A 232,911-nucleotide genomic window follows, 5' to 3' on the forward strand; every position below is an offset into this window, starting at 1 on the left:
TATCCCCATGTGCCCATGGGGAGGAGGCACAGAGAGGTTAGGTCACTTGCTTAAGGTCTCACGTGGAGGAGCTGGAATCTAAACCCAGGCTGCCTCGGGGCGCCGGGGGGGCTCAGTCGGTTAAGGGTCTGACTTCCGCCTAGGTCACGATCTCGCCGTGATGAGTTCGAGCCCCGCATCAGACTGTGCTGACAGCTCAGAGCCTGGAGCCTGTTTCAGATTCTGTCTTCCTCTCTCTCTGCCCCTTCCCCACTCTCACTCTGTCTCTCTCTCTCAAAAATAAACATTAAAAAAAATTGTTGGGGCGCCTGGGTGGCTCAGTCGGTTAAGCGGCCGACTTCGGCTCGGGTCACGATCTCGCGGTCCGTGAGTTCGAGCCCCGCATCGGGCTCTGTGCTGACGGCTCAGAGCCTGGAGCCTGTTTCAGATTCTGTGTCTCCCTCTCTCTGACCCTCCCCTGTTCATGGTCTGTCTCTCCCTGTCTCAAAAATAAATAAAACGTTAAAAAAAATTAAAAATAAATAAATAAATAAATTGTTTTTAACCCAGGCTGCCTGGCCCTGGAGTCGGGCACCACAACACCACCGTACAATAACCATCTGTCTAGTTATCTGTCTTGTCCACCCGTGAGGACAGACACCCTGTCTGGATGGCTCAATATCCTATCTCAAGTGCCTACTGCAGTTTTTGACACATCGTAGGGGCACAATGAGCTATATCATTGGATAGATGGATACACGCTGATTAAATGATGAGGATGGGTCCTACGTGAAAGGAGGATGGATGAACGTCTGATACAGGAAGGATGACAACTGGTAGATGGATGATGGATGCATGGCTGGAAGGATGGATGGATGGATGGAAGGAAGGATGGATGGATGGAAGGAAGGATGGATGGATGATGGATGGGTGGATGGAAGGAAGGATGGATGGATGGAAGGAAGGATGGATGGATGATGGATGGGTGGATGGAAGGAAGGATAGATGGATGGAAGGAAAGATGGATGGATGATGGATGGGTGGATGGAAGGAAGGATAGATGGATGGAAGGAAGGATGGATGGAAGGATGGATGGATGGAAGGAAGGATGGATGGAAGGATGGATGGATGGATGGATGGAAGGAAGGATGGATGGATGATGGATGGATGGAAGGAAGGAAGGATGGACAGATGACCGACGGATGGATGATGGGTAGATGACGGATAATGGATGGATGATGAACAAATGATGGGTGGATGGAAGGGCAAAGAACATTCTCTACTTGGGGGAAAGCTCTAGAATTCCTTCTGGGAAGAGATGAGGCTCTGGTTCAGACCCCAATTCTGCCATTTGCTAGCTCTGTGATCTTGGGCAGGTTACTTCATCTCTGTGACTCTAAGTTCTCTCATCTTTACAATAGGCCTGTTTCCCCAGGCATCTGAGCCCTAGGACTTGATGTAAAGGTAGCTCCAGACACAGGGTAAAGGGTCCCCAGGGGGTCAGGGCAGCGTAGGGCCCGGGCTTGAGGGCCTGTCTCCCAAATTTTCCTCCTGCCTGACCCACCCCCCACCTCGCCCACCCTCCGGAATCCAGGGCGGCCTGCCAGCCTGGCTCCACCCCCGACCCAACCCCCTAGACCCAGCTACACTCTGCTCTCCTTCCTTCCCGAACCTCAGTGTCTGGCCCTGACCCCAGCACACTCAGGCCGTCTCACCTTCAGGTTCCTTGAGGACCCGACAGGGTGGGGCCACGGGGGGCAGCCACAGCCCAGAGAGCAACTGGCCTCCACACACAGCAAGACGACAGGTTCAACAAGCATTTATTGTGGCCCTGCCATGTGCCTGCTGTGTGACCCCCCTCCCCCCTGCGGAGCCAGCGCCGGGAGGCCCCACCCACTCCCTGCCTCGCGCGGGGCTCCACACCGCCCGGCCCCCTCCTGAACTTCCTGGCCGGCCCTCAGCGGCCGATGACCTTGCCTCTCCTGGCGTCCCAGCTGCACCGAACAGGGCGCCGCATGTGACGGCAGCAAGGGTCAGGAGCTGCTGTCCCAGAGTCGCCGTGCGCAGCCCTGCGCATTCCCTCAGGCCACCCCGGCTCCATTGCCAGGGCCCCGAGCCCCAGACAGCGGTGGGAAGGGTAGGCCTGCGTCTCCCACACAGGCTGGATCAGTTCACAGCACACGGGCCGGGTCTCCAGGGGCGCCAGACCGGTGGTCTTCTGGCAGGGGGCCGGTTCCGACGACCGCCTGAGGTCCGGGGGCCAGGCTGGGTCACACCCAGTGCCCCAGGACCCAGCACTGACGGTTCAGCTCCGGCATCTCGTGAGCGGAGCTCCGCGGCCAGGAATCTCCCATGTGTGGGTGGTGTCCTGCCAAGAGACGGGGCGGTCAGTGCCGACGGCCGCCCCCCGCCACCCACACACCCGCTGCCCGCCGCCGGCACCCTCCTCTCACACTCTCCCCACCCACAGCCCACCCGCTCGTGCCCCTGCCACCTGTCAGCACGCCCGCACCGCCCATCACAGCATCCTCCTCCCCCCTGCCCCCTCGACGCCCCGCTGCCCTCATCCCCATCCACCTGCAGCCCGCAACACCCGCACCCTCCGCCTCACCTGCTCGCTTGTCCACTTCCCAACCTGCCGCCGCGTCCGCTAACTCACCGCCGTGCACCCATCCGCCAATGTTCCATCCGCCTGCCCTGTCCCCCCCCCGCCCCGCCCCCCCCCGCAACCACCTCTGCACGTACCCGTGTGCCCACCGCCCCGTCAAGCGTCCCTGAGCTACACTGTGTGGGAGGGCGAGAAGGAGAACAGGGTCCGTGACTCCGGCACCGAGGGGGAGGGCCCGGGGGCACCCAAAGCAACTGTGAGCAGCTTCCTGGGCCAAGGCAGCTGGCAGAGACCCCACCACGCCCCTTCCACGGCCCACTGCTCCCAGGGGCCCCGGGCCAGCGGAAGGCTGGCTGCTCTCGCCCCAACCCGACATGCGCGCTCCTGGGTTTCTCTGGATTCTCAGACGCTCACCGCCTTCTAACACACCAGACCCACCTGCTGAAACGTCCCTATACCTACTGTGCGTCCAACCCCCCAAGCCCGGCTCACGTCTCCCCTCCTACAGGAGGGCCCTGCCATCTCTTTGCCGCCCCTGGGTGTTTTGCTCATCTCAGAGCACACACCCCAAGCGGCAGTCCCCAGCTCCGCCCCCGTTAGGCCCTGAGCGAAGGAGAACGATGGCTTGACCCGTGGCACATGTTCCCTGACGGATCAGAGCCGGAGGAGCCCGAGAGGGGAAAACAGAGGGAGGAGAGACGGGCCAGCGACCTGGCGTTCACGGTCTATACCCTACTTGATTCCAGCCTCACAAGCCTGTGAGGTAGCAACCACCCATTTTACAGATGAGGGAACTGAGGCTCAGCGGGCACAAGCAGCGGTCTCGCGATTCACAGCTATGGTAGAGCCGGACTCAATCAAACTTCCGCATTAAAGATGTCTGCTCCGTGTTCTGTTCCCCTCGGAGCGCTCGTGGATGCTCAGACATTCCTGTCATCCTTCAGGGTCAGACGGGCCCTTTGTAGCAAGCCCCCCGGAGGTGGGAATTCCTGCTGAGGCCAAGCGCCTGCTTGCACACCTCTTAAGACAGGCAGCTCATTACTCTTCCTGCACCCCCAAAGCAGCTCTATTGGGACGGTCTTCCTCATGACAAAGGCCGGAAGGGAACAAGCAAAGGTGAGGACAGTTGTGCCCATTAGGGGGTGGGGGACGGTTGTGGGTTTTGTTCTGTGTTTTTGCTTTGACTTTTTGGTTTTTTCTTTTTTAATTAAAAAAAGATTTTTTCTAACGTTTATTTTTGAGACAGAGAGAGACAGAGCATGGACGGGGGAGGGTCAGAGAGAGAGGGAGACACAGAATCCGAAACAGGCTCCAGGCTCTGAGCCGTCAGCACAGAGCCCGACGCGGGGCTTGAACTCACGGACCATGAGATCGTGACCTGAGCCGAAGTCGGATGCTTAACCGACTGAGCCACCCAGGCGCCCCTGACTTTTTGTTTTCAATATTTTTTAATGCTAGGGCTTTGTAATTTTACCGTATTTTAAAAAGGGTGCGAAATATTTGGCAAACATTCTGGAACCGTTTGGCCTCAGGAAAAACATTTGTTTTGGCCCCAGTCACCGAAATAGTTGCATTCTTTGGAAGTAAATGCTGCCAAGATTATAGGTGTTTGGATTTTTTAAAAAAAATCTAGAGGCAAATATTTGATGTGCAGAAAGATTTGATTGTTTTTCTAAATGAATATTTAAAAGTGATCGTGGCTGCTCTTACCGTTGCCAACAGACAGAACCCCGGAGAATTTGTTGGAACAGAGAAGTGATCATGCATTCTGAAGGAAAAAGGAAGGCCATGATCCCTGCCCTTCCTTGAGTTAAAATCAGGCTCCTTGTCTCCTGGATCCAGAGGCCAAATCACTGAGGACTGGGGCCCTCCTTTCCTCTTCGGCCTCCCGGGAGGGGGTTGGGGCCCAGAGTCATTTACAGTGGAGAGCAGGGATTCTGTCCTCCCCATGCCTGAGGAGGTCCCCCCACCGCCACTCCAGGCCACCATGACCTTCTCTTCCCTTCTCTCAGTCCCTTTACTTTTTGGCTAGTCATCAGCCAGTGTAGGCAAAAGAACACCTTATGCTGTAGACTGCAGAATCCCACCTCAAAATGTCAACGAGGCCCAATCAGATGACATAAATGGGTGAAGCAGCCAGAAGGGGCCATTCTTCAGCTCTGGCCAACTGTTGCCATGGAAAACGGGCCCTCAGATTTTCCAAAAAGTTTAGAGACAATGAAAATCAGAATTTCGTAATAAAATCTCCTGGCTTTAAATAATGACCATGGACGCTTTTAAAACCGTCTGTGGGCCAAGTAGCATCTCTCAGGCTGGACTCGGTCCCCATGCACAGGAGGCCATTTCTGACCTCTGACTATTTCCCGCCTGCATTTTCGTTCCAGGCTCTGTTCCGTGGCTTTACACATTCTGGTCCCTTGGCCCAGTGCCCTTCCCTGCTGTTCTCTGGCTATTGAGTGCCCCATTTGTCTTTCAAAGGCTCCCCTCCGCCCCAACTGGAAGAATTCCATGACCTTATAGGCACAGGCCTCGCTCCCTCCTCTGTGTTCCCACAACACGCTGCAGATCTCTTCTCCCTGGGCTTGTCACTTCGTGTTAATGAGGGTCCCCCCGGCTAACCTGGGGACTCAGTGCAGGCGGGAACCGGGGCTGCTGTCATCCTGGAGCCTTTGGCCGCCAGCACCTGGCCAGGCACAGAGCTAGTCCTGAGCTTTTTATAACAAACGAAGAAACCATGCGGGACGAGGATGGAGCGATTCTTAAGCTTGGAGAAAGAGCTCTGCCTGCCGTTCCTGTTCAGAGATGCTGTACGTTACGAGAGGCTCTTTGGTCAGTCTCTCCTTTTTTGGACCCAGGCTGAAGGGGAAAGACTATACTTGCAGTCTGGCAGTCAAAGGTTCAAATCAATGGGGCGCCTGGGTGGCTCAGTCGGTTGAGCATCTGACCCTTGATTTCGGCTCAGGTCATGATCTCACGGCTGTGAGACTGAGCTCCACGTCAGGCTCACCCTGAGCGTGGAGCCTGCTTAACATTTTCTCTCTCCCCATCTCTCTGTCCCCCGCCCCCCATGCTTTCTCTCTCTCAAAATAAAGATTTTTTTTGTTCAAATCCAGGCTCCACTGCTTTCAAGCTGTGTCAGCTTTTTTTTTTTTCCAAGCTGTGTGACTTTTAAAATTTTTTTTTTTCAACGTTTTTTTATTTATTTTTGGGACAGAGAGAGACAGAGCATGAACGGGGGAGGGGCAGAGAGAGAGGGAGACACAGAATCGGAAACAGGCTCCAGGCTCCGAGCCGTCAGCCCAGAGCCTGACGCGGGGCTCGAACTCACGGACCGCGAGATCGTGACCTGGCTGAAGTCGGACGCTTAACCGACTGCGCCACCCAGGCGCCCCAAGCTGTGTGACTTTTGACAAGTGCCTTCTCTCTGAGCCTGCAATGGATGTGGGTTACAAAGGGGTCAGCAGGCCCAGCGGGCCCCCTTGCTAGAAGTCCTTCATTATCTGACTTCGGACAGATGTGGAAATAGCAAAATACCAGCACTAGAGAGGATCTGGATTCAACCACCTCTCTTCACAGATGGGGGAGCCAAGGCTCCAGGGGGTGGTGGGGGGCAGGGGGAGGGGGGAAGAGATCTGTCCAAGGTGCCACTCAGAGGGTTGATAGCAGGTACTGTGTTTTAAATTCCCTTGGAAGCTCCCAGGCTTAGCAGAGTATTTGGCTCAGATGAACATGAACATATTTAATGTCCTGTCTCTTCGGTCCTAACTTCTCCATCATTCAGTGGAAAATCATTGTCACGAACTCCCTCAAGGCACCTAGATCCCAGGGGATCAGCTCTTAGCTCTGCTGAATTGTGTGCAGTCACATCCTCTGTTCTGGAACGGATTCATTGAGTTGGAAGGGCCCTTTAAAGCCAAGAATGCCGATGCCACCACACAGGTGTCAAAAGGGAAAGGGGGGCACTTATAGGGGATGTAACTTGTCCAAGGTGCTCTGAAGCTGGTAGAGGAATCGATGACGGTGGGCACGTGGCTGGGATTGGCGTTTCTGACCCCACAGCAGCCCAGCCCAGAAGAAACAGAGGAACGCCAACACCCCCGCCCCGTCCCATCAATCCCCCCACATGCACTCTCCAAGGTGCTGAAAGCCTCTCTTCAAGACTCATGGCCCCACCCACGGCGTAACCTCGAACTCTTTCCTCTAGAAAGAGATGGGATTAGGGGAGTGATGAAGAAATGAATCAAGGTTGGCACTGAGGTGTCTGGCTTTGGGGGCCCTTCAGCTAGTGACACTATCATCCCTTTGCAGTTCCTAAAATGTCACCACCTTGGCGAGGGCACTATGACTGCCTCTCCAAGCCAACCCTGCTCCATAAATCTGTATCCTGAGGGCACTTCAGAGACTCTGGCGTATTTGGTAATATCCATTTACTTGATTCCTCCCAGTTTCCCCTACGAGGCTCTATGTGACATGAGGACACAGACTAGCTCTGCTGTTCTTACTACTGTGTCCCCAGCACCTAGCGCAATTCCAGGGACGGGATTGATAATGCAGATCTGGGGAGAAGAGCAGGTGTGTGTGAGATCCATGTGGAGGGGAGGCTGGATTGTGTCTACCTTGGGGGCAGCTTGTCTTAGGAGCCCGAATGGGGGCCTCGTCCTTATCCTCGCTGGAGTCCATCTTCTTTTTTTATATATAAAGGTATTTTTTCTTTGGGTATTTATTTATTTTGAGAGAGAGAGAGAGAGAGAGAGAGAGAGAGAGCATGTGCACAAGGGGGAGAGGGGCAGGGAGAGAGAGGGATAGAGACAATCCCAAGCAGGCTCTGTGCTGTCAGTGCAGAGCCTGATGCAGGGCTCAAACCCACGAACAGTGAGATCATGACCTGAGCTGCAATCAAGAGTTGGATGCTTAACCAACTGAGCCACCCTACCCCTGGAGTCCATCTTCTGGGGACCCCATGTTTCTTGGGCCATAACATGCTCCTCATCTGTTTTCCACACTTGGGATCAGGTTGAATCCACGTAACCTTCCACCTCTCCCAGGACCACTGATTTCTTCATTCTCTCATCAAACATTTGTTGGGCACCTACTGTGTGTCAGCCTCCATGCTGGGTGCTGGATCTGCACACCTGGGTGAGACCTCTGCCAAGTGCTAGTGAGGGAGACAGACACACACCGGAGGAAGTGACGAGGGCACACGTGTCCCCAGCTCTCCCAGTGTGGCAGGACCCATTCGCTGTGCCTCACGTACACTGGCTCATTTAATCCCCTGAAATATGAGTGACGTGCCATTACTATGCCCATTTTACAGATGAGGAAAGTGAGGCCCAGACAGGCTAAGTCATTTGCCCAAAGTCTCACTGCTGGATTTCAACCCAGGCAGCCTCCAAAGGCCGAGCTTGTAACCACCATAAAACCCCACCTTATAGGGGCGCCTGGGTGGCGCAGTCGGTTAAGCGGCCGACTTCAGCCAGGTCACGATCTCGCGGTCCGTGAGTTCGAGCCCCGCGTCAGGCTCTGGGCTGATGGCTCGGAGCCTGGAGCCTGTTTCCGATTCTGTGTCTCCCTCTCTCTCTGCCCCTCCCCCGTTCATGCTCTGTCTCTCTCTGTCCCAAAAATAAAAAAAAATTAAAAAAAAAAACAAAAAAACCCACCTTATAGACATGAGCCTCAGGGCAGGAAAATGCAGAGGTGAACATGTCCACCTCTGGCAGGGGGTGAAGAGGGGCCTGGCTGTCATCCCCAGACCCTTGAACTAGACTTGGAAAGCAACGTGAAGCGCGCAATTCCACTGGTAGGGTTTGTTTTTCGCCAAGCAGAGGAAGGGAACAGGTCTTTTCAGGCAGAAGGAACAGAGTGTGAAATAGGTTCTTGGCAGGTAAATGAGGTTTTCAGGAGGTGTGAAAAGCCTAGCAATGTTGGTGGCGAGCAAGAAGGTCTGTGTGGCTGGAAAGCAGGGTGTACGCGGCTGGCGGGGTGAGGCGTGGAGGGCTGTGGTTGCCAGAGTCGCTGGGTGCCGGGGGTAAAAGGTCCAGCAATGCCCCCTCAGGGGGACAGGGTTCATCTGCCCCTGGGGTTTGCACCTTATCATCAGACTTCCCTGATGTGGATTCCTCGGCCCTGCCCCAAACCAGGAAAGTGGAATCTCCAGGGATTTCTGTATTTTAACAAGAGCCCCCAGCGTTTCTTAGGACCAGGCGCCCCTGGAGGAACACTGCCCTGGGCAGAAACGGTCATGGACTAAGCTAAATCATTCGCCAGAAGTGTGCTGATGGCCGACAGCAGGCTAGGCACACAGATGTGGTGACGAGGCCCCGTCCTCCTGGTATCTCCATTCTAGTGGGGAGACACTTAGCAAAGAAGGATTCCGAGAGGGACGGATGGCGGAGAAACAAAGCGGGGATGGGATGGGGGGCGAGAAGGCCTCTTTGGGAATGTGCAGGAGGGGTTGGCATGGTGCCTGACACCCGCCATGGGAGCCAGCATGGGAGGTTTTGGAGCTAGAGAGGGATGGGGCGGGGGGGAGACAGGATCAAAACTGTGTCTTAGGAGGACGGATTGGGGAGGAATTGGCCCTAGAAGCAGCAGTTTCCATCCAGAAGCCACTGAAGAGCCCGACCGAGCGACAAGATGCAAACTCGCTCCCGGCCGCAGCTTCAGAGGGACAGGTGTTGGCTCTGGGCCGAGGACTGCTCAGAATCTGGTCCACAGAGCAGCAAGAAACAGTATCACTTGGGACCCCTTGGGAATGCAGACTCCCAGGCCCCGCCCAGCCCTCTTGAGCCAGAAACTCAGAGACGGGGTCCGGCAATCTGCATTTTAAGGAGCCACCCAGGTGATTCTGGTGTCAGCGCTGGCCTGGATCTCTCAGCCCCCAGTGCCGGGGACGCGGATGTCTCCAGGCTGCACACCTGTCTGGTGCCCAGCGACTTGGCGTTCGTGTTTATTTCAGAAATCTGTCTGTTTCCATTTTAATAAAGGAAGCAGACTTGAGCAGTACGATATTGGATTTGATTTTGATCTAATAAAAATGCCAAGCAGCTCAGGACCCAGGAAAGTCTTCGCCCAAATTCCCTCTGCTATTTTGAGGGCGGCGGTGGCAGAGACCCATCGAGACGGAATTCCCAGAAGCCACCTCTGCACCCGGCAAGTGACAGCCTCTTGCCCAGCCTAGCCTGGCCTTACAGACACACCTGGCAAAATCAAAAGCTTGTCTCAGGCATTGAACCTGACAGCTGCAATCAGCTGCAAACCCCAGTTGCCCCTGAAGGAAAGATGCAGACACCTGGACCGTATGGCAGCATCGCCTCCATCAAATGTCACATCCGATGTGCTCCCGAGCTAGCTGGTGGCACTGCAAAGCCCCAAAGGCAAGTTTCAAAAGCAAATGCCTTCCTCGGGAAAAAGAAACTGTGGCAGAATCCCTATCACAGTAGCCCGAGAGAAAAATAGCGACTCCCGGAGCAGTTACGATCACCAAAGGTGCATGGAGTGGCTTAGGGAAAAGCGGCGGCTTGGGCGGGAGGTGGTGGGAGAAACCTGGAGCCAACAATCGAGCACCTGCTGTATGTAACGCACTGTTCTAGACTCTCAGAATGCAGACGCGAGCAAAACAAGACGGGGCACGGTTCCCTGGACCCTGGTTGGGAGAGACAACCGAACAAAAATCAAGCCCGTAAACATAAAAGGTAAGTTCAGAGAGGGACAGGCGCTATGAAGAACAGAAGGCAGGGTGCTACAAGGGCCACCAAGGAAGCTGCTGCGGTCAGGGGAAGCTTCTCCAAGGAAGTGGTCTTCTGGCCGAGCAGTCAAGGTGGGACAAGGTGAGACGTGCGATGAATCAGAGGGAGAGCGTGCCAGGCAGAGAGAGTGGCGAGCGCAAAGGCCCTGTGAGGGGGATGCTCTGCATGTTCTAGAAAGAGAGAGGCCAGGGGGGCTGGGGCAGAGCGGGGGTGGGGGGAGTGAGAAAAGGTGAGGGTGGGAGTTTGGGGGCCGGAAGCAGAGATAGCACTGTACCCGGAGGAAGGGGGAAGATGGCCCCCTGGGCTGGGCTGTATCCGCCAGGGGACCAGAGATCCCAGCAAGTCAGGGTGCCTTTCAGCTCCTCACTTTTTCCACGCCCACAGGGAGAGCCATCACCCCTCCTTCCCAGGGCTGCGAAGTGCTGAGCAGAGACCTGCAAACAGTAAGCCTTTAATAATGTGGGCTCGCTGACGTCCTTCCTCCCCCGCTCCTCCTGCCCGCGTCAGCCCACCACAAAGCCGGAGCAGCTGTTCGGTGCAGAAATATTGCAAAACTCGACCAGGCATTTCCAAAATATTTTCTTGGCCCAAACCCCACTCGCGGCTAAGAGGCTGCATGTTCTGGAGATGGCGTCGTCTCCCCAGACGGCCCGATCAGGCTGCTTTTGTTGCCCGTGAGGTCGGCGAGGACCAAGTCCTCGTGTGGCTGGGCCCTGGGTCCCCGCACCCTGCCCGGTGTCTGTGGGTGGCTGTGCCCAGCCCAGGAGCCACCCACCGACACGGGGCGGCTCACCTGGAGCCAGACAGGCTGGGTGCAAATCCCAGCTCCGCCACTTGCTGGGCCTCGATTTCCCTGCCTGTAAAACGGGACGGTGTTTAGGATCAAATTAGTGGATAAATGTCAAGTTCTCGGAACATACACCGGGGTGACATAGTGTCAGCGGGCCTGGTGGCACCGAGCTCCTCTTGTCGGCTATTTTGGTAACCTAGCCCGGGAAGCGGTGGAGCTGTAGGACCCTACCAAGTTGGATCGCTGCTGGCCAAGTGTCCCCTCCCTGTCCTGCAGCCCGCCCCCAGCCCGAGCCAGAGGAGGCGCCGTGCCTCCGCTGACACGGCGCCCGCGCTGAGCCCGCTTCAGTTCTGGCCACACCACACGGCCATGCTTGGGAGCTGCCCAGTCCAGGAACACACCCCCCACGTTCCAGAACCCGGCATGGGCCCGGCCCAGAGAAGCATCTTTCCTAAAGATGTGTTGAACAAGTGGAGGAACAAATGACTTTCATGGGACCGCAGCAGCAGCCACCTGAGGGTAATTAAAGTGCCCGAAGCCAAGTCCCCCTCTGACAGCAGATGGGATGGGATCTTTCCCTTCCTGGCTTTACTGGAGCCCCCAGTGCCTCCTGTGGCCCCTGGGGTGGACAGCCATCCTCCCCCGCTACCCCGGCTGGGCTACCTGATAAAAGGCACTCCCTGGGAGAAGTGTTATGGGATCCGCCGAACCTCCCGGGGGCCGCAGGCAACCCTCCCAAGCCCCTTCCCCACCACCTTCCATGGCTCCTCTGTGACCCCCAAGGCATTAGGATCTGGCTGCTTCGCCGTCCCTCCCCACCCCAGGTGTGCTCCCTAGAGGATCTCATCGGCTTCAACTACCTCCCTTCCCACCCTGCGAGACGCCTCAACCCCACGCAAACCGCACACCACGGCCGCCCCAACCCGTCCTCTCCATACCCGTCGGTCGGGGACGCCAGGCCCTCGATGGCTGGGGCAAACTTCTGCACCTGACTGCCCCGCCCCTCACCTCCAATCAGACAAGCCGATGCTAGGGGTGCCCCCGCGGAGGAACAGGCTGCTGACCTCCAAGTGCGCCAGGGCTCGCCCACCCGCCCCAGCGGAACGCAGGCACCGTGCCCCACCCCCAGCAGCCCTCAACGCCCGAGGGGATCCGCTGTTGAATCTGCGGCCAAAACTCGGACACGTGCGTCCTGCACTGGCTGCCCGCGTCCCCCCGCGGGGCTCAGGGTGGTCCCCTCCACACTGTGTCCTTCCCTGACGCCCGCCTCTCCCTGCTTAGGCTGCCTTCCCCCGCTCCTTCTTGTGTTTTCTGGGCTCACCCAGACAGGGGCTCGCTGCTGAATCCTGATCTCTGGCTCTGCTTCGGGGAGAACCCAAAGGAAGCCATTCGGACAGTTCTGCCAGCAGAGAGTTCCTGAACCCACCCACTTGTATCTTTATTGCCAAAGGTCTGGTCGCCAGCATCGCTGCTTTCTCTGCTGCGGCCACACTGGCCTCTAGTCCTGGCTCCTCCTCCGTCGGGGACTCTGCATTTGCGAGCTTCTGCCAGAAGGGTCTTCCCCTGGCCGGCCCCTTCTCATTCATCAGGCTCCCCCGCTCCTTCTGAAGCCTGGTCTGTACCTGAGACTGTCGTGTTGGTTCCTGAGTCATTTCTTACTTTCTCTCTCCCCCTAGACGGTGAGCCCCGCAAGGTGGGGGCCTCCGTCTGCTGTCGCTCATGGCTGTGTCTTTAAGGGAAAAAATAATGGATTCTCTGCTGGCCGCGGACCTGGTGATTGCATGTGATGCTTGTCTTGGGGAGGAAACGCTGCTTGGGAGAAGACATGGGTGCCAGGGCAGGGGTGAGGGCCGTGGGGGCTGGGCTGGGGGGGAGGGCTTCTGCAGTTCCCCCCACCCTGGGTGTCCTCATTCTTAATTCCGGGGCTTGCTCTTCGAGCCAGACTGGGTCTCCTCCACTCTTTCTTCGTCCTCGGGCTTCAGGGATTGGCCTTTCCTGCCCCCAAGACAGGCCCTGTGGCTTCTTTCCACCCAGAGTTTCCTACCCATTCTACAGGAAGGCATGGGGAGGCCCAGGATCAAGCAGGAGCCGGTGGCACTTGCACACGGCCAGGGTTCTCAGCCTTCGTCCGTACTACGTGACTTCTGAGCCCCTCGGAGGGATTTCTGCACCTCCCTGTTATCCCTGAGGTGGGCCCTCCCCAGCCCCCTCCATGCCCTGGTTCCTGACCCCTTCCTCCAGGAAGCCCTCCACTCCAGCACAGACACCTGGCCTGCAATCTCAGTGTGTGAGCCCAGGGTCCACTGCAGCGCCCCCCCGCCCCCAGCCCCGTTCCTCAGGCAGATCACTGGCATTCTGGCCACCTCACCGGGCCAGCGCGTCCTTCGGGAGCCCCCAGAGTGAGGACCAGACCTCTCCTCCTCTCCTCCCAGGCCCCTCCCTCCAAGCTGAGCCATTTCTCCTTCAGTTCCCGGGATCTGAGGTCAGACAGACCTGGGTGTAAGCCTCTACTGTCTTAGTGTGAGTCTCCCCCAGCAGACCTTGCGGTAGGGACGGGAGCGTGTGCGATGTTAAGCAGGTGCAGGGTGCACAGAAGGAAGGCGGCCAGCCCCGGGAGGGCTGCGAAACCCACTACCCGGATCTGTCACCCTGCAGGGGACCAGGCCAAACACAGGCCCGGAGGGAGCCCACGCAGGGAGCTCCCCAGGCACTTCCCTCCTTCTGTGATCGCAGGTAGGGGAAGCCCCCTGGCACAGAGATGCAGATACTGGCAGCCGGAGGGCACTGAAACTTCGCTTCCCACAAGCCCTGAGACAGCAGGCACGGACAGCGTCTGCTTGAACTGCTCTGCCACAGGTGGCCAAGCTGTGTGACCTTGAGCAAGCCACCCCACCTCTCTGAGCCTTAATTTCCTCAACTGCAACATGCTCGGGGTCAGCAAGCATATGAGATCAGGCATGAAAGGCCCTTGGTAGGGGGGTGAGGTGGGCATCCGGCGGGCTTAGCTGAGATGCTGCCATTTTCACTTTAATCTCACGTTGGCTCCCTCTTCTTCCGTCTGGAACAAGGCCCTCTCTCCTTTCGCCTCCCTTCGCTTTCTGGTTCAGACATTTGTTTTCCTAATGGGTGCCCTAGATTCTGCCGATGGCACCCCCCACAGCCAGGTAGATGAAGACAGTGCACTCTGGCTGCCACACGCCTCCACGGCCCAAATCTTGCCCACTGTCACCTGCCGTCGAGCCCGGAGCTGTCCTCCCTTCCGGACAACCCAACTTGGACTTGAGCTGTGGTTCGCCTGCCTGCCCTTAGGCACCCAGCGTCCCTCTCGCTTTCCCAGCAGCCCACCCCATGGCGAGAGGGCCACGGCCGCTGCGTGCAGAGGACTTGCTACAGCCCAAGGTGCCGGGCCTTGGTTTCCCCATCTGCGGTGTGTGTCTGCGGGAGCGAGCAGGGGTACAGGGAGAGGCAGGCCTGGCTCATCTCCGGGGTCCCCTCTCCGCGCGGATGGCCCACGAATCTATAGCGCAGGCTACTGCAGACGAGGCCACTTACGGGCAGGGTGTCTCTCGTGGCGACAATCTAAGTGAAGGTCCTCCTCCTCGAGCCCATCCCCCTTCTCGAGCCTGGAAAGAAAAGGACCCAAAAGCCTGCGTAAGAAAGAGCGAGCTGAGTTGGCAGAGACCCAGGACCCCGAACAAAGGTACAGTCCTTTCCCCTCGAGAACAACTGTGCAAAGTAACTCTGTGCCACCACCCCCCCCACCCCCCGCCCCGTGGGAGCCTTCCCACAACCCCCTTAGATGGGCGTCATTATCTCCACTTTGTCGATGGGGAAACGGAGGCACTGGATGCTAATGAGACCAGTCAAGCGCCACCAGCTAATAAGTCAGAGGCGGAGCAGGGACGCCAACCCACGTGTTCTCACAAAAAGATGTTCCGCTATGTACACGACAAAAGACTGCGCACAGTTTGATTTAAAAATTATACACTGGGACGCACAAAAGATTATTTGGCAGAATCTATACCAAAAGGCTAACCGGAACTAACCCTAGATAATGAGAATATAGGGATTAAATCTGTAGCCTTATTTTTGCTTCCCTCTATTTCCTGATTTGGGGCCAATGGACTCCTATCAGCTGGGTCTCTTTTCTTAACTAAATCAAAGCACTTCCTCGAGGCATGTCTACGCATAAACAAAGCCCCGGCCCTCCGATTTCTGGCACAGAAGGTTTGGAAGGTGGCTCCTTCCCACCAACGTGTGTGGCTGCCTTCTCCTCTGGCGTCTCAGGATCACTGCAGCTCCAGAGGGGGCTGGCATTGGTGTGGCGGAGATGCGAAGCACGGAGCAGAGGCTGACGAGGGTCTGGTGGGGGCAGCTGCACACCGAAACCCTCACCCCTGGCCCAGCACTGCTTGGGCCCGAGACTGGGCAGGGCCGTGTTCCCACAATTGCGCTCGCCTCTTTGTAACCCAGATAAATTGCAGAGCTCCGCCTGGTCCAGTCCAGAGGAGCATCACCCTTCCAGGAGCACGGTCTGGTCCCCAGAGGTAGACACAATTCCAATCATTATCGTGTCTGCGGGAGAACACCGCCCGTGGCCGTACGTTTTGATATCTTTCCTCAATTCCTTTTTGCCTTTTGCTTGCTTTGCACTCCTCCACTCGCCTCCTCTTTGCACCGATACCCTCGTTTCTCTCATGCAGGGACGTCTCCGTCCTCTCCCAGGCAAATGCCCCACCCCTGTTTTCGGATTCCTCCTAGCGAGTCTTATGTCTAGTTGCCCGGTGTGTCCAGATGCGTGGGGCTAGAGAAGGAGACATGGGAAGGTGATGAATGACCAGCGAGCAATGCCAGATGCCTAGTAGAAGGGACAGGAACACTCGTGCACTGATCATTTTGGTTCCCTCGGACTGCTCATTCATTCATTCATTCATTCACTCAACAAGAACTTCCAAAGGACCTGCTCCGTGTTATCTACACCACATGCTGGGTGCATCACAGAAGTGCCTACGTCCCTTCACAGTCTCTGCCCTCAGAGAGCTTCTGATTGGGTAGGAAGGCAGCTTGCCACGAGTCAGAAAATGACAAGTGTTGCGGCGCCTGCTGACGCAGTTAAGTGTGTGTTAAGCGTCTGACATTGGCCCAGGTCGTGATCTCGCGCTCCGTGAGTTCGAGCCCCGCGTCGGGCTCTGTGCTGACGGCTCGGAGCCTGGAGCCCGCTTCGGATTCTGTGTCTCCCTCTCTCTCTGCCCCTCCCCAGCTCCCTCTCCGTCTCTCTCTCTCTCAAAAATAAATAAACATTAAAAAAAAGAAAGAAAAGAAAATGACAAGTGTCGTATAACGGCACCCAAGATTGCCCACTGTACTGAGGGGCTAGGCCTAGGCTTCCCAGGGAGCAAACTCTGAACACAGTTTTTGTCGTCGTTGTTGTTGTTGTGTTTTGTTTTTTTAACAAATATTTTCTAGGGCCTGGATGGTTCCAGACAGCAGAACAAAGCCCTAAGTGTTAACGCTACAGGAAGGCAGACATCATCGGCAGATAGCCTCGTCAATGCTATGAGAAGGTTCCGTACAAGGAAAAATGTTGTTTTTTTTCTTTTCTTCTCTTTTTTCTTTTCTTTTCTTTTCTGTTCTTCTTTTTTTTCATCCCTAGGAGAAGCATCTTTGTTATTTTCCTGATAGCACAGGCTTATTCCAACAACTATAACTCCCACACAATAGAGCAAAAGTCCCCCTATAATGACACCTCCATGTGATGGGATCACCACTGTTGGGAGTTTAGTGTATATCTTTCAGAACTTAACTTTTTTTTTTAACATATATAGTCTCAAATTAAACATGCTTTTTGGGGCGCCTGGGTGGCGCAGTCGGTTAAGCGGCCGACTTCAGCCAGGTCACGATCTCGCGGTCTGTGAGTTCGAGCCCCGCGTCAGGCTCTGGGCTGATGGCTCGGAGCCTGGAGCCTGTTTCCGATTCTGTGTCTCCCTCTCTCTCTGCCCCTCCCCCGTTCATGCTCTGTCTCTCTCTGTCCCAAAAATAAATAAAAAACGTTGAAAAAAAAATTTTAAACATGCTTTTGTAACCCGTTTTCTTACCCGCAAAAATCTCCAACATCTTTCCACATCAGTACACGTAAACCTCACTCGTCTGTTTCCTCATATTGTATGTGAAAGAACAGTTAACATTCAGTCCCCTACTGACAGATATTTAGGGGTTTGTCCAGTTTCTCACGCGTCTAACCTGCAAGACGCTAAGCCCCCATCCCCAGAGGTAATCAAGGAGAGAATATCACCATTTGTGAAACTCAAACGCTGGATGGAGGCTGGACTGTGTAGCTGAGCCCATCCCTGTCCCAGAGGGCCATCTTTCTGGCCATGTCCAGTGACTCTGGGTCAACAGATGCCTGCCCCGTCATGTAACGGGCCTTGAACATCCTCCTGCGTTTCACAGCCCTAACCTTGAACCGATTGTTCATCTACCCCAGGCTCCTAGTTCTCATGGCTTCTTATCTTCTGAGATCGTTCTTCACCAGGCCTCATGCGGTGCACCTCTCCTTGGGCTCTGCCGGGACCCTCAGCCCTGGGGAGAGGGGTCAGTGAGCCAAGGAGCTGGTGTTTAAGGAGAGAACCGGCCCCACCCGGTATGGTCCCTCCCCTCCCTGGTCACTCAAACCTCCAGGCCAAGAAGCTCAAAGTGCAACAGTTAACATATCAAAGAACACCTGCCAATTAGTGAGCATTTGCTGGGGCCAGGCCTTGTGCTGGGCTTGGGGGCCACAGGTACCACTCAGAGGGGCCTCTGCCCTTAAGCTCACGTTAATCCTGACTTAACATGCCAAGTTCTAGGCTAGAGAATGTTCATTCAGAAGGTTGGCAGGGCGGACAACTGCCTAGACCAGGTGTTGGCAAACTTCTTCTGTAAAGCTCTGGGTAGTAAATAGTTAATACGTGAGGCCTTTCTGGCCATACGGTCTCTGTCCCGACTACTCAACTGCCCCTGTAGTTTGTAAGCAGCCGCAGACCATGTGTAAACCAAGGGGCGTGTTGTTTAGTAGGTTATTTACAGCAGGTGGTGGGCGAGATTTGGTTTTCGGGAGACAGTGTGCTAACCCCTGGTCTTAACAAGGGTTCTCCACTTGGAGGCCCACCGAAGTCACCCTGGGAGGTTTCAATCACCAGGCGACACTAACGCACAGCCGGGGCTGAGAACCACCTGTTGGGACCAGCAGAGGCTGCTTCGAGGGAGCCCGCCGCACCTGCCACTGAAGCCGCATGCTGGAGGCCACGGGACCTGCTCACTTCTCAGACAGGGAGCTGGACTCACACAGGTCTGCCTGTCTCTCTGCTGTGCCGTGTGGCCATTCTGGAAAGAGCTGGTTTCCTTGCTCCCACACAGCCCCCTCTACCCGAGTCGTCCATGAAAGTAACAGATTTGCGGGCCCTCGTGAGGGGCTACGGCGTGGCAGCAGTCACGGCACGGGCTGATGGCCCTCCCATAGCCCCCCAGTGCTTCCCAGCAGGAAACACGTGAGGACGAGGAGATGCTTGGGGCACGACTGAGCCCCGCGCCCTGCGGCGAGGAGGGATCGCGGCCGACGGCAGCCCTATTACCAGGCAGCGTGGCCTTGTGCGGCTCACCTGGATCCCGTGGTCTAGCGGTTTCTATGTGGCAACGGGCACACAGCGGTAAGCATGAGCACACTGCCCCCGCTGGCGAGTGCGGAGCCCGGAGCCTGGCACCTGACGCAGTGAGGACGCCAGACAGGTTCACCACCACTGCTCGTAAACCTGCTTAATCGTTCTTCCCCGGTACGCTTTGGAGTCCGAGAGAGAGGGTGGCATCTCGCTCATTCCCCACTCGGAGGCCTCAGGGTCTAGCCGAGCGTTTGGTTAGCCGGGAAGGAAGGGAGAGAGGAGGCGCACAGGCGGCCCGAGGCTGAGATCAGCCCACGTGGGGAGCATCCAAGGTGCTGAGTGGAAAGGAGAGAACTTTCCACCGTGCGGAAAGGAGAGAAACCATGGCAAAGGGCACCAGGTGACAATTACATTTGACCTGACCTGTGATTTCCTGGAGGAAATATTATGTGCTTTCTGGAGACAGGCTTTTTTTCTTTTTTAAATGGTGGTGTGAGAAATTACCCACAAATCCCAGTAAGGGCCTTGCTGGGGAAATGGGGGGTGCTGGGACCGAAGCAGTGCTCAGAAGGGCGGGCAGCGGGTGGGGGGAGGGGCAGCGAACCCCCCCCCCCCCCCCATGCGCTTCCCTCTGCGGGTGCTGGGCGTCTCTTCTATGAGCTACTTGAGTCTCGACATGTCCCGATCGCCTGTGAGTCTTGATTTCCTCCTCTGGTCAATGGGCAGAAGAAGGTTACCTCTCGAGGCGGCTTCGGGATTAGGTGAAGGATTCCATGTAAAGCGCTGTGTAGAGTTCTTCCCGATACCGTTATTACGATGGTCGCCAGCGCCCTCATCCCCCGGGGACTTTACGGCCTGTCCCTCTGTGACTTCACCTCATAGCCCCTGGCATGGAAGGATGGTGTTTTAACATGCTCACCAATCCCCGCCCCTCAAAAGGAGCCACACACCCCTTCCCTCCTTCCATGCCATCAGTCAGACCTGAGCCACGTGCTGCCACAGGAAAGGGGTGTTTTGGAAAAAGCAGGGAAAAGGCTTCAAGGCATCAGGTATGTCTGGATTCAGAGCAGAGGGCACCCACAGGAGGAGGAGGAGGAGGAGGAGGAGGAAGAGGGGGAGGAGAAGGAGGGGGACTAGAAAGGGGAGGAAGAGGAGGAGGAGGAGGGGGAGTGGGAGGAGGGGGACTAGAAAGGGGAGGAAGAGGAGGAGGAGGAGGGGGAGTGGGAGGAGGGGGACTAGAAAGGGGAGGAGGAGGAGGAGGAAGAGGGGGAGGAGGAGGAGGGGGACTAGAAAGGGGAGGAAGAGGAGGAGGAGGAGGAAGAGGGGGAGGAGGAGGAGGGGGAGCTGGGGAGGAGGGGGACTAGAAGGGAGAGGAGGAGGGGGTAGTGGGAGGGGAGGAGGGGGAAGAGGAGGCGAGGAGCCTTCTGCCCCAGAAGAGACAGAGTCTTCCCAAAGTGGGGACAAGGAGAGTCAGAGCAGAAACTCACAGTGAGTCGAATGCTGTGTCTGGTGCCCAGTGAATGACCCCCGGGGAAGGGTGACAGGAACCGCTGGTACCCGCTCTGACTTGCTGGCGCAGGTTAACCCTGGCCCAAGAGCCCTGCTTTGCGGCATTGGTGACTACTCCCGGCGTGGCTGATCTGAAGGGACCGGTGTGACATCACTGACCACGAAGCACATCGGCTCCAGCCCCGTGGCTGGCTAGTGGCAGGACTGCGCGTGAACTCAGGTTTATCGGTCCTCGTATCTTGAGTGTTTCTCCGTGTCCTGCAGGGATTCTCAGCCGCACCCCCCCCCTCCTGCCCCACCGGGTGGTACCTGCCCCACCTGCGTTGCGAGGTCCTACAGGCAAGTGAGGCTGATGTCCCGCCTCCTCAGGAGGCCCCCAGTACCTGCCCGCTTAATTCCAGGGCCAAACGTGGCCACAGCAGGTCAAGTCGCCACAGCCAGGGGCTCTGCCAGGCCTTCCCTCTGCTGTGGCAGGAGCCCCGGGGCCTCTCCAGCACAGCCCTTCCAGAATATCCTCCCTCCCCTGTGACCTTGTTGTGCCATCCTCAAAGCCGGCCCCTCTCTCGCCGTGCCCGGGTTGGCTTCTGTTTTCCGAGCCACCAGCCACTTCCAGGTATGAACTGGTACGTACGTTCCCCCTCAATCTTCAATCTACCTTGGACCAATTTTTTGAAATAAAATACAATAAAAATGAGTAACTAGAAAATGAAACGGGAAAACCACATACGAAGAGCAAGCTCGGGTGTCCCAGCAGCCCCTTCCTTCCTTCCTTCCTGCCTTCCTGCCTTCCTGCCTATTGTTGAGAGAGCTTGTGCATGCTCGAGCAGGGGGCAGGGGCAGAGGGAGACAGAGAGAAAATCCCAAGCAGGCTCTGTGCCATCAGCGTGGAGCTGGACTCGGGGCTTGATTCCATGACGCCGGGATCGTGACCTGAGCCGGAATCAAGAGTCAGATGCTCAACCGACTGAGCCACCCAGGCCCCCGGCAACCCCCACTTTCTGCCAGAGCCTCCAAACTTGGACCTCAACTCCTGTCCTCACGTCACTGTGGATGTCTGCAAATGGGCACTGGTTCGGGAGCCACACTCTGCGTGCTGCTGGGGTGCGGGGCCTTCCTTTACCCGCTGGCCACGTCCGCCTCCTGAGTCACGCGCAGGCCGCCTCTGCTCTGTGCTCCGGCCCCCGTGTTTCCTGGACTTAGTAGTGCCCACTAGTCACCGGAGCGGCTGGTTAAAACGCACATTAGGGTTCGGCAGGTCTGGGGCGGGGCCTGAGATGCCGCATTCTAGCAGGTTCCCAGGCGAGGCTGATGCCGTTGGCCTGGGATCACATCTGAGGAGCCAGTCGCCGGACCCTTGGCTTTGGGAGCGTGTGGGGCTCCGCTAAGCTTCGTTCCGGTCGCCCTCTGCATCCTAGGCCGCGGCCCAGCGGACCAGGCCTCCAGGGTCCCCCCCATAGTCCTGGCCACACATGGGCATCACCAAAGAGCTGGGAGCAGTGCCGGTGGGGCAGGAGGGCGCCGGGGGCTGAGGGGGGAGCCTAGCCAGCTCCCTCCCGCTTCTCATGTCCCCTCCAGCTGGCTGTTATTTAGGAGAACACGTGGGAGTTCAGGGAGCGGCCGTTCCTTCCAGATGTTCTCCCCGCTCCCCTTCGATCGTTTTCCACTTCAAGGGCCCATCTGTGCGCTTAGCTTTCTTTTCACGCACCGGCGGCCGGCGGCCTAATCGTGGAGCCGGGCGGGGGTCCTGCAGTGTCCACGGGGCCACCTCCAATTTCTGGGCATCACACTCCTCTCCAGAATACACGGTGATTTCAAAGGACCCCAACAAAGAGTAAGGAAGCGTAAGGTGCACTGCTGGCCGTGGAAACAGCCGGATGAGAGGATGTCGTGCCTGAATGGGTCTCAGAGGCTAAATATTGGGGGACAGTCGCGGAGGACAAAGGACACCGTGATTCTGAAATGATCCATGTGCACTGGAATAAAAGGCTGGAATTACAAGAAACGTCGGCAAACCGATGACCACAAATGGGAAATTAAGATTCCACAACGTCTTATCAAAAGCGCCATTCCAAAATAGGGGGCAATAAATGAGTTTTTCCAAATGATGCCTTTTTTTTGCTCTTCCCGTCTCGTGAGTGGTATCATCATGATGCGAAAGACACATTTGGAAAATAACGGAAAAGATAAATAGCCACGTAGCCAACGCCTTCCCTGATGGTTACGTGCAGTTGGCAATTTTTTTTCCTCTCCAGTCTCTCTGATACTAGGGTTTTAAGTGAGACCTCTGGAGAAGAGCGCCTTGAGATTATTTTCAGAACCACATGGGTGAGAAATTGCGACTTAGGAAAAAGAAACAAATAATCACTAGAACAAAGTGGAACCCCCACCTCACCTTCAACGGCCTCTTGGGGGCTCCGGGGGCCCTGTGGTGCCCTCTAAGCCCCTCCGTCGGCCTACAGGGCGGTGGGCACACCTGAGGCGGGGTGCTGTTCAGCTCAGCCAGGGAAACGGGGAAACCGCACGCTCTACCCATCAGACTGGTGGGGGGGTAAAACAGGTGAGCGGACAGGTGTCCTGCCCTGCCCCGTGGACCTTGCTGAGTACCTGCGGGCTTAGAACTGAGTGCAGCGGGGGACGGTTCACGGGGCTGTTACAGGACAGATGGGGGTTTGTGCAGCTCAGGGTCAAGGCCGGAGGCACCACCTGAAGGCTGGACCTCGACACAGCAGAGTGGGGGGCACTCCGGGCAGAGAGGACGGCAGTCCGGCAGCTACCTGCAGGCAGGGGAACCATGTGGCTGGGGGACTGCGAGGGCCCAGGGGGTGCTGCACACAGGGGAAGGGGACCGGGGTCCTCAGCGAAGCTAGGCAGTGGCCGCATAGGTGATGGCGAGAAGCTATCGGGAAATGGAGAGGTGTTTTAGGCAGAAAGCTGGGGGCAGGGGTGCCCGGAGACTAGGAGTGCAGAGAAGGGGAGGGGGTGGGCTGACGGCAGGGGTGAGGCCAGATGCAGGAAGACCACGCAGGGCCCGCAGGGGTCTGGCTCGAATACGCCGGACCAGGAGGCAGAGAGATGCGGCAAAAGACCGGGTTTGGAGGAGACCATCGTGAGTCGGTCCTGGCCCTGCTGATTTTAGGTGCTTTTGAGAATCCGAAGTAGCAGGAACAAAGAGGCAGATGGATATGGAGTGAGGCGGTCTGGGGTTGACTAAGAGTGTGGGAGTCCTGGCACATGTGCGGCCACTGAGGCTCACGTCAACTGAGGACAGAAGAGGGCCTAGAAGGAGCCCTGGGAGCATTGCCATTTAACAGAACGGGGGCGGGGGAGGGGAGTGGGTGGGGCCGAGGGAGGAGGGTGCGTGCTGAGCGTCAGGGCCCCTGGGAGCTGTTTGGGGGTGGGGGTGGGGGGCAAAGGGCAGACTGCAGGGGGCTGTGCGGTGAGAGAGAGATGACGAAGTGGACACAGACCTTTCCGAGAGCTTCCCTACAACAGATGGGAGAGCAGAAAGCACAGAGCCCCCTCTGCACCGGGCAGGGGGATGGGCAAAGTGGGGCTCAGCCCCTCGACGGTGTGGGAGTCGTTCATGCCCGGGCCCATCTCCCCCCACCACCACCCCCCACCCCGGCTTGGCATCGAGCTGCTCCGTGTCTGCCTCCAGGGACCAGCGAGGGCTGGGCCCCGGGAAGCAGGCCTGGGGAGGGCTCCCAGCCCACACTGTCGCCCCCGGAACTGTGGGAGGAGGAGAGAGATTGGGGATCCAGGTCCAACTCCCACTCCTAAGTCAACCAAACTGCTCAGCTTTTCCTAAATACGTTTGTGTGCCCCCCCCACCCCCACCCCATCGCCAGCTTTTGCTCATGCTGCTGCCTGAGCCTGAGAACGCCTTCTCTCACCCACCGCCCTCTGGCCGCTGAGCGCTGCACGTGTCTTTCAAAACTTGGCTCAAGGGCCTCATCTCTGAAAGCCCTTCTATCTTCTAGCTCCCGGGGATGGGCCCAGGCCCTCGGCCTGCCGTCACCTCCAAGAGACCCCATGCTTGGGGTGCTCACTAGACGCCGAGGCAGGGGCAAGGCGGGTGATGGAGAGCCCCGAGGACTCCCCGGGGGCACCTGCTCCTCCCTCCAGCCCACAGACACCACGCAAGAACAGGGGCCCAGCGAGGCCAGACCCTCCGCTTTCTCGTGAGAAGCAAACCCCTGGATGTTTTAACGTGAACTCTCCTGATTTTTACAACTCAGCCGAAATCGAAAAATGTGGAAACCACCCCGGGGGGCCAAACAAAGCACGTCTTTCTGCTGAGTTCTCCAGCGGCCGCCAAGAGCACAGCACGTGCTGTGCCCCTTTCTCGGGCAGGGAGCGTGTCTTACTTGCCCTGGGTAGGGAGGTTTCTGGCAGGGGTGTGGCTGGGGAAAGGGGGGCCCTGGTTTAGTTACAGATGCTCCGCTGCATCATCTCACGTAATCTTCAAAAGTGCAAAGAAGGTGTCAGCCCATCTTCCAGCCAGGAAAACCGAGGCTCCAGGAGGTGAGGTGACCCACAGCTGGGGACGGACCCACAGCCAGTAAACTCCGGCGTCAATTTCCACCCTGGTGGATTTCTTAATGAGAGCAGCCGGGGTTCGACGAGGACGTGCAGGCCAGGCCCAGGAACAGCGCCCGCAACAGGAAGCACAATCCTGCATTGTGATCAGAGGGTCGGTCAGATACCTTATTGGACTGAGGTTCCAGGCGCCAGGACCCAGTGGAAACCAGAGAGACCATTCCCGGCTTTCTCTGGCAGCAGCATGCACACGGGAAGGAGGCAGGCACGGACGAGGCAGTAAGGGAATCAACACGTTCAGAGAGGGCCATGCCACGGAGCAAGGTGAAGGGCCCCAGCAGAGGCGCAGGAGCTGTCCTCCCTCCGGAAGCCCCGGAACTTTCTCTCTCCCACCCCCGCGGCTTTCCCCCGGGAGGAGGGATGTCTGTTCAGTGCAGCTGAATTCCTCCTGGAGTCCAATCCAACAGGTCTGGCTCTCCTCCACGCGTCGTTAAAGCAGATCTCAACATTAAGCATTCAAGAAAGCCGGGCCTGCAAATATTTACCTTTCGTTCAACAGCTTCCGACCCTCCCCTCAGGAGGCCCCATTAAGATGCCCTCCTCGGGGATGGGAGGCAGGGTGACTGGGAGAGCTTAATTCCAGACATTTCTCTGAGCAGGAGAGGCTGTTCAGACTCAGGGGGAGGCTCCCCAGTCTCTGCTCTGCTCCGCATGCGTGTGCACATGTGCACACGTGTGTACACACACACACACACACACACACACCCCTTTCTTCCACATCCCACTGCATTTCAAAACCTCTAAAATTGTCCTCAGTCCAGGGTACAGCAGGAGAGGCCTGGAGGAAGGGGGATCCACAAATGCCTCTCCCCCAGACAGGAATGGCAGGGATGCCTGGGAGACCCTGCACCGTCTCCCAGGGCACCAGCCCCACTCTCACCCTGTGACCCTCGGCAGACTCCCCTCATTCACCCCTGCAAACCCAGCTCCCACCTCAGTGTCAGGCAGAGGCTTCTGACCAGTCCTGAGAGGCCACACCTCACGAGACTGACCGTGGCCTGCTTCAAATCCCAGCTCTAGCACTTACCAGCTGTGTGACCTTAGACAAGTCACTTTACCTCTCTGTGCCTTGATTCTGCATCTATAAAATGGGGACACAATAGTACCTACCACCTCACACAGGGGCTGTGGAATTCACTGAGGCCACAATCTAGAGCAGACAGAAGAGTGTTTGGCACAGGCCATGCACCATACGTCTGCTGTGGTTATTCATACGGTTATTAGATTCCCAGTATCTGAAATGCCGTCTCCTAGGCCGATCATCCTAAACTCATCATTACCAAGCTTTACGTTTCACATGAGTAGCAGACGAAATGGATGCCTAAACACAAAACGTACCCAGCACATCACCCGGGGTATCAAAGTGTGACTTCCCAGGCTGCTGACGGCTCAGGGCTCTCCCACTTGGGGTCGGAGGACACTGGCCCAGACAGGCTCAGTGCCTTACCCGAAGTCACACAGCAGCGAAGCCACAGGACTGGAACATGCCTGCACGCAGATCGAGTCTTCCTTCCACCCCTTGCTCCTTCCACAGCCCGCCCCAGCCCCAAGGAGGAGGGAGCAAAGGCACGGTGGGCCCCCGGGACCTCCCCCGTCCTGTCCCTGGCTGCAGTTCTGAGGACACTGGCCACTGCACCCGTGCAGAGATCTATCCATGTGCTCTGAGCTCTGAGTGGGGAAGGCACCAAAAAAAAAAAAAAATAGAACAGCCCAGCTAAGCTGAAATGCTCTCCTCAGAGAGGAAGGGAAATAAAATTTGATGAACCTCTGCATAATGTTCAAGTTATGAACGCGTAAAGTGATATTCTGCACATATGCTGGGTCCCATTCATCTGCCCCCACATTGCTGGGGCCTGAGCTGTTAGGGACCGTTCCAACCAGGGCACTGGCAAACGGCAACTTCTTGCTGATGGGGTACTGTCTTCTGTCTCAGCAAAACAGGGCTGGCCGTGGGTGCCCCGGGCTCTCCCACGGCCGAGGCGGCAGCTGGTGCAGTGTTAATGGGGCGCTTTCAGACATCGGGCTGTATGGCTGCTATAAACGCTTCCTGAGCTCCTACTGGGGGTCCCGTGCGACGCCAGTCACTGCCACCTTCCTAATGAGTGTGCTCTGTCCACGCCCGGGGGCAAGGCGGCCCTGTATGCCTGGTTAGTCTGACTCCCGTCCCGGCCCCAGCTGCCCCGGGACTGGACCCCTGACCTGGGACTTTGGCGTGGGGGTGCTGGGAAGCTAAATCGCATCCTGATGATCATAAAGCTTGAGCTGAATGAGCGTGAGGCACAGCCAGGCCTGAGGCCTCCCAAGAGAAGAATTCAGTTTACGACCCCGAGAAAAAACCAATTTAATAAGCACCTACTAGGGGGCCTGGCCTAGTTGTAGGTGCTCGGAATACAGTGGGGAATATGACAGCGAAGGCCTTCTGCCGTGGAGCTCGCAGCCTGCAAACTATCCAACAGACAAACAGAATAAGGTCAGATTGTGTAGGTGCTCTGAAAACAACAGCGACTAGAACAGAGTGTGTGGGGCAAATTTAGACCGAGTGATTAAGGAAGGCCTCTCTGAGCAGGCGGCATTCAAGCCGAGGCCTGAGTGACCCAGCCAGCTGAGTCTTCTAAGCAAGGGCGTAGCAAGTGCAAAGGGCCCCAAGGGGGTGAGCTTGCAGTGCTCAAGGGACAGAAGGGACACCCACGTGGCACAGGAGAGACAGGTCCGTGTGTGCCTCTACATGCGACTCCTAGGCTTGAAGCCCTTCTAATGCCCCGCAGAGAGTCCAGCTCCTCGATGCTGCCCAGCCCCGCAGCCTCCTTCCCCCTTTTCCTCCCCAGGCTCTGTCATCACTCTGGACAACCCTTCAGTTCCCTGCCACTGAGAGGCATTATTACACATCCAGTGTGCTCTCCTAAAAGCAGGCCCTGTGATAAGGATTTGACAGGTAGTTTATTCAGGAGGTGGTCCCAGGAAATATGCTAACTAGAAAGTTAGCCTATCTTCCACTCATTCATTATCCACCATCCATCCATCCATGCATGCATCCATCCATCCACCCACCCACCCGTCCGTCCATCCATCCATCCATCCACCCAGCCACCCACCATACATACATACACCCAACCACCCATCCACCCATCCACCCACCCAACAAAACATACATACACCCAACCACCCATCCACCCACCCACCTACCCATCCACCCGTCCACCCACCCATCCGTCCATCCACCCACCCACCCACCCACCCAACAAAACATACATACACCCAACCACCCATCCACCCACCCACCCACCCGTCCATCCATCCATCCATCCACCCACCATACATACATACACCCAACCACCCATCCACCCACCCACCCATCCACCCATCCACCCACACACACACCCAACAAAGCATACATACACCCAACCACCCATCCACCCACCCACCCACCCATCCACCTGTCCATCCATCCATCCATCCATCCACCCACCCACCCACCATACATACACACACCCAACCACCCATCCATCCACCCACCCACCCATCCACCCATCCACCCATCCACCCACACACCCACCCAACAAAGCATACATACACCCAACCACCCATCCACCTGTCCATCCATCCATCCATCCACCCACCCACCATACATACATACACCCAACAACCCATCCACCCATCCATCCACCCACCCACCCATCCACCCATCCATCCATCCACTCACCCACCCACCCAACAAAACATACATACACCCAACTACCCATCCACCCACCCACCCACCCGTCCACCCGTCCATCCATCCATCCATCCATCCACCCACCCACCTACCCAACAAAACATACATACACCCAACAACCCATCCACCCATCCACCCATCCATCCATCCACCCACCCATCCATCCGTTCATCCATCCATCCGTCTATCCACCCACCCACCATACATACACCCAACCATCCATCCACCCACCCACCCACCCATCCACCTGTCCATCCATCCATCCATCCATCCACCCACCCACCCACCATACATACATACACCCAACCACCCATCCATCCACCCACCCACCCATCCACCCACACACCCACCCAACAAAGCATACATACACCCAACCACCCATCCACCTGTCCATCCATCCATCCATCCACCCACCCACCATACATACATACACCCAACCACCCATCCATCCACCCACCCACCCATCCACCCATCCATCCATCCACTCACCCACCCACCCAACAAAACATACATACACCCAACTACCCATCCACCCACCCACCCACCCGTCCACCCGCCCATCCATCCATCCATCCATCCATCCACCCACCCACCTACCCAACAAAACATACATACACCCAACAACCCATCCACCCATCCACCCATCCACCCATCCATCCATCCATCCATCCACCCACCCACCTACCCAACAAAACATACATACACCCAACAACCCATCCACCCATCCACCCATCCATCCATCCACTCACCCACCCACCCAACAAAACATACATACACCCAACAACCCATCCACCCATCCATCCATCCATCCATCCACCCACCCATCCATCCGTCCATCCATCCATCCGTCCATCCACCCACCCACCATCCATCCACCCAACCATCCATCCATTCATCCATCCATTCATACACTCACCATTTATTGTTACTTCCTCTATTCCCAACTGGACTCTGAGGACTCGGGTGATCAGATGCCTGGTGGTCAGTCCCTGACCTTGAGGAGACTGCTCCTCTAGCAGCCATCAACAAACAACCCCACTGCTGGGTCCTCTTTTCACTCAATGCTGTGACAGAGCCCAAGAAGGGGACCTGGGTTCACTCTCTGTGCACCCTTATCTTGGTTCTAAGAAGCATGGGGCTAAATGGCAAACTCTCAGACTCAGTTTTCTTCTTCTTAGTTCCTTGGGTTCTGAGCACAAGGCAACCTCATGTCCAACAAAACATCAAAATGTCCCAGAAATTCCAACGCAATGGGGTCCAAACTCTGCCTCACCCAGACCGTCCCTTCTACCCCACAACCGCCCAGGGATGCTTCTGTCAGATCACTCACTCCAGTTTTTGACTGGAGCCCTGTGGCCACTGAGGCTGAGCCCCAGGCTTTGGCTTCCCAATGGTGGCCAGAGGCAACCCCATGTGTACTGACCTCTCCCGGAAGTACTTGATGGCCTCAGGGTCTATGAAGGTTGGCTCCTCCCGGTGGCCCTGCTCAAAGACCTTGCGCTTGTGCCGGAACTCAATGACCGTCTTGGTGTAGGAGTTGAGTGTGGTGACGGAGGCTGCCATGCAGCAGGTAAAGGAGCCCCACGCCAGGCTGCCAACAGACGAGGAGAGAGGTGCCACGGTGAGGGTGGGCCGGGGACAGGAAACCCCACCCACCAGACAAGCGCTCCTCCTGCACAGCTGCCTCCTCTGGGCCAGACCTGAGCAGGTGTTGCCGTAGAGCAGAACAGGATTTGGTCCCTGCCCCGCTCACAGTCTGTGCACTGATGCAGACATGACAGAGTTCATCACTGGGAGGCAAGAAAAGGGCGAGGCCTTCTATCCAAGGGGGCCAGCCTCCGGGAAGGTCACCAGAACACAATGATGCTTGTGTTGCACAGGGTCTTGGAGGATGAGTGAGCCTTTGCCAGCGGGAAGGGCATCCCAGGAAGAGGGAAGGGAGTGTGCAAAGGTGTGGAGGCATGAGGCAGTAGAGAACAGTCTCCGGTCTGCAGGAGGTTGGGGATGCTGGAGTGAGGGAGAGCGTGATTAGGTGAAGTTGATGATAGAAAAGGGGATGGGGGCAGACACCCAAAAAGCTGGGTTCCATGGGGGTTAAATTACCTCTGTTCATGCATGCTTTGGGCAAGATGCTTAACCCCTCTGCCTCTTATTCCTCATATCACTTCAACGGACACATCAACAGCACCACTTCACAGCATGGTTGCAAGGGTTAAAGGAAATGAGCCATTCAAAACGTCTTAGAACAGTGCCTGGCGCATACAGCGGGCACTCAAGAACAGCTTGCAGTCATTACTACCATTGCTATTTTCAACCTTCTTACTACCCACCCACTTCTATCTGACTTCATCTCCAAACTCTCCCCCTGAGAGATTAAGTTATAACGACCCGTGTGGCTTTCTGTTCTCCACTTCCTCCAAGCACAGCTGCGGACTCTTGGCCACACACACCTGATGTGTATGCTGAGCCAGCCAGGGCTGGAGAATCTGTCCTACCAACAACTGGAAAGCAGGGAAGGGCGGCACGGGGGTAGGAGACCAGCTGTCCAGGCTGCTGCATCTCTGACCCAGTGTCCGTTCTAGAAATGGTCTCCCACCTACTTCTGACCAGGAGTGGGTACCAGCCTGGTTCTACCGGTCAGGCCTCCCGGTCCCTGCTCCCCAGTCTCTGCCCTGATGACTGGTTTCCTCCAAACCAAGGGTTCAGCTTTGCTGCCCTGTATCAGAGCATCCCGTCTCCCCTTTTGCCCGCCACCCATTGGATCTCTCAACGTGACCACCACGCATTCCTCAAGGTCAGTGCAGCCCATCTCCCACACCCACTGCTCTCCTCTTTGTCAGCCCCTGGCCATCCAGAAGAAAAGCAAGGGGAAGTATGCGGATTCAGCCTTTTTCCCAAGGATCCCCTATCATCACCTGAACCTTATCACCAAAACCATTAATGGATTCCTTGTTCTTTCATGATAATGAGCTAATTTTGATCTCCCAGAAACTCTGAGTAGCTGTAATAGACAGGCATGGGGTCCACTTGGCCCCCTCTTAGAACGGCCTTGTCCATCAAAGAGTCCAGTAGGTGACCCCGCCCCCCTGTTCATACATGACTGGATGAGGGCTGAACATCTGGGAAGCTGGTCCAATCAGATACTCTCTCCTCTGAGCAATGAAACTCAAGACTAGTTCAATGTGGGGTACGTGTTTAGACAGGTGGAAATTAAAAGCATGATGATGGCAAATGAAGAAGCAGGCTTTTTCTGGGATTCCACAAGGATACATAGGTTAGTTTTGCCTGACCAGCATCCATTCTGTTAAGGGACCAGTGCTCCCCTCTTCTCAGGTCATGTGGTTTGTATGGAGCTGGCCTCACCCCCCCCCCCAACCTTTAGGCGTGATCACATGGCCAACACCTGGCCAATGAGAGCATCACTTCCCTCTGGCCACAGATATTGGTTCAAGGATGGGCATGTGACACCCGATCCCAGGACTCTTGCTCAAGCTGTTGGAAAACAGGGCTCATCTTTCTCCTGGGGTACCACACGGGTGGGATTTGAGCCTGGAGCTGCTGGGGCCTGCCTTGCCACTATGCAACCTGTTAATGAGGCTGCCTCAAAGCAGAGCCACGAAAAGGAGCTAGATCCTTGAGCTGAAGCCATTATCCCTGGATTTTTCAGTGATGGGTGCCCAAATTCCTTTATCAGATTTTTTTTCCCCTAAGCCAATTTGAATTGGGTTTCTGTCATTGGCAACCCAAGTTCTTATACAATTACTTTTTATACATTCCCTTCTTCTACATAGCTTAGTTTTAAAGTGAATTTCTAGTCTTGTCTAGGAGCAGGTCAACTACCAACTCTGATGACCCAACGAGAGGAGGAGTCTCTCTCTAACACATACCCCTGTTCAGCGTCCTCTCAGCCCTCACCACACCCTGTAATTCCCCTGTAGCTTTGTTTCCCCCTATTATTTATTATTCTTTGTTTTTAAATGAAACTTTCTATTTTGAGATAATTATAGATTCACATGCAGTTGTAAGAAATCATGCAGAGCGATCCATCCATGTACGTTTTCCCCGGTTTCCCTCATGGTAACATCTTGCAAACACAGAACAAGCATATTGACACGGATACAATCGAGATACAGAATATTTCCATCCATCACCGCAATGATCTCTCCTGTGGCCATTTTACAGCCACACCCACTCCCCTCCCAAACTCTGGCAACCAGTAATCAGTTCTTCCTTTCTATAATCTTGTCATTTTAAGAATGCTATATAAATGGAATTGCACAGCATGTATCTTGGGGATTGGCTTTTTTACTCGGTGTGATTCTCTGGAGAGTCGTCCCTGTTGCATGTATCAACCATTTGTTCCCTGATATCGCTGAGTTTCTCCACATCTGCATCAGCATTTCATGTTGTCACTTTTTTTTTATTTTAGCGATTCTGATAGATGTGTAGTAACACCTCATCATGGTTTCCATTTGCATTTTCCTAATGGCTAATGGTGGTGAACATCTTTTCAGTTGCTTACTTGCCATCTGTTTATCCTCTTTGGCAAAATCTCTGTTCATGTCTTCCTGCCCACTTTTTAATCGAGTTGTTTTGCTGCTGTTATTGTTTACTTTTGAGTTTTGAGTGTTTTCATTGATCCTACCTACGAGTCCTTTGTCAGAGCGGAGGCTAACAAGTCTTTTCTTCCTCAGCAACTTGTCTTTTCAACCTCTTAACAAGGTCTGTCACAGAGCAAAAGTGTTTAATTTTGCTGAAATCCAATTTATCAAATGTTCCTTTTATGTTTTTGATCCAATCGATATTAAATCTAAGACCTCTTTGCCTAGGTCTAGATTCAAAGATTTTCTATTTTTTTCTTCTAAAAACTTCATCATTTCACAATGTATATGTAGGTCCATGATCCATTCTGAGTTAATTTTTAGATAATGCATGGAGTTTAGATCGAGTGCTTTTTTGTTCTGTTTTGTTTTGTTTTTTTACCTATGACTGTCCAGTAGCTCCTGCAATATTTGTTGAAAAGGCTACTCCCCCCTCCACGGAACGGAAATGCATCTTTGTCAAATATCAATGAGGCATATTTTTGGGTTCCTTATTCCACACCGTTGATCTGTGTGTCTACCCCTCCACCAATACCACACAATCTAGACTACCATAACTATGTATTAAGTCTTGAAGTTGGGAAGACTTCCCAATTTTGGCCTTCCACTTTTAGCCTTCTTTTTCAAACTTATTTTAGCTATTCTAGCTCCTTTGCCTTTCCTAATAAATTTTAAAATAATCTTACCTATACCTACAAGAAATCTTGCTGAGATTTTCACAGGAATTGCATGAAACTGTATACTAGCTCGAGGAGAACTGACATCTTCACCACAAACACGCTGTCTCTCTCCATCTATTTGGATCTTCTCTGATTCCTTTCATTGGTATTTTGTGGTTTTCACCATGGAAGGCCTACAAATGTTTTGTTAGATTGATGATGAAGCGTTCACTGTGTTGAATGCAAATGGTATTGTATTTTTAGTTTTGTTGTCCAACTGTTCAATGCCGGTTTATGGAAACATAATAGGTTTTTACATTATTTGTCTCATATCCTGAGACTCTACTGAACCTATACATCAGGTCTAGGCATGTTTTGGTAGATGTCTTGGACTTTTCTACATAGACAATCCTGTCATCTGCAAACAAGTCTGGTTTATTTCTTCCTTTCCAATCTGTGTGCCTTTTATTTACTTTTCGTGCTTTATTGCACTAGCAAGAAATTCCAGCACTATGTTGAGGAAGAGTTGCGCTCCCAGTCTTAGGGAGAAAACGTTCAGTCCTGTTACTGCCTGCTGGGGGTGAGGTCCAGGCTCCCCGTGGGATTTCCACTGCCACTTGGGGATGGGTGGGGCTTGTTACTTTCCCAGCAAAGTGACAGTCCCAGCTCCCTACTCTGGCACCACCACAGCAGGTGAGGGGGCATGCAGTTAGGTGCCTCCTTATAGCCTGGTGAGGGGAGTCTAAGCTTGGCATGAGTGGGGGTCAAACCACAGTTGTTGGGGTTGTTGTTTTTTTTGTCTGTTATGTATCACTATACGGTTATTGCTAAACATTCTGTCTTGGTAGGCTGCCCCTTTCCTGGTCTTTGGCTATAGAAAGCAGACTCCATGGTGTGTGTGTGTGTGTGTGTGTGTGTGTGCACGCGTGCACGCCTTTTCACATTGCTGGCTTGCTGACTTCTTCATTTGTAGATCGGGATGCGCTAGACAAAAAGTACTCACCAATATGCTCTCAGTCCCTGGCCAGCCTGCTGTCTCGTGTCTACCTTTTAGCATCCTCTTATGCTGCTTTATGTATAATGTTCCAGGAGTGCTAGCCGGGACTTAGCAGGAGGAATAGGGAGAAGGATGTCTATTCCATCATCCCAGAAGCGGTAGCTCCCCCACTCCCGCCCCAGAACATCAGCTTCATGAAAACAGGAGCTTTGTTTTGTTCCCGGCTATATGCTCAGCACCAAGGACAGTGCCTGGCACATAGCAGGTGCTCAATAAATATTTGCAGAATGAACAAACACAGATTGAACAGCTATAAAAATACTGCCCTGCTTTTAATGTGGGTGAGGGGCTCAGAGCCTCATCCTCCCTGCCGTGCCTCATCCCAAGACCCCTCTGGGCCCTCACGCAGGACACTGTTTGAAAACCTCGGGACTGGAACGCTTCCTGCTGTTTGCAGCTTGCAATTCTGAGCTGGTGCACCCCTGGGCTGCTGCCTGAGGTACGTGGGTGGTTGGCCTGGTTTTTGGAGCCAAGAGCAGAGTGGACACTGTGGGGAGGAAAGGGGAGGGTGATGGGGTGGACAGAGTGACTGTCAACCACTCTGTCCTCTGGGAGCTGTGGGGGGCAGGGGCAGGGGAATGCCGGGGGCCGATTCAGAGATGCATAGATGCCACCCTGCAGTGTCCCCCAGGCCCTCCTCCATGGGAAGACTGTTAACTGACCACTGAGGGGGGCAGCCCTAGTTCTCTTTCAGGCCAGACGGGCACAGAATCATTGTGCCCAAATGCTCGGTCCAGGCCATGCTCAGTGCCCCAGAGCTGATGGGACCAGGAGCTGATGACGGCAGGTTCTGGGGCCCCAGGCAGTCCAGCCATGGCCAGCAGGCGTCCTTGGGCGGCCACACCTCTCCTTCCCTTCCCTGGTCTTAAACAAAAGGAGGCAAGAACCACCTGCCTTGAGGGACATGAGAAAGAGTGAGAGCTTCCTGCTGATCACACAGCCTCTCAGCAGGGACACCAGCAAACACATCCTCCCCAGTGGCTCTTTGGGGCCAAGGTTCTTCTACGGTCATGGCAGCAGAACCCCCCACCCCTAAGGGATCGATCTGCTGAAATGCCAGCTAAGGCCTGCAGAGAGGGCAGGGCAGCCAAGGGTCCTGAGAGAGAGGGAAGAGGCTAGCCTTCTATTTCCACAGGGTTGTGGAGACTGGAAGGGAACAAGGGGAGGAAGGGAGGGGGGCAGCAGTGAGGCCATCACACTTCACACAGATGGGGTCCCAGAAGCAAACAGAGAGGCACCACCTCTCTGGGACCTGGCCCAACTTGCTGCTCTCTTGCTGTGTGACCTGTGCCAAATCGCTTAACCTCTCTGGGCTTCTAGCTCTTATAAAGCTACAACTCCACGATGCTCTCCTACCCTCAGTCTGCAGACTAAATGCTCAGGACTGGGGTTTCACTGTGTGTGTTGTGGTAGGAGGGGCCCTTTTTTCCTATCTTTCTCACTTTGATCAAATTGAAAACAGAAGCACAGAGTGACTAGCTTTCCCCTTCCCCGCCATCGCCAGGAAAAGGACACGCTGACATTCCACGTGGGGGTCACAAACACATTCCCGCAGACTCAGCTGGATGGTGAAGTGAGGAAAGTATAAGGCGAGAAGGAGTGGTGGGGACAGGGGTGAACCGGATAGCATGGGCCCCATCTACGGGGGCAGCCACCCCTCAGCTTCAGCCGCCGGCTGCCATGTGGCAATGCCAGTTAGGCAAGGACATAGCCCCTAATGGTCAAGAGAAGCCCAAAACTTGGATTTTTGCCTAAAATGTTTGCCTTTTTTTAGACGGTTAAAAGCAAATACAACTTTTATAGAACATCGTGGCAGGCCACCCAAAACGTCTACTGGCTGGGTTCAGCCCCTGGGCTAAGAGGAGAGTTTTTTTTGGAAAAAAAAAAAAACAAACAAACAGGCGGGAGGGCTGGAGGGGCTCCGGGCTCAGGGTGAGGATGGGGTTCTGAAGCTCTATCACGGCCACACCAGCGAGCTGGGCAGTGACAGGAAGTCACGGCCAGGGCTGGATACTAAGAGAACACTAAAGTCCTGGGAGCAAATGTGAGCGGTGCATCCAGGGCGGATGGAGACCCTGTGAGGCATGCGTTATTATTATCGACTCGAGAGATGAATCACTTGAGACGCTGGGTTGCTTGCCTTTAATAGTAACACGCGTGGAGCACATCCTCTGTGCTAAGCACCTCACACGTGTTATTTCACATAGTCCTCATTGCAGCCCCTCCCTAAGGATGCCCCCCGCTGGGAGCCTCACCTCCCGGGGTTCATGCTTTGTGTGGGCCCCTTCTCCTTGAATCTGGCCCATCACTTGCTCTTGACCAACAGACGCAGCGGAAACGACAGTGTGACTTCTGAGGCAAGGTCACAAAATAAACTTGTAGGTTCTGCTCGGATCTCTCGGAATGCTTGCTCCCCACAGGGGCCCGGCCACCGGCCTGGAGAAGCTGGTCCTGCTGACAGCCTAGCTGAGCCCCCAGCCCCCGGCCAGCACCCACAGCCAGTGCTGGGAGGGGCCAGCTTGGACCGCCCACCCAGCCAAGCCCCAGATGACTCCAGCCCTGGCCGGCATCCCACCGAAGCGTCATGGAAGACGCCGAGCAAGGAATACCCAGCTAAACCCAGTCAACCCGTTAAGCCATAAGAGACAATAACACATTTTTATTTTAAGCCACTACATTTTAGGGTGATGTGTTGTAAATCCACAGAAAACTGACAGACTGCTTGCCAAGAGACTCGGGCCATCTCCCCATTTTACAGCTGAGGATACTGAGGCACGGGGAGGCAGAGGGACCTGGTGCGAGTCCACGGCTGGTGAGGGTCAAAGTGGGGATATGCTCCCAAGTTGTCTGAGCCCAGAGGCCACCCTTCAACCACCCCTCCGCAGTGCCTGCCCCCAGCGGCCCAGCAGTGTATGTCGGCAAGGTGTGAACGAGGCCGTCTGACTCTCAACCGTGGACCCTTCCCCTTCCTGGGCACGTGTACCTCCCAGAAGCCGGTGCCCAACATCAGCTGGGCATCTCTGATCCCCGACCTCCCAAGTCTCCGCGGCCTGTCTCGCTCTGCTGGGCGGGGAGGCAGAGGCTGGCGCTGTCTGGCCTCAAAGCTGCTCTCCTGCCTGGTGCCTGGGGCGGGGATGGGGGAGGCGCTGGGGCCAGAATTTTGACAAACGGCCTCACACATATTAAACAAGAGAAATGACACAATGACGCTGCACAGCCCTGGCGAGGCCCCAAAAGCAAGGGATGAAAAATGGGGCTGATCCATCTTGCAGGCCTTGGTGACAAGAAGAAATGGATCAGCCCTAATAGGGACCGCACGTTGGGCCCCGGCCTTAAATAAGTCAGATGAGAATGAGGCCAGCCCCAAGGGAACAGGAACAGGGCAGGAGGCCTGGCTTCCCGGGAAGGAAAGCTTCCCATGGCCGACACCGGCAGGGGTCGGAGAGTGCCAGGGCGGAGAGCCAGGGGCTTCTAGAATCCTATTGCTACTTAAGGCTGTGGGACTCCGGGTACGTGACCCAACCTTTCTGAGCAACACGGGGGGGGGGGGGGGGGTTGTGTGTGTTAAATTTCATATGGAAATCGGTAACATCAGAAGGGCTGGTGTTTGAGAGCACTTCCCGTGTCAAACAGCGTGCCACGCACATCCACAAAAAGTGTCTACGTATCACCCCGTTCTCGCAGAGGCAGAATACAGAGGTTAGGAGTGTGGGCTCTGAGGCCACACTGCCCGGGTTCAGATCCCAGCCCTGCCGCTCAGCGGCCAGAGAGAGCTTGGGCGGGTTACTTAGGTTGCCTGTGCCTCAGTTTCCTCTCCACAAAACTTCCACCGCACCGCGCCGTTGCGATGGTGACATACCAGGCCTCGATACGTGGCACAGGTGGTCACACACGTGCTCACACCCAAGAATGTTCATTCCTTTCCTTTGCCCCCTTCTCTAGCTCAGGTGACCACCGACCAAGGTCAAGAGCTCAGGCGACAGCTGCTAGGAGGAGGGAAGTGTAGGGCAACAGGGGGCACCAGAGCCTTAGCTGGTTTCCCCGCGAGCCTTCCACTTAACAGGGATCAACGATGGTGTTGGGAGGGTCAAGGTCCCTTTAAGACACGTGCCTTTGCAAAGCAGAAACCAAACAGAGGGTGGGAAGGGGTGAAATTAGCAAGAGTCCCCAGTGGTCTGGAAGGGGGTCCTTCTTACTTGAAGCTCTACTCCTACTCCTACTCCATTCTGAGGATCCTCCAAAGTCTCTGTACCTCCTGTCCCCTCTGCCCAGCACATTGTCTTATTCCCTTCTCCACATTTTGCCCGATCACATTCTCCCCAGAGGACCCTCCCTGCCCGAAGCTGGGTCAGCAACCCCTCCTCTGTGCTCCCACAGCAGTCTGTGAGCCACCCCCATATCCATATTACAGCTTGTTTCCTTGTCTCATTCACCTGTCACCACGCTGTCTTCACCACCGCTGTACCCCCAGCACTTAGGAGAGCGGCTGTCCCCGAGTAAGCAATCGGTAAATGCATGTAAAGTGACTGAGTGGATAAGTGGTTCCCGGCCACCAGAGGCAGGCCTGCATACCTCGTGTAATGGACAACTGAGGTCGTTGTCTTTCCTCCTTCTGATAACCCCGCCTCACCCCTAATTTTCCACTGGGGAGGCTCCTCCTCCTGTCTCTGTCCAAGGGATTGGGTGGGGCCAATCCCGCCGCCTGGACCTTGTGACTCAGGCCAGACCAATCAGGGTCGAAATCATTGGTCACGGGATGGGCACACGACTTAAGCTAATCCAATGACAGCCATAACCAGGATTTTGGCGGGAAATATGGGAAAGAAGCCTCATCTCTCTGCTGGTATTGCTACGTTTGTAAAATGGAAGCCTAGAGCTGGGCATGGTGACCATCTTTGCTTAGGGAAGGCTGCTTGTGAATGAAGACAAGACAAAGGACAAAGGGAAGAGAGACAGGCAAGGGGGCGGGGAGAGCTCCTGATAAATCACCTGAGCACCTGGACCCAGCTGTGCCTGGGGCAGATGCTCACCCAGCACCCATCCCGGTCATTCACCACCGGAGAATTTTGGGCTCATTCCTCGCCCGAGAGGTAAGCGGGGGCAAGCGGAGCCAATACGCTCCTGGCCCTCCCTCAGCGGTGGTGATGATTCGGGAGAGAGAAGATGACCCGTGGCCCCTGATGGGCCCATCAGGGGGAGACCGGGGACTTCGATCAACGTTGGGGAAAGAGGAACCCTCCCTTCCCCCGTATGTGAAGGAAGAAGCACCAGGAGGGAGCTTTCTCACCACCAGGAGGAAAGCCCACCCAGGGACAGGGTTAAATTCGCAGAGGGTCACGACGGATTTTTCCGTCGTGACCCGAGGCCCCCCAGCTGACCCAACTGGACTTCTGGGTCACCGGAACTAACACACACCCCTTGTTTACTTGGCTCGGGAGTCTACTGATTCTGTCTTGCTCTTGCATACAAAACTTATCAGACCTCCCAGGCCCCCCACCCCCGCCGCCCCCAACTCGTCAGCTTCCACCTCCACCTTCCAGAACAGCCTGTGTGGCAGGGGTCGGAAGCTTTACTCTGTAAAGGGCCGGGCGGTGGACATTTTAGGCTTCGTGGGCCACTGAGTGTCGCCTGCAACCGCCCAGCTCTGCCATTGTAGCGTGAAAGCAGCCACAAGACAACGCGTGAATAATGACAGTGGCTCTGTCCCAATAAAACTTTATTTATGGACACTGAAATTTAACGTGCACATTATTTCCACACATCACAAGATGTTATTCTTCTTTTGATTGATTTCAAGCATCTGAATATGTAAAAACCTTCCTTAAGTTGAGGGCTGCATAAAAGCAGGTAGTGGATGGGCCATAGTTTGCCAACCCCAGAGCTAGAGTCTCAAAGTCCCTGTGCACTCTGGGTTACCTTTGCCTTCTTCTGCCCTTCCTCCCTCGCCTGGGCCGAGCTGCCGAAGGCCCAGCATGCGTGGGGGCTCTGGTGTCTGAAGGTCAAAGGCCACTTACCAGAAGGACCATCCGTAGTCCCAGGAGTGGGGTCTCCAGTCTTCAGGGCCGAGGCTCACGGTGACCTGGAACACCTGTGTGTACATCATGTGGGCGACCATTCCCAGGAGGCCTGTGGGGGGAGCAGAACAAGAGGTCAGGAAGCAAGGTGGAGCTCTGTCCACCTTTGTCCTGTGGGCCTGTCAGTGCTGGGGGACTGGCACGGAAGGGGAAGGGCCGTTGGTAGGACCAGAGCGGGGAAGCCAGAGGGTGGTGTTTTCTAAGCCAGCCAAGGAGCTTGAGTCTGAGCAAAAAGGTACAGGGAAGGCGTGGAGAAATTAAACAAAGGAGACACAGGGTCAAATCTGCACAGATGGGCAGACTTTTTCTTTGTCTTTTTTTTAAGTTTACTTATTTATTGTGAGAGACAGAGACATCATGAGTGGGGGGCGGGCAGAGAGAGAGAGAGAGGGAGAGAGAGAATCCCAAGCTGTTGTCTGGGAGCCTGACTCGGGGCTTGAACTCACGAAACCGTGAGATCGTGACCTGAGCCGGAACTAAGAGTCAGATGCTTAACCGCCTGAGCCACCCGGGAGCCCCGAACCTTTTCCGGTAAGTACCAGGTAAGTAGATATTTCAGGCTCTGTGGTCCACGTAGTCTCTGTTGTAACTACTTCTCTACTGTCGTAGCACAAAAGAGTCAGAGACAATAAACGTATGAATGGATGAGTATGGCTGTGTACCAATAAAACTTTACAAAAACAGGCACCGAGCCAGATTTTAACCCGTGGGCTATAGTTTGCTGATTCCTGCGTTAGGAGGTCATTTGGGAGAAGCAGCCTAGAGGGTATTTTTCAAACTGCAGGTGCTGATTCGCTAGATTAGTGGGTCATGAAATCACCTTCAATGATTGCCACTGTTGACTGCCACATTAAAAAAAAAAAAGAAGAAGAAGAATGGAACAGAATGGAACGGAATAGAAATATCTGATACGTCAAACGTAGCAGGAATGAATATTGTTTTGGAGAACTTTTCAGTTCTATGCATGTGTACATGGGCACAGTGACTGAAACATGAAATGTTTTTCTGCGGCTCATGGTCAAAAATCTTTGAGCCCACTGGCTGGAAGAACTTGGATTCCAGCGGATCTGAGTGGGAATCCTCTTCCACCACGTTTTCATCACGTAGCACGGGGCAAAGCCTCACTCTCTGAGCTTCAAGTCCTTGAATCCGAAGACGAGGATTGTGACACGTAAGGCAAAGAGTAAGTGAAGTGAGGCAAGGCAGCCTCAAGTCTGTGCTCAGTGGCATGTAATCATTATAGTCACCAGGATTATTATAAATCTGGGGACCTTTCTCTGTGTGGACTGTGGCATCTGGAGCCCTTAGGAACCTAACCTTAAGATAGAGTGATACCGGGGCGCCTGGGTGGCTCGGTCGGTTAAGCGTCCGACTTCGGCTCAGGTCATGATCTCACGGTCCGTGAGTTCGAGCCCCGCATCGGGTTCTGTGCTGACAGCTCAGAGCCTGGAGCCTGCTTCGGATTCTGTGTCTCCCTCTCTCTCTGACCCTCCCCCGTTCATGCTCTGTCTCTCTCTGTCTCAAAAATAAATAAACATTAAAAAAAAATTAAAAAAAAAAGATAGAGTGATACACTATTAATGAGAAGGGGAGGGGTAGATAACAAGAAGAAAGGAAAACACCCATGTTTGTGCACCTGCTATGTGCCAAGCACTCTGTATGATTACTTCTTAATTTTCATAACAACCCTCTGAAGTATCATGAAGTACCTTGATCAGGACTATGTACCGTTGTTCAGGTTGCCCACTGCACATCTCCATAGGGCCCCATTCCCAATACAGTCTATGTTGAAGCAGAGTTGAAGCAGAACCATGCCTACAAGGCCGTATGTGGTAGCCCTGAATATGATTATTCCATTCCACAGGGGAGAAAATAGAAGCCCGGAGTGGGAAAGTCTGTCCAAGGTCACAGAGGGAGTCAATGGCATAGTTGTGACTGGTGCCCATATCCAAATGCCCTCAACTCCAAGGCTCTCCACCCTCTCCCCTCTTCTTGAAGAGGAGGCCAGAGAAAAGATGGAGATAAGGAGTGGAGAGATGGAGGTTCAGCAAAGGCAGAAGAGGGAGTGGGGTTCTGTGTCCTGGAACCCAGGGTGGGGAATGGAGGGAGGAAGCCATCCTGTGTTCCCACAGGGTGAAGATAAATGGTTAACAACTGATTCTCCAGAGGCAAAAGAAAAGCCCTGATTTGTAGCGTCTGTCAGGTTCCACGGTGCAACTACGGCCAATGCCAAGCGACCAATGTGAGGTCACGGAAGGCAGAGCAGAGGAGAGGTGTGCCCAGTTGGCACCAGTAGGCTCCAGCACACCTCGTGCCTGACGCCAGTCACTGGACCCCAGGCCCAAAGGAGACCAAGGACTCTGTGGTTGTCTGCGTCTCTGAGCCTGGGTCAGCCCCTCATAGACACTTCTCGCTATTCTCTGACTGCAGATTAGAGCTGGTGGGGAGCCCTTGAGTCAGGAAATCCCAGGGAGGAAATCCAGGCACCACGACAGGTGCTGAGGCCTCCTCAGGAGCCTCCTAAAAGTCCATCCTCCCCCAGGCTGTCTCTGCCAGGCCCGAGTACATCCTAGACCACATCCTCAGTTGTGCCCTGGCAGGTGGCGCAGAACTGACCTGGGCTATCCCACCCATTCAACAGCACCCTCTCTGGTCCTCTCTGCCTTGGCCCAGTCTGTTGAAAGGAGGCGAACGGTGAGCCATATGGATATCTTCTTTTTCGTCACTTGACACAATTCTGGGTGAACTTGCCAAGACGTACGTAACTGATATAGCTTATTCTTCGGAGCCAACGCATACAATTCCTTAATAACGAAGGAATAACGAAGGAATTGTTTTATCTACCCAATCAATGGATGGTACTAGGTCTTGTCCCGTTTTCGGCTCTACAAGAAATACTGCGATGAACACCTTTCTACAAATCTTTTTGGGGATGCAAGCAAGTACTCCAGATGGAATAATAAGAGTTGCTGGGTCATAAAGTATATGCATTTTAAATTTGAGTCAATGTCAGAAAATTGCTCTCCTGTATGGTAGCCCCATCATGTGTTTCTGCCAGCTGTCTAGGGGTACTTACCTAAACTTTCACCAACACTGGAGATTCCAAAACATGAAAAACTGCCCATCGCATGATGCAGAATGACACCTCAACATTGTTGTAAATTTTATATTTCCCTCATACTAGTGAGCTTGGGCGTGTTTCACACGTTTATTGACCATGCCTATCTCTGTCTATATAGCGCCTGTCTGTATCCTTTGTCAATTTTTTCTTTAAAAAAAAGTATTTTCTCTTATCAGTTGGTAGGAATTCTTTATGTATTCTAGATACTAATCCTGTCTGTCACGTAGACTACCCAAGAGTTTACTGCTCTGTCTTTTCCCATGTACCAAACACCTTTTTGTTTTTTTAAATTAATAGACTTTACTTTTTAGAGCAGGTTTAGGGTCACAGAAAAAGTGAGGGGAAATTATGGAGAGTTCCCATGTGTCCCCAGTCACCACCGCCACAATCTCCCGTATGATTAACATCTTGCATTCGTGTGGTACATTTGTTATAATTGATGAGCCAATACTGATCCATTATTATTAACTAAATCCTGAGTTTACATTAGGGTTCACTCTTTGTGTTGCACATTCTATGGGCTTTGATAAATGTATACTGACAGGTAACCACCATTACTGTGCCGAATCGTTTCATAGCCTTAAGAATCCCCTGTGGTCCACCTTTTTATCCCTCCCTCCCTGCCTCCCTGAACCCCTGGCAAACACTGATCTGTTTATAGTGTCCACAGGCTTGCCTTTTCCAGAATGTCATATAGTTGGAATCACATAATACATAGCCTTCTCAGGCTGGCTTCTCTCACTTAGCAATATGCACTTAAGGTCCCTCTCTGTCTCTTCATGGCTTTTTAGTGCTGAATAATGTTCCATCGTCTGGACCCATCACAGGCCATTTACCTGTGGTCCAGTTATCTGTGGAAGGACATCTCAGTTGCTTCCAAGTTTTGGCAATTGTGAATAAAGCTGCTTTTGTCAAACACTTTGATATCTGATATAGTCAAATTTACCAGGCTTTTCCTTTGCAGTTTTCACATGCTGTGTCTATCTTTTTGGAAAAGGAACACCTGTAAATGCATTGTCCTATATTTTTATATTAATTCACCTAGAATTTATCTTGGTGAATGGTGTGAGTTAAGGATGTAAGTTAAGTGTTTTCAATGAGTAGCTGATTGTCTTGAATCCTTATAGAATGACCTGTCCTTTCCCCCACTGATTTCATTTTTATTTTATTTATTTTAATTTTTTTTAATTATTACGTTTCTTTATTTTTGAGAGGCAGAGAGAGACAGAGCATGAGTGGGGGAGGGGTAGAGAGGGAGACACAGAATCGGAAGCAGGTTCCAGGCTCTGAGCCGTCAGCCCAGAGCTCAACTCAGGGCTCGAACCCACGAACTGTGAGATCACGACCTGAGCCAAAGTCGTGAGCCACCCAGGTGCCCCTGATTTTATTTTTATTTTATTCATTTATCTTGAGAGAAAGAGACAGCACGAGCAGGGAAGGGGCAGAGAGAGACAGAGAGAGAGAATCCCAAGCAGGCTCCACATTGTCAGCACAGAACCCGATGTGGGGGACAATCTCATGAACCATAAGATAATGACCTGAGCCGAAATCCAACTGAGCCACCCAGGCGCCCCTTCCCCGCTGATTTTAAATGACACTTGACATTCCAAGCCCCACCTGTACATGAGTGTTTCCTGATGTCACTCTGTTCTACTGGTGTGCCTCTGTTCTTGTGTCAATGCCACACTCTTTTACCCCTTATAAGTCACAGTAGAGTCTGTTATCTGGGAGGACAGCCTACCCCCCGCTCACTTCCCAGTGCTCGTTCCCCCTAGAACTGCTGCCTTACCCAGGAACCTTGCGCCTTTAGTGGGGTCCTGACCCCTTCCCTAGCCCCAACCAGTCCCTTTCTGGGTTTGTGGGGGTGGGGGGGTGGGGGGGAGGGCTCACTCTCCAAACCCTCAGCTGTTCTAACTTCTTGAGTTTCTTCTGCACTATGCCAGTCCAGATGCTCTCCGAGTTATGTGGCCTCTGCGTGTCTTGTTTTCTCATCTATAAAATGGGGACATCAGTAGACACAGGTAATCCCAATGAGCATCTACTAATGAAGGAAAGCGTTCATGAGAACAACCACTCCTTCTATTAGGGCAGTGGGGACATGACGAAAACACCTAGCGAGACCCAGAAGCCAGACCCAGCCTGTTGGCAGAACAATTTTCTAAACTGTTAGTTTGGAAAAGCAGTGATTTCTCAATCGGATTCCATTTACTCCCAAATATGAAAGGCCTTGCTTTAAGAAAAGTCAATAAATGAAAATTATTTCCTCATTCAAAGAATTCAAAGATAGGCTGGTGAGTTTCTCTGACTGCCTTTTGAAGAGTCTCCTTTAAACATCTGATCCTCGCCTGTGTTTCTGGAAGCGTGTCTGTTCTGCACAGGGAGGTCCGTGGTAGCGTCTGTCACACAAACTCTCCGCAGAAGGAATTGTTTCCAACTCCTGCGAATTAGAAAGTGACTTTCTGCAGTTACCACACCTCCTGAAATTGGCATGAAGGAGGCTTTCCTGCTCTGCGACTGCTGCTTCCTGGCGGCCGCACACCAGGAAGCGAAGGGCCGTAAATCTCATTTTCCAACTCCTGACACCGTAAGTGGGGGCCCCGACCCACATGGTGAGGCAGGCGTGGCTCCTTCCAGCCCCTGGGGGACACAGGAGGGCACTGGGGGCGAGGCTGACTGCGGGGTCAGAGCTGACCCCAGAGCGGGCAGGGCTGCCGTGACCCCCGCCCTGGCCTCCGCTGCTCACACTGAGGAAGGGAAAAGTCTGCTTTTAAGTCCAGAGGGGCTGGCGTGGGCCCAGAGGGAAGAGACAATGTCGGGAGGGTCAGGACGTTAGGCCCAGGGTAAAGCCACAGTGAAACAAAATGAGCACCAGCTATGTGACCTTGGGTAGGTGACCTCCCGTTTCTGTGCCTCAGTTTCCTCAACATAACACAGGGATAACAATAGCACCTACCTCATGGACTCATATGAGTATCCAGTGGCTTATATTCGTAAAGCATCTAGAACAGTGCTTGCATGCAGGAGGTCCTACAGTGGTGTTTCTTGAATGAATGAATGAATGAATGAATGAATGCTTGAGGCTCACTATATGGGCCCTCTAGACTCTACACTCGTCCAGGAACCCGGTTTGTGGCCCCCAGCACTCGGTAATATGTGTTGAATGAATAGATGACCACGGATGTCAAGGTGCGTGGGGGAGGGGCACTAGGCTGCCTGGTGGGAAGTCCTGGGTCTGGGATGTGGGAATGAACGAGGGCAGGGCCAGATTTTGGCAACTTTGGAGAGCGAGTTGTCTACAGGAGCTAAGATGCGAGTCATCATTCATTTATTTATTATTCATTAATTCAATCAGTCAATGAATATTTATTGAATGCTTTTCATATGCCAGGCATTGTTCTAGCGCGTGGGGACCAGTGACACAGACAGACCGATGCCTTGCCCTTGAGGCCCAGACAACGAGCACGTAGGTTAACGAGAACACATCAGGTAGTGAAAAGTGCCACGATGCATTATAAAATAGGACAATGTGACGGGAGAGATCCCAGGGGCTGCTCAGACTGGGTGGTCAGGGAAGCCCTCTCTGGGGAGGTGACGTTTAAGCAAAGGCTTGAATGGGAGCTGGAGGCAGCCACAGGGAGGTCTGGGGAAGAGCACTCCAGTCAGAGGGAGAGGCCTGGTAAAGGCTGAAGGCAGGATCCTGACCTGGTGGGGTGGGGGGAGGGAGAAGAGGCTCCTGCAGAGGGGGACGGACAAGGTGTTTCGAGACCGGCCAGGAGGGCGGGCGGTGGCCAGGATCTGCCGGGCCACAGTGATGAGCCCGGCTTTTATTCTAAGCGTGACCGAAGCCAGCAGAAGGCCAAAGCAGGGGCCCAATTTATGTTTACAGCACATTCCGGTTACTGGGTAAGGAGAGAGGATGCAGGAGGGGTGGGGAAGAGGGTCCCCCGGCTGGGAGGCCTGAGGCTTGGCCCAGAGTTGCTGGCAGCTCCGGGGCAGGTATGCAGCTGCAGCCACCGAGACGTGCTGAGGGACTGGACGTGGGGCCGAGGGGACCTGGAGCCTAGGATGACCTCCGGAGTCTCGGTTTGGGCAACTGGGCAGACGGTGGTGCCGCCCACTAAGGCAAAGAAGATAAAGGAAGGAAGATGTTAGGTTGGGTAGGCTCCAACGTGGGCCACATTAGCTGGAAATGCCTATCTTATATGCAAACAGAGATAGCAAGCAAGTAGCTGGGCGTGCAAGTTTGGGATTCGGGGAACAGTCCGAGCTGGGGATTAAATGCATGAGGCATTGGCAGAGAGAGAGAAATGACCTGCAGAGACGTCGTAGGAAAAGCAGGCCCCGGACAGAGCCGATGCCGGGGCCGAAGGCGATAGGAGGGAGCCAACAGCAGAGGAAAGCAGAGTGGCTTCACCAGGGCCGGGTGAAGCACCCAAGTCAAGAAGGAGGGAGCAGCCGGTGAGGTCAAAGATGAAGACAGACAAGTGACCATTGTATTTACCACCATGCAGGCCACTGGGGACAGGTGATCGGCGACAACAGGCTGATAAGAGGAGAGAAAGCAGCGAAATAGTCCCAGAGAAGGCAGAAGCGGGGGATAAAGGGGTGATGGTGGGGCTCAGGGAGGGCTGCTGAAGAGGGGAGATTGAGAGTGCTCCCGCGCTCACCCCAGGGGCGATCAGGTAGACAGGGGGACACTGGCAATCAGAGGAACCCCAGGGCGACTGCGGAAGCTGGGCAGAGGGAAGGTAGCAAGCCGCTACGCAGGACAAAGGGGCTGGAGGCAACTCTCCTCCTTCCTTTCCACCCAGCCGGGCAAGGCCACCAGCTGAGCGCGAGCCAGAGGGTGAAACAGTCTTTTCCGGGAGTGGGGGTGGAAGCGCACGTGGCCCGGGGCAGGGCTGTGTGCGTGCAGGACCTGTGCTCAGGAGCCTAAACCGAGACCAGGCCGCAGGGCAGCAGACGCCGGCGCTGACACAGGACACGCGGGAGCACCGAGCCACGACGCGTCCCCGCAGCAGGGGCTGTGGTGGACCCTGGCCCAGGTGACCCCTCCTGCGGACACCGTCTCTGGTCCGGAGATGCCGCCTGGATCAGCATACGGAGCACTGATGGCCAGCTGGACTCCAGGACGCGTCTGGCATTTGACCTGGCTCCCTTTTGCGGGATTTGCACACGGGGCGCTAACGGCATGCTCCGTTTATTTGCGGTATCAGGGAAGCGGCCGATTGACTCATTTATAATGGAGTTTATTATTGAAGATGCTACGTTATTACTCGGAACGCTCAGAGAGCATTCGCGGCTAAATAAATACTCTTGTGTCCCCGGGCGCTGATCTGGATTTGCCAACATGCCACGCATGTCATGTCGGGATGGGACACAGAGGGGCTGGTGGGGACCTGGAGGAAGCTGAAACCCGATGACAAAGGGCAGGATGGCGGCAAAGGGGACACCCCTGCTGGGGTGGCCTGACTTTCAGTTGATTAGTCACTGAGCACATATTGAGTACCTGCTGTGTGCCGGGCTCTCCTCCAGCTGTGGGGGATACACTGGGAGCCAGTGAAACAGCATCCCTCCCAGTGCTCTGGAGGGATGGGAGAAGCGGACAAGCTGGGGACGGGCATGTGCCAGGGCAGCCAAGGGGGAAGGCCAGGGGTGGGAAGCCCGGCTGGGCTCCCCGAGGAAGGTCAGAACAGAATGTCTCCCAGAGGAGGTGATTTCCAAGCTGAGAGTTAATAGCTCGGAGGGAGCAAGAAGGCGGGCCGGGCAGCGGGACCGGGACCGCAGGCAGAGCCCCCGGGCAAAGTGGCTTGGTGGGCTGTAAGGGCCTGAGGCAGGGCACGTGGGTGGGGGAGCTGCTGCTACAGGAATAAACAAGACACTGAAAAGTTCTAGAACCGTCGTAGGGAGTTTGGGCTTGGTCCTGAGGGCAAGTGGGCAGGGATCACGTAACTGTAAGCAAGAAGGCAAGAATCAGACAAGAATCAGACGTGCTTCTGTAAGATCCCTCTGGCTGGTGTGTAGAGAACGAGAGGGTGGGAGGGAGTCGGGAGAGGCCACAGCGGCGCCCCAAGCGACAAGGACCAAGGACGTGGCCCGGCCAAGGCTGCTGAGGTCAGGAGGCGGGCCGGCAGGTCACCAGGGTGGGTGGAACTTTGCTGAGATGGTTGAATTCCCAGTCAACCCGCAGGCACTGAGGAGCCCTGCCTCAGGAATGGGGAGAGACTGGGGGTAACTGGTGGGGCTGACCCAATTAACAACAGCTCTGGAAAGAAAACTTTGACATTCTAAAGGCTGGTATTTCATGACCACCATCCGTGGGGCGGCAGACAGGAAAATAAATCTCTTATCTGTACATTTCTAAAATATCCAGTTGTTTGGACAGAGACCAAAGGCTGATTCTGACTGTCCCTTGTGCCCTTTGACCTGGGAGGGACCACATACAGCGCGTCCTCGTGCACGGAAAACCGTGGCCAAGAAGCCGAGCTGAGGCTATGTTTAAAGCTTGCCCAGAACTATTTTTAAAGAACAGGCTATTTTTAGACACTCTCCCGAGAACCCGAAGCCTCTCTTGGTAGCATATTTCAGGGTTTAAAAAGTTCCTCCTTACACATAACCTAAATCTTTCCAGCTCCAATTTAAGCTAATTTCTCGCTCTGCCCTCGAGGACAAGGGGCCGAACCGGTTGGCTTCTTCTCAAGGGGAACCTTTGGGAGCTTGGCAATTACCGAGTCGCCCCTCAACCTTGTCTGCCCGGTACTAGATCATTGCCATTGCTCTGCCCTTCCTGCAAAGGTCTCCTTTCAGACCACTTGAGTCATTAGCATCACTGCTTGTTTGGATTCTGCTCACTCTTCTATTTGCCTTTTAAAGTGAAGTGGCCCAAATCAGAAGTGGCATTTAATAGGGGGCCTTCCCATTTTAAAAACTAGGTTTACTGAACCACCACTGGCCTCGTCTACCCCAGTCACCTCCATCAAGCCCCGAGGCAATGAGCGGGCTCAGACCCTCCCCAACACCCCCGTCCCCACCCCCGCAGGTGGGGGTGGGGGTCTAGAAGGGTACTTGAGGCCATGACCCTAGTTCCTGGTGAGTCTTGGGGTAGCCCAGGGCAATCTGGTGCTGGGATGGCTTTTGATATTAAAAATCACAGATTTGTCCCCCCCCTCCCCCCACCCCCGGCATTTCTTCATTTGGGTAACTGGAGAGAAGATCTCAATGACCTCGGGGCACAGGTATCAGAGAAGACTGGGAAAACCAGAGTCAGAGTCCCAAAGCCCACACTGTAGGTGTTCACTGAAAAGGTTCGGAAGAGCGTTTGATGAAGCAGAGCCAGCTTCTCTCCCCTCCACCTGGAGACCAGGTAAGCTTCCCAGCCTGGGGGGGGGGGGGGGGTGGGGGGTGGGGAGAGGGAGGAAACAGAGGAGGAGAGGTTGGTGGGTCCCAGGAAGGAGTGAATTCAACTTCGCAGACAGGAGCAGAGCAGCCCCCGCAGGGCCCCCAGCCTCCGCCTCGGGCTCCCTCCAGGACTTCCCCGCGGGGGCACATGGGCTTGAGATCAGCCCCCACCAAGGGTCCTCTCCCAGTATGAGTGGACAGCAGACAGCAGTGGACGTCCTATGGCAGTGGGGCCACGTGCTCATAGACACAGCCAGTGCGCCCTCGAGATTGTTCAGGGTGATGTCCTCCTGGGGCTCCCATATGACCCTTCGCACGCACTAACCCCACTTTGATGGCCTCGGATGTTCATAAGCCCCCCACGACAGAGGGTGGGCCCTCACCTGCAGGAGGATGGCGGGAGGAAGGGGAGCAGGTGCCCTGGCCTGTGCCTGGGTAGGAATGAGGGGGGCAGGTTAGAGCCCTCCACCAGAGGGCTGGAAGGCCCCCTCGACGTGCCCACACCCCCAAGTCACAGTCCTGGCCCTCTCTCTCCCCCTGTCTTCTGTATCTCTACCCTGGAAATTCACATGCCCCAGGAAAGTGGTCCTGACATTCTACCCAAGCCCGGGACTTGGGCTGCATCTGTGGGGAACAGCCCCGATTCCAGCATGATAATCAAAGCCTTGTCTGCCGAGGGGTGCCTTCTCAGCAGCTCCCAGCCAGCCCCACCCCCAGCCTCTAGGCCCTGCTGCTAAACGGAGATGCTCCGAGCACCCCGTAAGGGTAGGGTCCCTGAGTGGTGGGAACAGGCCCGCTCTCTCAAGCCTCAGTGACTGCTCAGCTCTCCACATGCCCCACTAGACACAGGGCCTGAGAGTGAGGGGGGCCGATCATTGACTGTCCGGGCCGGGACACTGGAGACGAAAGGGGGTCCAGTTATAAATTACCCCGGGACAACCTGATAACCGCAGAAGACATGAATGAGGCAGTGAGCCCGTGATCTCTCCAGGGACCCCTGCCACTTGCTGATGGCCCCTAACCTTTACCCAGGGCTTTCCTTCCGCCAGGGACTTTTACACATGCTGGGTGCTACTGGGGACAGCATTCCTATGAGTGTGTCCCGTTCACAGGTGAGAAACAAAGTACCTGACAGCCAGCCAGACAGTAGGGGATCTGGGACCCCCACCCAGCTGTCATTCATTCCACACAGGAGCACAGGGGCTAGGAGCCAGGCACCGTGCTGAGGGCTAGGGGACGGTGAGACAGGTGTGGCCCTGCCCGCTTGCAGCTCTCATCGGGGACATGGACGTGGGCAGGAAAACAAAGGCCAAGGGTCAGAGCGTCAGGAGATGGGAGGTGCAGGGTCCACAGGAGCTGACACCTGGAGTCCTCTGCTCTGGGGGTCTGGGGAGACATCCCTGGGGTGGGGGGTGCTGCAGCTGAGTCTGAAGGATGAGGAGCTAACGAGGTCAGAGCTGCCCAAGTGTGGGGCACACCTCCCTCGGGCGCTCGAGCTTATTTTAGACCAGAAGTTCTAAACCTCAGCACCATTGACATCCGGGGCCAGATAACGCTTTGCCGTGGGGGTGGGATGGCCAGCCGCACCCCCGGCCTCTGCCCTTCCATCAGATGCCAGGAACATTCACCTGCCCCCTCCCCCAAGTGCCGACAACCAAAAACATGCCCAGAACTTACCAAGTGTCCCTGGTGGCGGGGTGGGGGATGGGGAGAGGGCAGAGTCGCCCCAGGGGGAGACCACTGGTTTAGATGCTACGCAAACCTTTTGACAGTGGTGATGTTTTTATTTTTGTGTTTTTACAGTCCCCTTCTGTTTATTGCAAGTGCTACCGGCTTTTCATTTCCGGCCGTGATCTGAAGCTTCCTTTCTGAACACATTTAAGTTTGACACAAAAAAAGTGAGTGATTGAGGAAGAAAAACGGCGGTGGAATGGCGGCCTGTGGATGTGGATGTGGCGGTCGTGGAGGAAGAGGCAGGGGACAAAGTGTGAGGAGTGCAGGGTCAGGTGAGAGCAGGCTGCGAGGTGCCCAAGGCGGCTGCAGGCTGCGGTGTGGCCCATCAGCTGCACACCCAGGGACAGGCTTAGGAATCTGGGTGTGTGTGGGGAGGGGGGAGCATTCTAGAGGGCATACACTCTCCCATGGAAGTTCAAGGCCAGCTTTCCTCCAATCTGCCCACAGATTGTCTCTCTTGGGTTGGGCACCAGAGGAAGGAACTGGCTTAACTTTGGGGCCCCTGTGGCACGAAAGAGAAGAATCCTTCAACACTGGAAGCACGCTCTTTGAGGCAAGAAGCTGGCATTAGGGAAAGCACTGGGGGCCCTGAAATCACGGCGGGGGGGGGGGCGCCCACTAGACAGTGACATCTCACCATCCATCTGGGGTATGTGCTCGCGGGGGCCACTGGGCAGGCCCCTCCCTTTGGTTGTTTTCTCTCTTCCTGCCTCTTTTTCTGTTTCCTTCTACCTCTGCCTTGGACTGTTCCTCCCTGTCTGGGTCTCTCTCCCTCTCTCTCCCGGGAGTACCTGTACATGCGCCCAAGTTATAGGCAGATGTACTACTCACTGTCCTCGGGTGTCACGCAGTGGGCCTCCCCCTCACCTCCCCATCCGGCCCAGGAGGGACCCTGGCCTGCACAGCGTCACCCGTGATGGGTCCGGGGCCCCCGCCTCACGCCTGGCCAGCCTTGAAAACATTCCTCCCAAAGCTCCTCTTCCGTCTGCCCGTCAAGTTAGCTGAAATGCAAATCCTATTCTCCTGGCCGGAAGCTCTGAGCTTCCACACTTCCCTCCGGCGACGCTGTGATGCCATCCCATTAGCTTCACTGCCCAGGAAGCCGCCTGGGCACCAGGAAAATGAGCTGAGTGGACGCTTTGCCGCAAAACCTCCGGACAGCCCTCCCTTCCCTGGGCGCTTTACGGTGTGCAAAGCGCCCGACCATCCCATTCATCCCGCGTCTCATGCTCTCCCTGCCTTATCCCAGGAAGGCTAGGTTTGGCTGCGCCGGATCTGACGAGTGAGTGAGTGAAGCTCAGAGAGGGAAAGCAATCCACCCAGGGTAACACAGCACATGCGGGTCCAGGCCCACCCAACTCCAAGTCCAGATGTGTTCACATTCCATCACAGCCTCTCTCTCCCATTCACACCTTCATTCAGCCAACGTTCGGTGAGCACTTGCTGTCTGCCAGGCTCCCCTCGTGGTTCAGGAAATGAAGGCGTGTCTAAGACACGCCAGGTCCCTGCCCTCACGGAGCTGACATGCTTACGAAAGAAGATAGAAAAGAAGCACATACTTTGAGAATTCAGAGTTTAATAACTGCTTTGAAGGAAATGAGGGCATGAGAAAGTGGTAGGTAGTTTGGCCCAGGAGGATGGGGCTGGCCCTTCTGGGAAGGTGACAGGTAAGCTGAGACCTGGGCTGCAGGTCTGTTCTCAGACTCAGGGCAGGGAGGCCAGAAGTGCGCCGGGGGGAGCCGCTGCGGGGTCTTGAGAACATGGGGCGGGGGGGCGGGGGGGCGGGGGGCGCTGTCGGCCCTGCCTCTTTGGAAGCCCAGCCTGTGCCTGTCTTTTCCGGACCCCTGGCTCGGGGGCACTCACAGAGGGGCACAGATGCCAGTGGCCTGCAGGTGCCTCCCAGCCCACCCCTCTCCTGGGACAGGAGCCAAGATGGAGCCACACATCGCCAGGTGGCAAGAGGACGAAGCTGGGGTGACGGTGCAGAGGAGCTTGGAGTCGGGTGCTGTCCCCGGGTCACTCTCTGGTCAGCGCTAAGAGCTCCCGCAGGGTTGGTGTCTGAGATTGCCTGAGTCTGAGCAAATCTCAGGGCGCAGGGGGTGTTCACAGAGGACGGTGAGGAGGGGCCCCAGGAGCCCGGGCTGTGTCACAGCATCAATGCCAGGCCCTTATGTGCCTGCCTTGGCTCCTGTCGGCCCTGGCTGAGACCTTCTGCTCGCCCCCTCCGTGCTCATCTCGGGTGGGCATAGGTGGGCCTGTCTCTCCTCTGAGGAAGGCCCGGGAACCAAGCTCCCAGCAGGGCTCCCTGGGGCGCAGGGCAGGGACCAGACCGCAAGGCCCTCAGACCTCAGACTGCCGGGGATCAAGGCTCAGCTGAGTTTGTGAGCTGCTAAGCAAGGGGCGGAGGCAAGTGAGGGGTCGCTCTACGCACACTCCGGGCACAGCCTACAGCTGGGGCTCCTCAGTCGGCCCTGCCTGCCCCAGCAAGACTTGGCGATGCAGCCAGAGATTCCTGGCCACAGGCTCAGCTGCCCTGCTCCTGACCCAGGGCTCCCGGGGGTGGGGTCTGCTCACCTTCCCTAGGCCTGGCCCAGCAGTGGCCCTGTGGACCCCACCCTGCCCCCCAAGCTGACAGACACCTCCCCCAACCATACCGCCAGTTCCCTCCCTGGATAGCTGACTGTCTCCTAGGGCTCTCGGGAATATACCTTCCCCATCGGCCCACTCCTGGATCCCAGACAAGACCATCTCTCCCATTCCCATATACGGCATGGGCCTCTTCCCCCACCCAGCAGACCACTCAGACACCGTCACGGTAGGCCAGACAGTGTGGACTCCGGAGTTAGACCGCCTGCGTCCAAATCCTGCCTCTAACACTTACTGACAGTGCGACCCGGGCAATTCTGTTAAATGCTCCGTGCCTCAGTCTCCCCACCTGGTATAGGAAAGAGCCATGAGTTCATAGAACGGCGCCTACAGCAATGTCACTGCTCTACAAGTGTGGGGGCCCCCCTGATCGCTGACATGCCCCACTCCCGCCTGACCCCAGGACTCCTGTTGCAGTGCTCCGCCTGCCGGGCCAGACGTCCTTGGATGCTGGCACATGCTGGGCAGAGTCTGAGTTCTTCTCATCCTGGGGACCATGCGATCCCACTCCTGCTAGTTCCCCCCACATTCCCCAACCCCCCCTCCCCCAACCACTCTCAGCTTGTTCCACTCCCCTACCAGACCACGGGGCAGAGGGCCCTCTGTGTCCCAGGTCAATGTATAATACCTTTACTGATATATCTGCTTGGCCATGACTTGTCCCTGCAAAGGGGGTTCAGGAATGATGTGTGTGTCCTCCGGGAGAAGAATTTGGAGGGGAGCAAGTAACTGGGAAGTGTGGTGGCAATTTGAGAGATTATGTAGGCATGGGGCACCCCAGGCAGGCTTTGAGGAGGGAAGGAGGCCTTGTAGGGCGATGCTTGGGCTACATGGTGACTAATATGAAGCTATTGCCATGCGGTGCTTGCCAGGTGCCTGAGGGAGGGATTCTACATGTACCGCCTCATTGATCCTGCTTGGGGACTTTACGAAGGAGAAACTATTACTCTCTCTCTCTAACAGATAAGGAAACGGAGGCTCAAAAAGATTCAGGATGTGTGCAGAGGGCCAACTGGGCTGGCTCCAGAGTGGGCACCCCTGAATATTTCTCTGCTGCCCCTGGAAGGGCCAGGTTCTCCAGATGAAGAATACCAGCCCTGCCTTCCCATGCAAGCCGAACCTCAGGAGAAGAGGTACGACTAAGCATGATGACAAGAAAAATGGGAATGTGGCTGGGGAGGAGGAGGGACTGAGAGCCATCAGTGACCCAGATGGTGATCCAGACCTTGCCTGCCTTGTCACTGGTTGACTCTTACGTGGTCTCCGCCCTCAAGGGTCTCAGAGCCCGCAGGCCCTGCCAGGACATGTAACGTCACATGAACGGCATATGGTGTGGTTCTATCCAAAGACAGGAGGGTGAGGAGGGCTGCCCCTCATTCCAGCTTGCTTCCCGGACTCCCAGCACACCTGCCGAGACACTACTCACCTTCAAGTTCCCAGTATTGGCCTGACAACTGCCAGTCCGCTCTGGACAGCCAGCGACGTCTATCAAGGCCAACCGGCTAGGGAGAGGGCACTGAGCTGGGCTCAGACACACCTGGGTCTGAATCTCAATTCTGCAACTTCCCAGCTGTGTGTCCGTGAACGAGTCACTTCACATCTCTAACCCCCCATTTCCTCACCTGGAGAGTGAAGATAATACCCAGTCACATCCACTCATACAACCACTATCCCTTGAGCACCTACTGTGTCCCAGATATTTTACTAAGTCTTGGGGACACAGAGGAGAGCAAGATAGAGTCGCTGTCCTCATGGAGCTGAGAGTCAAGCGGGGGAAACAGATAATCAAGAGGTAATTTCAAGGAAGAAACAGAGTGAGGAGACAGAGTGACTAGAGGAAGCTGCTTCAGATCAGGTCATCGGGGAAGGCCTGAGAAGAGGCTTCAAACGGCAACCTGAAAGATAAGGAGTTGGTCATGAAAAAGCCTGGGAACAGTCCCAAACAGATGGAACAGAGGTTGCCGAGGCCTTTGGGTGGGGAGAAGTGGTCAGTGTGGCTGGAGCCTGTGAAGAGGTTTGCGGGGGGGGGGACGTTCAGGGAGGTGGGGAAGGACCAGTTGGGGGAGGGGTTGGGGTTTTATTCAGAACACAACAGGAAGCCACTAGAAGCTTTGAAGCACGCAAGTGACACTTCCCCCACTTAGCCATATTATACACAAAAGCAGAGCACACAGGGCATGCTCGGTGAATGGTGGTTGCCGCGTATGTGGTCTCCACCCCAGTGGGTCTCAGGGCCCCCAGGCCTCGCCAGGCCTTGCAAATGTCATGTGGATAGCGTGTGGCTCGGCTTTCTGCAGAGGGGGAGCACAAGACGGCCACAGCCTCTCCTTCCAGGCCAGGTGTTCTCCGTGCTCTGCCCTCTGGCAGACTCTGCCAGCCGGCCACCTTCTCAGAGATAAATGGTGGGCAAACACAAACGCAACTCATTGTCCCAAAACAGCCATCAGGGAATTTCCAGCACCTGGGAAAAGCACACAGAAGGTACCGTTTGTGAGAAGAGTTTTCCAAGCGCGGAGAATTTCCATCAAGGGGAAGCGTCCTCCAAGGGGCTCTTAGACTCCCCAGCCATCTGCAGCGGCAGAGGCCGTCTGGAGGGAGGGGGCGACGGAGGGAAGACGGGAGCCTGGGAAGACAGCACCACCCTTTAATGTGGAACAGCCAGGAGAGGACAGCAGGCCAGGGCAGGGACCAGTGAAGTCAAAGGCATGAAGGACCCTCAGAGGAGGCCGGCAGGAAGGTCAGCTCTTGGGGAGGGAATTTAGCTGCCAAAGCTGATAGTGCAGCTTCCTTTTGACCCAGCAGTTTCACCACTGGGAATTTACCCTCAGACATATTTGCATCTGTGGACAAGGATATTCATTGCCGTAGAGGGTTAAAAAACACCCTGAACGTCCACCAGCCAGGGACTAAGTGACGGAAAGAGAAATCTCCATCTCCATCTCTGATCAGACCTCCTCCACCTCTCCCATTCTCTCCTCTCCAGCCACTCTGGCCTCCTTGTCTTCCCTTCAATGTGCCGGGCATGGTCCTACCTCAGGGCCTTTGCACTTGCAACCCCTCTACCTGAGCCATTCTTCCCTCAGATCCCCACTTCTGCGGTAGGCAGCTTCAAAGATGGCCTGGTATGATCTCTGCCTCGTTGCGGAACCATTATGGAATCCCCTCCCGCAGAGTACGGGCTGGGCTTGCTGACAGAATACAGATGTGATGGAATGTCGCTTCTGACGTTAGCTGCGAAAAAACACCATGGCTTCCACCTTGGGCTCTCTCTCCCTCTCTTCTTGGCACGTATTCTCTCTCTTTCTCTGTCTCGGATCAGTTGTGCTGGGGGAAGCAGGTGGCCCTGTTGCAAGCGGCCCTTGGGAGAGGCCCAAGTGGCCAGCCCGTGAAACAGAAGCTGCCACAACCATGAGTGTGGGCTTGTATGTGGGTGCCTCGGCCCCAAGCAAGCCCTGGGGTGACCACAGCCCCGGCCCCCCGCTGGACTGCGACCCATGAGAGACTTGGGGCCAGAGCTTCCAACGCATCTGTGCCTAGATCCCGGACCCCATAAAACGGCTGAGTTTGGGGGTGATTTGCTGCACAGCAAGAACAAATTCAATTTCCTCCTCAGATGTTTCTGCTCAGATGTCTCTTGGCCATAACGGCCTCCCCTAACCACACCCACCACACCCGACACGTCATTTGTATACTTACCCGTTATCTCTCCCTACCAGCCCAGCAGCTCCTTGGAGCAGAAACGGGGTCATTTTTTGAAAATTTTTTTTTATTAGTTTTCTTTATTTTTGAGAGGCAGAGAGAGCCAGAGCACGTGTGGGGGAGGGGCACACAGAGAGGGAGACACAAAATCGGAAGCGGGCTCCAGGCTCCGAGCTGTCAGCACAGAGCCCGATGTGGGGCCCGAACTCACGAACCGCGAGATCCTGACCTGAGCCGAAGTCGGACGCTCAACCGACCGAGCCGCCCCGGCGCCCCGAAACGGTGTCCATTTTGTTCACTGTTGTGTCTCTAATGCCCCGAACGGCACCTGGCACATAGAAGGTGCTAAGTAAAGACCAAGCTAATAATCCACAAGTGAAAAAGAAGTGGGTAGATTAAAATACGCTGACCCAAAATGACCCCCGAGAAATATTAAGTGGAAAAAGCAAGGCACAGAAAAGGATAGACAAGAAGCTGGTAGCCGCGGCTGAGGGTTTCACAAGGAGACATTACTTGACCCGGGGCTGGAGGGGAAGGCAGGAAAAAGGAGGAACAGGGTTTTAGCAGAATGAGCGGCCTGGGTCTCCTCTGGACCCCGTGAGGGTGCCAGCCCAGGTGCTCTTCTGAGGCGGCCCAGCCCGCTCCCACACACGGGGCTCTTGGCCACACACAGCGCCCGCCCAGCAACCTGCTGGGCCCTCCTGCTTCCTCCCCACCTCAATCCTGCTCCTACTCCAGGTCCACCGGGCACCTGACCTTTTATCTTCCTGCTCCTGGCCTGTACCTTGGCATATATTTTCCCGAACTGGATTCATCAAGATTCGTGGGGTGCCCGGGTGGCTCAGTCGGTCGAGTGCCCGACTCTTGGTTTTGGTTCAGGTCATGGACCCAGGGTCACGGGATCGAGCCCCAAGTCAGGCTCCGCGCTGCGCATGGAGCCTGCTTAGGATTCTCTCTTTCTCTCTCTCTCTCTCTCTCTCTCTCTCCTCTCTCTCAAAAAAAAATTAAAAAGAATCATCCACAGGCCCCTTTGGCTTGATATCTCCCTGGGAAGTGTCGCCTGCCCCAGCACCACCTGGGATCCAAGCCCTGGCTATTCCGTCTGCTTGACTGGGCTTCTCAGTCCCTGGGGGATTCAGAAACTGCCACAGGGTGGGGAGCGGAGGAGGTACAAGCGGCCTCACTGGATAAACATGAACAGCACGGCTTGGCTGCACCCCCCGCCCCCACCCGCACTTGTGCCCTAGACACAGGCGGTAAATGTACTTTCGTAGACTCTCCCTCTATGTATCTCTCCAGTTCTGCCTCCCTGTGTCTCTATCCCTTTTCCCGTTTTTCTCTGTACGTCTCTCTGTCTTCATCTCTGTCTCTGTCTCTGGTTGTCTATGTCTCCATCTATACTATGATTCTCTGTTTCTGGGTGTCTCACACTCATCCTTCCCTCTCTGTGTCTGGCCTGGTCTGTGCCCCACCCCCCGCCCCCCTTACGTGAACTATACGCATCCCCACTGTAATGCTAAATCGCAGCTGCCATGAAAATCCCCAAACTGCCATGATATTACCAGTTGTGTTACAGTCATCACCCCAAGAGCCAACCACATACCAGGCACGATGCTAAGTGCTCGGCACGTGCTGACTGCTTAAAATCCTCACAAACCCCCATACGGTAGGTGGGGCTCTCACCCTGTTTGGGGGAAGGGGTAGTTAAGGCTCAGGGAAAACAGAGGACTTGACCAAAGACACACAGCTGGTGGTGAGGCCAGAATCCGCACCCAGGCAACCTGCCCTTCATCCACACACATCGTGGCTCCTCACCTTCACCTCTCCATACCTGTGGTGGAGCACTTTTCAGGGAGTCTCCAGCCTCCACCCTAAGAATGAGCTCAGGCTGATACATGCAGCTTAGGTGCAGCCCCCCTCCATTCCCTATGGGTGGCCCACCCCGGCCCAGGGGCAAGGTGACAGCTGCTGATGTGAGGGGCAGGAAGGTTTTGCTGTCCCCCCTCCACGTGCCCCTTCCACCCACAGGCACCCTCTTCGGTCACTGCGAGGCAGGTTCTGTCACACTCCTGTCATGAACGAGCATTGACGAAGGCCAGCTTTGTGCCAGCTATGGGAACGGCGAGACAGACCCGATCCTGTCTGAAAGCTCATGCTCCAGCAAGGAGAGTGCCTGGGACATCAGTGCCGTGAAGGGAGTCCCTGGGAATTGAGGGTGGGCCTGGCGCCTGCCCTGATCAGTCAGGCCCGGTGCAGACTAGTGAGCCCTGCCCCGACGAGTTGTCCCAGGAGTCCCTCGGAGCCTCCTCCCCTCCCGTTAATGGAGAACTCCGGTCCCTACACTCGACCTTCACCCGGCTGCTCCCCACCCTCCCCCCCACCGAGTGTAAGAGACTCCAGAGCACAGCCTTTTCTTCTACAACAGGGCTTTGGTCTCAGTTTCCCTGCTTAGTTCCCCGCCCAACCGACTTCCCTGGGTTTGCACCCTATGCCTGTATAGTCCCCGGCCGGCTGAAGTCCTGACCACTGGGGAGAGGACAGACCAGGCTCCTCCTAAGGATCTCCAACTGCCCTGCCCACTTAGTGTCTACCTAAGGCGACACCCCCAGGCCCTGCCCCTTCCCGGCCACACCCCCAGGACACCTTCCTGGCCATGCCCCTCAGACTCCAGCCTTCCCTTGGGCCAGTGCCTGGGCCTCCTCATGTTTCCCCTGAGACCAGGCCCCTGAGCGCCCAGCTTCCCTTGCTATACCCACTCCGCTAAGTCATTTAAAACCGCTAGAACTGAGCAGTTCCAGGACTGTGGGTTTTACTTCCAGTTTTTATTAAGCTTATTAAAATTCTCACCTCCTCCTATCCCCCAAAGCCCAATTTCTGCCTGGCCCTGTGCCTGGGGCCAGACTCATTTGTATGAGAGGCCCAGTGGCCTGCATATTCCCCCAACCCGTGCTTCCAAGAGTACGCAGAGGATGTGGCAGAATTTCAATCACCGTGACCAGCCTCGGCAAGGCCAAGGACACAGCCTGCCCCCTCAGCCCTACCTCCTGAAGACACGCTGGCTACTCCCAGCCAACGGATCCTGGGTCCCACCTAGAATCTTCAGACTGCTCTGCAGGCCCTGACTTGCTTCTAACATTCCAACTCATTCCTTCAGCAGATATTTATTAAGCGTCCTCTATATGCAAAGCATTGGACCAGCCACTGAGAATACAGCTGTGGATAAGGCATGGCCATTCCCCCAAGGCTAATGAGGAGGACGACATAAATAGAGAAGTAAAATCAATTATTACAAATACTAAAATAGAAAGACAGAAGCTGTATCTAAAACTAGCAGCCCATGGGCTGAATCCAACCTGCAGATGTTGGCTAGAGCTGTAAAAAATGGATATATTTTTTTTTTTTGCCAACATTTAAAAATCTGGAGGATTTCCATTAAAATCTGGGAGTTACGGCTTCTCTTGTAAAAGTAGGAAACTCTGGCGACCACGGGTCCACAGTGTCCCTCGGCGACCCTCAGCCGTCTGATCGGACCCGTGCCCTTTAGTTGGAGCCTGTGGCCACCAAGCCTCGCAGGCCCCACCGGGCCCATGTGTCCCTGTCCCCTGCCTGTGCCATTCCTGTCCCCTGTGCCATTCCTGCAGTATTCCTACTCTCTCACCCATCTTCCCTCCCAGGCCACTGAAGGCATTTACCTTTTCGACCCCCGAAAGGGACCTGAGGGAGAGAAAGGCCCGCTTTACCTGGGCATGGGGGAAGGCCTGGAAAAGGAGGTGAGCTTCGAGCTGGGTCTGGCAAGGTCAGCATGTGTTCATCGACAAGGGGCAGCGGGAGGGAGGGAAGGAGGAGACAGGCAGCGGGAGAGGCCCAAGCAAAGTGGGAGGGGCAGAGCAGTGCACTCTGGGCTTCCCATGGCTGCTGAGTTTGGCATCACCTGTTCTCCTGGGGCCCCGGACTCAGGACTGTTCCAGTTCTGCTTCTGATCTGCTGGGACCTGCCACAGACAGGTGAGAATAATGCTACAGGAGAGTGTGGGCCCAGGGGCTTAGGGAACACAGAAAGGATAGGTTTCCAGAGCGCCTGGATGGTTCAGTCGGTTAAGTGTCCTCCTCTTGATTTCGGCTCAGGTTGTTATCCCAAGGTTTGGGAGATCGAGCCCCGCATCGGGCTCCACACTGTAAGCATGGAGCCTGCTTGGGATTCTCTCTCCCTCTCTCTCTGTCCCTCTTCCACTTGTGTGGAACTCTCTCTCAAAATGCATAACTTTAAAAAAAGGACAGGTTTCCAACTGCATCGCCTCTAAGGCACGTTCTAACTCCAGTAACTGGAATTTTTTTTTAACGTTTATTTATTTTTGAGAGAGACAGACAGACGGCACGTGAGGGGGAGGAGCAGAGACAGTGAGGGAGACACAAAACCCAAGGCAGGCTCCAGGCTCTGAGCTGTCAGCACAGAGTCCAACGCAGGGCTCGAACTCCTGAGCCGTGAGATCATGACCTGAGCCGAAGTTGGACCCTTCACCGACTGAGCCACCCAGGCACCCCTGGAATTTTCTTTTTTTAAGTTTCTTACTCTGAAATAATTATTGATTTGCAGGAGATTGCAAAGAACTGTGCAGGAATGTTTCACACACCCTTCCCCCACTATTAACACACAACTCATACGGTCCTAGGGTACAACAGCCAAGTCAAGGAGTTGCCCTTGACCCAATCCATGGAGTTGATTCAGGTTTCCCCAGTTATGCATGCACCTGTGAGTGTGTGTGAGTGTGTATAGCTCTGTGACAATTTTGTCACGTCCGTAGCCTTGCCTACTCACCACTGCAGTCAAGAGACTCGACTGAACCATCACAAGACCCCCTAATGTCACCCCTTTATAGCCCCACCCATCGTTCTGCCACTCCTACTCCCTGGCAACCCCTCGTCTGTTCTCTGTGTCTATAATTATGTTATCGCACAGATGTTACGTGAATGGAATCATGCAGTATGTATCCTCACAGATTGGCTCTTTCCCGCTCAACTTAATACCCTTTAGGTCCGTCCAAGTTGTTGTGTGTTATCAGTGACCAGTTCCCTGAAAAAGAATCTTATTGAAGTATAGTTGACATACAATGTTGTATTTGTTTCAGGTGGACCACGTAGTGATTCGACAACTCAATACATGACTCTTGCTCTCCATGCTGAGTGTCGTCGGCGTCTGTCACCGGAGAGTGTTACTGACTGCATTCCCTGTGCTGTGCTTTCCACCCCCCTGGCTTGTTTTGTCACTAGAAGCTTGTACCTCTTAATCCCTGTCACCTATTTCACCCCCCCCCCCGCCACCTCCCCTCTGGCAACCGCCAGTGTGTGCTCTGTATTTAAGCGTCTGTTTGTTTTTGTGTCCGTTCATTTGTTTTGTTTTTTAAAATCCTGCATGTCAGTGAACTCATACGGTATTTGACTTGCTCTGACTTATTCGCTTATTCCCTCTAGGTCCATCCACGTGACAAACGGCAAGATCTCATTCCTTTTTTATGGCCGAGTAATATTCCACATCTCTATCCACTCATCTATGGCTGGGCACTTGGGCTGCCTCCATTTCTTGGCTATCGTAAATAACACTGCTATGAGCATAGGGGTGCGTATATCTTTTCAAAGTAGTGTTTTTTTCTTTGTATGAATCCCAGTAGTGGAATTTCTGGGTTATAGGGTACTTCTATTTTTAATTTTTTGAGGAACCTCCCTGCGGTTTTCCAAAGGAGCCACACCAGCCTGCATTCGCGCCCACAGTGCATTCCCTTGTCTCCACATCCTCACCAGTGCGTGTTATTTCTAGCAGTTGGTTGGTTCCTTTTTGTTGCTGAGTACTATTCCATGGTGTGGATATGCCACGGCTCATTTATTTACTCCTCCACTGACGGACATTTGGTTAGTTTCCAGCTTGGGGCTCTTACAAATGAAGCTGCTATGAACATTCATGTACAGTTTCCTGCGTGAAAAGAAGTCTTCCTTTTTCTGGGATCAATGCCCAAGAACGCAATTGCTGGGACCGTTTTTACTTCTGAGAAGGAAGTGCCGAAGTATTTTCCAGAGTGGCTGCAGCGTTTCACGTTCCTGCCAGCAACGTACAGGCGATCGACTTTCCTGGTAACTGGAATTTTCTTTAAAAACAAAACACTACAGTTCTCATGGGGGCTCAACTTTGCTGCAGTCTCGATCTCTCTGAGCAACCCCAGGACGAGGACCTCCCGCACCCCCCATCCTTGGCAGCCTGTCGGCTGGCCATCCACCTGGCGATAAGCCCGCAGAGAGCAGGGCCGGGCCCTGCTCAGATCTGCCCCCCGGATCTGGCACACGCATGGGGCCTAGCAGTTGCAATGACACACAACAACTAGTGAAGGCAGCAAAGACCCACAGCCAGCCAATCAGAGGAGGGCAGAGGCCAGCCCCGGGGTTCGCAGGGCATGGCTTAACTCCCTCTGCCAGAGGCAGCCTCACGGGAACATGCTCCACTCAGCAAGGCCCCCATCAGGAGTCAGGCTTGAACAGCACGGGTTCGAACAGCACGGGTTCACTTACAACATGGATTTTTTTTCAATAAGTACAGTACTTTAGACGTATTTTCTCTTTGTTGTGATAGTCTCTTTTTTTTAATTTTAGAAAGAGAGAGAGAGAGAGAGAATGAGCAGGGGAGAGGGGCAGAGAGAGAGAGAGAGATCCAGAGAACCTTAACGTGGGGCTCAATCCCACAACCCCGGAATCATGACCCAAAGTCAAGAGTCAGATGATCAACCAACTGAGCCACCCAGGCGCCCCACTTAGGCTATTGTTAATTGTATTTTCTTTCCCTGGTTATTTTATTGGAAGAATTAAAAAAAATTTTTTTAACGTTTATTGATTTTTGAGAAACAGAGAGTATTTAAAAAAATTTTTTTTAACATTTATTCATTTTTTTAAAATTTTTTTTAATGTTTATTTATTTTTGAGACAGAGAGAGACAGAGCATGAACGGGGGAGGGGCAGAGAGAGAGGGAGACACAGAATCGGAAACAGGCTCCAGGCTCCGAGCCATCAGCCCCGAGCCTGACGCGGGGCTCGAACTCACGGACCGCGAGATCATGACCTGAGCTGAAGTTGGACGCTTAACCGACTGAGCCACCCAGGCGCCCCAACATTTATTCATTTTTGAGAGACAGAGCACGAGCAGGGGAGGGGCAGAGAAAGGGAGATACGGAATCCAAAGCAGGCTCCAGGATCTGAGCTGTCAGCACAGAGCCTAACACGGGGCTTGAACTCACGAACCATGAGATCACGACCTGAGCCGAAGTCAGATGCTCGACTGACTGAGCCCCCCCCGGGCACCCCAAGAATACAGTATTAATACATATGCCAATATGTATTAATCGATTCTTCATGTTGTCAGTACGGCTTCCTGTCAACAGTAGGCTATTAGTAGTTAAGTTTTGTGAGGGTTAAAAGCTATACATGGATTTTTGACCGCATGGGGAGTCAGTACTCCTAACCCCCATGTCGTTCAAGGGTCACCTGTACATGCAAAAAAAATCTAACTCTTCTTATAAAAAAGCACAGATGAACACAGAATACGTACACAGACATGCGGCACACCCGTGGAGTTAAAATTTCACGGAGGAAGGGAGAATTAGGAAGAAGCACTTCTAACAAGGCTCCTAGGAGAGCAGTGATGAAAACAGGGTTGAGAAACACTGCCCTGGAAGCACATCCTCGCCCCTCCGCCTGTGGAGGAGGCCGCTCTGACTGGCCGAGGAGCAGAACAGGACCTTCCAAAAAGGCACTCCTGCCTCTCGCACTCCCCTGATCTAGCACCGCCACTGGCTCCCACTGCCTCCAGAGGGAGGTCTGAACCGCCAAGCATGCCGTCTCTCCAGCAGCATCTCTCCCCGCACCCCCCATGCTCTGGCTCACGCCGAAGCCGCAGGTGAACTATGGATTCACCCTGTTGGGCCTCCTTGCCTTTGCACCTGCTGTTCCTTCTGCCTGAAATGCCTTTCCCTACTCTCTGCCAATCTCTGTTCGAGGAATGGCCCACTTGTCACCTCTGCGGGGGTCCCTTCACCTCTCCAAGTGCCCCAGATGACTGCGATGTTCCCCGTGCCTGTGTGGCAGCCTTTAACGCACCCGGTTGCCACAAAGCTGTGTCCTACATGTCCTAGATGGTTCCTCCAACTCGGCTCTGGGTTCCCTGGAGACAGAGGCTGCATCTCTCACCTGCAGCGTCTCACAGGCATCTCGAATTAGCCTCGAATCTGAGCTCCTGATTCCCGCCCCTATGCCCATCCCTCCTTCCTCCTCCCCAGCCTTCACCCCTCCCCCCCTTCATCTCCTTGCCCCTTCTCCGCCCCCACCCCCACCCCATCCCTCCCAAGTGCGACCCATCAGCACCTCCTGTTGGTTCCACCTTGCAAACATATCCAGTAGCCAACCACCTGTCACACCTCCACCATTGCCGCCCTGGTCTAAGCCACCCGCATCTCTCACCTGGACCATCCCAGTAGCCCTCTCACATCTTCCTTGCTTAAAACCCTCAGGGGCTCCCCACTACCCCACCATAGCAAGCCCCCACGTCTCCTGGCCCGGGATCCTCAGACAGCCACGAGCCCGCCCCACTTCCCCACCCCCACTCCCACCAGCACAGTCCCCACCAGCCACTCCAGGTGGCACCTTCCCCGAACCTGCCCTGAAAACCCTTCCCTGGCTTCCTCCCTGATGCCCTGGGGAGAAGACGGAGGCCCTGCCCCCTCCACCTCTGATCTCACATCCGCCTGCCCTTGCTCTCCAGGCTCCTCCCACGGCCACCTCGTCATGGATTGTCCGTCCTGAGAACATGCCCCTGCCCGGGGCCCTCCTCCTTGCTGCCCTTCTCTCTGGAACACGCTCTCCAACCCCCTTTACCCCCTCCCCCCCAACTCAGCCACCGACTAACCACCCCCATCCTTTACGCCTCAAGAGGGTGCACCCCCTTCTGGGCAAGGTCCCCTGTGACAGCCTTGGGGCTGCTTCTTCCTATCAGTGGCTCCACCACTGCTTAAATCACTGCCTCCCCCTCTAGACAAAAGCCCCCAGGACAGAGAGCCTGTGGGGTTCTCCCCGCACCTGGTCCCGGGGGAGATGCTCAAGGACTATCTGTGGAAGGAAGAAAGGGAGGGAGGGAGGGACGGATGGAAGGAGGGAGGCAAAATGAAGGAAGAATGTCTGTCTGCCTCTGTCACCCGTTACCTGACAGCGAGGGCTTTCCCACCTTTCCAACCAGCCTTTAAGGCTTAATTCGATGCGGAGCGTTTCTCCAAGTTTCTGTCTGTCCCAGGGTGAAAGACCCACCTGCGCCCAGCGGAGAGGCTGGCGGTCCGGGCCCACCTCCCCCAGCTCCCAACTGACCAGCCCTGCCCTCTGCCCCCCAGCACCACCCGCCACCTGCAGTCACACGGAAAACGAAGCCCAGATGACCGGCAGCAACGCGGAGTCAAGACACATTTGAAACTGAAGTCCCGTGGCCCCAGGAAGCAGAGAGAAGCCAAGGGGAAAAGAAGGAGCCCGGAGGCAGGAGGAAAGAGCAAATCCGAGGGAGGGGCTGGCGCTGGGGCAGGTGGCTGGGTGGTTTCCGCCTCAGGAAACACGAGGGCAAGATATGCCCTCTTTTAAGGAACTAGGGATGCAGACACGGAGTGATGTCCGTGCAAAGTGCCCCATAAACGGGGCAGGCAGATAGCTTATCGCCCGAACCAGAGCGGCCAGGAGGCATGGTCGCCGATCCTTGGTTCGGTTAGGCACGCACCAGTGCATCCGGGCCCCTGTTCTCACCCGAGAGCCCAACCCTGTTTAACACACTCCACGTGGCCACTCGCGCCACCGGCTCTTCCGTGGGTGGTTTCATCTCATTGCTCAGAATCATCCTGCCGCTGCTTTTTCACAGGCGACGCAGGGGCTCGGAGAATACAGGTAACTTGCCCCAGGCCGCGCGGCGTGATGCGGCTCCGCTGGGGTCGGATCCCGTCGGTCCGGTTCCAGGGTCCACGCTTGCTCTGTGAGCCCAAACTGCAAACCCAAAGGCTCAAGCACCAGCAGCCCCCCTGCGGGGACTCTAGTCGCCTCTGCGGCTCTCACGCGTTCACTGAGGATGAGCTGAGAGGGCCAGGCTTTCGGGTTGCAGCAGTGAAGCAGAGAGACAAGGCCCCCGCTCTCACAGAGCCCACTGTGTAGGGCATGGTCCTCAGCCAGGCAGGATTTCGCCTCCCAAGGAACATTCGGCATTGTCTGGAGACACCGTGGTTGTCGTGACTTGGGGACGGGGGTGCTACCGGGGCATCCGGCAGGCAGAGACCAAGGATGCTGCTGATCCCACCATGTCCAGGACAGCCCCTCTCGTCCCACAACAAAGAATGATCTGGCATGAAACGTTGGGCCAAGGTCGAGAAATCCTGGTCTGGGGAGAAGGGAGGGGTGCCATTAGTAACCAAAAGGGTATATAAGTTCTTGTATCATTCAACAGACATCCACTGAGTGCTGAGTGCGTGAGGCAAGCTGTGAACCATGAAGAAAAACAATACAGGAGGGAATAGATAGCAAGGGTTGGGGGAGAGGACCCCCTAAGGAGATGACCTTTGAGACAGGCCTGAAGGAGTGAGGGAGCTAGCCAGCAGCCCCGGGGTTGGGCTGGACAAGCTCAGAGTGCGAGGAACAGCCAGGAGGGACTGAAATGCAGGAGAGGAGTTAGTTCGAGAGGAAGGCAAAGGCCACGCTTTGTAGTCAGGGGAAGGTTCTGGATCTGATTCTACAAATGTAACCTTTGATAAATACCAACCAGAAATGGCAAAAACAGACTTCGTTTTAAAAAAAAAAAAAAAATCCTGAAAGTGGTCAAATTAGGCTAAGTGAGAAAAGACTTCTATATATTTTTACATCTCTAGTGGGGCTGGAACTTGATCACACGGAGAGCTGTACATTTGATGAATATTAACCTCGGGCACACCGCGGTATGCCAACTGATCCTTAAGCAAATGGGTGTGGCTGGATAATATTTTAAGATGTTAATTTGTGTTTTTTCCCCTTGATTCCAATCCCCCTCCCCCCCTCCCCGCCTTAGCTTTCCCATCATTCAGAGGCTCTGAACTTCCTTATCCCAGAGGTTTTGCAGGAAAGGGGCAGGAAAAACCCATCTGCAAATCCTTCCGTTCCTGGCTTTCATTTCCAGAAGCCTTAATTTACTGAGATTAGGTCAGGGGCCTCTGAGTGGGGAGGTGGGAGGAGAGAAAGAGGGAGCTGTCTTCGCTCTAGTCCTCAGGACGAAAACCAGTTGGTTTTTGATTTTGGCTGGGGCCAGGGAGGGAGACGAGGGTCTGCAGTGAGGTTCTGTCGGCTGGCACATTTACAACGTTTTGAGTTAAAAAGTTGAAGCTCAGGGTCACCACACGACCCGACCTTTCCTCCCCTAGGAAAGCACACGTCCCCACAAACTTTGGTACGTGGGGGGTCGTGGCCTCACAGCGGAATGCTCCCAGCTAGCCAAAAGGTGGAAACAACACACGGGGCCATCCACTCCTAAGTGGAGAGGCACGACGTGCTGTGTCTGTGCACCATGGAACGTTGTTTGGCGGCAAAAAGGAACAGAGCGCCCACACCCTGCTGCGACACGGACGAACCGTGAGGACCTCACGCCGAGTGAAAGAAGCCAGTCGTGAGAGACCACGCGTCGTGTAAGTTCACCGATCCAGAATGTCCGGGACAGGCAGAGCGATGGAGACAGAAAGTAGACTAGCGTTGCCCACGGCTGGGGGACTTGGAGGCAAGTAAGAAGGGTTTGTGGGTACAGGGGATTTTGGGGGGGGGGTGATAAAAAGGTTTTAAGACTGGATTATGGCGATGGTTGTGGGAACCCGTTCAACTGCACTCTTCACATGGGTGTGCTTCATGATACACCAGTCGTGCCTCAATAAAGCTATTTTAGAAACAACGGAGTTAAAAATCTGATTTTCTCATAAAAAGCCAGATTTGGGCTTTCCCTGGGGGCCAGCCGTATTTCTCCGTGGCAACCGTGGGCTGCTGACGGCGTGTGCCATCCCATTTGCCACGGTCCTCAGGGTCACTGCTGCGATGCTTCCAGCTGGCTTTACCCGTTGCTGTCCCCCACACTGTCCCTGTGGGACCTGGATTCGGGACCTCTGTTCCGGAGTGATAAGACCACAGGTACCGAAAGAAAGTGTCAGCCTCGTTCTCCCATCTCCCATCTGGCCCTGGCAACAAAGCACCCTGGGGACCAGAGGGGACGCTGTGCACAGGGCAGCAGCAGCGGCCTGCATGCACCCGTGCAGTAGTGAAGCGCCTGGAACTTCCCTTACCAGCCCTGTGCCTCAGTTGTCTCAACTGTAAAATGGGGCGTAGTAACAGCACCTATCATCACAGGGTTCCACAGAGGGAATGTGTTTAGAAGGTGCCTAGCCCACAGTAGACACTCAATAAACGGCAGCTACCGAGCCTACAATTTCCTGTCTACGACTTCAAATTCTCTGAAATTCTGAAATCCAAAAGCTTCTTTGTAACTCACTTGAGACACAGAAATCTGACTTGGCCTGAACTCATTTAGCAGGAAGGCCTGACCTGAATGGATGTGAAGCTACTACCTTTATTTATCCCCCTAGCATGAATATTCATGGGCTTTATGCAGAAATATGAACGTGTTTGCTTACAGGGTGCTGCCCAGCCCCCCCTGCAGTGTTAGGTAATAGATGGTCTAGGTATCACGTTACCTTCCCAAATCTGGAAAGTTCTGGATTCTGGGATACTTCTGGCTGGAAGGGTTTCAGACCAGATACTGTGATCAACCACCTCGTGGACACAGGAGGGGTTGGAACCGGGAGCTGGAGAGAGGCATCCCAGACCCTCCAGGACTCCCCACGGAAGCCCTCGGGCCAAGCAGGCCCAGCCCTCCTGCAAGTGCTTAAGGTACTTGTCCCCAAATAGGAGGAGACCGTCCAGGCCCCTCCCCGCCTCAAATGTGATCGGTGCCGCCAGTCGGCCCAAACAAAACCCAGCTGCAGGCAGGCGACAACTCAGCCACGGGTCCGGCTTCCAGTTCGCCCACCCAGACCCCTGTTTAATAAAGAATGTGACTGGCCTTCTTCCTCCATTCTGAGAGGGGAACTCTAAATCCTTGGGATTTCCTGAGTAATTGGAGGGTCTTTGTTATTCACGAGTCATTGGATCACGCCTGAGGTTTTGCTAGTGAATGAGAGGACTGAAGATGGGGGCTGGGAGAGAGAGAGAGAGGGAGAGAGAGAGAGAGAGGGAGAGAGAGAGAGAGAGGGAGAGAGAGAGAGAGAGGTCTCCGACCTGTGATCAGAGCATAGGGCTTTCAGCTGGCTCAATACCAATCAATCAATCATGCCCGAGCAATGAGCCCCCAGTAAACACTCTGGCCCCCAGGCTCCAGTGAGCTTCCTGGTTCACGAACAACACTGCTGGGCCACAAGGACGGTGCACTGATTCCGCCGAATCAGGTGGGCATGGAGGGTCTGCATCTGAGGCCCTCCCAGACCCCACCCTGAGAGTCTCTTCCTTTGGCGGCCCCGACTGCATCCTTTACAACAATACTGTAATCCTAAATATAGCGCTGCCCTGAGTTCTGTGAGCAGTGCCGGTGGACTATCACGAGAGGGTTGTGGGAACCCCGAATTCGTCAGCTGGTCAGAAATGAGGCTGGCCTGCGGTAAGGCCGCCTCGGGAGTGACTCTTAACTAGTGACGGCCAGGAGCTAGCTGGCAAGTAAAAAACTAGCTTTCTCTCTTGCTGGGTGCACAGTTCCGAGGTACGTTCTGCACACTCAGAGGGGCCCAGCGGGACAGAACCCCAGGGGCCCACAGCAGCCGCCTGCTCATCAACTCTCCCTTTACTGGCTTTCCTCCCTTCCTGTCTTCTTCTCCACTCTCCCGCCGGACTTCCTGGGATCACCTTCCACATAAACCACCTGCACCCAAATCTCCATCTTAGGATCTGCTTTGAAGGAATCCAGATTAAGACCTCTGCCATCCCTGGGGCTGAGTCCTTTCGCCCCACCGCTGACCTCCTTGACGACCTCCCGGCTTGACAGGCCATTTGGATTGGCAGTCAACCTGTTCGTCTGGGCAACCACTTGTCCACCACTGCGTAATAATCCTGCTTGGTCCATGGCTAAGCCCATGCCATGGGTATGGCTAGGGACCCAGGCCTGGCTAATCGGAGTACTGCATTCTCTCGCATGGAGACTGGTTCAGGAATGAGTCTGTGAACCTGTGGTCCAGTCACCATCCTCCTTGAAGTTTTGTAGGAGCTATTGGAAAGGAGCTCTCTCTACCTCTGGAATCTTATGTGAGCCTGGAGCCGCTCGGGACCATTTTCTCTCCACATGGACAAAGCCTAGCTGAGAACAAAGTCAGAAAAAAGCAGGGTTTGGAGATATAGATAGATACCTGATGACATGAACACCTGGATGCAGCCATGCCTGAAGCTCAGCCACCTTGTATTTTTCAATTACATGAATCAATAGGGTCCTATCATCACCCTCTTTTCTCTGGTAGCTAATACGATTGGGTTCTTGTCACTTGCGACCAAAAGAATCCTTAATAATATGGAAAAACTCTTTTCTCTGACTTCGACTCTCTGCATTTTTAGACGCAAAAATACACAAAAGTACTTGCTTCTAGGTTATGGACAAAAGACCCGGTCTGACCAGAGCAGGGAGACTGAACAGAGGGAGTTATTAATGTGGGATTCTTTTTTAGCCCAGACCCAAGAATTATCAAGAAACTCATCCTAAAATAATAAGTGATGGTTTATGGTAAGAAGTTACAAATCACCACACTAAGAGAAGCTCTAAGGTCCCTAAGCCTCTGTCTGTAATTTCCACCTTGCAGGCCGTGGAGCTGCTCCCTCTTCAATTCATACCTCGCTCTGAAAATGGCTCCTGAAACCCAATTCCAAACAGCAACCTCACCTTGGCCATTTGTTTGTTTTATTGCAAAATCTCCTTCCCTTCTTACTTAACAAAATGCTCCTTCTGGCTTCTGCACGAGGTCTGATCATTTCCCAGAATTGGTCACGTTTCTTTTTGTGCCACCGCAGTTTTTACTAAAAGCCCACAGTTAGCTCGACTGTGCAGGGACTCTCCAAATGACTTTGTGTTTTTCCCAAGTGGATCTGTCTCATTTTTCAGAGGGACTGGGCAAAAACGGACATCTTCCGGCCTGCTCGCACACCCCTTCGGGTGTGTAAGACTCTGGTCACTGGGGAAAGAAACAGGGAGTTCTGTCTTTCCCAGCACCTCTTGGCTGAAGTCACAGGACTGGGCAAGGGGACACTGCTAGCTGGAGTCACCCCCCTGTGCTGGAATCGGTCTTGCTCAGTCCCGAGAGCCCGAGAAAAGCTGTGGCCCACTGCAGGGTCACATCAAGACGTGCAGGGGCCCCAAACACTTTTGTCTCCTCCATAAAGGAAATGGTAGGGGCACCTGCGTGGCTCAGTCGGTTGAGCACCCGGCTTCAGCTCAGATCTGATCTCACGGTTCGCAGGTTCGAGGCCCACGTTGGGCTCTGTGCTGACAGCTCGGGGCCCAGAGCCTGCTTCGGATTCTGTGTCTCCCTCTCTCTCTGCCCCTCCCCTGCTCACATTCTGTGTCTCTTTCTCTCTCAAGAATAAATAAACATTTAAAAAAAAAATTTTTTTTTTAAAAGAAATGGTAAAACTTGTATGTTATGACTGCAACAGTTAGAAGGACAATTATGATCCGGTCTGGATTCACTCTTACAATTTCATTATTATTACATTAATTTTTTTTTTCTCCCAATTTGAAAAGTAGTCAAAATTAAAACATTTTGTGGGGCCCTAAAAGTACTGTGAGCCCTAGGCCCTGGGCCAGTGGGCCAGCAACCACAGCCCCCACACCCAGGCCTCAGGGGCCGTCCCTGTCTGTACAACCACCTTGTGCCAGGAACACAGCCCCGCTGGCCAGAACCTGTCACCAGCTCCTCCCTTCGCTGAAGAGCGTGAACCCCTGGGCCTCGCTGTGGCGGGGCTGGTCCCTGGGGCCATGATCTGCCCCTCAGCTCATTGGAAAACGGTGGGGGCTAGTCATAACGACAAGAGTCCCAGGTGCTAAGCCCTACTCTAAGCACCTTATAGGGCAGGCTCGGCTGGGGGTCCAACAGCCTAGCAGCTACGTGCCTGCAGGCAAGTCGGCATTCCCATCTGCGGAACACATGCAGGGTCAGACCCTCCCCTGCAAGGGCACCGTGAGGGGTAAAGATACTGGCACGTGTGGCAGGCTGAACCCCGTGCCAGTGCACGGTGGCACCTCGGCCAGCACTGGCTATTACCGTTAATCATAATCACTTGGTTCATTTTAATAACTGATCATAATAATTGGGTAACAGTAGGGGCTGCCCCAATTCTGCTTTCCCGTCTACCATAGAAGGTGTTGACCTTGGGCTGAAGACCCCTCGGCATAAGCTGGTCAGGCAGCATCAGAGGACTTGGTCAGGGGGCTTGCGCACTCCTTTCCCTCCCATCAGAGCAAACCCGAGGGGCACCCCCCTCCTCCGGGCCCCTCCCCACCCCTTACCCTGTTCTCAGGGGGCTCCGGAAAGGCCAGGGGCTCCAGGGCCACGCAGCCCTCTCTTGGTGTCCTGTTGCCCCCCCCCCCCCCCAACTTATCTTCTCCCAGGCGTGAATACAAAATCCTTTCTCTCCACCACTTGCTACTTCTGTCTTATGACGTCAGCTGGCTCACACATGCTTCTTAGTTACTGTTTTCGGAAGACTTAAAAGTCTTCTCCCTCCAGCCCGGTCACCCCTGCAGCTCGGATCCTATGAAAAGAGCACAGGGCTTTGAAGCCAGCAGGAGCTGGGTTTAATCCTGGCTCCGTAACTGACCAGCTGTGTGACCCTGGGCAAGTCAATTAACCTCCCTGAGCCCTGTATTGTTTATGTGTCTGGAATGACTGAAGACAAACTTATTTTCTTCAGCAGTGGGCCTCTGGGGGCAGGCTTTATAAGGGGTGAAAGCTTTGATGAGCCCTTTGAGGCAGGGGAAGGAGCCCCCACCTCCTACCCCAAGAGAGGTCTGCTTGAAGACTTGGGGATGGTTGCCTTGGGCCGCCCACCAGCTTTTGTTCTGTGACTGGAATGAGCAGGTTGAGGGGGAGGGCTGGGTGCCTGGGATAAGGGGACTCTTCGATGCTTGCGGTGGGGAGAGGAAAGAAAAGGTGAAGCCGCTAACAAGAGAGAGGAGACCGGACACCCCACAGCACATCACACCCCACCTGCTCAGATCGGATCCATCACCCCCACTACCTGCTTTTTCCACCTTCCCCATCTTGGGGGTCCGGGCCCATCCCGTCCCTGCCCAGATGCCAGCCACGGGACACAAGATCAGGGGCTCTGGCCATCTGGACCTATAGGTCCCTCCTGAGAATCGCGTCTCCGGATACACAAAATAAAATACGTGGGATTATAAAGCAGACCCCTTATATGGAAATCTAGTTAGCGAAACATTCAAACAAGCACGTGGCATGGGAATATATGTGCTTCTTCGTTAACGCGCGAGTTTGCCTCCACTCACATTTGAAGGACAGCCTAAGTGTCCGTTACGAGTTAGAGAATTACAGATGGAACTTCTTCCCCACCAGGCTCATGGAGCCCCCGAACTGTGTGGATTCCAAACTAGGAAGCTGACCTGGGTTCTCTGTCTTCCGGGCCCACCCGGCTCTCCTGACTTCGCCTCCTAGCTGGAGGGTGTGTGTGCCCGCGTCCCGCATTCCCACTGACCCCGCACCCGGGTGGGGCCTCATCTTTTCTCACCTCCGGGCCGGTCTCCTCACCTCCACCCTTGCTCTGCTCTGTCCACGCCGCAGCCCGAACCCTCACCGCCAAATGCAAACCTGACCGTTATCCCCCTCTGCTCTGGATTCTCAGTGCGGTCAGCTACATGGTAACATCTAAGGATCACTGCAAAGCACCAAGACCCTCACCCAGCTGTCCGATTTCATCTGTCAATTGTGCTCTCCCTACTCTGCCTTCCTGTCATTCTGAACTACTCAAGGTTTCCAGAATATGCCACCCTTGTCCATGCTGTTCCCTCTATCTGCACTGTCTTCCCCAAGCTGTCCGTCAAGCAAACTCTTCGGTTTTTTTCCAAGTCTCATGCCCCACCCCGCCCATCCCCACTCCACCCCCAAACAGGACACACAGGACCAGAATCGTCCGCGGCGCAAGAGCTAGGAACCAAAACCGACCCTTGGCGATGACGATCACTCTATTTCTCTTTTCTTTCATTTGCTATGATGGTCAGATTTCCACATCCTGAGAAGTCACGCGTGTTTTCATCTGCAGAGCGTGCTGTAATCTCTTGGATGCAGCTCTCAATCTTTGAGGGACTCCTCTGTTGTACACACATACTTCAGTTAGGGGGAGATTATGTCCCTTACCAAAAGGCGCCTCGTTTCGGTTTCATTAAATAGAGGCTTCTTCCAACGCATGAAGAATAGGATTAGATTTATAGAAATTCAATTTACACTTGGCTTTTTAGGAACAGATGTCTTGCACAGCCAAGCCACCACTCTATCTGTCAGGCTGCCTGAAGTTATGGTTTGGAGGCTCCTTTTGCTCCTTTCTGGCACATTCCCTGCTTAACCCCTCATGACCTGGATCTGCTGAAACAACTCTGGGCTCCTGGCCACCTGATCCAATGGCCTTTTCTTGGAGTCTTCTGTCTCCGGCTCCCTGAGTCATAATGTCCTGACCGTCCTGTTCCCCCTAAAGCCCCCAAAACCCCTGGCTCTGTGGCCTTCACGCACCGTCTCTGCCCACCCCGCACTGGTAGCTGAGCTTCTAGAAGTGTTTGCTCCCCTCCAGCTTCCACACGTTTGTCTCAAAGGCAAATAAGCCAAAGCAGATGAGTGATGTGCGGGCCACCCCAAAACCGGCCCCCCCTTCATGTCTCTATGGAAGACACCATCATCCACTCATTCCAATACACCACCTCCCTGTGCCCTGTCCCACAAACACAGTCCGCCACTAGGGCGTGGGGTGGTCATCCCCTGAATACACGTCAGGCTAACCCACCTCTCCCTCCCACACCTGTTAAACTCCACGGGCTCTGGAACGGTCCCTCCGTTAGGAAAGCCCCAGTCCTTATTGTTAGCACGGTACCTGGCACACGATATTCAACAACCACCGAATGAGTACGCGAGCGCGCAAATCCCATTTTAAAACCGTAACGCGGAGGCTCAGAGCAGCGGAGTGATGGGCGCAAGGTCACCCGGTGGGAACAGCCAGGACTCGGCCCGGGGGCGGCTCCAGCACCCACGTTCCGCTCTGCCGGAGGTCCAGGGTTAGGCTCCACCGCCAGAGGCCCTCCGCCTTACCGGACAGCACCGTGAAGACAGCTGCGAAGGCGTTGAGCTTGAGCCCGTCGATGACATTGCTGGAGTGGAAGAGCTCGAGACACATGAGGCTGAAGCCGACCACCAGCAGGAGGATGTACAGCACCTCGGACACCACCGACAGCCACAGGACCCCTGCACGACAGAGGCAGAGCGGCCGTGAGATGAGGGACGCCGCAGGGTGGCCCTGCCCCGTGTACCTTCCACACCACGCCCCGCGGCTGGGGTCCGAATTGTTGGAGCAAGGGCCGCAGTTCCAGGGTGGGTCCCCGTGACCCAGCTGATCACGGCGTCCCGTCCTCCGTGCCAGGCCTGGCGCAGGTGCCCAAACCTAAGTTGGTGGAGGCCAGCGCCCCCTCCCCCAGCCCGGTGACGCTCACCGGTGGGCAGTGGCGTGCGACCCCTCTGTGGGCCCGTTCTGACGGGAGGGAGGAACCTGCGTCCCGGTCACACTTTCTCTTCGCACCTGGTAGATGGCTGCGCCAGGGAGCCACCTGATGGCCAGGAGGGTACCCGCCTTAAGATGAAGCTGCCACTGTAGTTGCTGAGCAGTGGTGACACCACTGGGGCCAATCACGAGCCCCGAGGGCTTCCCACCGTCGAAGCTTTCGGGGCCAAGTTCTCTGTCACCCGCAGCTAGGAGCGCACCCCTACATTTCTATCGGCCCTGTACCCTACTCCACTTTTTTTCTAGAAACTGCTACTCCCGTGGCCACAGCTTCAACCTCGCGACTCTCCCCTGGACCTGCGGTGTTCTAAAGCGGCCCTGTCTTCCTGGGCAGAGCCGATTGGTCGGGTTTGATCACGTGGCCTAGAATTGGCCAATCAAAGTCCTGCCCTGTAGCAATCCGCGCCCTCGGAAGCACCGAAGTAGACGGCGGGGGGTGGGGGGGGGTGTTCAAATCGGGGTGTGAGCCTTTTTTTTTTTTAAGTTGATTTATTTAAGTAATCTTATTTATTTTTAATGTTTATTTATTTTTGAGAGCGAGACAAAGCCGAACAGGGCAGGGGCAGGGGGGGCGGGGGGGGGGGGGCGGGGAGACACAGAATGTGAAGCAGGCTCCAGGCTCTGAGCTGTCAGCACAGAGCCCCGCGTGGGGCTCAAACCCATGAACCATGAGATCCTGACCTGAGCCCAAATCGGTGGCTCAATTGACTGAGCCACCCAGATGCCCCAGTCATCTTACTTGTTTGAAAAAAAAAAAAAAAGATCAAGGTGGGGCTTGAACTCACGGGGGGGGGGGGGGGGGGGGGGGTGGTTCGCAAGTTCTTCCAATTGGGCCAGCCAGGCGTCCTGAGAACCTGAGCCTTATGACAGCGTGAGTGCCTGGTTCCAGCTCTTCCTGAACGCCGGCTGCCCCTCTATCCTTTCAGTGGTTTGGCTGTTCAAACGTTTACGTTCCCTGAGCCGCCACAGCTCCCTCTCCCCCCCCCCCCCCCCCCCAGTTTTTTCCAAAATTCGGTTGCCGTCATTTGCCCCCTAGTCTAGGGGGCATTTTCTGTTTTCCCCACTTTATCCCTCCCTTCTGACTACAATCCTTTCACTGGGGAGTCCCTTTCTTCTCTCAGTCTGTGCAATTCAGTTGTGGCTGGCTCCATGTTTGGGCACATGACTCCTGTGTAGCCAGTCAGAGCTTCATAGCCCCTATGACTCTAGTCATTGGTTCAGGAGGGAACCTCTCTATGCCTCAGTTTCTTTACCTGTACAACAAAGATAAAAATAACGCCGATTTCATATACTGTCATGCTGTGAGGATGCATTTGCACAGCAATGAAAAGAGCTTGTGCTTAGCATCTAGTGAGGGCTCCATTTGTGCGATAGTATCATTGTTGTATGGGCGGAACATGTCCCCGCCATGATCCCCTGGAAATGGAGCCCGGGAGTGCTTGAGGGAGGTCGAGGCAGGAGACAGAGTCAAGAGGGACAAATACAATTGTGGGAGCAGGTATCATTTCTGAGGAAAAGGGTGGCCAGGGGAAAATGTAACACCTCACATGACTTACCCTCCAAACCACACTAATCAGTGAGCGAGGCCCCCGCTTTAGAGAAGGGACTATGGACAAAGCCTGGCCAGTCAGAGATGGACATATGACCCAAGTCAGTTCAACGAGAGTCAGCCGCTGGACTTTTGCCGGACCTATTGGTAGAGAAAATTCCTTTCTACTGGGTTTGAGCCTGGGGGAGTGGTAGGATGAACCTGACTGAGTCACCAAGTGGCAAGGGCCTTCCTGAGAGCAGAGACAATGCCAAGGAAGCCAAAGCTGAGATAGAGGAAGATTGTGTCCTATGACGTTGTTTGAGCCCCTGGATCCAGCCGTGCCTGAAGCATCCCATCATTTGTTCTTTCAATCGCATGAACCAATGAATTCCTTGTCTTTGCCTAAGCTAGTTTGAGGTGGAATTTCTATCACTTACAACAAAGAGTCCCGATCTTCACCTTTTCTGTTCTCCAAACCTGTCAAACATGTCCTTCCTACATCTCAGCCTTTATAAGATTGTTCCTTCCACTGGGAATGTCCTAGGGACATCCAATATGTACTATTTAGTGAATGAAGCAAACAAACAGAAAATTCTCGGTCCTTATCTGCTCCCTGACAAAGAATCCAGATTCTGAAACACCCACTATCATTCCTAGCACAACGGGCTTTGAGAGCTGTGGAGAAATTCTTTTTTTCTCCCCCCCCCCTTTTTTCTTTGGCTACAAAAATATCACATCTCCTGGGCAATCCCTTGGATTTCTGTAAGAGAATAATGTGCTCTGGCAGTCTGGATGTTGTTAAAACACCCCCTGGCTTGGCACACGCATAGTCTCCGAGGCCCTTCTCTGGCCCGAGGCCCACAGAGGCAGCAGGGAGGAAGGCAGGAGATGTGGGGCGAGCTGAGCCTCGCCAGGAGGGCGGCAGCTCCCGCGGAGGCCTGGCCTCCCTCCCAGCAGCCTTCACCTCCAGCTGCTGTTGGCCTGGTGGCTTGAGGAGGCCGCCCCTCACCACCGTGCTGCTTACTGACTCAGTGCCTCTCCCGAAGCACCCCTACTCTCTCCGGGGGGGGTGGGGGGGTGGGTTGCTCTCATCTTTGCCCTCGTGGGCCCCAGGCCAGGCTTCCACCCCACTCCACCCCCTACCCCCGCCTCCCTTCCCAACAGTATCCAGCTCTGTTCTGTCAGATAGGCTGAGAGGTAAGGTTGGTGTTAGGGGCTGAGATGCTTAGAAAATAAGTAAGTTTAACCATGGAGAACCAGGCACTAGCATCCCCAACGCCCGGCTAGGGTTACTTAGGCTTCTTACTCTCTCCAGCTTGATTTCCCTGCCCTGCCTCCCCCAGTTTCCCTACCACTCTCCCCCGGGGCATTTCCTTTATAAACGCCTTGAACGTGAATCCTCACCTCGGTGTCTGCTTCTAGGAAATCCGATCTCAGACACTGGCATTCACGTGTGTTCTTTCCCCCATCCTCCTAAAACCTGACGAGGTAGTTTGAGCCTGATGCTGTTTGAGCCCCTGGATCCAGCCGTGCCTGAAGCGTCCCATCATTTGTTCTTTCAATCACATGAACCAATGAATTCCTTGTCTTTGCCTAAGCTAGTTTGAGGTGGAATTTCTATCACTTACAACAAAGAGTCCTGATCTTCACCTTTTCTGTTCTCCAAACATGTCCTTCCCACATCTCTGCCTTTATAAGATTGTTCCTTCCACTGGGAATGTCCTAGGGACATCCAATACGTACTGTTTAGTGAATGAAGCAGACAAACAGAAAATTCTCGGAAAATTCTCATCTTTTACAGATGAGTAAACTTAGGTTCGGAGGGACTAAGCAACTAGTCTACGCAGCCAGATAGTGGTACAGTCTGGGTTCAAACCCAGGCCTCTCTGACTCCAGGATTCATCATGGCTGTAAGCTGGCAGGCTAGAGTAGCCACCTTGAAATCATATCATTCCCTGCTCTTGGGCTGGTCAGAGGGGCCCGTCTGGGTCTGAGGGCACAGGGTTCCCTGGCCATGGCCCTTATCTACATGCTCTCCAGCATCCCAAACAATTCCTGAGCCAGAGTTCCTGCAAGGGGGTGGCCACTGAGTGGGATGGGGGAGAGAGTGGATTTCAGTCCCCAGCGATCCTGAGGCCAGCTGGCCACCAGATGTCGGGGGGAAGGAGGTCCCAAGGAAGAGCAGACAGGTCTTGAGGATGCCAGAAGCCAGGCCGTGGAAGGTGGGCTTGGCCCATGCTGCTGAGGCAAGTGGGGACCTAAGGGTCTTAGCAAGGAAAGGACACCTGTCAGGAGGCCCTCTCTAGAAGGATGGGGACCACTCTGCTCCAGTGCCTGCCCACCCTCCAACCGTCACCCGCCTCTGGACTAGGGGGTTGACATCCCCATCCTGCCCCAGCTGCAACCCCCCAACGGATGCCTGATGTGAGCTGCTAAGTACCCCAAGTGAGTAACACTGGGGGGTGCCATCTACACGTCTGTGTTTCCCCCCAGGGGAGAGGTGGCGTCACACTAACCACAACACTGAATTGTCTGAGTCAAAAAGTGAAAAAGCTATTCACTTCTCTGTTATTTTTATAATTCTTATCACCTCGATCAAAAGAGCCTCCGTTTGGTGCTAATGTGTCCTTAACACCTTTCCACCACTTGTTAATTATTTAAAACTGTGAGAGGGCTCACAGAATCTTCAGCAGGTCCCAGGCAGACTCAAAGGACATTTTGACAATTTCCTTCAGCCCCGCTCCTCTCCCGCCCTCCCCGAGCCACTGCTCTCCGCCCTTCTCTGCCCGGCTCTGGGCCTCAGGGGCCTGACTCCTTAGAACTGCACCCCCAGACTCCCCAGCCCTCTGGCTGAGCAATGAGGAGCACCAGCTAGAAATCAGAGGGTGGGAGGAGGAAGGTCTGATTGTTTTCTCTCTGCCCTGCTCCCTGTCTGGAGCCCCTTCTCTGGCAGAGGCTCCATCCCAAGTTTGTGGGATCCAAGCATCTGCGGCTTTCACACTGTTCCCACCCTTTCTCCTCCCCCCGCCAAGGCTGGTGCTAACAGCTCGCCTCTGTTGCCAGCTTTTGGGGGCCTCAGACGCTCTTAGCCCTTCCCGTGCCTCTATGTGGACTTTTTCATTAAAGCGCCTTCATTTGAACCTTCTGGGGGATTCCGATTCCTGCAGGGGCCCTCCCTTACACTTCGCGTTTTATGGCAAGGGGTCCAATTAGAGCAGCGATCTGAGCCAGCATTCTCCGTGTGGCCCCCAACCTGCAGCACACAGGAACACGGGATGCTAACCCTTGGGCCTCCAGACCCATGTATGTTGTAACGAGCTCTCTAGGTGATGCTGATGCACCCTCAAGCATAAGCACCACTGATCCAAAGTTCCCTTCCGAATGTTTGTACAAGAAAGTGAGTCGACTTCAGAAAAAGACGGAGCCAATGCCAGCCGGCAGATGTTGGCGTCTGGCACACAGAGATAGAGAGAAGGTAGAACTCGAATAACAAAACATTGGAACCGCCACACAGGGCCTGGCTGGCAGTCGGTGCTCGTCACGATTCGTGTTAGGGAGGCACACGCGTGTGACTAAAGGAAGTCAGAAAGGACAGTGGGCGGGCAGCCTCTGGCCGGGACGGTGGGGTCTTGCCTTGGTGACGCCCGGAAAGCCTCAGTAATCACACAGATGATTGTGTCGGGTCTCTGAAACTTGGCACGAAAGGCTCGATTTGCAGCTGAGAACCGGTGACCTCCCGGGGCAGAAGAAATGAAATGGCTTCTCATCAGGTACAGGGCCCGTGGGGTGACAGCTAATCCCGTTAGCTGCACTTTCTGCCTTTTTAAAAAACAGCTTCATAACATCAACCCTGACCCTCCATTGATGGAATTGATGGGTTTGCAAGAACAAATTCCCTTTCGCCCCAGTCCCTCCCTTGCCAAGATAGTTTCCAGGGCCCGTCTGGCTGAGTGGGAAATCACGGGTGGGAACCGTGTCTTGCATCTACGGCCTTGGCCAGAGGCCTCATCCGACTCTGTCCCTCGGTTTCCTCATTTGAGAAATGGGCATAACAGACTTGTCCTGAGCATGAAGTGAGACACTATCTATAAATCGCGCAAGCCTGACACTTGGGAAGTATTCAAAAGAGCTAAGTGTTACCATCGCTTCCCGCTAAGTATAATTATGGGCGATTAGAATAATTATAAGTGGGGGCGGGGCAACAAGTGTGATGATCACGGACCCGGGCTGGGCCACCTGGGTTGATCCCCGGCTCTGCCAGGCGCTGCCTGGGACGCTTGGGCAAGTGACGTGCTCCCACTGAACCGGTTTTCTCGTTGGAAAATCGGGGATAGATACAGCACCCAGTTTGCAGGCAAAGTGAGGACAAAGCGAGTAAATTGATGAGCAAAGTGCTTAGGGCAGTGCCTGGCGCACAGCAGGTGTTATATAAGCGTGAGCTGTTACTATTATTGTCATCGTCATTGTTAGTCCCGTAGGATGTGACCAAGGAGTAGGCAGCCTGGAACCGGCACATCTCAGTCACTGGACAAATAAAACCCTTCTGGGGAGCAGAGGGGAATTGTTGCAAAATCAGATGAAATCCCAAGGCACCACGGCATTTCAAGAGAAAACATTCCCCCCCACCCCCCAAATCCATCAGTCTAATATGTCAAATCAATAAGGTATGGCACAGTGGCTGCTGGCTCTGGGCTCGGCGACACGCCCCCTGAGACCCAGCATGTGAAATCGTGTAAATGACGCAGGCCAGGACCTCTGAGGCTGCAAACGGCTTCGTGACAGCTGCTGTTTGCGAAATGTCAATACGCTCAGGCTCCGGGATGCTCAGGGGCTGGGAGGAGAAGGCCAGAGGCCTCGGGACAGACTCCAGGGGTCGCTGAGCCCTCCATCTGCAGATGAGAAGTTAGCCCAGTGAGGACTTAGGATGCCCATGTCACAAAGCAGGTTGAGGGCAGATTGGGGGCAGCAGTGGTGGTGGTGGTGGCGGGGTGGGGGTGGGGGGGCTTCCACCTGCCAGGCTGCTTGCTGTTGTGAGACTGGGAAGCAGGGTGACCCTCTGAGAGGTGCAGGGAATGAGGTTTGGGGGAGGGGCATGGGAAGGGGCTTCCCCGAAGAAGAGCGGCCGCAAAAGACCACAGGAAGGTGACTGCACCGCGTGTCAGCAGCCCTGAGTTCCCGCCGGCGCCGTGGGGCCTTCCGAAGGTGCCTCTGCGGGCCTCAGTTTCCCTCGCGGTAAAACAAGTGGATGCTCCAACAAGCTGCCAACAGGCCGAATCCAGCCCACAAAAATGTCTTGTTTGGCCCACACAGTATTTTAAAAATATCTGAATTCATTATCAACATTTAAAAATAGGAGCCTTCACATAAAATTTCATCCAGGTTTCTGGATTCGCTTGCAAGACGGGTGGATACAGCCGTGCCGGACCCGCATCCTCATACAAGGGCTGCGGGGCTGAGCTGGGGCTGCTCCCCCTCAAACAGGACACGTACTTCTGAGTCAGCACAGTGCCCATCACCCTTGGCTCCCGTCTAGCTCTCTTGAGCCTTTGAGTTTACAGCCCCCCGTGCAACGATGTCTAAAGCCATTTCTGTCCCTGACGCTCTGCAGCGAAGCAACATTTTAAGACCCTGCATGGTCCTCGCTGATATATCTCCATGTAGGAGTGAACTATCCAGCAAAGCCTCAGCTGTCCCCTTGCTCAGGGACAGGGGAAGTTCCAGCAAATACCACGCCACCCCACGCACGAAGGTGCCAATTTTCAAAGAGTTAGATTAAAAGGAGAGACAATTCAGCTCTAAAAATATGCCCACATTGTTACAAGGGAGTCAAGAGCACAGATCTGAGAGCTGTTCCCGAGAGTCATCTTGTCCGCCCCAGCCCACATCCTTTCCACGAAGGCCTGAGAAGGCTAGAGCGATCCTTTTCTAAAGCCTCGCTAGCCCGCCAGCAGCAGCTGCAGCCCCTGGGAGCCTGTGATAAATGAGGATTCTCAGACCCCACCCAGACCTACTGACTCAAGGTGTGTGCATTTTCACCAGATCCGCAGCCGTCCAAGTGTGAGCCGTCCACTGCTCTAGAAGACGAAGTTCAAAAAAAAAAAAAAAAAGATGAAGTTCAAATGCGCCAACGCGGAATTCAGTGCCCTTGACGCGTGGGTCCTGATCAGCCCCTCCCACCTCTAACCCCTCAGCCCGGCTGCCTGCTGAACATTCCACGCCCTCCCGTGCCTCAGGCATGGGCCCGGCCCTCAAAGTGTTGTCCTCTCCTGGGGTCAGCTGAATAATGGCCTGCAAAGATACCCACATCCTAATTTCCCGAACCCGTGACTATGTTATCTTACACGGACAGAAGGGACTTCGCAGATGTGATTATGATCTTGAGATGGGGACATTATCCTGGATTGATTGTGGCCTCCCTAAGGTTCATTTGGAATTCTGACCTCCAGTCATTAGGTTTGTGCTAATTTGTCACACAACAGCAATGAGAAACTAATACACCTTCTTTCTTCGTATAAGGTCACCTCCTCCAAGAAGCCTTCCCTGACCACCCCAGCCTCTGCTGTGGCCCCCAGACAGACCTCTGCAAAGAAGGCGATCTCTCCACCCCTTCCAGGTAGATGCCTTGCTAGGGGGGGAAAGAGCCTGGACTTGAGGGTCCAAAAAGCCTGGATTTGAGCTTGGGCATTTATCTAACCTCCCTGAGCTTCAGTCTCTTTGGCTAAAAAATGGAATCAATGCTACCACCCGTCGTAACACGTTTTCTGGACCAGTTAAATGAGACCATGGCTGCAAAGCCTCCTGGTCTGGTTTCTGGTACCCCGTAGGTCCTCAGTAAGTGTGGGTGTATCAGGCTGACAAGCTGGGCCCAGAGAAATGAGCCCTTCTCATTTGCTCACAAGTGGACAAATTATCACTGGAAGGGTTTCTGACAATGCCTTGTTGCCCCCAGAGTTCTGCAAGGCTCTAGTCCCCGTCAATTTAAAAATGACTCTGGCAGACATGCCCTTTAGAAACTGCTCTGTTGGAATCCAGGGATGGTCACTGAGCATTTGAGATGTGTCATGCTGACCTTGGCCTTCAGCATCAGACTGCAATGAGCTTTCTTTCTCTTTAGAGTCCAGGAGCCGGCCTTGAAAATAAGGTCTGACCCACATGGGCTGGGGCCTGGGGAGGAGGCTGGTAGGGGGAATGTCGTGGGTAAAGCTTGGAAGGCTGAGGTTGGGGTCTGGCCCCCAGCCCCACGCTGGCCCCCCGTCGTCTTGGGCAAATGCTCTCACCTCTCTGGGTCTCCCCTTCTCCCCAAATGAGGCTGCTGTGCAGGCAAAGGAAGTGGAACAGGTTAAGTCAGAAGTTGCAGACTGGCCTAAAAACAAGTTTCTGAGATTTTGTTGTTTTTTGCAGGGTGGGGGGGTTGTTGTTGTTTTCTCTCTCTCTGTCTGCCTCTGTGTGTCTCTTCCTCTCTTGGTATACGAGGTATTTTTTTAAATTTTGAATTAGATGCCACCATTTAAAAATGGGAACACCGGGGCGCCCGGGTGGCTCAGTCGGTTAAGCGTCCGACTTCAGTTCAGGTCATGATCTCATGGCTCGCGAGTTCGAGCCCCGCATCGGGCTCTGTGGTGACAGCTCAGAGCCTGGAGCCTGCTTCGGATTCTGTGTCTCCCTCTCTCTCTGCCCCTCCCCTGCTCATGCTCTGTCTCTGTCTCAAAAATAAATAAGAACATAAAAAAAAAAAAAAAAAAGAACACCTCTGTGGACATAAAGTGGGGCTGGTCCCTGCGGAGGGGAGGAAAGAAGAGAAACACTTCTCTGCTGTGAGGTGGTGGTGTGCCCAGGGCTTAAGGCATGGCCTGGGAGCCAGACCACCCAGGCAAGCCCCAGCTGTGCTGCTGACTTGCTGTGTGACCTTGGGCAAGTTACTTCACCTCTCTGAGCCGCAGTCTCCCCAGTGGCCTCAGAGAGTGGTTGTGAGAATCAGACGGGGCATGGAAAGAGGCATAACCAAGGCTTAGCTCATGGCGGGCCCCAATGCACGCTAGCTGTCCCCATTCAACAGATGAAAACATTGAGGCTTGGAAAGCAGCGGAAAAAACTCATCTGGCTCAAGCCTGACAAAGCCAGGCTGAGCGGGTGGTGGGGCGATACTATCAACTAGATTATCTGGATTCATTATGTGCCCAGGACCCCAAGGTGACGTGTGCTCTAGCCCTTTGTCCTTGCCTCCCTGTGGCCCCCTTGCTGAATCCGGGGTCCACTATGGCCGCGGGGGCATCCGACTTGCCCTCCATGATCCTGACCTCTAGAATAAGTGTCCCTTCTCCCTTAACTCACGTGAAAAGTAGCACTCACTGCAGCAGGCACATTTCCTAAACCCAGACTCTGTGTCAGGTACTATGGGGGATGCAGAGGAGAGCAGGACTCGGATCCGGCCCTCCGGGAACCCCAAACGTAACCTGAGGGGTGAGACGCAGCCAATAATGACCACCTTATACATCCCCCAATGCCGAGCGCCGTGCTGGGCCCTTGGCACATAGAAACTCATTTCATCCCCGCAACACCTTATGACCTAGGTGCCATTATTACCTCCAAGTTATGGAGGGGAAACTGAGGCACACAGAGGTTAATTGCCCAGCCCAGGTGATGGAGCTGGGAGTCAGAGCTCAGCCAGCCTGGCTCCCCACTCCCTGCTCAACAAGCCCAGCTGGCCTCAAAGTCCTACGCGCCAGTGGAAGAAAGGGCACGGGCTGGTGCCCCTGGGTAGCCTGGCTGGTTCCTTCCAACAAGCATTCGAGATAGGTGCTATCTTCCAGGTAAGGACACGGAGGCACAGAGGAGGAAAGCAATTTGCCCAAGGTCCCTCGGCATTGGCAAAGGGAGTCAGGAGAGGCATCCAGCTCTGCCTGGGCCCCCCCCCACCCCCACCCCCCCAGCTCTCTGCAGGCGTTCTGTACCTTTTCTGGGCCGCGGACCCCTATGGCATCTGACAAAACCTAAGGACTCTTTCTCTGAATAACATTTTTAAATGCATAAAACAAACACACACAGAATCGCAAAGCAAGCTAATTGTTTTGAGACGGAGTTATCAGGACAAGTTTTTAAAAAGTCAGATGTATGATATTAACCTACATGCCTCTTTATTAATGCATGAAATAACAAGATCTACTAACTCCCACGACTTCGAAGCAGCGAGGAGAAAGTGGTCTTTTCAAGATCTCTACACGCCCTGCAATGTGTTGTGAAAATTCTGTGACTCCAACTGGCGACAAAGTCCCAGGTGTGGCTAGGAGGGAAACGCAGACTGCCAGTTAGAGGCTGGGAGAGAAGAGACGTAGTATTTTGCTACCCGAACTCTTGCGGCCCCTTGAGTTCTGTCTGCTGACCCCTTGGTAATTTCCACGTGAAGACCCTGAACCTGAAGCAGTGGTGCTCAAATCTGTTACGTGCTGGTTAAAATGCACATTCCCAGGCTGCCCCCCCGCCCCCCCCCCTTCCCCCAGTAGCTGATGCCGCAGATGAGGGCAGAGGCTGGGATCCACCCGTTGAACAAGGGGCTCCCGGTCGCTCTGCTGCCTGAGCCATATTCGGAGAAAAAGGGATCTTTCAAAAATGTAAACGCCATTAATATATCTTGAAATCTGGGAGCGTGATACCTCCGGCTTTGTTCCTCTTCCTCAAGGTTGCTTTGGCCACTCGGGGTCTTTTGTGGTTCCATCCAAATTTGGGGATTCTTTGTTCTAGTGCTGTGAAAAATGCTGTTGGTATTTTGATAGGGATTGCGTGAAATCTGTAGATTGCTCTGGGCAGTATGGACATTTTAACAGTATTGGTTCTTCCAGTCATGATCATCGAATATCTTCGCGTTCGTTTGGGCCATCTCCAATTTCTTTCATCTTATTGTTTTCAGAGTACAGCTCTTTCACCTCCTTGGTTAAATTTATTCCTAGGTATTTTATTCTTTTCGGGGCAATTATAAATGGGATTGTTTCCTTAAGGTCTCTTTCTGCTACTTTATTATTAATGTATAGAAATGCAACAGATTTCTGTATGCTGATTTTCTGTTCTGCAACTGTACTGAATTTATTTATCAGTTCTAGTAGTCTCTTGGTGGAGTCTTCAGGGTTTTCTATATAGAGTATCACGCCGTCTGCAGATGGTGAAAGTTTTACTTCTTCCTTACCAATTCGGACGCCTTTTATTTTGTTTCTTTTTCTTGTCTGATTGCTGTGGCTAGGACTTCAGTACTGTGCAGAATAAGTGTCTCCCTTGTTGTAATCTTCTGGAGATTCCCCACTGCACTTTAAATAAATGCCAACTTCCTGCCTGGCTTTCAAGGCCCTACCAGGTTATCGAGCCACTGCACACCCTTTGAGGTCTCCTTACCCACCAGACTCCAGCCACCTCAGGGCCTTTGCACTTGCTGTGCCCTCTGTCCAGAATGCTCATTCCCCGGCATTGCTTGGTTGACTGCTTCCCAGCTCAGATGTCACTGACCGCTCCATCTAAAGTAGCCACCACCAACACATACACCACTTTCTACCCTTTCCCGTTTTACTTTTCATTATTTGAAATGGTGTTATCTGTCAGTTTACTTATGTGTGGTCTGCTCCCCCCTCCGTAATGAGAGCCCGCTACGGGCAGAGATTTCATCTGGCACATTCAGTGCTGTCTCTGAGAGCAGGAGGCACTCAGTAAGTATTTGTTAAGCCAATGAACAAAGAAATGACAGTGGTGCCTGGGTGGCTCAGCTGGTTAAGCGTCCGACTTCGGCTCAGGTCATGATCTCGCAGTTCCTGAGTTCAAGCCCCACGTGGGGCTCCGTGCGGACAGCGCGGAGCCCGGAGCCCGCTTCGGACTCTGTGTCTCCCTCTCTCTCTGCCCCTCCCCTGCGTGTGCTCTGTCTCTGTTTCAAAAATAAAGAAACATTCAAAAAGAGAAGAAGAAGAGAAGAAATGACACAAGCAAAGAGGAAGAAGAAGTGGCCAGACTACTTCAGCAGCAAAGTTAAGGGGAGAAAGTAATCCCAAAAGGAGGAGTCGCTGTTGTGAATACCACCCAAAGGTCAAGGGGAATGAGGAGGGGGAGGAGAAAAGTCCGCAGGCTTTGGAGATTCGGGCCCTTCTTATGACATGTGTGGAGAGGGAGACAGATTCTTCAGAGGCCGATGCCAAGGGGAATCTGACTTCAGTGGCTGGCTGGGGGCTTCAGCTGCCGAGACTCCCTCCCGGGGACTGTGGAGGGACAGTGGCCTCAAAGCTGGAATTGGCCAGGGGATCAATTCTTGCAGAGCAAGCCAGGGATCTGGGGCTCAGCACACAGAACGCAGCACCCACCCTCCTCCCCACACTCCCATGTTTGGACTTCCTGACCTCAGGAGGGCCCCAGCCAAGACCCTCTGGGGCCTCCATGAAACCATTCTGAGTAGGCGTGCCAGCTGGCTCAGCCTTCACCCACCTGTTGGGGTCAGCAGCCACCCGTGCAATGCCTTTAAGTCCCCCACACCTCCCGGCCTCATCGCCTACCCTCCTGCCCCTTGCTCACTTCCTTCTAGTCATATTGGCCTCCTTGGTGTTTTTAAACGCTCCAGGCACACTCTTGCCTCAGGACCTTTGCAGTAGCCATTCCCCCCTGCCTAAAACGCTCTTCCCCTAGATCTCCCTCCCCTTCTCTAAGTTTTGCTCAAATGTTGTTTCTTTTTTTTTAATTTTTTTTTACATTTATTCATTTTTGAGAGACAGAGAGAGGGAGACACAGAATCCAAAACGGGCTCCAGGCTCTGAGCTGTTAGCACAGAGCCCGATGAAGGGCTTGAACTCACGAACCATGAGATCATGACCTGAACTGAAGTCGGACGCTTAACTGACTGAGCCACCCAGGCGCCCCTCAAATGTTGTTTCTTAATGATGTCCCCCTTGACCTCCCTATGTCAAATTGCCAACACCTCTCCCCCGTACTCCTGAGTTCCCTTCCCTTTTAATTTTTTCCCTGGCATTTATCATCATTCGGCAGCCAAAATGATCTTTCTAGAATGTAAATCAAATCTCCTTCCTTTAAGCCCTTCAGTGCTCCAGTGGTTTCCCATCACACTCAAGTTCCCACCCCCCTGTCCAGCCTTTTCCCTCCACAAACATACAAAACTCATTCCTTCCTCAGGGCCTTTGCACATGCTTTTTCCACCTTTGCGAGAAACATGGGAATGAGAAATCTCTTACTTTTCCTCCCCTAAGTAAAGGCACAGTCCCAATAATAAATGGGAACTGACACTCTGCTTCCATGTCAGGAAGACGACCAGACCTGATGGCAAGTGCAGCGACCTGGACCAACCCCTTTATCCCCAGGATAAAGGAAGAGGCTGGAGCCAAACGGCAGCTCCCAACCGGTGGGAGCATGTGCCCAGGGTTGCTAGATCTTGCAACTTTTCAAGAGAGGCCAGAAATCCTGATTTTTGTGTGAAATCTCCACATTTTGAAACATCAGTGAGGCATTCTGACATTTTCAAACATCAGGGGCGCCTGGGTGGCTTAGTCAGTTGAGCATCCGACTCTCGATTTCGGCTCAGGTCATGTTCCCGGGGTTATGGGATCAAGCCCCGCACTGGGCTCCACACTGAGCATGGAGCCTGCTTAGGATTCTCTCTCCCCCTCTCTCTCTCTCTCTCTCTCTCTCTCTCCCTCTCTCTCCCTCTCCTTCTCTCCCCCACTCTCTCTCTCTAAAATAAACTTAAAAAATATATTTTTTTAATTTAGAAAAAGCATCATGTGAGTCAACTAAACACAGCTGAGCAGTGCCAGGGCCCTAGGACACCTGTGCCCAGCCCTTCACAGAACTCAGACACCCCATCATAATTGAGTTCACCCCGCTTCGTTTTCCAGATGGTAAAAATTCATCCCAGGGAGGACGCCAGAACTGAAAGAGGTCACCCAGCTTCTGCAACACGGGGGGGGCTCCCACCCAGGACTTCTTAGCAACAGACATGTAACTCCCACTGTGCACCAGGCTGGACCCACAAATTGGAAAATGCTGTACAAGTTCATGTCAGCATCTACAAGGCATGGACAGAATAAGGGGGAAAAAAACGTTTGTGGGCAGCAACCTTTTAGGGCTTAACCCCGAGGTTAAGCACACAGGGCTATTGTAGCACAAAGACTGGACTTTTTTCTGAGCAGGATATTCATCTTGCTGGGGGGGGGGGGGGTGGAAACTAATGCATGATTTTTGCCTGAGTCTCCCTTGCACTCAGAATCCCTATTTTATTACGCGGGAGCCAGACAACATCTTTTCTCTTGCCACTCCCCTCCCCCCACCACCTTGGCCAAAGAGGATCTTTGTTTTATCACGCCAGCAGAAGAGTCTAAAAATATCTAGACTCACCAACTTCAGGGGTTTATTCTCTCATCCGGGAGGCACCCACAAAGCTTTTGCCAATATAAATGGCATTTCCTTTGATATTTTTAAAGATCAGAGAATCCAGGAGAATATGCAAGCTGGATGGGCCTTTGAGATCAGAGCTCCCAAATACCTTCTGTCTCAGGTTCAGGAGGAAAAAAAAAAAAAAAACTTTCCTAAGGAGGCCCAAGAGGTTAGGTTTCCAGATAATTCACAAAAGAAGAAATAGACCCAGTCAAAATCATATGGAGGCATGGATTCAGCCTCATTAGCAATAATTTTGAGATTGAAACATCCTTGAGAGGGCGCGTCAAACTGGGATATTGAGCAAAGATTTTTCAAACGGTAGAAGGTGGTGAAGGGTGGTGGGTTTGCCCTGCAGGAACATTTACCACACCCTCAATAGCCATGCCATTCCCCCTGTTTCCAGGGCCCCCCCTCCGTGCAGATGGGAAGGACGGGGTGACTGGTCACCCGGCTCTGGGCGGAAATACGCATCACTTTCGAGAAAACGCATAGAAACACCTGGCAGGGGAGCTCTCCAGCTCTCACCCCTCGCCTATGTTGAGATGTCCGTGTGTCCTTCAGCCTGGGTCCCCGAGAGACCAAGTGTCCTTCAGCGTCAGTTGCTCCCTCTGGAAGGTTCTTTCTTCTTGCCTTCACATGACTGCCGCTCTTTTTCCATTCAGGTCTCAAATGTCAACTCCAGACGGGATCCAGAAAGGCCCCAATCTATCCACCGATCCAACCCGCTTCTCCCCAGACCCTCCCCATTCTGCCATCTTGTTTCTCTTCCCAGCGGCTTCCCCACTTTGAAATGACCATATCCTTGGCTCAGTCTCCTTGTCTGTGAAATGGGCAGTCGGACAACAGTTCCTAAGGGCCTTTCCCTCCTCAACGTGACCCCTGGGACCGTGGTAGGTACAGACACCCGGCCACCACCCCTCCTTCTCCTGTGCCCTGAGCCGGCCCAGCGTCCTTTCTGGGAATAGAACCTGCCTTTCCTTCCAGGGACCACTGCGCCCCTTTCTCAGCCCTTGCTAGTGGGGCAGGGCAGACCCTCTCTTCCCTGTTCCAGCTGGGCTGTGACCCAGGCCACAGTGATTGGTTCAGGGGTGGGCGTGGGACTCGAGCGGGGCCAATCGGAGCCAGTCCCGGGGCTTTGCCTAAACACCTGGGAATGAGGTGACCCCTTGCCAGTGGTGGTTGCTAAACAGGGGAGGATGGACCCAGGAGCTGTCGGGGGCATCTCGTGGCAATTCCACAGGGCACCTGAGAATGAGGCCGACGCCGGAAGGCCCCGCTGAGAGTCAGAAGCTGCACGCTGAGAGCACTGGCTCCAGCTGTGGATGACGGAATCCACCCCTGACCGCTGAGTTACCAGAGCCAGCAAATTCGTCCTCGGGCTCAGGCCCGTTGGAATGAGTTTTCTGTTTCTGCAGCCAAAACAGCCTTTAGCCTCCACCGTCCGCGTAAGGCTGTCTGTCACAGCTCCCCCAGAATGTTTGCTGATAGTTAGTGTCTCTCCGGGGCTCTGAGCTCCCTGGGCAGGGCCTCGGGCCTCTCTGCCCCGTCACTGCCGCCCACAGCCTGCTCAAGTGACCAGAGGGGACAGAAGCTCGCTGCTCCGGGTCCTTAATTGGGGAGGTTTTCTGTCAGTCCTGGGAGCCTCAGACTCTGTGATCCAGGCAATTAACCTTTCTGCAGAGGCCAAGGCCAATTATATCCCGGGGGCCATCTGCAACATCTGTGTAACAGACCAAGGGCCTCGGCCTGACTCCTGGGTTTTTATGGGACAAATGTGGCATAATCAATCTCTCCTGTCCCCACCCCTGTTGCCTTGGTCCAGGCCTGTGTCCTTGTTTGTGCTCGGAACGGCTTCCTTCCTCCTCCCTTCTTCCCGATGGCCTCTGTGTCCTCCCCAGATCATCCCCCATGACCTCATCTGCAGCACGGCCACGCTGCAGCCCTTCAGCACCCGCCCCCTAAACTCCCTGGGTGCCAGACTGCAGACGGGGACCCGATGCCTCACCCCTCCTTGCGTCCGTGCCCTCTGCATGCACTTTGGGCTCAGCCATGTGACCCGCTGCGGCCGGCAGAGTGTTAGCACAGCACATCGCACAGCTGGGGGCTCCCCCCGGCTTGTGGTTCTTTCGCCACCACGAGGTCATGCCCGGGCTAGCCTGCTGGCGGATGAAGGACCCACAGAGCAGGGCCGAGCCCTAATCATCCCAGCAGAGGCCAGCCTAGGTCAGCAACTCTCAGCCCGTGCCTAGACACCTGAGCCACCCAGCTGGATCAGCAGGACACGTAGCCACCCTCCCCAGGAGCTTGGCTTCTCCATGCTCATTCTCAGACGCATACTGTATGGGCACACACACCCTGTCGACCTGCTTTACACAGCGGAAGCCTGCCTCTGTCTCCCCAAATACTCCGGTTCTCTGCCTGGGGCCCCAGGCAAGTGCTGGGGCCCTGACGCTCTCTTTACATACAACTGCCAGACCCTGCCACCCCCATCATCTCTGAGTTTCCTGGCAGCCCGAATCAAGAATCAAGGGTGCCGTTTGCGTGGCAGGCACAGTGTGGCCCCCTTCCTGTCTAGCCCCGTCTCCTCTTACTCCCTCCCCCATTCTCTTTGCTCCAGGCACACTGGTCTCTTTGCTGCTTGGCTGTTCTTTGAACATCCTGCCTCAGAGCCTTTGCACCTGCTGGTCCTGCTGCTTAGAACATTCTTCCCCCAGACGCCCTCACGGCTTGTTCCTACCACCTTCAGATCTTTGCTCAAATGTCACCTTCCCAGTGAGGCCTGTTCTGGCCACTCCATCTGACGTGCAAACGCCCGCCTACACCCCCCGTCCCCCTCTACTTTTCTCCACACTTCCCACCGCCTAATAACGCTTTATCATTTTGGTTTTTTGGATGTTTGTTTCGCTCGGCAGGAGTGTAAGCTCCATGAAGACAGTGATTTCTGTTCCTTTTATGTACCACTGTCCCTTAGCATCTTGACCCCTGCCTAGAACACGGGAGACATTCAATATTTATCAAAGAAACAAATGATTACCTTGTCAGCTTTGAATTCAAGCTATAAGACCACCGACCACCTGCTGTGGGGGGGTCAGGCTGAGGCTTGGCCAGGTCCCACGACTCCTACAAGGGTCTGACTGCCACCATCCCCGCTCCCAAGCTCCCAGCTTGCCCGTGGCCCAGGCCCACTCAGGGTAAGACAGCTGGCATTAAGCCTAAAGGTCTGGTTGTCATATCTTCTGACTTCCCAAAGCTTTGGGGTGTAAGGTAATACACTCAATAACAATATTAAGATGAAAAATTATTAGGGTACGAAGGTAGCAAGTGTTGGTGACAATATGGAACGACTCTCATCCCGTGGTGGAGGGAGTACGGGTCAATCCAACCACCTTAGAGAACAACTAGCTTTACCTAGTGTAGTTGAAGCTGTTCAGATCCTATGACCCAACAATCCCAATGTTATTTGAGCACATTAAAGACACTCTCGCACCATAATACAGGCTCAAGAATGTTCTGAACAGAGTCTGAAACGGAAAAAAAAAAAACAAACAACAACCTGGAAACAACCAAAGGACTATCCACAGGACAACGGATAAATAAATTATGGTAGATTCACACCACGGAATATTATGCAGAAGGGCAGAGAAATGGATCAGATATTGGAATGCACCTATTGTCATATTTAATAAAGTCATTTTTTAAAAGGAAAACGATAGTAAAGGTTGGGTAGAGCAGAGACTGGCAAACTATGGCCCATAGGCCAAAGCCGGCCCACTGCTTATTTTTGTAAATAAAGTTTTATTGAAACACAGCCACATGCTTTCATGCTACAGGGGCAGAGTTGAGTAATTGCACCGAGACCATATGGCCTGCAAAGTCGATATACACTATCAGATACTGGCTGTCTGGCCCTCTTTTTTAAAAATTTGCCACACCTTAGGTTAGAGCAAGGAGCCATTTGGCTCAGACCGAGCTTAGTTATTTAAAACAAACTTTTAAGCTGATTTTTAAAAATTTAAAGTAAACGTGCTTATTGTGAAGAATTTAAAAAATACAGAGGCGCCTGGGTGGTTCAGCGGGTTAAGCGTCTTGATTTAGGCTCAGATCATGATCTTGCGGTTCATGAAATTGAGCCCCACATCTCTCTCCGCACCGAAAGCATGGAGCCTGCTTGGGATTCTCTCTCTCTCTCTCTCTCTCTCTCTCTCTCTCTGCCACTACCCCTACCCCACCCCTACCCCCACTACCCCTACCCCTACTTATTTACTCAAAATAAATAAGTAAATAAATTTAAAAAATATATATATATAGATAGATAGATATAGATAGATAGAAACATGAAAAAAATAAAATTTTTCCATATAAAGTCATCCCCCAGCAATAACCACTGGTAAAATTTAGGGTTATTTCCCTCCAGCTTTTTTTTTTTTTCATGTGTCTGTACCTTTCCCCCCCTCCATAATCAGAAGCACACTGATTATGCGATTTTGTACCCTGCTGCGTTCACTTAATATCATCTCAGGAACATTTTCCTGTGTGGCTTAATTACATTCAATTTTTGCTATTATAAGTAATGATGTGATTAGTATCCTTGTACACACATTTTTGTTGACAATATGAAATATTATATAGTCATCCAAAATGAGTTCTTCAAGGCATTTTAATGATACAGAGACTGTCACAGCTGCATTATTTATACCAGCAAAGAGACTGGAAACAATATAAATGGCCTGGAAGTAGGAGCATCATTAGGTGAACTTTGCACATCAATGGATGCAATCTTCTGTAGCTCTTAAGTGTGATGTTCACAAAGAATGGTAAAATGACAACCTTTCTGAGCCTGTTTCCTTATCTGGTGTTTTTAAAGCATCTCACACAAACGAGCCCGGCTATAGGTGGCACCTCTATTATTATTTTAAATAATAATATGTAGGGGTGCCCGGGTGGCTCAGTCTGTTAAGCGTCCAACTTCAGCTCAGGTCACTCACGATCTCGCAGTTTGTGAGTTCCAGCCCCGCGTCGGGCTCTGTGCTGATGGCTGGGAACCCGGAGCCTGCTTCGGATTCTGTGTCTCCCTCTCTCTTTGCCCCTCCACTGCTCACTCTCTGTCTCTGTCACTCTTTCAAAATTACATAAACATTAAAGAAACTTAAAGTAATAATATATAAATGGGGGTGGGGTGGGGAAGGATACAACCGGGCAGATTGGTCAGTCCTGCATCCTGCCAGCCGCTCAGTATTTGGAAGATCGCCCTGTACCCACACCTAAGGAAAAAAAAACAAGCATCTGGAAGGAGCCCAGCCAAGTGGCAGGCGGCACTCTTTCAGCTCAACTTTGCAGCTCTGTGATTGCTGCTCCCGTATCATTTGTGTGATAATCAAAGGGCTGTGATCTCAAATGGGCTTTGAGGAGAACCTGCCTGCAACCAAGCAAGAAGCAAATGGCTCCTGATTGCAGGCATAACTAAGCCGCTACAACACAGGTATTGATTGGAGATAAGGCAAGGCCAAGCTTGAGTGATGGGGCTACCACTGGTGAGGACGGAGAGCATTTCTATCCGACAGGAGGTATGCACACTCATGCACACGCATGCACGCACACACACAACTGGTTTCAAAAATAGGAAGGAGGGGGGTTAGGGCAGGGTCTGTACATGTGGCGTGCTGCCTGGGAAGTCTGGTGATTTAGGGGGCACTTGCCAGCCTTCTGTTTCAGATATGAAAGAAATATTTGAAGGCAAAGAAATCCATGAACAGCGGGAGGCCTTGTGGGGCCATAAATAAAGACTGGGCATCCAGGACAGGGTAGTGAGCAAACAAATGACAGTGGAGAGTCAACGTGGCTTCCCGGGCTCATGGACCCAAGCAGCCCTCATTTATTCCACGAACGTGATTGAGCACCAACGCCGGGCAACGTTGGAGGCACCGGGGATAGAGCTATGAACGAAACGGGGAGTCTGCTCCCTTGGGGAGATTGAAAATGAACAAGTGAGGAGGTAAATAAGATCTTTTCAGATAGTGACAGGATAGCAGAGCGGCTGAGGGAACAGAATGGACAAAGGCACAGAGGAGGGTTGGGAGAAGAGTCTGTCGAAAGCGATTTAAAAGTCCAATTAACCTAGAGCACAGGATGCCTTCATCTGAGGCCAGAGAAAGAAAGTGGGGCCAGACTGCGGGAAATCTGGGGTGCCAGGTGAGAATTTGAACGTTCCTCCCAAGGCAGCGGAGAGCCATTCAAGTTTGAAGTAATGAGTATAAAACCATCTGTTTGTTGCATATTGAATGTAAAATTTATATCAGTCGTCTTTTAGGTGTAAGGGACAGAAAATACAACCCAAATAGGCTTAAATAGAAGAATAATTTTATTGGCCGAAAGGTGTAAAGGCAGGTCCAGCTTCAGGTCCAGCTGGACTCAGGGCTTGGTCCTCTATCTTTTGGTTCCACCTTCCACTCTGTGGCTCAGGTCTCAGGCTCCATGCAATGGCAAGAAAGCTGCTGGCAGCTCCAGGCCAGTGGCATGCTGGCAGCCTGTTTCTTGGGGGACGGGAGAGCCCTTGATTTGTAGCAAATGCTCCCACTGTGGCTGATTTTGAGTTCCCAGCGTGACATCACTGAATGTCAAGTTGAGAGGACATGTACAGAATCAGCACTCGAGGCCATAGGAAACAGCCCATGTCCCACCACCTTCAAATCCACAGGGCACAATCTCCTTCCAGGGGCTGCAGCAAACATTTCGTTATATCCCCTAACCTATGTACAGTCATGGATGCTTGAGATCTCTCAACCTGTTGCCATGGCTGGAGGGCTATGGTGGCAAACGCCCAGGTCTCATGCTCTGTCCTCAGCTCCAAAACACATGGCTTGAGCATAGAAGGGATTGGCACCCAAGGAAAAAACCTGGAGATGGTTACCAGGAGAAGGGAAGCTGGGTAGGAGGCAAACACAATGGATTGTTAGGATCAATGAGAAAATGGCCATAAAAACTCTTTGTAAAGTGGGAAGCCCAGCGTAAGCTCCCTAATTGCCAGACATTTGTGTTCCCGGCTGGCGCTCCAGGCTGATACATCTGACACAAAGTCCCATAAAATGCTAGGGGAGACACCTCCAGGAGCGTGCAGTCTGGATGTGAATGAATCACCGCTTCCTTTTCTTTACCCATGGCAGACATTGCTAATCGATCACGGCACTCTCCCACAGACCGTGGGTGATGCACACAATCCTTCTCCTCACAGCTGTCCAGGAAGGCACTGCCCGGTGAAGAGAAAAGGGACGAAGGATGAAATCGCCTTGTTATCCTTGAACTAGTCCAATTCCATCATGAACCAGAGTGGGAACAGGCCCAGAGAGGGGGTGCGGCTGGCCCCTTTCACTGAGCAAGTTATCAGCAGAGCTGGAGGATGTTCCAAATCTCCCAACTCTTAATCAAACCTGGTAATATCCAAGATACCTCGTATGGAGAGAGATGTCAGAAGCAAAGAAAGTTTGAGGGCGTGGGCATGCCCAAAGTGGTAATGGCTTCTCACTGCTGTTAGAATCGACTGCAAATTCCCTACTATGGCCTTCAGGGCTTTCCATAGTCTGGCCCCCGCCTTCTTCTCCCACTTCATCTCCTGCCACCCTCCCCTCACCCTCCCTGCCTGGCCATTTGGTCTTTCTGTTCCTCAAAACATGACAAATTCAGTCCCGCCTCAGGGTGGGGCAAGATCTCCCCCAGCTGCCACAAAGACATTCACTGGCAGCTCCAGGCTAATGCCCCTCCCGCTTAGCCTGCAAGCCCAGTTGGAGAGCCCCAGTTTCTCAGTAAGTACAGCAAAACCCCAGAGCTGAGTCTCATTAGCCTACTAGAATCCAGGGTCCATCATGGTGGCCAAAAAGATGGAAAACTCTGGCCAGACCTGGACCCCATGCCCATCCCCTGGAGAGGAGAGTCAGCCTCTTCCTGACCACGGATTGAGAGTGATGGAGAGGTGGGTGCCCAGGGAGAAATTACAGCAGAATGGTAAAGGAAGGAGGAGCAGGCTCCACATTCCACTCTAGTCGATAATATAGAGTTCATATCATTTGGTTTTCACCCTGAAGGAGGAAAACGAGAGACAGGATGTTTGGATGCTTATTTATTCCCTAGGAACAAGAACAAAGGGTACACAGGTGAGTGGATTTCTCCCGTCTCTCTTGATGAAGGTCCCTCCTACCCCATGCCAAATGACATTTCAGAGGGAGCTGAATTGGGGAAATATTGAGGAATCTTGACAGGGGCGGGGGTGGGGCGGGGAAGAAACCTCCTACAACACTGTTATAATGTCCTCCTCTGAGGCATACTTGAGGTCCTTCAAGAAGACAAGGGAAAAAAAATCTCTCATTGTCTTATTTGAAGCTACCGCTCAGCCCTGAATAGCCAACCCTCATATCCAGGCTCCTATAACATTCAGGCTTAGTGGTGTCACGATCGATTAGCAATGTCTGCCCTGGGCAGAGAAGCAAGGGAACAGGGGGTATGCATGCTGTGTATTTGCTGACCCTAGTCTATGGACTTTCTTGGACTCTTAGCGTGGCTGCCTAAGGCCAAAAAGATCCCCACCTGGACCTGAGCTGTCAGCACACCAGGCCGGCTTAATTAAAGTGAGCAGAATTACTGAGTCATTATTTAACAAATGTAAAGAGGCTCCGGGAGTTGTTGGAAGCAGGCACCACCTTCAGGGGAACCGCTGTGCTTTCTTCCCTCCACCCTGGCAGCACGGCCCTCTCTTTTATCATCTCTCCTGCTCTAAGTGTTTTCCCCGTTTGCTATCTGATCTTGCAAAACGGGAATGAGACATGTTTTGCTCAGGAAAATGCAGAGCAGCCCAAGGAGCGTGGGCCGGCCACTGGGTACAGCCACCATGCAGGGAAGCTGCTGTTCATCGCCGCACGCTACTGTCCCCCTCCCAGCAGCCTGCAGGAGCCCTGTGATGGGCTGAAAGGCCCTCGGGGAACCTGTAATTAAATCCCAGAAGACTGCCAATGCTCCTGCTGGTGAGGGGAGGAAAGAGCAAAGCACAGCAGGCGTGTCCAGACAGGGCTGAGTAGAGACAACCAGCCAGGGACAGAGGCAGCTTGGGCTGCAGTGGCCAAGAGCAGACAATGTGGGGAGCTAGGGATATGTTCAGTCACAGGGAAATGAAGAGCCAGATGGAAACAGGTGATTTCTGGCCAGGAAGGACTGAAAAGGACTTTTACATTCTGTCAGATGGAAAGAAATCAGCCCAGATCCCTATCCATTCCAAAATTCTATGACCCATCAATCCACCTGGTAAACAAACATTTGCTGTGACTACAACCACTCTTCAAAGCATAAATCCAATTGTAACACTCCCCTGCTCTCAACTCAAGCCTGATACGCAGCAAATATGCACCAGTACAGTCATTCTGATGGTTCAGATATTGAAATGCTTTCATATCAGTTCATGCCGGTAAATAGTTGCTATCTTGAGCCCCACCTGCCCCCACCCAGGTGCCCCCCGCACATACACACATGGCTCCTGCCCATCTCTCCGAGACCTTAGGTCCCCCTTCCAAGACTTGCTCCAGCACCACAGCCAGCGCCCATTCTTCCCATTGGCCTGTTGGCTGTTAAAGGATTTGAGCATCACTCTTAGCACTATTTGAAGACCATAGCCTTTCATCTGACACATTCTTTTTCAACTCTTGCCCCCACTAACTTTTCCAGCCTTATCTCCTACAACACAACCACCATGAACCCCAGCTACATGAATTCCCCAGCACTCCCCCAAAGAAGACAAACAAGGCACATTCTCACTGCCTGGGTCTCCTTTCCCCACATCTTTCCTCCAAAACTCCTACTCATCCTTCAAAGGCTTTCTCAATTGTGCCCCAGTTCATATAGATGGACTTCCTGTCCAGCTGGGGTACGGGATTGATAGCTGGGATACCACCTCTGTATAACCAGATCTCTGTCTTGGTTTCTTTTCCAAATTCTTGTTTTGGTGACGTGTCTTAGACGGTAGCACCCTCCTGAGATGAAGATTCTGCCTTGATTGTCCGTGTCGCCCACCCTCTTTGGCAGCAGCGAGAGACAGGGAAGGAGACCGAGGCAGCAAGATGTCACAATTTCTGATAAGTCAAGTCAACCCCCCCCCCCAAGACCACCAGGAGAGTACCTGCCACCCTTCCCCCAGTCCACTGTGTCCTCTATGCAGCTGTGCTGATGAACAGAACACAATAAACAAATTCATCAACATTTCATTTATTTACCCTTGCTGTGACCATGCCCATACACATCTCCTTTATCCATCACCCATCCCTCCTGCCTGAAAATGACTTATTTCTCTCTCCTCTGCACTAGTCTAGTTCCTCCATCTCTCTAGTGGCCACAAGAATGTCAAAACTGCAGTTTCCCTCTCTTTATCATGTCCGTGTCTCCAAGCATCTTACTGCACAAGATATTTGTCTGATTCCATTGATCTTTCTCCAAAAAACCCATAACTACAATATATTTTCAAATATGCATGGCCATATAATTATGCTTTCTCCTTCACATACCTATAACCAAATACATCTTATATATTTATTACTGAACCTAGTAAGTTTCCCCACTTGATTACAATAGAGTGGCCCCTGGTCGATATGACTAGTCACCCCCAGGGGAAGATGGGATTCACTGATGCAGACGCTGACCCGGATTCCCAGTCCCTGCGATTCCCTCCCCAACTCCTTTCCCTGTGTTCACTCCACATTCTGCTTCCTCTCGTGACCCAAGCCTTCTGCACTGCCTGATGGACAGCTCCCCAGTACCATTTGCCCCAGGATTTGAATCCAAGGATGGGTAGTACTCATTCCGCATACCAGCCATTTCCCCAGTCACAGACAGATAGAGGTATCCTATGCTAATGTTCATGAACCTCCTCACCACCCCCCCCTTAGCCTCCACAACTGCTTTAACACGTCACCATTTAAGCATACCATTTGCATGTACAGATTTGACAAATTGAACCAGTATTTACTGGCTGGTTAAACCCTGCTGCTGGGATACGGGCTGGACACAATCATAAAGCTTCGCTCTGCTGCCCGAGGCCAGGATCCAGCCTGTGTGTGGCACTCAGAACACCACAGCCATCTGGGCCACACTTGCTGAACGACTGCCTTTGTCCCTGCACTCTCAAGAGGCTCCATACCCCCTCCCAAGGTGAGGACCACCTCCCACTCCCATATCCCTGACACACTCTGTCAAGCCCATGCCCTGGGATTACTAGCAAAACCAGCTAGCATTATGGGAACCAGTTTTTATGGACACTCAGAGGTAGGGCGCCATGGTGATTAAAAGCCCAGCTGCCTGTGTTCCAGTCTTGTCTCCCCACACACCAGATCTGTGCCCTTGCACAAGTTACCCAGCCTCTTTGGGCCTCAGTCTCCTCAAAGGAAAAGGGGAATGACAATCATATCGTCCTCAGAGAGTTTGTGAGGGTTAATTCAGTTTCATATGTAGGAGGTACTTAATATTTAATACTTATAAATGTAATATTTATATTTACAAAGTGCTTAAATCAGTAAGAGCAAAATTACATATACACAGATATATATAAATGCATATATAAATATACATAATGTATATATATAACTATATGAATATGTGTCATTGTATACAGTGCTCTGTTTAGTATATACTATATAGATTTATTGAGCCATGTGGTAAATATTACATATCATTATAGCATACCACATACTATGTACAGTAAATTCAATATTATGTATATGTATGGGTGAGTATGTACATAGCACGAAAGGTTGCAAGAAGTGAAGGAAGAAAGGAACAGGTTTACTACCCTAACACGGCCATCACCTTTTTTAAAAACTACTTTCCTGGGGCGCCTGGGTGGCGCAGTCGGTTAAGCGTCCGACTTCAGCCAGGTCACGATCTCGCGGTCCGTGGGTTCGAGCCCCGCGTCGGGCTCTGGGCTGATGGCTCGGAGCCTGGAGCCTGTTTCCGATTCTGTGTCTCCCTCTCTCTCTGCCCCTCCCCCGTTCATGCTCTGTCTCTCTCTGTCCCAAAAATAAATAAAAAACGTTGAAAAAAAAAAATTTAAAAAAATAAAAAATAAAAAAAAAAAAAAAAAAAAAAAAACTACTTTCCTCTGATCTTTTCTCATTTGCATACATTTCTGTATCACGCTGGACTGACAGTTCTGTGTCTTGAGTGCTTTGCATAAATAATGTCATAATGTTGTTTCATGCAGCTACACAACTCAGAGTTTCTCTCTTAATGGCTGTATAACATCCTCGCGAGCAGACAGGCCTACTTTGACTTTGCTATTGTCCTTGTATCTGCCTGGGTGCTTTAGGCTGCAAGTAACAACACACCCTGACTCGACTGCCTTGAACGATAAGAGATTTTCTTATCTCACATGAAGGAAACCTTGGAAGGAAAGCATCTCTGGGGTTGGTTAATTTAGCGGCTCAACAATATCATCGCAAGGTCCTTCCCACATTTGTGTTCTGCCGTCCTGACAATGACAGATGATGGGTTGTCCTAATTTTGACCTTGACAGTCATAATATGTTGTCAGCAATCCAAACTGAATTATCTCTTCTAAGAGTGAGAAAAGTTTTCCATGGTCTCCCAGCAAAACTGGGTCACACACCTACTTCTAAGCCAATCACTGTCAAGGGGACAAGATAACCTTGTTGATTTAGACCTCGTTGAGTGATCAAGATTCACTCCTGGGCTGGGGACAGGGGCCACATTCCCCAAGAATGGATACATGTGGATTGCTGAGCCAAAGCAAATTCTTCTTGAAAGGAGTTGGGCAGGGTGCACAGACATCGGGGAAACAGCCAACCGTGTCTCTCTTATTCCTCGTCTGGACATTTCACTTCCTTCCAACTCGGAGGAGCAATTAAGTCTGAGCAAAGAGACTGAAATTCGTAAAGGAGATGGCATTTGATCTGGGTGTTGAAGGATGTGTAAAAGTCAACAGTGGGAGGGGCCAGCATTTCAGCCCGCAGTTCCGGTTTGAGTAGAGTCGGAGGGGCGGTCAGCTGAGGGGCATCTTCCAGGAAGAATGAGTGCCCCTGGGAAGTTGGGGTGTTGGGTGGTGGGAATGGGAGGAGGGTGGAATGTATGGCTATGCTGAGGCAGAACCGGGGGAAATGTTTAAACGCTGGCTGAAGGAGGCTGGACTCAGAAATGTGGAGCCATGGGAAGCCACTAAAGCTTTCAGAGAAAAGAGACACAGGAAAGCTCAGATTTGGGGAAGACTGGGTGTGGATACAGGATGCATAGCAGGGGAGAGGTGGGCCAAAAGAGACCAGTTAGGAGCAAGCCACCTTTGCCCAAGGGGAATACCACAGGCTCACCCAGGACTGCGTTCGTGGGAAGGAAGTGAGAGAATCCACCCATCCAGGGAGGCGAAATCCACGGAACCTGCGGTGCCTTTATGCTAGGGCCAGGGGGCAGGGGGTGACAAGATGAACGATGGCATCACTAACCAAGCCGGCAAAGACGCAAAGACGAAGGATCAACCAAACACACGGTCCCACCTGCAGCACGCATGAGTCCTTGAACGGTGACAGCAGAGGGCAGCCCGGGAGGTCCAAGCCATAATGTATTTATGCCAACGTCAGAGGGGGAGAGAAAAACCTGCCGAATAAACCGTGTGCGTTGTGTACGTTTGAGAGGCACGCTCCGTGAAAGTTTTTGTACATTAATTGAAGTGGGGCTCTTCATTGGATTTCAACGAAACAGCCTTCACGACTATGAGACAGAGAAAAGGAAAGACAAAGCCTTACCGTCGCTACTGCTCCACCTGCTCCCAGAGGAGGCACCAGACATTAGATCGTAAGTGTGGGAAGCCATCACTAAGTGCTCCAAAGCCCCTGACCGCAAGCAGTCTGTACTCAGTCCAAAAAACGTATGCATTCGTGAACACATTTATTAAGTACCGCTGTGTGCCAGGCACTGGGCTAGAAAGGGAGCCCTGATCAAAGCGGTTCCGGTCTCTGCCTTTGCAGCGCTCCCGGTTAGCCCAGCGGGGGCCGCAGACAAGTGCCACACAGTTGATAAAATGCTTTGACAAGGAATCCCAGCGGAGAAAGAATGAGCTGGAAGACGTGACATCTGGGGCAGGGACTGAAGAGTAAGAGGGAGCTGCCTAAGTAGAAGTAGCCGGAAAGGTTGACATCAATCAGGTGCCTACTGGGATGCAGGCAGTTCATTATCTCCCCTTTAATGATCACGACGACCCTGGGAGGTGGCTATTACTACTACCCTGGCTTTTCAGATGAGGAAACTGAGGCTCCGAAGAGTGAAGAGAACATGGTCAGAGACTGAGGCCAAACCCAAGCCCTTGATCTCTACACTGAGCTCCCCCCTCATCCAACCCTCTGTCTCTGCTCACCCACGCAACTGCCGTAGCCTCCTCCGGGGTCTCCCGTGCCCAAACGGATCCCCTTCCCATCCACCCTCCACACAACAACTAGAGGGATCTTTTGAAAGTGCGCCCCTGACCTCGTCACCTCCCGCCAGAATCCTTCAATGGCTCCCCTTACTGCTCGGATGGAGGAAAGATGTCAAAGTCCTGTGCAGTCTGGCCCCTCCCCTGACTCCGCACTCATCCCCTCTGTGCTCCAGCCACACTAGCTTTTCCTCAGACCCCCTCCTCGGTGCCATCCTCCTTCAAACCACAGGGCCTTTGCACTTGCTGTTCCCTAACCGGAACTCTCTTTTTCAGCATCGCCCCCACCGAGCCCTATCTTAGTAGGCTCATATCTGTCCCTCAGTTCTCACCTCCCCCAGGACACCCTCCCCGACCTCAGTTCAGGCAAGTTTCCTTTGTTGTAAACGGCTTGTCAAACATCCTTTTATTTGGTCAGTGATTCTCGACCTTGGCCACACACCTAGGGAGAGTTTAAGAACACTGATACCCCAACCCCAGCCTAGGACCGGTGGATCAGAATCTCTAAGTGGCAGGGTGGGGCATCCGTATCTCTTAGATGTCCCCCAGGTGAATCCAGTGTGCGGCCACACCGGAGAATCCGTGCTTTATCACAATTTCCTCGATGCAAAAATCATTCCTAGCTTCATTTTATTCATATTTGTCTCTTTCACTAGACCATAAGCTCATGAGGGCAGAGAGTGTCCCCGAGTACCTCCGCAGGTCTCGGCGAGTACTTATTCGGCAGGTGACGATAATCGTCACAGCCCGCATGCGCCAGGCCCACAACCTTCACTACGCTGCCCTGTTCCACCCACAAAAGCCCTATCAGGTAGGAATTCCTATTAGCCACATTTGACAGGCAGGGAAACTGAGGCTCAAGAGGTCAGGATCAACATCACAAAGAGAAGCGAGTCCCAGACCGTGGATGGCCGCCCTCAGTCCATGCGACTCTAGAACTTTCTCCCGACCCAATGCTGCCCAAGTCCTCAAGATATGGTAGAAAATACACCTGTGAAGATGCTTCCCCTGAGGAGACCCTCATTATGTGTCCCTTGGTCCTTCCCCGGCTCTTCGCCTCCAGGCCCAGTTCTAAGGAAAACGAAATCCTTGTGAGTAGAGAGAAAACTAAACAAAGACCAGGGCTCGGGTTGTTTAGGGTCCACCTCACCCCAAGGAGAGGCAGCTAATTGGATTCCATTCAGCTGACCACACGCTTCCTGCTGACACAGGGCTGGTGGCCGAGGCTCAGGGGCGGGCTGGGTCAGGGGGCCCTCGGAGCAGTTCACGGCCCAGGTGGCGGGAGTTTGACCTCAGCGGCCTTGATGCCCATGAGAAGCCACTGTCTGCTGAAGGCCATCCTGGTCCCCGTCCCAGGAGACCTGGAGGCCAGTTCAAGCCTCAGTTTAATATAAGCCAGAGACCGGCTAAGGGCTTAGAGCCCAGTTATGGATCCCTGTGCCCCCTCTTAATCTTTCCTTATAAGAAAATGGTAATACATGCAGCGAATTAAGGACTGGGGACCCGGAACCTTGCTTCTCCGCCCTGACTGCAGGAGGAGCCTTTAAAAAATAATGGTGTGGGGGCACCTGGTTGGCTCAGTCAGTGGAACATGTGACTCTTGATCTCAAGGTTGTGAGTTCAAGCCCCCCATTGGGCATGAAGCCTACGTTCAAATAATGAGATGGAATGGAATGGAATGGAATGGAATGGAATGAAATAATATAATATAATATAATATAATATAATATAATATATAAAACGTAACATAATAGTGGGGGGGGGTGGCCTTACCTCAGACCTAATGCACCTGCATCTGCCAAGGTAGGGCACAAGGCACCTGTATTTCTTTAAATTGCCCCGGGGTGGGGGCACCTGGGTGGCTCAGTCGGTTGAGCATCCGACTTCGGCTCAGGTCATGATCTCAAGGTTTGTGAGTTCGAGCCCCGCGTCGGGCTCTGTGCTGACAGCTCGGAGCCTGGAGCCTGCTTCGGATTCTGTGTCTCCCTTTCTCTCTGCCCCTCCCCCGCTCACATTCTGTCTCTGTCTCTCTCAAAAATAAGTAAACACTAAAAAAAATTTTTTAATTACCCCAGGGTGCTTCTGAGGTACAGCCAGACTCAAGAGCCACTTTGCTAGTGGGTAAATGTCTCCTTGCTGGTGTTGGAGGGTGGAAATCATAGCGTGGGGGGGTGGAATGACACGGACCATCCTCCCTTCTGGTAACAGCTGCCCGGGTTTTCCTTAGAGAACCACCCTTCTCCACCGGCCTCAGTCTTGTGGTTGGAAAGATCTCGCCCCCAGCCCCAGGGATGAGCCAGTCCTAGCCAACTAGAGGTTTGCATTTTCCCAATGACTGTGATCAATTCAGAAAGGACAAGTAGCCAAAACCATCCCAGGGAGAATCAGCCTGGGGCTTTTGTGGGTGCTGCTGAGGGAAAAAAGCTCTCTTCCTTCTGGGATTGCTGTACGTGGATGCTCCAGCAGCCATTTTGCTACCTTCTGGAAAGAATCAGCTCCAGAATGAAGCCATAACGGATGAAAGCCGAGAGCTGACAAGAAATCGATGTAGTCTGAATCCTGGATCCATCCGTGCCTGAAGGGGGCTTTTCGGTCACTTGGACCCATACCTTCTCCTTTTCCTTTCAGCCTGTCTGAGTTATAGTTCTGTTGTGTGTGGTTTTTAAAAGTCTTGACTATTGTGGTGGTTATTGGTACATCTGCCCCCTGACAAGCTGGGTGAGGTGACCCAGCACTGAATGAAGAGTGGGTGGGCAGGGTCCCAGCTTCCTTCTCTCTTCCACCACCCTCTCTTTTCCTGTTCTGATGGGTCTCCTACAGTCCAGATTACCCCCGAGAAAAGACCCTCTGCGAGAAAGCGGTAGCCAAGCCCCTGCATAGCTGGCACCCTATGTGTGCAGGATTTACGGGGTGCCTCACTCTGAGTGTGTCAGAGACCTGGGTCTGAGCCCAGCTGCACCTCTTAGCCAGGACCAGGACTTGCACGCCTCTGAGACCGAGGGTCTCCTAAACTTTGTCCACTCAACCCCTCGTCTTAGTCCCAGCCTGCTCCTGTGACTTTGGGCGGGTCGCGTGACCCCTCTGGGCCTCCACATCCCCGTGGATAAGCCCTAATGGTTTTCCACGCTGCCCAGCCACTGTCGGGGCTGCTCCAATAGCTTTTCTAGAATGCCTCACTGACCCCACATGGCTGGCCGCCTTACCTCCTTTGGGTGTTTTGTTGTTGTTGTTTATTTCTTTTAAGAGAGAGAGAGAGAAAGAGAAGAAGGGAGAGGGAGGGGCAGAGACAGAGAGCGAGAGAGGAGAGAGAGAATCCCAAGCAGGCTCCGCAAAGCAGAGCCCAACTAGGGGCTCGATCTCACAAACCATGAGATAATGACCTGAGCCGAAATCAAGAGTTGGACGCTTAACAGACTGAGCCACTCAGGCAACACGTGCCCGGCCCATAGTAGGTGCTCAGTCAGTGTTTGTCGACAGAGTGGATGGATTCGATTCCCACAAGCCCCCTGCGAGGTAGGTCAAATTCTCATCCTCGGAGTGGTATCGTTATCCCTGAGAATTCAACGTGTAGGAGGCTGCTAGCACATAGGAGGTTCTCAGCTGGGGTGGCTCAGAACCGCCCTTTTCTCGATTTCCATAACAGTTTGAGGAAGGAGGGCTTGGGGGGGTCTCGTCAGTGTCTCCCGGGTCACTCGTAATACACAAAACAATCTGACATCCGCTTCTTCATTTGGGTTCTTCACAGGGCCAAGCAAAGGACAAGTTCCCCACTCAGAGCTGCGGCGGAAGGCTGAATAATCAAGGCCAGGACAAAGCGGACGAGCCTGGACTTCTTTCCAGCACCACGTCTGGCCTGTGGCCCCTGAAGACTCAGCCACGTGGATGCCCTGCTCTGACCTCAAACCCCCTGTGTCCAGGTGGGGGGTCTCCACCCCTGCCGCCCCCAGCCCAGCCCCCTTCCCAGCCCCCTGGCCTCTCTCCTGGTGGAAGGCACACAGTGCAGAGGACAGGAAGAAGCAGTTTCCAGAAGCAGAAATCCGAGCCTGAGGCACACGGGTAGAAACACTCAGAGGCACCACTGATCCGAGAACTGCAAAGGAAGGAGGCAAGGAGGTGTCCCTCTGTGCTTTCTACTCGCCAGACAGGCAAGCACGAGCTGTGGGGGGAACAGGCTGGCGTTCATGTTGCAAATAAACAGACCCTGCCCTACAGCCCCGCAGTCCTGCTCCCGGGCTCACGCTCCAAGGACATTCGCACACACGTCCTCAGGAGCACGGGCCTGAGGACGCTCCCTGCAGCCACATCCGCGGTGACAGGGAGCAGAGAACAAGCTGGGCGTCCATCTCTAGGACAGGACATCAAGCAGCACAGGGAGGAGACGCTCGGCACGGAGCGTCGGGCAGGTGTTGGGCTCGGGGCGCACGCAGCCACATGGATGCCTCTGAAACACGAGGTGCCTAACGGGCACTTCGGAAAAGAGACCCATAGCACACGGTGGGATCGACCGCATCACTGTTCTCAGCAAATACTCATCCCCCTGACTCGCGGGGCAGAATGCGCTCCCCCACCTTACTGACTTGGGGCCTGGCCACGTGCCTTGCTTCGTCCACTGGGAGACGGGCAGACGTGGCTGTGCAATGTTCCTCAGCTGAGGCTTACGGGGCATCGCAGATTTCCCTCCCGTCTCTTGCGCTTCTGCCACCGACACGAGAATCTGCCCCAGGGAAGACGCTGACTCCAGAAAGACAGGAGACGCGGGGCGGGACCTGAACCCAAGTCTGGAAGCAAGCCCAGTCAGCCCACAGCCCACAGCAGGGACCCCACGCAACTCACAGACCCGCAAGCAACAATAGTCCTTGGGACGCCTGGGGTGGCTCAGTCGGTTGAGCGTCCGGCTCTTGATTTTGGCTCAGCTCCCGATCTCACGGTTCGTGGGATTGAGCCCCGCGTCCGGCTCTGTGCTCGCAGTGCAGAGCCCGCTTGGGATTCTCTCTCTCTCTCTCTCCCTTTCGCGCTTCCTCTCCCCGACTCATGCTTGCGCGCTCTCTCACACACACACAAAATAAATAAATAAACATTTGAAGAAAGGACAGTCCTTGTTTCTGAAAGCCACTGAGTTTGGGCGTGATTTGTTACAGAGCCTTACCGCAGAAATAGCTAAAAATAATGGACATAATTATGACATCGATTTAAGATGGACAAAAGCGACACCTTTGTAAGAACACCTACAAACATAACTACGTCAAGCAGAGTTGCTGGCAGGGAAGAGAGGGGAAGGGGAGGGGGATAAAGAGAAATGAATAGATCGGTCGGTCGCCTGAAGACCTGCGCGGACAACTGGTGATCACCGACTTGAACTAAGAGTAGCTCCAGGCCACTCTTGTCCCCTGAGTTCCTGCCTCGCCAAACACAAGTCCGTGGGGACAGAGACCTGAAAGAGTCCCTGGGAGGCCCCCGGTTGGTGCTCAATACATACTTGCTAAACCGATGACTTAAGGTGAAGAATCTGAAAGCTTCTGTGAATTCTCAGGAACCAGAACCCCCTTCTGGAAGGCAGTTTCACATTATCTTGTCAGAATGTAAACCTCAAATGCCTGGGGTGGGGTGGGGGGGGGCGGTCTTCGTCACCTTTATCTCACAGGCTCAGAAACAGGTCCGAGGTCCCCGCACTCAATGCCAGATCTGCTGGACGAGGAGCCCCTATCTTGAACCCGGCCCACCCCGCTCCCTCCGCTGGCGTGAGTGCAAGAGAATAAAGGGCGTGGAGTGAACTAAATTAAATCCTCCTCACCGTCTCAGCCAGTTTATTTGTCAACTTTAATCCTAAAGAGACACTGATGAAAACTCCACGGGAAATAATGAGACAGCCGAGGGGAAGGCTCACCGCGGCCAAGTGAGAGCCCCCCACCTTCTCCTGCTACCCTCCAGCTCACTGGATTCTGGATAAACCTCCAGGGAGGGATGCCATTGAGGTGCAGGAAGGGAAGGAGGGCTCAACAGGTGAGCTACGAGTTTCATTTCCAAAGAAACCCGAAGCGGAGCAAACCCGGAGCGAACAGCAGGGGCCCCACCACGGAACCCCGGCGTGCAGTCCGGTCAGCCCTGGGCCAAATCCCGACTCCGTCACTTGGTGGCTGGGCGAGTGCTGGGTAAGATACTCAGCTTCTCTGTGCCTCGGTTTTCCCGTGTGTGTAAAGGGGGCAAGAAGAGCCCTTACTTCAGCGGGCTGTTGGGAGAATTAGAGGAGATGGTCTATGCTCAGAGCACCCACTGGGGGAGCGCTGAATGAGGCAGGTGAGACCGCGCCCTCCCGGAACCCCAGTGTCTTGTGAACATAAGACAAAAAAAACAAACAAATGCACACATACAACAAGGTTGTCCCAGGGATCTGTGGAAGCGGTAAGACAGGACGGCTAGAGAGGAGTCTTTTTTTTTTTTTTTTTAAGATTTTATCGGGGTTTGTTTTTTTTTTTTTGGAAGTTTATTTTTTTGAGAGAGAGAGTGACAGCAGGGGAGGGGCAGAGAGACAGCGAAAGAGAGCAACCCCAGCAGGCTCCACGCTGTTAGCGCAGAGCCCCGATGCGAGGCTCGAACGCGTGAACTGCGAGATCACGACCTGGGCTGAAACCAAGAGTCCGACGTTTAACCGACTGAGCCCCCCAGGAGCCCCTAGGAGGGGTCTGTGTTAGTGCCGTAAGGGAAGGCTTGTCCAGGGATGGCGCTGAGATGGGGCCTGGGGCTGAGAAGGAGCCCATCATGCAAAGGGTTAATGGAAATGGGGCTCAGGAAGAGACCCCCCTCCCAATTTCAACCCCCTTCCCCGACCAGGAAGGGGCAGCCAGGGTGGCTGTTGGGAAAAGCCCCGCTTCCCCGGCTCCTCACCCCGTGATGGGGGAAGGAAGGGTTCAGAGTCAGCACCCGGGCTCTGCTTGGGTTTTTATTCCTGGTGCCAAATTGCTTCTATAAAACAGGTTCTGACTTCAGGCTCCTTCCCCCTGGAGGCTGTGAAACATGGACGTTGTCAAACTCTCCACTGCGCACTCACGCGGCGTCGGGCTCCCAGCCACCCTGCAGACACAGGTATGCAGAGGGCATGTCCGTCAGGCCCTCCACGAGCTCCCTGAGTTTCGGTGACCACTGCTTCCCCCTCTGTCTGGGGACAGCTGTGAATCGGCTTTCAGAGCTCAGATCGGATCACACCCCATCCCCCAGCCACAGGAGCCCTGCCAATCACTGCCCCCCTCGGGGCACAGCTTCCTGATGAAACTGACCACTGTCCTGTGTGACCCGCCCCCTGCCTGAGCCCATGGGATGTGAGCTGTTTCCAGCTCGGAAACTGGACCAATCAGATTCTCTCTCCTTGAGTTTTTGAAGTGGGGCCCAGAGACTTAATTAAGTGCTGGAAAGTTGGGAGACTACCACGGGGCCATGGACATCGAGTAGGGGTCGCCACAAGAAAAGTGAGAAGCAGCTGTGCTGAGGGATAGAGTCAGACCCTGGCCAGCCCCCTTCTCACGCCCCAAAGTTCTGGTCTTCTAATACTTCATCTCTGGAAGCTGCGGGGTGGTCCTCTCAAAACCGCTTGCTAGGGGCGCCCGGGTGGCTCAGTCGGTTGGGCATCCGACTTCGGCTCAGGTCATGATCTCGCAGTCCGTGGGTTCGAGCCCTGCGTCGGGCTCTGTGCTGACAGCTCAGAGCCTGGAGCCTGTTTCGGATTCTGTGTCTCCCTCTCTCTCTGACCTTCCCCCATTCATGCTCTGTCTCTCTCTGTCTCAAAAATGAATAAACGTTAAAAAAAAAAAAAAAAAAAAAAAAAAAAAAAAAAACCTTGCTAGATCCGCTAGTCTGAGCAGGCTTTCGGTCCTTGTAGCCAATCTTTCTTCTTCTCGAAACCCCTCACCAGTCCCCAATCCAAAGGTTGTGCCAAGGATTTAGGAAGTGTTCTCTGCGTCACTGCCCTGGTATGTCCCACTAGGAGAATGATCTAGATGTAAATGATTGCCTAAACGGTTGACAAGGGAGATGGTCTCCCGAGGGGGCGGAGGGCCACGCAGGACGCCCATTGACTTCCCAGAACGCTCTGCCTCCCAAAGGCTTCCAGAGAGCCTTGGCAGGGATGGGCGCAGGCGCCCCCGTGGGGAAGGGAGATCTTGTCGGGCTGGGCCAGCGCCCTCTGCAACAACCGCTGGCCAGAGCTACAGAGGGCTCCGCGGTCCTGTTCAGTACAAGAATAACAAGACAGGGAGGAATGGGCAGCTCAGAGCCCAAGGTACGGATGTCAAATCCCGACAGCAAGCGAGCAGAACTCTCCCGATTCTGCTTTGTTCCTAACTTCTCTGGCAAGGAAGCAATCTGCAAGCCGGAACCCAGCTAGGACCCTCCGTGGGGGATCCACGGGCCCTTTGTGGACGTGCAGTGGGGAAGCCTGGGGGACCAGGGAGGAAACAAGTCCCTGAAAGCAAGGATGACATTCCAATTTCAAAAAGAGCAAGAAACTAGAATCTGCAAACTAAAAGGCGGCAGCCAGTCAGCCAGATTCTTGAGTGAACTGGGGCAGGAGAACACGTTGAGACCTTCACTGAGGTTTCCCACGGCCCTCCTGAAGCCCCTGTCCTTGGCCACCTGTATTCACTGCTGCAGGGGAAGGCGGGAGCTGTGGGGAAAAGCAAGACCGGCTCTCGGGCCGCAAGAACAAGGCTGCCGAGCTGCCCAAGTCTGCACTCCTAAGTTCACACGTCGCAGTTTGTACCGTAAATGACGTATTTAGGAGGATGGAGGAAAGTCTGGGCCACCTCCCCTCTCCCCCACATCCTACGGTTAAACTACATTTCCCTACATCCATTGTAGTTGCCTGCAGCCTTAAGACTGAGTTTGGGCCAAAGGAATGTGGGTGGGGATGAAGTGAGCCGCTTCTAAGTCTGGCCCTTAGGGACCTCCCCCATCATCCTTCACCCTCTCGCCCCAGCCACTGGCTCAACAGAGAACACTCCAAAGTCCTGCAAAGGAAGGAGCCTGGATCTCTGGGTGAACATTTGGAAGGGTGCCGGCCACCAGAACACCCACATTGGCATCCATGTGAGCAGAAAATCCACTTTTATCGTGGAAAGCCCCTGAGATTTGGGGGGTGTCTTTGTTATGGGAGCTAGGGTTACTATACAAAGGGGAGTGAAGAAAACAAGGATGCCGGAGTGGATCACCGAAGCGGGCCCCTGCACCCTCCCCCAACACACATACGCGCGCACAAGCCATCCCATAAGGGAGAGAGTAGCAGGCTTTAGGAAACCTTAAAGCAGAAAGAAAAACCACTTGATCTTCCAAGGAGAGACAAGGACAGTAACAAGACTTGAGTTATCGTACGCCCAGCACTGTGCAGGGGCAAATGAATGCAAAAGGTCTCCAGACAAATGGATATAGAACAGCACTGGAGTGTTGTTCATGAGGGCAGAACTGGTGTGTGTGCAGCTAGAGAATCAGCAGAGCTACCGAAATTTTGAGGTCAACAAGGACCGAGTAGAATCTGCACAGATCAACATATATATCCCCAGTATCTGATACAAGGTAGAAGATCAACAAGTATTTACTGGATGGATGGATGGATGGATGGATAATGAATGGATAGGTAAATGGATAGATAAGTACATAGATGGTCTACAGCCATCACCCTGAACACACCTGATCTTGTCTGATCTCAGAAGCTAAGCAGGGTGGGGCCTGGTTAGTACTTGGATGGGAGATAGGTCATAGATGAATTGATGGATGGATGAAGGATGGATGGATGGATGGATGGATGGATGGATGGATGGGTACATAGATGAATTGGTGGATGGATGGGTGGATGGATACATAGATGAATTGGATGGATGGATGGATGGATGGATGGATGGATGGATGGACATATGTACGGATTGATAGGTGAATGGATGGGTAGATAGACAGATGGTTGCATATATGTATGGATGGATAGGGGGATGGATGAGTGGAGAGACAGGTGGATAGGTATATAAGTAAGTGGATGAATGGATGAATAAGTTCTGGGTATGCTCATGCTCTTAGAAGAAAACATAGGGGAAAACTTCATGACATTGGATTTGGCAATGACCTCTTAGATACGACACCAAAAGCACAGACAACAACAACAACAAATAAGGGCTCCTGGGTGGCTCAGTCAGTTAAGCATCTGACTCTTAGCACACACTTCACAGTCAGGAGGTATAGCCCCCTGTCAATCTCCACGCTGGGCGTGAGGCCTGCTTAACATTCTCTCTCTCCCTCTGCCACTCCCTGTGTGCACTCTCTCTTTCTCTCTTTCAAGAAAGAAAGAAAGAAAGAAAGAAAGAAAGAAAGAAAGAAAGAAAAAGAGAGAGAGGAGAGGAGAGGAGGGGAGGGGAGAGGAGGGGAGGGGAGGGGAGAGGAAAGACAAAACAAATAAATTGGACTTCCTCAAAATCAAAAGCTTTTGCACACCATCAACAGAGCAAAAAGCAACCCACAAAATGGGAGAAAATACTCGCATATCATAAATCTGATCAAGAATGATATCCAGAATATAAGGAACTCCAAGAACTCAACAACCGAAAAACTAACAACACAACTCAAAAACAGGCAAAGGACTTGACATTTCTCCAGAGAAAGATATCCGAATGGCCAAAAACACAGGAACAGACGCCCAACATCACCCGTCACCAGGGACGTGCAAATCAAAACCACAGTGAGATACCCTATCGCACGCATTAGGATGGCTATTATCAAAACAGAAAATGACAAACGCTGGTGAAGATGTAGAGAAATTGGAGCCCTTGTGCACCGTAAGTGTAAAATGGCGCCGTTGCTATGGACGGAATGGCGACTCCACGAGCAAACATACAGTTATCGTCTGACCCAACAAGTCCACTTTCGAGTATCCATCCAACAGAGCCGAGTGGGGGCTTGGATTGATATTCCTACCCCAGTGTTCACCCCAGTATTATTCACCAGAGCCAAAAGGCAGAAACAACCCAAATGTCCATCAACAAATGGGTAAACAAGTTGTGATATATACGCCAGTCCGCAGCAAAACATTTGCTCCCGACCCATGCTACCGTATGAAGGAACCTCGAAGACGTCATGAAAAGTGAAATCAGACAGACACAAGAGAGCAAGAAATATCGCACCTTATATGAGGTGCCTGAAGCAGCCAAATTCTTGTTGTTGATGTTGTTGTTGTTGTTGTTGTTGTTGTTTTGTGTGTATGTGCGTGTACGTGAGGGAGAGAGCGCAAGGGAGGGGCAGAGGGAGAGGGAGAGAGAATCTCCATGCCCAGCCCAGAGCCCAACGCAGGGCAAAATCTCACAACCTCGAGACCACGACCTGAGCCAAAATCAAGAGTTGGACACCGAGCCAACTGCACCACCCAGGCACCCCTAGAGTAGCCAAGTTCTTAAAGACAGAAGGTGGGACGGTGGTTGCCAGGGGTCAGAGGGTTGAGGGAATCGGGGGGTTAGTGGTTAACGGGTACAGAGTTTCAGTTGGGGAAGAGGTAAAAGCTCTCTAGAGATGGATGGTGGCGATGGTCGTACAACAACATGAATGTGCTTAATGCCACTGAGTTACACACTTAAAAATGGTTAAAATGGTAAATTTCACGTTACGTATATTCTACCGCAATAAAAAAAAAAAATTCAGAACTTCTGTTCCTCAGAAGACATCTGTGAAAAGGTAAGCCACCAAAGGAGAAAAGGAGTTTGAAATACCTGTAAGCCCCAAAAGATTAAAACATGTAAAAAAAATTTTACACTTATATAAATCAATAAGAAAAAGACAATCGAATGGAAACATAGGCGGGAGACGTGAACAGGCACCACAAGAGAAAATCCAAATAGCCATAAACATGAGAAGATACTCAACCCCGTTAGTAATCACGGAAGTGCAAATTGAAAACCACAGGGAGATACCACTTCTCATCCATCAGGTTGGAAAATGTTTAATATCTGATAAAGCTAAATATTGTCAAGGAGAAAGCAGTGGGAATTCTCATACCCCATTAGTGGGCGTGGAAACTGGTACACCCAACCCACTTTGGACATTGGGAAGGCCTTGCCTTGTAGAACTGCGGATACACAAAGTTGACCAAGCAAGCCCTCGTCGAGGTAAACACCAGAGCGGTGATTCTCAAACAGGAGTGGTTTAGTCAGAGGGCTTGTCAGACAGAGACTGCTGGCCCCAGACCCAGAGTTTCTCGCTCAGGAGTTCTGGATGGGGCCTGAGAGCTTCCATGTCTAACAAGCCCCTGGTCTCAGGATCACATGTGACAAACCAGCAGCGTTATTCATAATAAAAACAGAAAAGAGCCCACTAAGAGAATCCATTAAGAGTAGAATGAGCAGGGGCGTGTGGGTGGCTCAGTCGGTTAAGCACCTGACTTGGGCTCAGGTCACGATCTCACAGTTCATGGGTTCGAGCCCCGCGTCGGGCTCTGTGCCGACAGTTCCGAGCCTGGAGCCTGCTTCGGGTTCTGGGTCTCCCTCTCTCTCTCTGCCCCTCCCCTGCTTGCACCCTGTCTCTCTCTCAAAAATAAAGAAATACTACAAAAAATAAAAAAGGAAAGAAGTAAAAAAAAAAAAAAGAGGAGAATAAACAAACAGAAGAAGGTTTAGTCATAACGTGGAACATTACATAGCAATGAAAATGCACAAAACACAGGTCGCTATATGATTGCTATAGACCGAAGGTTCGTGTCCCCCGGAACTGATATGTTGGCTTCCTACCTCCCGGCGTGATGGTACCTACAGGCGGGGCCTTTGGGAGGAGATTAGGTCATGAGAGTGGAGCCCTCGTGAATGGAGTTAATGCCGTATAATCCCCCAGAAAGCTCCCTAACCCCTTCCACCAGGTGAAGGCACTGTGAACCAGAGGCCATGTGGTCTCTCTCTCAACCCCTTAATTCTGCCATTACAGCACAAAAGCTCTACCCACATAAGACAATGGGTGTGGCTGCGTTTCAATAAAACTTTATTTACACAAACAGGTGGCGAGCCATGCCTTGCTGCCCCCTGCGGTACCCTTAAGCCAGGCAGTGATTACTCTCCTCTGGGGTCAGGAGTTGACCCCACTTGTGAAGAAACACATTGCCAGGGGGCAGGGCGCCAGCGACAATCTCTGTCTTGACCTCAGTGGGAATAAAAAGTTTTTGCTGGACAATAGATTACTAAGCTACGTGTTTGTATTTTAGGTATGTTTCTGAACTGTGCTATCTTTTGCAATTTTAAAAAGTTTCAATAAATAGGGGCGCCTGGGTGGCTCAATCAGTCAAGCGTCCAGCTCTTGACTTTGGCTCGGGTCACGATCTCACGGTCATGAGATCGAGCCCCGCTTCCCAGGCCCCACGTTCAGCGTGGAGCCTGCTTGGGATTCTCTCTCTCCCTTCTTTCTTCTTCACCCCTGTGTGCGCTCTCTCTCTCTCTCTCTCTCTCCCAAAAATAAATAAATAAACATTTAAAACATTTTTTTAAGTCTCAAGAAATAAATAAAAGATAAAAGATAGTATACCCATACAATGAAATATTATTTGGCAGTGAAGAGAAATGAAGGACCGACACCTGCTACGATGTGTACGACCTTGAAAACATATTACGTGAGAAAAGCCAGACACAAAAGTCCTCACGTGACACGATTCCATTCATATGTGTCCAGAATTGGCAAATCTACAGAAAGCAGACCACGGGTTGTCTAGGTCTGTGGGGTCTGGAGGATTGAGCGGGGCGGGGGGGGGGGGGAAGGCTTAAAGAAACAAGGTTTGTCCTCAGGGTGATGGAAATATTCTAAAATTCATAGTGGCAATGGTTGCACGTTCCTGAATGTACTGAAAACCACTGAGCTGTACGCGTTTAAGTGGGCGAATTGTATGGTAAGTACTCATATGTCAACAAAGCTGTTACGGAAAAAAAAAAAAAAATTAAAAGTTAATGAATCAAATCGACAGCCTGTGTCCTCGCCACCAGAGACGGGCCAGGCAAAGGGGCACGAGTGCCGAGACCAGCCAGACACCGGCTTTGGAGAAGCCACCTGTGCGTCCTCCCGTCTGCAGAGGCACCCCATCACCGCCCCCCACGTCACGCCTCCATCCGCCTCTGGCAAAACGCGTGCTGAAAATCCGAAGCCCAAGAGGCCGGAGAGTGCGGACAAGCAGGGGCCGGGGCATCCCAGCCAAGAGACGCCAGGCTTTTTAAACTCAACATGAGATTTCAGGCAAAAGCCTAAAGGAAACAAAGCCTGTAAGAGTCGGGCTGGCCCCGGGCATCCACCCCAGGGCTGTGGGAGTCAGTTCCCGGGCAGCTAATCGGGGCAGAGGCTTCAGCCTTCCAGAACCTTCCTTTTGAGACGGCTTCTCTCTTGGGTTTGTAGTTCCTAGTGGCTTCGAGGCATGGGGAGGGTTTCAGGGGGCTTGAACCCCTCTGCTCCCCAGGCGGGCAAAAGGCAGCACATTCGGGGGTTTCTGCGTTACATCCCAGGCCTTTGCGGGGCCTCCAGGGAGCCCGGCAGATGGCTGCAAATGATGAGGCTGGAGAAGCCAGCAGATGGGATGTGTGAGGAGCAGAGGGTGCCGGGAACAGGCGCAGCCGTGGGGCCCCTCGGCTGCTCCCTCACAGCTGTGAGCCGGTGGGGCCGCCTGGCTGGCTCAGAACACACAGCAAAGCCAACCAAAGACTTTTCTGGGCCTCAGAGGCAGAAGAGGGGCCGGGAGGCACCAGGCAGAGCGGTAAGACCTGTGAGGCGTGGCGGCAGCAGCCCGGGACTGAGGGATGCATCGCTTTGCTGTGTGACCCCGGGCAAGTAGCTCAACTTCTCTGAGTCTGTGTCCTTGGGTGTAAACCAGAAATCACAGCACCTACTCCAGAGAGCTGTCGAAAGAATTAAACGAAACAAGGGGTGGGGAAGTGTGTAGCAGTCATGGGATCCTGGGATTTTTTCGAGAAAGGTTAGTCGAGTAGAAATACATGCAAATTGAGTTACTTTCTGAGTTAGCTTTCTTGCTGACTGAGCTGGGGAGCTGGGGAGCTGGGGGAAAATACCACAGAACATTCAAGCTGCGTTGACCGGGCCAGACCCCGAGCCAACCATGGCTCAGATGATTCCATTTGATTCGCAGAAGAATCCCACAAAGGAGATGCTATTATCCCCATTTTGGGGATGAAGAAAGTGAGCCACCAAGAGGCTAAGTGGCAGGCCCGAGGCCCCCAGCCAGTGAGGCAGAGTCAGGATTTGAATCCAGGGCCCACGCTCTGCATGAGCACTGCCCTCGGGAGCTCTGTGTTTAAATCCCAGCTCTGCCAGCACCGGGACCGGAAGCGAGTTTCTTAACCTGTCGGAGCCTCAGCTTTCTGTCCCGAAAGGGGGGGGTGATAGTAAGAATACCTACTTTGCGGGCCCATGAGAGGATCAAACGGTACGACACGCCTGGAAGGGACCGGTATGCAGCGGGCGCTCAATACGTGCTCACTGCGTCGCCAGGGCTGGCCCCGTTTCTCAAGAGTACTCAGTTGGTATGCTCACTATACTCAGTCCATGGCAGCCACGGAGAGCTTTTCCCTTGGGGCCTCAGTTTCCTCATCTGCAAAATGGAGCAGGTGAGATCAAGTCCCTGGGCCCTTCCGACCTGGATGGTGTGTGCGTTGAGGCTTGGGCTCCCTTCTTGGAACAGGAGGTGCCACAACAAGGACGCAGAGGAAGGTGCATGTGGTGCGAGCGCCCTGGGGGATCACGAGTGACGTTCCCACGCGGTGTGATGGCTCTTTCTTCCTCCCCGGCCCCCGTCTGGCCAACGTGTAACTTGTCCTTCTCTTTCATTAAGACCTCAGTCCTTCCCAGTCCCGACTCGTTTTAAGATCCTTTTCTATTTTATTTGTTAATGTTTATTTATTTATTGGGGGGGAGGGGGAGAGCACAAGCAGGGGAGGGGCAGAGAGGGGGGAGAGAGAGAATCCCAGGCAGGGTCTGCACGGCCAGCGCACAGCCAGGCGTGGGGCTCGAACTCGCAAACCGTGAGCTCGTGACGCGAGCCGAAATCAAGAGTTGGACTTTCAACCAGCTGAGACACCCAGGCGTCCCTCTTTTCTATTTTAATACCTCGTCTTGAGGCAGTAAGTGGCACGGTGCCATTCGAGGACTGCGGCCCGCGGGCCCGGGTTCCCACCCCGCCCCACCGACCCATATGGTCTTGGGTAAGATGACTTAATCTCTCTGGGCCTCAGTTTCCCCACCCATGACTCGGTGTACCAGCAACCCACACCACATCAAGCTGCTGGGGGCGCCGCTGGGTCTGGCATGTTGGCAAAACGGAAAAAAAAAATGGGCGAGGGGGGTATTATTATTATTTACTCTAAAGCATCTTGGAAAGAATAAGCACTCACACTAAACTGTGAGTTGACAGATATCATTACTCGGGACGAGGCTTTAAAAAGTAGGCTTTCGGGGCGCCTGGGTGGCGCAGTCGGTTAAGCGTCCGACTTCAGCCAGGTCACGATCTCGCGGTCCGTGAGTTCGAGCCCCGCGTCGGGCTCTGGGCTGATGGCTCGGAGCCTGGAGCCTGTTTCCCATTCTGTGTCTCCCTCTCTCTCTGCCCCTCCCCCGTTCATGCTCTGTCTCTCTCTGTCCCAAAAATAAAAAATAAAAAACGTTGAAAAAAAAAAAAATTAAAAAGTAGGCTTTCTAAATGAATTGGTGTAAAAAGAAATAGTGAATAATAATTTTTTTTTGGGGGGGGGAAGTACACAGCCCAAATTGGAAGGCAGTGAAAAATGAAAATGCTGCACCCGTTGTTAGAAAACTTATTAAGAATTTCAAGACAGTGACCGTAGAGCGTTAAACCAAATGTAAAGCCCTTCTATGCGTGGGACCTTATGTGACTATATGGGTCGCATGCCCATGAAGCTGGCCGTGTTTTTTTTTTTAATGTTCATTTATTTATTTATTGTTGAGAGAGAGAGGTAGAGAGCAAACAGGGGAGCGGCAAAGACAGAGGGAGAATCCCAAGCAGGCTCCACGCTGTTAGCATGGAGCCCGAAGCTGGGCTCGAACTCACAAACCGTGAGATCATGACCTGAGCTGAAACCAGGAGTCTGACACTCACCCGACTGAGCCATCCAGGCGCCCCATGGCCATGGGTCTTTATCTGGACAGGGGTATGAGCTACATGCGTGTAAGCACTTCTTGAAACTCACTGAACTGTACATTTAAAACCTATGCAATTCGGGGCGCCTGGGCGGCTCGGTCGGTTAAGCGTCCGACTTCGGCTCAGGTCACGATCTCGCGGTCTGTGAGTTCTAGCCCCGCGTCGGGCTCTGTGCTGACCGCTCAGAGCCTGGAGCCTGTTTCGGATTCTGTGTCCCCCTCTCTCTCCGCCCCACCCCTGCTTGTGCTGTCTTTCAAAAATGAATAAACATAAAAAAAAAAATTTAGGGGTGCCTGGGTGGCTCAGTCGGTTAAGCGTCCGACTTCGGCTCAGGTCACGATCTCGCGGTCCGTGAGTTCGAGCCCCGCGTCGGGCTCTGTGCTGACCGCTCAGAGCCTGGAGCCTGTTTCGGATTCTGTGTCTCCCTCTCTCTCTGCCCCTCCCCTGTTCATGCTCTGTCTCTCTCTGTCTCAAAAATAAATAAATGTTAAAAACAATTTTTTTTAAAAGCTATGCAATTCGCTGTGCCTAAATTATACCAATGAAGTAATATCGATGAAAACAAGGAAACCCGACAAAACAGAGTCACAAATCCCCAGCTCATACTAGGCAGAGTGGTTCAGTGTTGAGGTGTAGGTATAAATTGTGTGTTGAATGTTTTCCTTTAACCTTGCCTATGTATCCCTGGCCCCTACGTACAACCGTACGGGATGCGTACTGCCCAACCCCACGCCATTCGCGTAGACTCCGGTACGAACCGTGACTCCTAGACTCGCACAGTGAGTAACCTGCACAACTGAACGTGGTGAACCTGATTTGTAGCTGTATGTCTAACCTCATTTGAAGGAATCATCGTGGGTCTAAAGTGAAAACGCTTTGCGGATGCAAGACCCGGGCTAAATCGAAGGGCCTTGTTGCAAATTCCATTCCGAGGAGGGGTCCAGGAAGAACCAGCCCATGGAAAGACTTTTCTGGGTTCTGGAAAGGCGCCAGCATCCTTCAAATTCTGCAGGCCCCGTGCAGCTCAGCAAACCCTATCCCCTTTCCCGCCCCAGCCCCCACACTGCTGAAAACCTCTGCTCAGACAGGCAAAAGGCTGGATTGAAGCGTCCAAGCTAATTTCTCACACCAAAGTATGATAAGACACGGAGTCATTTAGAAATTTAAATTACCACTGTTTACACTTAAGAGGGTCTTCTCACCGTGGGGAAACTGTTTCCGATTACGAAACACGAAAGCTGGTCACCGTTTGGGGTTAATACGACGCTCTCTGAGAGAGTGAGCAGGCAAGACTACCCAGACACCCAATTACCTAGAAAGATAATCTTGAATAATTGGAATGAGGGCAACTAAAGCAATTACTCGATGTTGTGATCTCCAGAAGCAGTCCTCCACCAGCCGTCGGGATGTAATCACCTTTAATAAGAGCGCGTAATTAGAGGAATCCAGAATTTCAGGACAGAAAGTGACAGATCCGCCACTTGAGAACGAGGGAGGTGAGAGGACCATTTGTGGTGCTGGAGAAAATGACACCGGCGGGTGGTGGGAGGGACGGGATGGATGAGAATGGGTGGGTGGGGTGGCAGGGTGGGCAGGCTGCTGCTGCTGCTGAAAAGACCTCAGAAGCCTGGGGCGGGGCGGTGGGGGGGGGGAGCCTGACTCTAACCTAAATGTGCTGTGTGACCTCGAGCAAGGCATTTAACCTCTCTGGGCTCCACCTTCCTTCTTCCTTTCATCCCTCCAGTAACCGTGCGTTGTGCATCTGCCTCATGGGACTCTTGGCCTACGCGCCACTCATTGTTCCAGGAATGACAGCCCCTGGGGCCCCTTATGCACCAGTCGTTCGTCCTTCGGGACCCTCCCTGCTTGGCACCCCTCCCACACGGCCTACCCAGACCGTCCTGAGCCCCTTCCACAGCCCTCTGGGCCCCCGGGTCCGCAGATGTGAGTCTCCTCGTCGGTCCCCCACTAGAAGGCTCCGCAACAGCAGGAGCTGCGGGTGACCCCCCCCCCACTGCCCGGGATCCTGGCACACAGCCTGGCACCGGAGGATACCGACCACCGGCCTGCGGCAAGGGGGACGAGGTCAATGTGGCCGGTGTCCGAACACAAGGCTTCGGCCTGCCCTGCCTCCGAGAACGGCACCCAGTGAGGCGGCCTGTGTTATGAGTTTATCGAGAATGGCCAGGAGAGAATCTCTTCCTTTAGGATTCCAGGGCTCTGCTGGTTCCACAGATGACCAGGGCCATTCAGATGATTGATGAGTCCCCACCTCAGCCAAAGGGCTGCAAGAAGGATCTCAATATTGTCTGGGAATGGCAGGTGAGAGGGAACAATGGACGTGTCAGCCATCGGGGCTGGTCCCCTGTCTCTTTGTGTCCTGAAGTCTCTGCGTCATGGGATGAAAGCATCAGACCTCTCCTTTTGCCAGGCCCCGGGGCCACAGATAGGTACCCGGGAATTTGGAAGCAGGGAGGACTCTGCAGAGGCAGGACCTTTGGGCTGGCTCGTGACGGTTGACAGAGAGCTCCCCAGGCAGACAGAGCGAAAAGATCACCCGGGATTAACGCACAGGCCCGGGACGCGCCGGCCACCCGGCGTGCTGGGGCTGCAGCCAGCAGACTGACCTGCGCGAAGCTCCGATGTCAGATCCCGGGCAGCCGTGACTGTTGGTTTGTCCCCTTCCTTCCCTGCCCAGCGTGTTCTGATCTATGCACGTTTCAGTTCTATGACATAAATCAATGAAATGCACTAAATAAATTAAGTGAGCAGCAGAATTGTAAATCGATTTCAGACGCAGAACAGAGAGGTTCGGGGAACCAACAAGAGACTATTATAGAAACTGAAGGGAGAAATGACTCAGGCAAGACTCAGGATTGTGGCCGTGGAGCCACCACATTGTTACACGTCCCTGAAATATGAAACAAATGAAACCTACAAGCCTTGGAGAATGTTTCACCAAAAAGCTGCCAGCTGGTGGCTGCCAGAAATCCCAGCTCGCTGGGAAACGCGAGGAGGGACGACTGGGCAGCTCAGCCCAGGGGGGGTCAGGGGAGACCACAGACTCTTGAGTCAGGATCCAAGTTTCCAAACCCAAACGGGTCACCCAGGGTGTGCAACATGGACCTCCCTACCTTCCTTCATTCAACAAACATGTGCTAAACTCTTGCTGTGTGCCAACCCTTTCTGGCTGGGGCACGGGAGCCGTCAGAAGGACAAGACCCGGTGCCTGTCCTCCGGGAGTGTCCAGTCTGATGGAGATGATCTCAATGCAGAATGACGGGTGTTCTTGGGACCAGTCACCGTGGGTATCTCTGCGTTCAGGGGTGGCTTGGCAGAAAACGTCATGTCTAAGCTAGGTTTTGAAGGGTAAATAGAAGTTTTCCAAGGTCCACAGACCAAACGGAGGGAACGGCATGTGCAAAGGCACAGAGGCCTGACAGATGGCGGAGAGCTCAAGGAAAGTGGATGCAAGGAGAAGGACAGGGCTGGAGCCCAGGGTCCACGTCAGAGACGGTAGGAAGTGGAGTAAGAAAGGCAGACCAGACCACAAAGGGCCACGGACACCGTGTTCAAACATCCTGGGATATTTAAGCTTGGGAGCCAGGGAAAGGGTTCAAGCAGAACCCTGATACGGTGGGATTTTTCACTTCGGAAGGATAATTTAGAATTCAGTGTGGGAAACTGTTTGACTCTTTCTTGAAGCATCACATACAGACAGAAAAAGCGCATCTATCGTAACTACACGGCTTGATGACTTCTCATAAACTAAACACATCCATGTAGCACGCAGACCAAGAATCGGAACATCGCCAGCCGCCGGGGCCCTCCGCACGTCCCCCATTCAGGCGTCGAGGGCAACCGCTGTCCTGACTTCTCACAGTCTAGACTCATCGTGCCTGTTTTCCAGTTTTACCTAAGTGGCATCGTCGTAGGAGGTATTCTCTTGACTCTGGCTTCTTCTGCGCAAACCCACGGTGTAGACCGTCCACTCCCCTTGCCGAATTGTGCTCCACTGTGTGTGTCGATGGGGACTGAGGAAAAGCAGATAGGAGCTGAAGGGTGCAGGCTTGATGGCAACTATGGGTCACGGGAGGCTCCTTCATTCTTTCACAGTGACAGCCCATCGACCTGTGAGGGACAGCTCCCAACTGGGGTGTAGGAACCGGGAGCATTCCCCACATGACACCGTGACAGGTGACTTGGGACCAATCCTTACCGGGGAACACCGTTAATAAGGTAAAGGGAGGAGAACCCCAACATCTTCCCGGACTCTCTGCAGGGATCTGAGGCGGCAGAACATTATTCCTCCTGCCTTTTCCAGCGGAGGGTGGATTCTTTAGCCTCTGTCGGAGCCCCTCCCCGAAGTCTGCTAACCATTTTTAGCCCTCTCCCCACCCGTAGGGCAGAGACTTTTTTGCCCCGTTCGTGTCTACACCGCCAGAGCTTAGCCTAGAGCTTGCCACGTAGTGGGTGCTCAGGAAACATTTGTCACATGGAAGGGCGTGCGTGCAAATGACTGGCATGCAGAGGCTGTTCAGTTGGTACCCGGCAAGGAAACCCACCCGAACATGTGGGTCCCTTTTGGAGAAATACATAGGTCACTTTGGGATGACAACGACTGGGGGAGACTTTGACCTGCAAATCAATGAGTCTCACACACACACACACACACACACACACACACACGCCCAGAAATCCGGCTGAGCCAATTCCAACACAACCATCCCCGAGGCTGTGGTCAGACCCGGAGGTCCCCACGTGGGTAGTGTATTTCTTGCCTCGCCGATGTTGGCAGTGGCCGTGTGACTTGCTTTAGCCAATGGGATGTTGGCAGATACGATGCCAGCAAAACTCGAAAACGTTTTTGTGCGGTTAGGCACCTTGCGTTTCTGTCCCCTCTACCCGGCCCCCAGAAGGAACACACGTGGAACAGACGTGAGCCCAGACCACATCCTGGAACCAAGATAAGCCCCAACCACGGGAGCAAAAAGTAAATGCCGAATGCCCCTGCACTCCAGGGCGGCTTGCTACCCAGCACGATGGTGGATGTGGCATGATTGCATGGTTTCTGAGTTCGAGCCCCACGTCCAGCTCTGTGCTGATACCTTGGAGCCTGGAACCTGCTTTGGATTCTGTGTCTCCCTCTCTCTCTGTCCCTCCCCTGCTCTCTCCCTCTCTCTCTCTCTCTCTCTCTTCCTCTCTCTCTCTCTCAAAGATAAACATCAAAATAAATAAACCTTGAAACTTTTTTTAAAAAGAATTATTATAATTTTCATACCAAGAGTATATACTGTTAAAATCAATGCTGATTTTTCATTCATTCAACAGGTGTTGTGAAGTACCTGTCAGCGCCAGGCTTCCCTCCTGGGCAGTGGGGACACAATGAGTCACAAAGGAGACAAAATCCCTGCCCTCGCGGGGCTGACCGTGTTAATCAGGCGAGCACTGAACACACTGCAGGCAGTAATAAGTGATGCAAAGGCTTCCCTGAAGCTGGGACATTCAAACCGAACCCTGAATGACGAGGAGGTACCAGCTGTGCAGAGAGCTGAGCAAACAGTGCTCTGGGAGCAGGGAATGACAAGTGCAAAGGTCCTGAGGCACACACTAGTTTGGCTGACTCAAGGAACAGTAAGGATCCGGGGGTGCTGGAGTGTGGTGACGGCAGGGGAGGGGAGAGCGCAGGAGACGAGTCCCAGAGGTACGGGGCCAGACCCTACACACCTTACAGGCTGTGATGAGAACGTGTGCTTTTTCTCTGAGTGCGACAGAAGCCAAGGGCGGGTTTTAAACGGGGATTCGCATGAGCTGACTTACACGTTAAAAAAATCATTCTGGCACAAGTGAATCAGGGGGCAAACATGGAAGGAGGTAAGCAGTTAAGAGACCGTGGCAGGAATCCAGATGAAAAATGGATGTGGCTTAGGCTAGTATAAAACAAAAAGATATTTCCCATGTGAAGCACAAAACTAAAATGGTCAGGCACAAACTGAGAAAAATGCACGTCATGCTAAAAATACTGATGACAGACAAATAATTTTCCAGGGGACAGGGTCGGGAAGCAAGGGACCAGAGGGTACTGGAGAAAATGGCAAAGAGGGGGTGCCATTTGTGAAGGGCCTTGAAAGTGTGACTATGGTTTGCCAGGCGGAAGGAGGTCAAGAAAAGAAGGGGAGACCTAGTCTGAGGACACCCTGAACTTGGCTCAGAGGTCTTGGTGCAGGAGGAGCAGGGAGTATCACCCAGTACACACCCACGTTCACACATGCACGCAAACATGTATGCATCCCTGCGCATATACACACGTATCCACGCATGTGTGCACATTCACACGTGGACACACACTGTGCATCTATGGACATGTGCACACACACATCCATGCACGCTCACACACCATGCATCTATGCACCTGCACACACGTGCACACACATCCATGCACGCTCACACATAAACACATGCTGTGCAGCTATGCACATCCATGCACGCTCACACATGCCCACACACCGTGCATCTATGCACATGCACGTGCACATGCGCACACACACCCATGCGTCTGTGCACATGCGCACACATCCGTGCACACACACACGTGCACACACATGAACACACCCCATGGCTCTATGCACGTGCACAGTCTCACCTGTGCACACATTTACATACCCCCATTCTCACACGCGCTCACCCACCAGCATGAAAGCACACCCGTGAGACACCCGTGCACACGCTCTCACAGCAGTACCTGCTCACGCATACACACACCGAGCCTTGACCACACACACACACACACACACACACATTCACTCACCCGCTCACAGAGTCTTGGAAGGCCTGGCGTATTTAAGAGTCAAAGGGCTCAGGTTCAAACCCAGCGTCCTAACTGTATGACCTTGGGCGAGTCAATTCACTCTCTATGCCTCCGTTTCCTCACCTGTAAAATGAGGACTAGAACGAGTCCCTGCGTGTAACGTTCTCAGAACACTGCCTGGCACGTGGTAGTGAAAGCCAGTCCGTGTGAGCGTCGTGGTCATTACCATATCCGGCAGACCAGAAGGGAAGTCCCAGAGGGGGCGGGCGCGGGGACAAGAAGCCAGGAGACGCGTGCGCTTTGGGGCGAGAACGCACCCGGGCTCCAACGCCCGCCCCGGACTCCCCGCGTGGCCCCGACCCAGCGCTCCGTCTCCGCAGCTCGGGGACCTCATCCGTGACACGGACAGTCACCGTGGGAGGCGGGCACAGGGACGGACCCGTGAGCGTCACGTTCCCGCAGGCCTCTCGGGGGGGGGGGGGGGGGGGGGGGGCTCGGGGAGAGGCCACAGCAGCTGCGCGACAAACCCCGCCGATCTGAGGGGACAGCTGACGTGCCTGAGAGGCCGGGAGGGCGCGAAAATCGTTCTGCAGCTTGGCGGCAAAGCCAGCCCACTCAGCCTCCTTATAAACGTTTTTATATGCGCCGCCAGAAGGTCCTTGACGTGGCCGCCAAGCCCTGAAGGGAAAATCACGAGGCCGGAAAACACAAAGATACAATCTCCCCGGGGCCCTCGGTCCTCGTAAAAGAAGCAGGAACAAAGGTCGACTGCTTCCAGGAGGAGGCGTGAACGACCCGCCCGCCGCTGGACGCGGACACGCACGCACGTGTACCCGCTCCACAATGCTCACACAGGCACACACACGCACGTGCGTGCTCACACGTGGACACGCACCCTCCACACGTGCTCACACGTGCACACACCCCCGTGCGCGCTGGCACTTGGGTCACACGTATGCACACGCTCACATGGACGCTCACACGTGTACGCACTCCACACACGCACGCACATGCACACACACACACGTGCATGCTCACACTTGGGACACACGTATGCACACGCTCACATGGACGCTCACACGTGTACACACACACCCCACGCATGTTCACACTTGGACACACGTGCTCACCTGGACACACACACGTATATGCACTCCACACACACTCACACGTGGACACACACACCCGTGCATGCTCCCACTTGGACACGTATATGCACGTGCTCACATGGACACACATATATGTATGTACTCACACATGCTCACACGTGCACACCCACACTTGTGCATGCTCACACTCGGATACATATATGCATATTCTCACAATGGACACACACTCCACACGCTCACACGTGCACACACACCCATGCATGTTCACACTTGGACACACATGCACGTGCTCACATGGACACACATGTGTACACACTCCACACATGCTCACGCGTGCACATACATACACACCCATGCATGCTCGCAATTGGACACACATATGCACATGCTCACATGGACACTCACACGTGCACACACACACACACCTGTGCATGCTCCCACCTGGACACGTGTGTGTGTTCACACACACGTATGTACTCACACACGCTCACATGTGCACACACGTGCATGTTCACACTTGGACACACATATGCACATGCTCACATGGACGGACATGTGTACACACTCCACACATGCTCACATGTGCACACACTCATGCATGCTCACACTTAGACACACATATGCACATACTCACATGGACACTCACGCGTGCACACACACATCCGTGCATGCTCCCACTTGGACACGTGTGTGTGTGTTCACACACACATGTATGTGCTCACACGCTCACACGTGCACACACGTGCATGTTCACACTTGGACACGCATATGCACATGGACACACATGTGTATGCGCTCCACACATGCTCACACGTGCTCACGCTTAGACATACATATGCACATGCTCACATGGACACTCACACGTGCACACACATACCCGTGTATGCTCATATGCACATGCTCACATGGACACACGCGTGTATGCACTCCACACGTGCCCACGCGTGCACACACCCTTAGACACACACGCGCATGCCCTTTCACACGCACACGCTCAGCCACCGGCGCGCGTGCGTGTCCACACAGGAGACACACGTGTGCAATACTCACGGGAGCACCTGATCGCACACGTGTACACTCGCCCTCAACCCGACACGCACACGCACGCTTACGTGCGCGCACACGGGCCGCGCTTCCCGGAAGCCAAATGCGGAGCACAGTTGAGCCCGGAGCTCCCAGGCCTCGGGGGGATCACTGGCTGGGCGTTCTCGAGGGCCGCCCCCGGGGCCGGGCTCGCAAGATGCCACAGCACAGGGGGGCCCGAAGCGTGGGCTCTGCCCCACGCGAGATGTGAGGCGTAGGCGGCTTCATGCCTCTAAGGCTCCGATTCCTCACCCGTCAAGTGGGGCGAGTCTGTCAGCGCCCCCCAAGGTTGCGGGGAGGCTTCTTGGTTAACGCCTGGGAAGCACCTGGTGCGGAGGAACCGCTCGGTGAACGTCCGCCCCGTATTACCCAGCAGTATTCCTGGCGCTTCTGGACCTCAGTTTCAACTTTTCTTGGTTAAGTTTACTTATTTTGAAAGAGAGGGAGAGCATAAGCGGGGAGGGGGGGGCAGAGAGAGAGGGAGAAAGAGAGAGAGACGGCATGACAGGGTCCATGGTGTCAGCGCAGAGCCCGACGTGGGGTTCGATCCCACCAATCGAGAGATTATGACCTGAGCCGAAACCAAGAATTGGAGGCTTAACCGGCTGAACTACCCAGGTGCCCCTCCTGACCTCGGTTTAGAAGCTGGGGCCCGGTTGCTCAGCTCAGAACTTCAGGGGTGACCATGAGTAGCGGCCACATAGGGCACAGTCGCTGGGAAAGCCAAGGAGGAAAGGGAGGAGGAAGTGCCCCCTGCCAAAAGGCTGCTCGGCGGGGGCGTCTGGGCCTCTTCCTGGGCCTGAGGGTCCCTGTCTCATGAGCTGCCACTTGGTTGAAGGTCTTCAAGGGGACAGTGTCTGTGAGACAGGAACATTAGCAGCCTCCGTGACATAGGTCCCCCTCACCCACTCCCTCTCTGCCATCAGCAGGGATGGGTCAGAGACGGACCCTCCAGTCCCCGAACCTCCAGACGCTGCAGGGCCACCAGCCCCACCAGCAAGAGGCACGAGTGGCCACAAGCCCCGGACAGGCACACCGAGATCCCCCTTGTTGGGACAGTTTCTAGCACTGGACTTCTGCCTTAGTTTCCCCACCCTGACTTCCAGAACCAGAGCCCTCTCCTCATCTCTAGGCTGTCTGAAGACACCTGCACACCTCCCCTCTCCTGGCAGCCGTCCTCCTTGGGCAGGGGTGGGCAGGCGGGGAGGCGGCCGCACCCCTACGTCCCTTCGGCAGCGAACCCTCCAGCATCCATTCTCCTGCTCTTCCATAATAACAAAACCCCTGACTTCTCTGAGCACATGGTTGCCAGGATAGCGGTCTCATTTCCCAGCTTCCTTTGCAGCTGAGTCTGGCCCTGGGATCACGTTCTGGCCAAGGACACATGAGCAGGTGCCGCGGGCAGCTTCTAGAAACCTTGGAATTGACCAGCAAGCTTTGCCCTTCCTCCTTTGCACCCTTCTAAGTGGCTTCCCAGAAGGCAGGTGTGACCGCTGGAGCACCAGCCGCCATCTGAGACCATGAGGACAAAGGCACAGAGATGATGGAGAGGGGCAGCAAGGTTCCGGATCCTGAGAGCTTCGTGGGGCAGAGCCTCCCTGGATTGCCTACTTCCAAACTTTTATAAAAGCAAGGCACATTTGTCCTTTAAAGCCAGCTACTGTGGATCACCATTCCTGTGGCTAAACTTAATCCTGACTGCTGTGCTCACCCCACAGGATGGCCGGCCCCTGACCATCCTACCGGAGCATCACCGGGGGGCAGAGTCTCTGTTCGTGGGCCCCACACACCAGGGAGTCATCTCTGCACAGTGACTGGGGCCTCCCCACGCCTGTTGAGATGACAGACACAGGGCATCTGGCTTCCTGCCCCCGAGGTCAAATCCTGCGCTCAAGGCAGTGCCCCCAACACTGGTCTAGCCTGACCCCAACGTCTGCACACCCGTCCTACCTCCCGGAAGTCCTGCTGTGCCCTGGAAGGATGGAAGCGTAATGACTCTCAGGGCCACCCCGATTGCGGAGGGGAGTGGTGCGGCGGTGGCGGGGGGTGGGGACAAGATGATCCCCCACCTGCTTCTGTCCCCTTCCCAACAGCTTAAGAAACTCAGAGCTGCAGGATTCAGGCTCCTCTGGGGAGCCGTCGCCCATGAGCGCGGCAGGAAAAGCTCTCATGGGGCTTTGGAAAGCCACCTGGGCAGGAAGCGTCTCTGCAGGGCGCTTGGCTCACACACCTGAGACCTGAGCGGGGGCCACACTTACCCTTCTCCGATGCTGGGGCCAGGTCAATGAAGCTGCGACATGTTTCACCTTCGAAAAGAAAAGAAGGGTTTTCAGAATGTGAGAGGCAGCGAGGGCTTCAGGCTTTCGCCTCTCCCCTTCCCTGAGCCCTGTCGCCAAGTGGGCGTGGCACCCGAGCGTCTCTAACCTTTATTCCCGGAAAGTCAGTGTCCCCAAGGAATGTTTGCTGCCAACTCAGCTGAACAGCCCCGGGGAGGCCGCCTCCGCTCTCACCTCCTGATCCAACCCATCCAGCCCAGTCGCTGGCACCTGCTCCGAGCCCTCAGTCCCCCTCCATGGCCTCAACCCCATCCAGACCCACCAGGATGAGGGCAGCCGCTCGCGGGGCTCCCTGGGCCTCCACACTGCTGTCGCCAGAGGGATGCTTTGGAGCCACACAGTTCCGATCACATCTCACACACACGCACACGCACGCACACACACGCACACTCTCCCCCTCTCTCTCTCTCTCCCGCTCAAAACCCTCTGATGACTTCCTGAAGAATGAAGCCCAAGTTCCTTCACGGGGACCCCTGAACTCGGCCCCCGACACTCCTCAGGCTCCCTCCACCACGAGGCCTCCACACGTGCCGTCCCCCCTGCCGGGGACACACTTTCCCTGTTCTAAGCTCTCACGGCACCTTGGCCTTCCCCTGTGGGACATCCGGTCACCCGACAGTTCTAGCTCTTGCATGTGACTCTTGGACGGACGGCCCACAAGTCGTCAGCGCCACGAGGGCGCGCCCCACATCCTCGTGCACCCCCGCCCCCCGCTCAGGAAACGGCAACTCCGGCCTCCCACGCGCTCGGGCCAAAACCGCAGCGTCAGCCTTGACTTCTCTCTTGCTCTCACATCTCCACGTCTGGTCTGTGGCTCTGGCTTTGGAGGTATATCTAGAATCCGACCACTTCTCACCCCCTCCGCTGTTCCAGCCACCATCGCCCACAGCCTTTGCTTGGGTCTCTCTGTTTCTGCCCTTATTCACACAGACAGATCATGTCCCTTCGTTCAGAAGCCTCCCGTGGTTCCCAGATCGCTCAGGGTCAGAACCCAAGTCCTCAGGGCGGCCAACCAGGCCCTGTGCGATCTGTCCTCCCATCACCTCCCCGACCTCGTCTCCTACGAGCTTCCCCCTCACTCACTCCACTCCAGCCACATCGGCCTCCTTGCTGATCTTGAAATGTGCCGGGAACCTTCCCTCCCTGCCTCAGGGCCTTTGCACAGGCTGCCACTTCTACGTGGAGCATTTTTCCCTCAGAGAGCTGAATGGTTTACTTTTCCTCTTTTTTACCACTTTCCCCACATGTCACCTGCTCAGGGAGGCCTTTCCTAGCTAATCTATTCAATATTCCAGAGGTCCCTCCCCTGTCTGCCCATCTCTCTTCCTGATGGGCCCCTATCACCTAAAACAGCTTCTGGTACATAGTGAGCACATTATAAACTAAATATTTGCTGAAGGAATATATGAATGGATGAACAAACCAACGGATGAACAAATGAGCGAAAGCCTTACACCCAAACCTTATGCCTATAAGAAACCGCAAATTTTCAGTCTCTTCCGGGGCCTCCTCGATGCTGGGCACTGTGCTGACCTCTGAGGACACACGGCCCAGCCTCCAGCCCCTCGGTCACAAAGGTGGCGCAGGCTGGACCCCCACCCACAGACACATTTTGTGCGGCCCACACAGGATCCCAGCATAGGGAAAATGTTGCCTTGCGAGCCCAGATGAAGACTCAGAAACCCCGGCCGTGCTGGGCCCCCAGGGCACATAGCCACAATCACACGGGCCGGATGCTGCCCCCTTCAGACAGCGGACGAGCCTTGGAGTCGGCCACGGTCCCTGCCCGTCCCTGCCTCACTGAGGCCACCCAGCCGGCCCCCGGGGGCACTGGATTGGCTGACCTTTAGGGTCTGCTTGTAATCCCTGGTTTAAGGATTTTACTGGATACAGATTTTAAGGATACAGATTTTTGTGTCCAAACGGAACGAACGTCGGTTGGAGGGCAAAAAAGATCTGGAAGCTTCCGGCATTCTCAACTCATGCGTCTGCTTGATGCTTGTGAATTCTTCTCTAAGAGGGTCCCTGGAAGCCCCTGTGGGATCCTGAACGTCCTTCCCGCTCCATATAAATAAAGAGTGTGCTGGCACGTGAGGCTGAGAAGGAAGGCGGGGGGCCAGATCACAAAGGGTCTTGAGTGCCAAGCGAAGGAGTGGATTCCTGTCTTATTGACGTCACCCCTTCCAAAGATTCATGAGGCCACAGGGGGCTGGACGGCACTCTTGTGGTTCTGTCACGCTCGTTTCCTCCCTCAGGCTCCGGGGCCCCGCTTCCCGTCACAGATGAAGACAATAAGACTCGGGGCCACAGAGAGAACAACCGGGGCCACATAGCGAGCCAGAGGTACCAAGATTAGAACCCATGGAAAGGGATGTTTGTTGACAGCCAACAACTGGAAGTGAGGGTAAAAAAAAAAGAGAGAGAACAGTGGCAAGCCAGAACGGACAGATCTGAATGAATTGTTTCATGCTTTCTTTAATGTTCTATGGTTTTCTCAAAATCTGGAGAGAGAAGCCTTTAGTGGTCAAATGCACACCGACGCCACCCAGGGCCACGTTCAGACCTTGTGGGTCCTAGGCATTTTGGCCTGTTGGGCTCCTTCCTACATAAAGAAATTAAATTAAATTAAAAATTGTATTTTTGCAATTGCATCGGTTAAAGACAAATACATTAACATTAAATGTTAAAATTTTTCGTCACCTAGAAGTTTATCTTTTTTGTTTTTGAGAGAGAGAGAGTGAGGGCATGCAAGTAGGGGAGGGGCAGACAGAGAGAGAGAGAGAGAGAGAGAGAGAGAGAGAAAGAGAGAGAATCCCAAGCAGGCTCTGTAATGTGAGCACAGAGCCTGATGCAGGGCTCAAACTCATGGACCGCCAGATCATGACCTGAGCCAAAACCAAGAGTTGGCTGCTTAACCGACTGAGCCACCCAGGCACCCCAGTTCACCAATTTAAAGTAACAGTTTAAAGGTTTTTAGGGGAGCCTGGGTGGCTCAGTCGGTTAAACCTCCGACTTCAGCTCAGGTCATGATCTCATGGCTCGTGAGTTCGAGCCCCATGTCGGGCTCTACGCTGAGCGCTCAGAGCCTGAAGCCTGCTTCGGATTCTGTGTCTCCCTCTCTCTCTGCCCCTCCCCTGCTCATGCCTCTGTCTCCCTCTCTCAAAAGTAAATAAACATTTTTTAAAAATTTAATAAATAAAAAATAAAGGTTTTCAGTGTATTCCTACTATATTCGCAAGATTGTGTGACCATCACCACAATCAACTTTAGGACATATTCATCACCCCCCCCCCCCCCAAAAAACGCTATACCTATTACCAGGCAATCCCCTTTTCCCCCAATCCTCCCAGCACGGGGCAACCACTGATGTATCTTCCTTGTCTCCAGATTTGCCTCTTCTGGACATTTCACATAAATGGAACCATACAACATGTGGCCTTTTGTATCTGGCTTCCTTGACTGTTTTCTACGCGTGATGTCTTCAAAGTTCATCCACGTTGTAGCGTGCATCAGCACTTTGTTCCTTTTTTTGTGGTTGAATAATATTCCACGGTGTGGATACAACACATCGTATTTATCCACTCATTGGTTATCGGGCTTTGGGTTTGTGTCCGCTTTCTGGCTCTGGACGAACATTGATGTACAAGATTTCGTGTGGGCAAGTTTTCGTTTCTCTTAGGTATATACGTAGGGGTGGAAATCCTGGTAACTCTATGTTTAACCTTTTTGGGGAACCACTAGACTGTTTTCCAAAGGAGGAGCCACATTTTACAGTCCCGCTAGCAGTGTACGAGGGTTCCAATTTCTCCCCATCTTCGTCAACACTTGTTATTGTGTCATTATTATTATTATTATTATAGGCATCCTTGCAGATGGAAAGTAGTATCTCCTTGTGGTTTTGATTTGCACGTCCCTAAGAACTAGTGATGTTGAGCATCTTTCCACGTGCTTATTGGCCATTTTCATTTCATCGTCGGAGAAATGTTTATTCAGATCCTTTGCCCATTTTAACTGGATTATTTTGTCATTTTATTGAGTTGTAAGAGTTCTTTATATATTCCACATACAAGTACCTCGTCAGATATCTGACTGCAAACATTTGGTCCCACTCAGCAAACAATCTTTCTACTTTCTCGACGGTGCCCTTTGATGTTGATGAAGTCCAATATATCTTTTGTTGCTTGTGGTTTTGTGTCATATCTCAGAAGGCTTTGCCTAGCCCAACACCATGAAGGTTTACTCTTCTTCTCTCTTCCAAGAGTTGTATCCCTTTAACCATTACCTTTAGGTCATCTATTGGACATTGACTTATGCATACGGTATACAAAGGTGTCTGACTCCATTCTTTTCTATGTGGACGTCCTATTGTCCCGGCCCCATTTGAAAGGCTATTCTTTCCCCATTGGACTGTCTCGACACTCTTGTCAAAAATTAACTGGCTATGAATGGAAGGGTTTATTTTGTTCTCTCAATTCTATTCCATCGATCTGTATGTCTATCCTTCTTACTGGTACCACCCTGTTTTTGATTACTGTAGCTTTATAGTAAGTTTTGAAATGGAGTGAGCCCTCCAACTTTGCTTTTCATTTTTAAGATGATTTTGGCTATTCTGAACCTCTTGCATTTCCATGCGAATTTTAGAATCAACTTGTCAATTTCTGAGAAAAGAGCCAGTTGAAACTTTAACATGGGTTGCACTGAATCTGTAGATCAATTTGGGGAATATTGCCACCTTAATAATATTAAGTCTTCCAGTCCATGAAAATGGGATGCCTTTCCATTTATTTAGATCTCCTTTAATTTCTTTCCATAATGTTCTGTAGTTTGTTGCATATAAGTTTTGCACTTCTTTTGTTAGATTTATTCCTAAGAATTTTATTCTTTTTGGTGCTATTGTACATGGAATTGTTTTCTTAATTTCATTTTCAGATTGTTCCCTTCTAGGGTATAAAAATAAGATTAATTTCTGTGTATCGACCTTGTACCTTGCAATCTTGCCGAATATGTTTGTAAATTCTAATGGTTTTTAGTGGATTCTTAGGATTTACTCTATACAAGATCATGCCATCCACAAATACAAATAGTTTGACTTCGTCTTTTCCAATCTCAATGTCTTTTATTTCTTTTTCTTGCCTAACTGCTCTGGCTAAAACCTCCAGCATAATGTTGAAAAGAAGTGGCAAAAGCAAATGTCCTTGTCTTGTTCCTGATCTTAGGGGGAAAGCATTCACTCTTGTACCAGTAAGCATGATGTTTGCTGTAGGTTTTTCGTAATCTATGTCAAGTTGAGAATACTCTTACTATTCCCAGTTTGTTGGAATAACCTGCAATGATGTGACCCTGAGAGTGCCCCAAGCAAACCAAGGCTCTGGGTTTTCAGTGATTTGCTCAGGACCACACCAGTAAGGATGCCCTAAAGTCTTTCTAGCTCTCTAGTCCAACTCAGTCTGTCAGAATTCCCTACTGCAGCTAGCCATTCCCACTGTGCAGAGCCATCAGATCCTGAAAGGAATTCCCTGAGAACATACCTGAGTGCAGACCAGGAAAATCCACCAGAGGCCAAATACAATGGCTCTCACACTTCCATTTCTGCTTACGTGGACAATACTGAACAGAAGATGTTTGAGCAGAGATGGCCAAACTTGGCCCACACTGCCTGTGCAGGACAATGCTGAAGGTTAAGGAAAAATCATAGTAATGACATAAGGAAGACTGGATCTTTCAATGGTCAACAAATCTAATAACTGAAATCCAAACACGGAAGGAAGTTTTTTCTCCAAACCCTTGGTCTCCATGATAAAAATTAGCTAACCATTTGTGAGAAAAATATCAAACTGTACCATATCGCCTTAACGCTGTTAGAAGTAGCTTTTAAAACATCTGTGTCAATTATCAGTAAGTTGATACGTTTAACTAAGGGATTTAATTGAGGTATAAAACTAACGATAAGTACACTTTATCTCTTCAGACTGAGGCTTGTCAATTAGATCACGGAGCTGTGGCATGTTACTGCCACCTGATGGCAGTGTATCTTCTGTGAACTGTGGAACAAGAAAGCTGGGAAGGATCCTAGAGGGAATCCAATTTAAGTGGTTCTCAGCCCTGGGAAGCCCAAGTCCCACTCACGGAGACCCTGGTTTAATTGACCAGTGTGCGACCTAAACTTCAGTGGGGTTTTAAAAGTTCCCTGGGTGATTCCAACATGTAGCTCGGCTGAAACTTACACTCCAATTAAAACAAAATCTATTTTCAACATTAGAAGAACCATAGTCAGCCATCTTAGTGACGGCCCATGCTATCGCAACGGACGTTCCTTCAAGCAACAGCTTGAGATAGGGCAAGATAGCAGAATGGCCAAGAGTCTGGGTTCTGGAATCAGCAGAGCTGGGTTCATATCCTGGCCCTGACGTTTCCTGCCACACGAGTCCCCAGTCTTTCTGGGCCTTGATTTCCTTGACTGTCTAATGGGTACAGCGCTTGTAAGGCTGTTGTAAAGACTTGACAGGGGCACAGAGGTCAGACGTGATGCCTAGAACAGAGTGGGTGCTTAGGAAACGGTGGCTGTCATCATGGCCATCATCATCACGTAGCTCACATGGGGCATGGCCTCTGCAGTCTAACGGAGAGGAGACCAGATAGATGCACAGACCACCATCGTGGCGGGTAGAGGCGAGGAGTGGGGCTCAGAGCAGGGGCTCGAGAGCCAGACCAGCCTGGGTTCAGCCTGGCTCCATCACTTACTTACTGTGTGACGCAACATCAACCTCCTGCTGCCTCGGTTTCCTGACTAATAAAGAGTGGAAACCACCAAAGCTACTGTGTCTATAGTGCCTGTAACAGGGTGGATCCGAAAGGTTGGTGCCACCCACCAGGTGGTACAACTAGGACAGTTCAGTGGGCAGGAGTCCACACTGCCAAGTGGCAGCCGCAGGGCTGTACAGGTTCCCCTATGACTCCGTGTCTGGGGTGTGGCCCTGCATTGTCCGTTGTTTCCCCCAAGTTCATGGGCATTGTCTGGTAACTGCCTCATCCTTGCGCCTTGAAGAGCCCTTTCTCCAACCACTACCTCCCATGCTATTCCCTTTGGCGAACGGTGAGCTACTAAGAATCGAGAAGGGGAAAGAGTTTCTCCTCCCCAGGAAGGAGAGCTCCCTGAAGACCCACCGTGCTCCCACAGGCCCACCCGGAGGGTAATGCTGCCCCAGTTCACAGAGGGGACAGAAAGGAGGAATTTGTGCAGGGGGAAAGTACTGGGGGGATCCACGCGTTGAAGAACATCCACGGCCCCCCAAGGAGATCTCAGGACCTTCCAGGAAACCAATCTGGGAGAGCTGAACATCAATCAAGGTCGGGGGTCACAGGATTAACCCAAATCTGCACCCCCGTGAGGATCCCACAGCCCCCATGGGGCCAGGAAACCATCAGCCGTGGGGAGAAGAGGGGCAGGAAGAAACTAGAAGTTTCTCCCCAAAGTTCTGAAAACTTCCCATGCCCCAGGGGCTGGCGGGGAGTCTCAGTTTATGTGGGGTCTGAATCTCTCCCTGGAAAAGCTCAGTCCCGTTAGGCTAGTGAAAGAAAGTCATGGGAGATTCCCTGCTTGTACGAAGCAAGAACGTGTGTTCATACCCACCACAGCCTCCAGAGGGAACATCCTGTATGGTGTTCTCATCGCTGCACCTTGCCCTGAGGCAGGTGGCCAACAGGTGAGACTTGGTACCCAGCCCCAGCGCAAGGGTGGCCAACTCATGAGATCTCAATGGCTGACAGTGACTGAGGCAAGCCGGCGGGTAACCTAGAGAGGGTGTGCCTCATCAGAAGTGACCTCCTGGCCATCTGGACCAAGTCGGGGCTCTGGCAGGAAACAGACGGCACCCTGGAGGGCTCACTGAAGACAGCTGAGTGAAGGGACTATTCGCAGAAATGCGGATGGGGTGAGGGGCTAGAACTGTGGAGAGCCCCCACTTCCCCACTCAGAGGGGCAGGCAAGGAAAAGGAGCTTGAGGAAGAGGAAGCCACCCAGGAGGAGTTGGCACTAGGAGCCCAGCCACCCTGAAGCAAACATCTGGGCCGGGGCCCAAGAATCTGCATTTCTAACAAGTTCCCAGGCGCTGCTGATGCTGCTGGTCTAGGAACTGCGGGGTTTTTTTTTTATTATTAAAATTTTTTTTAACGTTTATTTATTTTTGAGAGACAGAGACAGAGCGCAAGCGGGGGAGGGGCAGAGAGAGGGAGACACAGAATCGGAAGCAGGCTCCAGGCCCCGAGCTGTCAGCACAGAGCCCAAGGCGGGGCTCGAACTCACAAACCGTGAGATCATGACCTGAGCCAAAGTCGGACGCCCAACCATCTGAGCCAGCCAGGTGCCCCCTGGGAGCTGTGTTTTGAGAGCCACGCTTTAGAGGAGCAAAGCCACAGTCAAAACTTCAACAGGGAGAGAGCGAGGCAGCGGGGGGGGGGGGGGGGGGGGGGACATACCCCAACCTTTCTCTCCTTCTACCCTCGGATTTCCTACCGGCACCTCCCACTGGCCAGAACCACGGAGAACCCAGAGGGCGCAGGGCAGTCTCCCCCCGGCACAGAGGGGTCAGAGGACAGACGTCTACGATCACCACAATCACTCTCTGAAATGATCTTGTGGATGCATTTGTTTACTGTCTGTGTCCTCTACGGGATGTATGATGGACTTTTCTGCTGTGGGTGCTACTCAGGTGCCGATACATGTGGACGGTGGGCTTGACCATATTCTGGACCAGGCTGGAGGCTCCAAGCCTTGAAATAATGCATTAATGCAAAATACTCTCTCTCTCTCTCCCCCTTCCTTAACTCTCTTTCGCTCTCTCGCTCTCTCTCTGAATCTTAGGAATCCAAATCACATCAAGCAGTGATCTAGGGAGGTGTCTGAATTAGTTTTGAGCCCTAAAAACATTCTTCTCTTGGATTCCCAATATCAGTGCTCTGTATTCACGCAATTGTATTCGACCGACAATTACTGGGCGCCTACGTGCCAGGCAGTGTCCTAGGCACTGGGGGCACAGCAGTGAACCGACAGATAAACCCCCACCCTTGTGGGTCTCCTGTTCTTATACTAAAGCGTATACGTCAGCCATTCAAAATCCCTGCACCAAAGAAGGGCATTCCCTAGCTCTTCCGAATAACGCTCAGACAACGCTCTGCAACCATCCGAAGCTCCCGTGACCACGTCTCACTCACGGCTGTGTCCCCAGAGCCTGGGACAGTAACAGGTGCTCCAGATACGACTGTGGATACACGAATACGTGAAAAGCACTTCGTAAGCTGCCTTTAGCAAGAATTACCCCAAGTGGGGGTCCAGTCTGCAGAATCCTACAGGTGGGCAAAGATGAGACCGGAAACTGAGCACTGGAGTGTCTCGGGGCCAAGCGAAGACAGAAGAGGCAAACAGAAAGGAGGCGTCTTCGCTATCGAGGGAAGAGGCCCCGTTGCGCAGCCATACCCAGCGTCACCCGCACCGTGATGCAGGAGGCGTGGACACCTGAGGATCACTTGGACGTGACCCTGTCACACTTCCTGTCCCCTGTCCTCTCTTCTGCTGCTTTGTGCCCTAGGGCTCCGATTTACATCCTTCCCTTTTCCCACCTCTCCGTCTCAACATCTTGTCTCCTTCCTCTGAGCCATCCCCCAGCCTTGGGGATCCGGCTCAGTGCCCACCCTACACCCCAGCCAAGAAGCCTGCCTTGCTCACCGACCACCTGCCCCATCCCAAGGACATGTCTCCCTGCTCTGAATTTCCAGCATTTGATCACAGTGTCTCCCATTATATCGTCTCACTCTACCCCGGGCACGGCAGGGGCCCCCTCTGGTTCGGTCCCTTCTGGGGCTGTAAATGGCAGATCTCCCCACCAGCAGGTGGAAGCTAGGGCGCGTCATGTTGCCCAGGATCCAGGAGAGCCCAGAGTAAGCACCACACTAAGAACTTGCCACGCATCACAACTGGACGAGGTCAGTACCCGTCCCCATTTTACAGATGAGGAAAAGCAACCTACCCACGGTTACACAGCCAGGAAGCGTCAGAATCAAGATCGGGGCTCAGGCGTGTGTCTTTCCTAAGCTCTTTCCACCACGCAAGGGACGGACTTGTCCAGAACAGAACATTCCACAGCCAGACGAGATTTTCACGCTCAGGCAAATCAACAGTGTCTCTGAAATGTCCTTTTTAACTATTTCGTTATGGGGGAAAGTCCCAACTTTTACAAAAGCAGAGAGATTAGCGCAAGGAGCTCCATGGCCCCACCAGCAGCTTGGAAACTGTCACTCCACGGCCAGTCTTGTCTCTCTATGCCTGTGGCAGCGCCCCACCCCCCGCCCCCGGCCCCCGCACAGGGTTATCTTGAAACAAATCCCAGAAGTTGTGTCTAAATGGCTTTTCAAAGGGTTTGCTCCCTTGCTCAGAAAAGACAGAGGAAAGGTCGTTCCTTCCTAGACTCTGTGACATCACCTTGTGGGGCTGGTGGCTTTCTGCAGCATGGGAACGAGACGTAAAACCCAAGAGGCCCCTGACCTGCCCCCACTGCTGACTGCCTCTGACCCAGTGTCTGCAGAGACCCGGCTGAGCTAAAGACAGGTCAGCGGGCACGTCGCTCCCACACCAACCAGAGCACCTGGCACACGTCCCCAGCAGAAACGACGCTTCCAGAAATCCACCCCTGACGCAACCGGCCAGGTCACAGCTGCCTCCGCTCTGGCTCACGGCTCGCACCTGCTGCCAGGAATCCAACCCGAGGTCCCTCCTCCGGGTCCCGTCTACTTGGGAGAAAAGCTGGCGTGTGGCGGTGGAGGCCGGCAGGGCGAAAAAGCCTGGGCTCTGACTTCACGCAGATCTGAGTTCAAATCCCAGCCCTGCCATCTGCCTGCTGTGGGTCTGCGGGGGGAATGATACATTTTATTTATTTTTTTTTTGGGGGGGGTGGGGGGTGGTTGCCGGTAAAGGATGATCGTTCCCACTTCACGGGGTTGTCTGAGGGCCAAACGAGGTAACGGGGAAAGACCAGCTTCGTGTGCGGCCATCCACACCCCCACTGTTATTCATCGCGGATTGCAGGCCTCCCTCCTCGCAAAGGGGTGCTCTTCAGGCCAGTGGAGGTATCTGGGCTCGGGAGACATGACTTCAAATCCCTCCTCTGCCTCTCCTTAGCCGTGTGACCGCAGAGAGCGACTTAAACTTCCTCACCTGCCGGATGGAAGCCATCAGGCAGCTGCCTTCTAGGCTTGCACAAGCAAAAAGCAAAACAAAACAGGAGAGTGCACGAAACGCCTGGCTGTGCTTGGCTCTGTAAATGAGAGCTATTTTTGAGTTTTGATTCCCTCCCTGATTCGCCGGTCGGAGACACATTGCGCTCTTCCCAAGGAGACCCGGGAAGCCTTCCCGAGCCAGGAGCAGGGGGGCTGTGATGGTGCAACGTCACCCTGAGCAGGTGGAGGAAAGCTGGCAGGGCACAGGCGGAATCCAGGGACGTGGCCAGAAGCAGGTGCCCGAGGCTGGCAGAAGGTACGTGGGGCACTGAGGGTCGGCCAAGCTGCCCTTGGCACAAACACGCGGGAGTCCGGGTCCGGCAGGCAGCGGAAAACGGGCAGCAAGTGAGATGGGCGCTTGGGGAGACCAGCGTCCTTGGCTGGGTCCCCGGTTCCTGGGTCTGAGGATCGTGACTTAATTCCATACCCCACCAGATGGTGTGCTGAGGTTTCTGTGGAGCGCGGGGTAGGGAGAGACATCAGCCTGGGTGACATGGTGAGGGACCGGCGAGAGAGGAGCAGTCACACTGGCCTCACAAAGCTGGCCAGCAGGTATCTGCTGACATAAACTGTGCACGGGCTCTGGGCCAGGCCCAGAGTTCTGTACAAACTACCATCCCCGTTTCGCCGATGAAGAAACTGAGGCCCGGGAAGCCTGAGTAACTTGTCTAAGTTCACACAGCCAGGGGTGGAGCCAGGATTCAAACTGAGACGGCTCGGCAGAGCCTCCCCATTTGGCCACGACCACCTCTTAGCCGAAAAAGCAGGTTCTAGAAAACTCCACCCTTCCGCACGGGAGGTTCCCAGAGGCCCTCCAAAGAGGACTCCACCCACGCGCGGTAGGAGAAATCAGCGACCACCAGGAAGTGAGGGCGTCCCCGGGTGCCCAGCCAACAGGACCCAAACGTGGCTGGTGCTGAGTTTGGTTCTGAGACCCAGACTCCGTGGAGCCCGGCCTCTTGGAGACGCGTGCGCAGTTCCCTCTACGGTCGGCGCCTTCCCCTGGCGAGGAGGGCTGAGAAGAGCTGGTCCCGGCAACCGCGGCCGATGAGAGATCGTTTTCACAGTTGGGCAAGGGCAAAAGTTCACACACCTTCGCTGGCTGGATTCAAGGAATTCAGCTCCGGAATCAGAGGATAAAGAAAAATGCCAGCAGATCCTGCGCGAAGCTTCTCTCTCGCTCTCCGGGCTGTGGCAGCGGAGTCTTGGCAAGCGCTTCCTTGGAATTCTCCAGAGGCCTCTGCCAGTTCAACTGACAGGGCAGCAGATGGTGTGCACTTATCTGCTGATGATATTTTGATTTATTTATCTCTTACAGATGGTACCATGCCTTGATTTCTGGCAGGAGTCCAAACCGTGGGTCAACTTTCTGGGGATAATCACTCCTCCAAGTGGATAAAATGCCGGAGGCTAAAATCCCGCCTGGCATCATGACCTCTTTACCGCGGCCTCCAGACGTGAGCCTTGCTCGGGCATTTCAGGCACCGTGGGCAAACCGTAGGGGAAAAAAAATTGTTCTATGGAATTCTACGGCCAGAAAACCTCAATGCTTATCTGCAACGAATACAGCAGTGGCTACATGTTGGAGCTCTGCGTTCACCGAACCCTGAGATGAAGGATCTGTGACCCAACCCAGACTCCTTGGGTCTTGGTTTCCTCATCCGTAAAATGGGTATGATTGGCACCGCGACCACATAAGGTGTGACAGCAGCAGCTAGCTTATCCGCTAAAAGTTGTGCTCCTCCTTCCGTAGTGCGGGGTTACTGCTGGGAAGTGGCCGCCCAGCCAGGCACAATACTTCCCAGCACCCCCTGCATTCTGGTGGGGCCTTGTGACTGGTTCTGCCTGTAAAGTGTGAGAGGCCTGTGGCCCTTCCTGGAGAGGGCTTTAAGAAGTGGCTGTGCCTGGGGCGCCCGGGTGGCTCGGTCGGTTAAGCTTCCGGCTTCCGTTCAGGTCATGATCTCGAGGGTCGTGAGTTCGAGAACCCGCATCGGGCTCTGTGCCGACGGCTCGGAGCCTGGAGCCTGCTGCGGATTCTGAGTCTACCCCCTCTCTCTCTCTGCCCCTCCCCCACTCACGCTCTGCCTCTGTCTCTCAAAAAACTGAATAAACATTAAAAAATTAAAAAAAAAAAAGTGGATGTGCCTTCAGCAAAGGAAACAATCAACGAAACGAAAAGGCAACTGACGGAAGGGGAGAAGATCGTTGCAAATGGCCTATCGGATAAAGGGTTAGTATCCAAAATCTATAGAGAACTTACCAAACCCCACACCCGAAACACAAAGAATCCAGTGAAGAAATGGGCAGAAGACATGAATAGACACTTCTCCAAAGAAGATATCCAGATGGCCAACAGGCACATGAAAAGATGCTCAACCTCGCTCATCATCAGGGAAATAGAAATCAAAACCACACTGAGAAACCACCTCACACCGGTCAGAGTGGCTAAAATTAACAACTCCGGGAACAACAGATGCTGGCGAGGATGTGGAGAAACAGGAACCCTCTTGCACCGTTGGTGGGAATGCAAACTGGTGCAGCCACTCTGGAAAACAGCGTGGAGCCTCCTCAGAAAATTAAAAACGGAACTACCCTACGGCCCGGCAATTGCGCTATTAGAAATTTATCCAAAGGATACAGAGATGCTGATTCAAAGGGGCACATGCACCCCAATGTTCACAGCAGCACTATCGACAACGGCCAAAGTATGGAAAGAGCCCAAATGTCCATCAACTGATGAATGGGTTAAGACGATGTGGTTTGTACATGCAATGGAGTATTACTCGGCAATCAAAAAGAATGAAATCTTGCCCTTTGCCACAACACGGGGGGAACTAGAGCGTATTGTGCTAAGCGAAATTCGCCAGAGAAAGACAGATATTCACATGATTTCGCTCATATGTGGAATCTGAGAAACCTACCAGATGATCATAGAGGAAGGGAAGGAAAAAATGAGATAAAAACAGAGAGGGAGGCAAACCGTAAGAGACTTCTTAAACACAGAGAACAAACTGAGGGTTGACGGGGGTGGGGGAAGTGGGTGATGGGCACTGAGGAGGGCCCTTGTTGGGATGAGCGCTGGGTATCATATGTAAGTGATGAATCATTGAATTCTACTCCCGGATCCAAAGACGACACGGGATGTGAACTAACCTGAGAATACAAAATAAAAAAAGTGGATGTGTCTTCTCTCTCCTCTGCCACCCCGGTATAAAAGGCTCCAAGATCCTGGGGAGCTTGGAGCCACGATAGGAAGATTTCCTGGTCCCCCGATCACCGGGTGGAGGAGAGCCGCCATCCGCGGGAACCCCTGGTATTGAAATGTTACACGAGCGAACACGAAATTGCTACTATGCTGACCCACAGGCACCTCCGCGTTTGTTTGTGACAGCGGCTACCGTTGCCTGCCACGTAGTTGGGGACCCGACGGGACCACACGTGTGAGACACTGGCGCATGGCAAGCACCCCGTTAAGCATTCACAATTATCATCATCATCTTTCAAGGGAGCTTGATAAATTAAGGAGATCGTGATTTTTTTATGGCATCCCATCTGTCGGATTTGGTTAAAGCAAATCTGCTTTTCCTAATACCTCGGTGTTATTACTGCCCCCCCCCTTTTTTTTTTACCACCAGGAATCCATGAGCCGTCCTGTTTTGACAGGACAAAATCACGTTCTGAAAGAGACATTTAAAAGCACACGGCGGCTGACACGGCGATCACGGCCCACGGTCGTCTCGACCCGGGGTTCCCTCTCTGCCCTCCGCACAGAATTACCCAAATTCAGCCAGAGATGGAGGAGGGGGCGTAAGAAGGTGGAGCCCACTGCCCCCCGGTTTCCAGATGTAGAAACAGAGGCCCAGGGAGGGCTCAGGCGTTGCCTGAGTTCTGTCACGAGTCAGATACTGAGCCGAAGCTGGAACCCGCGTCCTCCGCCTTCCCATCCAGAAGGTAAGGGGGGACAGAGAAGCCCACAGCGCCTGGTGACAGAAAATGACAAAAGCAAACACTCACTGAGCACTTCCTATGTGCCACGCCCTGCCGTCAGTCTCCAGAGGCACACTTCCTTACCTACTTCTCGAAACCACACAAAGGAGCTACTGTTTTTGTTCCCATTTATCAGATGAAGACACTGAGGCCCAGCGAGGTTACGTACCTGACCCCTTTCAAGGCACAAGAATAATACGTGGTGGGTCCAGGATTCCACCCAGGGTGCTGTAACTACCCTATAGAGGCCCCACTTTTAATCACATTGGAGAGATAGAACTTATAAGAAGGATCCACTCCAGGGAGCGGAACTAAACCCACTTGAGCCCAAGGAGCGGGTGTCTGTCCGATACAACCCAAGAAGAGTCCAGCCATAGAAAAGGCCCCTCCGTGGGGCTCCTGGGTGGCTCAGTCCGTTAAGCGTCCGACTTCAGCTCAGGTCACGATCTCGCGGTTCGTGAGTTCGAGCCCCGCGTCGGGCTCTGTGCTGATGGCTCGGAGCCTGGAGCCTGCTTCCGATTCTGTGTCTCCCTCTCTCTCTGCCCCTACCCCCCTCGCACTCATGCTGTCTCCCTCAAAAATAAATAAACTTTAAAAAAGAGAGAGAGAGAAGGCAAAAGTATCCAGCTAAAATCTGATAGCATTGCGTTGTTTTATACACGTGCACGTATACATATTTCTTCCTTTTTTGGCAAGTTGTGCTGGTTTTCTATTTCCAATTGTCGTATAAAGTTTCCCATTTGAATTCATTTATGTAAGGAAGATGTGAGCCAATACAGAAGAAAAGAAAAAAAAAATCATAGTGGAACAAGGGTATGTGGCTAAGAACAAATTCACAAAGGTCATATGAGAAAAGCTAAAATGCGGGAAACATTGGCATAGAAGGATCCTGCGCTTCCACGCCAAGAGCCTGCAGGGCCACCACCCTGAACAACACTGGGAGCACCATTCACACCGTGGTTTATACGATAACACTCCCTGGAGTCATACAGTGCACAGCCTGTGTAACTGTACACAGCAGCCATGGATATTTTTAGAGTAACAAATATCACAAACACGGGAAGGAAGAGGGATAATCTTCTGCTCAGCTGCCCAAAGTTCCTCATTGCAAATGATGGCACTCTCTGATCCTCCAACAGCGTCCCCACACTCAAGGGGCCACCAGGCCGTCCAAGAAGAGCTGGCACTCGACTCATCCTCAGGAGGAATGGAAGAAACACAGGCGCAGCGTTCAGGCTTCAGGAGGATAAATGACAAGGGAGCCGCCCGACATTCTCAGCCATGAAGTACTTGGAGAGTAGAGTATCGGTGAGCCATTCTCGAACAAGCTGGATGACATTGAAACCAGCTCACCCAGGGAAGAGTCAAAACTAACTCAAGAATGGAGAATTCATAGTAAAAACATCAAAGTGAGTAAGAAACCTATGGAAACATACAACCAAAAGAAAACAGTCGGAGGTGTTACAGTGGCTGTAACACCCTGACATAAATGTAAAAGTCAGACAAGCGTCAGGGGCGCCTGGGTGGCTCAGTTGGTTAAACGTCTGACTTCGGCTCAGGTCATGATCTCGCGGCTCGTGAGTTCGAGCCCCGTGTCGAGCCCTGTGCCGACAGCTCGGAGCCTGGAGCCTGCTTTGGATTGTGTGTCTCCCTCTCTCTCTGCCCCTCCCCTGCTCATGCTCTGTCTCTCTCTCAAAAGTAGATACGCATTAAAAAAGAAATCAGAAGGCCAGAGGCACGACAAAGGCCAAAAGGCACTCTCTTCTTTTCTCAGAATCAGCCTAACACTGGAAACACCTCGTTTAAAGGCTGCAGGGACACATCTCTTTATTCCTCCCTGCCACCACCCCCCACCTTCCCCCCCCCCCCCCCATCACAAAGGTCATTATCTGCCCAGGGTCAAAGTGAGCAGGTAGAAGAGAGATTCGGATTCAGGCCTTACTTGTCCCAGGGACCCCGGCCCCACGTGGCTCTCTGGCTCAGGGTCATTGAGAAGGAGGCTCTCAGGTCCTAGGAGCTTCCCAAGCAGATAAAAAATAAATGAATAATAAAATCAACTTACATCATGCCAGGCCAGTCCTAAACATTCCCTTTCTCCTCCTTTCCCCCCTCCTTCTCGCTCTCTCTCTCTCTCTCACACACACACACACACACTCACATGCACATCTCTCTTGAGGTCCAGTGCCTCAGTCTCTCCCCTGGCCTCCCTGCCTCCCCACCGTCAGCCACGGGGATGTTTACGGAGCCCAGATCTGAATTCCGTTCTGCAATCTCCATGCTAATTTCAATTCTTGCCACAATCATCGTGCCCTCAAACATTTATTAAAAATGCAGAACTCCCAAAGGCGCATATTCTCTGTGACCCAACAATTTCACTTCTTGGAACTCCTCTTACAGACCTACTCACATGCGTGCAAAACCACACAAGGTCAAGAGAACCTGCCGCAGCATTCTTTGAAGAACAAAGGGCTAGCGATAACCTAAGTGTCCATTAATTAAACAAGGACCATACATTCCATTTATGGAAAACTCAACACTCACGAAGACAAACAAGGCAGCTCTTTCTCAGAAAATTAGCACAGAGAGTTCACATTAACTATCAGCGGTCCCGAAAGAACATCAATATTACGTGAGAAAGCTGGGAACCCCACAGAAGCTGGAGACCCAGCACGCATACAGAATAGGAGCAACCCCCCCGCCCCGCCTTCTGTCCGGCGTGGGCAACTTTGACCTTCTCCATCAGACACAGCATTCATTGCCCATTGCTGCTGTAACAAATTACCACAAACGAAATGGCTTGCACAATACAAAAATCTTGCTTTCAATTCTGTATGTCAGAATTCCAACACGGGTCCCACCGGGCTACAGTCAAGGGTTGGGAGGGCTGTGTTCCTTTGCAGAGGCTGTAGGGAAGGCTCTCTTTCCTCGCCTTTTCGAGCTTCTCCGGAGGCGCGCAGTCCTTGACTCCCGCCTTCCCTTCCAGCGTCTGCAAAGTCGGCCCCATTGCAACTCTCCTCTCTGACAGACACACCTCCTCCAACTACAACTGAGAAAGCTTCTCTGCTTTTAAGGGTTCACGTGATCAGCGCGGGCTCATCTGGAAAATCCAGGATAATCTCCCCAAGTCAAAATCCTTAATTGAATCACAGCTGCCGTAAGTCCCTTTCAGCATTTCAGGTAGCATATTGACAGGTTACAGGGATCGTGACGTGGACCTTTGGCGGGGAGGGGGCATCGTTCCGGCTGGACTCCAGCCCCCAGAACACTCTCATTAGACGCAAGACCTCGTGATGATGTTCCTGTCCCTCGGCCTGAAACGCGCCTTCTCACCTGATTCTTGCGCCGACCTTCAAGGCTGAACGCCAAAGTCCTCTCCTCCGTGAAGCCCTCCCTGATTCCCCCAAGCAGAACTGGGGACGCGGCTGGCACTCTGAAAAAGGCCCTTGGCGTTCGAATTATTTGCCTTCACGTGCATCACGCAGCAGCCTGCGAGCGACCTAAGAGACTCAGTGACATTCACCACACATCCCACCCTTCGGCTCACACACACACACACACACACACACTGAAGGAACGAGTGACCGACCGAGTCCTTTCGATTTCACCGTGCTAATCCGAAATACAATTTTGTGTGTCTGCGGTTGTTACGACGAGTCCACGTGCCTGGCACATGGCAAAAGCTCAATAAAGATTTGCTTTGTAAATAAATTAGTATGCACGCTTAGTATTTATCGAACAATGTCTACATGCTAGGCACTTTGCTAAGCTCCTTACAGGCTCTGCCTCCCTGTTTAACTTTTCTCAACGACTCTCAAAGGAGTACTACTGTCTTCCTTTGGGTGGTTAACACCGGCCGCTGGCGCAGACGCCTCAAAATCCCAAAGTCGTATTTTGCAGCTGTGTCTCCGGCGTGCCTCCCATCCACGCAGTGACTCAGGGACCCAGGCTGCTTCCGTGTGCAGCCACACCACAAACAGGGGATGGAAAGTTCCAGGGAGGGCACGCCATACGCTTACCCACCTCAGCCCGCCAAAGGACATCCGCCACCCCCGCTCACACCCATCGGCCACACCAGTCACGTGGCCAATCCAACAGCAAAGGAGGCTGGGACATGCGGGGCGCTCCCGGGTATTGATAAGCGAAGCGATCGCTGCCCTGTTTGTTTCCTTCCTCGTTTTATTGCGGAAGCACCAGAGATCCGGAGGGACGGAGAGGTTGCGCCAGGCTTACACGCTGTGTGTAGGAAACCGGTGAGGCTTGTGCAGCCCCCCACCCAGTCCGTCTGCCTGCGCAGACCGCGTGCAACCCCTCTTTGCACATATGAGCACATCCTGTGTGCCCGAAAGTCAGGCCACCCCAGAGGGCGCGGCCTGGGACGTCGCTGAGTGGCAGGAAGGACCAGACCGGGTTTGGGGTGGGGGAACATCCCTTCTGGAGAACCCCCACCGTGGGTAATCCACACAGAGATCACTGGGAGTCGCCTGGGTCGTGTGTCCCCATCTAGGCGCCCACCCCGGCCAACGTCAGTTTATTCAGAAGCGTCTAAATGACACAAGGCAGCTGTTATGTGCTTGATTTTCCCCTGCAGACCGTTGCAAGAGGGGAAACAAAATCTTTTTTTTTTTTAAGCGAGCCTCAGATGAAGCTTGAACAAAACCAATAACTCTTTGAGGACGAGCAGCTCTCAGCTTCCCACAGACGCCTTTGGAGCATTGTTTCTGGGGGTTATTTGGCAGTCACTTACTGTCTAGAAAGAAATATCGCTCCTTCCTGTGTATGTTTCTCCTCTCCTCCTCCCTGCCACCTGCCCCCCACAGCGTTAGCCCTTTGCCCTTGCAGTTTAAAATTGTAATAAAAGGGGGCGCTTGGGGGGCTCAGTTGGTCAAGCATCTGACTCTTGATTTCGGCTCAGGTCATGATCTCATGGGTTCGTGAGATCGAGTCCCGTGCCAGCTCTGCACTGTCAGCACGGAGCCTGCTTGGGATTTTTTCTCTCTCTCTCTCTCTTCCTCTCTCTCTGCCCCTCCCCTGGTTTTGCGCGCTCTCTCTCTCTCTGTGTTAAAAATAAACATAAAAATAAACATAAACAATGTTTACATTGTAATAAAAAACCATTTCCCCCCACCCCCGAGTTGCTTTGCCTCAATCTCCGATCTCGCGTCCTCTCTCCAGACCCTCTCGTTCTCATCTGCCTGTTCCTTGTCTCCCAGAGTCGGCATCTCTAGGCTGAGACAAGTGCAATGCTCTGTCAACTCTCAATTATTCAGGGCTGATTATTCAAGGAGTGGATTACTCGGGCTTCTGGCTCCCCCCCTCCGCCCCCGTGGCACTGCTCATCGGTACCTCCAGCCACAGGCAAGGAAGGAAAAGAAAGTTCGCTGAGCTCCCATCCACCAAGACCGGCTGCCGGTTAGCTGTTTCTACCTGGCAGGGAGGTGAGGGGGGCTCTGGACCCGGCTGCCCCTCCTGCCTCTTCCCCATTCGCCCAGGTAATTTGGAGTTTGCAGTCATTTTTCCAGAAGGAAGGGGGGCCTATGATGCTAGTCCAGACCTTCACCCTCAGGGCTTTCCCACCAGCCTGTGATGTCACCAGCACTGCCTGATGGCAGGGTGGTCTCTTTACAGCATGAAATAGGTCACAGGATCATCATGCGATGACGTATCTAATACATACAATGGATTTTTAAAAACAAAGCAGAGAGAAAGGCAGAAGGCAACTCACCCTCACGGGCCAGCTTATCCCAGAAAGGGCTCGCTCCCAGACATGAGACCCCTCCCCAGGCCAAAGCCCCCGATCTTGGGGAATCTGAACCATGGTCACTTTACTAAAGGACTCTAGGGAAAACAGGGATTATTTTCTAGGGGGTGAGGGGAAATTTTTTTTTATTACAATGTAAACATTTTTTATGTTTATTTATTTTTGACAGAGAGAGAGACAGAGAGACAGCAAGCAAAACCAGGGGAGGGGCAGAGAGAGAGGGAGAGAAAGAGAGAGAGAGAGAAATCATCCCCAGGGTCCACAAGAGGAAGAACACTGATCCAGTGGGCGGAGTGCCTGTCAGTCCAGAAGGGGACCGGAGGGGACGGGAGGATCCGAGCCAGGATCCTGCACGGGGAGAAAGAGGTGGGTCCTTTACCCCTCTCCCAGCAAACCCGGCCACGCCCCACGGAGTCTCTCAGCCCGCGGACTGCTTTTGTTGCATTCAATCAGCAAATCTTCATTAAGCATGTGTCGGGCACGGTTCGGTTCGAAGCACTGAAAATTCAGTGCGAACAAGACAGGAAGTTCCAGCAGAGGAGACAGGCCGTAAACAAGTAAACAAATAAGTAAATACCAGGTGGCCACATGCACTCTGAATGAAACAAAGCAGGGAGCTGGGGTGGAGTGACGGGGGCGGGGAGGCATCTCCGACAAGGTGACCGAGGCCTTCTCTGTAGTGAGAGAACATTCCAGCTACGGCCTGATGAAGACAAGCCAGCCATGTAAGGATCCAGGGGGAGAGCATCCCAGGGAGAAGCGTATCAAGTGCAAAGGCCCCGGGGCAGGGATATACTTGGAGCACCGGGGGAGCAGCAAAGAGGCGGGAAGGCCTGGGGCTACGTGGGTGCTGGGTGAACAGAAGGAGGGGACCCTGGAGGAGAGGGCAGGGCTGGGTCACGCAGGCCTTGGGCTGGGGCAGACCCGAGGAGCTAGGCTGGGGCTCTGGGAAGTCACTGGAGGGAGCCAAGCACAAGAGTGCTGTGACCTGATTTGCATTTTTAAAAGCTCTATCTGGAGGCTGTGTGGTTGCAAAAGGCAGAACCCACTCACAAGGCAAGGCGTGGAAGCTTGTTAACGTGGAAGGATATAAGGGTGTCTCACTGAACCCAGATGCAGGTGCTGCTGGGACTGGGGAGCCATCGCAGCCAGGATGGCCTCTCTCTCTGGTTGTCCCAGCTCCAAAGTCTTTCTTCTGGGCCCCTCTCGGCTCTTCTGAATAGAGGCAGTCACTTCAGCCCTTGCCCTGCGTCCGGCCCTACGGAGCCTGACCCGTCTTTCAATTCTCCAAATTCCCAGGACAGAGAAGCTGATTGGCCCAGCTCAGGTCAGGTGCCCAGCCCGAGAGGCCAATCAGCACAGCCAGGGAAGGACAAGGCCACCCGGGAAATCACGGCCGCCCTGCCACCACTGCTGGTGGGGAAACGCTCAGAGAAGGAGGTCTGGGCTGGGCAGACACCTTCCTCGACTTCCTCTGTCCCCTGTCTCCGTCTCAGTCCCCAGCCCAACTCCACAGGAGGCCACCAGTGCTCCTGGAGCTTAGGGAAGTGAGGAGCCTCCCATTCAGAGCAACAGGGGACCCCAGACGCCAGGGCAACAGAGGGGACAGGCCGGATCCTAAACATGGGAGCCTGGGGTGAGGCGGGCAGGAGGACTGCTCTGCAGACCCCAAAACCAGGAGCCGGGAGCAGACAAGCAAGAGTCCATGCGCCAAGGTCAGGGTGATTGCCGGAACCGTGGCTGGTGCCCATGGCCGGTGTCCCGCGCCTGCCAGGCCTGGCGGGGCTGCTGGGCTGACAGCCACTCAGTCGGAGGTTCCTGTGTGCACAGCAAGGTGGAGAGGAAGGAAGAGAGCCCACAGGGGGAGCAGAGAAGAGGGGGCCGGGTTTGGTTCCTCTTGCGGCTCACCGGCCTCCTCTCTCAGACTGGGAAGGCTCTGCACCCAGCCAGGGAAGTGCCATCCCAGCAGAGCAGGGGCTGGCATGTTGGGACTCGGGCCTCCATCCATCAGCGGTGCAATTACAGAGGAGTGCTCTGAGAGGAGCAGTGGCTGGACGGAGCTGGGGGGCCCCTCTCCATCTGCAGGGCAACAAGGGAAGGAGGGAGGCAGAGAGAAACAGATTCAGCAGGATTAAGCAATGAGGAGACCCGGTGGGGGGGTGGAGGCAGGGACAATGAATGAGAAAAAGACAGAAGACAAGAGCGAGATCAGGACAGAGCAAGGCAGAGGCAAAGGAACCAAAGAGAGAGAGAGAGAGGGGTAGCAATGAAAGCGAGGGGTAAACAGTCAGTCCAAGAGGGAGAACTGCCTGGATTTGAAGCCAGGCACCACAACTAATATAAATTACTCGTATCAGTTTGCTACCACTGAGTGGGTGGCTTAAACGACAGCAATCGACGGTCTCACAGTTCCGGAGGCTGGAGGTCCAAGATCAACGTGTCAGCAAGGTGGGTCCCTTCTGAGGGCTGTGAGGGAGAATCTGTCCCAGGCCCTTCTTCAGGCTCTCACATGGCTGTCTCCACGTTCCCACGGCGTCCTCCCTGTATGCATGCGTGTCACCAAAGTTCCCCTTTTCATAAGGACACCAGTCATACTGGAGGGAGGGCCACCCTAATGACCTCATTTAACTTCATTACCTCTCTAAAGGCCCTGTCTCCAAACAAAGTCACGGTCTGAGGTCAAGACGTCGACATATGAATTCCGGGGAGGCATAATTCAACCCTTACCATTCCTTAACCTGTGTGTGCCTCAGTTTCCTCTAATAGAAAACGGGCATAACAATAAAAGATCATTCTGAGGATTCGGTGAGTTACTGAACATAAAGCGTGTCGTGTAGTAAATACACAATAATTGTTAGTTACATTCCAATCTTTATCATCATTACCTGGTGTGGTAGGCAGACTAAGGGTCACCAAAGATGTCCACACCTTCATCCTCAGAACCTGTCAATATGTTCCTTTCCACGACAGAAGGGACAATTAAGGTTGCAATTCCAATGGCGAGATTATCTGGGATTATCCAAGTGGACCCAACGTAATCACAGGAGTCCTGGAAAGCAGAGAAGCTTTCCTGGCTCTGGTCAGAGACAGGTGCGATGTGAAGAGAACTCAACTGCCTTTGCTGGCCCTGAAGACGGAGGAAGGGGTCGTGAGCCACAGACCACGGCGACCTCTGGAAGCTGAGGGCAGCCATTGGTTCCCAGCCAGCAAGAAAATGGGGACTCGCTCCTACAACCTCAAGGAATAGAATTCTGCCAACGGCAAGAATAAGCAGAAACAGATTTTCCCCTAGAGCATCCAGAAAGAAACACAGCCTGCCCACCACCTTGAATTGTAGGTGGGGGAGAGTATATGGCACTTTGAGCCCCCAGAACTGTTAGCTAATAAATCTGTGTGATGAAGTCACGAAATCTATAGTAATTTTGTTGCAGCAGCAAATAGGGAACTAACACTTTCTGAAAACACCAATCAAATGGGACTAAGTGATCTGGTTGACCAAGCCCTCTGGCTGGAAGCCAGAATGTCATGGGTGTCCCCTAGGCCAGGGAGCAATTCTGGCAACCACAGAAAAGTACCTCTGCCCACCTGGAGGACCCCCAGCACACTGGCCTTTGGTGCTGGCACAACACCTGAAGGTCTAGAGCAAAAGGTGTATCTGTGCCCAGACTGGGAGACACCTGTGGGCCCCCAAGGAGCTAAGAGAGTCTCTGGGCCCCCATACCACAGACCCTCCACCCCTCCAGAGTGGCCCCTGCCTATGGCCGGCTGTATAATGGACCCAAGGATGTTCATGTCCTAATCCTCTGACTCTAGGAATATGTTACCCTACGTGGCAAAAAGGACTTTGCCGACGTCACTAAGGATCTTGAGAAGATTATCCTAGATTATCTGGGTCGGTCCAAGGTAATCACAAAGGTCCTTATAAAAGGGAGACCGAGGCCTCAGAGTCAGAAAAAAGATGTGACAACAGAACTAGAGTTTGGCATGATGTGTTCTGAAGAAGGAGGAAGGGCCATGGGCTGAGGAATTCGGGAAGCGTCTAGAAGCTGGAAAAGGCAAGGAGACAGATCCTCCCTGGAAGCCTACGGAAGGAACGCGGTCCTACAGGTGCCTTGGTTTTAAATTTCTTTTTAATTTGTTTAATGTTTATTTATTTTTGAGAGAGAGGGAGAGAGAGAGAGAGAGAGAACGAGTGGGGGAGGGCAGAGAGAGAGGGAGACACAGAATCCAAAGCAGGCTCAGGCTCCAGGCTCTGAGCTGTCAGCACAGAGCCCGACGTGGGGCTCGAACCCACGGACCGCGAGATCATGACCTGAGCCGAAGTTGGACGCTTAACCGACTGAGCCACCCAGGCACCCCAGATACCTTGGTTTTAGACTTCTGACCCCCAGAACTGGAAGAGAATTATGTTGTTTCAAACCCCAACGTTGATGGTCATTTCAGGACCTGGATTCGGAGTCAGTGGCCCCAGAACTGAGTCCCAGCATGCACTTCACCCAGCTGGGTGACCCTGCGTTGAGTCACTGCACCGCTCTGTGTCCCTTTCTCATCCGTAAAATGGGGGTGATGACTTCCCGGGGCCCACTCCACGGCTGTGAGCCGCGTAGCCAGGTGAGGGAGCCGTCTTGTCCTAGCTGCTGGCACCAGAACTCCTCCGGGGGGACAGAAATGACTTCGCTGAGACAAATGTTTCGACAAGTGCTTGCGTAGGAAGCACACACACACAAGATTGCACCTTGGCTCCAGCACGGAAGGCCTCAGGGGAAAAGGGAGGCCTCTGGGCGACAGAGGGGTGGCATGGGGCGCTCCCTGGAAGACCCAGGTGGAAAAGGACGGGCCAGCCGGATGCCAGAAGCTCCTCACGGTGTGACAAAGCCTCCCACAGACCTTCAGGAAAATCAGCACATGCCCTGAGCCTCTTTGAGAGGGTCGGTCAGCATGGAAACCAAAGAGGGGGCAACATCTCATCTGGGGGCGAACCCCCTTCAGGAGGACAGCCAGCTGTGAGACACCCCAACCCCAAAGAGCTCAGGAGGCCTCGGAAACCTGCAGATAGAAGGGGGCCGGGACCCCAGAGACCACGCGCTCTGCGGGGAACCGTGCCAGACGAGCCCGCTTCTCAGGAGGCACGGAGGCCGCACCTGCCAGCCGGTGCTCAGGAAGAACAAATTAGACCAGACTTGGACTTGTATGGGAGAGCCCTTTAAGCACACTGTGAAGTCCCGTTTGACCTTGAGGTGTCAGCTTCCGATGCGGTTTCCTGCCCACGGGGACCTGTACCCCGAAGCCCGCACCCGCTGGGAAACTAGCCTCCCTGCTCTCCAGCACATTCTTCCACATGTGTCCCGAGAGCAGAGCCATTCATCCCCCCCTCCCACCCCACGGAGCGTCAGCTCTGGAGGCCCGGTGTTAGCAGTAACGGATAAGGACAGCGTCAATTCTCCCTACCCAGGAAATCACACCTAGGCGACTGATCCCTGGCAGGGCTGGGAAGAATGCAATCTAGAATGCATCTAGAGTTTCCACAGGGCCCTGACCACAAATTCCCTCCACAGTCGCCCTCCACAGGAAGTCTCGAGAGCCTCGCAGGCAGAATGGCTCCCGCTGCCCTTTTGGGGGCCGGCAAAGCAGGTGCCGGGGCCTCCGTGGGCCGAGGAGGGGGCTCTGCTGAGCCGGGCGCTTGCCCGTGTGGGGACCTCCGGCGAGAGGGGCACCCGGGACGGCGAATGACAGCCCAGCCCCCAGACCCAAAGGGCCATTTGGGGAGGAAGTTCAAAGTCATTTCCAAGAGGGCCTCCTGGAGAATCTAAGGGTTTGGAAGGTGGAGGGACCAGCTGGAACCACATTCATCAGGAAAGAAGGCACAGACCTGGGAGGGTGTTTGCAAAGCCGGCGCTGGCTCCTGCCAGCCGCCCCCCCCGAGCGGGGTCCCCTGGTTCAGCACCTGCGGGCACCCTACCGGAAGCAGGGGCTGTGAACCCCCAGGCCTGCGGGGTTGGGGTGGAGCTGGGGGGCTGGGGGGGGTGTAAAGGTGAGTGCTACTCAGCTCTACCTGTGGGGCCGTGCACGACTGCCAAAGCCTTCCTATCATCCAAGAACCCGAACCCCAACTCTCTTAATCTTTCCAGTTTGAATGGAGAGGGTCCTAAGGGACCCCAAAAGCCACCCCATCTGGTGGCTGGGATCCGGCCATGGCCGTGGCCCATTTCAGACCATGTGGACAAGAGCGGTGTCTTGGGGAACCGGCGGAGGAACTGTCTAGAAGAATCCTGGGTCCCCGATATGGAGCGGAGGTACCTAACCAGTTGGGACTTTTAGGGGGAGAGAAAATAAAAAGCTTCTATCTTGTTTAACCCACTGTCAGTTTAGGCGTTTGGCTCCGTGGCCAGAATCCTAACGAATAGACTTGGCCACAAATTCCACTGCGGGTCACTCGGGGAGCCGAGCCAACCCACGCCGGCAAGCTCCAGCGGGCAGCCCTGACCTAAGGGGATGTTCTGAACGGAACCTACTGGATCATGCCACCCCCCTGCCTAGGAAATTCTCAGAGTTCCCAACGGCTTCAGCTGAGCCCAGACACCCTGAGAGCCCAAAGCAGGGCGTTCACAACGAGCCCAGCATTTGGTCCCACCTCCCACACTCCTAGACCGTCACTAGAGCTGCTCCAAACTACCCACAGCTCCTAAGTCTTCAAGGTCATGGCCCCCCTCCAGGCAGCCATCCACTCCCCCAGGCTGAGTCGGCCATGCCCTCCTCTGCCCTCCCACCACCCCTTAAACGAAGACCCTATTATAGCCCACGTCACGTGGCCTTCTCGTCGCAGTTCGCTCTGAAAGCGAGGGCTCTAGAGACAGACAGGCTGAAACCTGGGTGCCCAAATTCGCCAGCCGTGTGATGTTAGGCCAGTCGCTCAACCTCTCTGGGCCTCAATTTCCTCATCTGTGGACTGGCAATAACACCGATTAAACATTTAACAGGTGGAGACAGGATGGCTATGGTGCCAGGCGCTGGGTGCTGAGCACACAAAAATATACCGATCGCCGCGAGGCTGACTCACTCATGGCACGGGTTGGCTTGAAATAAAATCGCATCCCGCCATAAGTTACCTCAACACAGCTGTGATCAGGGGACCGAGGAACAGTACCATGTGTGGATGATGGGAAGGATCCCAACCCAGTCTGGAAGAGGGGCCAGAGAAAGTTTCCCCGAGCAGGTGACATTTGTGAAGAAACCCAAAGTAGGGGCTGGGTAGGCAAGTGAGGAGGAGAGAGCCGCAGGGAGAAGGACGGTATGTGCAACGGCCCTGAGGCAGCGAGAGAATTTCCTTTTCCGGGAACCCCAAAGGATAATGATAATAATGTCTGAGGTCTCCGGGGCCCCGCACAGGGCTTGGCACACGGTGAACACGGCCAAAGGAGTAAGGATTCTGTTCAAAGTCCACCGCCCTCTGACTCAATGATTGAACTGCCTTACCACGCATTACCAGTATGCTGGGTGCTGCGTGGGCCTGAAGGAAGGTGCACCACGAATCAAGGAAGACTTCTTGGAGGAGGCTAGCGTTTGCACTAGGCCTCACGGAAGTCCGTATTTATAAATATTTACAAATAAACGTGTACCCACTGGGGGATTACTAAACAGCTATTCCAGCAATGAGGCAGAAAACGAACGAGAACCTAATCCGTATTCCAGACTTGGGGAAATGCCTGAGTTCCACTGTCAGGGAAAGAGAGCAAGGTCAGGTCAGAGTCATGCCCCCAGGCTTCCGCTGCCCTACATAAGTATGTGGCTGTATATGGGGAGAAAACAACAGGGAAAATGCGACTCAACTGAAGAGTGGACCCAAAGAACAAAGGAAGGAGAGGAAGTTTCTTAATTCTCACCTATTGTCTTACTTTATTGGCTACTTTATCTTTTGACAACAAATACGTACTACATTGTGATCAGATGTTTCTGTGTTTCTAAAGCAAAGCAAATTAGAAATGTGAGTCTCCGTTCTTGCCTGGACCCTGCCCCGCCAGGACCCCTCGGTGCACCTGCTTGTCCTCAGAGTGTGGATTCAGGGGCTCTGGGGCCAGGGACCAATGCAGAAGTGGGGGCAGGAATCAACTTCCAATGAGGTCTGAGCTCAGTGGTTTTCCAGAGACAGAAGACTGGGAGGCGGGGAGTCTGGCCTCTCCACGGGGGCCAGGAGCAAGGAAGTGGGGGCTCACAGGCCCCGGAAGTGGGTAGCCAATGAGGGCCGGGGCAACATCCTGCCAGAAGTGGAGGGTTCCCTGTTTCCTGTGGCACCAGGGATGAATAGTGACTCAGGAAGGGAAGCTCACCCGCACGGCAGGTGGCCAGATAAATCACAGCTGCTTCGAGCAGCGACTCCTCGGATCTGATCTGTCCCAGGTCACAAAGGAGAAACTGAGGCAGCTCAGCTGGCAAATGGTGAACTTGTCCCCACTGTATCGTGGACAGCAAGCTTCATCAGGACTTGTACTGGGCTCTAGGGACCCAAAGCAGGAAAAGGCCATGGACGCCGGAAATTGACAATTTTCATAATTCTAGTTAGGAGTCAGAAGACTCTGTAAGAAGCTGCATAATAAACATTTGAGGCTTCCTGGGCCATTTGGTCCCTGCCGCGAGTGCCCAATTCAGACACACTGTGTCAAAAAAGCAGCCACAGATAATACATAAACAGATGAGCACGGCTGTGTTCCAATGAGACTTCATTTACAAAATGGGCAGTGGGCACAATTAAAAATAAAAATTTTAGGGGCAGCTGGGTGGTTCAATTGGTTAAGCATCCAACTTCAGCTCAGGTCACGATCTCATGCTTCATGGGTTCGAGCTTCGCATCGGGCTCTGCGCTGACAGCTCGGAGCCTGGAGCCTGCTTCGGATTCTGTGTCTGCCTCTCTTTGCCCTTCCTCCACTCACGCTCTCTCTTTCTCTCTCTGTCTCTTCCTCAAAAATAAACATTAAAACATTTAAAGATAAATAAATAAAAATAAAAATCCATAAAAATTGTAGGGGGCGCCTCGGCGGCTTGGTTGGTTGAGCGTCTGACCCTTGATCTCAGCTGAGGTCTCGCTCTCAGGGTTGTGAGTTCGAGTCTTGTGTTGGACTCCAGACTGAGCACGGAGCCTACTTAGAATAGAATAGAATAGAATAGAATAGAATAGAATAGAATAATTTGAATTTGAATTTTGAATTTTGAATTTTGAAAAAATAGGTAGTGGGCTAGATTTGGCCCCCAGACTATAGTTCACCCACGCTTGTTCTAGAACCCTGGAGCCACAAAGACCATCAGAGGGTACAGTCTGTTCTGCTCTCAGACAGGTTCCTTTAACACAGGTTACCCCATCCATGATTGGTAAGTAGGGGAAGGATGTTGAAATAACGGAAAAAATGTGTCCGTATAGGATCCTCCCCAGCATGTTAATTTTTTTAAATAGCCAGGAACAAGCACAATCTAAGAAATACCCATAGCGCGCGCACACACGCGCGCACACACACACACACACACACACAAAGAAAAAAAAGAAATACCCTTACTTAGCAGGATTGAAGAACTTAAGGAAGGAGCTGGAAGTCTGTAGAAGGGCCTTCCCTTGTTGCAAGTAGCCCCTGGATTAGGGGCCTCAAGGACCTCTGTGCTGTCATGGGATTAAACAATCTGGGGACGTGGCAAATTGAGACGAAGAAGCTATAAAGTCATCCCTGCCTCTCCTGGCAGAACGGATTAATGACGAACACTACGCTTTCGATTGTATCTTTAGTGTTGATGAGAACGGTTCCAACGAGAAGCCTTCTAGGACCTACATCTCTGGAGGCAGCCAGAGCCTCCGGGTTTAAGGGCAACGTGCAGCCGAGGCTGACCACGGCTGGGTGCCAATGCCCCTGGGAGTCTGCGCGCCCCCGGGCGTTCATCAGGACTGTTCCTGGTTTCGTTAGTGGAACCTGGGTGGAAGCTTCCAGAGATGGACCCGACTCTGTTTAGCTCACTGGCCCTTCCTAGCACATAAGTGCGCAAATCGTGAGTCATAGGGGCACGCTTATGGCATGACAGCAGTGACGCCTGGGACGTCTCTCAACCCCACCGCAGCCCGCTCCACGGATGAGAACTCTACCGACGGTGGCTGCTAACATTTACTGACCACCTGCTGGCTTTGTACTAAATGGTGCTGTGTGCACCCTCTCTCCCACGACGACCCAGTATTATCACCCCCGTTTTAATAGAAGGGGACATTGAGGCTGAGAGGTTAGGGGACCTGTCCGTGCCAGTAATTAGACCCAGGAGAGGCTCTCTCACCTCCTGTCAGAACTTCCCGCCTCCCCGTGGTGTCCCCAGTGTCCCCGTCTCCCTGCAGCGGGCGTGCCCAAGAATCCTGCAACTTGCCTCCACCTGTACAGTCGATTATTCAAAACACAGAGAGCGAGAACCCGGGGAGAGAAATCAGACGCTGATCTTGAACAAGAACACTCCCGCTGACATGTGGGCAAACCGAATTGGGTGCAGTTCTGATAACCGAGAAAGTCAAATCGGTTTGTCCCCTTATTGGAAACTCCGAGATCAGTAGCACCCAGAGAGAAAGGCCACTAGTCAAGCCTCGTTGCAGGACCCCCCCCCAAAACAACTTGGGGGTGATCGCTTAAGGACGTATAAATGCTGATACTTAATGGCAAGTTGGGGCAAGTTCAGAGCTCGGAGGTCAGCTCTGCTTGGCCACAGCGCCATTCAGAACGGAACGCGCCCAGGACCAAGTGTCGGTGAGGGACGCAAGCAACGGGAGTGTCCAGCACCTGCTGCCAGGAGTATAAACTGGCGCGGCCCCTTTGGAAAACCGCTTGGCATCGTCTAACGGGGGTAGCAGGTGCATTCCTCTGAGCCAGCATCCCCACTCAAAGGCATATGCCCCTGAGCGACTCTTGAACACGTGTACCCTGAGACACGGACAAAAATGCAGCCTGGCTGGCAAGGGCGAAAGACGGCAAGCCTCCGGAACGTCACCGAGCACAGAATAAACACACCCCCTGCGAGCTGAACCCATACGGCCACGAGAATGACGGAACCCGCGCTGCATGCTAGGCACGCACGGAACCCAAGATCGACGTACAACGAGGTAGGACAAGAGAGCCAAGAGATACAAGTTACAAAAGACCGTGTGCAGTCGGCTTCCGTTTGTATACCATTCAAGGACAGGCGAAAGTAAGCATGGTGTTGTTTGGGGTGCGTGTATATTTTACACGCTCTTTTGCACAGCTGATGTGTTTGGCAATTTGATTTTTTTTTTGAATTTAGAGATATAAAAAAATAGAAAAAATGGGGCGTCCGGGTGGCTCAGTCGCTCAAGCATCCAGCTTCGGTTCAGGTCGTGGTCTTGCAGTTCGTGGGTTCGAGCCCCACGTCGGGCTCTGTGCCGACAGCTCAGGGCCTGGAGCCTGCTTCGGATTCTGTGTCTCCCTCTCTCTGTGCCCCTCCCCTGCTCGCACCCTGTCTCTCTCTCTCTCTCTCTCAAAAACAAATCAACATTAAAAAAAAATTAAAAATGGCCTAGGAGTAGGACAGAGAAAATGCGAGTCGTGTGAATGTTTAAGGGACACTCAATTCTTCATACCCTCAGATGACATGGTCAAACACTCCCTGTAACATTGAAAATGCAGCTTTTGGCTGAAACAAATCAACTAGCAGTGGCTTAAATAATAAAGTCCTTCAACTCTCTCTCTTAACAAGAAGGTCGGTGGCTAAGGGTTGACCTAATGGCTCACTGATACAATTCTCTGAAAGTCTCCTACAAAATGGCTGCTACAGCTCCACACATCACATCTTCACCCCACCACTCCCACATGTAGGAAGTAGGGAAGCATCCAGGATGGTGAGAAAGACTTTACCCATACACCCGCCTCCTTTCATCAAAGGGAAACTATTTCCCAAAAGAGCCCCCAGCAGAGTCACATTTATACCTTACTGGCGAACACTAGATCGTTGGGCCACTGCTGGCCACGAGGAAGGCTGGGAAAACATCTGCCTTCTCCAGCCTCCTGGTCAGGCGGACAAGAAGGATGACAAGGAGGGAGAGGAAACGTCCGCTGAGCAGGAAGCCACGGTGCCTATCCTAACCCACCCCACCTCTGGGCAAGCTAAGTACATCTGTCCCACTATTGACGCCCTCAGATCTGTCAAACAACCCAGGTCCCACCTCACATGGCAACTGGAGTGCATACCATCACACAGCCCCCGGCCCCCCAGTGGACTGCTGCCGTGGGTCTGTTTCCTCCATGAGACGCTTAGAGGATGCTCTCAGTCGCCTTTGATCATGACCTGGCAGAGAGTGATAAGCCTCACTTTGTCGATCAACGGCTGCCATCAGACGGAGGAAGTCAGTAACTCCTCCCCACGGCTATGACGCGGCCAGGCTGAACGCTGGTGGAGGAGGGGGCGCCGGGGCTAGCGGCCTACGGAAAAGAGAGAAGTTCATCAGAGGGGGCCGCTGGCCGCTCTCCGCACGGGTTGCCCGTCAGCTGGAACACTTGCGCACAGAGGACCCGAAGTTTCGCTGTCGCGGCAGCTACGCGCTGAGAGGAGAGGGGCAGAAACCCAGGCGGCAGCGGCCCCGGAGACGGGGCATCTGTCGGCTTCTTCGCCGCAGTCCCCACCACTCTCTACCGTGTCTCCAACACTGAGGCCAAGGATGGCTGCCCTTTGGCAACACGCTCACCTGGGTCCTCTTCCCCTCGGCCGCTTCCCCGATCTGGGTTACCTGTCCGGCCTCGTAGGCGCTTGAGTGTGGGATCCTTGAAGCAAAACCCCAAAGATGGTCAGGTTTCCCGTTCTTTGGAGACAGTAACGAGTCTACTGTGACATTAACGGCTTCGTTCGTTCTGGGCCGCTGATGTGGAAAGTGATTGAAGTCAAAGCCTCAGTGTCTGTTCCCAAAGAGATGAAAATCAGCCCTGCCGTCTGCTGGGCGTTGGTGACCCGGTCCTCGCAACAGAGCCGACATGCAAACCCACTACGTGGGGTGCCGTCTTCGCGCAGCGGCTCAGAAGCGGCTCTGGCGGTTACTCCAAAGTGTAGCTATTTGTAACTGCTACGCGGCGTGTCATTCCAGGAACCCTGAGAACTGACTTACAATTGGAACGCTGGGAAGTCAAATGAAACCCACGGCAATTCGTGGAGGTGACGCGTCGGGCGACTCACTTAACCTCACGGGAGCCCCAGCAGGTGGGTGCTTGTATCCCTATTTCAGGTGGGATGGGGGAGCCAGCCCCTACGCGACTCCCAGGGAGCCCCGTTTTCTGCTCTTCATGCCCTCGTACAGTCCCCCTCACACTGCGGCAGGGATGATCTGTGTGACCGATTCAATGCCACGGCAGTGACGGTGTGGGACTTCCAAGGCCAGATTACAAAAGGCACTGCAACCTCTGGGCTGGTCGTCTGGACTCCAGGCTCTGGGGGAAGCCAGCCGCCGTGTGCTCAGGACTCCGGAGCAGCCCCGCGGCGGGTGCCTGTGACAAGGGACCCTCCGGCCAGCTGCAACTGGGCAGTCGTGCGACTGAGCCACCGCGGAGGCTGACTCTCCAGTCCCCGCCCACATCCACTGCAGCCTCGCGAGAGACCCCCACACCGAACCGCCCCCCAAACTGCTCCCCGAATTCCCGACCCATAGAAATGATTTTTGTTGGTCAAGCCACTAAGTTTGGGGTGATTTGGAAGGTAGCAACTGATAACGAACACAGTTGGTAAAACTCAGGGGGAGGGACAGAAGTTACATCGTTTGCCTGGTGGCACACATCTGGCAGGTAGCAGAACCAGGACTTGAACCCAGGGTACCTGCTCTGGAGCCCATGCCTCTAACCGCACCACTATGCGGTCCCTCTGGCCGCTCCTGGGAGAAACTCAGTTTGCGTTTGCCTGTATCCATTTCCCCTTCCCCGAATGCCTACTTCGTGCTCCAGATTTTACCAACAGGAACTCATTTCCTTGTCCCCCACAACTCTGACAAACACGTATTTGCCCTCCATTTTCTTCTTTTGTTTACCATGTAATTCGCTCACAATGGCATCCCTACATTCCTCTTTCAGAAAAATCTAAGTCGTAGGGGCACCTGGGTGGCTCAGGTGGTTGAGCGTCTGACTCTTCATTTCCGCTCAGGTCATGATTCCAGGGTGTGGGATCGATGCCCACCTCAGGCTCCACGCCGACAGTGCAGAGCCTGCTTGGGATTCTCTCCCTTTCTTCCTCTCCCCCTCCCCTACTCACGCACGCTCTCTCTCTAAAAAAAAAAAAAAAAAATCCAAATCACAGATAAGATCCCTAAATCTCCTGAGAACACTTCTATCCGAGTGGGATGCTCAACTGACTGAGCCGCCCAGGCACCCCTGAACATTTAGAGTTTTGACAAACGTCGCCAAATTGCCGTCCATTGTGGTCGCGCCAGCATCGGGGGGCGACCCCGCCAGCATTATGTGAACGTCCCCACATTCCTACATCCTTACCGACTCATGATATCATCGGACCGTTCAGTGTTGTGGCCACCTTGGGAAAGGAAAATGGTGCCTCCATTTCATGGATGAAGAAAAAGAAGTTCAGGACCTGAAATGATTTGCCGGGGACCACACAGCAAGGAAGTCGCAGCGAGGGGGGACTTGAATTCAGATCTTTTGTCTCCAAACCCAAGCCCTCCCCAAGACATAGGGTTTCCCTCCTTAAAGAACAGGTGTTGGGGGGCGCCTGGGTGGCGCAGTCGGTTAAGCGTCCGACTTCAGCCAGGTCACGATCTCACGGTCCGTGAGTTCGAGCCCCGCGTCAGGCTCTGGGCTGATGGCTCGGAGCCTGGAGCCTGTTTCCGATTCTGTGTCTCCCTCTCTCTCTGCCCCTCCCCCGTTCATGCTCTGTCTCTCTCTGTCCCAAAAATAAAATAAAAAACGTTGAAAAAAAAATTTAAAAAAAAAAAAAAAAAAAAAAAAGAACAGGTGTTGGGTGCCTGGGTGGCTCAGTCGGTTGAGCGTCCAACCCTTGATCTCAGCTCAGGTCTTGATCTCAGGGTTGTGAGTTCAAGACCCAAGTCAGGCTCCTCGACTTAAACAAAGAAACAAACAAAAACAAAAACACAACAGGTGCGCCTGAGGTGTGCCACCGGTGCTTCCTGCTGAGGGCTGAGGGCAACCTGATGTCCCCAGGGTCACAGCCAGAGGAGTTGCGTGTGGAGCCTGGCCCAGGGGCTGGAAGATACTACCTACATGGAAATCATCAGAGAGGAAATGAGCTCGAAATGGAATCGACAAGGTACTGCCGCCGACTCGGATAGTAAATGAGATAAACTTGCATCTGACACGATGCATTTAGAGCAAGGGCACACCAGGTTCTCGGCTGCTCCCAAGCAATGAGCCACTGGGAGTGAAAAATAAAACAATGTATGAAGCCACAAAACGCAATAATGAATGATAACAGGCCCCAGAACAGCAGGAGGGAATTATTGGAAAATCAGCTAAGAGCCCATCAGAAGAGAGGCCTGGGAGGCTGGCGGCAGGAGATGGTGACGTGTAGCAAAGAGACAGCAGGGGCTATACTCAGAGATGCCGGAGTTGAAGCGGTTCCCACACTTGCCGGCTAGGTGCCCTTAAGCGAGCTCCTGAGGCTCTCAAAGACTCAGTTTCCTCGACCGTCAAATAGCAGCGAAAGCAGAACGTATTTGCCTCCTAGCACTGTTACGAGGATTAAATGAGATATTGACTAGACGGGGCCCAGGGCTGCCAAGCACAGTTGTTCAGGCTGTGCACAAACAAGGACACTTACCTGAGGCTAAGTGGGACTGCAGTGGAAGCCATCCTCCATGCTCAGAGTAGGAGGCTTTCTCAAAGTTAACAAAGCCTTGGTGCGCTGCAGCAGCCCTGAAAGCACTGGGCACGTAGTAGGTGCTTGATAAACAGGAATGTTATGATCATAGCAGCCTGATTTCCCACCCGGGGGCCCCACGCTGTTCTGACCGCGGCGGGTGACAAGAACTCCTCTCCAGAACCAGGAGAAAGCCCCGCACGGGGTCCTGAGAGCGAACCTTGCAGGCCTGCGCAAAACGAGTTGCGGCCCCGCGGCAGCCCACGGGGGACAGGCAGGGCGCTCCAGTAAGAACTAGATGAACCAGGTGGCTCTGTGTCCCGTCCCCATCCAGGAGCTGCCTTGTGCCGGTGGCATGGAGAGCCACATCAACAGGGAAGGAGATGACAGAGTTTGACACTCCCCATACGGAACGCTTGAGGAAGGGTGGGCATGAGACAGGCAGGAGCCCCACCTCCGGAGGGTCACCCCCACGTTCCTTCTGCCTCCAATGCTCTCCGCGTGCTCAACTCACCCATCCTCCCGGGCCCGGCTCAAGTGCCCCCTTCTCCAGGAAACCCTCCCTGGCTCCCCAGGCCTCCGTACCCCCCATCCCAGGCTGAACCGTGTCTTCACCACCCTTGTCACCCCCACCCCTTGCAACTGGACATAACTGGCTCTCAAGGCCTGAGAAATTCATGGATAAATGAGCGAGAAGAAAGCCGCGCCTTTACACAGGAACCTATGAAAGAGCCGGGACCCCCATCCCCAGCCTTGCTTTTATAATGAGGACCAGCAAGGTCTGAAGTCAGAGAACAGTGTGTTAGGACAGGAGAAGGCTGACAGTCGGCGTGACGCGCCTGTCACTCTGATGGCCCCGGGGACTGCAAAAGGAGTAAAATGTGACCCACAGCCAAGGCAGAGAAATGCCATGGCAGGCGCTGCGTGGAGGATAATGAGCTCAGGGGGGAATGTTCCTGGCACAAAAAGAAGAATCTCGAGGGCCCTCAGTCTCGCTGGATGGCCTGCACTGTAGGACCGCATTTCGATCCCACGGGCATGTTGAAAGAAACGAATAAGACAAACGCGGTGCTCGGGGTCCAAGGCCAGCCCCGTTCAGCACAAACCAAGCCCCCAGTCGTCTTGGCCCGGGTCGGCCAGAGCCCTGGTCCTGCCGGCCCGCCACTCTCCTCTTCCGCTGGGAGCACCCGGACGGCAGGGACGGGTCCGGATCTCGCGGTTCCGGCACCTGGCACGTTGCAGGAGCTCGGGAAATGTTTCCGGCTGATGAATGGTAGCCGAGGAGAAATCAGAAGGGGAGCCCCTATTGCCCCGGCCCGTTTGCTCTGCGCTGGAGTTCGATTCTGCCTCGGATCTGACACACACCACCGTGTGCCTTAGGCAGAAGCCCAAGTGCAGGAAGCAGGAAGCAGGAAGCAGGATGGGACGGGGTGGGGGGGAGGAGGATCAGGTATGTACGAAGCAGCTTTTGCTGCAGCGACAGGCAGGCCTAAAATCTCAGCAGCTTCCAATACCAAACACTTAGTTCTCGTTCCGCGAGGACGGCAGATGGGCCCCGGCTCAAGCGGGCTCCGCTGGGCTCCGCTGGTCTGGCTGCCCTGGGTTCCATGTGCCTTCTCCCTCTGGGACCAGACAGAAGAGACAGCCACTCTCGGGGGCCCTGGGTTCTCGGGGCAGAGGCAGCAGCTGAAGGGAGACAAGAGGCTCGCGGTGCCTGGGTACGGCATCCCTCACATCCGCTCAGATTTCGATGGTCAAAGCAAGTCACGTGACCAAACCCAGAGTCAGGGGCGGTGGGGAAGTACACACAGCCTCAGAGACCCGTGGCAACGGCGGAGGAAATGAATAACCCTGAACGAATAATACCATCTACCACAGGACGTTAGTTTTCACTCTCTGCCTTCCCCTCTCCTCCATTCCAGACACATGCCCCAGGTGGTTTGAGCTGGTTTAATCGTCCCCACCATGATTTAGGCCAGCCAATCAGAGGGCTCCATTCACAACCCCCTGGGCCATGGTGATTGGTTCAGGAATCGCCATGTGATATAAACAGACCAATGAGAACCTTCCCTGAGAATCTTCTGCCACCGCTACCAGGGAAAAAGCGCTCTCGCGCCTAGATTTGCCAAGCAGGTAGGGCGCGAGTGCAAGGCTTCCAGGCAGCTCGCTGATTTCCGCAGAGAACAGCGCAGCCCAGCACGGAAGCAACGATGGAACTCTCTGTGCTGCCCACATGAGAAATGTGCCTGGGCCGAGGGAGTTACGTTTTATGTGAGGTTTAATTTCAATTCTGTTTGACTTTAATCCATGTGCATTTCAACCCACTAGCCTATGCAGCCAGCGGCTAACATGCTGGACGGAACCAACAGAGGGGCAGTCTACGTGCGGCACGAAAGAGCCGTTTGTGACATTCTCGGGCCCCTGTATCTGTGCTCTGTTGTTCGTAAGTGCAACTCAATTCATTTTCTTGGCGTAAGCTGGTAGGATTTCCATCATCAGGACCGGAAAGTGTCGCAACTAATGCCGTCGGCGGCAGTTCCGCCTTTACTGCTCCTGTCCTACTGCGCGCCAGGCACTCGGCTGACGGACGCGTGTCGTTTCGTTCATCTTTCCAGCTGAGCCCGTGAGGACCTCGGGAGTCAGACAGCCTTGGGCTCAAATCCCGCCTTCACCAACGACTGGTTGTAGGGATTCGGGCCAGGTGCTACCCTGCTTGCTGCCTCGGTTTCCTTATCTGTCCAACGGAGACAGTGGCAGTCCCTATCTCAAAGGGCGATGAAGGCCAAGTGAGTCATTACAGTACAGAGGTGCCAGGCACGCGGCAAACGCCCCCTAGTGTTGACTTTGGGTTTTTTTTTTTCTTATTTCCATCCTGATCCAGCAGGTGAGCAAACTGGGGCTCGCGGAGGGTGAGTCACTGGCAAAGTGGCAAAGGTAACAGGTGACAAAGCCGGGATTGGAACACGGGCCTCTATGATTCCAGAGTGTAAACTCTTTACCACCACATTATTCTGTTTGTGGCTTTTCAACTCTGTCTGTGGTGCTGATAAGAGTAATGTTAATAAGAGTTAGCCCTCATTGCATGCCCGAGAATTTAAATCTTGGGCAGTTTTGCTTCAAAGCCCAAGCTTTTAGCTCTCAGAGAAAGAAAATTATTCCCTTTTTTAATGCTTCTCCTGTCCTTCTATTAATACCAAGAAGAAAGTCTCAGCTCGGTGCTGATATGTCTTTAATGCCTCTCTAGAATATGCACAAAGAGAGAGCCAGCCTCGGGCTCATACTATCTAGAAGGGACCTAATAGGCCCTACGCTTAACCTCCATTTTACACACCCAGGCAGACGCAGTAATTCCCTCTCTCTAGAGGTGCTGTGGCTCCCTGTCGCCAGGAAGGCAGTGGTTAGGGAGGGGAGGCATCAGCTTCGGGAGCTCTTGGAGCCTGCCGAGGTGACCAGCGGTCAGGCAGGCTCTCATTCCCGGCCCAGGTAAATTACAGAGGGTGATGGATGGCAGGGCACTGGGGGGGCAGCCGCCTTCTGTGACACCACCAGATGTCACATAGCCTGCTGCAGCTGATGGACAGATTCTCAGCCCGAGGTGAGCAAAGCCGCAGGAGGCCTTGCCACACAGCATGCGATCAGGAGCCAAAGACCAGATCCGAGTACTTTTTCCAACCACGCCCACGGCGGCGAGGGTCCTTTGGCAGCTCCCTGCCCTCTCTGGGCCTCAGTTTCCTCAGCTGAGAAATAGAGATAACCATGCCTACCCCTCAAAGGATGGCCCTGAGTCACAAATGAAGCCACGCATGAGAAAACACTGCATAAGGAAGTGGAAAAATGGGAACTGTTGCCATTTTCATTACTGGAGTATAAGTATATTATATGCAAATGGGCATCATCAGCATAAAGCAAATGGCTGACACTGAGGTGCGAGGGGGTCATCTGTCTCTTTTTAAATTATCGTTGCCTTTGGACCTCTCTCTTTCACGGTGTTTTTCTCTTCCAGAGCAGGGATCTTCTTATCCCTCTGGGCAGTCTCCTGCCAAAGGCAGTGTGCCTGGCACAGCAGAGGCATCGACAAATATTTGTTACACGGGTGGATTATGGATGACACATAAGTGGATAACTGGATGTGTGGATGGATGAGTGGATGGATGGAAGGATAAAGGATTGATGGGTGAGGGATGGATGGAGAGATGGATGGATGGATGGACGGCTGATGGATGGATTATGGATGGACGGCTGATGGATGGGTGATGGATGGATGGATGGTGGACGGAAGAATGGAGGATTGATGGGTGAGGGATGGATAAATGGAGGAGGATGGACAGGCGATAAAATCCAAATGCAATTTGGGATGCAATTCTTGACTGGATCAGAACTTTAGTCTGGTACTGGATCCCAACTCTCCAAAACTCTCAAGCCACAAGGATAGCGTGTACGTGTGTAACTGGTTGTGCCATCCCCAGAGAGAATCCTACAGAAAATGTGGGTTGTGGGGGGACAAAGTTCAAATACAAATACAGTTTTAAAACAACTTGTGGAGTGAGCCCTCTGTGCGTCCTCCCCGATCTCTTATACTGGCCACATGCCCAGAACCACATGAGGAAGGCTTGTCTTCGGAGGCTGCCGGTGAGGCTGGTCACAGTGAAAGATCCTGAGAAGGCATCCATCGTGCCATTCAACACAGCACAGCCCCAAGGGGCACTGATTTATCTCAGATGGATTTTCAAGAATGGTTGGGCATGAGAACGCCCCGGCTCACTGCCGTAGGAATTTTCAGTTTCCATCCCCCAGGCAGGCCTCCTTATGATGGTTGTCTGGGTCTCTAGGGGACTCCTGGTTTTAATTTTTTTTTTTAATGTTTTATTGGAAAGGGAGAGAGAGACAGAATATGAGTAGGGGAGGGGCAGAGAGGGAGACACACACACACAGAATCCAAAGCAGGCTCCAGGCTCCGAGCTGTCAGCACAGGGCCCGACGCGGGGCTCGAACTCGTGAACCGCGAGATCACGACCTGAGGCGACGTCGGATGCTCAACTGACTGAGCCACCCAGGTGCCCCTCTAGGGGCCTCCTTGAGCCAGAGGTGGGGACAGAGTGGTCATTTCTCCATCCCATAGGAGGGAGTAACCTCGCGTGGTGGAACCCGCAGCCCCTCTTTCCACCTCACTAGCGGGAACCACAGAGCTGTGACAAACCGCGTCTACAGGGGCCAAGGACACTTTATCAAGGAAGCAGCGTCAACTGCGCATTAGGGCTTGAAGGACACAGAGGAGACCACCAGAAGTCTCAGGGTGGCTTGCCAAGCACACAGTCCAAATCCCGGGGACTTGGCCCCGTGCACACAGCGCCTTCCCCGGTGACACAGTGTGGGAGGAACAATGACTTCACACTTCTGTGTGAGCTGTGGAGACAGAACGGGGTGTGGCGAAGCATGCCGGGTCACAGACAGAGGGAGCTTCATACAACCTTGAAGGAAGGAGGAGGAAGGAATTTTCCAGGAGGACCAGGTGGGGGCCGCTTCGGAAGGGAAGTGCGCATCCGAGGCACAGAGACGTGAAGGAGCTCTTTGACGAACGAGGTGGCCAGGTGCTCGCCTGTTCTGCCTGCCTGGTGTCGGTGCCCCCCAACTGTGGGAGCAGCATCCTGGCTTCCCTCCGGGAACAGCCCCTCTGGGTCTGTGAGATTCGGGTGGGGCTGACCCCACCCCCAGTTCCAGAAGGGAGCGGAAGACACAGACCTCGCCTTTTAGAGCCACACCCCTCACAATGGCAGGCTTAGGGAGGGCATGCGACCCACGCCTGGCTAACGAGCCCCTCCCTGGGAGGCTTATCGAGGCCCAACCAGGGGGTATAGACGTGGAGCTGTTAAACGCTACTACAGGAAGAGGGCTTCCATAGCGTGAAGCCAGCCAAGGAAGCAGAACTCTGAGAGAGGGGGGAAAACACAGGAACAGAAGGAGAGACAGAGGGAGGCGGAGAGGAAGAGAGACGCCGAATCCTGTCGACACCGTGCAAGCACCTGGATCTAGCGGAGCCTGAAGCCACCTACCTCCTCGCGTGTGGACGCTGCTCCGTAAATAGCTGCCCGACGAATTAGTTAGTGCTACCTTATGTAAATGTTAACAGAAATATGAGATTCACTTTCTGGATGTACAGGGCACCGAGTCTGACGGAAGGGGAACGCCGTGTCGATTTCCAAAACGCAGCCACTCTGAGAAGGTGCATGTCCCGATTCCAATGCCTCGATGTCGAGGAGGGGAGCGTGGGGGAGGAAATGTATCCTGGGGCTTCGGGGGCGCGGATGGAAATTAGAACCCCATCAGAAAGGAAAATAATCTGGAAGTAGAGAAAATCAGGACTTACGTTGAAAAAGTAACTAGAATTCATTATAGTAAGATCAGGGGGGAGCCGCATCCCCTGAGTATTCGGGAGACGCATAGAAGGAGCGTCAGCTCCCTCTCTTTCCTGGAAGGTTCCTCTCCAGCCAGCACCCCTGGCTTTCAAGGTAGACATGGCTGGAGATGCATAAATGCGGGAAAACCAGAAAGGCTTTTTTTCCTCTTAGGTTCGGTCCCTGGCTGACTTTGGTTCTCACCCCAGATGAGGTAAAGACACTGAAACAAGTAAGCAAGCCCCCAGAATGCAACCACAAGCAGCCACACAATGTCTTTTAAGTTCACTACAGGCCATGGAGATTTAGAAAATTACAAAATAAACTACAAAAATGAGTGATAATGCCCAGAGATTCAGCCCTCCCCAGGAATGGCTTCTCAGTCGGTGTCTCTGGCCTGGATCACACTCTGATCCCTGGGGCCTATTTTCCCTCTCCCCTCCCCGACATCTCCCGCCCCCCCCCCCCACCCCGGCCCCGAACTTGACATTGCCTCTGGACTGTCACACAGACATCGCAAACTTAACCCGGCCAGGACTGAACTCCAGATCCCTCTCTCCCCACTAAATAATCACAAAAATAAACAAAACACAACAACAACAACAACAAAACCCCCACCTGTTTCCACTTCAGCCTCCCCCATGACAGTAAGAAACACATTCATTGGTTCAGGACAGATACCTAGTCGTCCTCAGTGCCCCTCTTCCCTGACTCCACATCCAACTGGCCAGCAGATTCTGTTGGCTCTATCTTCAAACTGCATCCTGAATCCGTCCAGTTCTCTCGTCTCCCCCCAAAAGCCAAGCCACAAGGTCTCTCGCCTGGACCACCACCTGTCACCCCTCCTATTTCTGCCTGTATTCAGTATTCTCCGTGCATGAGTCAGAATGCTCTTTTGTTAAATGCTATCCTATCCTGCATAAAAACCCTCAAAGGCATCCCAGTGTATTTAGAACGAAGTCGAAATGTTCCGCCAGGGTCAACAAGGCTCTGCATGACCATGTTCCTCCCAAGAAATTTGACCTCTCTTATTCTGCAATAGCCCCATCAGCCTCCCTAGATGTCTTCAAACTTGCCAAAAACTCCGACCCCAGGGCCTTTGCACTTGCTGCCTCTTCTTCTGGTTTCGCCTCTTCCATTCGTAGCATCCTCTAGGTTTCCGCTTGAATGTCACCTCCTCAGAGAGGTCCTCTTTGCCTCCATAACCCCCCCCCCCCATCTAAAGGAGATCCGCTCCCACACACACCCACAGGCAGAACAGTGGGCAGACTGTGACACCATTTATAAAAAAAGGTTAGAGATGAATACTTGAAAAATGCTACCAGTGGTTGCCCCTGGGAGAGGAAGTGGGTGGCCGGGAACAGGGAGACTTTATACTGTGCATCGCTTTATGCTTTTGAATTTCAAATCATGTGCATATATTATTATTCAAAAAATCTAAATGATATCAAATCAAATAAGGAAGGAAAGAAGGGAGCGGGGAGAGAGAGAAAGAGGGACAGTGAGGAGAAAGGGAGAGAGAGGTGAGAGGGAGAAAGGGAAGGAGGGAGAGGGAGGGAGAGGCAGGGAGAAGAAAGGAGGGAGGGACGGAGGGAGGGGGGAAGGAAGAGAGATACTCTTGGGAAATTGTTCTAAGGAAATAATTCCACAAACAAAAATGATCTATTCAAGAAAATAATCATTGTGGTATTAAGCTATAAAGGAACCAAAAAGATAAAATAAAGGCCCAGCAACACAGGAATGACTCAGAAAAGAGTGCTTTGTGAACAGGATGGAGTCGTAGGACGCCCTTAATCATGATCATTATTAGGACTGCAGGAATGTGGAGAAATGTTTACGACAAAAATTAATGGAAAAGCAGCCTATAACGGAGTATATTAAGGAGGGGAAACAGCCTAGCGGGAAGAGGAAAACTGTCGAAGACAGTAGGTCCGGGGCTCTCCACGCCTGCTCTCCAAGGAGACCACGACTGAAAAACATCGGTAACATCTCCGCTCTGAACGGCCAGTTTCCCCCACCTTAACATGGGAGTGCCTAGAACCCAGGTGAATTCTCTCTCCAACTCTGTACATGCGAATTACAGCTATCGTTTTTAAAGAATATGTATATTAAACGGTGTTTTATGGCGCCTTTTAAATGAAATAAAATAGGTGAGGCTCCTTCTCATGGGACCCTTCCCCCCCCCCAACTGCTAGCTTTTCGGGGGCACATCCCAGTGACAGTAATGACTTATCATCTTGTCACCCCCTCACCCTTCGCGGGCTGGTCTTAGAGCACACGTGCGTTCCCTCACAAGGGGCTTTAATGGGGCCACGATTCATTCATAAAATATTAGGAAGCACTTTGCCACACCATGGTAATAGCCCCAATTTCCACCCAGGGCCTTTGTACTTTAATGGCAGCTCAAATAATAAATTGCTTTAATGTCTTATTCAAGCTTTTCCCGAGACCGAAAATGTCAGCTCTAGAATTAGAGATTTCCTCATCCAACCCTCATCTTACAGATGGGAAATCTGAGCTCCCTCCACCCGAGGGAAAGTGACCTGTCTGAAGCTGGGACGAGGGCCATTCTCCTGGTTCTCCGGGCCGCTTCACCGCTGCCAGGCCACACTCCCTCGGGGAAAACGCACCAGGGTTCTGGAGGCCTCCCAGCGCTTTGGCCCCAGCACGGGTTCAGCCAGCACCCAGGGTGGGGACAAGTTAGTGACACGAGCCGTGGCCCATGGCAGATGGTGGGCAGTTGCCTGACTCCTCACGTCACAGGGGCATCTCCCGTAGTCCGCGAGTGAGCCGCCAAGAGCAGGTGTGAGCGTCGCCCACACCCCCTACCCTGTCTCATGGTCCCCCTTCTCCACCAGAACTTCCAGAATCCCTTCCCAAGTACACTGCCACGCACAAAGCCTCGAGCCCTCATCTGAGAGTTGGCTCCTGGGGACCCCACTAAGGCAGTCGCCCAGCAGCCCAGTCCTGTTAGACCTCCCAGCACTGTCTTCTTCCGATGGTGACACTGGGTCTCATAAGACAAGTCAGACCCTTTTCCCCCCACAGACGCCCTCGAAACATTTCAAAACAACTCCCAGATGCCCCAGACCACTCTACCTTCCCTTCTTCCCTTGGCTTAAAATGCTTCTCCCCAACAGCGGAAACCCCTACATTGTTAACGGCATCTCCCAGCGTGTAGGAGAGCCATGCGCCTGGTTTATATGTTCTAGAAGACTATATGCTCCACGAGGGCTGAATTCCTCTGTTCCTTAACTCCTAGAATTGCAAGCCAGTAACGGGTGAATAAGACACAGCCTCCTTTCCCCCGTGAGTGTCACCGGCCTGCTTCCTCTTCGGAAAACCCAAAGCAGTTCATTAACGTCCCTCTTCACCGGGGCCACCCACAGCTGAAACCAAATGCCTCGGATGTGCCTCTACGGTGGCAAGGAAGAGAGGCGCCACACCTCCCTCATGCTGTATACGATGTTTCTATTGATGGGACCCAAGGCCACATTCTGGTTTGGGAACCTATTTTTCGCTGTTGGCACAAAATAACAGAAACAACAGTAGCAGCCGCATCAGTAACAATAATAATATAAAAACTCATGTACATCCTTATTATGTGCCGAGGCCCCGTTCTCACATCAAAGTCAGTTAACCAAAGCCTTATCCAGTCTTGCCAGCTACACCGTTTGTCCGCTCTTTGGACCCGAGTGCCACACGTTACATTTCTCCATCTAACGTTTCCCCTGGTGGGATGCAGCCACCTCCAACCTCTCTCTGTCGCTCTGGACCCTGAAACCTCCCCCAACTGCCTGACAGTCACACGTTTGATCTGAGTCCCTCCCACCACCCCCCCACCTTCCGTCTTGCGGGTCATGGATTAAGTGTCTCCACATCAGCACCAAGGACAGGTCCTCACCACCACCTCTAACCCCCAGCCACCCGCACTTACAACCTGTCCACTTGCCCCCATCCTGCCCTCAGCTTTGGGACCAGCTCTTCAGAAACTGGATATCAAGTGTCAGGCTTGATAAACTTGACTGACTTAACAAAGGCTCAGTTGCCAGACCTGGTCCTACAAAGCTGTACTGATACCAATGCATTTAATCTTCTAACAACTGAGGTGAGTACCATTTTTATCCCAGCTTACAGACGACGAGCCGAGGCACAGAGAAGGTCAGTAACTTGTGGTTACACAACCAGCAAGACCAGAACCGAGAGAAGCATCCGGGCAAGCTTCCCAATCTGGCACTCAGCACGGCCCCACACTGCAGGACTGCTAGAGTCATGGTCTCACTTCTCCAGGGCCCTTATTAAACACATAAATAAAATACAGTGAGGCCACACATGGACCCAGGGTGAGAGGACACTGCGAGCCGCAGGTTTGGGTTTGTTGGCTTGTAATCAAGGATTTTGATTACGGTAATTCTGGGCTCCTGAGGTCCATATTAGCAATACAGCAAGTGCGGCCACATTCTAGAGTCTTTTAGAGCCCACAGAGCGCTTCTGCCCTTGAGATGGGAGTCTGACCCTCACCCCTCCCCCATAACCCTGGGGGAGGGGAGGCAAGTACTTTATCTTCATTTTACAGATTAGGAGACGGAGGCTCCTAGAAGCTCAGCGATTTATCCATGATCACACACTCCAGAAGGGGCAGAGGCAGGGTTTGAAGCCACAATGCTGGCATTCAAATTCCAAGATGCTGTCCCCGTCTAGATCCTTCTCTGACTCCTCGCTTCTGCCCAAGCCAGAAGGAGTCGCGGTAGAGGGAAGGGGGCCAGGCATGGATGGTGTATACACAGTGCAGGAGTGTGGAATCAGCTCCACGGAAAGAAGGGGGGGGGGTGAGTCTGTGTCCATGGTTACGCAGAACCTGAACAAAACATCACGCACAGATTACCGTAGCCTTGAGCACCGCTCCGTCCTCCCAGCAATATAGCCTGACAGCCTGTTGCCAGGCCTTCCAACCTGCCTGCCCACCTCCTTTTCGTTATTCCCATTATTAAACCTGGCACTTTAGAAGAGCTAAATGTTTTCTAATTATTTACAGGTTCACCTTCACAGCACCCCATGAGATAATGATTCAGCTGTGCATTTCTGTAATATTCTGCCCGCCTCCAAAAACTCAAATTGAGTTACCAAGATTATCTCATTGATCCTCCCACTTAAGGCTCTGTCAGATCCATAGAAAGCGGTTAGCTTCGCTTTCAGCTGACACGCAGGGACACTGAGGCACAGATGGAAAAGGACTGCTGTCGAGGGTTCAGTGTAAATCGGTGTGTGGGCCACAGAGAGCATTCTGGTTTCTTTTTTTTTTTTTAACCCTAGAACAGGGAGATTAAGTGGATTTCCTCTTATTACCAATCTCAGTCACTGAGGATGACTATTGGTCAGTTGCGTTAAGAAGGATCCTGATGTGGCGTCTCAGATTCGTAGGAAAAAGTAATATGATCCGTTAAGGATGTTGGCCCCAGGATGTGAGGAAGGGGGTGGTGCTGTGTGTGTTCCATTTCTTCCTATGACAACCGTAAGCATCCCTGTGAAGATTTCATGTTGGTTCTCAGCCAGGAGCGATTTTGTCCCCCAGAGGGCATTTGACAATGCTTGGAGACATTTTAATGGTTATTTTGACCCACTCGGGTGGGTGCTAATGGCAGGGAGGCTTCTAAATGCCTTACATTTAAGGCACAGGACAGCCCCCCCCCCCCAGCAAAGAAAGATCCAATCTAAAATGTCAACAGTGCCAACTTTGAGAAACTCTCAGCAGAACACACACACACACACACACACACACACACACACACTAGTTTGGACTTCTGTCCTTGGTCCTCAGCAGGTCAGATGTCAACATGAGTATCTATCCCTTAATATGCCCCAAAACGAAATTCCTGATTTTCTCCCTTGAGCCTGCTCCTCCCTGGTTTCTCAGCCAATGGCACCACCCACCAGTCTCTCGGGTCAGAACCTCAGGGGTCACCCCTGACACCTCTCCCTCCTTTGCTGGCCTCCTCATCAAGTCCTGTTGCCTATTCCTGCAAAATAAGTCCCAAGCGCATCACCCTCCCTTACGCCCACCCCTTCCAGCTCAACCTACCATCTCGTGGGGATCACTCCACAATCACCTACTCACCTCTTCCCCGACCCCCGCGCCCACTTAGGGACTGCGCACTTGCTCCCTCTGCCTGACAGCTTTCCAGACCTTCACTGGGAGGCTCCTTTCTGACAGACGAGTCTCAGGGAAAACATCAGCTGCCCAGAGAGGCCTCCCTCCCCTGACCTTTCTTTCATTGAGTTTCTCACTCTCTGAAACCATCTTATTTATTTATTTTTTGCTTTACTACCCTCCCCCCTAAAAAAGTATTAAAAGTTGATAAGCATAGAGACCTTGTCTTTTTCGCCACTAAATCCTCATTACCAAGAAATAGCCCCCAAAACAAAACAAAAAGCACTTGGCATATAGTACGCACTCAAAAAACTTTCTGATGAGTGAATGAGTGAAATTTCAAGGATACTTTTCCAGCAAAGAAAAAGGAGAATCCCTTCAGTCGGGTGGGACCCAGGAGATGATGATGTCTCCCAGCACCCAGAACCGAGAACCTTCGCTCCGCTGAGCTCTGGCCCTCTGGGCACTCAGGGCCCCTGCCCAGACTGGCCTGCCCAGCATCTCCTGGAACCCGTGAAGAACGAACAAAACTCTCTTTTCCCACCAGTGTCCTCACCCCAGACCCTCTCTCTACATTCCAAGTGCTTCATCCAGACATAGCAAACGTGCTTGTGGACCCCAGGGCCGAGCACGTGGAAGAGACCTCACCTGTATGTTGCAGCCTCTCAAGCTTACAACGTCCCTTCAGACATTTGGGCTGTTGTGGTTGTTTTACTGATGAGTAAAATGAGGCACTACTAGGGTGAGTCATTTAGTCAAGATCACACAGAGCTGGTGCTGGAATTCCTCCCAGGACAAGGACCCAAGGGCAGCCATCTTTTATTTCTAGAACCTATCAAGATAAAGGACCTGATAAAACATTAACATAAATCCAGAGCTTAGTACATTGTCATGTGATGAATGAGGGAATGAGTGAATAAATGGGTCATGGTACCAACTTATATTTTCTTGATTCCAAATCCAGTGGAGATGTCTACCACACGTTCCCCTCCTCTCTATCAAGACCTATACCCATAAAAAAATGGGGGGTTTCTAGGTTAAGACTGGTGGCAGACCAGGGATGTGTGATTTGTCCCCTCTTATTCGTCTTTCAGTCAAAACCTCAAAGAGACACACAAAGCAGGGAAATGTTACAAGAGAAGCTAGAAATGGGGCCTATTGGCAATGCTCTCTGCTGGACCAAGAAGGAATGTCCATGAATCAATGTATCTTTGCAGCCAAGAAAGGGGACTGAAGGATTCCACTGCCCTAAATCTGTGACATTGCTGGGTCTGGTAGAGGCAGGGCCTACCCTCTGTAGCACATGAGCCACTTTCCATGGAGACCAGGACCTTTCACCTCCAGCTTCCATCCATCCAGCATCTGTAATTCCCAGTGAGGGCACGTGGCTGAGAGCCTGAGTGGAAAGGGCAACAGTGCACTACATCTTGAGTTTCAAAGAAAACTGGGCAAAGATGGAGAGAAATGAAGGAAGGGGGCACCTTGGGAAGTGAAGTTTTATATCAACCGTTTCTGTTAAGAAAGGTAATTCCTCTTCGCCATATTCAAAACATCAGGAGGTGAGCAAAGGAGTCTGACCTCTAGCTAGCAGAATCACAAAATATTTTAAAAATCCCCCCAAAAAACCCAGGGGCGCCTGAATGGTTCAGTCAGTTAAGCATCTAGAGCTCTTGATTTCCACTTGGGTCACAATCTTGCAGTCTGTGAGTTCGAGCCCCACGTTGGGCTCTGCACTGACAGCATGGAGCTTGCTTGGGATTCTCTCTCTCCCTCTCTCTCTGACCCTCCCCTGCTCATGTGCACTCTCTCTCCCTCAAAAATAAATAAACTTAAAAAATAATAAATAAAAATAAAAATCCCAAAAAAAAAACAGATATTGGCTTAGTGATATAAATGCCAGCCATCAGGATCAATTAAGACCTTAAGATAGGTGAGGAGGAACCTAACAGCAGCCAGGTGTAAGCGAAAAAGATCAAAGAAAACCCACCCTACTTATGAGGAAATACTAGGCCTGGAGAGACAGTTCCATACCCCAAAATGAGGAAACACGTGGGAAATAATCACACATAGGGCACTGGAGGACAATTCTACAACCTGAAAAGAGGAATGATACACTCAAAATAGAACAGAGAAGCACCTCTTTGAAACGCACTCATTAAAGGAAGCACGGGTAATTCATGAAAACACTCATTTGTGTCCCTAAGAAAACTCTATAGCCAAGGCTCAGGAAACTGGAGGGTAAGACAACAGATTTCACTGAGGAGAGCTGCCAGGAGGGCAGTCCACGTGAAATGGGAGCCATATGAGGACAGGAAGGTCTATAAGGTACCATAGATACGAAGGCAGGGGTGAAATACCCATGAGAATCAGTGAAGGGCAGACCCAACCCTGCAGAAAACTGAACTGGCAGGGGCAGAGTGTTAGTAACACCAAGCTTAAGACACTTAAACCTCTGCCAAAGAGAAGACGTTTCGACACGACTCAGGGACATAACAAGACTCAACTTGAGAGGCAGAAATTTTTCTTTCTTTTGTGTCTCTGCTCCTCTGAGCTGGAACTGAAATTAGGTCATCAAGCCTTCTCTTGCCCTGGTGGAGGCACATTTCCCACCCTTCAAGCAGAATCAGGCTGGGGCACAGGGGACAGAAAGCAAGGCACCCTCAGAGCTGGTCTAGCACAGTCTCACCTTGATCACTAGAGTAGAAAAGTATGAAGGATTTGGGGTGTGGAGGCCTCTCTCATGAACATTCAGAGATACCAGAACCTGGACAACAAACTTTATAAACTATTTTGGAATGCAAAAGAATGATACAAAACAGGACTTTCAGATTCTGGACCAGCATGTAAGAAGCCTGGAAGTCACTGATCTGTCCTAACGAGAAGTCAAAATCTGAGCAACCAACAACTCTTCTTGTTCCCTAGGAGAAACGAGGTCACAGGGCAAACTACTGCCTCCAAAACTGGAGAGACAACCAGATAGAATTACAACCTACTGGAACAGAAACCGCTAAGGGAACCCCCCAGGGTGTGACTCCAGAACTGTAACTGATGAGTTGCTGGAGGTTCAGTGTGGACAAATCTGAGAGAGGACAACTCCAGGGGAATCCGGTCATCAGGGCCCCCATACTTTTGTGGGTTTTACCTCCAGAAGCTCTACCAGGTCCTCACAATGAATATCAGATAAAAATCCTCTCATGCTTCCAGCAGGGGGAGTGGGAAAGGAACTATTTTGAAATAAACCAGAGCATGCTGTACTTCCTAACAAGGCTTGCCCTCCAGAAAAACTAGTTAACCAAATCCCAATCCCTAATGCTGGGGTATTATCAGAGCCTAACTGACCAGGAGGCAGACAAATACCCAACCCCAGCCTGCTCTAGCTATCCCGTTCCACCTAACAGACAAGGGGACTGAGAAGTATATGTGCAGTCACAACCCAGAACACAGGCTGACTAAAAGACTGACACCCAATCACAGGACAATAGAACACTTGTCTTCCCCCCCCCCCCCAGCTCACCACCACTAAAAGCCTGTTTACAGCAGTTCCTTTGACCCAATACATCATGTCCAACTATTAGGAAAACAATTACAAGGCATACTTCAAGGCAAAAACAAAAACAAAACCATAATTTGAAGAGACAGAGCAAGCATCAGAACCAGACTCAGAAATGGCAAGGCTGTTGTGACTATAAGACCAAGAACTGAAAACAACTATGATTAACATGTTAAGGGCTTTAATGGATAAAGTAGAAAGCATGTAAGAATAGATGGCAATATAAATGGAAAAACTAACAAAGAAGCAAAAAAAGACACCAGAGATCAAAAACACTGTGACAGAAATAAGGAATGCCTTTTTAAAAGTTATTTATAGCAGGCTCTGCAGTGTCAGCACCGAGCTCAACATGGGGTTCAAACCCATGAACTGTGAGATCATGATCTAAACTGAAGTTGGATGCTTAACGTACTGAGCCACCCATATGCCCCAGAAATGCCTGGTTGGTTTTTTTTTGTTTTTTTTTTTTTGAGAGAGAGAGAAGGAGAGAGAGACAGAGAGCACAAGGCTGGGAGACAGAGGGACAGAGAGAGAGAATCCCAAGCAGGCTCCATGCTCAGCACAGAGCTTGACATGGGGCTCAATCTCATGACCCTGGGATCATGACCTGAGCTGAAATCTAGAGTGAGACTTTCAACTGACTGAGCCACCCAGGCACCCAGGAAGGCCTTTGATAAGCTGATGAACAGACTGGACATGGCTAAGGAGAGAATCTCTAAGCTTGAGGATATTTCAACAGAAACCTCCAAAATTGAAAAGCAAAAAAAGAAAAAAGAAAGGAAAAAGAAGAAAGGAAAAAAGATAGTACAGAATATCCAAGGATAGTGGGACAACTATAAAAGCTGTAACATACGTGTGATGGAAAGAGGGGAAAAAAGGAGAGAGGAAACAATAATGTCTGAAACAATAATGACTGAGAATTTCCCATATTAATGTCAGACACCAAACCACGGGTCCAGGAATCTCAGGGAACACCAAGCAGGGTAAATTCCAAAAGAATGAGACAAGGAGAACATTAAAATTATGAGAGAGAGAAAATAATAGACATAGAGGTCAGAGAACAGAAACCAATCTCATAAAAAAAAGTGGCCTTCTCGAAACAAAGCTTAGAACAAATGGCATAGTAGAAATAATTGAAAAAAATAATACAAATCAAGCCTCCTTAAGCCGATCACAACACCTACCCAGCAAATTTAAAAAAAATCAACATTTATAAATTCCGTGATGAAATTCTCTATATTGTGGATAAATGAAGAAAAAATTATACAAGAATTCAGGGAGGAAAGTGTTGCCTACAGAGGAAAAATTAGGCTGACTTTAGACATCTCTTCCTCAACACTAGATGCCAGAAAGCATAGAGTGACGCCCAGAGGATGCTGAGGGAAAAGATTTAAACCTGTGGATTCTATACCCAGCCATAGTATCATCCATATCCAAAGGCCAAGGAAAGCTATTCTTAATGTTTGTTTTTTCTTGTTTTCTTTAAGAGCTAAGAAGTAGATCATGTGCATTAAGGACCAAGCCCCACCCCTCCAAACCTACAAAGCTCTGCCCTTGTCTCTGCTGCCTCTCCCACTTTTCCCACATCACTTTCCTGGCTCACTATACTCCAGCCACATCCATCTTCCTTCTACACGCTCACCAAGCTCTGTCACTACACAGAGGCTCTGCACGTGCCATGTCCTCCGTCTGCCCATGGTTAACTTCTTCTCATTCTTGAAGTCTCAACTAGACGTCCCTCCTCTGAGGGGTTGGGTTTGCTTACTTGTGTATCATTCACACACACTCATATATGAGGGCACATGGACATGCACACACATACACAACTAGAAGTTCCATGAGGGCAGGAACCTACCTAGATTATATCCCAGCATCTAGCATAGGACCCAGCACACCATTGGTGGCTGTCATACCTCGCATTCAAATCCACCCAACATATGAACAAAAACAGAGGGAAAGGTAAACTAAAGGGACTTGTAATTAGCACTGAAACCAGGTCAGCAAAGGACCACACTGCAATTGTTGTTACAAATACAAGTGAAAAGCAGATTTCGAAAAAAGGCACTATATGTTATATCACTCTGCATCATTATCAGAGAAATAGGAGTCCAAGTATTAAAAACGGAATTAACAGTAGCATGCATATATTTGTAAATCATTAGTAAAGAAAAAGAAACAAAACCTAACCCGTATAGGAAAAGATGAAGAAAAAGGACTAAAAAATTGGAAGCATTCAACAAAAAAAGAGAAATGAGATCAAATGTGTTTATAAATGTTATTCAGTTAAGATGCTCCAGTTGTCCAGAAGACAGAATCTAACCATATTGCTCTTGTCAGATATGCACCTAACAGAAAGACATGGGAGGTTAAAATGAAAAGGCTGGAAAGAGACACATCAAGAGGACACAAACAAAACAAAGCTGAGATAGCAATATTAAAATATGAAAACCTAGAATCCAAAGCAAAAAGCATTCACTAGGGGAAAATAGTCATTTTATCTTGACAAAAGATAAAATCCACAATCTCACAATGAAAATATAACTGTCACGAATCGTTTTGTGATGAATAACAGAGAATCAAACTTTATAAAAACAAAAACTATCCGAAACACAAGTAAAAATGGAAAGAATTCTATGGAAGGGAAAGACTTCGACCTACTTTATCCAACTTTTGACAGAGCAAGAGAGCCAAGAGAAATAAACAAGACAGTCCTTGAATAACACTATCTATAAAGCTGCTTTACCCTACACACAGGGAACGGCCCTGTTTTGTTTGTTTTTTTTTTTTCAGGGACATTTACCAAAACATTTACCAAAGAAAAATTTTTTAAATATGAAGCAGAAATTTCACAGGCCACTTTCTCTATCATTCAGTAAAACTAGAAATTGATGCCAAAAATTTAAGCAAGTAAGTCAAAGCACTGGGAACCTTTTAATGCTGTACTAAACTATTCTTGGATTATACTTGGATTATTCTGAAGTTTCAGAACTGTTAGAGACAAAATTGTAACTTCCTAATTTTTAGAAAATCATTTCAAATCAAGCACTGCACTTCAAAATTCAGAAGATAGGGCCAAAGTGAGGCTCAGAGGCAAACTCATAGCATTAAAGGCATCCATTTTTTGTTTTAACTATGGAGACAAAGTTTTCAACTCAAATACTTGAAAACGCTAACAAACCTCAAAAACCTAAGCCAAAGGAAAACAGACCATATTTGAAAACTTAAACAGTATTGGTAAATATAGGAGAATGGATTCTTAACCATGGGCAGGGAGGAGGGGAGGAAGGGAGGGACCATGAAACAGCCTAGCAAGACCTGGGCTGAAAAAAGGGGGAACAAATTATCAGGGCTTCCAGCGTGACATCTTAGCACAGATCCCCTGTAAAGATTTCAAGCCAGGCTGCATTTTCTGGAGGGTCTGAAAAGCAGTTTCCACCAGAGCCCCTATCATACTCAGCAGACTCCAGCAAGAAAAATAAGAGAAGGGGAGGAAACACAAATACACAGGATTAGGAGTACAAAAAGAAAATTAATCAAAGGAAGGCTTTTCCTTTTAATCATAAGGAAATACTGTGCTAAGTTATGCAAGTAAGTTCAAAACTCTTGATAAATAATTTTCCAAGAAAATGCAACTCACAGAAAATTAACTTGGTAAGTAGAAAACTGAGGTGAGGGGAGCCTGGGTGGTTTAGTCAGTTAAGCATCTGACTTCAGCTCAGGTCATGATCTCATGGTTCCTGAGTTCAAGCCCCACATCAGACTTTCTGCTGTCAGCTCACAGCCCGCTTTGGATCCTCTGTCCCCCTCTCTCTCTCTCTGCCCCTCCCCACTCACTTGTGCGCTCTCTCTCTCTCTCTCTCTCAAAAATAAGTAAACGTTTTTTAAAAAGAGGGGTGCATTAGTGGCATAGTGAGTTAAGCATCAGACTCTTGGTCTCGGCTCAGATCATGATCTCACGGTTCATGAATTCAAGCCCCAAATTGGGCTCTGGGTTGACAGCAAGAAGCCTGCTTAGGATTCTGTCTCTCCTTGTCTCTGTCCCTCCCCTGTTTGTGTGCTCTCTTGTGTGCTCTCTCTCTCTCTCTTTCTCAAATAAATAAAACTTAAAAATTTTTTAAATAAATAAATAAAAAGAAAAAGAAAAGAAAACTGAGGTGACCCATTACTAAGGACAGACTAATTCTGCCCAGAATGCTACTCGCCCCCAGACTGCTCCCTCCCTCTGGTCATCCAGGTCTCACTTCAAATAGAAGTTTCCATGACACCCCATCAGAAACTCCACCCTTGGGGCGTCTGGGTGGCTCATTCAGTTGAGAGTCCAACTCTTGATCTCAGCTCAGGTCTTGATCTCATGGTCATGGGCATTGGAAGTAGAGCCTACTTAAAAAATAAAAGAAAAAAACACCACCTTCAAGTGCCACCGCACGATTCTATTTCATAGCACTTATGTCTATACGGAATAACTGGATTATCTATTATTATTTTATTAACTGACCTATTTTCTCTCTCTCCACTGGGATGTGAGCTCCTTGTGAGCAACGACCTTATTCACCACATTCGCCAAGTATTCCTGGTGCCTAGCAGAGGAAGACCTCAGTAAATGGGTTGAATGAATAAGTGAATGAATAATAAATGAATGAAGACCAAAGAAGACAAGAAACCTTCCAGAAAATCCTTCCAAATAATCTCATCTTACAAAGGAGAATAAATCTTTGAAGACGGGGAGAACTATCCCAGAAAATACTTCAAGGTCCAGAACAACATGGCCGGGGAGGGTTCATGTATGGAAAGATGACCATGGGTCTCAAAATTCTACTCCACCACCTTTAGAGGGAAGCAGGTTTGAAAAGTCACAGAGGTGTGTCTGGCTTGCACAAGCAAGAACACAAGTGGAAAAAGCAAGTCAGCCTTCGCTCCCATCAGCCTTCGCACCCATCAGCCTTTGCACCCATCAGCCTTCGCTCCCATCAGCCTTCGCACCCATCAGCCTTTGCACCCATCAGCCTTCGCTCCCATCAGCCTTCAAACCCATCAGCCTTTGCACCCATCAGCCTTCGCTCCCATCAGCCTTCGCACCCATCAGCCTTTGCACCCATCAGCCTTCGCTCCCATCAGCCTTCAAACCCATCAGCCTTTGCACCCATCAGCCTTCGCTCCCATCAGCCTTCAAACCCATCAGCCTTTGCTCCCGTCAGCCTTCGCTCCCATCAGCCTTTGCTCCCATCAGCCTTCGCTCCCATCAGCCTTCACTCCCACAGGGAATCCACTTGTTTTCTGAGTCCCAGGGTCATTCTGGCCTCAATCTGGGGCCACATGAGCCGGGATCACCAATAAACCCATTCTTATGGTCTATCCCGCTTCAGATGTCAGCTCTGTGAAGACAAGGCCTTTGTTTAGCGAAGACAGTGGCCTTAGTAGGGGCTCAGCCATCCTCAGTACAATGCACAAATGTACACACAACCTCTCGTCGGTCTTTCTGCCCTAGAATGTGATCTCCAGGAGATTAAAAGCTGCCTCTATCTTGTTACCTGCTATCTCCCCTGCAATGATAGACAAAATGTAGCATGTACTAGGTGCTCACAAAAGTCAGTGAAAGCATGAGGCTTCCTTCAGACTAATGCCAACTGTTCACTTCCTACCCACCCCAGGAAATGTGCCTTCTGGGGGGCCGGGGAAGGGCTATTTTTAAATAACCGTCCTTCTGACAAATGGAACAGAGGTCATGACGCGGAAGGTCCAGGTCTGCGGATCTTTAAGGGATAATTGAGGACCAGCACCTGGAAGCCAGGGCCAAGGGGAAAAGCCTGGGTCCCGGCGCCAGTTCTGCAAGTGGTGGGCCGTGGTGTCAAGGAGGTCCTTTCTCCGCAGAGACTGAGTGTCCTTGTCCATAAAACAGAGTCGAGGTAGCTCGTGATTCTCAGAGCCGGGGCCACATGTCACCGGGGCATTTGACGTCAGTGAGTGTCAGCGGGGAGAAGTGTTATGAAAAACAAATTAAGCTGAGTGGTAGAAGAGGGGGTTCTGGGAGTGGGGGTCACAGTGGGGGTGATCACACAAAAGGGGACATTTTATTAAAGCGAGGGAGTGGGAATCTGGGAAAGAGTGCTCAGACTGAGGAAACTGTAAGTGCAAAGGCCCTGAGGCAGAGGCATGCCCGGGGAGTGTTTGTGCCAAAGCCCGAAAGAGGAAGCGAGCGAGAATGTAGCAGGACAATAGGAACAACTCATGTCAGGTTCTGCAACCGCTAGGAGCCCTTTGGCTTTACCCAAGTGAGATGAGGCCATTGGAAGGACATCATCCAAGGTGCAGAGGCCCCCTCAGCAGACTATGGGGGACAAGGAGAGGCTGGAAGACCAGTGAGGGGGCTCCTGGAGTCATCCAGGCGAGGGATGGTGTTGGCTCAGTCATGGTGGCAGAGAGAGGGCAAGAAATGGCTGGACTCTGGATGTGTTTTTAAAAGAAGCCAATAGGATTTGCCGATCGATTGAACGTGTGTGTGTGTGTGTGTGTGTGTGTGTGTGGTCATTTGTTGAGATGGGGCTGAGAAGGGCAGGGTGAGGGTGCAGTAGCCATTCCTGCGGCCACCAATCTTCCTGGCTCCCCGCTTCCTAGGCCTATGATAAGACTGCAATCCTCCAGCCCCCCGAGGATATTAGATGCGACCATGGGATTTGCTTTGACCAAATGGCAGGTGCCATTTCGAGGCAGAAACCCATCCCCCTCTCTGGCCTCAGCAGTCATGGCAGCCTGGAGGTGGAGCCTCTTTTATCTGGGTCCCCGATGAGGACAGCATGAAACACACAGCCCGCCCCCCACCCCCAGGTTGTTTGAACCTTCCCAGATTTGCAGGTGGTTATGACAGCATGACCCAGCCCGCCCCCTGCTGGTGAGGGCAGCAAGTGGTTGGTTTGGGGTTTGTTCGTTCCCTTCAAACCTCCAAGTGGAGGCATCTGCCGAGGGGTGACGGCGAGACTTGTGTCCACCCTTCCCAACTGTGCTCTGAAGAGGGTCTCTCTACCTCTGTGCTTCTTCCAGAACCACCCAGAAGAGCTCTCACGAGGCAAGGAGGGGGGTGCGGGGGGGGGGGGACAAGTCTGGCAGCTGGGGGGGGGGCAGGGGACAGACAGGAGCAGGGAGTTAAGCCTCTCCCTCCCCTTTTCCAGAACTGGACCCCCCAGCAGAGAGTGCAGGGTGGAGGGAGGCCCTGGGGAGAAGGAAGGACAAATGGACACGGACAGAGGGGAGTGCAGGATCCACAAGTGTGTCCCACAGGCGACAGGGCACAGATCCAGCTGGCTTGCTGAGAAGCCGCCTCCCACATCCTGAGTTTCCTAGACTGTGAACGACTGATAAAAATAACGGGACAGTTTGGAGAGGCCCGGGGAGCCAGAATGAGCTGAAGCCCCCCAACACCAAGCTGCCCACTGCCACCAATAGGACACGGGCGGGGGAAGGAGGGAGAGTGGGTGAGGGTCTGGCCCAGCTGCCTTGCCTTCCCCACGCGCCCAGGGCCAAGGGCGGAAGGCCTGGAAGGGCCGCCCCAGGCAGAGCCGCACATTCAGGGGCTCCGGGAAAAGAGCAGAGAAAGGGCCACATGGGCCCCTTCCTGCCTCCCCGGGCTGTCTCAGGCTCCCCTCGGCCTCTCCCCTGCAGCTCCTCAGGCCCACTCCCCCCTTGTCACGTGGGTTTGTGCATGCGTGTCTGTGTCTGCGTGTGCATCTGTGCATGTCCCCGGGTCCGTGTCTCTCTCCCTCTGTGTCCCTTTGTCTCGCTCTGCCTCTCTCCACCCCACTCTACCTTCCTGTCGCCATCCCGGTCCAGTGTCACCGTGGACCCACTCCCTGGAAGGCTGGGACACAGGACAAGGCCCCCACAGCCACGGGCCGTCCCCCCCAGCTCTGCTCCCTGAGGCTGGAGCACAGACGCGGCCCTCGGGACCCCACCAGCAGGGAAGGGGGCAGGCCCTACATCCTATAACCAACTTATCCAAACAGTCTGGGCAGCTTGGGGCCAGGCCACCTTCCACACGTCGCCAGCATCGCCATCCAATTCTACGGTTCAGCTCCCCTGTTTTTGGAGCCGAGGGACTGTTTGGGGTCAGAGATACCGAGTCAATATCAACCAGGAATCCCTGGAAGGAACCAATCCCAGAGCTTGGTACCATCATTAGCCCCACTTTTCAGAAGCAGAAACTGAGGACCATGCTTCCTCTGAAAACTCGGAAGAGGAAAAACCCCTGCTTGCCACGTTCTAAACCACTGTCTCCACCAGCGTCCCCACCCAAACCACAGGACAGGCCTGGGGAGCCATGGGCGCTCCCCACAGGCGGAGAGGGCGGTCTGGCCGCCTCCGCTCCCCCTGACTCACACACAGCCTGGCCCTCCCGGCAGCCCTCAGTGATCCGTTTTGGTTTGAGCGCTTCCAAGGCAGCGCACACATTCCCGGGGCGGTGAGACACTGGGTGTCAGCTCTCCGATCCAAAGGGATTTTGCCGCGTCCTCAGGACGGCTGCGATCTGCTCCTGGGACACCGCAGTGGGAAGCTGAGCACTGTCTCTGATCTCCGAGGTGCTCACTTTAGGATGGGACACACACATCGCAGAGACGCACAGAAATAAACGAAAAGGTCATCTCAGCGATGAAGAGAAGAAGCCTCGGGACGAGACAGCAGCCAGGGCCGGGGCTTGATGAAGGCCTGCGGGCAGAGCAGAGACCTAGAGATACAGAGGAAGAGACTTCCAGGTGAGGGAATGGCAAGAGCGAACGCCCTGAGGTGGGAAATCAGCTTGGAGCGGCCAGAAATGCAGGGGGCCAGCCGGCCAGAGCAGGGTGAGGGGAAGGTGGTCCCGGAAGATAAGAGAGCTGGGGGCCGGCCCCGCCCCACACTCTGCAGAAGCCAGCGCCAGGCCTGCCTCAGTCCCAGATGCTAAATGACAGGGCTGACTCGGAACACGGGTGCCCACGCCCACCATGCTTCCAAAACCCCCGGGGAGCTGGTTAGAAGTACAGATTCCCGGACCCACGAAGCAAAAAGTCCACGGGCGAGACCCTGGGCGCCTGCATTTTAACAGGTTCCCTAGAAGAAACTGGGGCATAGCAAAGTTGGGGGACACCAGGTGAATCAGAGGGACGGGTCTCAGGGGACGGACCAAGGGGTGTGTTTAGGGGATGCCTCTCTCTGGGATGCAGGCACGTGGTTTCTGGAGCCCCAGAGCCCCAAACATTTAAGAACCTCTAAACTCAGGGCGCGTGGGTGGCTCAGTCCGTTGAGCACCTGACTCTCGATTTCAGCTCAGGTCACGATCTCACAGTTTGTGAGTTCGAGCCCTGCATCGGGCTGTGTGCTGTCAGCCCAGAGCCTGTTTGGGATCTTCTGTCTCGCTCTCTCTGCCCCTCCCCCTGCTCAAAAATAAATAAACGTCAAAAGAAAGGAAGGAGAGGGACCTCTGAACTCAAGCACAGCTACAACGTCTTGGCTAAAAGAATGAGGCCAGGCATGAAGGGCACGGCCACAGACTCTCTGGGTTCCCAGATGTACCCCTGCTGCATAAGCGTGTGAGGAGGGGCATCTCTGTTCTCACCTGACCGGCATCCACCGCCCCTTTCCCTAGGGCCAGCCCCCCGAGTCTGAGGAACGTCTGTGCAACAGTGATCGCTTTCATGGCCCCAACGCGTCACCCTTCCGCGTGTCCGTGCCCTTGGCCGTCATGACTCAGCAGCGCCCCCCACACACCGACTCCGGGCTCAGCCTGGTGACCGGCTTTGGCCAACGGGATGTAAGCAAGCACACGCGATGTGTGCAGAGGCTTGAAAGGCACTCCCGCGGCGTGGCTGGCTCCAGCTTTCACGTCTCGGACGCGACCGCGAGAACGCGCCCCAGCGAGCCTGGTGAAGGATGAGAGGCCCAGTGGCCCCCATCATCCGAGCCCACAGCCAAACCACTGCGCAGCAGTGAGCCCAGCCCAGCCCAGCCCAGCCGAAATCGCTGAGCTGCAGACTCGAGCTGAGCCAAGTGCCTGCAGCTGTATGTGGCTGAGGTGTGGCCCTTGTTGTTACGCAGCGTTACGTAGCAAGAGCTAACAGCTACACACCTCTCTCACTCTCAGAGCACGTGGTTTAAGCAAAGCTGTCCTCCTCTCCCGCCCCAGGGGTGTGACCACGTGACTAAGGGTGAGAGTGGAGGGACCAAGGCCTGGCCAACCCACACAGTCCAACCCCTTGGGCCACTCTGATTGGTTCAGGGGTGGGGACATAACCCAGTTGGTCCTCTGAGAACCAGTTCTGGGAGTTCTGTTCGGGAGGGACTTTTCCACAGAAGTTCCTGGAAGGACAAGAGGTTAAGTAAACTCAAAGCTTTCAGGAGAGTCAGCCTGAGAATGAAGCTAACCCAGAGGAGGGCGGAGCCGAGTGCTGGAAAGACACAAATTCTCAACAACCCTGCTTGACCCAGCCACGCTACGGACCTGAGCTCTTCTTACGAGACTTTCTATTTTTTTTTTTTTGACGTTTATTTATTTTTGAGACAGAGAGAGACAGAGCATGAACGGGGGAAGGTCAGAGAGAGAGGGAGGCACAGAATCCGAAACAGGCTCCAGGCTCTGAGCCATCAGCACAGAGCCCAACGCGGGGCTGGAACTCACGGACCACGAGATCATGACCTGAGCTGAAGTCGGACGCTCAACCGACTGAGCCACCCAGGAGCCCCACGAGACTTTCTATTAAGAGGGATCACAGGGGCGCCTGGCTGGTTCAGTTGGTAGAGCATGTGACTCTTGATCTCAGGTTTGTGAGTTTGAGCCCCATGTCTGGTGTAGAGATTTAAAAAAAAAAAAATTCAGTATCTAAGAAAAAGAGACCATAGTTCCCTTGTTTTGCTTACGACCATTTCAAATGAGTTTCTCTTGCTTGCAGTGACTCGAGGATTCCTGGCCAACAGAGTTCACTCCCCTTGGAATGTCTGCCCAAGCCCCATCCGTTCCCCTGGCCCCAAGTTCTGGTTCCCCTGCCCCACAGGACTGGCTGTGTTTCCTACACTCCCCTCCCAGCACACAGCAGACTGGACCAGCCTCGGCCACCTGCACCACGCCGTCCGGTCAGATCCTCAGGACCGAGAACCAACAGGCATGGAATCGAATCATGTCACTGGCAGAGCTCTGATCTAGAAATCGCCGACTGGCGAGAGGAGAGTTTCCTCGCCCCCTCAGAAGGGGTTGCTTTGGGGCCCGCAGCGCAGGCCTCTTCTTTTTACTTGAATCGGTTCCCAAATTTTAGCAATCCAGAGATCTCCTATAAAAACCGGGAGTTTTGACAAAATGGACAACGGGGCCCCACGCGGGCCCCCACCCTGCAACGAGAATGGTCATCTGGGGCTCAGCAGCTGCCCCTGTAGCCGAGGGAGATGCCCCCAGCTCCCCACAGCCCCCGCCACTTCCTTTATGGCACTCTTGGGTTTCTGGGTTGGCCCCTGCGGGATTTTTGCCGGTGGGAGGACCCATCAACTCCAGCCTCCAGGAGCCTGGTGGCCCTGGCCCTGACCTGCCAGGCCTGGTGGTTGCATCTCCGCCTGGACACTGCAGGGGGCAGCAGCCCCTACGAAACCCGCCTTTTTCACACCGGGCTTGCGTCAGTTTCGGTCACCTGATACCAGAAGAGCTTAACCGCCAGGGTCCTGCGGGCAACACAGAGGCCCGAGGTCTTAGCATCCCCGAAAGATGGTTCTGAACCTGGTGCCCTGGAATTCAAACAGGGGCGATGACCACACTGAGCCCCTCCGGCTCCTCACGGGGCCCCACGGAGCACTGTTTCCCAGGAGCAGAACAGAAGAGGGGGTGGCGAAGAAAGAGTGTCTGACAAGTCCGTGGGAATGACAGGTACAGAGCACTGGGCCCCCTCGCTGCACACAGCAGCTCAGAGAAGTTCCTAGAATCCCAAGTGCATTCAGCACATAGTCATTGATCCCTTACTAAGGGCCGGTTCGTCTCAGTCCCAGAATGTGGCGTTCTGTGAAATGGACCAAGTCCTGCCTCCGTGGAGCTGGCATGTGAGCAGGGGAGAGAGATAATAAAGAAGATAAGTGAGTGTGCTATGTAGTGGGCAAAACAGCAATGACAGCAATGGGGGGGAATAAGGTGGGAGGAAAGAGCAGGGGGCGGGGAGGTCGCAGATTGAGAGGGCGTGGTCAGGGAAGGCCCCGTGGGAAAGAGGCCATTTGGGCCCAGACCCACCTGAGAAGGGAGGGAGCCCTGCAGACATCTGGGAGAAAGAGTCCGGAGGTGGCAGGAACAGCAAGTACAAAGGCCCTGGGGCAGGAGGGTGTTGGCCTGTTCAAGGGCCAGCAAAGAGGCTGTTGCAGTGAGGCAGAGGAGAAAGAGGGTGGAGTCAGAGAGGCAATGTGGGTACATCACGGCCAGCCTCAGGCCCTGGAAGTCGTTGGCCCTGAATCTGAGTGAGACCCACTGCACAGGAGGGCCCTGCCCAGAGTGGGGAGGTGATCTGACTTTCGGCTTCACTCCTGGGTGGAAAGCAGAGGGCCGAGGGGGCAGAAGCAGAGAGCCCGGGGAGGGGCTACTGGCCTAGTCCAGGGGAGGGGAGCCAGGGCACGGGCCACAGGTCCTGATCAGCAGGGGCTGGATTCTGAATGAAGAGCTGGCAGAAGCCACCAGCGGACGAGACGGGGATGTGAGAACCGAGGCTCCGAGGAGGAACCCCAGGCCTGGGGCCTGAGCCCTGGAAGGTGGCGAGTCGTGTCCCCGGGGAGGAGGTGGATGGGGTGGGGGGTGGCCCGTGGCACACCCCCCCCCGGAAGGGGCAGCTCCCACTGCCTTAGGACCCCCGGGCCCTTGTTCACAGACCTGCCAGGCTTTTGAGGAAAGCCATAAATCCAGATGTTTCTGTGAAGCGTCTCAATTTTCAAACGTTGGCAACTCATTCAGAGACTGTAAACACTGCAGGGCCAAACAAAACAGATGGACAGTTCAGATGGGACCCGCGGGCCATGGGTCGGCAGCCTCTGCCACGGGGTCGATCACAGCCAGCATGGTTATTGAGTGCTTGCTGGGCCCGCGTTATGGGCTTCAACTCCAGCAGGGCTAGAGTGAGGCAGCTATTATAATCCCTGTGTCCCAGCCAAGGAAACTGAGGCCCAACGAAGGCGAACCCCTAACCAAGGCCACGTAGCAGGCGAGTCATGGTGCGGGGGCTGGAGCCCGGACTGTCTGTCCCCGAAGCCTGTCATCGAGAGGTGTTCTGTTGCCCTTGATGGATGTTACCAGCCAGACCAAACAAGAAGAAAACAAAAACACGCAAAAAACCCGTCATCTCACGCTTGAGGGAAGAAAAGACCAGAGAGTGAGGGAGTGTGACTTATCCAAGGTCACTCAGCACTGGAGTGACCTCGGGGTCTGGACTCAAACCTGGGGCTTATGACTCCCCGGGCAATGCTTTCTGGGCGAAAGCCAGGTTCTAGAACCTTCTGGCTGGGTGCACATCCCAGCTCTGGTAGCTGCGTGACCTTGAGCAAGTCACCTCATCTCTCTGTGCCCCAGAAAATAGGTGTAACCCTGGCACTAGGTTGTCATCAAGCTGTTATGGAAATGCAAGGAAATGACACTGGTCTATGGGACCTTTCAAAGTCCATATCTTCGCCCATCAGACGGTCCTAACACAAAGCCCATCCACCCGTTACTCCAACGCACTCCCAGCACTAGAAGCCCGCTCTTGGGGGGGCATCATGTCTGTGCTCATACTCGTGAAGGAGGCAGCGACATAACTGAAGGGAGCAGGCAGAAGGGCTGGGGTTTCTGTAGAAAAGGGGAAGCAAGAAAGGCGTAGAAGGTCAGCTAAGGGCTTTCTCCTCATGAGTAAGAATGGCCTCGCCCCACACGCACTGGGGTGTGTAAAGGGGCGGGGGGCGCTGCGTGTCGTGGGCACCTCAGTGAAAGGGAAGGGGTCCCCGGTTGGCCCCCTGACTCACTGCAGGGTAAGAAGACACTTAGAGCCGAAGAAAGAGCAGCAGCCGTAACAATCGCCACCATTCACCCCACAAATGTTTGCTGAGCACCTGCCAGTGTTCTGAGCACTAAGGGACCCGCGGTGAACGATGCAGAGAAACTCAACCGCCAACTTCTTGGAGCTGGTGGGCACCACTGAGGAGGAGTCGGTGGCGAGGGCTAGAGGAAAACTCAAGCAGGAAACGGGTGGGGGAGATCGATTTTGCACTGGGGGCTCAGAGCGAGCTCAGCACTGACTTGAAGAAGTTTCCAGAACTAGTCTTGTGGCCATCTAGGGGACAAGCATTTCAGGCAGAGGGAAGGACCCGCGCAAAGGGTTTGAGTGTGCCTGGATTTGAGGGCGGGTGTGACCACGATTGGGGGTGGGGAGCAGGAGAAGAACCCAGAGAAGTAGCACGGCCGGGGACGGGCCACGGGAGGACGTGGCTTTGACTCTAAGTGAGAGTGGAGCTGCCAGAGGGGGCCGCACGAAGGTGGGTGAGGATCTGGCGGTTACTCTGGGGCTGGGGGGAGAGCAGACTGAGGGCCGAGGGGGGTCAACGGGGGAAGCAGGGCGACGGCTGCAGCAGTCCACGGGAGAGACGCGGGGGCTCAGACGGGGTGACGGGGCACTCAGAGGTGGCAAGGGGCACTCACACAGCACCTCCCCCGCGCTATTTCACCGAACACCCCCGCCTCCAACAAGCGCTACCTGCCCGGATCCCCAGTCTGCAGGGCAGCAAACTGAGGCTCTTGCCCAAACCACACTGCTAACAGGAAACTCGAGAAACTTCCATCTTTCACAAAAGAGAATGGGCATTTGTCCACCCATCCCAGGGGACAGAGTGGGTCTAGAGGCGAACAACAGCATCCTCCGCCTGTCCCTCCCTCTCTCTGGCCCACCTCCCTCCAGGCATCCTGGCCAGCCGCCCCATTGGTCTTCTGAGTCACCTACTTCCTCAGGTTCAAGCACGGGCCTGACGAAGTCCAGCCTCACCTGTGCTCTCCCTGCTGGCACAACCACACCCCCCGCCAGCCCATCTCCCTTCCCCTAGTCACTATTGCTTTTCCAGGCCTTTACTCCGCTGCCCCCACCCCCCAGAACGCCTCCAACGGCAACCACCCAGCCCTTCTGAGCATCGATTCCAGAGGAGAAAACCAATTGGCGTGAAGGGCTCGGGGTAATTCTGTGTCAAGGCCACGCTCCCTTTCTGTTTGTTGAAGGAGGTCGATGCTCCTTCTTGGACGGAGAAAAGCTTTCTTTGTGCCCAGTCTGGTGAAATTGTGTCTGTTTAGGACAGGCTGCAGTCTTCTTTGTGAACGCGGTGGATTTTTTTTTTTCATGTGGGTAAAAGGGCTTATTAGATTTCCCTGTGGCTGCCCAGAGTGGGGAGAGGCTTTTCTGGGCACAGAAAGAGATGATCGAACAGGCGTTGGAGACGAAGGAGCAGTTCGCAGCTGCCTCTCATGGAGAGGTCAGGGTTTTGTGGTTGGTGTTTTCACTGGGGGAAACGTAAAAATGCTGGGAAGGAAAAGAAGGCCTTCCCCATAGTTTGGGGCAGGAGGGAAGGAAGACAGTCCTCAAGGCGATGCCTCGGGGGTGGGGGGGGAGAGGGGGGCAGGATTTTGTTGGGGGGGGCTTTTGGACGCTTTCTTCCTCTTCGAGCAAAAAGCAAATTAAAAAATGGTCACCGAACGCAGAGGAAAGGTTGTCATAGCAACAAAAGTTTGAGGCCAGGTACTTCCTGACATCCTTTCAAGACCACAGAGGTGGAGAGGCGGGATTTGGGCACGGTGGGATCAGCCAGGGAAACCATCCAAGCGGGCTCAGACCTCCCAAATTTCTCACCGGCGGCGCTGACAGGCTGATAACTATTTTCTGAGCTCTCGGGGAGGAAAATGGTGATTTTCTGGGAGGGGAGATCTCTAGCCAACAGCGATCAAGAGAAAAGAGAAAACTGTGGGTTTGTTTTGTTGACCCAACAAACGAACCACCCATGTGTTTATAAACAGAGGACTGGGGATGAAGGTCTTAGGCTGAGTGCCCCCCCCCTCAAATGATGCCTGTCTCGGACCCCCCAACTGTATCATTCTCTTCCCTTATCGCTTCGCCCTGATCTCTTTCTGCCCCAGAGAAGGCCATCCAGACCCCCTCGCCAGCTGGGGCGCCTGGACAAAAAAAAAAAAAAAAAACTCTCCGAACCCCCAATTCCTCATCTGAAAAGTGGGCCCCCTAAAAGGTGCTGGCAAGGAGTCAACAAGATCCGGCAGGTGAGAAGCTTCCACAGTGCCTGGTGTACTTGAAGGGCTCGATAAATGCAAGCTAACACGACTTTAAATGTTGCTCAACTAATAATTTTTAAAGCTGCTCGGGCTTCAACATCCTGTGTCAAGCCCTGGATGAAAGACACAGGGAAGTAACGACAAGCGGGGGGGCTGTGACCTTCAGGGAGAGGCCAGGGGAGACCTCAGGGAAGAGGCTCAGCCGGCCACCGAGGGCCAGGACACCCCGCGGAGGCGGGGGCCGGACAACTCCAGAGACACAGCGTGGTATCTTCAAGTACGTGCACAGAGAAGGCACAAGGAGGCTGTGTTTCTGCACAAAGGAGAAACTTGGTGGCAGGCCGAGGTGACAAGCGGGGTTCACCCCAAAAGGCGCAGATGTTCCCCCAGGACAAGGCATTGGGAGGCCTCCGTGGAAGAGGTCAGGGTCGGACTGTCGGAAAGCAAAACAAATAGCGAGCGTCTGGCAAACAGCTAGGTCCACGCAGGTGGTCACAGAAAAGTTCAGCGGGGCACCCCCAGAGGCAGGGCAGAGCAGGCGGCACCCCCAGGAAGCCTCTGGTTTACCCTTCCAGGGTCTCATCCAATGTTAACCCCGCAGAGACATATTGATGGCCTACTATGCACCGGGACACCGCCCAGAAGCTGGGGATGACGGTGAACCAGGCAGCCCAGGCCCTGCCCTCACAGTGACATCCTGTGGAGACAGGGGATGGGCAGCTAGTGACCAGAGGCAGCCTCTGGACGTTTTCAGGTTGTGCCAAGCGCGACGAAGGAGATAAAGGTGGTGATGAGAGGCAGTCAGGAAGACCCTGCCTCCAAAGGGGGTGGGGAGGCCTCCCCTCCACAAGACCCTGCCTGGGAAGGGGCAGGAAATCCCCCCCGGAACTGGGAAGCAGCCAGCAGGGGAGACTGGGGAAGGGGATTCCAGGCGGAGGGAGCAGCCTCTTCGGGCTGATCTGACACCTTCTCTCTGTCCTTTAAGACAACCAGTCAGGCCAATGGCTGATTGGGGCAAACTCCGCCGTCGCCCACCCCATCTACATCTGAGCGCACACATACACCGTCCGCACGCAAGGGCTGTGTATGCACACACTTTTCACCTTGGGGAAAGAGGTCAAGTCACTCCAGACGGTCCCCACGCCCGGACTTAGAGCAACATGGTCTGGGAGGTACCCGCTGGTGTGGCCAAGCACCCCCCCCCCCCCCACACACACACACACACAGCCACACGGCGGGTCTCAGGGGCACTCCCTCCGACCTGGCTGCCCCGGGCGGACCCGGGAAGAGGTGCGGTGCGGGGCAAAGGGAGCACTTTGATCTGCCTTCTGAAAAGTCACCCCCTCCCCCCTCCCCCAGTTCTGATCGGAGTCGTCCCGCTTTCCCGCCGCCTCGCCCCCCTCCCGTCGCATCCTCTCCCGGGCGGGGGCAGAGGGGCCAGAACACCAAGGGGGCTCCCCGCCGGGAACCCACCCGGCTCCTCCCGTCCCCCCCCCCCCCACCCCCCGACTCTCGTGCTTCCCGAGCCCCGTCTGGGAGAACGACCCCGTCGGCTCCCGGCTCCGGGGATCCGCGGGGAGTGGGGGGCTCACGGCAGCAGTCGGTGCGCCCTCCCCGCGGCGGGCCGGGCCGGGAGGGGGCGGCCGGTGCCCCGCGAACGAAGGCGGGGGAGGGGGCGCGCCCGGAGACGACTTCTGGCGCGGAGGGGAACGCGCGCCCCGCCGACCGGCCACCGCGCTAGGTCCCCGGGAGACGCGCCTCCCCAGGGCGCGGCGACGTCCCCAAAGGCGCCCGGCGCGCTCGGAAAGGGCAGCGGCTGCGCGGGGAGCCCCGGGGTCGGCGGCGCGTCCCGGACGCCCCCCCCCCACCCGCCCCCCGGGCCCGCCCCCGCGCGCTCCCCGCCCCCCGGGCGTGCAGCCGAGCCCTGCCGAGCGCGGGGCCCCTCGCCCGGCCGCGGGGAGGGAGCGCGCGGGGCTGGGGCTCGGGCCGCGGGGGGCCGCGCAAGCCCCGGGAGGGGGGCCGGGAGCCGAGCCGCCGGCGCCGCCGCTCACTCACCGAGCCCGCCGAGCTCCTCCTCGCACGAGTACCAGATGCCGGTGTGGAAATTCCTGAAGAGGAAGCGGTCGTCGCCAGTCTCCCAGCTGTAGAGCGCGCCGCCAGGGGGGCCGTTCCCGGCGGCGGCGGCGGCGGCGGCGGCGGCGGGGGCGGCGGTGCCGTTGGCCGTGGCGTTGGCGCCCGAGTTGGGGCAGTTGGCGCGCCCGCCCTGGCCGCAGCCGGGCTTGGGGACCCGCTGCGTGCCCTGGCACCAGTGCGTGGTGAGGAAGGCGGTGGTAGCGAAGAGCAGCGCCAGCAGGTTCAGGGCCACGGCCAGGAGCGCTCGGCCGCGGCGGCTCGTCTTCATGCCGCCCGCGCCGCCGGGGAGCTCCGCGCGCGAAGTTGGCAGCCGGCGCCCCGCGTCAGCGGCCGCTGCCCGCCGCGCCCCGGGGCTCGGGCGCCTTGGATCGGCGGCGGAGGACGCCGCGCGGGCCCATGCCCTCCCCCGCCCCGGGGTGAGGGCGCGGCGCGGGGAGCGCGGGGGGCGCGGGGGGCGGGCGGCAGCGGCCGAGCGGCTCCGGCGCGCCCGGAGCCCGGAGCGCGAGTGCACCTCGGCGAGGAGCCGCTGGAGCCTGGCAGCGGCCACGGCGCAGGGACGCGCGCCCCTCCGTGGGGAGACACCTGCAGGCGGCCGGCGACACTGTTCCGGCGCCCGCCCTAAGCAGGGAGAGGGGGCGCCCCAAGCCGGGCGCGGGCGGGGGACCCGGAGAGAAGGGACGCCCCCAAGGAGCCCGGCACCCGATTGGAGGGGCTGGGAAGCAAGGAGAACGCCAGGCAGCGCGCTCTCGGAGAAAGAGGCTCCTCGCGAGGGACGTGGGGCAGCAAAACCGGCCAGGAGGGGGCATCCTCTTCAAGACCCGGAGAGGCCCTGCCCTGGGGAGGCAAGGGTACAGCGTGCCGGGTTCCGCAAGAGGGACAAGGACCGGCTGGAGGGAGCCCCAGGAAGGAGCCCCGAAGGGTCAGAGCTGCAAAGTTTTCTGCGCTTCCCAAAGCTTCAGGCTTCAGGGAGCTTCAGGCTCGGACCTCGAGTCCCAGGCCCCATCCGAAGGGGCGTCCCACCAGGAATGCTGGGTGGGAGAGTCTTTGGGGCTTGTGCTTTCCCTGGGGGCCGCCCAGGGGGGCCTTAGACTGTGTAAGCCAACAGGAAGCGCTTCTCTGGCAGGATGATGCTAGAGTCAACTGGGCTCTCTATTATGGCACGGAAGGACAAGCACGGTGGCAAAGAAGTGTCGTGAATGACAAATGAGGCTTCCTCCTGCGGGCCATCCCCGCTTGAGATCCTGAGCAGCATGACCCAAGGTGGTCTAGACACGAGGTTGTTGGAGTTGCTAGGTAAGGATGCCCTGCAGAGGCCGCCAACCCAGAAACTTGACGGTTGGGGTCGGGGCAGAATGGTCAAGAATGCCGACCGTGGGGCTCCACCAGCTGTGGGCTTTGAACAAGTCGTCGCACCTCTCTGGGGCTCTTGTAATGAGATGATGCCAAAAAAAAAAAAAAAAAAAGCATTTGGCACGTAGTAGGTGCTCAGTAAATGCTAGCCACTGCGATTAACATCTGAACCAAGACCCATGGGCCAAATTGGCACAAAGCTTTTCGGGATCTCCTGTGCAGTGGGATTGCCTGACTGTGAGCACGCCCGTCCCCACCTCTGCTCTAAGATGACCTGAACTTCCTTCACACCAGCAGTGCATGGGGCCCAGATGCCCAGGGTGTACATCAATTAATTGCATGTTGATTGCAAGAGCTCCTTTGAATTCTGCCCAAGCTGAGAACTGTTGTGGCAGGGCTTGCAGAATTCAAGGTTAACGGATTGTGAATTGCCTTTCTCTGGTAGGTGAACCTGTGCTCCCTGTCAGCCGCTGCTACTCTGCCCCGGGGGGGCGGGTGACAGTAAGTGTGGGCAATGTCCCCGGCAGGAGGAACTCCTATGAACGATGGCCAGGGGTCTCCAGGGATCTTGTTCATGAGACCCCTTTCCGAGGCATTTCCAACTGTTTTTGACAAAGAGGATCTCCGTGCAATACTGATGGGAGTTGAGGGTATTGGTTGACAGAGAAAATACATCGTGGCCAAAAAGTTGCAAGGACTTCAGTGTCCCTTTTAAATAGGCATGCAATATTCATCACAGGAGTATCTGCACGCATTTGAAAATCAGTGCCTCCGAGAGAGGCTTGTGACAGTGGTTGGCGTGCGTGTGGCCGGGACTCGGTGACCTACAGGCTGGAAACTCTGTCCCGGGCATTCAGAGCTGACAGATGCCAACTGAAATATGTCTCAGGGACCACATTGTTTTCAGAAATACCCAGAGGAAGCCCAGAGGAATTTGAAATTTCCATCTAAGACACTCGTCCACTTCTTGAGCACCCACTGGATGTTCAGAACCAGGGAGAGAAGAGAACGTGAACATTAATACCTATGGATGTAGGGCACGCAAAGTGTTAAAAGCCAAGGGGACAAATAAAGCAGGGAGGGGGCTAGAAGTGAGGGTAGCAGGTTGTGATTTTTAAATCGGGGTTTCAAGGAGACCCCACAGGGAAGGTGACATTGGAGCAAAGACTTGAAGGAGGGTGGGAGCAAGCCATGGGGATATCCCGGGAAAGGAGGTTATAGGAAGAGGGAGCCACCAGTGCAAAGGCCCTGAGGTAGGGTGATAACTCAGAGAGCAGTATGGCCCGAGCCGATTTGGGGGGGCGGTGAAGAGAACAGCAGAAAACAAGGTTGCAGAGGTGATGGGGAGAGGGTGAGAGATCATGGTCTGGACAGACCCTTACGAGGACGATGGCATTTACCCTGAGTAGGGCGGAAGCCTCAAGCAGCTCTGAGCGGAAGGGAGACGTGATCTGACTTAGGATATAACAGGACCTCTCTGGCTGCTAGGTTAAGAAGGGTGGAAACATAGAGACCGCCTAGGGGCTAGTGAGTAAATCCAGGCCAAGGTAACGCCAGTGGCTCAGCCCAGGGTGGTGGCAAGGAGGTTCAGGGTCAATTTTCAACGCAGATCCAGCAAGATGTGTCCAAGGATCAACCACAGGGCGTGAAAGACAAAGCTGCCATTTGCTGAGACAGCTTGGGAGAGGCAGATCTGGGGCCACACGGGGAAGATTAGAAATTCTGGATGATTCCACCCCGGGCCTTATGCTTGAGGTGCAGGTAACGACAATAGGTAGAGGTAATGTCACCTCGTGTGGCTGCACACCCTTCCAGAAACGAATGGAAAGTCATCAGGCCGCCCCTTGGAGAGGATGGGTGTTTTCAAAGAGCCATTGACAGTTGAAATCCCTTTGGCTGTGGCCAAGTGTTAAAGAAAATTCAGTCCTGACCCTTGTTAAAGAGGGTAAGGCACGCTTTCTTTATTCAAGGGGCCACAGCAATGGGGGGCTGGCCTGAGGGGAGACGGGTGGGGCTCAGCTCTGAGCACAGTCAGGAAAAGAGGGGATGTGTGGCCCGAGGAGCAGGTGGGGGTCAGGGGGAGAAGGTGTCCAGGGTGGGGATGAGGAATTTGGGTTTCAAGGGGGAGGGATTCTTGTTCAGCTGACCCGGTGGGATCCTTGCTAAAAGGGGACTAACCAGGCCAAGGACAGAGCCCAAGGTCAGGGCCTGGTTAGGAATCGGGCTCAGAGGGGCCTGACTCTGCTTTGGTCAAGGAGAGTCTATGTCAGGGGCGAGTGCAGGTGGGATTTGTTTAGGAGGACGCAAATGTGGGCCCAAGGCCCTGGTGGCCCTCTCTTGGGCCACCGCTGTAGGTCAAGGCCTCCTGTTTCCCTGCTGTCCCCCAGCCTGCCCCCGCCGCAGCCATCCAGCCCAGCCTCTCTGCTTACCCTCCTCTGAGGAACCCCCTGCCCCCACTGCCTGCCCCAGGACAAAGTCTAAAGGCTGTCCTAGGTCCTCCCAGGTCTCCCAGAGCCTTCCAGGCTCCAGCCCCTTTGCCCGCTCGCTCCTCCCACTGCCCCAAACCACTTTGCAGTTCCCAGCAGGCCAGTGAGACCCGACTCTAGATGTCTGCCTGCCCTCCTCCCTCTGCTGGATGCCCTTGCTCTCCTCTTCTGGGGTGTCCTTCAAAGTGCGGTGGAAACATCACTCCCCGCAGAGCCTTCCCTGGCCCGGCCCAGCCTTCCTCCCAGCTGTGAGGCCTGTGTCTGTACCTGTCTCCCTGACAGGCCTGGGGCCCCTCAAGGTGACCCCCCCCCCCCCACTGACGTCCTGCGGGCCAGTCTGGCCATAAGTCTGTTTCGTTTGGCCTGCGTGGACTTGCCTCCACGGTGTGTTCAATTTTCATGAGTTACCAACGTTTAATAATCATGAGATTTCGTACACAAATCGAGATAGACTCCTAGCTGCTCTTGCGAGATCGAATGACACTGGGTCTGCATCTTTGCCTGGTAACCACTGGCAAAAGTCCCTGTACAGGGGGCCACCGGGGGGGGGGGGCACAATCCCTCTGGGGCCCTTACATCCTCAGGGACACCTGTCTTGCCTCGGGGGGAGGGGGGTGGGAGGGAGGGGTGGCATTGGAATCCGATCCATGGTGCTAAACGTCAGGATGATGGTTATACTTGGGAGGTGGCATGGTGGCTGGGAGGAGCCACGCTGGGGACACCCTCCGGGGCTGCTGCACAGGTTACGTTTGGCTTATGAAAGCTCATCGACTTGTCCAGCTGGCACTTTTTTATATTCGATACGCTGAACCGCAAAAAAAACGTTGCTATTCATAACGAACTTACTGCTTTTCAGGAAGTAGAAATATGCATGGAAGGGACAAGACCCACTTGCATTTTGCACCCCACACTTCCTTGGGGTCGGCTGATACAAAGACATTTGTCGGCTTCTGGGCCTCCTAAGTCACTTCCTGGTTCCTAAACCTTCAAAATAGAGCTTGGGAAACGAGAGCATCCCTGGCCTCTGGGCCCTCCTAATTATAGCAAGGGATTAGTCAATTAACAATTATCGGTGGGGTTTTTTAAACATTCATTCTCGAGGTATCTAAGCATAATACCCTCTTTCTTCCCCTGGGGAAGACACCACTCCAGAGTTTCCAGGAACGCCTGACCCTCGGTGCCAGGGTGCTTAGTGGCTGCTTGCCGCTCAGGGCGAGTGTTCCAAGGGGACGAAGGTACCCGGGAGCTCCGTGCAAAGAAGTCCCAGGGGGTGGGTTCTCCAGAGGGGAAAGGAACCCACTTCATTACCAGATCAACATGTTCTTGGAAACCATCTTAGCTCTCCCAGCAACTGTTCAGGAAGAATTTACTGGGTCCCTGCTCTGTGCCAGGCATTCGGTGAACAGGACCGACCAGGTCCATGACTTCATGGGGCTTCTGTTCTTGAGAAAGAGACGATGATAGGTGGTAAATGCAGAGAAAAGGAAACAGGACGGTAGGGAAAGGGAGCAAGCAGGGGCCTCGCTAAGGAGGGGAATTGGAGCCGGAGAGAGTCCGATGTTCCAGATTGAGGGTGCAAGGTCTGAATTTTAATTCTGTCCCTGCCAAATCTGGGCCACACCTGTCTCTCAGAGCCTCTGTTTTCTCCTCTGTAAACAGGGTGGGGGAAGGGACCATCAGCACGTGCTGAGCACTGGGGATCCAGCGATGGCTGTGGAGCAGGCGCACGATGTGTCCAGGGCCGTGTGTCTGGAAGGTTCCTCGGGGGGCTGGCAAGGGACTGGGGGTGGGGGGAAGGGTCGTGGGAGGTGAGGCGTCTTGCAATGCCACAGGTTCACGCCACACACTGAAGCCTGCTCCGAGCCATGAGCAGGAACCCTCAACTTGGTACCCAGCTGCGTTTGCAGAGAACGTGGCCGAAAGAAAGCACATCTGCTCAAAAGCGTTCTCAGAAACCACAGGGATGTGGCGACTAGCAAATCAGCCTCGGCTCGGCCAGGCCGGGGAAGGTCTCGGCGGACCGGAGCATTCACGAATCGTGATTAAAGGAGTCACTCGAGTCAGAGCCTGTGAACGTTTATCGGGCACCAACTGCATGTCCGGCACTTTGGCCAAAAGGGAATCAGTGAACCCTTCTGGAATTCTTACTAGATTGGCTGGGAGAACCTGAAGCTCCGGAAGGAGCAGGGCAGGGGTCGGAATCCGTGGCTTGATCCCCTGTCGTCCGCAGGTGGGTCAAGCAGCAGCCCCACCGCCCCAGATGAGCCCTTCAGTGGGAGTTTTCCTCCAGCCCCAAAGTCTGCAGCTGGTTTGTGTTACGCCGGTCCTGAGGAGGGACAACAGGAAGACTGGGGAGAAAACAGGCGTTTTTAAGGTGTCTCCTGGACCAGTCCCTTCTTGCGTGTTTTGTGTTTTGTGTTTTTTTTTTTCTTTTCGTTTGAGTTGTTTGCTTCCCTCTGCTGCCCCCTAGGGGCCGAGAGCAGGACAGCTGACCTTGCTTTCCCGCACCGGGGAGGGAGCCTCGCCACCCACCCACCCACCCACCCACCAAAGAAGCAAACACGGGAGGGGAGGGTCCTGGGGAGGAGGACCTGGGACACCATAAGTGATTAGGAGCAGGAGCCTGGAACTAAGTATCAACATTTGCAAACTCCATCGCGATGCACCAAGACATCGTGAACAGTAAACGCATATATGTATGAAAGCTAGAAAAATTGTAAGGGCATAAAGACGAAACACTACTTTCAAATGTCTCTATTTTATTAATGAACAGCATAGCACGCCTTTTGGCTTTCATTTAAACATTCTTAACGTTTTCATTTATTTATTTTTATTTTTTATTTATGTATTTATTTTTTTTTTTTTTTACTACTTGCAATGCATGTGTTCTGTTTGTTTTTGAGGGTTAACACTGCTGTCAGTCAAGGGTCAGATTTTTTTTTTTAAGTTTATTTCTTTTAAGAGAGAGAGAGAGCACAAGCAGGGGAGAGGGGCAGAGGAAGAGAGAGAGAGGGAGAGAATCTTAAGGCTCCACGGTCAGCACAGAGCCTGACACAGGGCTCGATCCCATGACCCTGAGATCATGACCTGATTCAATCAAGAGCTGGATGCTCAACCGACTGAGCCACCCAGGCGCCCCTAAAAGTTTTCTTTTGAAAGATTTTGGACTCGGTAGGAATGTTCTGTTCCTAAAGTGTGCAGACTCCCAAGAGTCCTTAAAGAAAACCCACTTTCATCACTTTGGGGCAACAAAAGCTCGGAACAATGGAACCATTTTCAAGCATCTGCTTTCAAAATGCTCTCTTCCCAACACCTGAGTTCTTCTCAGAAAAGCAATCAGTCTCAGGCATTGTTTAAAACTCACCTTCCTCTTGAAGGAGTAGATTAGGCACATTGTTTTTTGGGGGGGGGGAGACAAAGAGCTGCCAGTCACGTGTCACCCCAGAAGAGGTCAGCGAACTTGGGCGCTTGTCTTTTTCACAAAGGAAAAACAGGAGACTCACATTCAAGGCTCAGCAGCTGCTGAATGCCACTCTCAGGGTCGCTCCCACCCGTCTCGTAACAAAGGATCACAGAGAAGTCTTCTGGGTCAAGGTCTCGCTGTTAGCAGTAATAATATAGGTGATAAATATAACAATAGAAAATACTGATTCTGCGCCAGGAGGCATGACAGCAGGCTCCTGCGTGCTAACTAACGCATTACACCCACAAGCACCTCTCTGAAGTAGGGGCAGTTCTAATCCTCTGACAGATGAGGAAACTGAGGCACAGAAGTGGCAGAACTGGGAGAGGTCAACCCGAAAGCGTTGCTGTTGTGGCCGTGACGGATGATAACTGTCAAAAGGGAGACTGTTGGGGGGTGGGGGGCAAGAGGGAGCCCCCAGTGTGAGAACATGGGGACCGTTGACCTTGGGGACCAGGGCTTCTTTCCCCCCCTCCATGCAGGAGACCATATGAGCTTCTAGAAAACTGAAGTCCAGGCCTGTGGTTTCGGCACAGACTGTAAGGGATGCTCGAGCCCCACACTCTGATGGCAGGTGAGGGGCACAGAACTTGCTGGAAAAGGGTGTGCGCAGCTCATTTGCCTACGCTGCTCTGTGCTGCCTTGTCTTCCTCAGGTTTATAAGCAAGAGACATCTTTTCGTCAGCGCTGAGGTTCAACCCCGAGTGTGTGACTCCAGCTGCAGTGGCCCAGGATGTCTTGCCCTGGAAAGGGAGTCCCCGGGAACCTGTGAGGGGTCCACTCCATTCTGTGGGTTGGAAGGTTTTGACCAGACATGTATTGAATTAAAAGAGGGTTTCACTGGGGGCGCCTGGCTGGCTCAGTCGGTCGGGCGTCCGACTTCGGCTCAGGTCATGATCTCGTGGTTCGTGGGTTCGAGCCCCGCGTCGGGCTCTGTGCTGACAGCTGAGAGCCTGGAACCTGTTTCGGATTCTGTGTCTCCCTCGCTCTCTGCCCCTCCCCCGCTCACGCTCGGTCTCCAAAACAAATAAACATTAAAAAAAAAAAAAAAAGATTCTCTCTTTCTCCCTCTTCCTCTACCTCTCCCCACTGCTCATGTATGCTCTCTCCTTCAAAAATAATTTTTTTTTTTTTTTAATTTATTTTTGGGACAGAGAGAGACAGAGCATGAACGGGGGAGGGGCAGAGAGAGAGGGAGACACAGAATCGGAAGCAGGCTCCAGGCTCCGAGCCATCAGCCCAGAGCCCGACGCGGGGCTCGAACTCACGGACCGCGAGATCGTGACCTGGCTGAAGTCGGACGCTTAACCGACTGCGCCACCCAGGCGCCCCGATAATTTTTTTTTTTTTTTAAGAAAAAGAGGGTTTCACTGAAAGGGGTGAAGTCAGTGACAACATGGAGGAAACAAGGGAACCCCCCACTAGGGTTAAGGATATTAGAGAAAATCTAGCCCTGACCGGCCGTCCAGGGCACGCTGGGCTGGAAAGGGGCTCAGCTGGGGTTTGCACAGTGAACCAAGGACGGGCACACGAGAGGGTGGATTGGGGCTGGAAATCAAGGGGACCGTGATAGGTCTTCACAGACAGGAATGTTGGAACCACTGGTCGAAAAGGGCCATAATGGGGGAGAGGGGCGACTAAGCGGTTGTGACTTCGTGTACCTGGTAGCCAGGCTGCGGGAAAGAGGGCCCTTGGTCCTGGGAGAAGGCGGAGCCTGCCTTCTTGGTCGCTTTGCAGAAGTACAGTGGAGCTGGGAAACTCGAGTGGCCTTTCTTCCCGGGCTGCTTGCTCTGGTTCTGGTATCTGTCCATTGGCCATGCCTTTTGTCACTCTGGAGTGTCCCTCCACTGCGGGCCTACCTCCCTGCCCCTTGACTCGGGATTTGGCCACGTGACTTGCTCTGCCAATTGTATAAGGCATAAATATTGACGGGCCGGTTCCCAGGAGAGCCATCAAGGTACCTTGCGTGTTCCCACTGGCCCTCTGTCATTGCCATGACAAAAACACACCTGAGCTAGGCCACCAGCCCCAGGAGGAGAACCTTGACTGACAGTCCCCCAGCTGACTTCCAGATAAGTGCCCAAGCCCAGCCAAGACCAACGGAGCTCCCTCCCTGACTCCGGCCTAGATCAGTCAGCCAACCGGCCCACAGTACTAACAAGTATTAAGGCATGGGTTTAGGGGGTCATTTGTTATGTAGCATTTTGGGAGCAAAAGCTAACCGATACAGTGGCCATTTGTGTTCTCGTGATTTCTCTCACATTTCCAGCCCCAAGCCCTCTCCCGATGACCTGTGCACGAGGAAAGACACAGATGGGAAATACCGCTGGCCCCAGGCACCTGGCGCAGCAAGTCTGGGTGGCCAGGGAGATGGGAAGAGGTCCGCTGGACACATCTCCCTGTTAGAACTCACCAACCTTCTCCACAACCGAAGTATACAGAATCGACAGAAGGGAAAAAGAATGTGGAGAGTAGAAAGGGCCAACACACGTCCCAGAGATGCTCATATAATATGTCTTCATAAAAACGTTCCTTTGCAACACGGGCGAGGGGCAAGAACGCATGGGAACTCACAAGGACCGCGGCTGCGCCAACTGCTGAGCCTCGGTGTCGTCTCACAACATGGCGGGATGGGCAGAAGCGTAGACCCCGGCGCCAGACCAGTGTTAACACGGGTAATGCGTCAAACCACCCTGACTCGTCACAGACACTACATGAGAGTTTGTTGAGGGGCTCAGGATGAGAATGCTTGTGCATAAGAATAAGGATTCAGCATAAGAATATTTGTTCCAGGACAACGCAAGGGTCTAATAGACATGGGCTCCTCTCTCTTGGTGTACCAGTCACCAGTGGCTGTGTAACAAATTACCCCCAAACAGCAAGAAGCTTTCATTAGCTCACAGTATCTCTGAGTCGGGAATTTGGGATTGGCTTAGTGGGGAGGTCCTTGGGGGTTGCTGTCAAGATGTCAGCCAGGGCTAGAGTCTCTGAGGGCTTGACTTCCAAGGTGGCTGCCCCACAAGTTCATGCTGGCTGTTGGCAGAAAGCCACAGACCCCCGCTATGCTGGCCTGTCTATAGGGCAGCTTGAATGCCCCCAAGATGGCAGCTGGCTTCCTTAGAGTGAGTGACCTTCGAAAACGTGAGGTGAAAGTTGCAATGTCTTTTGTGACATAGCCTTGGATGTCACACACTGTCAATTTCCATAATATTCAAGGCGCTCACAGAGGTTAATACCAACCAGCACGAGATAGAGAAGACTACTCAGAGATGTGAATAGAAGGAGGGGATCGTTAGGCGCCATCTTGGAGGCTGTGGGCCATCTGGTCAGGATCCAACACCAGTCTACAGATGATGTCCTTTATCTTCTTGCAATTGGTTTTCCCATTTGAGAGCTATTTTCCTTTTCGTTATCCATTCCTTCCTTTCTTCTTCCCTCCCTCCCTCCCTCCTTTCCTTCCTTTCTTCCTTTCTTCCTTTTTAGTAGGCTTTTCTTCTGATTATAAAGATACTGTGTTGCAGAAACCTCAGAGGATACAAAAAAAGTGTAAAGAATGTCTACATTGCCTATAATTTTGCAATTATTTGATATTCACTTGAGTGGATAATTTGGTGTTTTCATGCAAAATTTTACGCACGTTTTCTAAAATCTTAACACGGCGTGTTCAATTTTGTATCAAGCTTTTTGCATTTGAAATCATATCACAACCACTGCTCAATGTCATTAGATGTTGTCAATAATAATAACAATTAATTACACATTTCGGAATATTCCAGGCACTATATTGAGTGCTTCGCGTAGCTCATTTAATTTGCACAAAAATCCTATCGGTAGGCATTATTACTGTACCAATTTTAACAAAAGAAGGGATTGAGGCTCAGAAGAGTTACATAACTAGCCTAGGGTCACACAGGAGATAAATGGCACCCTCAAGACTTCAATTCAGATCTGAGGCCCCGACTCTCCTCTACTGGATGCAGAGTGTTTCACTGTGTGGATGTCCCGCCATTGACTCAAACAACCTCCTGTTGTTCAACAACTAGGTTATTGCTAGTTTTTCCATAGAAACAATGCTCTAATGCACAGCCCTTAACATAATGCTTTGTCTCTACAGGCCCCAACGTCTTAAAAGAAAATAAAATCGGGGCGCCTGGGTGGCTCAGTTGGTTGAGTGTCCAAGTTTGGCTCAGGTCATGGTCTCGTGATCTGTGGGTTCGAGCCCCGCGTCGGGCTCTGTGCTGACAACTCGGAGCCTGGAGCCGGCTTCAGATTCTGTGTCTCCTCCTCTCTCTGCGCCACCCCCACCCTTGCCCCATGCTCATGCTCTGTCTCTCTCTGTCTCTCAATAATAAATAAACGTTTAAAAAATTCAAAAAAAAAGAAAAGAAATGAAAATCTGTAAGTACTCCCTGGGTGTTCTTGAACCACATATAGGAGGGAAGTGCGTCATTTAGGGCTGGCTTAAAGGATTCAAAAGGCACCCATTGGCTCATACAATTGAAAAGCCCAGAAGGAAGTCTTGCTTCAGGTGTGGCTTGAGGGAGCAGCTCAAAGATGCCAAGGACTTGGGTCCTCTTCTGCCTTCTGGTTTATCTCCCACGGCGTTAGCTTCATCCTTCTGCCCTCGGTGCCACATGGAAGTCCCCAGAATGGCTGCCTTGATTCGTGACCTCACATTTTCCCACCACGTCAGCTCTTGCTCAGGCAGTGAGGAGACTTCTCTCTCTAGGAAGCCCCAGCACATGGCTCCCCACCCCTCACCACAGACGGGGAGAATGGGATGCGCCGATCGGCTTAAGCCGGTCAAGATGCACCCCCCTGGATCTACGGCGTCCATAGATCCCGGTCAGTCCCCACCCAAACGTCACGGCTGAAGCTAAGAGGTGGCTACAGCTGTCATCCAATGCCATTTAGCAAACTTGCAAAACTCCGTGCTGTAAAGCAGAGATTATTTCTCATGATTCTATGGGCTGGAGTCTGTCTCTCCCGGCACCATTCGCGGGCTGCAGTTTTCAGTTGGCACTGTGCTGGCTGGGGGGGTGGGGAGGTCTCAGCTCTCCTCCTCGGGAGCCCCCCGAGGTGGGGGGACAGTGAAAGCTGCAAGACTTCTGGGGCTCTGGCCTAGGCACTCACGTGAGTCATTTCCCTGCATTCTATTGGTCAAAACACCCCGGCCAGAACTCAGGGGAGGGCAAATAGACCCCACCCCCGGATGGGCGGGGCACGTTGCAAAGAGCCTGTAGGTCTGCAGACTCTCGGCCACCGGCCACCGGCCCCCAGGGATTAGGGCAGGTGCAAAAGTGGGTGATTCCCTCTGCCACGGATGCCGCGACGAGCTCGGCGAGCAACAGCCCTGGAGACAGTGTTGGTGTCCAACACGGGAATGTTCCAGAGACCAGCACCGGGGATAATCTCCGAGATCAGGGCAGGCGGGGCTGGGATTACGTGTCTCCCTCGCGAAATTGAGTCATGAAACTTTTATTAAAGGATGTAGTTTGTCACCGCCAAGAAAACAAGGCAATTCTGGGCAGCCTCGTTAAGAGCAAATCCTTCTCCACCAGAGCAGGTGCCGAGTCTGATGGGATTGTGAAATGAGACAGCGCAGGCGTGCTTTCCCGGGCCCCTAAAATGCAGGCACAGAGGGGCATCCATTTTCCCAAGACTTCTTTGACAGAGGGCTGCCTCCTTGGCAAACGTGAGTGACAGCTGCTTCCATCGGCTGGCGGGGGGGGGGGGGGGGGGGGCGGTGCCCAGCCACTTGTCCATCAACCGAGGAGATTCACATGTGGCCTTGTCCCTTCAGAAAGCTGAACCTCACCTTCTGGGCCCCTCTGGAGGTGACGGGGACCCAGCTGTCCCAGCTGGAGAGACACCTCCTGAGCCTCTCGCCCTCCACCCAGTGGGTGGGGCCCAGGGAACCCTCACTGGGAAAACTGCAAAGGCACCGACAAGCAGACTGGCCGTCTCACGGCCGTGGGCTGTTGGTCAGGCAACGAAGCCCCCGCCCACCATCATAAGATGGGTGTAACAATATCCATTCAACGTATGGAAAGTTCCTGGCATGTGTTTTTTTAATTTGAGCCAAGATACTTTTTTTTAAGTTTATTTATTTAAGAGAGAGAGAGTGCAAGCAGGGAAGGGGCAGAGAGAGAGGGAGAGAGAGACTCCCAAGCGGGCTCTGCACTCAGTTCAGAGCCTGACTCGGGGCTCGATCCCACGCACCGTGAGATCATGACCTGAGCCAAAATCAAGAGTTGGACGCTCAACCGACTGAGCCACCCAAGTGCCCCAAGATTTTGGTTTCGAGCCAAGGTTTTGAAATCAGGAGATTTCGTGCAAACAATTGGGTTCTCCACCTTCTCAGGAACAGTCTATAAAACTCAGCCAGTGCTGGGCCTGCACTCCCAGCTGGCAGAATTAGCTGGAGCTGAGGCATTGCCGGAAGACAGGAGATGGTCTCTCCACTTTGCCACACTCCCCGCCACCCCCAGTTGTCCCACGTCAGGCCTCCTTGGCTCATGTACATTCCTGGCCTAATCCCAACAGCCACTGACCGACCGGACCGTACCACCCCTCGGTTAGAGTTTCACCTCCACTGTCCTCAGAACTGGACCCAGATGGTCACCCCAGGATGCGCCCTTCTAAATACGCAGCTCCCCATCCGATCTGTGTAGGGAGTGCCTGTGGCCACCTGCCTCTTCCGTTGCTTTGGCCCTCAGGGCACGGCACCGACCAGCACTGAGGGCCCGGGAACGACTTCCCCAGCCAGCCTGCAGGGAATCCAAATCCATTTGAATTCTCAGGGAGTTCAGGGCGCCCGTGACTGCATCACGGTGTCTGGGCTACAACTTGACTGGACCACCCAGCCTCCTCCTCTGATGTTTCTCTAGTCCTTCAGCAAAAACTCATTGAGCATCTGCACAGGAAGCAGCAAACTGTGGCCCACACACCAAATCCCACCCACTACCTGTTTGTGTTCGGCCCACCAGCTCAGAACGGTTTTTACATTTTTAAATAGTTGCGGTGGGGGGGGGGGGGCAGAAATCAAAATAAGACTATTTTGTGACACAGGAAAAGTATCTGAAATTCAGATTTCGGCGTCCATAAGTACAGTTTCATTGGAAAACGGCCCTCCGGTTTTCGTATTGTCTGTGGCTGCCTTCCTGCTCCGTCGGCAGAGTTGGGCTGTCGCGACAGAGACGTGTGGCCCGCAGAGCCTCAAAATGTTTGCTCTCTGGCCCTTTCCAGAGAGGTCTTGCTGTTCTCTGCTCTGCTGCATCCCGGGCCCTGTTCTGGATATTGGCCACGCAGCGGTGTTCCGTGTCCTGGGACTGTCCTAAACGCTACCACCAACTGGGCGCCTTGCAACAGTGGGTGCTCTCTTACGGTTTTGGAGGCCGGAGGTCTGAGATCCGGGGGTTGGCGAGGCCACGCTCCCTCCGGAGGCTCTCTGGGGGAGGAGTCTTCCCTGCGTCTTTCAGCTTCCGGGGGGCTGCAGCGTTCCTGGTGGCTACGTGCCTCCGATCTCTGCCTCCCGCCTTCTCCTCTGTGGGTGTCTTATAAGGACACTTGTCACTGGAATTAGGGCCCGCTGGACAATCCAGGATGGTGTCATCTCAAGATCCTTAGTTAAATTCTATCAGCAGAGACCTTTTCTTTCCAAATAAGGTCGCATTCACAGTTTCTGGGCTGTTGGACGTATCTTTGGCGTGGAGTAGAGGGGCACCATTCAACCCACTACAAGCCGTTGCTTGCTTTCTAGAAGCTTCTATTCCTTTGAAAGGAGGCTAATGACAATGCTTCTCCCTCAAAAATAAGAATAAGGAGGAGAGGGGGCACCTGGGTGGCTCAGTCGGTTAGGTGTATGACTTGGCCTCAGGGCGTGACCTCCCGGTCCGTGGGTTCGAGCCCCGCGTCAGGCTCTGTGCTCACAGCTCAGAGCCTGGACCCGCTTCAGATTCTGTGTCCCGCCCCCCCCCCTCCCCAACACACAGTCGCTCCCCCCCTAGCGCGCGCTTTCTCAAAAATATATAAACATAAAAAAATTTTTTTAAGTAGAATAATAATAGGAGTAATAATAATAATAGGAAGAATAATAGGAAACAGTAAGGGCTGAGGAGAACAGACAGCAGGAAGGAGGCTGCTGTTAACACCCCCCTTGAACAGAGACCCGGGGGAGTGAGACGCACAGATGTGGGGGGAGGGGCCAGCAGGTGCAGAGACCCAAAGAGGAAGGAGGTTGGCACACGTGAGGAGCAGCCAGGGGTCCCCGTGTGGCTGGAGGGGACAGAGCAAGGCGGGGAGAGGATTATAATCTCGGGAACCGTCAGTGAAGCGGCTACCGTGTCCCAGTTCCTTCCCCACATGCCAAGCGGGACTAATTTCTACTGTAATTCTTTCCACGTACCTGTGTCTCATGGGGACAATGTCAGTGGATTGCCACACAGTTCCCTAACTGGGAAACTTATGATTGACTTCCTTTCCCCCTAAGTGACTTGTAGGAGGTCACTTAGCCCATGGGCAGCAGGGCGGTGAGCCCAAGAGTTACTTCCAGACCTGGAGCCCCCCACGCCCTCACAGCCCTTCTGGGGACGGGGCGGGGGGGGGGTGGGTGCGTCTTAAAACAGAACTGGACTTAACAGGAAGAAGCCTCGCCCAGATTACAGAACAACAGTAGGTGGCTTTGGAGGAGTTCAGTAGGGGGCCGGGCCCATCGTGCCTTGCCTTGACTTTCAAGGTTCCCTTATCATAGAAAACAGTGTTCACACTGGGCCCTCCCGTGGGTGGACCTCTTCTGTGTGATCCAGGCTGAGCCACCAGGCCAGCCAGCCCTAGCACTCTCCGAGCCACCTCCCTGTTCCCTACTCCCTGTCTGGGGCCCGAGGGTCTCGGCTGCTTTCAGGCTGCCCGGGTTTGGCGTGGGGGCCCGGGGGTCTCAACGAGGGCTGCTGAGAGAGGAAGGGTGGAGGCCCCTGGCAAGCAAGGAGCTGTGGCAAGACATCAGCTCCCGCCTGGGCAGCATTGGGGGGCTGGGGAGCCCCGTCTTGCTGACTTTCCGTTACTGTTGAGAATTCAAATCGAAACAATAAGATCAATAATAGCCCCCAATACTCCCCCTCGCCCTCTAAACTGTAGCCACACCGGCCTTCCTTCTGTTTCCTATCAGGCCTTGCGGATTCCTGCCTCAGGGCCTTTGCACAGCCGTTCCTCCTGCCCGAAGAACTCTCCTTTTGTCGCCTCCTCAGAGAGGCTCCCCCAAACCCCTGTGGGTGTATCTACCCCATCACCAACACCATCTCCCTCACTTGGGCACCACCCGAAATGGCCACACGTAGTTCCCCAGTTGTTCTCGGGTCTTCTGTCTCCTTCACTGGGATGCCAGCCACGGAAGGGCAGGACCAGGCCTGTCTTACTTACCGTGGAGGTCCCTGGGCCTAGAGCAGAGCCTGGGGCATGGCAGATTCTCACTGTTCGTCAAGCAACGGCCACCGCCTTTCTGTTCATCTCCTTTCTTACTCCACCCCTGGCGGTGGAGCCCAGTGCTCACCCACAAACCTGCCGCCAGCACGGTAGCCGCTCTTCTGGGGGAGGAGGGGAGGCGGGTAGGAGTAGGGGCTGTGAAGGTGGGAGGTCCATTGCAGGACTCCAGAGGACTCCGGGCCCACCATCGATCTCCACCTGAAGACCTCAGGGCCTTTGCACTGCACCCGAAGCGCACTGCACATTTTTTTTTTCCTCTGCAGCCCTCGGAAGGGTAGGTAAGGACTCCCTTAGTCCCAGCGGAAGTTAGAGGAGAAGTGGGCGTCACGAGATCACCCCCGTGACCACAGAACTGCAGGCTGGGATGGACTCCTGACTGGACACACTACTGAGGACTGAGCCATGGTGGGGGCCCAGCTCAGGGCCGGAGGGATCCGGGGGGAGGCTGGCCTCTGCTTCATGATGTACGTGGGACCCCATCTATAGGGCCTTCCATGCCTCCAGCCCTGGAGGAGCCAGGAAGCGGGAGAGGGTCGAGGACGGTGTGGCAGAGCCTGCCTCACCCCTGCAGGCCGGTGTGCGTGTCTGAACGGGAATCCGGGTGGGCAGAACTCGGAGTCTGTACCTCTGCCGTCTCGTCTTTTTTAAAAAAATGAAACGATTGCGTGTTTATACTCCAGATAGTTAAATTCCCCCCAACAAACCAGTCACTTCGTAGGTGCCCAAGAAATGTTAGCTCCCTGGCTTTTGCCTCCCACTTACCTGAACCACCACCACTGTCCCTGTTTCCATGGTGACCCCTCCCAGGGACACACAGTGGCTCCGTGAGAAGAAGTGAGTCAAGCTGGGCTCTGAGCCCGGCCGCCACATCTGGCCAGGCCCCCTTTCGGGCCTCAGGCTCCCGAGCCGTAAAACAAGGGCACTGGACTTGGCTGGGATCAGGGCGGGTGTATCAGCACCTCTCGGGACACGGTGAATTCTCTGCCCCCTCCGTTCCCGCGCTCCCAGACGGGTGCGTGCCCACGCTTGCGTTCGTGTGTACGCGTGTGTATGTGTGACCAAGTCACCGGCTGTCTCCCTAGAACAGGGCAGAAGGTCTGGGGGCAGGAGAAGGCCACAGAGGAGCCCAGGAAAGCCCAGCGCCGGCCACTTCGGGGCAGAGGTGATCAGGAAGCCCCCGCACCTACAACAGATGCAGCGGGAGAGAACTGAGCCCAAACTGCTCCGCAAGCCTGGGCTTGAATTCCTGCTCCGCCGTGAGTGACACTGGGCAAGCCTCGGGTCCTCCCTTCTCAGAGTTTCTGCCCCTGAAAGTGAAAATAACCAGCGGCCTCTCGCAGGGGTCTGTTTCCGGGGAATGCATGAGGGACGTGGGGGGATGCCAAGAGATGAGCACTGGGGCCCAGCTTGGGACGGTCTCCTCTCCTGACCCCTGACTCATGTCTCCATCCTTTCCAGATGAGACATCAGCTGAGCGCCGCCCCCCCCCTGCCCCCCCATCCATCCCGGACTGCTGCTGACCAGCCGACACCAGGCTTCAGCGCTATGGGGAGCACATCCCAACAGCACCAAAGACCACTGTTTATTGAGCAACTACTTCGTGCCAGGTTCGGAGCTGAATACTCTACAGCTATCATTTCCCGTGGTCCTTCAACATCCCTGGGAGGAACTCATACTCACTCTACTTCATAGACGCGGGCCGGGCACCAGAGAGCCTAAGTGATTCGGCCAAGGTCATGCAGCCGGACTGACTGATGCGTGCTCGGAAGCCCAAGAGAGAGAAGTCAGCCTACCTGCAAGTGTAGCGTCACTTTGAAATCGTAAATCTAATCCCATGACTTACTATTGTTCTTGTTGTTTGTTTTTCTCCCCCCCCCCCCCCCACACCAAGTTTTACTGAGGGGTCTAATTGGACTTAGAACTTTTTTCATTTTGAATTTCTTAGGGGTGGGGTGCTGGCACTACCCTGTTTTCCAACCTTTAGGGTCTGACCCTGCAGTTAGTAAGGAGTAGCATCTGCACTTGAACCCGGCTCTGCCCGAGTCTGACTCTCGCCTCCTCGATAAGGACGGACAGGTTCTTGACACCCACCAAACTCTCAGACACCCACCTCTCTGGTTGCCTCCTGAGGGATCGTGCCTGGAAGAGAGAGGACAGAGGGTGGGGTCCCCCAGGAGGCCCAGGCCTGCCGCCTCGCTGGCCGCCCTCACCGAGGGGCGGGTCTGTGGGGTGCGTCTAGCTGTGGGAGGCCTAAGGGCCGCAGAAGATCTAGAAATACTTGTGTGGCCATCTAGTGGGCGTGGGTCACCTTGCAGCTACCCACCATCTTTCAAGTAGGCTTTGTGTCCGGGGAAAATTCTCCTGTTAGGAGCCCAATTCTCAAGCCCAACCCCTCTTTCACCAGATATGCCTACGTAGGATTCCAATTTGGGAGCAAGTCAAGCCACTTCCCAGAGCAGAGGGTGGGTGGTAAAGGACATCAAGACGTTAGGGGCAGGCGGTAGGACCGAGTGGCGGTTGGGAGGGTAGCCCCTCGTGCTAGAGCTCCAAGCCTGAAGAAGGATTCCCTGAGCAGCCGGCTGTCCTGATCAAGTCCCACGGGTTAGCACCGAAAGGCGCGAGACCATTTGTCAATGGCCAAGGAGCACCTTTCCTTACGGAGGTGGATTCCCTCGGCTCTCCCCAGCGTGAGCGGACAGCCACAAAGCTGTCCACGACTGGCCCCTGAACTTGGCCCCCTGGGAGGCTGAAATTCAGGCCTGGAGGGGGGAGAGGGCAGATGGAGGGAGGGGCTGGAGGGACAGACCACCTGGAGGGGCCGGGGGCATCTGTGAGCCGGTAGCCGCTCCCCACGCCCCGCCCCCTGCCACCCACGGCCTTCACCTGTCATCAAGTCCAAGCTGCCAGAGCAAAGACTGGCCAGGGAGGATCGGGCCCCTCGGGAGCCACGCCGGTCGAGCTCCCCGTTGGGAGTCCACTGAGGGCTTCCTGTGGGTGGCAGCCAGCATGCTGCCCGGGGACTGACCAGCAGGACCGACGCCCGCCTGTGCCTGAGCCCTGGTCCTTCAGCTCTGACATCCCTTCTCATTGCCAACTCCCTTTTCGGGGGCCACGGCTTCCCCGGAGTTGTCTAGAAGGGCAGTGGGAGCTGGCTCCGGGGGAGGGGGGAGTGGTTGAGAGTGCAAAGGGAAGCCCTAAACCCCAGGGCCCAGGGGGACTGGAGGGAGGCCGCTGAGTCACCCCAGCCGGGGCAGGGGGATGGGAGGGGGAGGCCCGGTTCCCACGATAGGAGGGGACACGGAGGCTCGAGAGCAGGGCGACCCCCGCCCTACCGAGGGCAATAGGCCACCCGGGGAGGAGAGCGGCTGCAGCGCACGCGCCCAGACCGGGAGGGGTGGGAAGGCAGGGGTGCCCCACACCTGTTACTCTGCGGTGGCACCAAACGGCACGGAGGCCTCAAGTGCCAGTGACAGCTTTCATTCGTATTTCGCCTACCACGTCCTTCTGGGGACTGGTGAAAGCCAGGTGTTCCAGGCTGGGAATGTGGCCTACGGACGCACTGAGCCTCGGGTATGGGATTGAGTCCCCTTTAGATCTTCAGGCCATGCCCATCTACTAGTGACCCTCTGGTTCGAGGGTCTAAAGTCCGAAACGAGGGCTGGATGCCTTTCCCGCAACCCCCCAGGCACATAAGCTGCACCCCTCTGAAGTCACCCTGGCAAGAGGAGGGATGAAGGGGAGACCTTTTGAGACAAGGCAGTTTTGACGGGGAGTCTTGACAAATCTACCAGGGACAGCTGTGCAAGTTGTTCACCGACCGAGAAGGCCTGGCTGAGGGGACAGGGGCCCGCCCTCCACGCTCCCGGTGCAGAGCTGCACCTGCCTAGAGGAAGAAGTGCCTTTGAAATCCACACAAAGTCTGTTTGGAGTTTGAACTTTAACTGAACGTTTTATCCAGAAGAGCCTGTTTTCGATCTGGAGAGAATGAGTTCCGTTAAAATCAGCGGGGTTTTTTTTGTTTTTTTGTTTTTTTTTAAAATACCTTTTTCCTGCCACCAGTTTTCCAGAGCAAAAGGGCATCAGTTAGAGAAACAGGTACATTTCGTGCACATCTGACTCCACTCAGGGTACATTTTGTCCACCACCCGACTCAACGTGTGGCACCTGGCGCACAGTAGGACCCCTCCTCCGTTTCTGGAAGGCAGGACTCGCGTTATGTCCACGTTTCCCTGTCGCGGAGAAGACCCTCAGTGAACTAAAAGGCCGAACTGGTGAGTGATGTGTAAGTGGGAAGCGTGTCCTTGAGTCGAGGGTGAGTCACACACGCGTCGTCATAGCGAGGAAAGCCTACACAGCCGGCCTTTCATTCCACAGCCCCATCCACATAGAAACTCCAAGGGAACCTTGCACTCGGTGGGGCCGGAGTGCCCAGGGCCTCCCCCCATCCGGATGGTCACCTGCAGACTCAGTTCTGCCAACGGCTCTGAAAGCCCCTGGGACCCAGCGGCAGGGACAGCAGGGCCGGCCGGATATGGAGCCCTCCCGTCCTGGGCGGGCCCCCTCCTCATGCCCACTGGCTGCCTCTGCACCACACCTGGGGAAGAGATGGCCCAGGAAGGGAAGGGGACCCGCAGACACAGTGAATGCCGGACCCCCGGGGACCCAGACTGCAAGCCCTCAGCAACCCGCTCTTCCCACAGCTCGGGCTCTGGAACCCCTCCAACCGCTCCGCCCGCAAAGTGCCTCCACTCGGGTCTGTCACGAGGCAGACAACGGAGTGAAGCAGCCACGCAGTGCCTCTGGCGGGGAACAGAGCAGGGTGTGGAGCCCTCCAGACCCACAAGTGGACCCCAGCTTTGCCGGGGCCTTGCTGCTGTGTGGCCTCGGGCAAGTCACTTCCCTTCTCTGAACCTCAGTGTCCTCATCTGTAAGCATTTGCCCTGAAGGCGGGGGGGGGGGGGGGGGTGTATGCTAAGGGGGTGGGTGGGCACCTGCAAAAGGCAAAGCTGGCTGCATCTGGGAGGCAGTGACGGCCTGTCTCCTGCTGTCTCTTCCAGCATGGAGGAGGCGGGAACCGTTTTTGGAAATGCCACAATACAGATCACGAAGGTAATAAAAGCCCCCAGAGCTTCCTCCGGGCTCCCGGCCCCTCCCCAGGCAGGCTTGAGAGGGAAGACCGAGATGCTCGGCGCCTCCATCTCTGGAATCTGAATCCCTCCTACTCGAGTGCCCCGCAGAGGCCGGGAGCAAGGTCGCCGCCACTCCTGGGGTGCCCAGGAGTCATCAGCTCCAGCGTGGAACACCAGTCGGGAGAGGCAGGATGAGGACTGGTTGTGACCTCTGGGCCTCAGGCTCCACCCCTGCAAGATGGGGATTATGCCTTCCTCAGCGGCTCCGAGAATAACAACGGTTGTCTGTCTTGACTCTTCAGGGAGAAGACGCACGTCTGGATGAGCTTCTCCAGATACCAATGTGAGTCTGAGAGACAAGGTCCCAGCTTAACTTCCTGCAATGTTCCAGAGGACACTTGCAAATTGGCCCGCCGTGGCTTAGGTTGAAAGAGCTGGGGTCTCTAGGAACCACACAGCTCACCTAAAGGGGTGTGTGTGTGTGTGTGTGTGTGTGTGTGTGTGCGCGCGCGCGCGCACGTGCGTGCAGAGACTGAAGGAGGCAGGACCTTGCCACACAAGTCACATGATCTTATTCCCGCTGAAAGATAGAGGTATGCGGATGGGCATATAGGATATAAATGCAAGGAAAGGTCTGGAAGGCCACCCGCTGAGACATGATTAAACGGCTTTGGAGATTTTTATGTTTATCTCCAAGAAACATACATTATTTCTATAATAAAGGGGAAAAAACTGAGCTTATTTCTATTTTTTTTCATGTTTATATTTGAGAAACAGTTCGCACATGCAAGCAAGGGAGGGGAGAGGAGGGACACAGAAAATCTGAAGCAGGCTCTGTGAGGAGAGCAGAGAGCCCGATTTGGGGCTCGAACTCACGAACCATGAGACCATGACCTGAGCCAAAGGCGGACACTGACCGAGCCACCCAGGCGCCCCCAGAACCAAGCTTATTTTTATTAAAAAAATTTTTAATGTTTATTTTTGAGAGAGAGGGAAACAGAGGGAGAGCGGGGAAGGGGCAGAGAGGGAGAGACACAGAAACCGAAACAGGCTCCAGGCTCTGAGCTGCCAGCACAGAGCCCGACGCGGGGCTCAAACCCACGAACTGTGAGACTGTGACCTGAGCTGAAGTCCGGCGCTTAACTGACTGAGCCACCCAGGCACCCCTAAGCTTATTTTGAAAAAGAAAATATACCTGTTGCCCAAATGCTCACCTATGTCTGCCCTTTGTTTCGTTTAAATAATTTTTCAACCAACCCCCCACCCCACCCCACCCCAGGAAGGCACCCAACGTGACCTCTGCACGAGCTTCTGGTGCCCTTCAGGGTCCTGGGGCTCAGAGCCAGCTTCCGGCCCGCCCCACACAAGGCTCCCGGCCTAACCCGGGAAGCCGCATGACCTGTGCGATCGCCCACCCCACCCACCCCAAGGCTGGAGCCAATTAATTAACATGAATCTCAAAGATGTTTCCAATGATGCGAGCAGGGAAGGGCGGAAAAGCGAGTCCTTGAACTAAAGAAATCCTTCACTGAAGAGCTGTTCACTCGAGTGCTTTTCCCTGAGGAGCCCTGAAAAGTAAGGCCAGGCGTTCTGAGCAGACACCAAGGACGTGGCTTCATAATGTTAAAAATTAGTAAGACACCTCAGTGTGACTGCAGGCCTCCTCCTGTGAGGAGAAACCCATTTGGATAAATCTGGAGAATCCTCGCGCACTCGACATTTTGGGGCACCCGCTGTGGGCCAAACCCCACACCGAGCACTGCGGAAACAGACCCCACGTCCCCTGCCTTCATTGTGGCAGGGGACACCGCAGGGGCCGTGAGGAAGGCCCTCACTGTCAGGACAGGCTCAGGGGGGCTTCTGACTCCTCCGATGAACCAGGTGGCTGCATTTCGCCAGTGGGACTTCGTCCCCCCCCCCCACCCCCCCAATCTCTGCTGACAGGCCGGGCCCCACAGAGCCGGATGTTTTCTCTTCCAGGAGTAGGGAGACCAGAGGTCCCAGTTGACCCCTGCTGGCCCAGGATTACTGCAGAGACCGTCTGTTGTAACTCCATACGTCTCCGTTTGGCAAAACAAACAAAAAACGGACGGTCACCCCGCCCATTTCCCCATCAAATCTTCATGGCAATTTCTGAAGTGTCCAGGCAGCCCCGGCCTCACCCTTTCCTCACCCACTTGCCCGGCAGTGAGCTCGTCCACACCCTGCAGAACCGGCTCAGTGGCCGACACCCTGGGTGAAGCCCTCCGACCCTGGGCCCCCCATCCGTTTCCTGGCCTCCCAACCCCCATCACCGCACTCAGCCACTCAGCATGCCACTCTGCAACAACCCGTCTGCCTGTCTGTCTGTCTGTCTCCTCGCGGGTCTGGGCTC

General features: G+C 53.6%; 1 protein-coding gene and 1 long non-coding RNA gene across 6 annotated transcripts; one reads left to right on the forward strand and one right to left on the reverse strand.

The window, feature by feature from the left end:
* Window positions 1-1,009: 1,009 nt before the first annotated feature.
* Window positions 1,010-209,304, reverse strand: GSG1L (GSG1 like). Of its 5 annotated transcripts, none has more exons than XM_019431914.2 (7): window positions 208,552-209,278; window positions 137,221-137,268; window positions 78,968-79,120; window positions 40,908-41,019; window positions 30,000-30,167; window positions 14,675-14,745; window positions 1,010-2,347 (listed from the first exon to the last, which is right to left on the reverse strand). In XM_019431914.2, the coding sequence occupies exons 1-7, from the start codon at window positions 208,895-208,897 to the stop codon at window positions 2,250-2,252; spliced, it is 996 nt and encodes a 331-aa protein (XP_019287459.1). In that variant the 5' UTR covers window positions 208,898-209,278; the 3' UTR covers window positions 1,010-2,249. The 5 variants fall into 5 exon arrangements, with proteins under 5 accessions (XP_019287459.1, XP_053750361.1, XP_019287458.2 ...); XM_019431913.2 differs by lacking the exon at window positions 1,010-2,347 and adding an exon at window positions 24,699-24,940 and having other exon boundaries at window positions 208,552-209,295; XM_019431915.2 differs by lacking the exon at window positions 1,010-2,347 and adding an exon at window positions 27,221-27,309 and having other exon boundaries at window positions 14,691-14,745; window positions 208,552-209,288.
* LOC128774859 (uncharacterized) lies at window positions 56,517-66,432 on the forward strand. The gene is made up of 3 exons (XR_008419321.1): window positions 56,517-56,999; window positions 65,034-65,178; window positions 65,276-66,432. It is a non-coding gene; the product is annotated as an uncharacterized LOC128774859 (long non-coding RNA).
* Window positions 209,305-232,911: the final 23,607 nt, after the last annotated feature.

Source organism: Panthera pardus, unplaced genomic scaffold (assembly GCF_024362965.1).
Source record: "Panthera pardus isolate Hobbes unplaced genomic scaffold, ASM2436296v1 HiC_scaffold_5, whole genome shotgun sequence".
Classification (NCBI taxonomy): Eukaryota; Metazoa; Chordata; class Mammalia; order Carnivora; family Felidae; genus Panthera; species Panthera pardus.

Excerpts from the sequence above, each read along its gene's own strand:
- GSG1L (XM_019431913.2), bottom strand. The coding sequence starts at position 208,897 with ATGAAGACGAGCCGCCGCGGCCGAGCGCTCCTGGCCGTGGCCCTGAAC. Across the intron at positions 137,269-208,551 it reads GGAGGAGCTCGGCGGGCTCG|GTGAAACATGTCGCAGCTTC; the intron begins GTGAGTGAGCGG and ends TTCTTTTCGAAG. Across the intron at positions 41,020-78,967 it reads TGTCTTCACGGTGCTGTCCG|GCCTCCTGGGAATGGTCGCC; the intron begins GTAAGGCGGAGG and ends CTCCCCCCACAG.